The 233,288-nt window shown below is 42.2% G+C and overlaps 2 protein-coding genes and 1 pseudogene across 7 annotated transcripts; all 3 read right to left on the bottom strand.

Moving 5' to 3' along the window:
* Positions 1 to 4,161: 4,161 nt before the first annotated feature.
* Tbc1d9b (TBC1 domain family member 9B) lies at positions 4,162 to 58,720 on the bottom strand. Of its 5 annotated transcripts, none has more exons than XM_045151727.1 (22): positions 58,569 to 58,720; positions 53,426 to 53,536; positions 46,102 to 46,220; positions 38,260 to 38,368; positions 36,900 to 37,158; positions 34,764 to 34,971; positions 32,816 to 33,028; positions 30,864 to 31,025; positions 30,239 to 30,389; positions 29,473 to 29,687; positions 21,611 to 21,728; positions 18,653 to 18,938; positions 17,075 to 17,204; positions 16,852 to 16,950; positions 15,673 to 15,741; positions 12,866 to 13,106; positions 12,371 to 12,436; positions 10,941 to 11,012; positions 10,659 to 10,709; positions 8,007 to 8,084; positions 7,428 to 7,534; positions 4,162 to 5,501 (listed from the first exon to the last, which is right to left on the bottom strand). In XM_045151727.1, the coding sequence occupies exons 1-22, from the start codon at positions 58,684 to 58,686 to the stop codon at positions 4,806 to 4,808; spliced, it is 3,678 nt and encodes a 1,225-aa protein (XP_045007662.1). In that variant the 5' UTR covers positions 58,687 to 58,720; the 3' UTR covers positions 4,162 to 4,805. The 5 variants fall into 5 exon arrangements, with proteins under 5 accessions (XP_045007662.1, XP_045007659.1, XP_045007660.1 ...); XM_045151724.1 differs by having other exon boundaries at positions 38,140 to 38,368; XM_045151725.1 differs by lacking the exon at positions 10,659 to 10,709 and having other exon boundaries at positions 38,140 to 38,368.
* Positions 58,721 to 63,327: 4,607 nt separating this feature from the next.
* On the bottom strand, positions 63,328 to 66,415 carry LOC101594986 (annotated as a pseudogene).
* Rnf130 (ring finger protein 130) lies at positions 65,137 to 208,334 on the bottom strand. 2 transcript variants are annotated; one of them, XM_004666610.3, is made up of 9 exons: positions 208,088 to 208,334; positions 165,724 to 165,918; positions 142,793 to 143,043; positions 119,637 to 119,708; positions 116,954 to 117,036; positions 105,022 to 105,118; positions 101,354 to 101,558; positions 96,130 to 96,223; positions 88,382 to 88,570 (listed from the first exon to the last, which is right to left on the bottom strand). In XM_004666610.3, the coding sequence occupies exons 1-9, from the start codon at positions 208,332 to 208,334 to the stop codon at positions 88,555 to 88,557; spliced, it is 1,260 nt and encodes a 419-aa protein (XP_004666667.2). In that variant the 3' UTR covers positions 88,382 to 88,554. The 2 variants fall into 2 exon arrangements, with proteins under 2 accessions (XP_045008089.1, XP_004666667.2); XM_045152154.1 differs by lacking the exons at positions 88,382 to 88,570; positions 96,130 to 96,223 and adding an exon at positions 65,137 to 70,951.
* Between the last annotated feature and the right edge of the window lie 24,954 nt (positions 208,335 to 233,288).

Consider the following 233,288-nt stretch of genomic DNA (forward strand, 5'->3'; position numbering starts at 1 on the left):
TAGAGAATGTTCCATGTGCTGCTGAAAAAAATGTATATTCTGCAGCATTTGGATGAAATGCCTTGTTTATCTCTGTTAGGTCCATCCCTTCTATGACCTCATTTAGTCCAGATGCCTCTCTGGTTATTTTTTCCTGGGATGACCTGTCAATTGATGACAGTGGGGTATTGATGTCACCCACTACCACTGTGTTTGGTGTTATCTGTGACCTTAGTTCTAATAGCGTTTGTTTGATGAATTTGGGGGCCCCCATGTTAAGTGCATATATGTTTAGGATTGTAATGTCCTCTTGTCTTTAATCAATATAAAGTGACCTTCCTTATCTTTCCTAACTAATGTTGAACTGAAGTCTACCTTGTCAGATATTAGGATAGCAACCATTGCTTGTTTTCTAGGCCCTGTTGCTTGAAACACCATTTTCCAACCTTTCACCCTAAGATAGTGTCCATCCTTTGTAGAAAGGTCAGTTTCTTGGAGGCAACAAATTGAAACATCCTGCTTTTTTTAAAAATTATTTATTTATTTATTTAAGAGCGACAGACACAGACAGAAAGACAGATAGAGGGGGAGAGAGAGAATGGGTGCGCCAGGGCTTCCAGCCTCTGCAAACGAACTCCAGACGCGTGCGCCCCCTTGTGCATCTGGCTAACGTGGTACCTGGGGAACCGAGCCTTGAACCGGGGTCCTTAGGCTTCACAGGCAAGCGCTTAACCACTAAGCCATCTCTCCAGCCCAAGGTCCTGCTTTTTAACCCAGTCTGAAAACCTATGTCTTTTGGTTGGGGCATTGAGGCCATTGATATTAAGAGATATTATTGAAAGGTATGTATTTATTTTTGCCATTTTTTTTTTATAGTTCTACTGGTTTTACCTTTGCTCTCTTGTGTTAACTGGTATTTGAGTATTCTTTGTTTTTTCCAAGTTTCTTATTTGTGTGCTTTTCTTTCTCTTCAGCATGGAGGAGTCTTTCAAGTATTTTCTGTAGAGCTGGTTTTGTCTTCAAATATTCCTTTAGTCTGCTTTTGTCATGGAATGTCCTTAGTTCTCTATTTGAATGGATAGCTTTGCAGGATAAAGTAACCTTGGTTGATAGTTGTTATCTTTCAGAACTTGGAATATGTCACTCCAAGCCCTTCTGGCTTTTAAAGTTTGTGTTGAGTAATCTACTGTAATCCTGATAGGCTTGCCTTTGTAGGTAACTTGATTTTTCTCTCTAACAGCTTTAAATATTTTTTCTTTGGTTTGTGTGTTTAGTAGTTTGACTATATGTCGAGGAGAGGTTCTTTCTAGGTTTTGTCTGGCTAGTTTCCTGTATCTGCATTGGCACCTCTTTCCCAATTTGGGGGAAGTTGTCTTCTATGTATGACTTTGTTAAGATGCCTACTATGCCTTTGGAGTGAAACTCTTCTCCTTCTAGTATGCCCTAAATTCTTAGGTTTGTTGTTTTCATAGTGTCCCAAATATCTTGAAATTCCCATTCAAACTTTTCTATTAGTTTGTCTTTCTCTTTGTTGGACTGTATTAGATCTGCCACCTGGTCTTGTAGCTTAGATATTCTGTCCTCTCCTTCATTCATTTTACTGGTGAGATTTTCTACAGAGTTTTTTTTATTTCATTAACTGTAATTCATTGCTAGTAATTCTAACTAGTTTTTCTTTATTATTTCTATTTCCTCATTTATGTCTAGTATTGACCTCTTTATTTCATTAAATTGGTGTCCTATGTCTTCTTTGATTCCTTTGATTTCTTCTTTGACTTCTTTGAACATATTTATAATCATTCTTTTGAAATCTTTCTCAGGCATTTCCTCTAATTCGTTCTCACTTGAGGTCATTTCTGATGCATTAATACTTTGTGGTGGATTTATATTGTCTTGATTTTTGGTGTTTTTTGTGTTATAATGTACATATTTTTGCATCCTGGATTATTTAATGCTTGGATTTTCTAGTTAGCTGGGTATTATTAGATGTATCAATCAATCTGATGTTATATATCTTCATGGTAGGAGCTTAAGGTGCTACAAAATTGAATCTAGGTGTTGGGTTTGCCTGCTATGAGAGTATTCAAGTAGCCTGAGTGGAATACAGATAGTTTCTAAAATTTAACTAAACAATGTATACTTTCAATGAAATATAGCACAGAATATGTAAGAGTAGGTATTATGACAACCGGGTCCTCTAACAAAGTCACTGTTCCTTAGGGTGTGTGGTGCCCCACCCACACCCTTAATCCTGACAACAAGGAGGTTAAGATTTTTAGAAAATTTTTATTTTTATATATTTATTTATTTGAGAGCGACAGACAGAGAGAAAGAGGCAGATAGAGAGAATGGGCACGCCAGGGCCTCCAGCCACTGCGAATGAACTCCAGACGTGTGTGCCCCCTTGTGCATCTGGCTCACATGGGTCCTGGAGAATTGAGCCTTGAACTTCACAGTTGAGGCTTCACAGGCAAGTGCTTAACCACTAAGCCATCTCTCCAGCCCGAGGTTAAGATTTTTGATCTGTTGAGGGTTCCAAGTCAGCTTGTGACCAAGTGAGACCCTTCCCTAATGTATAACAGAAGAGGAAACAAAGCCACTATAAATCAAGAAGCAACAAATAACAAGCCCAAAATATATCTTATTTAAGAATGGCAAATCTGGCTGGGCGTGGTAGCACACGCCTTTAATCCCAGCACTCAGGAGGCAGATGTAGGAGGATTGCTGAGAGTTCAAGGCCACCCTGAGACTACAGAGTGAATTCCAGGTCAGCCTGGGCTAGAGTGAGACCCTATCTTGAAAAAACCCCCCCCCCAAAAAAAAAAAAAAAGGCAAATCTGACCATCCATTAGATTTAACATATAATTTACTCTGATATGGAAGGTGCAATTAGGACTTCCGGTTCAGGCCTATATACCAGGTTTATTAAGCGGGTACTGATCTGGTGTGATCCCAGTTACCTTTTGGGGTGATTCTTGTCTGTTATGCTGCGCTCCCGTTTGGGTCCCTCTTTGGTGCGCTGTGGGTTCAAATAGGCTGGCTGGGTCGCTGGATTGCTGCTCTGTTCTCCAGAGCTGGGCACTGTCAGTGGGGGAGGAGAGGCTGCCAATGCTGGCTCTAGTTCTCTCACTGGTCCACATGTTCTTCTACATTGTGATCTGCCCCTCCGTTGTTGACTGCTGTTCTCCCTTCACATTTCTTGAGTTTGTGGAGAGCTCCAGTGTGAGTGGAAAGTCCCCTCACTTGGCTTTTACTGCGGCTCAAGCCAAGCCTGGTGACTGTGGTCCCGCCTGTTTTTGTTTTTTGAGATACGGTTTCACTCTAGTCCAGGCTGACCTGGAATTCACTGTTGTCTCAAGGTGGCCTCGAATTTAAGGCAATCCTATCTCTGCCTCTGCAGTGCTGGGATTAAAGGTGTGCATCACCATGCCCAGCTTGGACTGCTGTTTTTAAAAGTTGTACAATTTGTGGAAATCATATGGTTGCCTGGTGTTGAGAGTAGGAACGAGGTCCACTGAAGATGGACCTAAGAGAGCTTTCTGATAGAAAAGATCCAGAATTGCATTGTGGAGATGGTTGCACAACTGTAAATTTACTAGAAATCCATAACCTGTCCATTAAACAAGCAAAGGGTACCTTATTAGAGCTACCACTTAATTTATTTGAGTCAGATCTCATTATGTAGGCTAGGCTGGCCTCAACTTGAGGTAATCCTTCTGCCCTAGCCTCCTGAGTGTGGGACCACAGGTTTGTGGTACCATTAAGCTATCACATATAAAAACAAATATAAAAATAGCCACAGATATATTTTTTAGTGGAAGAGCAGCTCTGTGCATGTGGGGCAAATTCTAGACACTCATGATCAGTTTCTGCTCCTGCTCCACATTGAGGGGGTCCTCATGGTTCAATCCCACAGCCTTCCCCCCACTGGTCACCTATAGTATCATAGTCTGCTTCTTGAACCCATGGGCCAACAACTTGGTACAGCACAGTGCTGAGGACACATATATACCCCATGCTCTCCTGGGCACTGGGATCCCCAGAGCTTGAGGTTTCCCTCCTATGATCTAAGTTTCTAGAGGGCCTGGTAACTCCACCACTCTGAACTTCCACAGTGCAGACTGGGAAGAGGCCAGGTGGTCTAGGCAGTGGTTGAGGGTCACATGAAGGCATGGTACACAGTTTGCTTTTTCTTTCTTTCATGGATTTATTAAGGCATTAAGCACAGTGTGATTTTTAGCCAAGTGAAATGAAGACAAGGAAATAGATCAGGACCTGAGGGATGTGCTTTTTAAAGTTAATGGTGAGGAGTGAAAAGGCCATGTAAGTTATGCCTGCACTGCAAGACACCCGCCCCTGTGAACAGATGTTTCCCCACCTGAGTACTTCATTCCTGAGGCTCAGGCACAACCACCAAGTGGGTGCTTGGAAGTTTCTGTCACCTGGAAGCCAAGCACATAACCTTGCCACCAAGTGGCAGCAGCAGTTAGTACCTGGGACATTCAACTGTACATCTTTCCGTAGATGAAAACTGGCGTGTCCTAGGCACAGCATAGGGTGCAGGGGCATAAGGCAAGCAGGGCTAGATCTGAAAGCCTCTAATACTATTTGTTAACAGCCAGCTCAAGTGGGGGTCTCTAGGCTGGTTCCAAGTAGGCAGGAAGATGGAGCCCTGGCCCAGGGAATTCTCCTAAGGCAACTGGGTTTGCTTCAGCCTTCTGTTTCTATGACTCCCTTCTTAAGGGAGAATGGGTGTGTGTCTTTAAGGAGAACACAGAAAGGGAGGAAGGGAGGGCAGAGACCAGAGGTCAGCCTCCATTTCTAGTTCAGCCTGAGATTCCAGATGGCTCATGGTCACTGGAGGTACTGAACTGTCTCTCCACCTTCTTCTGCTCCTTGATCTTGAGTCCAATATTTACCCTTTTCTCAAAGAAGTTAACCAGCACAGACTCTGTCAGGATGGAGGCCAAGATCTGTTCAAAGGAGATGCACCAATCCGTGTCCACAGTGCCCCCGCCATGCGAAGTGGTCAAAGGGCTGCAGGCTTCCCCACCCACCAGCACCGTGTCATCTGTGAGATCCTCACACTGTAGGGAGCCTGTACTGACCACAGAATAGGAGGACATGGACATGTCATCTTTGGTTTCATCATCAGACAAAAGCATGGAGGAAGAGCCCTGCCCCTCGCCACTGCCCCCCTCCACTACAAGATGACTCTCCTGAAGTGCTTTTCCAAAGTGAGTGTCACCGCTGGCTTTGGCCTGGGGGTTCCCTGTAGCCAGAGGTTGAAGCTCCTGTGTTGAGTCCTGATGGGGCTTGGGTGCTGGTGGCTCATCCTCCTTAGTGGCACTGTTGTTACCATCTTTGGGCTTCTTGCCTGTCTGAGCTGAAAACTTCTTGCCTACCTCACCGATGCGAAGGAGGAGGCTGGCCACTGTGGCAATGGCATGGTACAAATCCTGCTCCATGGGGTCTTCACTGAACATGTTATAAAGTGTCTTGCATAGCTCAATGAACTGCTCCTTAGGGAGAAAACCAGAAAGAAAACAGAGAAGTGGCTACAGATGGATTGGTGTACTTTCAGGCTAGCAGACTGAATATATAGGCTGGAGTCTGGGATGTTGACTACACAAACCTGTGCTTTACTGTTTCCATTTCAAAGGTTAGGACTCTATGGTTCAGAGAGAAAAGTCACTTGACCATTGCTATGCAGCCCTTTCAAGTCTTTCTTTTCAGGAAGTAAAGGATTTGGTTTTGACTTGGACTGTCTGTTTCCTACATGTACTGTTAGTAGTAGATCTACCTTTCAGCCTATTTTTTTTTTTGGCTTACAGTGCTGGGGATGAAACCTAGAACTTTTTCCATGCAAGAAAGTGTTCTACCACTGAGTTGTACTCTCAGGTTCTGTATTAGGACTTCCTTGTTGTATTTTGGAAGCATCTTTGACATATATATATCTATAGATATAGATATTTTGAGGGAGGGTCTCACTGTAGTCTAGGCTGACCTAGAATTCACTATGGAGTCTCAGGGTGGCCTTGAACTCACAGCAATCCTCCTACCTCTGCCTTCCAAGTGCTGGGATTAAAGGCATGTGCGATCTTGCCTGGCCTTTTCATTTTGTGTTTGTGTGGTATGTATGTGTTCATAATGTGTGTGTATGGGGATATGTGTCTGGAAGCCAGAGGCTGATGTCTGGTGTCTTCCTCAATTACTTGCTACCTTATTTATTGAAATAGGGTCTCTTATTTGAACCCAGAGCTCACCAGCTCAGCTAGTCTAGCTAGTTAGCTTGCCCTAGGAATCCCATCTCCACCCCAAGCTCTGGGATTACAGGTGAGCACTACTATGCCTGATATTTATGTAGGTGCTGGGGGTTCAAACTCAGGTTCTCATGCTTGTTTGCCAAAATGCTTTACCCAACTAAGTCATCTCCCTGGCCCTCAGCTTCTTATTTTAAAAAATTATTTATTTATTTATGAATGAATAAATGAAAGAGAGAGAGAGACCAAGAAGCGCCAGAGCCTCTAGCTGCTGCAATCAAACTCCAGATGCATGCACCACCTTGTGCATCTGGCTTACATGGGTCCTTTGGCTTTGCAGGCATGCATCATAACCACTAAGCAATCTCTCCAACACCCTCAGCTTCTTATAATTAACACAAACCATGTGGACTCTTTCAATGAGGCTCAGTGCCCAACAAGGTAAACACTGCTGAGGAGGGGCTGGAGGGGAGTTGGGGTCTATGTCCTGGCCCAAGAGGATGATGAAGCCTCCTTTCAGGGGCTGCCAGTCTTGAAGCCTGAAGAATGCTCAGAATGCAGTGCCCTCTCTGGGTACATCTAGGGTGAAGTCTAACCATAGGCCCACAGTCTGGCTGTAACTCAAGAGGTGCCTTTGGTCAGGGTCTGCAGTCTGAATCCAGAGGCTGTCACTTCATTGACTGTAATACTCTTAGCATGGTAGCAAGCTACTGATTTGAGAGACTAGTGAATGGTGAACCCACTGCAGAGGTACCTGGGCTTTGGAGGCGGTGGAGTGCTATTGAGGTTTCTTATCAAAGGTAGGATAGGAGCCTCTTGCTATTGAAGGCTAACCTTCCCTGGTGTTTCTCTGGTTTAATGGATATTGAGTCAACCTACAAAAGTAGTTACTTTGTAGCTTTGTATTCATAGCTAAATCTAATTGAAGGTAGGTTTTCATCAAACTTTGTATATTGGATTTTTCTTGTAAAAAAAAAAGTAGTTACTTTGCAAACACACCCTGTCTCGTATCTTTTTGGAATCATTACAATGGTTATTCAGGTCTAACAGACTTCAGAAGTAAGGAAGAGAATTCCCACTCAAACGAGATTGCTGGAGTGTGAGTGCTGTAAGGCTGCAATGTTAGGTTCTAGGCATGGACAGAATTCTCTAGGAATATATATTGCAGGCTCTGATGGACCTAACCTGGTTCATCTTGGGAAGATCCTTAATAGTCTCCTTTTGATCCTCCTTCTCCTTGGCCCACATTTGAAGGTAGTGTCGATAGTCAGGAGGGCTGGTCCCCTTCTCCTCTGTCAATTGGAAGAGAGATTAATCCCCACTTGTCAAACAAGAGAAAGTGGGCTGTATGCTATAATAAGTCTAGATGCTCTCTACATTAGATTACCTGGGTGCTATTACAAAATGTTCTGGTAGTTGGGAAATAGTGGGAAAACACCCCAGTACTCCCCTGGGTCTCCTGTAAGTTAGCTGAGGCAGCTTGGACCCAAGATGAGGAAGATGAACCCTGTCTTCTCCAAGGCGGCTGGAGAGAGGATGGTGTAAGGTGGGAGGTCTGGCTATACATCAGGAGAGTGATAGATCTTAGGGCCCTTGGTAGCTAATGAGCCAGGCTCTCCACTCAAGGTATTGGCCCCTTTGTCAGGGCACATGTTTGCCATCCCCTGGGGCTAGGAGGTCCCCCACAGTGAGTGGGGAGGGATGCAGCAAACAAAAGGCCCAGACCCCTCTGAGCCCTGGTGTCCAGCACCAGTAGAGAATGACCTGGACCTCCTCTTCTTTCTTGGACAGCCTCATTTCCATTTCCTTCTTTCTGCTCCTGTGGCAGTGCTTCTAGACAGTCTAAAAACAACATGAACACGGAAGAAAATCTTTTAACTACAAACCACTGAACCAGCGCCAGCAGGGTCCCAGGCAGCCCTCTTGCTTGGCTAGCCCTGACCCCTACCCTGTAGCAAGGGAGAACCTGGCAATGTTTGCTTGGTTATATTAAAGAAAAATGAATCGTTGGTGTTGTAGCTCAGTGTAGAGTCCATATTTAGCATGGTCCAGACCCAGGTTCCATCCCCAGCACCAGAGTCCCGGCCCCCCATGGCTAATAAGCCTTCTTATGCCTGGGGTGGGGAGATGTTTCAGTGTTTAGTTAAAGGCAATTGCTTGCAAAGCCTGCCAATCTGGGTTTGATTCCACAGTACCACAGTATCATGGGTACCATGATGTAAAGAGGGGCTCAAACATGTGCCATTCATGTATAGTAGCAAGAAAGTCTGGTGCACTCATACACATGCATGCATGCACGCGCACGTGCACATACATACACACACACACACATACAAATAAAACAATAAAAATGTTTTAAAAAAGAATACAAGGGCTGGAGAGATGGCTTAGCAATTAAGGCACTGCCTGCAAAGTCAAAGAACCCAGGTTTGATTCCCCAGGGCCCATAGAAGCCAGATACACAAGGTGGCACATGCATCTGGAGTTCATTTGAAGCAACTGGAAACCCTGGCATGCCAATTCTCTTTTTGCCTCCTTCACTCTATCTCTCAAATAAAGTAATTAAAAAAAAAATAATACAAGTTGGGCATGGAATTGCTATGAGTTTGAGGCCAGCCTGAGTCTACATAGTGGTCAAGCCCTTACCTCGAGCTCCCTCCCCCCTGCCCCTCCACCGCTGCACCAAAGAAAAAGTATCCAAATCTCAGCTGGGCGTGGTAGTGCACAGTTTTAATCCCAGGAGGCTTTGCAAGCAAGTGTCTTTAACTGCTGAGCCATTTTCTTAGCCCCAGCCCTGTTTGAGACATGGTTTCATGTAGTTTAAGTTGTCCTCAAACTTACTATGTAGCGGAGGATAACCTTGAACTTCTGATCTACTTCCTGCAGCCTGGAGTGCTGTGATTACAAGTGTGTGCCTCCATTCCCCATTTATGTAGTACTAGGGACCAAACTCGGGGCTTTGTGCATGCTAGGCAACTGAGCTACATTCCCAGCCCTGAGGTCATTGGTGTGTATCATTCTCCATGTGAAATTACAGGGCAATTAGTAGTTGGTGATTAATTGATTGATCAGCTATTTAAACCTGGGCTTTGTGTATGCTAGGCCATAGCTCTACCAAGATACATCCCCAGCAACCCCCTCCACACATACTTTTTTTGTTTGTTTTAAAGTTGGGTTTTCCTCTAGCCCAGGGTGACCTGGCATTAGTCTCAAGCTGGCCTCAAACTCACAGTGATCCTCCTGCCTTAACCTCTCAAGTGCTGGGATTAAAGGCATACACTACATTGCCTGGTCCCAGCCTTTATTTTTTAAGATAGGATCTCATTTTGAACCCAGGGTGGCCTTAAGCTTAAATGTCTCCTTTCTTAGCCTCTGAAGTGCTGGAATTAAAGATTCCAGCATTAAAATACCTATTTTTTTTTTCAATACTAGGGACTGAACCCAGGATCTCATATATATGCTAGGCAAGTGCTCAACCACTGAGTCACACCCTGATCCTTCCCTGACAACTCAACTGCCAAACCTCAGGGCCCAGAATGGCCCCTCACCTTGGTCAGATGCTGCCAATGAGCTTTGAATGCGGCCCAGGATTAAGTTCTAACAGGCATACATATGTATTTTTTCTGTAATGAAAAAATACTGTGGAACATGAAACTGCTTTCCAAGGGGAGTATCTACCTGACTTGCCCATGCTGAATATGTTTCAGTTACAATGACAGCATTCTGCATTCCTTTTTTCATTTTCTTTTTTTGGTTTTTCAAGGTAGGGTCTCACTCTAGCCCAGGCTGACCTGGAATTCACTATGGAGTCTTAGGGTGGCCTCAAACTCACAGCAATCCTACCACCTCTGCCTCCCAAGTGCTGGGATGAAAGGCGTGTTCCACCACGCCAGCTGCATTCCTTTTCTTTAAAAATGACTCTTTGGGGCTGGAGAGATGTCTCAGAGGTTAAAGGCACCTGCTTACAAAGCCTAACGGCTTGGGCTTGATTCTCCAGTATCTTCATAAAGCCAGATGTACAAAGTGGCACATACGTCTGGAATCCATTTGCAGTGGCAGGAGGTCTGGTGTGCCCATTCTCTCTCTCTCTCAAATGTGTGTGTGTGTGTGTGTGTCACACACACACACACACACACACACACACACACTTAATAAAATGGTACTTTTTATAAGTGGCTGCATAGTGAGGCCTGGGCTGCTTCGTGTCTGGTTGCTGCACGCCTTCATCACTACCATCCATGACAGAAAGAAGACCAATCCTCTTTTGTAGGGAGCAGCTTGTTCTAAGTTCTTCTCAGGACTTATCCCCATGGGATGAAGTCCTAGGAGGTCCCTGGGACACAAAGCCTTCAGGTTTTGAATAAAGGGAAGGGAAAGTCCAGAGGTGAAGGGTCACCCTGCTCTCCAGGGACTCACCTTGAGCCTCCCATGGCAGGAAAAGATCCAGATTTGAGGCCAGAGGAGGTTCTGGAGGGGACAGTGAGAGAGGTGCACAGGGAGAAGCTAAGGTCCAGGGAGACAGAGATGTGAGGCACATCCACATCTACAGGGGCAACTCAGTCCAAGAAGTACCTCAGACCCCTCCCAGGAAACACCCCTGAGCTCACAGTGGGTCTGCTGGACACTTGCTTCAGACCCACAGAGAGATTGGGGGTCTCAGGGCTGTGGCTGGTTGCGCTGCATATTATCATTGCTCACCTTCTGAGGAGCTGTCCACTGTGAAATAGTGGGTGGCCTCTAGGGCTGACTCAGCTTCCTCTGGATTTAGAGCTGTGTTTCAAGAGAAAAGGGCAGGAAAAAATAATGTGATTTTTTTTCTTCAAGGTATGGCCTCATTCTAGCCCAGGCTGACCTGGAATTCACTATTTAAGTCCCAGGCTGGCACTGAAACTCACAGCGATCCTCCTACCTCAGCTTCCTAAGTACTGGGATCAAAGGGTTATGCCACCATATTGGGCAATAATGTGATTCTTACTCAAAAACTTCCTGGAGTCCTAAACAAAGGCCTCCCCTCTCCCTCCCATGTTTCAACCAGCCCCAGCACCTCTACTTATAACACTGCTGGTAGTTTCAATGGAGCTGATTGCATCTGTTCATTACTTCTTTTGGTTGCTTTTTGAGACTGGGGAGGGAGGATCTCATTTTGAAGCCCAAACTAGCCTCAAACTCTGTATCACTCTGTCTTAGCCTTCTGAATGCTAGAATTACAAGTGTGTGGCAGTTTGAATGGATGCCCCACAATAGAATCTCTAGCCACTTGGATGGAGGTGTCACTGTGGCCGGATTCTAGGGTCCAGCTCTAAGGTGTGTTTGGGGATGGATCTGGAATTCCAGGCTAAGGTATGGAGAGTGCTATCTGAGTTCTGGGATTCCTAGAGTGTGCTTGCTTATGGTGATGCTGGTGGTATTTCTCTCTGTGTGGACCTGTGAAATGGGGCCAGATTTTTCCATCGTTATGGAACTTCCCTTGGATCTGTAAGCTTCAAAAAATCTTGTTCCTCCAGTAAACTGTGCCAGGGTTGTGGAGTGATGCATGCCTTTAGTCCTGGTATGCAGGAGGCTGAGGCAGGAGGATCGCAGAATTTGCAAGTCCTTTCCCTAGGCTCAGGCCAGCTGCCCATAGGAACATTTCATCCCCATGATGGCTCCAGCACTAATAAGGCCAGAGGTGTACCTCCTCTTCCACAGTTATGAGATAAGATCTACAGGCAGCCTTGGCAGTGCTCCAGGCTGACTCTCAAGATAAACAGGAGACCTTGAGAAGCCTAAGCACAAACTGATGAAAGCAGGGTCTGTGTTACTGTGACACTTCCATCCAGATCCCCCCTGCCCTGTCATGGTTTCTGGGTCCCATTGTCCTGCTTAACAGGCAGAGCCCTGTACTCAAGACTTCTTACATGGATGGAATCTTCCTTTATACTTCTTTCCCATCATGGCTGAGCCTCAGCCTTAGGCCCTCCCCACCAGTGGGCCCAGGCTACCTCCCCTCTGTTGAACCTAGTTGCCTTGAAGTCCAACCATCCAGAGGCTAGTAGAGTGTGCTTAGGATGCTGGAGCATGCCTCTCCCCACCATATTTCCAGTTCCAGAGAGTTGAGGCCCTGCAGCAGGAAGCCTGAAGACTCTCACCTGGGGGCAGGTGCAGCTTGTAGAGTGCCTTGAGCTTCTCCGTGAGGTCTCCATGGTACATCCCACCTGTGGAAGAAGGGGTACTGACTGGCAGGAGGGCTCGAAAGCCACGTGTCAGGCCATGTCCCCATTCCTTCCCTTTCTGTGGGTTTCAGTGGAGACTTCACAGCTTGGGCAGCAGGCCTTGCTCCTTCCTAGCCAGGTCACTAGGGCTGCTGGGATGAGCCCTAGGGTTCCTGCTTTTCCTGGACCCTTTAGAATTGCTTAGTCTCCCTCTGGGGCCAGAAGCCCCAGACTGATGGAGAGAGAGGAGAGGGCAGGCAGGGCTTCCAGTGGAATCTAGCTTGTCTCCAGTAGGGAAACTGTTGTGCTCTACAAGGGCTATGGGCTCAAGGCCACCCCCTGCTGGCCACAGTGGGACAGGCCTGTTGGCCAGCATTAGGGAATATGGCTGCTAGGGGAGCATCTTGCTCTGGCATATTGTGAGGTACTCACTCATTCCTATCACAAATTCTTTGAAGTTGATCAGCGAGTCCTTGTTTTGGTCCAGGAGCCTGAACATGCGGCTGGCCAACACAGGTGAGTGGGAGCCACAGGCCCAGGGTGTCAGGCTGGCAAAGAGCTCCTGGAACTGGCATACATCAATCCGGTACTGTTCCAGGTAGGGCAGGCTGGGGTCCCGGTGGACGGCTGTCATGTGGTTACTACCCCAGTACTGACTTGCCAGGTGCTTGGCCTGTGGGGGACAGTCTGGTGAGATGGCATTTCAGGTCCTGGCTGTTGGGATGGCTAAGCTAGCCAGGATGTCCAACCTCCTTTGGTGGTGGTGAGGATGGGCTAGCTGTCACAGGACCTGGTACATATCAAAGGATCAGAGACAGAGCACTGCTAAGGCCAGCCTTAGAGCCACTGTTCTGATACAAAAGCCAGTGTGTGTTGGCCACCTTAAAAACCGAACTGAAGGCAGATGGAGAGGCCCATAAGAACTGGCAACAAGAACAGAGGGGCAGGTAGATAAATGCCTACAGTCCCAGCACTCAAAAGAAGTTAGTCAGGAGGATCATGTGACCTCATGAGTTCAGCTTGAAGGTAGCCTGGGCAACACAGAGAAATCCCAAAACAAAATGAAACAAAACAAAAATCCCAAAACACAGAGACAAAAACCAAACAAAACAGAGGGCAGTGTGGATGTTGTTTTCCTTGTGTCCTTCAGCTCCTGAGATTGGTGTGGAGAACCTCTCCCAACTATAGTAAAGCTGTAAGATTTCAAGGGTGGTAATCTTCCTTCATTGCTGGCTCAGCAGGCAACACCATCTTGCAGCCATATCAACTAATTTGAGTCCCTTCAACAATTAATCCTGGGTGTTTTGCTAAAAATATTTGGTAAGAAGGCCAAGCATGGTGGCGTATGCCTTTAATCCCAGCACTTGGGGGGCGAGGTAGGAGATCAATGTGAGTTTGAGGCTAGCCTGAGCCTACATAGTGAATTCTAGGTCAGCATGGGCTAGAATGAGAACCTACCACATTAAAAAAAAAATGCAGGAGTGGTGACTTAGCAGTTAAATTCTCTACCTGCCTCTCTCTCAAGTAATTAAAAATTGGAAAGAATTCTTTTTCTGCCTGGGGAGATGGTTCAGTGGTGAAAGGTGCTTGCTAGCAAAGCCTGTCAGCCCACCCATGTAAAGGCACAAAGTGTTGCATGCATCTGGTGTTTGTTTGTAGTGGCAGGAGGCCCTGGCATACCACACTGACTCTGGTCTGCCTCTATGTCTCTCTCAAATAAATAAATAAAATATTGGGAAAAAGAAAATTCTTTTCCACTGGGATTACTGAAACCATGACCCTGGACCTGTTCATGACAGTCCTGCCATTCTGCAAGAAGAGACATCAGAGGTGGGGGAGCCTTACAGCATGTTTTGAGTACTTGAATCTAGCCATGTCTGAAGCTGTATTATTAACTTTTCAGTTAAAGAAGCTGATTTGGTCCCTTCTATGTAAGATGACTGTGGTGGTTTGAAAAGATGGCCCCCAATATATTCAGTTTTTTATTTGTTTGCCACCTTGCTGGAGGCAGTGTCACTGGGTGGAACTTAAAGTGTGGTGGTGGGTTTCAAATTTCAATCTAAAGATATGCAAAGTGTACCTAGCTGGAGTTCCTGAAGTGTGCTGTGTGGCTTTTTGGCTTTTAGGCTTGTGCTTCCCTCTCTCTGCTTGGTCCTGTGAAGGCAGGTCAGCTTCTTCTGCTATTATGGAACTTCCCCTGGATCTGTAAGCTTCAGTAAGTATCCCTTCCTCCATAACTGTGCCTGGTCTGGAAGTTCATCTCAGTGAACCTGAAGCTGTCTGCTACAATGACTTAAATGTATTTCTGACATTTCAGAGTGTTCTGTTTTGGGCTGGGATGATTTTTCAGTGGCTAAAGGAACTTTATTACAAAGCCTGGCAGTCCAGGTTCTCCAGTACCCATGTCAAGCCATATGCACAAAATGGCACGTGTCTAGAGTTCATTTGCAGTAGCAAGAGCCCCTGGAACACCCATATACATTCTCAAATTAAAAAAAAATTTAAAAAAAGAATGGCTGGGTGTGGTGACACATGCCTTTAATCCCAGCACTGGGCGGTAGCATTAGGAAGATTGGTATGAGTCTGAGACCAGCCTGAACTACAGAGTGAGTTCTAGGTTAGCTTGTGCTAGAGTGAGACCCTACCTCGGAAAAAAAAAAAAAAAAAGAATGTTGTCTAAATGCCAAGAAGGATTAAATTCTATCACATGTGGTTCACAGTAACTGCAAATGAGGATGCTTTTAAATTAGTTTCTCTTCTGGCATGGAGCCACTGCACTGTAGCTGCACTTAGGAGACAAGATGGGGTACGTGTCCTGCCCGTGTTCTTTCAAAAAAAATTATTTAAGCCGGGCATGGTGGCGCACGCCTTTAATCCCAGCACTCGGGAGGCAGAGGTAGGAGGATCGCCGAAAGTTCGAGGCCACCCTGAGACTACATAGTGAATTCCAGGTCAGCCTGAGCCAGAGTGAGACCCTAACTCGAAAAACCAAAAAAAAAAAAAAAATTATTTATTTATTTGCAAGGAGAGAGAGAGAGAAAAAAAAAAAAACAGACAGAGAGAATGGGTGTGCCAGGGCCTCCAGCTGCTGCAAATGGACTCCAGATGCATGCGCCACCTTGTGCATCCAGCTGTACGTGGAATCTGTGGAATGGAACCTGGGTCCTCAGGCTTTGCTGGCAAAGTGCCTTAACAGCTAAGCCATCTCCCCAGCCCCTGCCCTTGTTCTTGACTGTCACCTTGAACACCATGTACAGGTCCTCCAGCTCTTCAACTGAGAAACCAATGTCCCCTGGTATGGCTCGAACCTAGAAGGAAAGAAAAAGTGCTTTACTGAAGGGTTCCCAAGTTCTCGCTACAATGCAAACAAATATGTTTGCTCTAGGAGACTTCTCATGTGGACAGGGGCAAAAGTACACTTTTAGTCCCAACAGTTGGAAGGCTGAGGTAGGAGGACTGCTATGACTTCAAGGCTAGCCTTGGGCTAGAGTGAGTTCCAGGTCAGCCTAGGCAAGAGTGAGACCCTACCTTGAATAGTCCTTCCCCAAGAAACAAAACACCAAGGCATGAACTGCCCTCCTGGTGTCCCCAGTGATCAAGCACATGTGGGTGGGTCTACTCAGAAGACAGGATGCCACCCACATGCTCACCCTTCATCACCACCTACCAGTCAGTTCCTATCCCCTGAGCCTCTTCCTGGAGTGCACAGCTGGGGGAAGGGCTTGTTGTATAAAGCTCCAGCTGAGACGCAGGGTAACAAATGGCCTTTTAGCTTCAGTCATCTAGAAGGGCTCTTTGAAAGAGGTCCTAGAACTTGCCAGGCAGTATGTTTATTTCAGTTAGCAGAGGTGGTGGTCAGTGACTGCTGCTGCTGACCAAAGTGCCCTACATGTCTTGCTAACTTGAAAAGGTTGGGAGTGGACAGGAAAAGTAAGCAGTGTCTGCCTCTGCAGGATTAAACAGAGGATGGGTGGCAAGGATGGCCCAGTCCCTGAACAGATGAACAGGGCTTCAGGCAGAGGCATGCACTGCAGAGTGGACAGACCAGCTGGGCATCACTAGCTGGGGCAGAGGCAAAAAATCTACAGCAAAGCCAGGTTGGAAGGACTTGGCCCAGAAGGGGCTTGGCCTTCAGGGTGTAAGGTGAAAGAGATGTGTCCTGCTGTACCACCAGGAGCAGAAAACAGTATGCAGGACCCTCTTTCTACCTCCTCCAACTTGCACCTACACTGTGGGATTCCAGGCCCACACAGCATTCTGCCATGATGCATGAATTAAGACAGTGCCAAGGGCAGGGTACAAGTGGGGCTCTGAGCCCTGTCCAAGGAAAGGCACTGGCAGGATTAGCCTACTTTGGCCAGTTCTTCAACTCTATGCTGCCTGGGGTTACCCTCTGTCCCACCCACCAGTGGTCATACCACGCTCCTCTTGGCTGTGTCCTCCAAGGACTGGATCACCTTCAGTCTCTGTTTAAACCGCATCTGTTCAATGTCATCTGCCCGCAGGTTGCTGAACTTCTACAGGCAAAGGTGAACTGATGAGACCAGGGTCCAGAGCACAGCACCATCCAAGCTCACCTGTGGCCACCAGAGACCAACACCAGAGGGAGCAACCTGCAAGCCAACCCCACCAGAAGCTGACCTCATAGGACACTTTCAGGAGGTCAAAGATGTCCACTTCTGCAGGAGGGTCATCTCCACTGGTCAACAGAGCATGGAGGTGTGGAATAGGAGGAGAAATGCTCTGCTTGTTGACTACATTATCCAGGTATCTGTAAAGATTGAAGGGCAGAAATCTAGGCTGTCCATGGGAATACCTCACCTACTCAGCTAAGTGCTGAGAACTGGGCACCCTCCAGTGACAATATGCCCAGGCAGGGCCCCTAGCAAGTTGGGGGGGCAGCTCCCTTCAAGGCAGTGGAGAAAAGGCCTTCCTGCCTACTGAAGCCTTTGTACTATCTCTGAGGATGCAAGGCTGTCTTCTGGGGCCTGTGGGTCCCAGAACCTACCTAGTTAGGGGAACAGTGTGCTTCCTCTCAAGTGGGTCACTAGGGCCTGGCCAGGACCAAACACAGAGGCAGCGAGATGAAGAAGGCATGCTGTGCCTTCTCCTGGGACAGTCTCAGGGATGGCTCCACATTGGCTGGCTAGCCTAGCGTAGCCCAGTAGGGTTTTACACACTCTCAGGTTCTCCAAGATGAGCCTGACATTCAAATAGGAGAGGATGTCTGGATTTACTCCAACCATTGGCCATGGTCCTTAGACCCCTGCTCCTGAGGAAGGGTTTGATCTTCTCATGCAGGACACAGTCATGAAATCAATCACAACTGGGAGTCTTGATGCCAAGGGGCCCAAAGTAGGGATGTGACAGCCCTGCCAGGTCTGCAGGCTACCTATCAGTCCCTGGGCTGGCTCAGCAGGGAAGCACAGTGTCCCAGACTGTCATTCTTAGCCAGGAGTCAGGGCCATATAGAGTTCAGGTATGGGTCAGGGTGAGGCTGCAGAGGGCCCAAAGCCAGGCCAGAGGACCCAGGAGCTCCTTTGTGCAGAGGACAATCAACAGCAGAGGAATTTCCCCACATCTAGGACAGAGTTGGGGTGAGATGTGGTCAGGGTCTTGTGGGGTGCTGGGAGGTGAGGGGTTGGTACACAAATATCTGATGAAGTAGGTGTTGACTCAGAGAAGTGTAGGTATATGCTGAGGCAGCAGAGGTGGAGAGAGGGGTTGAATCTTGGAAAGAATCTAGGAAGGGTGGGCCTGGGGACTAGAGGAGGAGAAAGAGCATGAACCTTGTGATGGCTGGTACCTAGCAATTCATTTGACTATTTCACAAGCCCCATGTGGGCCAGCTCTGTCCCAGATAAGAGGAAGGAGCAGTGCTGCTGAGCTTGGATGGCAAACCAAGGCAGCTTTATGGAAATGAGATGCTCAGCCTTCGCTGGAGGCTGGAGGTCCTGCTGTGCCACTGTCTCCTTACCATCATCAGGAATGCTACTACTTAATCTCAGTCCTGGGCCCTCTCTTCACAAAGCATTGGACCTGAGCAGTGGATATAGCCCAGCATACTCTGGCCCACCTTCCTTTTATCATTTTGAGTGCTGGTTGGGTTCCCACTAGAAAGTTCTCTATTGCCCTCAGATCATCACAGCCTAGTACTTGTGAATACAGCATTGGATGTTGACTGAGGGCTGGGGTTCTCCTGCCAGCTTCCCAGGTCACCTGCCCAGCACTGTCATGGCCTCGCCCTCATCACTGCAGTCCAGAAGCTGCTCCATGTTGGCATCCAGCACAGCCAAGGCCACTTGCAGGATCACCTTGATACCCTCGTAGAAGAAGCAGTCAACAATGACCACAGCACTCTCGAAGGGCATGACGCTGAGGAACAGGGTTAGGAACCAGGAGAGTGAAATACTGGAGATCACCCCCAGGTCCTGCATCTTCTCTGAGAGTTGGGGTAGGATGTCTCTTGTGAGCTCTTCAAAAATGCCTTGATCCACTAGGGCTCCTGAGGAGGAGACAGGAGGCCATATATGAGTCCATCTTCAGGACTTTAAGTCGGCCCTATGGAACCCCATTTTCTGGGAGACAGGAAACCCACCCAGTTCCTGTCCAGCCCCAGCCCTGCCAACCCTACTTATATTGAGGGCTGGAGAGCTGTGTATATGTGTGAAAAAACAGAAAAAGAACTCAGTAAGCATTCTTCCTACAACTTCCAAATCACTGTGTGAAAGGTCACAGAGGTCCCTTAGCATCCATGAGGATGGTTCCAGGATCCTCTCAAACACCAAAATCCTCCAATGCTCATATCCACAGAACTCTGGCAATGCTTCCACTTTGTGCAACCTCTAGATGACTCAAATGACCCATTGTGAAAACAGCGGTCATCCTGTGCTATCTAGGAAGAATGAGTCAATGGCTGCACAACATGATACAGAGGTTCCTTCACAACATTTCTGATCAGTGGTTGGTTGAATCCCTGGATGCAGAACCTATGGATATGGAAGACTGTATTTGCATTTTCTAGTTTCTTCCCCTAGAAATAACAGAAGTAAGCAACAGTCTTAGTGGCTTCTGTGCCTGGTCCTGATGCTTGTGAATGAATGTAAATCTAAAAGTCTCCCCCAAACCAAGTAGCAGGGAAGGATACATTAGAATCAGTTAAATATATATGTAGTGAAATACATTTGTCAGTCCAATTATTTTTGTGTGTACAGTGGTGTATATGTCTCTATAGGTGCTAATGTATGTGTATACACATGTGCATGCAGGCCAGAGGTTGATATCAGGTGTATTCTTCTGTTACTCCTCACCCTATGCTTTGAGACAGCATCTCTTACTATACCTAGAGCTTACAGATTTGGCTAGACTGGTTAGCCAGTAAGCCCTAGGAATTGTGTCTCTGGTTCACCAGTGTAGGATTATAGGTATGTATTCCCACGCTCAGAGTTTTTATGTGGGTGCTGGCATCAGAACTTAGGTTCCCCTGCTTGCACCAGGGTAAACACTTTACTGAGCCGTATCCTCAGTCTAGTCCAGTTTTATTTTTTTAAGATTTCATTTTTATTTATTGTGTGTGTGTATGTGAGAGAGAGGTGGGGGGGGGCAGATAGAAAATGGGCATGCCAGGGCCTCCAGCTGCTGCAAATGAAGTCCAGACAGATGTTCTACCTTGTACATCTGGCTTACATGGGTCTTGGGGAATCAAACTTTGGTCCTTCGGTTTTGCAGGTAAGTGTCTTAACTGCTAAGCCATCTCTCCAGCTCTGTTTTTATTTATTTATTTATTTTGGTTTTTCGAGATAGACCTCACTCTAGCCCAGGCTGACCTGGAATTCACTATGTAGTCTCAGGATGGTCCTGAACTCATGGTGACCCTCCTACCTTTGCCTCCCGAGTGCTGGGATTAAAGACGTGCACCACCACATCCAGTTCCTATTTTTATTTTTTGTTTGTTCTTTGAATCAGGGTTTCACTCTCATCCAGGGTGGCCAGAAAAAAACTGTAGCCCAGGCTGGCCTTGAACCTACTGTTATCTTCCTACCCAAGCCTCCTAAATGCTAGGATTAAAGGCATTTATTACAACGCCAGGCTCAGTTCACTTCCTTTTCATGGCACACTTAATTTTTGTTTTGTGAGACAAGCTGTCATGTAGTGTCTTGAACCAACTTGTTATATAGCTGAGAATGACTTTGAACTTTTGATCCTTCTGTCTCCACCTCTCAAGTACTGGGATTAATGGCATGCATCAGTTTATGTAGTAGTGTTAGGGATTGAACTCAATTCCCAGATTTTGTTGGGCGAGGTAAGCACTCTACCAACTGAATTACATCCCTACCCCTAATGAGTTTTATTGGATGTGATTCCATAGAGTTGAAGTTGGGCAACTGATACACAGAATAAATGACACTTTCTAGTTTTGATGTTTGAAGTTTTCTATAATGAAGTTTGGGTTCAGTCAGATAGATGAGATTTTGGGCTTAAGGTGGACTTGTTTCTTTAAGGTAGGGTTTCATTCTAGCCCAGGCTGACCTGACATTCACTCTGTAGTCCCAGGCTGGCCTCCTACCTCTGCCTCCTGAGTGCTGGGACTTAAGGCATGTTACTATGCCCAGCTGTGGTGGACTTTTTGCCTAGAGAAAGACCTCAGGATCCATTCTCAGGAATATTTAATTGGTCCTAAGCTCATCAATTAGGCTACACTAGCTGGCTGGTGAGCATGTGCAATACTTCTTTCTCTCCCCAGTGCTAGGATGGTAAGTGTATGCCACTATACCTGGCATTTTTCACATGGGTACTGGGTCATAATGCTTGCAAGGCAAGCACTTTACTAAGTGAGCTACCTAAGCCCTTCATGTAAACTTCTAGAAGCCACTAAATGCATGATATATTCTCTCACTCCAGACATCTAGGGAACCCATACAAATCTGGATGGTAGTTTGCATCCTGGAGGCAGGAGTGTAACTGTGTTTGGTTCTCTACTTTCTGGCTATGTGATCATTTTCAGTTTCCTAATTCATAAGGTAAGAACTGCTTAGCACGAATCTTTCTTTTTTTTAAATTATTTATTTATTTTTTTTTTATTGATAGCATGGATCTTGACAGGGGAAAAATAGTCACATACATGGGAACCACTGGGCAGATGGAGGCTCAGGCAAGGGAACACTTGGGGACACTTACCCACCACTCTGGTGTTGTAGTAGTCAGGCAACATGCGCTCACAGAGGGCCACCAGGAGCCAGAAGGCCTCCTCCTCACTGCCGTACAACAGGAGCACTGAGGTCACGATGTTCATTGCCTGCCAGGCACAGAGACAAAGGTGTATGTTTGCTCTGGTCGCAGAGCCAAATGGCCTCTTCTCTACAAGGGTCTCTTCTAGTCTGACAGCTTGCCCCATCCGGAGGGTCGAGCACCCAGCACTGAACTGCTGTCCCTGCTCAGCTCTGGGAAATTTACCAAGAAGCAAACCTGCAGGAAATCAATTAGAAACAGAAACCCAGCTCCTTCAAACTGGGTCACAAGGCACTGAGAAAACAGAGACAGTGGACATTAGCAAATAATGCTTATGTGGAGTGGTGTCTGCTGTTTGCAGAAGTGATGCTGTGTCAAGTTGAAGCATAAAGTTTGTGGTCAGGCCACTTCAGGGAGGCTGGAAAACAGGAATATACAACCTCACTGGGAAAAAATATAAGCTTCCAAGTTGGCAAGTTATTTTTTTTTTAAATTTTGTTAAATTTTAATTTGTTTATTTGGGGAGAGAGAGAGAGAGAGAGAGAGAGAGAGAGAGGGAGGGAGAGGGAGAGAGGGAGGGAGAAGACGAGACAGAGAGAGAATGGGTATTATCAGGGCCTCCAGCTGCCGTAAATAAATTCTAGATGACTGTGCCTCTTTATGCATCTGGCTGTATGTGTGCACTGGGGAATTGAATCTGAGTTAGTTAGGTTTTGCAGACAAGCACCTTAACTACTAAATCATCTCTTCAGCCCTAAAGTTTGTAGGTTATTTTTATCAACTTCAGAGAGAGAGAAAGAGCAGATAAAAAGAATGGGTGTGCCAGGGCCTCCAGCCACTGCAAATGAACTCCATATGCATGTGCTATCTTGTGCACCTGGCTTATGTGGGTCCTGGGGAATCAAATCTGGGTCCTTTGGCTTTGCAGGCAACTGCCTTAACTGCTAAACCATCCCTCCAGCCAACAAAAATAATTTAAAAAGAAATTTTAAAATATTTTTATTTACTTGAGAGAGGAGAGAGAGGCAGGTAGAGAGAGAGGGGGAGAGAAAGAGAGAATGGGTGTGCCAGGGCCTCTAGCCACTTCAAACAAACTCACGTGCACCACCTTGTGTATTTGGCTTTATATGGATCCTAGGGAGTCAAACCTGGGTTCTTAGGCTTCGAAGGCAAGAGCCTTAACTAGTAAGCCATCTCTCCAGCCCTGCATAAACAATTTAAATTGTTTTCTTTTTTTTTTTTTTAGTTTTTTAAAATTAATTTTTTATTTATTTGAGAGCAACAGACACAGAGAGACAGACAGACAGAGGGAGAGAATGGGAGCGCCAGGGCTTCCAGCCTCTGCAAACGAACTCTAGACGCATGCGTCCCCCTTGTGCATCTGGCTAACGTGGGACCTGGGGAACCAAGCCTCAAACCGGGGTCATTAGGCTTCACAGGCAATCACTTAACCACTAAGCCATCTCTCCAGCCCAAATTGTTTTCTTTTTTATTTATTTGAGAGAGAGAATGGTCGCACCAGGGCTTTGAGCCGCTGCAAACGAATTCCAGACACATGCGCCCCCTTGTGCGCATGTACGACATTGCATGCTTGTGTCACTGTGTCTGGCTTATGTGGTATCTGGAGAGTTGAACATGAGTTCTTAGCCTTCTCAGGCAAGTGCCTTAACTGCTAAGCCATCTCTCCAGCCCTGCATTAACAATTTTAATACTAATTGCACATTAAAATATTTTGGATCTGTTTCATTATATAAAATTAACCTCACCTATTTCTTTACTTCTTTTTTTTTTTCTTTTTGATTTTTTTGAGGTAGGCTTTCACTCTAGCTCAGGCTGACCTGGAATTAACTATGTAGTCTCAGGGTGGCCTTGAAATCATGGTGATCCTCCTACCTCTGCCTCCTGAGTGCTGAGATTAAAGGCATGTGCCACCATGGACTTCTTTCTTTCTTTTTTTTTTTCTCAATTTTTATTAACATTTTCCATGATTATAAAAAATATCCCATGGTAATACCCCAACTTGACAAAAAGAATTTAAAAAAAAATTTTTTTTTGTTCATTTTTATTTATTTGAGTGTGACAGAGAGAGAAAGAGGCACCCCCCCCACACACACACACAGAGAGAGAGAGAGAGAGAGAGAGAGAGAGAGAGAATGAATGGGCACGCCAGGGCTTCCAGCCTGCAAACAAACTCCAGACGCATGCGCCCCCTTGTGCATCTGGCTAATGTGGGTCCTGGGGAATCGAGCCTCGAACCAGGGTCCGTAGGCTTCACAGGCAAGCGCTTTAACCGCTAAGCCATCTCTCCAGCCTGACAAAAATAATTTTTAAAAGTAACTTGCTGGGCTGGAGAGATGACTTAGTGGTTAAGGCAGTTGCCTGCAAAGCAAAGGCCAGGTTCAATTCCCCAGGACCCACATTAGCCAGATGCACAAGGGGCACACACGTCTGGAGTTCGTTTGCAGTGGCTGGAGGCCCTGGCGCCCATTCCCTCTTGATCTCTCTCCCCCCCTTTTTCTCTGTCAAATAAATAAATAAAATATCTAAAAATTCTTTTTGTTAACAAAAATATTTATTGAGCTGGATGTGGTGGCATATGCCTTTCATCCAAGCACTTGGGAGGCAAGTGTAGGAGGATCACTGTGAGTTCGAGGCCAGCCTGAGACTACAGAGTTCCAAGTCAGCCTGGGCTACAGTCAAAGCCTACCTTGACAAAATTTTTTAAAATTTATTTATTTATTTATTTGCAGAGAGAGACAAGAGAGTATGGGCCTCCTATCATTGCAAATGAATTCCAACATGAACCACTTTGGCCATCAGGGTTTGCAGGCAAGTGCATTTAACCACTGAGTCATTTCTCTAGCCCCTACAAATTATTTCAAATTGATATGCTAGCTTCCTATAAACCAGTAATATCCCATGTAGAACACTGGTTACAGAAAGTGGTTAAGGCCAACAGAAAGCTATTTGAGCTGGCTAGTCTCAAAGACAAGCTGCCAGAAATGCAAGTTAAAACTACAGTGAGATATTCTGCCACACCTAGGACTGGAGGAAATGGAACCTTGTGAGTTGCTGGAGGGAATGTGAAGTGACACAGCTGCTGTGGAGATCTGGAAGTTTCTCAAAGCATCAAACATGGAACATTATTCAGCTACTTACTGACTTCTAAGTGCACAGTCAAAAGAAATGGAAACATAGATCTAAACAAGTATTTGTATACCAAAGTTCACAGCAGTCAACAGTGGAAGCAGCACAAATGTCCAGCATCAGATGAACAGAGAGAAGTGATATGTAGATTGCTGTAGTGAAATGTTATTCAGTCTTAAAAAGGGGACTGAAGAGATGGCTTAGTGATCCAGGTGCTTGCCTATGAAGCCCAAGGACCCAGGTTCAACTCCCCAGAACCCATGTTAGCCAGACACACAAGGTGATGTGTGCACACAAGGTCACACATGTGCACAAGGTGGCACACATGTTTGGAGTTTGATTGCAAGTGGCTACTGGCCCTGGTGCACCAATTTTCTCTCTCTCATAAAAAAAGGAAATTCTGCTATATACTATAGAATGGATGAACCTTGAGGACGTTACCTTAAGTGAAAAGCTGGACACAAAAGGAGAAATATTGTGTGGCTCTATTTATGTGAGGTATGCAATCAAATATGTAGACAGAAGGGAGAACAGTGGCTGCCAGGGACAGATGGGAGTCTCATTGTGGGAAGATGAAAAGTTATATGGATGGACAGTGGTATCATACCACAACGTGAATGTACTTAATACCACTGAACTGTATGTATACTATTAGAGTGGATTAAAAATGGGGGTTGGAGGGCTGGAGAAGATGGCTTAGTGGTTAAGGTGCTTGCCTGCAAAGCCAAAGGACCCCGGTTCGATTCCTCAGGACCCACATAAGCCAGATGCACAAGGAGACACATGCATCTGGAGTTCATCTACAGTGGCCGAAGGCCCTGGCATACTCATTCTCTCTACTTCTTTCTCAAATAAATAAATAAATAAATAAAATATATTTTAAAAATGGGGGCTGGGTTGGGCTGGAGAGATGGCACAGTGGTTAAGGGCACTTGCTTGCAAAGCCTGATGACCTAGGTTCGATATCCCAGTACCCATGTAAAGCCAGATGCGCAAAGTAGAACATGTGTCTAAAGTTCAATTTGCAGTGGCTAGACACCCTGGCACACCCATTTCCTCTCTTTTTGCTTGAAAATAAATAAAAATATTTTTTTTTTTAAAAATGGGGCTGGTCAGGGTCTAATGTGGAAGAGGTGGTGGAAAGAATATAAGAGCCAAAGGAAGGGTAGGACTCCTTACAACGTGTTCCCTCAGACACAAAATGGCCTGGATAATCATGACCTCATAGTGCCCGGCCCTACCTACACAAGACCATCATAAGAGGAAGAAAAGATCATGACATCAAAATAAAAGAGACTGACTGAGATGGGGGAGGATATAATGGAGAATGGAGTTTCAAAGGGGAAAGTGGGGGTAGGGAGTATATTACCATGGGATATTTTTTATAATCATGGAAGTTGTTAATAAAAATTTGAGAAAAAAAAAAGGGGCTGGGTAGAAAGATGCTCAGGGGTTAAAGGCACTTGCTTAGAAATCTTGCTGGCTTGGGTTCAACTCTCAAGCCACCCATGTGAGCCTGATGCAAAAAGTGGCACATGCATCTGGAGTTCATTTGCAGCAGCTGGAGGTCCTGTTGAGCCCATGCTCATTATCTCTCTCAAATAAATAATTTAAAAAATTTTTAAAAATTATTTATTTATTTGAGAGTAACAGACAGAGAAAGAGGCACACAGAGAGAGAATGGGTGCACCAGAGCCTCCAGCCACTGCAAATCAACTCCATATGTCTGTGCCACCTTATGCATCTGCCTTCATATGTGGGTACTGGGGAATCAAGTCTTCAACAGGGGTCCTTAGGCTTCACAGGCAAGTGCTTAACCACTAAACCATCTATTCAACCCTTAAAAAAACAAAACAAACAAACAAAAAAACAAACAAGAAGAAGAAGGAAGAAGACGAAGACGAAGAAGAAGAAGAAGAAGTGGAGGGCTGGGCATGGTGGTGCAAGCTTTTAAACCAGCACTCAGGAGGAAAAAGTAGGAGGACTGCCAAGAGTTCAAGGCCAGCCTGGGACTACAGAGTGAGTTTCAGGTCAGCCTGAGCCAGAGAGAGACTCTACCTTGAAAAAGAAACAGAAACAGGGCTGGAGGGATGGCTTAATGGTTAAGGTGTTTTCCTGCAAAGCTAAAGGACCTAGGTTTGATTCTCCAGGACCCATGTTAGCCAGATGCAAAAGGGGGTGTATGTGTCTGGAGTTTGCTTGCAGTGGCTGGAAGCCCATTCATTTTCTCTCTCTCTTTCTCTGTCAAATAAGTAAATAATATATATATATATATATATATATATATATATATATATATATATATATATATAAAAAAAAAACAAAAACAACAAAACAACAAAAAGAGAAGGGGAGGGTACCTGCTTACAAAGTGACAGGCTGGTTCAATACCCCAGTACCCATATAAAGCCAGATGTACAAAGTGGTGTATATATCTGGAGTTAGTTTGCAATGGCAAGAAGCCCCCTGGCATGCCCATTCCCTTTCTCATTCTCTTCCTGCTCATAAATAAATAACTTAAAAAAAGAACAAGTGGAGGGGCTGAGGAAATTGCTCAGTGGTTAAAGGTACTCACTTGCAAAGCCTGCCAGCCCAAGTTCAATTCCCCAGTACCCATGTAAAGCCAGATCTGGAGTTTATATGCAGTGGCAGGGGACCTTTGTAATCCATTCTGTCTCTTTCTTTCTTTTCTTTTTTCTTTTTAAAATATTTTTATTTTTTGGGCTGGAGAGATGGCTTAGTGGTTAAGTGCTTGCCTATGAAACCTAAGGGCTCTGGTTCGAGCCTGGATTCCCCAGGACCCATGTTAGCCAGATGCACAAAGGGGTGCACGTGTCTGGAGTTTGTTTGCAGTGGCTGGAAGCCCTGGTGCACCCATTCTCTCTCCCTCTCTCTCTCTCCCTCCTTCTCTCTGTTGCTCTCAAATAAATAAATAAAAGTAAATATTTTTAAAAAATCTTTTAAATTTATATTTATTTATTTGACAGAGAAAGAGGGAGAGAGAGAATGGTGCGCTAGGGCCTCAGTGCCACTGCAGACGAACTCCAGATGCATGTGACCCCTTGTGTATCTGGCTAACGTGGGTCTTGGGGAATTGAACCTGAGTCCTTTGGCTTTGCAGGCAAATGCCTTAACTGCTAAGCCATCCCTCTAGCCCTTTTTAAAAAAATATATTTATTTATTTATGGGGGGGGGGAGAATATGGATACACTAGGGCTCCAGCTACAGCAAATGAATTCTAGATGTATGGTATGTGCCACCTTGTGCATCTGGGTTATGTGGGTCCTAGGGAATCAAAACTGGGTCCTTAGGCTTCACAGGCAAGTGCCTTAACCACTAAGCCATCTCCAGCCTCCTTCCTTCCTTCCTTCCTTCCTTCCTTCCTTCCTTCCTTCCTTCCTTCCTTCCTTCCTTCCTCCCTCCCTCCCTCCCTCCCTCCCTCCCTCCCTCCCTCCCTTCTTCTCTTCTTTCCCTCCCTCCCTCCCTTCTTTTTTCCTGAAATTTCAAGGTAGGGTCTGGCTCTAGCCCGGGCTGACCTGGAATTCACTATGTAGTCTCAGGGTAGCCTCGAACTCAAGGTAATTCTCCTACTTCTGCCTCCTGAGTGTTGGGATTGAAAGCATATGCCACCATGCTCAGCTTTCTGTCTTTTTCTCAAATAAATAAATACAAGGTTTTTTTTTTTTCTTTTAAGTGCATTGGGTGGTGCATGTATCTCAAGTTCATTTGCAGTGGCTGGAGGCTCTGGCACGTACATTCTCTCTCTTGATCTCTCTCTTTCTCTCAAATAAATAAAAAATAAAAATATTCTTAAAAACCCTTAGGCAGGGCATGGTAGAGCATGCCTTTAATCCCAGCACTTGGGAGGCAGAGGTAAGAGGATTGGAGGATTGTCATGAGTTTGGGGCCACCCTGAGACTACATAGTTAATTTCAGGTCAGCCTGGACCAGAGTGAGACCCTACCTGGAAAAACGAAAAAAAAGTGAGCTGGGTATGGTGGTGCACCTTTAATCCTAGCACTGAGGAGGCAGAGATAAGAGGATCACCATGAGTTTGAGGCCACCCTGAGACTACATAGTGAATTCTAGGTCAGCCTGGGCTAGAGTGAAACCCTACTTTGAAAAAAAAAAAAGTAGATAAAAATGAAGAATTTCATTTTCTCATAATCCTGAAATGCTAAAATGCTACCAGTCACAGGTCAGAAGCACAAAGAAGACAACTTGATATACGGCATGAAGAATAATAATTGTTGTTTTGAGACAGTGTCTCATGTAACCCAGGTTGGCGTTCAACTCACTGTATAGCCCATGATGACCCTGAACTCCCGCTTTCACCTCCTGAGTGTTAGGATTATAGACATGCACAATCACACCTTGCCTTTTTTTTTTTTTTTTCTGAGATAGGCTCTTACTACATATCCCAGGCTGGCCTCAGACTTGCAGAATCCTCCTCTCAGCCTCCCAAATGCTAGGATTATAGGCATGAGCCACCATACCTAGTTAAATTACATATTTCTCTGAGGATGGGTTTCTTCCCAGTGGTAGGGGTGGGGTCATAGGTGTGTGAGGCCACCACACAAGCCCAGGCCACAGGAACCTTTCTCTTTCTCTGGGAGGCTGGGGTGGGTGTTGCTGTCTCCTGTCCTCTGCTAAGCCTTTTATACCTGGCAGTAGCCAATGGTGGGGTTCCGGAATGCATAGGCAGTCAGCACCCGTCGGAGTGCAGCAATCCCGAGCTCATTCTGAAAGGCAGGGTGCTCAGGCATGGAGCGGTGGAGGTCTCGCTCAATTTCTTCGGTGGCTAGGCTGTACTTCCCTGTAGACTTCTCTACAAGCTCAGCGTAGTAGCCAGGGTGGGTCACCATCTCATTCCATGCCCCTAGAAGACAAGGTGGCAGTTCCTTCTTTTCTTTCTCAGGAGCAATAACAGGGTAAACTGGAGACATGATTCCATAGAGCAGAGGTGAACTCTATGATCAGTTATGAAGTATGAGACAGTTTCCCTAGTGACTGCTCCAGGAGAAGGGTTACTATGCCTAAGAAGTACAAATGGCCACCTTGCCCATCCTCTGAAATGGTAGCCAAAGGTGTGAATGTTGTCAGAATCTGTCCTAAGGAAAGGAGGTTTCAAGGTGTTCCTGCCCAATGCAGGTAGAAGGGCACCACCCACTGATTCAGCCCTTACCTTGGCATCTGCTTGTATGAGCTCAGGCCCTCACACGTGGCTGAGGTCCCTACTCTGCCGAACTGAAAGGGTTAGTCAACCTGCTCTGTTTGGCTGACTTCAGAAGACTGGCCCAGGGGCAGATGGGCTCACCTGAGGTAGTTTTCTTTTGGTGCCAGGGATCAAGCATGTTAAGCACACATTACAACTCAGCTTTGAGGGCCAGGATGTCAAGCCTAGGTTGGGGACAGTAGGATCATACTCACCAGAGAAGAGGAGCCAAAGCTCCCCTCGAAGGCTCTCAGGGATGCCCTTCAGGACCAGCTCCCGTGTTTTGGCTGTGCGGTACATGCACATGCCACGCCCATACTCAAAGAAGTGGATGTTCCATGACTCCTCCTTCATCTTCTCCTTAGCCTGACAGAAAAGGAAACTTGGGGCTTGTGGGTATGAAGAGTGTTTAGGGGGCTGAGATTTAGGTGATATCCTCTTCTATCTCTTCCTCTGAGCAAGGCTATAAGCCTGCTATGTAAATAATCAGGGAAGTACTATCAACAAGCTCAGATCTCAAAGTGATTCCAGGTAAAAATGCAGGCAAAGCCCGGGCAGGGTTGGACCACACCTCCACCCCAAGCTCCTCAGTAGCAGTGGGCCCCTCCTTCCCTTTGGAGAACCAGAGTCCCTGATGAACAGTACCTATCACATAGGCTAGGCAGGGTGCTGTCTCCAGAGACTGCCTAGTCCATCTTATCCTGTCCAGTGCAGCCCAGGGGGAGGATGCCCATCCTAAAGAGCCATGAGGTCCAGTGTTGGCGATGAAGGCACATGCCCAGATGCTCAGAAGAGGCTCCAGCTCAGGAATGTGCTGAAGTGCCTGTGCCCAAAACTTACCCCTTTGGCACCGAGATCTTCCATAGGAGAATTTCTCTGGAAGACTTTGAGCAGGCCCTGGGAAGCAGTTGGCACTTCCTGTGCACTGAAACTTGGGGGACTACTGAGGGGAGAGGATGGGCTGGTGGGTGGTTCTGATGTTTCCTGAGGAACTGGGAAAGACTAGAAAATAAAACAGGAGAAGAAAACACCTAGCAACTTAGCCTCATGCATACCCACTCACAGAGTTACACAAAGATACACAGTGCAAGGAGACCTGGCCTGGCCAAGTGGAAGGCTACAGCTGGGGCCTGAAGGTCTCTCTCCTCCTCTTTCTTTTCTTTTCTTTTTCTTTTTCTTTTAGTTTTTTGAGATAGGGTTGCACTCTAGCTTAGGCTGACCTGTAATTCATGATGTAGTCTCAGGGTAGCCTCCAACTCAAAGCAATCCTCCTACCTCTGCCTCCTGAGTGCTGGGATTAAAGGCGTGTGCCACCATGCCCAGCTCCATTTAACTCATTTTACATTCTCATATACTTAAATTTTTTTTTGCATGTGTGTGGGTGCACATGCATGCATGTATGTTATGTATGTGTATAGGCCAAAGGACAACCTGGATATTATTTTTAGGAAAGTCATTCATCTCCTTTGAGATTGGCTCTACCATTGGTCTGGAGTTTACCAATTACAATAGACTAGCTAGCATTGAACTTCAGGGATTCACTTGTCTCTGCCTCCCCAGTGATGGGATTACAGATGCTTGTCACCTTGCCTGACATTTATGTAGGTACTGGGGACTGAACTCAGGTAATCATGCTTACGAGGCAAACACTGAATGAGCTCTCGTCCCAGACCCTCTCTCTTCATATACTTTAAATCACCTCTAGAGATCTTATAATACTGAATGCAGTATGTTATGTAAACAGGTGCTAATGCCATATTATTTAGGGAATGTCAAGAAAAAAAGCCTGTACAGATTCAATACAGATGTAATTAAAAATTATTTTGGATTTGTGGTTAGTTGAGTCTCCAGAAATGGATGGTTAACTGTATATTAGACATAGTTAAAAGTTAACTCCCCCATAGGCCTATGTGCCAGAGATTGGGTCACCAGCCTGTGGTGCTGGAGGGAGGTGGTGGAACCTTTAGGATGTGGGGCCTAGTGGAAGAAAGTTAGGTCATCAGGGATGCGTTGTGAGGGAATAAGGGTCCCTGGCTCTTTCCTTTCCCTGTCTTTGCTTCTTAGCTGCCAGGAGGTGAGCAGGCCTTCTACCATGTGTTCCCACCATGATATACTGCTTCACTACAGGTCTGAAGTAATGAGGCCAAATGACCATGGTCTGGAACATCAAAATCTGGTCAAGGGCTGGAGAGATGGCTTAGTTAAGGCAGTTGCCTATGAAGCCCAAAGACCCAGGTTTGGTTCCCTAGTACCCATGTAAGTCAGATGTACCAGGTGATTCAAGCATCCAGAGTTCATTTGCAGTGGCTGGAGGCCCTGGTGTGCCCATTCTCTATCCCTCTCTGCCTCTCTCAAATAAATAAATAATAAAATATTTAAAAAAGTCTGAGCCGAGATAAACTGTCTTTCCTTATAGGCTGATTATGAGATTTTGTTGTTTGGTTTTGAGGCAGGGTTTCATTGTAACCCAGGCTAATCTGGAGCTTAAGGTGATCTTTGTGATTATGAGATATTTGTCATTGATAGAAAGCTGACCTTGAGCTTGTGATCCTCCTGCCTCAGCCTCTCAAGTGATGAGATTTCAGGGGCATGTCACATTGCACCTGGCTGAAATGACTCTTTGTGATGGGGCTGTCCTGAGCATTGTAGAATGCTTAGAGCAACCCTGGTCTCAGTGTATTAGATGCTCAAAGTCACCCTCAGCTGGAGACCCACAGAATGCACTACAAGGGTAGGCTCAGAGAGACTGTTGATGGATGCACCTGGGGCTCTTCCCAAGGGGCTTTTCTCACCTCCAGGACAGAATCCACAATGCTGGTTTTCCTCCCCACAATGATGCCACCTAGATGCTTAGACGGTGTTTTCTGTAGGAAGTCAGAAATCCTCTGAACCAGGAAGTCACGGTCTTTCAGGTTGGCAAACAGGAAGGTCATTTTACTCTTGGTGCTGATGGAGAGAGGGCTGGGCAAGACACTGGAGCTGTCAGCTTTTTCCACAATGGTCACCTGATAGGGGAAAAGAACGCTTTTGGGCACTTGCATCATAAAATGTAGTTGAGTGTGCTATGTGAAGACCACAGTGGCCCTAGGGCTACCATCTCCTGGGCACTGAGTGGCCCAACCGGATTCATTTCCTGATGCTGCCATCTTGAGCAAGGTTCTGTGTGTCTACGTCTTATCTTTTTAGCCACTGACAAGGGTGAGTGAATGGGTCTTGCAGAGGCTTTATGATGACAATAATGAAAAAATGTAAATGATTAGATTTGGAGAGATGGCTTAGCAGTTAAGGTGCTTGCCTGTGAAGCCTAAGGACCTGTGTTCAACTCCCCAGAACCCATGTAAACCAGATGCACAAGGTGATGCATGTTCAAGGTTGCACATGAGCACAAGGTAGCACACATATCTGGAGTTCAATTACAGTGGCTGGAGGCCCTGGTGCACCAATTCTCTCTCTCATTAAAAAAAAAAAAACACAGTATGATGGAGAATGGAATTTCAAAGGGGAAAGTGGTAGGGGGAGGGAATTACCATGGGATATTTTTTTTTATAATCATGGAAGATGCTAATAAAAATTAAAAAATAAAATAAAATAAAAAAAAAAAGCTAAATGATTAGCCTAGCTTCTGGCCTCTACGAGTTTTACAAAAGATGATCAGTTAGCTCTGCCCTTTAAAGCAAGTGGGTAGCCCTTCATTTGCAAGGCCATCAGGGAACACTTGAACAGCTTGTCCAAGGGCTTGGCTCTGACTGCAAAGTGTGGAGAGAGTGGCACAAGTGTGAAGGACATGAGATGGCTTTCAATAGGTGTTTATGTAGAGCTCAGGTCCAAAAGGGGACAGACATACAGATTAGGCATCAGGGAAAGCTGGGAGGTCATTGACTGCTTTTACTGAAAGAATACATGGGGATGTAGTCACTGAGTGTAACTTGGTCTTTCCAGGTGAGAATCTGGGTAAGAGATTGGGCAGAAGGCACAACAAAAACCCTGAGGTAGGAGTGAGCTCCAGACACAAGAGGGTAGGATGCAGTGAGTATATATATGTAACATTTGTGTGTTACATGTGTGTAAGTCATGCACATGTGTGGGACATGTATATGTTTATGTATGTGAAGGTATATGCAATATGTACATGTGGTGGATATATGTGTAAGTGTGTGGAAGCAGTTACATGTGTAACGTATATGAAGCATGTGTAGGCATGTGCGTGTGTGTGATTGTATGTATGTGTGTGGATGTGGAGGCCCAAGGGGGCAAGACGGTTCACCGAAGGTCTCATAGGCCACAAGAACACAGTCAGGGGTTCTCATCACACACAACAAAATGCTGTAGGATTCTAGGCAAGATACTACCATATTTTCAATTGTGTTGGCTGCTGGGGAAGGATTTGTCATAAAAGGGTTAGGTGTGGTTAGGACTGTTTTTTGATAATGCTGTCCTAGGTGATGACAATGGACCGGAAGGTGAGCTTTGAAGGGAATCCTTGTATGGTTAGGAAGTGGGAACAAGGAAGTGGTCAAAACCATGGATGATTCTGCTTCTACCAAGGCAAATGGATGGCAGTATATCACTCTGTGAGCAGGACACAAAAAGCATGACTGGGAGTGAAAGCCAAGCGCCTACTAGACACAAAATGAAGTTGCCCTGAGCTAAGGGGCTTGTCAGCTCCTGGCAGGGACACTGACAACGGTGTGTGGAGGATGGGCGGCTGTAGAGCTCCACCCTTGGGCCACAGGTGCTCACCTCCCTGAGGGGTATGATGAGGCGGCATGCATCTTCCTCCTTACTGGCGAAACAGATGTAGTTATTGGAGATGAACATCTGACCTGGGATATGCAGCTTGTTGAATGGTGTCCACAGGGTGCAGCCCGTGTGGCCATCCAGCCGCTCATCCTTGGGTAGCCGGAATGTGGCCCGGTAGCACTCGTTCTTGGATCGGGCATCCAGGTCTCTAAGGAACAAAGTGGAAAGAGGGAAACGAATTTTGACTGGAGAGATGTCTCAGCAGTTAAAGGTGCTTTCTTGCAAAGCCTGCTGGCCCAGGTTTAATTCCCCAGTATCTACATAAAGCCAGATGCACAGAGTGCACATGCATCTGGAGTTTGTTTATAGCAACCAGAGGCCCTGGCATATTTATTTTTGCTCTCTCTCTCTCCCCACCACCCCCCTTCTCTCTCAACTAAGTAAATACATTTTTTTTTAAAAGAATTTCCCAACTAGGCATGGTGGCACACACCATTAATACCAGCACTTGGGAGGCAGAGGTAGGAGGATTGCTGTGAATTCAAGGCCAGCCTGAGACTACACAGTGAATTCCAGGTCAGCCTGGGTTGGAGCGAGACCCTACTTTGAAACCTCCCCACCCTCCAAAAAGTTTCCATGTCAGAGTCAGGACCCTTGGGTTTCCTCCAGGGAGCATGCCTGGGGTTTTCAGAGTTCCAGAAAAGATGTGCATTAAATGATCAAGAAGAATGTAGGATTGTCATATATCCAGCACAAGAGGGGTAGCACAAACATGTCTTGAGATCTGACTACTTTGAAAGGGCACCTAGCGCTCAGTGTGGTGATACATGTCTGTAACTCTAAGACTTGGGAGGCAGAGGCAGGAGGAACCACAAGTTTGAGGCCACCTTAATATACATAGTGAGTTCCAGGCCAGCAAGACCCTGTAACAAAGCAAAACAAGCAAGCAAACAACAAAAGAAAGGCTACTAGAGGCTCTGACACACAGTATTGGGTGGGCAGTACCTGGAGCTCCCTGTACCTCACCTAGCTCAGCCCCAGCATGTCACTTGAACTGAGGCTGTTTCTTTACTCCGAGAAGAGCTAACCCCACTTCTAAACCCAGACAAGATCTCCCTACAGGGAAGAATGAAGTAAAAATAAAATGTGTGGTAACTATTGCTCAATAGAAATGTTTCATGTCCCATAGCTGTGGAAGGTGGCCTGGTACCTTGTCTCTTCACTGGCTATATCCAAGTAAATCTATTTTCTTAGTTCCCAAAGGAACTTTCTGTCTGTCTTGAACTTCCAGAAGACTAGGTGTGACCATACATCCTCATGTACAGGCCGATTCCCCCATCCTGAGTGGCAGTGCTAGACACTGAACCAAGGTTCAGTCCTGCTTTTCTTTCTGGAAGGTGCTGAAACCACCCTGTTACTCACACTAGGAGAGAAATGTCCTTGCACAGCATTCTGGTACTAAGGAAGGGTACAATGTGGGCCTGCATCATGGGCTAGGCTGCAACCCAGGAAATGGCCTATCTAGGATGGTGTTTGGTGTTTATGAACACAGTAGTGTTCACCTTGGCTGTGGGGCCCAGGAACCTTCTGAGATACTGAGACCTTGGGTTCAAATGGAAGTGATTTGGAGAGGCTGGCCACTACTATTCAGTCTTCTGTCCCCATGAACAGGGTGGCAATGACCTCAAACCTGCACATGGCTCAGACCCAGGGAATGAGGTTCCTCCATGTCCATCACAATGGAATGGAGGCTATGTACCCTGAGCAGTGACTCACCAAAATCTTGCAGATGCAGCCTTTCAGGGACCTCAGAACACTGACTAAGGTGGCTTACATTCTAGCTCTACTTCTTTCTGGCTAAGAAATTTCTACTTGGTGTCCTGATCCAATACCTACATATGCTAAGTATACCTTCCTACAAATGGGCTGTGAGAAACAGAGCAGGAGGGACTTTCTCCCCAGTGGCAGCATTTAAGCAGTATTAGTTTGCTGGCCACCTTCCCAAGTAAGGAGACTCTTTCTAGGTGCGTGTATGCACTTGTGTACCAGAGATGTCAGGCAGGGTTAATAGCTCTGGCCAAGGGGGTCATTCTCACTGCTGTGGGATCTTCCCACCCCTCCAGGAGAGTGGCATACCGCTTCAGAGCTGAGATGTTTTTGTGTGGCCGGATGGGCTTGGGCAGGGCCTTGTCCTCCAAGAAGCCCTTGTTGTCCAGCAGCTGCTGCATGGCCAGGTTGGCCAATTGCTCCATGAGCTTGAAGGTCTCACCAATATTGAGGAACATGGAGAAGAAGAGCTCCTGGTCCCGAGTATCCACGCGGATGCTCTCAGGGAAGAGGAGGGTGGCATTCTTCTCTAGCCGTGTGATGTCCACCCATTGTACCACCAGGCTCACTGACAAGAGCAGGGGCAGATGCACCGTTCATCACAGCTGGGCAAGGCGAGGTTCCCAATTCACATTCACACCCAGAACCTACCCTGAAGGGCACTGCTTCCTGAAGCCACCATTTCCTGTCACCCCTCTGTGCCAGAGCCTGGTCATGGTTAAGACACATGATGAATGAGGGATTGGCCTTTGGGGTTGCTACTATCTCTAAGACCTATTATTTTGGTCAATGTTTTCCCCACAGGTGGCTGAAAAGTGAATGGAACAAATAGGCAGAGAACCAGCTGCGACCCTGCCTGAGGATCACCTGAGAAGTCAACTCAGGTCACATGTGTGATCAGCACAGGCAAAGCACTGGCCCCTGCAGAGGAGGAGGTGCCTGGCCAACAGTCCTGACAATAAAGCAGTAAGGGCAAGGAGAGGCATGGAGAGAGATGGGCTCAGGACCTGGTGATGACTCCTGACAGCTGGGGACAGCTATAGGTCCGGGAGCTCATTCTGGGGATGACAGCAGTATTAGAGGGAGCTCAAGGCTGGGTGGGAGTATACCTTCTTCAAGAGGCCAGGGTATCCTATAGGGAGGGCCCTGTAGCATGGAGCAGCAGTGGCATTTGCCCAAGGCTCTGCACCGGAAGGGAAGATGTGTACCAGTGAGCACACTGGCTTCAGTGAAAAGCAGGAGGCTCATCACTATTGTATGATGGGACCTCTTAGTTGGTTGAGGGTATAGTGAGTGCCACCAGGAGCAGGCATTGCCCATGTGTTTCCATTGTGGGCAGCTATGATGAAACTTGGGTCTAAGGAACACACCTCTGATGGCTGTGACAAAATATTTGGGTGTGTAAGGGAGGTAGACTCATCAGGAATGTGGGCAGTTTGGGGAGACAGTGAACTCTCTAGTGGTGAGGTCAGGGGGGTGAGGATGATGGGGTGGGGAGGAGTGGACGAAGAGGGTACCTTCTGCCCACTTCACCTTGGCTGGTGCTCACCTTCCTTCCCCAGGAGGAAGGAGTAGAAGCACAGGTGGTTGACGGTCAAGTAGAGCCAGCCCTGTCGGGGTACACGGCCCTTCCAGTAGCTGCAGGAGTAGTAGTTGACCAGCTTCTCACCATTGGGCATCCCAAATTGCTTCCGCATCTTTAGCTCAGCCTCCTTGAATTTTCCTGGGTCCTCATCTCCCTGGGTCTGCAGGTTCTTATTCTCTTCTGCAATGATACCCTAAAAGGGGACATTAGGATTTAGGCTCCACTGAGAATATTTCTGGGCAGACCAATGGGAGGCGTAGATAGTCCCAGGGAATCCAGGACTCTAAGACCTAAAAGTTAATTTTTAAAGTTAGCACATAAACTGAGTGTGGCCTTTAATCCCAGCACTCCAGAGGCAGAGGTAGGAGGACTGCTGTGAGTTTGAGGCCAGCCTGGGCTTGAGACCCTACCTTAACTCCCCCGCCCCTCAAAAAAGTTAGCACACAAAGAAGTGGGTTTCCTTAGGGTATTTTCTTTTTCTTTCCCCTTAGGGCATTTTCATTCATGTGTCATACTTTGCTCTGAACCATCCCTTCCCCCATTTTCCTGCCTTTCTCTGGTTGGTCCTCTTCTTCCTAAATAGTCCTCTTTTCACATGTAATCATCATTCTCCCTCCCCTTAAGATTTCTTTCTCCCTTCTCAGGGGCCCTTTTCCAATTTAATAAAACACCCCCCTCCCAATTTTTTTTCTTCTTAAATGGGCACGCCAGGGCCTCCAGCCATGGCAAATAAACTCCAGACACATGCGCCACCTTGTGCATCTGGCTTATGTGGGTCCTGGGGAGTCAAACCAAGGTCCTTTGGCTTTGCAGGCAAGTGCCTTAACTGCTAAGCCATCTTTCCACCCACCCCCCAATTTAAACCTAGGTTCATCATATGAGAGAAAACATGGTTATTTCTGAGTTTGTCTCATTTCATTTGACCATATCTCCATGTATTTTCTTGCAAATATCAGGATTTCCCCTCCTTCCTCCAAAGTCTCATGTATTCCAGGCTGGCCTTGAACTTGCTATGTAGCTGAGGATAACCTGGAATTTCTGATCCTCTTGCCTCCACCTACCAAGTGCTGGGATTACACGCACATGCCACTATGCCTGGTTTATGCAGTGCTAGGCATTGAACCCAGGGCTTCATGCATGATAGGCAAACAACTGAGCTACATCCCAAACTTGGATGATTTTATTTTTCTGTACATCTGAATAAAATTCCAGTGTGCATATCCATCCATCTGTTGTTAGGCATCTAGGCTGGTTCCATTTCCTAGCTATTATGACTAATACAGAAATAAACATAGATATTCAAGTATCTCTGTGGTATGTTGACTCAAGTATCCTTTGGGGAATAATGCTGGATCATACGGTAGGTCTACTTTTAGTTTTTTGAGGAACCTCTATCCAGATTTCCATGGTAACTGTGTCTGTTTACATTCCTACTAGTAGCATATAAAGGCTTTTCTGTAGGACTTTGTTTTAAGGGCTATCAGCACAGGGAGGAATAGTCAGTAGATCCTTGGGAAGAAAGCAACTGTGTGTGCTTTATTTTGGCTGGTGTGAGCATATGGCACAAAGACAGCAGAAGCTGCCTGTGTGACACTGAACAGCTTCCCAGAACTCACTTAACTTTTGTCATCACTGGATCTAAGATGTTTCCTTTTGTTCAGACAGGGTCTCCTGAAACCCAAGCTGGCCTAGTACTTACCATGTAACTGAGGATGAACATGAACTCCTTATTCTCCTGCCTCTACCTCTAAGTACTAGACTACAGGCCAGACTTAAGCACTTACTTTTTAATTTTTTTCCAGTATTGGTATTGAACCTAAAACCTTGCATATGCTAGGTAAGTACGCTACAGAGCTATAAGCCCAGCCCCAGCAGTTACTTTCTAAATACAATTTAATGCATTTATTTTTTTTTTTGAAGGAAGGTCCCTCTGTAGCCCAGGCTGACCTAAAATTCACTGTGCAGACTCAGGCTGGCATCAAATTCATGGTAATTCTCCTCTCTGCCTCTTGAGTGCTGGGATTAAAGGCAGGCACCATCATGCCTGGCTTAATACATTTAAAAAATATTTTATATTTTCTAGCAGAAAGAGAGACAGACAGAGACTGAATGGGTGTGCCAGGACCTCTTGCCACTGCAAGTGAACTCCAGATGTAAGTGCTACTTTGTGTATCTGGCTTTATGTGGGTAGTGGGGAATCGAACCTAGGCCATTAGGCTTTGTGAACAAGTAGTGCCTTAATCACTCACTGAGTCATTTCTCTAGCCACATTTTTTTTTTTATCAAATCATTTTAGGAGGAGGCTGAAGAGGTCAACGGGACATTCCTTGCAGGGCAGATCTCTATGGCCTCCATGTTGCCAAAAGCGCAAAATTATTTTGACACATATAATCATATATAATCTATAAACATGGTGTGGTAGTTTGAATAGATGGCCCCCAATATATTCACTGTTTTATTAGTTTGTAGTTTGCATCTGAAGCCACCTGGCTGGAGGCAGTATCACTGGAAGGATCTTAAGGTGTGGTGGTGGGTTTGAGATTTCAATATAAAGATATGCAAAGTGTGCCTAGCTGGAGTTCCTGAGGTGTGCTGTGCTGTGTGGCTTTTGATTTTTGGCTTGTGCTTCCCTCTCTTTGCTTGGACCTGTGAAGACAGGCCAGCTGCTTCTGCCATTTATGGAACTTCCCCTGGATCTGTAAGCTTCAATAAATCCCTTCCTCCATAACTATGCCTGGTCTGGAAGTTCAACTCAGTGAACCTGAAGCTGACTGCTACACATGGCAAAAATGCAAATACAGAGTGAGAATCCCTAATCCAAAAATCTACATGAAATGGCCCTAAATGTGAAATACTTTGGGCATAGACTTGATGCTGCAAGTAGAAAATTCCACCCTAGACCTCAAAACACAGGCACAAAAAACACTATGCAAAACGACCTTCATGTTATGTGTAAAGGTGCATACAAACAAATGAATTTCTTGTTTACGAATGCAGCCCATTCTCAAGATATCATATGTACATATGAATAATCCAAAATCTTAAAATTCCAAAACCATAATCACTTTTGTTTCCAAGTATTTTGGATAAAGAATACTCAGTCTGTAGCAGAAAAGTATATTCAGTCTCCTTCTTGTTCTCTGTACTTTGCTGATAACCCTCAAATGTACCCTCTCACGCACATGTACATACACATTTATAAGTAGATAAATTGTTTCTTTCTTTCCTCCTCTCTCCAACCAAATGAGATCCCATTGTAGTTCTGGTTGGCAAAGCACTTTTCTTCTACCCTATAGGATTTACTCTATGAACCTTGTACACCAGGGGCTCTTGCTTCTTTCTTGACTTCAGACCAGCTGCAGGACCAATCCATGCTTTCCTGTGCAGCTGGCATCTTCAGTGTTCTCAAGCTGCCCACAGACACCACCCTGTGTCATAGAGCTAGCCTATGAGGCAGGAGCCCTTTTGCATCTGTTCAAAAAATGTACAGCCAGCTTCCCAGGGTAAATTCTGCATAAACTCAAGTAATTCACGCCAGTGTTGAAGACTTGGTCTGATACTGCCAATGGGTTCCTTTTTTTTTCTTTTTAATTTTTCAAGCTAGGGTCTCACTCTAGCCCAGGCTGACCTGGAATTCATTATGTAATCTCAGGGTGGCCTTGAATTCACGGTGATCCCAAGTGCTGGGATTAAAAGCTTGTGTCACCACGCCCGGCTGCCAATGGGTTTCTTGACTGCCAAACATCCTTCCATGGATGGGTAGAGAGGACAGGTCAAGAACCTACATGTGGGGGCTAGAGAGATGGCTTAGCAGTTAAGGCAATTGCCTGTAAAACATAAGGACAAGGTTTGATTTCCCCAGTACCCATATAAGCCAGATGCACAAGGGGGTGCAAGTGTCTGGAATCTATTTACAGTGGCTAAAGGCCCTGGTGTGCCCATTCTCTCTTTCTCTGTCTGCCTCTGTCTCTGTGTGTCAAATAAATAAAATATTTTAAAGAGCAGCCTACATGTGGAGCCAAGTTTGGGGTCTCTCTGGCTCAATTTGTTATTGCTATGGTTAGAATGTGTCCCCTCAAACTTTATGTGTTTGAAGCTAAATCCCCTAAGCCATTTGTTGATAGTACTGGAGATGGTGTCTTTGTGAGGCAATTCAGATTAGATGAGGATATAGGGCTGACCCCCATGATGGCTGAGGAGAGTGAGCTGAGGGCTTGCCCCCAAGATGGCTGAGGAGAATGAGTTGATGGCTGGCCCCCAATAGCTGAGGGCCCCCATGATGGCTGAGATGAGTGAGTTGAGGGCTGGCCCCCATGATGGCTGAGGAGAGTGAGCTGAGGGCTGGCCCCTGATAGCTGAGGAGAGTGAGCTGAGGGCTTGCCCCCCTGATAGCTGAGGAGAGTGAGCTGAGGGCTTGCCCCCATGATGGCTGAGGAGAGTGAGCTGAGGGCTGGCCACTGATAGCTGAGGAGAGTGAGCTGAGGGCTTGCCCCCAAGATGGCTGAGGAGAATGAGTTGATGGCTGGCCCCCAATAGCTGAGGGCCCCCATGATGGCTGAGGACAGTGAGTTGAGGGCTGGCCCCCCATGATGGCTGAAATGAGTGAGTTGAGGGCTGGCCCCCATGATGGCTGAGGAGAGTGAGAAAGCTGATTAACACAATTTCTTCTTTTTTTAATAAATTAAAAAAATTTTTATTTTTATTAATTTGAGAGAGATACAGAAATAGGCAGGGACAGAGAGAGAGAGAGACAGAGAGAAAATGAATGGGCACACCAGGGCTTCTTACCACTGCAAACAAATTCCAGATACATGTGTTCCTTTGTGCATCTGGTTTATGTGGGTCCTGGGGAGTTGAACCTGGATCCTTTTGGCTTTGCAGCCAAGCACCTTAACCGCTAAGTCATCTCTCCAGCCCATAACACAATTTCTTTGACTGCTGATTCATTTAGAATTTTACTGTTTTATTGATGATCTTGTTTAGATGTAGCATCTAGAAGACATTTGATATTGTTGCTATCATCATTGTCATTATTATTACTGTTACTATTATTACCCAATATGTTTTCTAGGAGAGCCATGGTTCAGCTTTGCCTATTTTCTGGGGGATATAAGACAACACAGGTTCTGCTTGAACTCCAGTGTGCACAGAGAAAAGTTGGAAAACTTGGCCCTGTCTGTCTAGGTCTAAGAAACTCTAGTATAATGAATTTACAAGGTATCCAGAACATCTCTGCACTATCAAACTATGCCCAGCAAAAACTCTTCCAGACCCCTTCTTGTCTTCTCATGGGCAGGAGTTCTTCATACTATCTCCTCTTTCCTTCTCCCTCTTCAAAAAAAACTTTTTTAAAAATTTAATTGAGAGGGAGGGAGGGAGGGAAGGAGGGAGGAAGAGAATGCCAGGGCCTTTGGCCATTGCAAACAAACTCCAGATAGATGTGCCATCTTGTACATCTGGCTTACATGGGTCCAGGGCAATCAAACTGGGGTCCTTAGGCTTCATGGGGAAGCATCTTAACTGCTAAGCCATCTCTCCACCCCTCCTTCTCTCTCTCTCTCTTTTTTTTTTTTACAATTTTTTTTTTGAGGCAAGCCCTATAGACTGGCTTTTTTTTTCCCTGTATTTTCTTTTCTTTTTTTTATTTTTATTTTTTAAAAATTTTTTATTAACATTTTCCATGATTATAAAATATATCCCATGGTAATTCCCCCCCCCCCTTTTTTTTAATACGAGAGAGCGAAAGAGAGAGAATTGGCATGCTAGGGCCTCCAGACATTGCAATCAAACTCCAGACGTGTACATCCCTTTTATACAAGTGTGACCTTGCGTGCTTGCATCACTGTGTGTCTGGCTTATGTAGAGTTGAACATAAGTCCTTAGGCTTCAGAGGCAAGTACCTTAAATGCTAAGCCATCACTCTAGCCTCTCTTCCCTTCTCTTATTCTAAATAAATAAAATCTGTCTGAACCTTAAAAAACAAAACAAAACAAAAAGTTTCACTGGGCATGGTGGTGCATGCCTTTAATCCCAGCACTCGGGAGGCAGAGGTAGGAGGATCACCATGAATTTGAGGCCACTTTGAGACACATAGTGAATTCCAGGTCAGCCTGGGCTAGACTGAGAGTCTACCTCAAAAATTAAAAAAAAAAAAAAAAAAATAAAGCTTTCCCAGGAATATAACTAAGGCAAGGTTCCTACTGAAAGAAAAAGATATAACATTCAGATAACTGCTTATTATAATGTTAATCATCCACATGACTTAGCAAGTCCCTGAAAATACAGAACTTCACTTAGCAAATAAGCATGTGGAAAACACTCAGTAAGTACGAGCAAGTATTATTAGGTTCATGTTTCAGAGGAAAGAAGAGCTGTCTTTTTTCTCATGAGACTGGGAGGCATTGTTTCCAGTGTTTTTGATAATATGGGGCTGCTGGGGATCACCTTGACAAGTGGCATTCTTCGTCTATGAAGACATTTTTGACTAAACCCCAAGAATTTCTGGCTAAAAGGTATGTGCCCTTAATTTGAGAAACAGAGAATGTGCATGCCAGAACCTCTTGCAGCTGCAAATGACTTACATGGTACTGGACCCAGGCTGGCAGACTGTGTAATCAAGTACCTTTAACCACTAACCCTAACCTTTAACCACCAAGCCATCTCCCAGCCCTAAAATAATGCTAGTTTTATAATAAGAATGTGCTCCACAAGGTCATGCATACACACAGGTGGCGCATGCATCTGGGGTTCAGCTGCAGTGGCTAAAGGCCCTGATGCACCAATTCTCTCTCATTAAAAAAAAAAGATGTGCTCCAAAATATTGTATGATTTTCACCACCTTCCTCTGTTCAATCAAGACTCTGGCTAACAGTTACATATCTGCACATTTGTTTCAAGGTATTTCACAAGGAATGAAATTATAAAATAAGTGTCAGTCAGATACCAGTGGCCAGTGTAACAAATATGGAGTTACTCAATGTAAAAAGAGGAAAGGTTTATTTTCATTATGGCTCATGGATTCAGTTTTCAGTGTATGGCCTCTCTGCCATGTGACTTTGGGCATACTCACCTCAGGAGAAGCAATGAGAGTAGAAAGGGCCAGGGCCTCAATATCCCCATTCAAAGGTATTCCTCCCTGCCTTCCACTAGGCCACGCCTCCTACAAGTTCTGTTTCTCCTAATAATGCCACAGACTGAGGACCAAGCCTTCAACCCATGGGCCTTCGGAAGACACTCAAGAACCAGACTGTAAAAATGGGTTCAACTGCCCTTTCAACTCTAAGAGAATAAGAGGATACTTCCACTTCCATCCTATGAAATGGGAATAAAACTTACAGCATGTTGCTTGAAGATGAAATAAGACAATATTCCTTGGCACCTGTAGGGGATTGGTTCTAGCTGCTCTGCCCCCACCACGCTTACCAACATCATTGGATGCTCAAGTTCCTTATATAAAATGACAGTATTTGCACATAAGCTTTGCCCATCCTCCTGTATACTTTCAATCATCTCTAGTTACTTGTAGTGCCCAGTGCACTGTAATTGCTGTGAAGTTGTTATGCTGCACTGTTTAGGGACCATGACAATAAAAGGTCAATACATGTCCAGCACAGATATATATATATATATATATATATATAGTTTTTTTTAGAGGTAGGGTTTACTGTAATCCAGGCTGACCTGGATCTTCTCTGTTGTCTCAAGATACCTTGAACTCATGGTAATCCTCCTACCTTTGCCTCCCAAATGCTGGGATTAAAGGCATGCAACACCATGCCCTGCCCAGATGCAATTTTTTCCTAAATATTTTCAACTTGCAGTTGGTTGACTACACAAAGTATAATCTGTGGTTATGGAGGGCTGGCTGTGTATGGACACTGCTGCCCAGAGAAGGAGGTGACAGCGTGAATGGAACATAAGTCTTACATGTATTTTGCCCTTGACGAAGGTAGTGATGTCTTCCTCATTGTCAAAGATAGATAGCGTCTGAAGTAAGTTGTTTTCCAGCCATTCCCAGTGCTTTGTGATCTCTTTGCGGGAAGAACCTAGGAGAAGTTGGGTAAAGAAAAATTATAAAATCACTAGATCTTAAAGTCAAAGGAGAGAGATTAAAATGTGTACAGTCACTGACTAACTGGTGTTATTCACATGATTTTGATCTTTAAGTTGCTTATTAGTCTCTTTCTTCTTAAACTGCATACATATATAACACAAGTAATATACAGTCCTAATAAAAGAACAACCAGCCAGAACTGCAATCATGTGGGAGACAAAGCCTCTTCCCTCCTCTAACATGAAGAGGGTTGGCTGGTACTGGTCTGTATGTGTCCTAGAAATAAGTCTGTGTATCTGCAAGCTTGAAAACTTATTAAGACTTTAATAGAGATGAGATTCATCAGACAGACAGATTTCAACAATGTGGCAACAGCTCTCTTGAGATGCAGGTGTCCAGACTGCCCAGTCCCTCGCCTGTAGCGCTGATGGGCAGGCAGATAGCTATTGCCTCTCTTCAGCTTTTCCCGCTGGCCTTCTCCTCTAGTGTCTGTCCAACTAGGAGGTGGATCCTGCTCTCCACAGGAAGTGTACTTGCAGACCCAGTAGAAGTGGAATGTCTGAGAGAAGGCAGCACAGTGCCACTCCTAGAGAGTGGGGTGAAAGGACTGTGTGGGATGGGGGGGGGGAAGAAAAGCAGAGAGCTTGCACTAAAAAGCCTTTCTGAATGAATGACGATGGAAAAAAGAGTGAGCACCCTGAATCCTCAGCGGTCCATGGGCCTCAGAGGTAAAGTAAGCCCAAGGACAGGCCTACATACTTGGTGTGGAGGGATTATCATTATCGTAACTCTGAATCAGATCTTTTTTTCTTATATGGTGCTGGGTATAGAAGCCAGGGCTTCAAGCATGCTGGACAAACACTTTACTACTAAGGTACATCCCTAGGACCTGAAGCAGACGTTTTTGATTTTTGTCCCCCCCCCCCCCAAGATAAGGTCTCGCTGTAGTCCAGGCTGACCTGGAATTCCCTATGTAGTCTCAGGGTAGCCTTGAACTTACAGCAATCATACTACTTCTGCCTCCCAAGTGCTGGGATTAAAGGCATGCACCACTACAACCAGCTTGAAGCAGACATTTAAAAAAATATATTTTATTTTTATTTATTTGAGAGAGAGAAGGGCGGAGTGGGGGGGGGGGAGGGAGAGAATGGGCACACCAGGGCCTCCAGCCCCTTCAAACGAACTCCAGACACATGAGCCACCTTGTGCATCTGGCTTACATGGGTCCTGGGGACTCAGACCTGGGTCCTTTGGCTTTGTAGGCAAGTGCCCTAACTGCTAAGCCACCTCTCTAGCCCAGAAACAGGCATTTAAAAAATATTTTATTTAGTTGAGACAGAGAACTAGAATGGGCATGCCAGGGCCTATAGCTACTGCAAACAAACTCCAGGCACATGCACCACCATGTGCATCTGGCTTATGTGGGTTCTGGGGAATCAAACCTGGGTCCTTAGGCTTCTCAGGCAAGCACCTTAACCACTAAGCCATCTCTCTGGCCCCTGAAACAGACATTTTTGCTGGAGTGCCCTGCCATTCTACTCTTCCTTTACTGGCAACACTCCTTTATCAGATGAGCATGTGGCCCTGACCCCTTCCTGGCTAGGATGGGTTGGTCTCTACCATGTGCTCACTGAACTGTCACAGCCTGAAGCCTATGTTAGGAAAGGTTTGATTCTGTTCAAACATATCTAACCAAGTAGACAGTTCCACAGGACAGAGTTCCCCTAAAGGCCTGGGAAGGATGCCCATATGAAAATGATGGGCCAAGACTATAATTCATAATTTCTCTGGAAGTCCCTTAAATCACCTACAAATTACTTTTCCTTCCACCTCTTCCCATCATTCCTTGCATTTCTATTCTGTCCTCCTTAGGACATGGAGGCCAGATTTGTTTGGTATGAAAGGATTTCTTTTTCTCCTTCCCATCTTTGCTAAGAATTCACCATTGAACTCACAAGTTAAATCTTCACATGATACAACTCACTTTATCATTCTCCTTTACATATATGTTCCTGGCAACTCAGAACAGATGACACCTTTCCATTCTGCTTGAATGGGTCTGTGTGTGTTTTCATTATAAATGTTAGTGTATGTCCATCCAGAAAGACGAGTTACAAGTAGGTCACTCATCGTTTAACATTAAGGAAGCAACTATGCTATCTCTGTTAGATCCCAGGACTAAAAAGGATGCAGTCAGTCATTAGATTAATAAGTCTCACTCCTTTATTCAGAACTGTCCACAGATGTGATCTCGTTTCTAGGACACCTTGGAGACATTTTACAGGATGAAGTTAAGGTACTGAGAGGTTGAGTAAGTTATCCAAAGCCACACAGATAGGAAGTGATAAACTGACATTCTCAACTTTGGCTACCTGGCTGTGGAGTCTACCCCCAACCTCAGGAATTCCCATCTGATAGGAGATACTGCTCTGTAAAGTACTGGTACAGACATGTCAAACCCAGAGGAATAAGAAAGGTGGGTGGACTGGGCGTGGTGGTGCATGTCTTTAATCCCAGCACTCGGGAGGCAGAGGTAGGAGGATTGCCATGAGTTTGAGGCCACCCTGAGATTACATAGAAAATTCCAGGTCAGCCTGGACTTGAGTGAAACCCTACCTCAAAAACCAATCAATCAACCAACCAACCAACAAACAAACAAAAGAGGGGCTAAAGAGATGGCTTAGAAGTTAAGGCATTTGCCTACAAAACCAGAGGATCCCGGTTTGACTCTCTAGAACCCACATAAGCCAGATGCACAAGGGGGCACATGCATCTGGAGTTGGTTTGCAGTGACTGGTGTGTGCGCTCTCTCTTTTTCTCAAATAAATAAATAAATAAAATATAAAAGAAAAAAAGAAAGAAAGCAAGGTGGGTGGTATGTGGGACTGGAGAATCTGGGGGTGCTTTTAACTGAGTAGTAGCCAGCAGAGGTGGGGGGAAACCTTAGGCCCTCCAAGATTGTAAGACCAGCGTGAAGGCTGGGAAAGAGAATGGAAATGGAGTGAGGTGGACCCTAAATGTTTTTAAATGCAAGCCAAGAGGTTTGGATTCACTGGGCAGGTGCTAATAGGTAGGTGTTGGGGAACCTTATCTGAAACCCAGCCTGGATGGGGCTGGAGGGAGGCCACAACAAGGCCAGGGTGTGGAGGGTCAGGTATGGAAGGAAAGGGGTGATGTCAAGACGACTGTGCTCTGTGGTGTCACCAGGTTCCTGGCACCAGGCCCCACTGTCACCAAAGGGACTCCCACCCTGTGCCCCTAGTTCTCCCCCATGGCTGACTTGGTGCAACCACCTCTTTCCATAAGTTCCCTGAGAAAGTAGGCTTCTGAGACAGATGACACTCTCCAGGGTCCATTTTAAAGTAATCTGTTTCTCTGTGGCCCAGGCACATGAGGTCTCTGGACCCCACTCTAGAGTGGCCACCACCCTATAGAAAACCCCAATCTCCTGCATAATCTCTGTCTCTTTCCAGTGTACCACTTCAGATATAGAAGTCAGGAGGTCTGGGGCCTACTGGAATTGTTCACTTGGCCTTGGGCACTTACCTTTCTCACCCTTACTAAGTTTATTCATTCACAGGGAAGAAGACAAATCACAGCTAGCAGAGTTCTGGGAAGGAGGAAACAATCCCTGGGGTAGAGTGCCAACTTGGTAAGTGGAGGCTATTTCTGTTTTGCCACCAGCCTGTGTTTTTATGTCACTTTTTAAAATTTTTTTTTTTTTCGAGGTAGGGTCTCACTCTGGTCCAGGCTGACTGGAATTATTCTGTCATCTCAGGGTGGCCTTGAACTCATGGCAATCCTCCTACCTCTGCCTCACAAGTGCTGGGATTAAAGGCGTGTGCCACCACGCCCGGCCCTAAAAATTATTTTTAAAGTTTTATTTATTTGAGAGAGAGAGAATGGGTGTGCCAGGGCCTCTAGCCACTGCAAATGAGCTCCAGACACATGTGTCACCATGTGTATCTGGCTTATGTAGGTCCTGGGGAATCGAACCAGGGTCAAACCTTTGCCTCCCCTCCAGCCCAGCATGTGTTTTTATTACCTTGACCCCCTAGCACCTCCCCAAAGCTGGAGTCTAGCTATGATGGCTACATTTTTGTGTGTGTGTGCTAAGGCTTGAACCTAGGGCCTTATAAATGCTAGGCAAGTGTTCTACCACTGAGCTATACTTCCAGTCTTTTGCTTTGTATTTATGTATAAATACAGAGGTTTGCTAAATTGCTTAGGTTGGCCTCAAACTTACAATCCTTCTACCTTAGCAGCCTGAGCACTGGGATTATAGTCATGTGCCACCATATCTGGCCTAGGTCTATAAATTCTCATTATTTTTTCCTAGACCACCAAGGAATATTCTACAAGATGATAATAGCATGCTTCTAGCCCACACAGCATGTACCTTGGGTATGAACTGTAGCTTTATGTAATGGTGGGCAGGTTACTTAACCCCTGTAGGCACCTTCAAGACAGGGCTGAAGTACCAGTGAAGAAGTTAAGTTACTACCAGGTGCATAGGAAATGCCGTCTGAACACTAAAACAACCTCAGCTTAGTTAGCACTCAGTAAAGTGTGCATCCTCCTGCACTGTGAGGGTGGGCCCACTTTCCCCCAGGACAACTACAGAGTAACATTCTCCTTATTCATGGTGGTCACATTCTATAAAGTCCTTCAAATGCTGATTACTTTTTTTTGGTTTTGTCTCAGGCTGACCTGGAATATACTATGTAGTCTCAGGGTGGCCTTGAACTCTCGGCAACCCTCCTACCTCTGTCTTATTTTTTTTTTTAATATATTTTATTTATTTACTTGAGAGAGAGAGAGAAAGAGGGAGAGAGAGGGAGAGAATGGGCACACCAGGGCCTCTAGCCACTGCAAACAAACACCAGATGCATGCGCCCCCTTGTGCATCTGGCTTCTGTGGGTTCTGGAGAATTGAACTGGGATCCTTTGGCTTTGCAGGCAAATGCCTTAACTAATAAGCCATCTCTCCAGCCCCCCCCCCTTTTCATTTTTTTTTAAAATTTATTTATTTGAAAGCGACAGACACAGAGAGAAAGATAGAAGAAGAGAGAGAATGGGCGCGGCAGGGCTTCCAGCCTCTGCAAACGAACTCCAGACGCGTGCGCCCCCTTGTGCATCTGGCTAACATGGGACCTGGGGAACCGAGCCTCGAACTGGGGTCCTTAGGCTTCACAGGCAAGCACTTAACCGCTAAGCCATCTCTCCAGCACCCCCCTTTTTTTAAAGTAGAAACTTGTATGGACACATCTTATGTTAATACCATCATTTCCCTCCTCCTTGCCTTCACTGGCTTTTAAAAAAAAATATTTTATTTATTTATTTATGAGACAGAAAAAGAGAAAAAGAGAGAATGGGCACACCAGGGCCTCTAGCCACTACATACAAACTCCAGACACATGTGCCCCCTTGTGCATCTGGCTTATGTGGGTCCTGGAGAATTGAACCTGAGTCCTTAGGCTTTGCAGGCTAATGCCATAACCACTAAGCCATTTCCCCAGTCCCTTAAAATATTTTTATTATTTTTTATCAGACAGAAAGAGAGAACTGGTGTACCAGGGCCTCCAGCCACTGCAACTGACTCCAGATGCATATGCCATCTTGTGTGCATGTGCGACCTTGTGTGCTTGCGTCACCTTGTACATATCTGGCTTACGTGGGACCTGGAGAACTGAACATGAGTCCTTAGGCTTTGCAGGCAAGCACCTTAACTGCTAAGCCATTTCTCCAGCTCCAATATGCACTACTCTTATCCCAGGGCTGATACAAGATGAGGTTCCCTTGAGTCTGATCACAATGCTTTCATCAACCAATCAGTACCTAACTTTCTTATATGTGTTTCTGTTTAAAGACAGTTGGCTGTCACTGTTAATTCATGGGCACTGAACTCAGTGAAAAGCCACATCCTCATTCCCAACCCAGTTTCTCTGCTGTACACATCTGTGAGGTACATCAGTCTCCTCACACTTAGAACAAGAGGCAGAACTTCAGAATGTATGGGGCTACTTCCATCAGTGAATCTGGCAGCAAAAAGCAGAAAAACATGAAAACATGTTGCTAAGTAGACTAAAAGGACCAGTATCTAGTAGAAGAGCTGAAACAAAAAGGCAGAGCATTGTATTGAGCTCCCTCAGCTGGAGATACAGCTGCAAGGAAATCTAGTGTTCCACAATTTTGTACATACCACATCTAAGGCCACGGCATACTGATGTGGGGGCTACAAATAAACTGCAAGTAGCTGAGTTTGAAAATATAGATCTTCAAACCACCACAGAGACCCTACCTTGAAAACCAAAAACAACAATAACAAAACCTTGAAGCTAGTCTCCACATATGAGAAAGACCATGTGGCATTTGACTTTCTGAGTGTGGATTACGTCTCACTTAGTATAATATTTTCCAGATCTATTCATTTTCCTGCAAATTGTGTAACTTCATTTTGCTTTACAGCTGAATAAACCTCCATTGTGTATACATGGCACATCTTCATTATCCATTCATCAGTAGATTGACATCTAGGCTGATTCCATTTCCTAGCTGTTGTGGATAGAGTAGCAATAAACATAGGTGAGCAATATCTCTGTAGAATAGAGTCCTTAGGGTACTTGCTGGTCGTATGGTAGTTGTATTTTTAGCTTTTGAGACATCTCCACACTGATTTCTATGATGGTTGCACTAAGTGACATTTCTATCAACAGTGAATAAAGGTTCCTTTCTGTTTCCCCTGCCCTGCCCATCAGCCTTTGTTATAATTTGTTTTCTTTTTTAAAAATATATACACTTATTTCTTTTTTTCCTTTTAAAAGATGCAACATTTATTTCATGCCATACTCCTGTATTTTCATATAATACTTTTAAGCATTATGGTACAATTTTAATAAAGGTAGCAAGTAAAAAAAAAAGAAAATATAGATCTTCAGTGAGGGCCAGCTATATCTTCCTTGAGAAAAAGTAGACATGAGAAGCCCAAGTGGAGCCCTTAGGGCTTAGAAGAGTCAACCTCTGCCTGTACTCTCCTTCCTAAGCTGCCAGAGGGCGCCTCTACTTCCCTCTTGCTGGTATGGGCAGTGCCACCTGAATAAGGGACAGTATGGAGTTTTCAGTAGGTACCTAGGTGCCAGGAATGCAGGTTGTATGTCCCCTCCTTCCCAAGGTGACCTCATGATTCAGGGAACCTACCACATGCCACCGTCCAATAGACCTGTGAGTCTTGGGTCTGGTGCAGGATTCGGTAAGGGGCCACTCGGGCGCTGGAATCCAGTACTACGTCCAGAGTTCCCACAAGAAGACCTGCAAGAGGGCAGAAAGGCAGGTGAGGAGGGCTGAGGGCTAAGCCTGGCAGAGGCAGTCAGCATGTTAACACTGCCCAGGCACGGCCACACTTCCTGGACCCCCCCACCCCAAGGTCAGCTTTTTTTTGTTTGTTTGTTAAAAAAATATTTGAGAGAGAGAGAAAAATGAATGAATGAATATGGGTGTGCCAGGGCCTCCAGTTGCTGCAAACGAACTCCAGATGCATGTGTCATCTTGTGCATCTGGCTTATGTGGGACCTGGGGAATCACACCTGGATCCTCAAACTTGCAGGCAAGTGTCTTAACTGCTAAGCCATCTCTCCAGCCCAAGGTCAGCTTCTTATTCTGCAAATGCCTCCAGTGGGAGTCTTGTCTCTCAAAAACTCCCTGCCTACTTATTCCTGGAAGCATCTGCTTATTTTCCTGGCTCAAAAATATTTGCAGAAGTTTGAGAGGACTCAAAGCTCAAATAATTCTGGAAGGCCCTCTTTAAAAGAAAAATACACACACACATGTATTTATTTATTTATTTATTTATTTTAAGGTAAGGTTTCACTCTAACCCAGGCTGACCTGGAACTCTGTAGTCCAACGCTGGCTGCAAATGCATAGTGGGCATCCTACCTGGCCTAAGGTTAAAGATGTGTGCCACCACACCCAGATCAAAATAATTTAAAAAAATTTTTATTTAAAAAATTTTTTGTTTATTTTTATTTATTTGACAGCGACAGAGAGAGAGAGAGAGAGAGAGGGAGGGAGAGAATGGGCGCACCAGGGTCTCCAGCCACTGCAAATGAACTCCAGACACATGTGCCACCTGGCTAACGTGGGTCCTGGGAAATCGAGCCTCGAACTGGGGTCCCTTAGGCTTCACAGACAAGCACTTAATCACTAAGCCATCTCTCCAGCCCTTAAAATACATTCTTAAAATTTTTTTTAAAGATATTTTATTTTATTTGAGAGAAAAAGAGATAGCTATGAGCAAGAAAGAATGGGTGCACCAAGGCCTTCAGCCACTGCAAACAAACTCCAGATGCATGTGCCACCTTGTGCATCTGGTTTACATGGGTCCTGGAGAATTGGAACCTAGGTCCTTTGGCTTTGTAGGCAAGTGCCTTAACCACTAAGCAACCTCTCCAGCCCTATTTTTTTTTTTTTTTTTTTAATGAGAGAGCAAGAGGACAAGAGAGCATGAGAGAAAATTGGTGCTCCAGGGCCTTAGCTGCTGCAAACAAACTGCAGACTCAAGTGCCACCTTGTGCAAATATACCACCTGTGCACCTGGCTTATGTGGGTTCTGGGGAGTTGAACCTGGGTCCTTATGCTTCACAGTCAAGCACCTTAACTGCTAAACCATCTTTTCAGCCCCTTCTCTCTCTCTCTCTCTCTCTTTTTTTTTAATTTTCCTTGAGAGAGAGGAATGAAAGAGGCAGAGAGAGGAGAGGGACAGAATGGGTGCACCAGGGCCTTCAGCCACTGCCAATGAACTCCAGATGCATGTGCCACCTTGTGTATCTGGCTTATGTCGGTCCTGAGGAATTGAACCTGGGTTGGGTGGCTTTGCAGGCAAGCACCTTAACTGCTAAGCCATTTCTCAAGCCCTAGTTTTCTTTTCTAAATATTTATTTGACAGAAGGAAGGAGAAAGGGGAGCAGGGATAAAAATTGGGTACACCAGGGCCTCATGCCTCTGCAAACCAATTCCAGACAAACCCATGTACCACTTTGTGCATTTGGCTATAAGTGGGTACTGGGGAATCAAACATGGACCTGCAGGCATTGCAAACAAGCTCTTTTAGCCGTGGAACCATCTCTCCACCTTCCCAAAATATTTTTAAAATGTTTTTATTTATTTACGAGAGGTTATATGAATGAATGGGTGCACCAGGACCTCCAGCAGCTGCAAACAAACTCCAGACATGTGCAGCACCTTATGCATTTGGCTTACATGGGTCCTGAGGAGTTGAATCTGGGTCCTTTGGCTTTGTAGCCAAGTGCCTTAACTGCTAAGCCATCTCTTCAGCATAAATTTTTTAAATTAATTAATTTATTTATAAGAAGAGTGCATGGACACAACAGGGTCTCTTGCCACAGCCAATTAACTCCAAATGTATGAGCTACTTTTTACATCTGGTTTATGTGAGCAATGGGGAATTGAACTTGGGTCATTAGGCTTTATAAGTGAGCCATCTCTCCAGTCTCCGGCAAGAGTGTTTTGAAAAAATATTTTGTGTGTAGTGTGTGGTATTATTCACGTATGGTGTATACAAGTGTGTGTGTGGGTGCACATACCCCGTGCACACATGTTCAGAGGCTAGAAGACAATCAGGCATCCTGCAATATTGCACTTCTGTCTTATTTCCTTGAGATAGAGTCTTTCGCTGAACCTGGAGCTCAGGAGTTTAATTTTTTAGGCCAGTCTGGTTGACTAGAAAGCCTCTTCCTGTCCCTGCCCACTTCAGTGTTGTGTTACTGGTGTGTGCAGCCTCCCCTTTTTTTTGTTCCTTCTTTTTCTTTTTTGTTTTTTTTCTAGGTATGGTCTTGCTGCAGTCCAGGCTGACTTGGAACTCACACTGTAGTCCCAGGCTGGCCTTGAACAGTATTCTCCTACCTCAGCTTCCGAGTACTGGTATTAAAGGTGTATGCCACCATGCTTGGCTTTCTTTCTCATGTGTATATTTGTTTGGGCACATGTCTGTTAAGGGGCTTGTGTAGAAGTCAGAGGGCAACTAACTTTCTTCATTATCCTCCACCTTATTTGAGGCAGGGTCTCTGTTTTTCACTGCTCTGTTAATGGAATCCACTTCCCTTCTCACAGTAGGCGCAGCACTGGGATTACAGAAGCCTGCCATAACTTCCATTTAAAAAAATATTTATTTACCTATTTGAGAGAGAGACAGAGACAGACAGATAAAAAGGCAGACAAAGGAATTGAGTATGGGTGTGCCAGGGCCTCCCATCAGTGCAAATGAACTCCAGATACATATCTGCCTCTATGTGGGTGCTGGGGAATCAAACCCAGGATGTTAGGCTTTGCAAGCAAGTACTTTTAACTGCTGAACCATCTCTCCAGCTTCCTATTTATTTAGTTATGTTGGTTTTTTGAGGTAGAGTCTCACTCTAGCCCAGGCTGACCTGGAATTCACTATGTAGTCTCAGGCTAGCCTCAAACTCACAGTGATCCTCCTACCTCAGCCTCCTAAGTGCTGGGATTTAAAGGTGTGCACCACCATGCATGGCTTTTACTTAAGTTTTTTTTAAAAAAAATATGCATGATTTTGTTAATATTTGTGAGTTGGGGTCCTCCCCATGTGCCCTTTGGCCTGGGGACTCATGTTCCCATTTTGTGGTAGTGCTCTTTGTTAATATCATTATTTCCCAAAAAATCAGCAGGAAATACTTCTACTATCGTTTGTCTGAGTCACTCTAAATCTAAAACCCTCTCCATTGTTGTGACTTGAAATTTGTTTTCAGTGAAGTGCTACTTTTGAAAATATGCTGTTGGCATCTTCCTCTTGGTTCCAGAAACAACTTTTATTGATTTTATTATTATATTGTAACACTTTTTGCTAACTCATTCGTTTTTCACTTTAATTCTTCTTCTGTCTTTAATAAATACAATGAACAAGGAGGTACTCTTTACATATTCCTCAATCAGGAGTTTGATGATTTCTCATTTGTTTTCCTGAGATATTCTAAATCGCACTTAATAGGGCACATTTTAGCTTTAACAGCATTTGGAATAAATATCTTCTTACTGTTCACACTGAGGTTTCCCTTTTGGTCTTGGCAACCTTTTAGTTTCTGAACTGTTGGCATAAGCAAATTGGAGGACCTGAAATCTTTTTTAATGTGTTGACCATCTCATCACATTCATTTTTTTTTTTCTCTCTCTCTCCCCAGGTAGGGTGTCATTCTGGCCCAGGATGATGTGGAATTCACTATGTAGTCTCAGGCTAGTTTTGAATTCAGTCTGCCTCCCAAGTGCTGGGATTAAGATGTGTGCTACCACACCTGGCTATATTCACCCAGTAATGTGCTTTTCTCAGTGAGCTTCAGGTAGCTCCCATGTACTCTCCAGGGAGGCTGCTGCTCCCACTAAACACCTGGGTTCTTCTGGGAGGTTCAGAGCAGCCTCCTGTGTTCTTCTAGGTCCTCTGCCAGGAACCTGACCCACTGAAGAGAACATCGAGTGTTCTTGGAAATGGCAGTGTCTTCCACCTTTACAAGTGTGGTCTAGGAGAACTTAGCACCAGAGGTCACCTATGGAAAGCCTCTATCTGAATCTGGTAGGACTGTGTCAGCTGCAACACTGAAAATCAGGATATTTCATAAGAAACTGGGCAATAACCAGCACCCAGAAGAGCCCATGTACAGTGGTCTCCCGCAGAGCCAGCCACCGGGCACTACCCAGCTCTGTTCTGAATCCTCCCAGCAGGCTTTGGAGCACCAAGAGCTTTGGGTAGCCGCTGCTGTGGGAATATCCCAAAGGGCTCGCTACAATCCCACGCAACGACAGAGGCACTGCCTCCAGCTCCTTTTGTGTGAGTGGTGGTCTCCAGACCCACTAGCAGCACCTTGCCCAGCTCAAGGGGGTACCCCATACTGGTAACTAGGTCAAAAAGCCCGGGGTTAGCACCTCTGTTGGCATCAAGAAGCAGGAAAGCTGGGTGAGTGGAAGCGGGAGGAAGGGAACCGGGGCCAGCCTCGTAACAGGGCAACTCTTCCGGTGAATTGGGAACAAAGAAGGGGACAATACAAAGTATGTGCTCGTGTCACTTGACCCGTCAGAGGCACAGGGAGAAACGGAGGCCGACTTCCGCGGAATCCCACTCACGAAGGAGAGGCCTCCCGCGCCGAGCCCTCCAGGCTCCCCAGCCGTCTTCGCGGGGCTGCCCGGGTCGCCGGCCCACCCGCGCCGGCGTTCTGGAGGCCCGGCCCCGCCGCCCCGGCCCGGCCCGGCGCCGCCGCCCGCGCGCCGACGTGCGTGTCCGCCGCGCCCGTGCAGCCTCCCGCCCGCGCCCCTCTCACCCGTGAGGCCGCCGCCCTTGCCGTGGCCTCGGCGCCGCTGCAGCACGAAGAAGGGATTGGCTCGCTCTGTCACCCACAGCGCGTTGGCCACCAGCACCTCCTCCGGCCCGAGCCACATCGCGCGGCCGCTCGCTCCGGGCCGCGGCCCGCACAGCGGAAGCGCCGGCCGCGTCGCCGCGCCCCGAGTCATGCGGGCGGGGCGGGGCGGGGCGGGGCCGAGGGGCCGGCGCGGGGCGGGGCGGGCCGAGGGGCCGGCGCGGGGCGCCCCCTGGCGGGCTCCGGGCGCCCTGGCGAGACACCGCCCCGCCCGCGCTCCGGCCCGCCCGCCTCGGGGAGCCTGGCCTCGGAGGAGCGGCCCGGCGCGGAGCGCGGCCTCGCGGTCCCGGTCCCAGAGCGGTCCAGGCTGCAGAGCCAGGAGACTAGCACAGAGAGCAGGGCTCCCAGCGGCTTGTGAGAGCCTGTCCAGAGTTTGGGGAGAAAATGAAAGAAGTGGCATTTGTGGATGTTCTTGTGGCACGTTGTGTATCCCAGTGCATGTTACTATTCCGAGGGCGTCTCGGAAAGGGGTCGCGGTTCATGGTTAAGTCTCAGAATTCTGACACTGGAGCCTAAGGTTGGAATCGTTAAGAACGCGTGACAGTAACCAGGAAGCTTGGAGGCAGGTCGTGTCCTCATAAGTGTAGTCACTCCTCATCTGATAGATGGGGTCATTGGGCATGGGTGGCCTTGAGGCTGGACCTTGGGATAGGTGTAGGTTTCCGCATAGACTCTGGGTGGACAGCACGCTGGGCTGGACTTCAAGGGCAGAACCACTCAGTCCAAACACCCACCTTCAGATTCCAGCCCTCTACCACTGTCCAGGAAGTAAAATGAATTACTGAGGGATCTGTGTGCGAGGAACTGGGGAAGCTAGGGCCTAGTATTTAGGCTGCCTGGACCAACAGGTGTGTATCTACAGTTTGTTTTAAATTTTTATTTATTTAATTTATTTATTTGAGAGAGATTGACAGATAGAGGCAGATAGAATATTCATGCCAGGGCCTTCAGCCCCTGCAAACAAACTTCAGATGCACCCACCACTTTGTACATCTGGCTTACGTGGGTACTGGGGAATCAAACCTGGGTCCTTAGGCTTCAAAGGCAAGTGCCTTAAACAGTGAGCCATCTCTCCAGCCCTGAATCCACATTCTTTTTTAGTGGGGGGAGGTGACAACTGGACACAGTGATAACTGAGCTCCACCAGGATATGTCAGGAGGATAAAATCATCTTAGGAGGCTTAAGCTAGTTTTTGAGTTTCTTAAAATTTAAATGGTGCCATTTTTTCTCTTTTTTTTATGAAAGAGAGAGAGAGAGAGAATTGGCATGCCAGGGCCTCTAGTCCCTACAGTCAAACTCCAGATGTATGCACCACCTTGTGCTCATGTGTGACCTTGTGCATCTGGCTTACATGGGTTCTGGGGAGTCAAACCTGGGTCCTTAAGGCAAGTACCTTAACCGCTAAGCCATCTCTCTCCAGCCCTAGTTTTGAGTTTTGAAAAAATATTATTTTATTTTTTAGTTTTTCGAGGTAGGTTCTTGCTCTACCCCAGGCTGACCTGGAATTCACTATATAGTCTCTCAGGGTGGCCTTGAACTCATGGCAATCCCCCTACCTCTGCCTCCCAAGTGCTGGGATTAAAGGAGTGCACCACCAGGCCCTGCCCAAGGTTTGTTTTTTGTTTTTTTTTTTTGACAGCTTCTCATGTAGCTCAGGCTGTCCTTCAATTCACTATGTAGCTAAGAATAGCTTTGAACTCTTGATCTTCCTGCATCTATCTCCCAAGTGCTAGGGTTACAGGAATGGACCACCACTTCCAGTTTTATGTGATGTTGGATACTGAACCTAGGATTTTATGCATGCAGACAAGCATCTTACCCACCAAGTGCATTCTCAGCCCCCTGGATTAGATATCTTTTATTGGCATTCAAAGGTCATGGCAGATAGAGGTAAACATGTTTGACAGCCAGAATGATCCAGTCTTCTGAAACATTGCTTGTGACTCAATCAACTTTTGAGACACAGACTGGCTTCCCTTAAGACTCTGGAAGAAAAACATACATATTTCCTATGGAAATATTCACAGTAGTCAAGTTATGAAATCAGCCTGAGTGTGCATCAACAGATGATTAAAGAAAAAATACATTGAGTTTTATTCATCTATAGAGAAGCACAAAATTATGCCCTTTTCAGGACTATGGATGAAACTGGAGATTATCATGTAAAGCCAAATAAGCCGGACTCAAAAAGACAAAGATAGGGTTTCTCTCATATGTAGAATCTACATTAAAAACCAGAAAGGGGGGAGCTGGAGAGATGGCTTAGCAGTTAAGATGCTTGCCTGCAAAGCCAAAGGACCCAGGCTTGATTCCAGAGTAAGTTCCAGCAGCTCAGTCTGGGCTAGAACGAAACCCTACCTTGAAAAAAAAAAACAACCCAAGCAACCACCCCCCCCCCCATACACAAAAACAACCATGAAAACAGAAAGACTATTTGGAAAGAGAAATAGGAAAAGTGGGAGGAGGGATAAGTGAGAGTAATGGGGGAGGGAATGAATATGATCCAAATATATATGAGAAAATATGATAATTAAACCCACCTTTTTGTGTGTGTGGGGGTTGGGAGGTAGAGTCTCACTCTGGCCCAGGCTGACCTGGAATTAACTATGTAGTCTCAGGGTAGCCTCAAACTCACTGTAATACTCCTGCCTCTGCCTCCTGAGTGCTGGAATTAAAGGCATGTACCACCACACCCAGCCTAAACCCACCATTTTGTATATACATACTAATATATACATTTTAGCATATTAACATTGCTAATAATAAATATTTTTGAAACATAAATTAATGTCACTGTGATCTCTAGAATAAGCTACACTTGAGAATATGGAAGTACTTGTTATCATCCTGAGATGAACCCTGAGAGAAAGCGTTGTCTTCTTTCTTTTTTCTTTTTTTTTAAATATATTGTGGGCTGGAGAGATGGTTTAGTGGTTAAGTGCTTGCCTGTGAAGCCTAAGGACTTCAGTTCAAGGCTTGATTTCCCAGGACCCACGTAAGCCAGATGCACAAGGTGGCACATACATCTGGAGTTTGTTTGCAGTGGCTAGAGGCCCTGGCATGCCCATTCTCTATCTGCCTCTTTCTCTCTCTGCCACACTCAAATAAATCAAAATAATTTTAAGAAATTATTTTGCTTTGTATTCTTTTAAATTTTTATGAGGTGGGGAGAATATGGCTGCATCAGGGCTTCCAGCCACTGCAAATGAAGTCCATACATATGCTACATGGATCCTGGGGAATCGAACCGGGGTCCTTTGGTTCTGCAAGCAAGTGCCTAACTGCTAAGGCATTTCTCCAGCCCTGTCTTATTTCTTAATTTTATGAGTTTTCAGTCCAGTCTGGTAGTGCATGCTTTTAGTCTCAGCACTAGAGAGGCTGAGGTAAGAGGATTACAATGAGTTCAAGGCCAGCTTGGACTATAGAGTGAATCCCTGGTCAATTAGGGCTAGAGTGAGATCCTGCCTCCAAAACGCCAAAATGGGCACACCAGGGCCTCTAGCCAGTATAAACAAACTCCAAATGTATGTACTACATTGTGCATCTGGCTTTACATGGATACCAGGGAATTGAACCTGAGTTTTGGCTTTGCAGGCTAGTGCCTTAACCACTAAACCATCTTTCCAGCTCAGTCATGTATATTTTTAAGGAAATTCCTATTCATATCTTTTGTCTATTTTCAATTGAGTTATCTTTTTAAGTATTGTTATTTATGTGAGAGAGAGATAGAGAATGGGTGCATCAGGGCCTCCTGCCACTGTAAAGAAACTCCAGATGCATGTGCTACTTTGTGCATCTGGCTTTACGTGGGTATTGGGGAATTGAACCTCAGTTGTTAGGGTTTGCAGGCAAAGTGCCATAACTGCTGAGTCATCTCTCCAGCCTGAGATATTTATCTTTTTATTGTTGGGCTGTGATTTTTATATACTTTGGATACTAGATTATTGTTGGATATGAGCTATTAAGCTCACTTCTTACATTATTTTAAATCTAATTTCCTTTGCCACATCAACCCTACTGGGTAGGTTTTCTGATTTCCATTTTAGAGATGATAAAACTGAACCCCCTGACAGGTGAAGTGATTTACCAAGATCACACTAGTGTGGCCAAGGTAGGACTAACAAATTGGCCTCTATGATTCCAATGTTTCCTTACACATATTGGGTGTTTGCTTTTTTTTTTTCTCCCCCCAATCCACTGTTTTTTTCAGCGCATGAGTTTTGCTGGGTGTGTGTGTGGTGGGGGGGGCGGTGGTTGGGGAACAATGCCTCAACGCTCTGCGACTCTGAACATGTACCTGGGCTGTAGAAGTGAAACCCAAGCTTGCCTTATCTTTAGGATCACAGTCCATGGTTTGGTTATGGCTATGTAGCTCCAATTGGCAAAGGATATGTCATTTTGATCCAGGCCACCTCCTGAGGAAGTAGACTAGAAATTTTGCTGACTAAATTATCAGCAGAGTTAGCAGAGATTGGGGTTTCCTGGGAGAATGCAAAGCTGGCAGATGTGTCCTAGTGTCAGCCTGTGAGGACCATTATCATACATAGCTGACACAGGTGTCCCTCAGGCACATTAGTTGTGGGATCCACTATACCCTTTGCTTTAACCAGTTTTAGTCTTCTGTCACTGCAACCACCCACAGTACTTCACGTGGCACAAACAGCTTTTCAATAGGTTTTTATTGAAATGGTTATATTAGCAAATTCCACAATACAGGTGTGAGCATTGGCATAGGAGTATGTACCATACAATTGCACTACTTAATTGTACTCACGTCAACCACATGGGCCTAGGAGTTGTGCTGCCCAGAGCATTTCCAAGGGTTCAGTCTGACTGTCAAGACATGAGATCACATTGTACCTTCAGGTGTTTGTGTTCTAGACAAGTAACCCCCTACAGTGAGCCCCTAAATAAGCTAATGCTTTTTTTTTGGAGATAGGGTCTCACTCTAGCCTAGGCTGACCTGGAACACACTTTAGTCCCAGGCTGTCCTCGAAACTCACAGTGATCCTCCTGCCTCTGCCTCCCAAGTGCTGGGATTAAAGGCATTTGCCTCATTCAGGTATATCCCAAGCTTCCCCACCTCAAATCACCTGTGCTGTGGTAGAAAATAGTTTTGTGCGCCATCTGCTGAGATGTTATATGCATAGTTAGCAGGACCCCAAAGTAAGAGGGGGCTCTCTGAATAACCCAAATATGAAAGGAGTAACTTCAGTATTTTTATGAGTATAAAAACTACTGAGGGTCAAAAACACTTGTGACACATGGGCCTAGGATCTAAACCAATTCCTTTTCTTGCACAGGAAGAAGATATTTCTATCAGGTGATGTTGTCCTCCATCCCCTTGCATCTCCCAGTTAGGAGTCTTTTCCTGTTTTTGTAAGAATACTGCTCCAGTTTTCCTGGACAGAGCTACTGCCAATCCAGGGCCCATCTTGTGCCCCATTTTTGGCTCAAGACACCAAATTTTGGCCCCAGCCCCTGCCAAGGGAGTCTAATCCAATTGTGCCAGCAAGCCAGGCAGGGCTGTGAGGGAGGTGGCATGTGTCATTTCAAAAGTGTGGGGTATAGGAGCAGGGCATACCTATTGACTGGGCACGCAGAGCAGTCAGCAGGTACAGTTTGCTTACCTAAAGGAAAATAAATGGCTTGGGATGTTGTCGTTTACCTAACCTTCCCACCTTCTTTTTTCTTTTTCTATAGATCTGATAAAGCTTTATTAAGTAGTAAGCACTTGTGTAACAGTGCAGAAGTATAGTTTTAAAAGCAAATACATTCAGAAGATTTGCTGCTCAAATAGTATTTTCTCAAATCTGGGTGGAGGAGTATGATAAAATTCACTGAACTGGCAATCCAAAATTGCACTGTCATCAGCATATACAACTGGATACACTGTCCCACGTATACCTGATGCTGGGCAATGCATGTTTTTTCCATTCAAATACACATTTAATTCTACATGGTCGTATGTAATACCCATCACATCTCCCTCCTGAGGAAGGCTGTTTGCTGGCAGCCTGTTTTTCTCTTCATTGTTGTGGTACAGGGCTCGGTCATTTCTCATTACCAGGCTGTGCATGTCTCGGCCAAGAGGAATCTGGTTCAGGTTAACCTTCTGAGTTGCAACACCTATGCCCCAGAGTCCTGTGGACTGGATTTTGAATTCAAAGTAGCTTTCTGTTTTGATGTAAAGGTGCACTGGCTAAGCAACCTCCGGTTCCACATATTCTTCTTCCATTTTTCACAATGACAACGTCTGTTCCCATGTGCTGCGTGTCCAGCTGCACGGCCGGCATTTCCTTCGGCGGAATGTGGCGGGTTCCGCGCAGCAGCACCCCCGGCAGCACCGCACCTACGCGGCCTGGCGCCGCCGGGCCCGCACCTGGCCGCCGACACCGCCGGGCTCCGAGCGCGGGGGCTGCGGTGACGAGGGGCGGGGAGCGGGGGGAGGCGCGGCGCAGCGCAGGGCAGAGGGTGGGCCTCCTCGCGGGGCGGGGCGGGCACCTTCCCACCTTTTTTTTTTTTTTTTAAATAGGAGGAAGGGAATTTATTTGAAGCTTACAGATAGTTGGGAAGTTCCATCATGGCCTTCCCACCTTTTTAAGAATAACTATTTTTGTTAAATATCTTCCCGTTATTAGAAAAGCCCTTTAATATCCTAAATACACTTGAGCTTAATTATGAGTGAAGGAAATTCCAAAAGCAAGTTAGAATTCTGTTATGTTAAGTTTGTAAAAGTTGCTCAGAACAACCATGGGCAACTCTGAACTATTGACTGCTTGTGAAAAGAGTTGGGTAGAAATTGGCAATGGTTATCAACAGGAGTATCTGGTGAAAGCCAAGGCAACCTTACAGGTGGCCAGCATGTCTCTTCTCCATGCATGCATTCAGTCAGCATGTGGACTTGAGGGGACTAGTAAGAAATGAGCCATGTTAGCTCAGTGTTGGATGCTCTGGGGACCCTGGAAGCTGAGGGGATTGAGAGTCACGCAGCACAGAGAAAAGTGCTGATGACAACTCCCAACTCTGGACTTCTTCCACATCGTCAGCTCTGGGCTTCCACCAGTGCTTCCCAGGGATTGCCACTTCTAAGAAAAACCATCCTTTTAGGCTGCAAAGTGGAGTGTATACCACCTCAAGTCCCTGTCTTCTGTGTGTGTGCATATGGAAGAGTTAATAGGAGGAACATAAGAGTGTCCAGAGCAGAGGCCTGAACTCCTCCAGCAGCAATGAATCCTCTTGAAAGTTCAATATGCAAGTTGCATAAAGTTCAAAGGTGTTTCTGTGCTTTTCTCAGAAAGTGTCTTTATTCTTTCCCAGGTCAGAGTGAAGGAAACAGAAGAAATGGCTTGAACCTAGGATGAGCTCCAAGGAGGAAAAGCTGGGTGATGGGCTGGGTGGCCTACAGGGTCCAGAACCATGTTTTGGATGCAGAAGTATCATTCTTTCCGGAACAGATGGTTCCCTTCTGCTGCACAGGCACTGCATGCTAGTAGGTCACATTTATGGAAAACTTAGGTGGCTACTTTTATTTCAGGCCTGCTGACATGTCTTCATCAAAGGGAAGTTTGCTGAGATCATTAAGATTTCTACAAGGAAGAGGGAAACCTCCCAACTCTGCCAGCACTCCACGTTTTACAAGTGGCCTCCTGTTCCCTAACCTTGGACCACCTCCCCCAAGCTCCAGGAGGCTGGTGTGGCCTGGAAATGCGGTGCTACAGAAGATAAGACGCCAGCCGGCCAGGGACATGGTGTCAGCATAGGCTCAGGGCTTGCTTTGCTTTACCCTTAATGCCTGTGAGAAAGCCAGGCAAGCAAAGTTCCCTCCTGCAGTTGCAGGCGGCTATATGACTCCTTCCTGGCCTTTCTCTGATGTCACAAGGCATATTCCCAGTCCTTTGACAGGGATCTTAGCTATATCCAAAATTATTATGAGCTCACCCTTTTCCAGATGTGTTAATAAGGGGGTGTGTCAAAGCTTTGGAATGACGTACCCACAAGGCCAAAACAAAAGACAAGACTCCAACTGCCCTCACTAGATCTGGAAGGAAGGCACTTATTTTAAGCTGTGGATATCAGGACAGTCATCCCTGTGATAATGATCCTTTATTCTTATCTCCCTACACTCCCTCAGAATGACAGCAAAAATGGAGTTTAACCATATTAAGCTCCTGCTCTGAATACTGGAGAACAAGAGCCAGCAGGTCTACCCTTTTGAATAGGGAAATTATGCTTAATGAGTTTTCCAAGTTAGCTGCCACTAGTAGCCTCTAAAGTCCCGGCCTTACAGGTCAATATCCCCTCGGCAATAGTGGCTAGCCTGGTTTCTGTTTCTGGGCAACTGCAGCCCTGCTCTGGCTGCCACCAACATCTCCACTGAGGGCCACTTCTAGCCAGGCTGAGTATATGCGCCTCAGGTACATACCTCACTGTGGGGCAGTGGGAGGGGACGATTTAGAGCTGCACAGGGATTGTTATCACATGGAGAGCACTTTCATAGGGCTGGGTTATATGGGTTCTCCCTGGGACCCATTGATCCTTACCCTGTCAACCAAGATGAGAGGCCTGGCTTCCACTTCCACCTTACTTGCTTTCCTACATTTAGTCAGCTGGTCTGGAATCTGTCAAATGGCACACCTTGGCTCCATCCAGATCCCAGCATTCCAGTTCCACTGCAGGGCCTGTCTGCCTCCACACATCCTGTAGCTCAATGAATTTTTCCAAGAAGAAGACTGGAGCCTGGCCATCCCCACGCACAGCCTTCCCTCCACAGAAGCAGAAGTACAACATGGGACTCAGAGGGGCTTCCATAGCCCTACCCCTTCTTTCAAGCCTTGGCAGGCTGCAATGCACTCCCCTCCACCTGTGCCTTGGGAACCCTCCTTCTTAAGACAGACTCCTTGCATTTGCTTGGTTGCTAATGTGCCAGTTTTCTAGAACAGACAAACTTTTTTTTCTTTTCTATCCTGAGGGTTGAACTCTGGGATCTTACATGCTAAAAATACACTCTGTCACTGAGATATATCCCCAGCCCCCCAAGATTCACCTAAATTTCAAACATCTGAGCTTGGCACACAGTGAGAACTCAATAAAGGTCTGTAGATAAAACTAACTCTACAGTCCTACTTGTCCTTCTAAATAATGCTGCAGTGTTAAATTTGGCATTTTTCTTTCTTTCCTCCTTTCTTTCTCTCTTTCCTTCCTCCTTTCTTCCTTTCTTCCTTCCTTTTTTGATTTTTGGAGGTAGGGTCTCACACTAGCCCAGGCTGACCTGGAATTCACTTTGTAGCCTCAGGCTGGCCTTAAACTCACACTGATCCTCCTATCTGCGCCTCCCAAGTGCTGGGATTAAAGACATGTGCCACCACACTTGGCCATTTTAGTTTCTTGACAGTTATGAGCAGTCATGAGCATCACCTTGATTTCCTGTCACATAGTAACTATCCAGACAGCAGAGGCTAACACCAAAGATTATGCAGAGTTTTCTTCAGTTAAAACCAGTTGTCATTTAGCATATAGACAAGGACAGCATTGGAGGTTAGGGGTGATTAAAGTAGGAGGACTTATAAAGCCCACCAGATATGTCCATTAGTAAAATTCTGAAATCTTTTGTTTGTCACTAGAAGTCCAGTGAGCTATCTACTGCACAACAAAGCCACTCTTTTCTTTAATGCCTTTTCAACCACACCTTTTGGCAGCTGATGCTATTGCCATTTTCTGGGGAGCCAGGAACATGGTCTTTCCGAGAGGGCAGCAAAGGTCATTACCCTGGACAGACATACTCACCACTACCAGGGACCTTATACCTGGATGTCCAGGCCAGTCAGTTCTCCCTTCTTGAAGTAACAGGTTGAGAGCAGTTTCTCCCTCGGGGAGGTAAAGGCTGCCTAAGCTTGAGCCTTGACAATTTAACTGTTGCAGCCCATTCCCCAGCTGATAGAGTCAATTGCTATAGACCGTGCTCCATGGGCACCCTTTGCATGCCAGAAATGGTTCTTCACTTAGGTCTGCCAGGTGGCTCTGCAGGGAGTTCCCATAGCAGTTTCTGGTGTGATAAAAATGGTATCCTCTCACTCCTGAAGCATGCAACCTCCATGAAGAAGTTAGTGTCTCTCCTGAGGAAGATAGGACATTCTGTAGCTGAGTTGGAAAGTGGCCCTGATTTTCAGGGAAAGGGGGTCACACTGGGATCTGAAGCACTATTCTGAGTAAATTCCCTCATAAGAAGTTCTTCCTTGGCTGTTCCTTCAGTAAACATGTGCCCCAGATTTCCCAGAAATTCAAACTGTATTGGTAAATTTTAGAAGACTCAAAAAAAAAAAAAATTTCTCAAACTATTTCATTCCCTTAGTAGACGCTTTCTAGAGTAGAGTTAAATGTGTGTGCCTGTGAAGGACTGTAGGAATCAGAAGAAAATGTTATGTTGATCTCAGTTTTGGTTTGGGGAAAGCAACGGTGGACTATGGACAGCATGACATTAACTAGAACAGAGCTATCATATCTGCCTGGTGAGCCAAGCTAAACACGTTTCAGGGGCCTTTAAAGTCCCAGGGAGCTGAGGGCTGACCTCCTGACTGACACATGTTCTCTTGACGAGAACCTGTCGTTCAGAACAATGTTGTATTGAAACTGTTTATCAAAAATATTTTTATAGTACAAAGACTATAAAAAGAAAGAAACAAAAGCCCTTGGTAAGCAATAAAAAGCAAAGGTGGTTAAGACTTGAAAGATCTGCCCTGTTCCAGCCTCCTATTACGAAAACAAAAACAAATGCTCCTGCTCACTCACTACCATCCTATAGCCTATCACCGCCCAGATTCTCTGCAGCATCTTAGTGACACATTACAAGAAAAGATGCTGTTAACAGAGGAGAAGACGGTTCTTGTCCATTTTAACCTGATGTTTTTCAGAGCCAACAAAAGTAACTGGGCAGGGGATCCCCACGCTTGCCTGGTCAGCTGGTACAGCCAGGCGTGTGGGCACTGAGGCTGCATTTGCGAAACCTGAGCCTGCGGTGTCCCCAGACTTAACCAGCTCAGGCCCGAGAGAGAGGCACACTGATCTATGGCATGACTGCTTGTAGAAAGGCTGTGATTTGTCTCGGTTGCTCCTCTTGCTGTGGTGTGGGGATAGCTCGTAGGTCACACTTTTCTCACCATGTTAACTTGATGCCATCCTGGGTGTGTGGGGGAAGACATGGTGTCCTTTTCTGTAAGCCTGATGGCCAGTGTTCTGGTGCATCTTCGTGCTGGCATGGAGGCTACTGGGAGGAGCCTGAGTGCACAATGAAGGCGGAAGAGAGTCTCCACAGAGAATTTAGCAGCAGAATGTTATTTTCATCTTTACAATAAAACATTTGAAACCATTCTGGTGTTGACAACCACTAACTGTGACCCCATGGGTCAGTGTGCCCGGAGGCATGGCTAGGCAAGGCTCCTGGGTACCACCTCTCCATATACACACCACAGGCTGCGTAGACAGGGCAGATATTGGTATTTAACAGCTACATAAATAGTTGCCACCTTATGTCACGCTCAACATGGATGCTGGGAAATGACAAAGCAGATGGCTGCCCATATCATGCACAGACTCTGGCCCTAGGTAGAGCTCTGGAGGGAACTAGTTTCAGAGAAGGTACAACAGGCAGGGCTTTCTACTTCCTATAGAAAGAGGCCCTTTACCAAGATGTACAGTAGGAAAAAACGGACAAAATTAAGCAAGCCAAAGAGCTGCCACTTGTGCTCTGCACCAGTTGGTAGCGTCACCTGTGGGCTTTAGTATGCATTTGTGAGAATCACATAAAGTATTTTTAAAAACCCAATGTCACCCTGACACAAAATTACTTGTGACTACTCAGGGACACGGACATATTTTCAATGCATCATTAACCCTTAGCCCCCATCTTTTTTTTTTCTTTTCTGGAAATAGGCTTATCAGGTGCCTATGTTCAGTGGCCAGCTTGGGTGGATACTCTATAGCATGAGGCTCCCCTGGGCAATAACACTGTCCTTAAAGCCTTGCCTTGGAGGAAGTCTGTATGTCAACCCTGAACCCCAACCTGTGCTTGGAAGTGCTGTCATTATTCCAAGATGGACGCTGACAAAATACAGAATACGAAAGGTCATTGTAAACCAAATCACAAAAGAAGTGACCCCCAACAACCCATATTCAAAAAATCAGGTTTTGTTCTCATCATACATGTCCAAAGAAGGTTCGATTGTGGAGAATTCACTTTCATACGCCAAACTATGAGGCGACAAGGAGGTTCGATGAAAGAAGTGACCACCTGGAAAAGAGATGAGAGAAAAAGAGAGAGAGAGAGAAAGAGAGAAAGCCTTAGTGTCAGCTGTCAGCCTATCTTTCCCACAGGCCTTGGAGCAAAGAATGTGGATCATCTTGGCAATGCCACATCTCCTCAAGGGCCTGTCATTACAGTTCTTATCACCACATAAAGGAAAATAATGCAAGCATCCTCAGTATGAGTAGTTTGTTGTAATTTGTCCTTTTTCAGTGCTGGGAATGGAACCCAGGGCCTTAAGCATGCTAGACAAGCCCTCTACTACTGAGCTGTACCCTCATCCTATAAGCACATGTTACACATATGTGTTCTGTTTGAGGCACTAATGGTTTTACCACTATAGCTCTTCAAGACAAAGGGCTGCCTAGTACTCTTGAGAGAGATGGCCCAGCGGTTAAAGGTACTTGATTGCAAAGCCTGACAGCCCAGGTTTGATTCTATAAGTATCCATGTAAAATCAGATGCCCAAAGTGGCACATGTGTCTGGAGTTCATTTGCAGTGGCAGGAGGTCCTGGTGCTCCCATTCTCTCTCTCTCTCTGAAATAAAATAAGTAAAATATTTTTTAAAAGATTCTACTGACAGATCTGAAGACTTATTCATCAGGACGCAACCCTATGAAGAGTTTCTTTCTTTTTAAATTTATTATTTATTTGAGAGAGGGAGAGAGAGAGAACGGTCATACCAGGGCTTCTTGCCATTGAGTTTGTGCATCTGGCTTTATGTGGGTACTAGAGAATTAGACCTAGGCCAGGAAGTTTTGCAAGCAAGTGCCTTTAACCACTGAGCAATCTCCTCAACTCAGAATTTTTTTCTGTCCCCCACTTTGGATACCTCTTCTAGGCTGGCCCCAGGGGTGTGAGTGAACTCTTCATCAACTTCGCAGACATTTTGAACTTGGAATCTTCCTGTTTCAGCCTCTTCAGTAGCTGGGATTATAGGTTTGAAGCCACTAGGCCTGGATCATGTTTTTTTTTGTTTTTGTTTTTGTTTTTGTTTTTGTTTTTGTTTTTGAGGCAGGGTGAGTTCAAGGCCAGCCTAGGACTACAGAGTAAGTTTCAGGTCAGTCTGGGCTAGAGTGAGACCCTACACTGGAAAAACAAACAAACAAACAAACAAATAAACAAAATCCCCAAACAACAAAAGGTAACACCAGGAGGAACACACAAGTAGCCAAATTTCAGAGAAAAGTATGAAGCTGGCTTTGCAAAGGAAGCATAACACATATTTTTGACGCCTAGAAACATACCCTATTTCCTGATTTTGTTGCTGTGGTTATTGGCTACATAATATTAAGTAAACTCTTAACTAAGGTGTGACCCTATACAGATATGAGCTCAAATCATATGAATTTCCATAAAGAGAAATGCCCATGAAATCATAATTCGGTGAAGAAACAGAATACCATCAGTACCTCATAAGTACCTTAAGTGACGCCCAATTGCTATGCTCTCTGTCCTCCCCAGGGGAAATCACACACAGACATTGTCCATTTTTAATTTCACATAACTGGAAACATGATATAGACTCTTGTCTATATACTTTGAGAAAGTAGTATATTGTGACATTCATATTTATTTTTGAAAGCAGTGAGATTTTTCATTTTCATTGCTACATAATGTTTATCTGATATTTAATTTTTACTTATCTGCGTGTATGTGTGTGTGTATGTGAATGTGCCCTTGTGGCATCCCATGCTCTTGCCTACTATGGGTATATTTGCCTTTGGCAGCTGGAACAGAAAGTCCAATGTCCTGCTCCATTGTTCTTCCATTCAATTTATTTTATTTATTTACTTTTTATTTTATTTTGCTATTTTTTATTTTTTGAGGCAAAGTGACACTCTAGCCTATGCTGGCCTTGAACTCAGAGATTCTTCTATTTTAGTGCTGAAATTAAAGGCATGCATTACCATGCCTGATTTCCATTCATTTTTATTTAAGCCATAGCCTTTTACTGGTCCCCAGAGCTTGCTGTTTGTTCCCAAGTTGTAGTGATTCTTAGGTCTCTGCTTTCCTACAAGACTACACATGTATGTGGCCATGCCTGTGGTTTGTGTGGGTCCTGGGGATGGAACTCCAGCAGTCTTGCAGGCCTCACCAGGCCCTCATAGGAACTACTCTTAACTACTGAGCTGGGCTCTCCAGCCTCTGTTTGTCTTGTCTATCTATTTATCTATCCAATTATGATAATGCTAATCTCCTTTTGATTTCTCTTCCTCCTCCCTTACCTCCCCCCACCCGCTTTTTTTTTTTTTTTTTTTTTTCCCCTCAAGGTAGGGTCTCTCTATAGCCCAGGCTGACCTGGAATTCACTCTGTATTCTCAGGGTGGCCTCGAACTCAAAGTGATCTTCCTACCTCTGCCTCTGAGACTGGGTTTCCTTATGTGGCCCAAGTTGGCTTTGGATCATGACTTCCTGCCTCTGCCCCAAGTACCAAGACTATAGAGATTTGTTATCAGATCTGGCAGTCTTTCTACTGCAATCTGAGTGTGTCCTTCATAATCTCTGATAAAGAAAATGTCTCAATTTATTTTATACCTTATGGTTGGTGCTTTCCTTTCTTTGTTTTCCTCTAATATAGGGTCTTGTTCTAGCCCAGGATGACCTCGAACACATGGTGATCCTCATACCTTTGCCTCTCGAGTGCTGGGATTAAAGGTGTGTGCTACCATGACTGGTGCTTTTCTGAGTCACGATTAAGGAAGATGTCTGTGTCTTTGCCAAAAAGTGAACTTTTTGAAGATATTCCATTTTAATTTTATTCAAGTTAATTTTTTTTTAGTATAATGTGAAGTAGGAATTACAATTCATTCCCCTCCCCCCGCCACCATGTAGATGTTTGACAAACCCAGAACCATCCTGCAAGGAACCTCCTATCCCAGTGCACACAGCATCCAGTAACATGTGGGTGTTTGAAAACTATATTCTGTGCACTCTTGAATCCATACTTCCCTATCTCAATTACCATGGCTCAACAAAAGCCCCCTATTTCAGGTCTGTAACCCCTGTTTCATCATTCCTCTAGATTACCTTGTTATTCTTGGTTGTCTTTATTTCAATATAGATTTTAGAATTTGACAAATTTATCTAAGACTGGTGCAAGTTTTTACTCAACTATTAGAATTCTCCAGTGAAACCATCTAGGCCTATGAAATTTTTATTTGAGAAAGTTTTAACTTATGAGCTCAATTGTTTATACCCAAGGAATTTAATTTCCTATTTCTTTTTGTATCAATTTTGATTTTTTTATCTTTTTGAGTATGGTTTCACTCTAGTCCAGGCTGATCTTGAACTCACTGCATCAATGGGCTGGCCTTGAATTCACAGCGATCCTCCTTCAACCTTAGCCTCTTGAGTGCTAGGATGTGCTACTATGCTTGGCTCCTTGATTTATTAGTCTACTGTAAATTAGCATTTTTACTTATTTTGGGACAATGCAAGTATCTTAGAACACTTTTATTTGATTCATCTTCTACCATCTCTTATTACAGTTGAGGCCAAGTGATTGCCACAAAACATTATTTGTTTTACAAATATATCAATTCTCATTTAGATTTATACACAAATTTACTTTTTCTATTGCTCTCTATTTTCCTTTCATCTCCACTTTTCCATCTGGGAACATTTTCCTATTTTTCCTTGTGTATGAAGCAGTGAAAAAATAATTCTTGGGCTGGAGGGATGGCTTAGTGGTTAAGGTATTTGCCTGCAAAGCCAAAGGACCCAGGTTCGATTTCCCAGGACCTACATTAGCCAGATGCACGAGGGGAAGCATGCATCTGGACTTCGTTTGCAGTGGCGGGAGGCCCTGGTGTGCCCATTCTTTCTCTCTCCCCCTCTTTCTCTGTCAAACAAACAAACAAATAATAAAAATAAAATATTTAAAAGGTAGAACAGAATATTAAAAAAAGAAAAATAATTCTTTCATACTATTTTTTTTTTTCAAGGTAGGGTCTTGCTCTGGCCCAGGCTGACCTGGAATTCACTATGTAGTCTCAGGCTGGCCTTGAACTCAGGGCAATCCTCCTACCTTTGCCTCCCGGAGTGCTGGGATTAAAGGCGTGTGCCACCAGGCCCAGCTGTGAATTTGAAGCCAGCCTGAGAGTACAGAATGAGTTCCAGGTCAGCCTGGGCTAGAGTGAGACTCTCTACCTTGGAAAAACCAAAATAAAAATTAATTACATATTTCTACCATGTATTGAAACCAAGTCAATATTTCCAATCCCAAAGGGAAAAATGGACACATATCAAGGCATAAATAGACCAAAGCAAGACTGAAACCCAGATGGGCAGATTCTATATCATATAGTTACATATCTGCATTTTAGTCTCCTGCTACGATATCTGAACTCCAAAGGGTTTAGGTGGCTCCACCCCTTCAGCTCTGTCTCTCTTGGGGCAGCTTCACTCAGTGGACATTCCATGGTTCTGGTATCTTTCTTTTTTTTTTTTTAAATTTTTTTATTTATCTATTTGAGAGAGACAGACACAGAGAGAAAGGCAGAGAGAAAGAGAGAGAATGGGCGTGCCGGGGGCTCCAGCCCCTGCAAACGAACTCCAGACGCGTGCGCCCCCTTGTGCATCTGGCTAACGTGGGACCTGGGGAACCGAGCCTCGAACCAGGGTCCTTAGGCTTCACAGGCAAGTGCTTAACCGTTAAGCCATCTCTCCAGCCCGCATCTTTCTTTTTATTTTATTTTATTTTTTTGTTTTTTTTCCCAGCACATCTCATTTTTAATTATGCATCAGGGTAATTGGTTGTCGTTACATTGGTGCAGGTAAACTAAATTTCCTGAGCAAAAGAACCATGATAGCTATGCTGCCGTGCCTCTTAATACTTGTCCTGCCACATCGCAGTGCTCAGTAAATAGTTGTTAAAGGAAAGAAAAACACTGCTGCTATAATACAGGCTTTGGAGAATGATGATGAACCTCATGTTGCTCTGCTCTGTCTTTTTTTAAAAAATTTTTTTGGTTTATTTTTATTTATTTATTTGAGAGTAACAGACAGAGAAAGAGGCAGAGAGAGAGAGAGAATGGGCGCGCCAGGGCCTCCAGCCACTGCAGATTAATTCCAGATGCATGCACCCCCTTGTGCATCTGGCTAACATGGGTCCTGGGGAATCGGGCCTCTAACTGGGGTCCTTAGGCTTCATAGGCAAGCACTTAACCGCTAAGCCATCTCTCCAGCCCTGCTCTGTCTTTTTTTTATTTTTTATTTAAAAATTTTTTTTTAAACTTTTATTAACATTTTCCATGATTATAAAAAAAATCCCATGGTAATCCCCCCCCCACTTTCCCCTTTGAAATTCCATTCTCCATCATATTACCTCCCCATCTCAATCATTGTAAAGTTTTTTTTTTAATGTATGCGAGAGCGAGAGAGAGAGAGAGAGAGAGAGAGAGAGAGAGAGAATAGGAATGGGCACACCAGGGCCTCCAGCCATTGCAAATGAACTCCAGATGCATGCACCCCCCTGTGCATCTGGCGTATGTGGGTCCAGGGGAATCAAACCAGGGTCCTTTGGCTTTGCAGGCAAATGCCTTAACCGCTAAGCCATGCCTCCAGCCTGGTTATAGCATCTCTAATATCCTGGGATCTCAATGCATCTGGCCTATGTGGGCACTGGGGAATTGAACCTGGTATGTCAGGCTTTGCAAGTGAGCACCTTTAATTGCAGAGCCATCTCTCCAGCGCTCAGCTTACAGTTTTGAGGGAGAAGTTTCATCATGGTGGGGAAAGCATGCACAGGCCTGAGTAGGAAGCTGGGTGTCACATCTCTACACAGCAGCAGGGACGAAGGGGAGAAAGTGAGCTAGCATTGGCAAATGGGAGGTGGACTGTAATACCCCAAAGCCCACCCATAGCAATACACCTCCTCTAGCAAGGCTCCACCTTCCAAAGTCCAACAACTTCCCCAAATGTCACCAACTGAAGACTAAACATCCCATAGCCACAAAACTATTGGGGGCATTTTATTCAAACCATCACATTCACCTTCTCAGGACAGGGACATACTATAACCAGTTCCTCTGAAATAATATAACATGAACTGTCTCTACTTCAGTTTCTGATAGAGTCCTTACTTTCTTCTAAAACCTCATGAGCCAGGTTTTTACTTACTGTCTGTGTGTATCTCAGAATTCTTATCTTTCAAAATCCCACCAAAATAACCACTAAACTCTGTAGCTTTATAGTAAGTAAGGGCTTTTCTTGCCCAAAGATCCAAATGCTTCCAATGTATTAGGTAGCTCCACCTCTACACTCTCGACCTCTACAGACAGTTCTTCTTAGAACCTGCAGTTTTCCTTACAAGGCATCCAATGGTTTTGGCAGCTCCAATATACTGGGGTCTCTAATGTAGTATTCAAGGGTTTGTTATTCCTTCCAAAAACCAATTCTAAAAGGCTGGTCAGGTTGTCACAACAATGATCTCATTCTTGGTACAAAAATACATAATCCCTCAGTTGTGGACCGAGACTAACCTAATCTAGGCAATCACTAAAATGTGCAGAGACTGACCTAATCTAGACAATCTCAGAGATGTGCAGAGATTAACCTAATTCTACACAATCCCTCAGATGTACAGAGGCTAACCTATTCTAGACAACATCTCAGATGTGCAGAGACTGACTTAATCTAGACAGTATCTCAGATGTGCAGAGGCTGACCTCATCTAGACAATATCTCAGGTGTGCAGAGGCTGGCTTGATCTAGACAATATCTCAGATGCAGCAGAGGCACACCTAATCAATGCGCAGAGGCTGACCTAATTTAGACAATTCCTCAGATGTGCAGAGACTGACCTAATCTGGACAATCCCTCGGAAATGCATAGAGGCTAACCTAGACAATCCCTCAGATGTGCAGAGGCTGACCTAATTGAGATAATCCTTCACAGGTGATTCTACGGCCTGTCAAGCTGATAATCATTAAAAATTATCATTATTTCTATAGCTTCTTTTATTTTCTTAAAATTAAAAAAAATTATTTGCAATCAGAGAGAATGGGCACACCAAGGCCTCTAGCCACTGCAAATGATCTCCAGATGCATGCACCACTGTGCATCTGGCTTTATGTGGGTACTGGGGAATTGAACCTGGGTTCTTAGGGTTTGCAGACAAGCACCTTAATGACTGAGCCATTTCTCCAGCCCTTCTTCTTCTTTATTATTATTATTTTATTTTTTTGGTTTTTCAAGGTAGGGTCTCACTCTGGCCCAGACTGACCTGGAATCCACTATGGAGTCTCAGGGTGGCCTCAAACTCACGGAGAGCCTCCTACCTCTGCCTCCCGAGTGCTGGGATTAATTCTTTTTTTTTTTTTTTTAATACAGGGTCTTAGTCTAGCCCAGTCTAACCTGGAACTCACTCTGCAGTCCTAGGCTGGCCTCAAACTTACAGAGATCCTCTTTCCTCTGTCCCTGGAGTGCTGGTACTATGGGCATGTGCCACCATGCTTGGTGTCTATCACTTGTTTTTATGAAATTAAAAAATGTATTGGTGAAGGCAGACAAGTTTTTAGTCTCAGTGATATTTGCAACAGACTTACCAAATAACTCACTGGTTTGACAAATTTTAAGAATTACCTTCACTATGGTACCTCATTGTTTTCTTAGAATTTCACAGTATAATTTACAAATCTAGTCTGTGTCTTCTTCTTTTTTTTTTTTTTTTGAGGTAGGGTCTCACTCTAGCCCAGGCTGACCTGGAATTCACTATGGAGTCTCAGGGTGGCCTTGAATTCATGGTGATCCTCCTACCTCTGCCTCTCAAGTGCTGGGATTAAAGGCGTGTGCCACCACGCCCGACTCAAGTCTGTGTCTTCTTAGTGAAGTTAAATACTCAACTCTGCTTCACTTCACAGATTCACCTTTGAGTGAGTCTATAGGGTACTACTGGTATCTAGACCTGGAAGTGGTGCTCAGACTTGCTACCAGGTCTCATTTTTCTCAGTAGAATTTCCACCCTAACTATAGTGCCCACTTCCAGGTCAGGTGAATGTATTTGTTCACAAGTGGCAAAGCTTTTTTGCTTTTATTTTTAAAAATTATTTATTTATTTATTTGAGATAGAGATGGGGGGGGAGAGGCAGAGAGAGAGAGAGAGAGAGAGAGAGAGAGAGAGAGGGAGAGGGAGAGGGGCAGATGGAGAGAAAGGGCACACCAGGGCCTCCAGCTTCAGATGAGCTCCAGATGCATGTGACCCTTGTTCATCTGGTTTATGTGGGTACTGGGGAATCAAATGTGGGTCCTTAGACTTTATAGGCAAGTGCCTTAACTGCTAAGCCATCTCTCCAGCCTCCCCCGCCCCCATTTTTTTACTTTTTTGATTTTCCGAAGTAGGGTCTCACTCTAGTTCAGGCTGGCCTGGAATTCACTATGTAGTCTCAGGGTGGCCTCAAACTCACAGCAATCTCTTACCCCTGCCTCCCAAGTGCTGGGATTAAAAGTGTGTACCACCACACCCGGCTTCAGCCCCATTTTTGTTTTTAGTTTGTGTGCCTTAGGCTTATTGGTTGCCAAACCTGTGGAAAATGACCAATGACTAGAATTTTCACATAACGCTTTCCTCACATGAAATAGAGTGGTGAGGCTGAGCCTTCCTCAGTCCTTGGTATTGGCAGGGCATATCCTCCCTGACAGAGCAGGACCTCTTGCTCTTTCATGATTGTGAGCTCAGCTCAGTCCCCTCAAGTGCACCACATGAACTTTAGGGAGAGTTAGAAACAGCAATGCCCCCAGCATTTCCTAGAATACAGTAGTAAGAATCTCACAGTTCAGGGCCTTTCTTGGGCTGAATACAACCCAAGCAAGGCTTTTCTTTAATCAGTGCTACTAAGACCTTGCAAGACCAGTCCATCTTTTTATAAGAAAAGAAATAAGGCAAAACAAATATCACTGAGCTGCACTGCATGGCAGGCACTTTCACAATTTTCTAATTCTCCCAGCTCTACATTGCTGTCGCAGCAACTTTTATTCCACAGACGGGAAAACAGCCTGGAAGAAGTTAAATGACTTAACATGTTAGGTAAGGGCCAGGCCTAGACTCATACGTGCTCTTTGATTCATTCTAATATGCAGATTAAAAACAACATAAAGGAGACATTATGTTAGAGGACTCAGGAGTGACAGTGGAAATGCAACTTTTTTTGTTGTTGTTGTTTTGTTTTTGGAGGTAGGGTCTCACTCTAGCTCCGGCAGATCTGGAATTTACTATGTAGTCTCAGAGTGGCCTCAAACTAATGGTGATCTTCCTACCTCTGCTTTCCAAGTACTGGGATTAAAGGTATGTGCCATCAATTTTTTTTTTTAACCACAGTTTACAGTTCCCAGCCTTGCCAGGAACTGAATACCACACATGCCATGGCAAGCTGTTTCCCTACCCTACATGCCCTCCTACACCTAAGATAAAAGAATGTTCACACCGAAGTCAGGCTGCACTGCATTTATACTCACTCAACCGTAAGTGCCCAGCAGAGATGGGGTGGAGGAGTGCTCCCATTTCTATTTCACAGATCCTTCATTTTTATCCTTTTTGCTGCTATTAAGTTTTACTCTTATCTTGATAAGGAATTTAGTACAAGTATAACCAAACAGTTTAGAAGGTACAAAGTTAAGGAACCTCTAGCATTTCTCCTTGGCTCTTTAAAGTCCCAGGTTCTAACTAATCTGGCCAAAGGGATGAGACTTAGTTCAATCAGGCTTAGTGGCTACAGGTGCCTTAGATCCCAGGTGTTGAACTGCTTCCAGCACAAGCTCTGTAGACTAGGCTCTTATCAACTTTTGGCCTATGTAACACCAAGTCTTCTTTGAAATGAAATAAAGTATTCCTGAAATAAAATTTGGTAAAAAAAAAAAAACACCAAATGCATACTTTATGCATTGAAAAAAAGCATTCCCAAGAAGTGTTTAAAAATAAAATATTCTATCTGTTCGAGCCTAAATTTTGGTCACATTCTAGTTTTTTAAATAGTAAAAAGGAAAAAAAAGCTGGATATGGTAGTGGCTTATGCCTACAATTCCAGCAATTCAGGAGGTTGAGGTCGGATTGTTCTGAGTTTGAAGCTAGCCTGGAAGACAGGATGAGTTTTCGGTTAGCCTGAACTACTGTGAGACTCTACCTAAAAAACAAACAAACAAACAAAAAAAACAAACAAAAGCCTTAAAAAAGTAAACTAGCCAGGTGTGGTAGCACATGCCTTTAATCCCAGCACTCAGAAGGGAGAGAATTGCTGTGAGTTTGAGGCTGGCCTGAGACTACATAACGAATTCCAGGTCAGCCTGGGCTAGAATGATACTACTTTGAAAAACAAACAAAAAGCAAACAATTATTCAATTTATAAATCATTTCTATTCATATTATGCTTATTAAGAAATAAACAATTCAGTTGGCTAGAAAGATGGCTCAGTAGTTAAAGATACTTGTTTGTAAAACCTGCCTACTTAGATTCAATTCCCAAGCCACCAAACATAAGCCAGAAGCAGAAAGTGGTGCAAATGTCAGGCATTTGTTTGTGGTGGCAAGAGGTTCTGGTGAACCCACATCCACCCATCTATCCTTGCAAGTAAGTAAAATAAAATAAAAATAAATAATTACAGTTTGATGCTAATTCCGTTTCAGGGTCAAAGAACAAAAATCCACATTTAAAGTTCGCATATGCATGTGCAACATACACACAGCACCACTTTTATGTTTACTTAGATCATGATTAATTAGAACATGAAAATGATGCTAGTTTAATTTTCAAAATCATAAAATAATAGGTTTGTATTTCAATTACTGATGACATACTTACCCAAGATTGACAGTCCCATTCTACTAATTTACCCATTTCATCTCTTAGTTCTTGCAAAAATTATGCACCTGGCTTGAAAAGCATCAACATTATATTTTAAATGTTTAATGCTAAGACTTAAAATATGTAAAGAAAACGAAAGTACATTAAAGCAGTAGAAATCGAAACAATGTCATTTAAAGACCTATATCACCTGATAACTATTTTTGAAAGAAAGTTGCACAACATAAATGAGAATGAAAGTAAAAATAGAACTACTTTCTTTCATTTGCACTGGAATCAAACTAGACTGGTAAGGAACTATACTACTAATTCATGAAAATATTTCCAGAAGAAAAGTCAACTGTACTGAGGAAGGCAGCAACTTGACAAAGTCATCTCTAGATTGAGGTCATATGGAGATTTCTATGTAGTCTTTTTTTTTCTTCTTTTTTTGGTTTTTCTGAGCTAGGGTCTTACTCTAGCTTGGGCTGACCTGGAAATCACTATGTAGTCTCAGGGTGGCCTTGAACTCACAGCGATCCTCCTACCTCTGCCCTCCAAGTGCTGGGATTAAAGGCATGTGTCACCACACCCAGCTTTTATAGTCTTTTGAAATGGTTGACATCACCTGGGGACAGTACTGAGCCAGTGGACCTCAGTGGACAGAAATATAACAAATAACCTCTGATGCTTAGTCAAAATTCTCCAATTCCATATACACTTAGTAAGACAGCCCTTAAATACATGATGCAAAACTAACAGAAGGGAAGGGAGAATGACAGTTTTAGCAGTTAAAGATGTCAACACCCACTTTCTACAATGGTAAACAAGTAGACTGAAAATAAAGCAAGGGGATTTGAACAACACTATTAAATAGCCAGATCTAGTGGACTCATATAAAATACTCTACCCAATAATAGCAGAATATATCACCTTCTCAATTGTACTTTGAACATCATCTAGGATAGATGAGATGTTAGGTTATTAAAGAAGCTTTAATTTAACATGACTGAAATAATACAAAGCATATTCTCCAACCAATGAATGAATTTGGAATGAATGTGAGATAAAACTGAAAGTTTATAACAGAAGGAAATTTTGGAAAATCACCAGTATGTAGGACTTAACCAATATAACTCCTAAACAACCAAGAGGTCAAAGAAATTATAGAGAACAGCTAGATGTGAATAGATTAAAAAACTGCCATATGGTTAGGTGGTACAGGACTTGTAGGAAAATCTATGACTGCAAACATTGAAAACGTCAAGGGTGGTAATGTGCACCTGTAACACTGAGGTAGGAGGGTCAGTGGAGCTTGAGTTCATAGAAATACTCTAGTTCAAGAAAACTCCTACATACTTCAAGTCAGCCTTGAGAAGAAAACAACCTACAACTCTGAACAAAAAACTCAGTTCTACATGGCCCCCAGACATATAAAAAGTTAACATTAATCCTTAAAATCTTTCTTATGTTCAAGAGAAAACACTTCACCATTCATTGTATAAGACTAGAATTACAAGAACACCACAGTCAGATGTGGTGGTTTGAATATAAAATATCCCTCATATCCTCATGCGTTTGGGATTAAGCCTTATACTTAATCCCAAACTGGTGGAATCTTGCTAGAGGAGGTGTCCCTGTGAACAGGCCTCAGGATTTTATAGTCCAGCTCTGCTTGCCACAGGGAGCTCACTCTTGCTGCTTTCTTCCTGCTAACAGACAAGATGTGATGCTGTGGTTGTCTGCTTGTGCCTTGCTTTCCCTGCCATGATAAAACTTCCCTATTGTAAACTGAAATTAAAAAAAAAGAAAAAGAAAAAAAAATGTAAACTGAAATAAAAAAGACTGAATTGGGATAGAGAAAGGAAGGGAGGAGGATACTTAATAGGTTGATACTGTATATATGTAATTACAATTTAATGGGGAGGTAATATGATGGAGAATGGAATTTCAAATGGGAAAGTGTGGGGGTGGGGAGGGAGGGAATTACCATGGGATATATTTTATAATCATGGAAAATGTTAATAAAAATTTAAATAAATAAATAAATAAATGAAAAGCCAAAAAAAAAAAAAAAAACAAAACAAAAAAAAACCAAAACTGAATTGCAGTGGAGACCCCAGGATGTTGGAGATGCCAAGACTATGGTCAGCCATCAAGGAGAGCTGCTGGCTCAGGGTGGAGTCTGTCAGGAAGCAAGCAGCACAGTTGAAGTGAAAGAGTTGTCTAAGCATTTTGGAGCCCAGAGGATTTCATCACAAATCCTGGGTGTCAGACATGAAGCTTCAGAATTTGTTTTCCCTGCTGGCATTGGTCCAATCTTTCCTTGCTATGTCATCACTCCCCTTTGGAGTAGGAATATTTACTTTGTGCCTTTATGTGTTGGAACTTGTATGTTGATTTTACAAGGCTCACAGTTAAGGTATTGCTTTGGATTTCAGATGAAACTTTGGACTTCTGGACAGTGTTGGGACTGGTAAAGACCATGGGGACTTTTAAAATTAGACTGAATATACTTTGTACTATGAGTGGCCATGAGTCTATGGGGCCAGAGGTAGAATGTGGTGGTTTGGATGTGATGTCCCCCATGGCCTCATGTGTTCATGGTTAAGCCTTAAACTTGATCACCACCTGGTGGAGCCTTTGGATGGTGCAGCTTTGCAGTGTGTGTATCAGTAGGATCAGGCCTTGGGATTTAATAGTTCAGACCCCTTGCCAGAGGCAGCTCACTACTTACTGCTGCTTCCTTCCTATTGAAGTGACAAGATGTAATGCCCCAACTGTCTGTACATGATATGCCTTGAATGCCATGGTGAAACATCTCCTACCAACTACATGCTGAAATAAACCCTTTTCTTCCATAAGGTGATCCTGGTTGGGTGTTCTGTCTCAGCAATGAAAAGCTAATTGCTGCAGAAAATCAGTAGTTAATGTTGGTTGTGGTGGCACATGGCAGTAGAAAATTGCTGAAGAGAAGGCACCATGGTGCTGATAAGAAGTGACAGAGGAGTGTTCAGCACGGAAATATCTCTGTCACACCTTCCAAGGCTCAGGGTCCATTGCGGAAGAGGCGACAGAATGTAAGAATCAAAGGAAGGGTAGGACTCCTTACAACATGCTCCTCCAGACACAAAATGACCTGGATATCCATGACATCACAGTGCCTGACACTACCTACACAAGACCATCATAATAGGAGGAAAAGATCATGACATCAAAATAAAAGAGAGACTGATTGAGAGGGGGAGGGGATATGATAGAGAGTAGAGTTTCAAAGGGAAAAGTGGGGGAGGGAGGGAATTACCATGGGATGTTGTTTACAATTATGGAAGTTGTCAATAAAAAATATAAAATAAAATAATTGTAAAAATTGCTGAAGAAGTGGAGGCAGGATGATCAGGCTTAGAAGTATTGTTAAACCTATATTTAAATTACTGGATAGTAGAGATACATTTCTGGTGTATATGGCATAGTTATATCTTGTTAGATGGAATTACGTCATGTTATTGTCTTTATTTGGACATTAAGCATGACATACAGACATGTAGCCTGGTGTCAAATTGACAAGGGATAGAATTTTGAGAATTAAGTTCTGTTGACAACCTGACCAGACTAGGAATGGAGTGAAACACACCTCTTAGGCATGTCTGTCAGGGTATTTCTGGGCAAGATTAACTGAGGTAGTAAGTCCTTCTGCCAGAGTGGGCAACTCTTCTGCTGGGGGATTGCATAGAAGGATGCTTCAGGAGACACCAGAGCTTTTCTTCTTTTGTCCAGCTCAGTGTTACTCACTGGTACATGCTTCTGCTGTTCATTTATACTCATGGACTGAGTGGCTACCAGGTCCTGTGATACTGCAGCCTGTATCCAGCCTCACGGATTGAGTGGCTGCCTGGTTCTTTGACTTCCTAGCTTGCATCCAATCTGGTAAACAGGCAGCTATTGGGCTCTCCAGCCTGCACTCAGCCTGTGTATTGAACAGTTGCCAGGTTCTTTGAACTTTCAGGCTACTGCTGGACTGCTCAGCCTGTATTTTTATTTGTATTTATTTATTTGCTCATGTGTGGGAGAGAGAGACGCAGATAGAAAGGGAATGGGTGTACCAGGGCCTCAAGCCACTGCAAACAAACTCCAGATGCATGCGCCACCTTGTGCATCTGGCTTACATGGGCCCTGGGGAATTGAACAAAATATACCCAACTATACCTGGTGTATAAAAGAGTCACATACCATGTCTAAGTGGGATTTATCCAGCAATTCAAGGTTGGTTAAACATGAAAAAGCAGTATAGCTGGTTGTGGTGGCATATGGCAGTAGAAAATTGCTGAAGAGAGGTACCATGGTGCTGAGAAAAAGTAATAGAGGAGTGCTCAGCACTGAAATATCTCTATCACACCTTCCAAGGCTCAGGGTCCATTGTGGAAGAGGTGGCAGAAAGAACGTAAGAGCCAGAGGAAGGGTAGGATTCCTTACAATGTGCTCCTCCAGACACAAAATGGCCTGGACATCCATGACCTTATAGTGCCTGACACTACCTACACAAGACCATCATAATAGGAGGAAATAGCTGGGGTTGGCAATGAATGCTGTAATTACAGCATTTGGGAAGATTGTGAGTTTGAGGTCATCCTTGGCTACCTACTTATATCCTGACTCCAAAAACCAGAGGAAAAAAATCAGTATATTATGTTGACAAATTAAAGAACATAAGCACACAAGATCATTGTAATAGACATAGAAAAAGCATTTGATAAAATCCAGAACACCTTGAATAAAAACATTAAGCTAGGAATAGAAAATGACTTTCTCAACTTGATAAAGGATGACTAATCTACAGCTAAGTTCAAATCACTGCTGCTAGACTGAAAGCTCCTCTCTATCACCAAGATCACAACAAACATGAATGCTTGTTCATATCATTTCTATTCAACAATGTACTAACTGAGGTTTTAGCCAGGGACAAACAGGAAAATAAAACCACATTCAAATAGTAAAGGATGAACAAGAATGATCACATGCACAGAAACCCCTAAAGAATCCACCGAAGAAAAGATTTAAGTTTAGCAAAGTTGTAAGATAAAAGATTTATGTTGCTGGGCATGAAGGCACATGCCTTTAATCCTAGACCTCTAGACCTCAGGAGGCAGAGGTAGGAGGATTGCCGTGAGTTCAAGGCCATCCTAAGACTACATAGTGAATTCCAGGTCAGCCTGGGCTACAGCGAGACCCTACTTTGAAAAACAAAACAAAACAAAACAAAAAAAAAAAAAAAGAAAAAGAGAGAGATAAATATACAAAAATAAATCATATTCCTACAGCAATGAAGTATTGATACATAATACATCATGGATGAACCTTGAACACCTTAAGAGAAGCCAGATATAAAAGGATACATATTGTATTATTGAATATGAAATGCTCAGAATAGGTAATACATAACACAGTAGATTTATGGTTTCCAGGGGTGGCAGGAATGAGTAGTTACTGTTAATATGGTGATGAAAATGTTCTGGAGTTAAGACAGCTGTGGTGGTGCAGGACCTTGGAAAGATGCTGTCAACGTGTTCTTACTTCAGTGATGCTGAGATAGAAGGTAGAGAATTTATTGTTCCAAAGTTTACAGACATTGATCATCCTTCAAGCATGCAATATGACAAAATATTTAACCTCTCCCCATATATAAAGCAATTTTTTTTTTGTTTTGTTTTTGTTTTTTGAGGTAGGGTCTCACTCTAACCCAGGCTGACTTGGAATTCACTCTGAATTCTCAGGGTGGCCTCAAACTCACAGCAATCCTCCTACCTCTGCCTCCCGAGTGCTGGGACTAAAGGTGTGCGCCACCACACCCGGCTTCAAAGTATTTTATTTACATATATAAACTGCTCTCATCCACCTCTTTTGGGTTTAATTTTTTCTTTTTTTTTAAATTTTTTTTGTTTATTTTTACTTATTTGAGAGCGACAGAGAGAGAGAGAGAGAGAGAGAGAAAGAGGGAGATAGAGAGAGAGAGTGGGCATGCCAGGGCCTCCAGCCACTGCAAACCGAACTCCAGATGCATGCGCCCCCTTGTGCATCGGGCTAACGTGGGTCCTGGAGAATCGAGCCTCGAACCAGGGTCCTCAGGCTTCACAGGCAAGCACTTAACCACTAAGCCATCTCTCCAGCCCTAATTTGCTTTTTCAAAAATGAATACAAATTAAGTAAAAAGTATCTTGGAGAGAATTAATTACTATTCACTGTATATTTTGGAAGCCCTTACACTTTTCCCTTCATCGCACAAATATTTATTGAGCACTTACTACATGCAGAGCACTCTATTAGATAGGGTGATGATGGTGGGGGGCCACACACTTGGAAGTCTTTGCTGCTAGGAGGAGGAGCTGGGTTATTGGTGAAGGTAGATCAACTACAAAGGAAGAAGTTACCAGAGTGAATAGTATTCTTGAAGAGAGTACATGGAATAATGCAGCTGATTCCCTGAGGGAGTGCGATAACACAGGATGTCTTCACTCTCTTGTTCCTATCTGGCCACATTAGAGCTCACAGTGTCACTGGTCTTTCATGGGAGTCATGAGTATGCTCTGTGTGTCGCATCTAAATTAGCCTTTGAAACACAGGTCGGTGAATAATACTCAGTAGCACAGTCTTCTTATTTTATTTATTTATTTTAATACAAAGCTTTGGCATTAGCACTTTTATGAAAAAATAAAATGTACTAAAAATAAACGCTTGTGTGGCATGATTGGTAATGATGCACAAAAATAGTTTCTTTTTCCTCCAAGGCTATCAGTCAAAAAGCAGTGTCGTCTTCTTCAGAACCATTCTATCCTGTTGAGGAAAAGGAAAAAAGAGGTCATTAATTAATTAAAGGGTAGATGTCAATGTCTTAAAATGATAAGTAATCCTAAGTAAAGAGTGACCCAGGACTGTCCCCAGCTGTTTCCCAATCCCTTTCACAAGGCCAGTAAGACTCTAGTGTTTGCCTGAAACCAGCAGCAAGTACTGCTGATAGTATCTTGTTTAACATACAGGGACAGCTCTCACACAATTTACAAGGTCTCCTGGCTTAAAGGTATGTGCCAAATGCTCAGTGTGCTGGAATCTGTAGCTGCTTTCATTAAGTTATGCCCTCTTTTACCACTCAGGAATTTCACTGGTGACTTGGAAGTAAGAATGGTAGTTCACAGATGTCCAGGGATGTATGGCTTTGTTCCAGGAGTACCTAGATTTTGGGTGCAATAAGTGTGTGTCAGCATCTCTACAGTAAGTGCTAAGAAGTGTCTGAAGTCTTCTGAAGTGTCCTGATGCTGCCTGCTTTGAAGCATCTATGGGCCACCCTTGCTTTCTGGCCCTTTGTACTGCAGCTTACTCTCTCAAGATGGCTCATTTCCACTGTTTCCAAACTATGTCTAGTGCTCATCGCTTAACTCCTTTCCGAGTACCAGACTTATTCTAGTTACTCCATCTTTGGTTGTCATACAACATCTCTAGCATCTATACATTCACTTCCTCTCCTCCCCACAACTCTTGATTTCTTCCTTCAACTCCTTATTTTTACTTGTAACTCTTTTTTGCCTCTATTCTCTACCATGTCAACTTCTTAGCCACCAGCAATTATCTTTTTTACTGTTTCTAAGAAAAAAGTTATCAAACCACACAACTCCCTGAACCCGCTCTGTTTTTTCCTCACTTTGTTCCCTGATTTCTCCCTGTGAGGTTTCTAAGTCATTCCCTGCATGAAACCTTTTCTTCAGCTCCCTCACGCCCTGTGCCCCTCCCTCTCTTCTCTTGCTTCCTTCATTTCAGACTTCTGCAGGTGAAGGCCAGGCCTCTGTTGATCCACCCTCTGAGGCTGGAGCTTCCTGAGCTCCAGGGAAATGAGATCAAAATGAAAGGAAAGTATCTGGCTTCTTTTGAAAAGGCTCTTGTATGAATGATGTTTGTAACTTTACATAAAATCCTGTTTTATTATTTATTATAGTTCAGATTGAAGATACGATATTTACTACATACTATTTTGTCAGATAAGAAGGGTATTATGATAGAACTTGTAAAGGGTAAATAAGCTTCTTTTTTTTTCTTTTTTTTTTTTTTTGGTGTTTTGAGGTAGGGTCTCACTCTAGCCCAGGCTGACCTGGAATGCACTATGTAGTTTCAGGGTGGCCTCGAACTCACGGTGATCCTCCTACCTCTGCCTCCCGAGTGCTGGGATTAAAGGTGTGTGCCACCACGCCTGGCTAAATGAGCTTCTTTATTTTGCTCTGCTATCCTTTTAAGAAATGATGAACTAATACAGCCCTAACTTTCCTTGCTTCTGATGGCAAGAAAATGACCACAGCCAAGACAATAGAGAAGTTTTCACCAAAACGGTTGCCTTTAATAGTCTTTTCCTCAATCATTGTTTTGGAAAGTACATTTTCTTCTTCAGAAATATTATTGGAGCCCTCAACAGCCCTCAAGTCGGGATGTGTACAGAAATGAGTTGATGCAGAAGCACACTGGTCTGAACTGCACGGTACTGCCTCCTACAGTGTCTTGCAGGAATTAATCCCTCTGCGCCTCAGTGTCTCATGCTCACAGTGGCTAGAAAAATTAATTATACTAAGAGAAGGGAGAAGACCCAGTGTCCAACAATACATCTCAGGGGTAACTTTAAATTTTTACTGGAATTGCAAGGAAGATTCTCAGTAAAATAAAAAATCCAACAACATGGATGCTAGTCTAAGCAAGAGTATTGGGCTGAAAGCTAAAAATTAAAAAAAAAAAATAGACCAGTGTTTCTCAACCTGCAGGATACAATATATTAACATAAATCTTCTTTTCAACCTAAATATTCATGAACAGCATGAACAAAACCAACAAAGTTTAGGATAGGTGACATTAGAGAATATTGCATGCAGTAAGGGGAACATTTGTAAAATGTCTGTTTTAGTTATGTAAGTAGGAGTACTGGGTCACGAAGCAGAATAAATATCTTGCTATGGAAGATGATAAAAGTCTGAAAAAGACTGTTTTTGAAATTGAAGATTCTGGCCTTCTAGGAAGACAGTTTCTAGGTGGGCTGCCTCACACAGGACTAGCCTTGTCACTTCTGTGTGAGCATACAGGTGCTGGCAAGTTCTCTAGCTTTCAAAGTTTTCCACATCATAGATGGTCAGCTCATCAACTCTACCTTGTAGGAAGTTCAATTTCTGTATTAAATCTACTTTACTGTTAGGTGTTAGAACTCTAGAACTATAGAGCAAGTACTACCTTATTTTTTGCAATGGCTAGACAATATGAGACAATTGTTGAGTATAACATAAGGCAACTCCCAGTACAGGAATAAGAACTTGGTAAGCACTTAAGTCAACAGCAGTTCCTCTCTTTAGAATGCCTGAAAAGACTTCTCACATACCCTATCTTCCCTCATTTTTTATAGGGTATGTTTATGTATGTGTGCATGCAAATAGGCGTGTGTGTGTGTGTGTGTGTGTGTGTGTGTGTGTGTATGTGTGTGTATGTGGAGGTCAGAGGTTGACATGGGTGTCTTTCTTTATTGCTTTCTATTTTACTTAGGTAAGGTCTCTCACTTAAGCCCAGAACTCATCAATTCAGCGAGTTGATCTTGCCAGTTTGCCCTGGGGATTCCCTGTCTCTGCTTTTACATGCTGGGATTACAGGTGGCAACTATGCCCACTCAGCATCTATGTAGGTATGGTGATAAAAATTCCAGTCCTTACTTGAACAGCAAGTGCTTTACCAACGGAGCGGTCTCTCTAGCCTCTTTTCCCTCTTGTCTATGGAAAGCATTCCTGAGACGTCAAAGGGTTCCATTTTCAGAACATTTCATATTGATACTCTGCTAATCTCTCAATGTTCCTCTCAAAAAGAGCCCTAACCAGCTGACTGCAGTAGCACAAGCCAAAAAGCAAGAAGAGTCCTAACCATAGTAATTCAGAAATCTTTAGTACAGAGTAAAATGAACATATCAATTGTTTCCATCTGGTGGATAAGTGTCTAAAACTGCACCTGGACAGCTCACCAGAACTACTGGTGGGGACACTAGGGCCCATCTACCTGCTAAAAATGTCTAGAAGTAAGGGCTTTAAATCTTAGCTTACTCTACATGAACATTTGTTCCACTTACTTCATTACATTAACCACATCATATTTATTCCATCCTGCTCAGACTCATTTGAAAATCCCAAGTATCTGGGCTATACTTCTCTGTTGCAATCTTAGGATTTATTTATTTATTTATTTGGTGTGTGTGTGTGTGTGTGTGTGTGTGTGTGTGTGTGTGTGTGTGACTATGGAGGCCAGAGGTGGATCTCAGGTACTTCCTCAATTGCTCTCTAGCTTACTATTTGAGAAAGGGTCTCTTGTTAAACCTAGAGCTCACCAGTTCAGCTAGACTAGCTAGTTAGTGAGCCCCAAAGATTCTCTGTCTCCACCTGGCCAGCACTGTGATTACAGGTACATGCCACCATGCCTAGCATTCTGTGGGTAGTGGGGATCTGAATTCAGATCCTCATGGTTGCATGGCCAGCACTTTACTCACCAAGCCATCCTCTTAGCCCCAAACATGATTTTTAAGAATAAGAATTTAAAAAATAGAAAAAGGACCTAGAAGATACCTAGGCTAACTTCCTACTCAGCTTCAAAATTTCCCCCATAGCATCCACATACGTATTTGTTACTCAAATAAAAACTATCATGAAAATATTTATCTTTCTCCCACTGAGGGAAAGATAGAATGATATAAATATATGCTGGCAGATATTTGGGTTTCATAAGGTCTATCTGAGCAAACAGAACAAAACATCTCCCACAAGAAATGGATTTCAATAACTTTGCTTTCCTATGCACCAAGACTTTCAGGATGGGAAACAATGCACAGCACATTTACCTCATACTTATTTGCTTCTTTCATCATCATCATGGTTATTATTCACGTTTGTTTGCAGTGTCAAATTTTTGGGGGCACAATTAGTCATAGTAGAGTATTTAAACAAATATCACTTCTTCCAACAGAAGGGCAGTGAGTCCAAATAAATGGGTTTCTGATTTAGCCAATTGTGTCAAGCTCTGGAAATGGTTCTGTGAGTAAGGGCAGGATGGAATGTTTTACTGTTGGGGCTGCTCCCTGGTGCAGGGGAGGTCTGAATCTGCCCGGGTTCCACATGGCTGCCCTTACAGCTGCTCAGCCTGCCTGCAGCATTTCATGGGTGAATATATGCACCAGGGTCTGCTGAAATTGCAGTATGCAAGGGTAGTGACTGGAAATACTGACAAGAGAGTAAACTACTTTAATAGGTGTGTATATATATACATTGATTTAGGGGTCTACTGAAATTGCAGTATATGTGACTAGCAGTACTGCCTAAAGTAAGCTACTTTAGTAGGCAGATGTGAAGTGAAGCTACTAGTTTTCATATTGTCACTAAAATGTCAAAGGTCTTCTATAATTTGTATAAGATTATTTTACAAATGGGTGAGGTTAAACCAATGGGATTAAAGTGAAAAAGGATGTTATTTTGGCTTTAAGTTTGTTGACAGATAAAGGCAAAAAAGAGAAGACAGATTCTGACATTAATAAATGAAGAATTACAAATTTGCTAAAACAAGACTCTCATATAGGACTTTTTCATCAGCCTTTTTGAGACATTGGGTATGAGTGACTATTACCTTTTCTATTATCTCTCACAATAAAAGTGGCCTTTAAACAATTAAGTTAATTCACCTGGATTACTGGTTCACATCTTTAACCCCAGCATTCATTCGTACTCAAGAGGCTGAGGTAGGAGGATTGCTACGAGTTTGAGGCCAACCTGGGCTACAGAGTGAGACCCTGCCTCAAACAACAACAACAAAAAACAAGTTATACTTAGTGTTAAACAAAAATGAAAATCATATAAAAGCCCAAATTAAAGAGAAAAAAATCCCCTTCCCCAATCTAACATAAGATAAATTACCTCTAATATTTTCATGCATCCACATGTGTGTACAGATGTGTGCACGCATACACACACACACACTCTCTCTCTCTCTCATTCCATTTTTTTCTCTAAATGCGATCATGGATACTGCCCTTCAGAATGGTTTTGAAGGCAACAAAGTCACAGCCAAATGAACAATTGCAATCCACCCTCCACAAAGGCTAATGGGAGAAGGGATGGACTAAAGATCCATGACTTAGATTCTGAGTCATGCAGGCATTTATGCATGGAACAGAAATGATGATGCTCAAGGTACTTCGATTTCTAACAGTAGCATGCCTACTAAGCACTCTCCACAATATTTGATGTATAAACTGGCATCTGGGAGATTCTGAGTGACAATCAGATGACCATTAAATTGCTTACCAATTTCTTCTCAGTGCCCAGAGTGTCACTTTCACTTATAATAGCTATCACTGTTAGTGAAAGTCTTAAGAATTTACTTATGGAGTAACCTGAGAGTAAGCAAAAGATAGTTACAGGGCAAATAATTATGGTATTCTGAACTGAGGCCCTCACAGACCTCCTATAGTTTTGTGTCTAATTTCACATAAGACATTTGCCAAGTGCAATAAAGGCAGATGGCCATCTTCATAGAACTTTTATGGATTCTCAGCAGAATTAGTTTGGCTAACATTTATTGAGCACTTATATAGCAGGCACCGTGCTAAAGCACATTTCACACTGTTTCTTCACAACCCTATGATATGGTCTTACTAATACATATTCATTTTGATGATATAAATAAGCTTCAGATTCATTTTTCTGCCCAGGTTTCACAAATGAAAAATGTAGGAGCTGACTGAGTGACATGTAGGTGTGTCTAAACGTAGAGCAAGACACTGAGTTCTGCCAAAGGGCCTGCAGGGCATTAGGCAGTGTCAAGTGAAGCAGCTGGAGGGTGAGGAAGACTCTTCATCAGAAGACAAAGGGATGTCAATCTATCCTGATCTCCTCCAAGTATGTAAGAGGTCAGGGATGCCAAAATGTATTTTCTGCAAACACCTATCAACAATTCAGGTTAAAGTTTACGAAATCATGTCATGGGAAGTGGAGGTTTTCAACAGATGGGCAATATTCAATCAACTGCATAATATTGTTTGGTTATTATTAATCACTTAGACTGACAGGGCATAACTGAATATGGGAAGAATACATGAAGCATACTAATTTAGGCTCAAATTGGACACTGTCTGAGAGTTGCTTCCTTCTCTAATTTTCTTGAATACTGAGGGAAAGACAGGGATGTCTAATAGATGAAAATTTAAGACAAATAAAAATGAATAAATGAATAACCATTTTTTTTCCTCTCGAGGTAGAGCCCAAGTTGACCTAGAATTCACTGTTATAGTCTCTGGCTAGCCTTGAATTCAGTGACCCTCCTAACTCAGCCTCTCAAGTACTGGGATTAAAGGCATGTGCCACCATGCCCAGCAGGATAATCCTTCATATATCTTGTTACCACAAAAAGCTACTTTTGGAAAATAATTGCACCCAAATGGACCATTATAGTTATTTAACCCAATTTTTCATCCCCTGAAAAAAAAATCTTACCTATAGCAACCCTGACAAATAACACAGCTTTTGCCTGCATTCCTAGCTCTCTGCACTTCCGATGGCAAATCATATCATTAAGAAACCTGACTCATGTTCTTTCCTTTTTTTTTTTTTTTTTTTTTGGTTTTTCGAGGTAGGGTCTCACCCTGGTCCAGGCTGACCTGGAATTAACTATGTACTCTCAGGGTGGCCTTGAACTCACGGTGATCCTCCTACCTCTGCCTCCCGAGTGCTGGGATTAAAGACGTGCGCCACCACGCCCAGCGATCCTGTTCTTTCCTTTATTGAGGTAAAACTTGCCTTTCAGAAGCCTACACTGGCCCTCATTCTGCCCTTGGAGTCATCATTACTTATGCTGACTTTCCCCACCTCCAGGAAGTCTTTTGTAATACTTTGAAACAGTAGATTCTAGCTGTTTTGTTTCTGCAAACTAAATATCCACGACCCCATCCAACCATATGCAAGGGTGTCAGTGTCTTCCCAAAAGTTGAGTAAGACACTAGATAATGTCTGATGAAACCACATAAAGTGGGGCTATTCCTATTGATGATACTGATATTCTTTCACATATTAAGACTGTACTGGTGTGTTTGGCATTTGTATTACACTGTAGATCTAGTCTAGTTTGTGGCTAGATTTTTTTTTCTCATGTGAGCTATTCTTATTGGATAAGGTAAATTCCCATTCTATGTAACTGAAAATATACATTCATGAAATAAATTGTTAGCTGTGATCTTACTGGAATCAGAGGAAACAGGTGGAAAGCAAATCCTTGCTACCTTCATGAAAGTTACAAGTTTTCTTGGGATCATCTGGCACATGCAATCCAAAAAACAATTTGCTACTTACTCATTAGCATTCAAGCTAGCTGTGGCTCTGATGATCATGTAGCAGAGTGTGAGAGCACTGAGGAGGCCAAAACTGGCAATAATAAACCATTCTTCTGTTGACAAAGGAAAGGGAGGAAATCACTCTGGGGAGAAGGGTTAGGTCAAATCGATGTCAACACTTCCCTCAAATGCAACGAAGCAGTCGTCAACGGAGGTGTAAGCCAAGACTGGCTCAAGGAAGTGAAGCAGGAGGAGGTTTGCCAGAGAGCTACTAACTAGAGAAGGTTAGTGGAAGTACTGGTAAAAGCTGCAAGGAGAAAGGAAAGCATGGCTCAACCATTTCCAGTTTAGGTCCTGTGGTGTGTGAGGAGTGTGGCCACTGGAAAGTGTATGGGAAAAATAGATAAATTGCACAAGAACATAGATTATTTTTATTCTTAAATTAAACAAGTTGAGAAACATACTTATAACCATTTTTCAAATTCTTTTTGTCATTTCTGCATGGTTCTTATACTCAGTCTTAGATAATGACTCAGGAACATAGAGTAGTGAATGGCTCTGAAGTCTTGTGGGTACTCCAGTCTGCAAATCGCTCCTCTATGGCATCCATGACATGTGGGTTTATTTAGAATATTAACATTAAAAGGACACCAGATGACTGTGTCAAGAAAACAGGATTATGGGTTCATGCCCCTCTGCTGAGTAACACTGGTTTTTCTGTCTCTGTAGAGAAGTAGGAGGGGATCAATCTCTTTTTTTCTCTAAGATTAAATCCAAGGCTCGGTGCATAGTAGGCAGTGTCCCACTGAGCTTCATGTTCAGACCTTTAAAGTATTTTATCTGTGTGTTTTGTCCCAACCAGAAAATCAGTTACTATTTCCCTTAAGTAAAGAGCCTATATTATTATGCTGACACTCAAGACACAGAATTTACTGGGAACCACAAATGACTTGAGAACCATTTAACTTGCTAAAGATTTTTATAGTTTTTAGAATCTAAAATACATTTTAAAGATTTATGTATTTATTTCTGGATGTGGGTGCACATATGCTATGGTGTGTGTGTGTAGGTCAGAGGACAACTTTTGGGCTGGTCCTTGCCTGTTGACATTTGAGGCAGAGTTTCTCATGCTGGATTCTCAACCTATAATTTCTGCTGGGCTCACCTTGAGCTTCTACGAAATTCTCCTGTCTGCCTCCCATGCCGCCATTCACATCAGCATGGTGGGATTACAGAAACCCACCATGGCTTCCATCATTTTTTTTTTTTTTTTCGAGGTAGGGTTTTACTCTAGCCTAGGCTGACCTGGAATTCACTATGGAGTCTCAGGATGGCCTCGAACTCGTGGCAATCCTCTTACCTCTGCCTCCCAAGTGCTGGGATTAAAGGCGTGCGCCACCGTACCCGGCTCCATCTTAATATAAGGTCTGGGGATGGAACTCAGGTACTCTGGATTGGGTGGTAAGCACTTTACCCACACAGCCATCTCTCCAGCCCAGACTTTTTCTTTTTTTTTTCGAGGTAGGGTTTCACTCTGGCTCAGGCTGACCTGGAATTCACTATGTAGCCTCAGGGTGGCCTCGAACTCTTGGTGATCCTCCTACCTCTGCTTTCTGAGTGCTGGGATTAAAGGCGTGCACCACCATACTCGGCCAGCCCAAGACTTTTAACTATAAATTAAAGGGTGGACCAGATAGATGGCTTAGTGGTTAAGGCATTTGCCTACAAAGCCAAAGGACCCAGGTTTGATTCCCCTGGACCCACATAAACTAGATGCATAAGGTGGCACATGTGTCTGGAGTTTGATTGCAGTGGCTGAAGACCCTAGTGCATCCATTCTCTCTCTCCCCCTATTTGCCTCTTTTTTTAATTTCTCAAATAAAATAAGATAAAACAAAAGTTATAAAAATATTTCTGTGATAAAAATATTCCCAGGAGTATACATTAGATAGGGCTCATTATAAAATAATACTAACAAAATTCCTTCTATTTTTTTTTAAATTTATTTATTTATTTATTTATTTATTTATTTATTTATTTGAGAGTGACAGACACAGAGAGAAGGACAGATAGAGGGAGAGAGAGAGAATGGGCGTGCCAGGGCTTCCAGCCTCTGCAAACGAACTCCAGACGCGTGCGCCCCCTTGTGCATCTGGCTAACGTGGGACCTGGGGAACCGAGCCTCGAACCGGGGTCCTTAGGCTTCACTGGCAAGCGTTTAACTGCTAAGCCATCTCTCCAGCCCTCCTTCTATATTAATAATAAAGACAGACTTTATTTATACCTAGAATTCCAAATGTTTATATGTAATAGTTGTGTAGAGAATTTTTTTTTAAGTTCTTCTAGTTAGTGAATAAAATACTGGGTTTCATGTGATATTTTCATACAGATAACATTGATATTTCTATTTTAAAAGCTTATTTATGTTATTTATTTGTGTGTGTGTGTGTGTGTGTGTGTGTGTGTGTGTGTGTGTGAACATGTGCACATTGTAAAGGTGGCTAGGGAATTGAACCCAGGCTGGTGAGCCTTGCAAGATAGTGTCTTTAACTGCTAAGCCATATCCCCCATACGGTTTTACTTATTCTAGGTTTCATGTTGCCTAAAATTGCATGAAAAATTGAATGTGTATACATTTTCCAGAAAAGGTTATTACAGCTCCATTAGCTTTTAAGAGGAGGTAACTTTTAAAAAGGCTAAGAAGAGTTCTTCAGGATTCCAGGTGTTGAGCTTGTTCTATGAGCTTATCTTTGCTGGCCTTGTTAATCTCTATTATTACAATGTTTAGCAAACTCTTTCTAAATAACAGTGCAGCCACTGTTTCTGGGATTACACATGTCACTAGTAGGTTAACCTTTTTATTTAAGTCAAAATGAACATTCAAGAATTCATGTAAAATCAACCATTTTAATCTATATAATATTTAAGTTAGGACAAATTAATCCCAGTACTTAAAAAATAGTTAACAACAGCAGGAGCTTAACATAGCTTTTTTTCCCCCTTCCTTTTTTTTTTAATTAAAATTTTTTTTTTGTTTATTTTTCTTTATTTATTTGAAAGTGACAGAGAGAGAGAGAGAAAGAGAGAGAGAGAGAGAGAGAGAGAGAGAGAGAATATGGGCGTGCCAGGGCCTCCAGCCACTGCAAACAAGCTCCAGACACGTGCGCCCCCTTGTGCATCTGGTTAACGTAGGTTCTGGGGAATCGAGCCTCAAACCGGAGTCCTTAGGCTTCACAGGCAAATGCTTACTACTAAGCAATCTCTCCAGCCCCTCCTTCCTTTTGTTTTGACCCAGGGTCTTGCTTAGTAGCTGAGGCTGGTCTTCAACCTTTAATCCTCCTGCCTTCACTCCCCAAGTCCTGGGATTATAGAAATGCCACAATGCCCATCTTCTTAGAGCCCCCACCCCCTTTTTTACAGTACCAAGATAGAACTGAGGACCTTGCAGCATGTGTCCTTCCACTGAGCTAACCCTCCCTCCCAGATTCTTACAGTGTGTGCCCTTCCACTGAGCTACTCCTTGCCCAGCTCCTTACAAAATTTTGTACATGATAAACAGACTTAGAACATCAATATTTCTGTACCTCTAAATCCTGAACACATATTATATTTGTGTCATGTGTGATTTTACTTATAAAAGTCTGTAACCAAAGAGAAGTGAATACCATCAGAGTAATACTTGGTGGGCCTAAGAGTACTTCAGAAGTAGTCCTCCTCAGCTGGGCCCTGGGCACCTCTGTCCTCCCACTGCTTACTTAGTACACTGCCTTGTATACAGTGGCTGCTGCGTGAATGGACTGAAGCTGCTTGTAGGCTTCAGGGCTCTGGAAGGGATAACACAGGAAGCTTGAGCTAGTGTAATCACATGAATTTTATTCACTGGCAGTATGTATAAATTCTGTTAAAAGGTGTTTATTTAGTATATGAAGTAATGATTATTTTTAATCAACAAAAACAAGATTTTGAAGACATTTCCACATAAAATGCAACAAGATATGTGCTTAATGTAGTAGTAGGTGCTCAATAAATGTCTGATCCATAAAGAACTTATAAAAATTCAATAAATAATCATCTCCTTTATTAGTATTAGACCAAAAATTTAAAAACCTAGACCATAAAATCTAAATGTCAAAGTAGAAAAACCATGAAATGTTGCTAAAAAAAAAAAAAAACACTGGGAAATGGTAAGAGACCAGCCAAACTATATCAAAGAATAGTTTACTTTTAACTGAATGGAAATTTTTAGGGTTCAGAAGACTGCTAAGATAAAGCTTGGGTAACGATTATCTAATCACCAACTGTGATTGCTTAAAAGCCATACATTAAATAAAACAAGCCACATGTTTTTATATATAAAGAGCAAACTATTCTACAAAACTATTTTCCCCAGTTTATTGACTCTCAGTGGTAAGCAAAGTCCCATTAGCTGTAGGCCTTGAAGCTCAGGGCAAGCAATAGCATAAATCAGAAAAGGCAGTACCAGAGTGGAGATGAGAGGTGGATGGAAGGTTGTTAGATGGAAACTGTACATACAGAAAGAATGGAATCGGAGAAAAGAGCTTGCTTGTTGCAGGGTGAAAAATCTACAGTTTCCACACACACACACACCAGCAGCCCACTCACACTGTATATAGAGACACTACCCTCGAAAAGTTCTGTACATTTCTTTTCTGCTTATTACCAATTTAACACTCAAGGCATTTATAACCAGTCTTGGTGGATCTGGATTGTTTTTAAGTCATGTACAAATAAACAGTTAAGTGTCAGGATATCAAACTTACATAAAGTGGACATCAGCTTTGACAGATCATCTCAATTGTGAAGCTCTGCATTTTTAAGTTCAAATTCTAGACTTGTTTTTCACTAAGTTGCTTGAAGCCCAAGAGACCCAGGGCATCAGTGCTCAGCTACACAATATATCAGCACTGCTGCCAGCAGCCGACAGCACATTCCAAACTTTCCCTTTAAAACACCTATTTGCAATGCAAAGATTACAGGATGAGGCTTAAGAAATAGCAAGAAGACAGGCCTCTCTGTTCCCTTCATCATCACCTGAGGCCATAGCTACTATTGTCTAACACACAAAATCCTCACAGTAGTTTCATTATTTTAAACATCTGTTTTCATCAAGTACACACCACCTTCTCCATTGTAAAGTTGCTGGACCGGCTGGTTTCAACTGACAGTCGCCACAAGCCCAACACAGGCAGCTGCCCAGGCTTTAGGCAAACGTTCTCACTTACTTGTTACTGCAATGTTGATTTCTCCTGTTCTGGGAGTGAGTTCTCCATCCTGAGGAAGAGGTGAAATCCCCGAAATTCGCAGTGGCTCAAGACCAAGGGAATTGTCGCTGGCAAGGTCACCTAGAGCTGATCTTCGGTTAACTGCTTGGGTTCTGGTAAGCCTTTCCATATCAAATGCTACATTATCAGTACATGGTAGATTTGGCTGCAAAATATTTATAAGAACAAGAGGTATATAACATGCTAAATGTTTTGACATTTATTTCAAGGACTTCGTTGAGTTTTTTCCCACATCATTTCATTTCCCATCTACCTTTCTGCTCTCACCTAACAGGTTTTCTCTAAAGGATCAGTTGATCTCACCCCCCCCCAAAAAAAATGGTAGAAAGGAAAAGCAAAATCTGTATCAGAACTTAGAAAACTGACCACTGCATCTCTGTAAAGAAAGGACCACCTTTTGTGGATATAGTCACAGACAGTGGGAGTCATTCTCACTATTATAAAGCTGACAGGCATTTGACTTACAGAAGAACCTACATGATTTTGGTTAATGTCAAATGTTATTGTTGAGGGATAGCAGGTAAAAAAAAAGGACAACTTTTAATCTTATAACATCTTTGAAATGTTCTAATTATCTAGTATTCAGTTTAAAAATATCTTCTACTTTTAAAGAATATATATATATATATATATATATATATTTTTTTTTTTTTGGTTTTTCGAGATAGGGTCTCACTCTGGTCCAGGCTGACCTGGAATTAACTCTGTAGTCTCAGGGTGGCCTTGAACTCACGGTGATCCTCTTACCTCTGCCTCCTGAGTGCTGGGATTAAAGGCGTGCGCCATCACGCCCGGCTTAAAGAATATTTTTATGTGTGTGAGAGAGAGAGGCAGACAGAGAGTTTGGGCATGATAGGGCCTCCTGCTACTATAAACGAACTCCAGATGCATGTGCCACTTTGTGTATCTGGCTTTATTTGAGTACTGGGGGATCAAATCCAGGCCATCAGGCTTTGCAAGCAAGGGAATTTAACCGCTGAGCCATTTCTCTAGTCCTCTTCTAACTTTTAAACATAAATCATACAACCAAGAGCAGATTGAAATTAAAAAGATCTTTAAATGGAAGAAAACACCCTGTGTCAAAACTTTAGCATTCAATCTTGAAGAAGTATGCAGCAATGTGGGGTCAAAGTCTATCAATTTAAAAGTGGGCATGGGGGCTGGAGAGATGGCTCAGTGGCTAAGGCACTTGCTTGCAAAGCCTGATGGCCTGGGTTCAATTCCCAGTACCCACATAAAGTCAGATGCACATGTAATGCAGTGCCTAGGGTTTGTTTGTAGTGGACAGAGGCCCTGACATGCCCTCTCTCTCTCTACCTGCCTTGTTCCCCCTCAAATAAGTAAACAATAAATATTGTAAAACAAAACAAAAACTATGGCACATCATTATAGCTGATGCTTATAATGATATGTTTAAAGAATCATGACTGCTGGGCTGGAGAGATGGCTCAGTGGTTAAGGTACTTGCCTGCAAAGCCTAAGGACCTGGGTTTGATTTCTCAGTGCTCACATAAAGCCAGATGTACAAGGTGGTGCATGCGTGTGGAGTTCATTTGTAGTGGCTAGAGTCCCTGGCATTCCCATTCTCTCTCTTGTGGCCTCTTTCTCTTAAATAAATAAATAACACAAAATTATGACCGCTAGAATACATTTTAGAAGAATTTTCATTTTAAATGGATAAATTTTTAGCAACAACAGAGAGTAAAGTAATATATTCCAAGTGCTTGTTATAGGCCAGGAAACATTATGTTAAGTCAGGAATGTCCCCACTTGGCAGTACTGGGAGATAACTTTTCTTGAGGTGGGATCTCACTGTTACTCTAGACTGGTCTTGAATTTGTGGGCTCAAGTGATCATCCTGTCTCACCTTTAGGTAGCTAGGACCTTAGTTGCATACAACTATGACTGGCTTTCAGGACATATCTAACTCTTGTGACAGGGAAATCATGCTACTGTTACTGAGTAGTGTAGGAACTACATCATCACTGATATGGTTTCTGGAAATAGGACAGATAGGGTGTTATTGCCCAACAATACTACCCTTAAACTCTGATTTGACTGCATATTTAAAATAAGACTACTTGAGATTTGTGTGTGTGTGTGTGTGTGTGTGTGTGTGTGTGTGTTGCAAAGCAAAAATGAAGAGTATGTTTTGGACCAAATTGAACTTTTTGTTAACATTATTCATTTATTCCTTTTTTTTTTGAGACCAAAAAAGGATTTTATTTCTTCTAACAGCATAACCCTGGGTATATACTTTATTATGCAAGGAAAGCAAGAAAGCCTCCAGTTTTCTCAGGAAAGATGCTCTGGCTGGTCATAGCTGACCCTGAAGTTGCATATCTGGCCAACTCACCAGCCAGGGTGCTCAGGGGCTTTGGTCACTTTCTGCCTTCATGGCTTACCATTTGCCAGAAATCTTGAAACCAAAGGCAAACTTAAGAGGGAGGAACATATGACATCATTTATGCAAATATAAGAAAAAATACTATTGGAGCAAAGTCATTTATATTGTGTTTCTTTTTTAAATTTTTTGTTTATTTTTATTTGAAAGCGACAGAGAGAGAGAGAGAGAGAGAGAGAGAGAGAGAGAGAGAGAGAGAATATGCCAGGGCTTCCAGCCACTGCAAATGAACTCCAGACATGTGTGCCCCCTTGTGCAGCTGGCTAATGTGGGTCCTGGGGAATTGAGCCTTGAACCGGGGTCCTTAGGCTTCACAGGCAAGCACTTAACCGCTAAGCCATCTCTCCAGCCCTGTGTTTCTTTTTCCTCCAACCAGAAGCACACTTTATTTTATTTTTTTTAAATTTATTTTTATTTATTTATAAGAGAGTGACAGAGAAAGAGAGAGAGAGAGAGAGAGAGAGACAGAGAATGAATGGGCTTGCCAGGGCTTCTAGGCACTGCAAACAAACTCCAGATGCATGCACCTCCTTGTGTATCTGGCTAACGTGGGTCCTGGAGAATCAAGCCTTGAACTGGGGTCCTTAGGTTTCACAGGCAAGTGCTCAACTGCTAAGCCATTTCTCCAGCCCTTATTTTTATTTTATTTTTTAAATTCCAAAGTTAGGGTCTCGCTCTAGTCCAGGTTGACCTGGAATTCATTATGTAGTCTCAGGTTGGCCTCAAACTCACAGTGATCCTCCTACCTCTACCTCCCAAGTGCTAGGATTAAAGGTGTGTGCCATCACACCCAGCTAGAAGAATACTTTATTTATTTATTAGAGACAGAGAAAGGGAGAGTGAGAATGGGCACAGCAGGGTCTCTAGCCACTACAAACAAACTCCAGATGCATGTGCCACCATGTGCATCTGGTTTACATGGGATCTGGAGAATTGAACCTGGGTCCTTAGGCTTCACAGTCATGTGCCTTAACCGCTAAACCATCTCTCCAGCTCTAGAAGAATACTTTTAAAAGTAGTTACTTACCTTCTCTTCTGAGGTAGGTTGAACTTTGAAATAATCTGGAAGAAAGGTACTGCTGGACTAAGATCATATGGCTAAGAAAACTAGTGTATTTCATGAGACTGAGTAGCAAATTATATGACACAACTCTATACTATACTTATTATACAACACAAAGTAATGACAAAACAGGAAACATACCACAATCCCTAGGGCCTTCAAAATATTAAGTTTGCACATGGGACAGGTACAATGTTCACTAAGCCAGGGATCCACACAGGATTTGTGGAAAACATGCCTATAAAATAACAGAGAATTATGCCAAACATTAAACACTGAAAAACAACAAGTCAAAATAAAAAGAAATAAAATTTTGTTCGTCTTGTTTTTCCTCCTTTACCACATTTTCAAGTCCTAAGAGATAAATATTGGGGGGTCATTAAAATATAACTTGCAGGATATCTCCACAGCCAACCTCCTATAGTAACAGCACTGTGTAGTAAGTGGGATGTGGAGATTTGACTCTGGGGTGCCATGTTCTGGCCAGTAATTTTGCTTTTCTATTACTGGTTCTTCAGGAATGGTGTAACTCCCATATTTAATTTCTTCCTTTTATTTTTTGGGAGGGGGAGGGTCTTAAGTATCTCAGGCTGGCCTTGACCTCCCTATATAGCCAAAGATGACCTTGAATTTTTTTTGAACGTTATTCCATTTGAAGTTTTTTTTTTTTTAAGTATAAACCTTTTCATTTCCTCAATCACAATTTATATAGCTCAGTGTTATGGCATTTGGCAGCAATTGTGTTTATTCCTTTTGGGTTCTTTTTGTTGCATTAAAAATAAAAGCAATTGGACCATATTAAATGTCACTGCTAAACAGCAACTTTAAAATGCTCCTTCATAAAGTGACCAAGCTATTTTGAGAGGGTTGGTGCTGACATGTTCAGTAATGATATTACAATTTGCAGTTTAAACTCAGTAACTTTAAGGTCCACAAATCAAGTTTACTTTAAAAACTAGAGCTATTTGAAAACTTCATGAGTATATCAACCGGAGGAGTATTTTAGGTCCCAAATCCAGTTTTAAAATTTATACTCCACAAAAATAAACTAAAATATTAAAGTATAATTCACATGTAAAAATTTAAACCATAGTTCTGGGCCCATTAAAACACCAAGAAAAACCAAAAGGATAAGATTTACAGCTGATTGGGTGGGGGAATGGGACAAAATAAAAATGTATGTTAAAAAATTTTTCTTTAAGTTAGACAAACTAAAATGTTAAGATGAAACCCAGACCAAAATATCACTCAAGTAAATGTATTAATTTAATAATTAAATGTATTAATAGATGAGTATGTAATGCCATAGTGGGTGAGTAGCAATAGCATTTAAAAACTTTTAATCTGGGCTGGAGAGATAACTTAGTGGTTAAGACTGCAAAGCCAAAGGACCTTGGCTCAATTCCCCAGGACCCACATAAGCCAGCTGCACAAGGTGGCACATGCACCTGGAGTTTGTTTGCAATGGCTGGAGGACCTGGAATGCCCATTATCTTCCTCTTTCTCTCTCTGCTTCTTTCTTTCTTGCTCTCTCAAATTAAAACAAAAACAAAAACAAAAACAAAAACAAAAACAAAAACGGTTTTTTTTTTTTTTCCCCAAGGTAGGGTCTCACTGTAGCCCAGGCTGACCTGGAATTCACTATGTAGTCCCAGGGTGGCTTTAAACTCATGATGATCCTCCTACCTATGCCTCCTGAGTGCTGGGATTAAAGGTGTGCGCCACCACACCCGGCCAAAAAAGCTTTTAACCTATTCAATTTGAACATTTTAAATAATGCAACATAGTATTTTTGTTTGTTTTGTTTTGAGGTAGGGTCTCATTCTGGTCTAAGCTGACTTGGAATTCACTGTGTAGTCTCAGGGTGGCCTCAAACTCATGGCAATCCTCTTATCTCTGCCTCCAGAGTGCAATTAAAGGCACATGCCACCATGCCCAACACAACATAATATTTTGATATTACAGCATTAACATAGTGCTTGATTAAAGATCTTCAAATCTTTGTAGTAGCACATTAAGTTAAAAAAATTACCTCAGTGGCGGAAAGAATGTAAAGGAAGGGTAGGACTCCTTACAACGTGCTCCCTCCAGACATAAAATGTCCTTGATATCCATGACCTCATAGTGCCTGACAATACCTACACAAGACCATCATAAGAGGAGGGAAAGATCACGACATCAAAATAAGAGAGAGACTTATTGAGATGGGGAGACAATATGATGGAGAATGGCATTTCACAGGGAAAAAGGCGGGGGGAGGGAGAGTATTACCATGGGCTATTTTTTATAATCATGGAAAATGTTTTTAAAAATTGAGAAAAAATAAGATAAAAAAAGAATGTAAGAGCCACAGGGTGGGAGGTAACATCCAAAGGCATTGCACCCCCTCCCCTTATAATGACTGACTGCTGCTCTCACAACTCATAAACCGCAACTCCATGGTGAATACCAACAGTCCCATAAGAAGGGCCCTTGGTGGAGTGGGTCAGGGAGGAGGGAAATTATGGTACCAACATGTGATGTGTCCATACAAAGTTTCTACTTTTTAAAAAATTTTTTTAAATTTTTATTTATTTGAGAGTGACAGGGAGGAGGAGGAGGAGAGAGAGAGGGAGAAAAAGAGAGAGAGAATGGGCGTGCCAGGGCCTCCAGCCACTGCAAACGAACTCCAGATGCGTGCGCCCCCTTGTGCGTCTGGCTAAAGTGGGTCCTGGGGAATTGAGCCTAGAACTGGGGTCCTTAGGCTTCACAGGCAAGCGCTTAACCGCTAAGCCATCTCTCCAGCCCCAAAGTTTCTACTTAATAAAAAGAAAAAAGAATAAAAAAAGAAAAAAATTACCTCAGAAGGTAAATATGAAGATAAAAAGAGAAGATTTCAATACAGTCATCTGTGCCACACTGACAATTCAGTACAAAAACAGCTGAGGATAGCTGACTAAGTAGTAAGAGCTTAATTTTAGTGGTTTAAGGAAAGTTTAGCTGGGCATGTGTGGTGGTGGTGCACGCCTTTAATCCCAGCACTCGGGAGGCAGAGATAAGGGGATTGCCATGAGTTTGAGGTTATCCTGAGACTATATATGTGAATTCCAGGTCAGCCTGGGATAGAATGAGACTCTACTTTGAAGAAAAAAAAAAATCCACCCAAAAAAACCCCAAAACATTTAGAAATAGTTAAAAATTACAGCTATTTTAAAATTTAAGGATTACATATAAGTACACTTGGTGGCCTTCTGGCCAAACAATAAGATGTACAAAAATTTATTCATACAGTGTTAAGTCACAGTCCTGATAAGAAAGGTATAGCTTGCCTGGCATGGTGGCATATGCCTTTAATCCCAGCACTCAGGAGGCAGAAGTAGAAGGATCACTGTGAGTTTGAAGCCACCCTGAGACTACATAGTGAATTCCAGGTCAGCCTGGGCTACAGGGAGACTCTACCTCAAAACCCACCCCCTCCCCCCAAAAAAGAAAGGTATGGCTAGATGTTTCAGATTGGCTAGAAGCAGACATTATATAACTAATCTGTTTAAATGCCAAAATACTGAACTCTCACTCTGCTTCATAATGGATAACTGCCCAAAAACTAGACATTAGCACTGGAATGAAGAAGTCAAGGTATTGTTAATTCACTGGTAAAAGTATATTTTTCATACTTACATAAATATAACAAAACTACCCATACTGTCTGTGACAGTGTATTAGTAAGTCAGATACATCGTCTTGCACAAATGCCTTATTTTTTTCTGAAGTTGAGTGACCTTTTCTAAAGGCTATTTCATAACCTTCTATTTAAGTATGAGATGGTGAATATGAAGGGAAGAAAAAATATGATGACTAAATTCTATATATTTGGGAAATAGTTCCTGATTATACAATAAGAAAGAATTATGGCCTCCATAAAGAAACTGCCAGAGAATAATTTTTTTAAAATCACTTTGCAGACTGAGGTGTGGTTACCATAGGTTAGTGGTTTTAAACAACTGAGATAACAGCCTTTTATTTTTAAGTCATTGTTGAGCTAAATGTATACAATGGGTAGTTTTTAATAGAAATTTCAAATAAACATTTCCTTCAAATCTCAGATATTTTGTTTTTCTGTAAAAAGTATAGAACAAAACATGTCAACATAATCTGTGGTGTGTTAACATGATATAAAAACAAATGCAGAGATGTGATCTTTAATATCAAAATGCTTATTATTTAGATTACATGATTAACATCAAAGGAATAATTGAAAACTTCAATCACCAATTGTGTTTCTTCATAACCTTGAACTTTTGATTCCCTGCCTCTACCTCCTGAATGCTAGGATTACATGCATGTGTCACCATGTTTGGTTCTCCAGTACTTAATTTAAAAAATGCTTTTATTTATTTTCAAGTAGAGAGAGACAGAGAGAATGGTTATGTCAGGACCTGTAGCCACTGCAAACAAACTCCAGATGCATGTACCTCTTTGTGCATCTGGATTTAGGTGGGTACTGGGGAACTGAACTTGGGTCATTAGGTTTTAGTTGCTTTTTAAATTTTTTAATTTTTATTTAGTGAGGGGGGGAGGGAGAAAGAGAGAGAGAAGGAGAGATAGAAAAGAGAGAGAGAGTTTTGGACTTCTGGCCAAGATGGCGACCACCTAGCTGCACTCCAGATACCGGGGAAAGAAAGATGCAGATCCTAAGGAAAGAGCTGCCCCAACATACCTCAAAAGAGGCCCAACTGAAACTAAGGACAATTGGCGAAAGAAGCAAGGGTAATGTTTTCCTGTGAACCGGATACCAGCACAAAGGGGAAGGAGACCAACGCAGAGAAAAATCAACTCCTACCAAATCAGAGAGCCAGAGCCTCAGAGGCCCCCAACACCTCAGCACTGAAGCAGACCAAAAATGAACCCAACATGGCTCAGGGAAATTTTGCGGAAGAGGGGGCGGAAAGAATGTCAGAGTCACATGTTGGGTCATGATTTGCAGAGACATTTATCATACCAATAACTGTGGGCTAACTCCACAATGCACGACCCATTTACATCAACAAGGAGGGTTCAATGGGAGGGGGTAGATCATAGATGAGCCTAAACAATGGTACCAAACTGCCTGTATTTGCTGAAAAGAAAACTAATAAATTAAATTAAAAAAAAGAAAACAAAAAAACGAGGGCTGGAGAGATGGCTTAGTGGTTAAGCGCTTGCCTGTGAAGCCTAAGGACCCCTGTTCTAGGCCCGATTCCCCAGGACCCAATTAGCCAGATGCACAAGGGGGCACATGCATCTGGAGCTCATTTGCAGTGGCTACAGGTCCTGGGGTACCCATTCTCTCCCTCTGTCTGTCGCTCTCAAATAAAAATAAATAAACAAATAAAATAAGGAAAGAAAAAAAAAAAAGAAAGAAAAAAGAGAGAGAGATAATGCACACATCAGGACCTCTTGCTACTGCAAATGAACTCCAGATGCATGTACCACCTTGTTCACCATGTACATCTGGATTATGTGGGTTCTGGGGAGTCAAACTTGGGTCTTTAGGTTTCACAGGCAAGCATCTTAACTGCCACACCATTTCTCCAGCCCTTGAATTATTGGGTTTTACAGGTAAGCACCTTAACCTCTAAGCCATCTCTCTAGCCCTCCAGTACTTAATTCATAAAGCTGCATGAATTGAGGGTTTGTAGCCTGAATGTTCATTTAAATAAGTTATAAGTGGATTTTTCTTATGTTGTTTTCTTGTTGGTTTGTTGATCTAAATTGAAGAGCCCACTCCATTAGAAAATGACTGTCTTAGACTGGAGAGATTAGGTTGAGGTGCTTGCCTGCAAGACCTAAGGATTCAGGTTTAATTCTCCAGATCCCATGTAAGTCAGATGCACATGGTGGCACATGCAACTGGAGTTCATTTGCAGTGGGATAGAGGCCTTGGCGTGCCCATTCTCTCTCTCTAATAAATAATAAAAAAATGACTGTCTTTTCCACAGTGTGGGGGAACCTTAAGAAAGACAACAAAAGCTAACTTTGCAGATGGATTAAGAAAGCCTTCTTTCCTTCACCAACTCAAAATCTGAAAGAAATATTTTTTCTCTTTAAAAGAAAATGTTCACTATGATCAGAGGCCACTCTAGTTGAGTTATAGGTCAGTGCAGCTTGGACTAGAGTGAGACCCTGCCCCAACCCCACCCAAAGCAAATACTCTTTATATCTACTTCCCATCTGCACCTCAGTCAACTACCCTCTTCCCCTCCCCTCACATCTTGTCCCAGACTTTCGGTCTCTGATTCCCATAGCTCATCTCTCACCTTTGAGTACAAAACTGAGGACTTGGCTGGGGAGATGGCTCAGTACTTAAAGGCACTTGCTTGCAAAGCCTGATGGCTTGGGTTCAATTCCTCAATACCCATGTAAAGCCAGATGTACAAAGTGATCCATGGGTCTGGAGTTTGTATGCAAGTGGCAAGAGGCTCTGGCATGCCCATACTCACTCTGTCTCTCTCTCAAATAATAAACAAACAAACACACAAACCTGAGCCCTTGTTCTCCGTACCAATCGGCCTTATCACAATTCTCTTTTTGTTGTCACCTCCTTCTTTGTGAGTAAGTGCTTTCCTGTCTTCCCCCATTCTCTCCACTCTCTTGTGCCTGCATACTCAGCCTTCCTGCTGCACATCCCCACCTTGGCCTTTACTTTTTTTTGTAGACAAAGTTCTGCTGCTATAGCTGCTGGAGCCTTGGCTGACCACCCTGCCTTCCAGCTGTCTTACTGAAGGACTGTGGAACAGGGTAAAGTAGGGAACGAGGGCCTCATCTAACTCATGAGGCTGTCTGGAGCAAACATGAAAAGTTGTACTTGCCTAGAGAAGTACTAAGGGTTGAGAGCAACCTAACAAGCCACACAGTGTCTCAACAGATGGCAAGAACACTCCTGCAGCAAGCCTTGAATCCAGAACACTCAGTTTATGATGCCTTCTCACTAGCTGGAGGGTACACTATGGACAGCCAGAGACCTCAGAAGGCAGCACCTAAAGTTCTTCCTCTCTATTATAAAAGGTTCCAGTAATAAAAATACACAGCAGCAGAAAAGGGATGCGATGGAAGACAGGGGATATGTTGAGGAACAGTGAAATGTGAAAAGGACAAGCATATCAGAGCTTCAACCAAAGAGTCCTTTATTCCTATAAACACTACTTTGGGATACAGAATGAGAAATGTATAGAATATGGAAGGAACAAACCCAGCAACATTGAAATGCAGTGCCCTCCCCTTCCTACTGGTCATGAACTACAAGGGCCAGAAAGCAGCAGGGCTGGGGTGACAGCTCTGCAGCTTCTGCGTGCTGTGTGAAGGACCTGGCAAACATAAAAGGATCCCAGATTATTAAAGGTCAGAGACAAGAACTCCTTCCCCTAACTGGACCTGGCAGCAGATGCTGTTTAAGCTCTCCCTTGGAGGTGGGAGTGATCACAGCAACTTCTCAGCTAGCCAGCAGTCAGCTGAATGACCCATTTTAGTTCCCAAGTTGGCATCTGAAATGTACATTTATTCAAACTATAGCACTCTAATTCTCAGAGTATTTTTACCTACAAAAAATTTTGTGGCTAACCTTTAAATAAGGTGACTGCTTCTTGGTTTTTAAGACATACTGGCTAACATCCAAAGGATGATCAACTGTAATCAAGTGACACAAGCAGAAGGTCCCCAAAGCAATGCCAAGCACCATCTGTCCATAATAAATCAGTATGACAGAGACTGAAAAGAAAAGATCATGCCACAAAATGCCAGCAAACCATGAGAAGTTTGATATCTATAGATAGAAAGACTTAGTTCAGAATAGGCTAATTAAAAATGAAGGACAGACAGATATCAGCATCTGATTGTCTTCCTCCCTGACTGAGGAGAGGGAGTGAGTACATATTCCACCAAAGGCTGGCTGAGATGGGGAGAGGCTATAGGGTGGTATGAGGAAGTAACAGATTTGAAACAGTTTTAAGACTGGACTCACAAACACTTGCTGAAGGAACAGGGAACCAATAGAACAAGGTCCCCCAGGAAGGGAAAAAGCAGTAATAGACCAGTTCTGGGCTGACTGTCATCCCACAGGAGGTGTGAGTAAGGGTCAGAGGCAGGCATGCTGAAAGGAAAGTAAGCTGAGGGAATTCCAAGCACACTTTCTTTTTTGTTTGTTTTTTTGAGGTAGGGTCTCGTTCTAGCCCAGGCTGACCTGGAATTCACTCTGTAGTCTTAGGGTGGCCTCACTGTGATCCTCCTACCTCTGCCTCCCGAGTGCTGGGATTAAAGGTGTGAGATACCATGCCCAGCCTCAAGCATACTTTTCTCCGAAAGATTGATGGGGAATCAGTTCACTGGACTGAGATGGAGCAACAATGGGGGGAGGTAGTTGTTTAAAAAGATGGGTTATACTTGAAGGCGTGCTATGATGGAAAGAGAAAGCCAACCAGATATGGTCAATCAGGAAAGATTGTGGTAGAAAAGAAGCTAAAAGTTGAAGTGATTCACTGAATTACTGTAAGAGTTAATTGCTTAAGAGCTAAACTTATCCTTGTCAGCAGATGGAAAATCCCAAAGGGAGAACTGTCCAGAAAGGGCCCAGAGGGATGGTAAGAAGGAAAGACAGTTTAGGCGGAAACAAAGTAAAATGGAGTTCATTGTTAGGTGACTACAGAAATGACTGATATATGAATTGCCACATCTTATTTGTTCACTTACCTTTCCTCTTGGCTATGAAAACTATAAAATGGAAAGAAAATCTTAGCTCTGGGTCAGAGCTTCTTTGGAGAGCTACCTCAAGTTCTTTGGCCCCCGGATAAATAAACTCTACTTTCACTCATACTGGCATTGGAGTGATCTTTCCAGAGAATTTCTGCAACAAGATAATCAGAAAAGAGCTGAGCAGCATTTGGCACTCAGCTAGGGGTGGAGAACCGTGTCTGTCCCATCTGTTCAAAGCCCTGTTGGATGACAGTGAGAGACAAGAGTTGCTCAGCCATGCAGGGTAAAGAAAGCTATGGGCGGCTCAGGCTCAGAGCTCACAGAGACAGAAGAGGGAGAAGGGACAGGGCAGGTTGAAGGACTCAGGCTCAGAGCTCACACAGAGGAAGAGGAAGGACAAGGCAGGTGGAAGGACTCCTAGCAGCAGCATTGGGTGACTAACACAAAGGACTGGAAAGGCTGTAACAAAGTATTTTCTGATCCACATGTCAATGTGCCAAGGCTGAGTAACCCTGCTGTAGGTTAAAGGTTGTTACAAAATGTTGCACAATGTTAAGTTAGTATTGTCTGCACCTGAGGATCAAACTGTTGTTACCATTTCAGTAAGAACATGACACTTCCATAAGAGTAATGGACTGTAGCTGGTTCCAAAGCAACAAGGAGAACGGACTACAACAGGCAAGGCAGCAAGTCAAACAAGGACAGTGCCAGAATGAGGGCACAAAGAAGCTCCTTTAAGTTTCCAAAAAATTTTAATATTCAAAAGCATTCCTCAAACATAAAAATTGAGAAGCAGCTGTCTGGTGTCAGCCAGAGAAATGGTGAAGGTCAACCAAGGCTGTGGCCTCAGTGGAGGATATGACCCACTGCATGAGACTCACTCAGGAACTGATGTAAATAAAGATGCTGGGTGGGATTGCACTCCAGGTCTCTCTATAGTTTGTCATTGCCCCTGATGTGCAGCCAGAGTGGAAAAGCTCTGAGTTAAACCAAGAAAAAGAACTCAATAACACTGAAAAGGCAGCCAGGCATGGTGGCGCATGTCTTTAATCCCAGAACTAGGATCACAGGAGGAGGATCACAGTGAGTTTGAGGCCACCCTGAGACTACATAGTGAATTCCAGGTCAGTGAGACCCTACCTCGAAAAACAAAACAAACAAACAAACAAACAAAAAACTGAAAAGCCAAGGTCTTGGGGCTGAAGAATGAGAACAAACTTCTCATTGTTTTAGGTTGAGACTTCCCTGAGGAAGACATTTTCATTTTATTTTATTTTTTCTCAATTTTTATTCATATTTCCCATGATTACAAAAAGGATCCCATGGTAATATCCTCCCCCCGACACTTTCATTTTAATAACAGCAAATTATTATTTTTTCCTTTCCCCTCAAGTACCAGATGGTTCCAGGAGATACTGGGCTGAGGTAGGAAGAGAGGGACTTTGTGAAGTCTCAGCTTCTTCCTGGCTATAGCAGGCATTTGCTGATACTTAACCCTTTTCCTGATTTGGTAGGTAATTATGCTTCCTTTAGCCTCACCTTTTAGATTGTAAGTGACTACAAATGAGGAAAAATACAGTTATTATTTAATTTTTTATAAGAGAGCTTACATCTAGTTTAACAGATTTCTCTTTATATGTAACTTAATAGTTAGAATGATTGGTCCAGAATACTGGATTTCTGTTTCTGTATACATAATTAGAATTCTTCCTAAGTTCTATGACTTAAAACAATAATGCACAAATGGATCTTCCTAGGCTCAAAACATATCATTTTGTGGACAAATAACAGGACCAGTAGTTTCATGGAGACAACTACCCACAATGATTTTATTCAGTACCATATTTGCAAGGTTGTCATGTGGGTATCTTTTAAAGAGATGGGAGAAAAAGGGAAGTCTTTGGTATACGTGATCTTACATTTTTCCCAGTCCATATTTAGAGCAGTGTATTCTAGTGGTTTCCATTGTCTAGCCTGGCCAAGAGCCATGGCAGAAATCAACATTCTATATGGGCCTGCTGTTACAGGCCTATAATCCCACCTACTCCAGAGGCCTAGGCAGGAAGATGACTAGTTCAATGCCAGCTTGGGCTACCAAACAGTTCCAGACTAGCATGGGTAACTCAGTGAAACACTGTATCAAAGGAGAAAGTAACAAGACAGAGCTGGGGTACAGCTCAGTGGTAGAGTGCTTGTTTACCATTTATGAGGCTATGCAGGCACCCTCAGAACTGGAAAACAAGAAAGAAACTTTGCTCTTTTTAGGCACTGAAGTTTTAGTGGGTAAGTATTCTTCTGGAGGTACATAGTCTTATGAATGGAGTGCTGACATTAAATACCAACCTTTATATCAGCCTTCTTTCTGAATTGTGTGAATCTGGAATTTTCACTGTCTATTAATGGTGCTGTGGCTTCGGTGTCACCTAAGTGTCCTTCCCAGGCTTCACTTTGATTCAAGGTTTGGTTCTCAGGGTGGTAGTGTTGGCAGGTAGTGGACCCTTTAGGGAACAGGGTCTAGTAGGAAGTCTGAAGGTCACTAGAGGCATGAGGATTTTTGTGGGACCCTTTTGGTAGTCCTCAAGAGAAGGCTGTTCTAAAGGTCAAGTTGCACAAGAGAGGACTTCTTACTCTTACCTAGTCTTCTACAACGAGCCGTCACCTGCTGCCCTCACAGAGACCACTGTGATCAGCAGTCCACTGGGTCCTAGACTTAGCACCTCCAAAACTATGTTCTGATAGACCTTCTTTTCAGTAGTCTTTGTCACATATTTTGCCACAGTAATACAAATAGTAGCCAATACAAATGGGAGAAAAACATCCTTTTTGGGTTATGGGAGAGATCATAGAATATAGTTAATTAACTTGTTCAGAGCACACTTCTGATTCAGGGCAGGCACAAAGCACATGTTAGTCCTCTCCATTCTTCATAGTCCAGGTTCAGAGCAAGACTAAATCCAATGCCTAGAATTACGAACTCCAGAGCCAGGTGAACACTGTGGAAGTTTCACTGGAGGACCCTGTGATGATTCTTTTGGCAGTGCCAGAGATCAAACTCAGGTGGGGATGTAGGCATGCTTAGGAAGTGCTCTACCATGGAGCCATGCTCCTGTCCAGAGGCTGTTTTTGATGCCCACAGAAATTTATAAAATAGAAATCCTTAGATTACAGCATACCTGGAGGTTGTCATGTACTCCTTATGAACATACGCAAACAGTTCTTGGGAGGGGCAGTGCTCACTGCGGACCATGACCTTCTACTATGAGCAATATGCAACTGTCAGGACAGCCATAGGCTAGGTGAATACTCCTTTGAAAGGGAGACATTTAAGACATTAATACCATTCCTTTTCAAACAAATAAAGCTGACATACTTGCAGGGGAGAATTCGAACAACATCATTCTGTTTATAGCTCTCTATGCAGACTGCACAATGATCAAAGTCTGGGTCTGTTTCCTGAAACAGAAAACATGGGAGCAAAAGTCACAAGCTAAACATACAAATGGAGGAGACACAACTCAGCTAAGAGACAATTCACCTAAGAATGCTCTTATGTTGACTATGGTAAGCAAGTGGCTATAAAAATTTAACTGGGGCTGGGGAGATAGCTGAGTGGTTAAAGGTGCTTGCTTCCAAACCTGCTGACCTGAGTTCAATCTTCCTCAGTGCCTGTGTAAAGCCAGACATAAAGTGGCAGATGGTCTGTAATCCCAAGAAAATGGGAGGCCTCGGAGCCAGGAGAGTCCAGAAGCTCTCAAGCAGCAGTGGAGAGACCCACCCTGTTTCAAAAGGGCGGAGAGGAGAAACACCCTGAAGTTGTCCTCTGACTTCCACATGTGCTGTAAAGGTGGCAGGCATGCACCCATACACACATATATCATAGACATATGCACACACATACACACAAATAATACAAACAGAAAAATAAAACAGAGCTGGGGAGATGACACAGTGGTTAAAGGTGCTTGCTTGCAAAGTCCTGAGTTTAATTCTCCAGGCACTCATGTAAAGCTGGATGAGCATTCTTTCACATGGCAAGAAGTCTGGGAGTACCCACACACATATTTGTTTGTGTGTATATGCATGTATTTATGTGTTCATGTGTGTGAGTGTGGCTGCACAAATGCCATGTGTGCAAGGACAACTTTGGGGTCTGTTCTTACCCATCCATTCGAAGCAGGGTTTCTCTTAAGCACAATCTGCCGTTGTTCTCTTAGTTGCACTTTCTGAGATCCTCTGGGAAATTCTCCTGTCTCTATCTCCCATCTTCCAGTCAGAGTGCTGTGATTACAGAAAGCCTGCCATGGTTTCTGGCTTTTTATAAAAGGTCTGAGGACTGAACTGAGATATAGGCTTGAGCAGTGAGTGCTTTATCCACTGAGCCCAGGCCCTATTATACCTCTTAGAGTAAGAGCTCTCACTTTTTCAAGATTTACATCAGCTATCACCTTGGTTATGTCTGTCCCCTCTCTCATACAGTTCTTTGCATTGCTGGCTTGTCTGCACAGGTGTTACTGTCACTCTACAAAACCCACTACTAATCAGGAGACTCATGTCAACCACTTCCTTAAATACAGTACCAATGTGGTAAGCCCTCAGCACACTGCTACATAGAGGCTACATAAGAATGACAGCTGTGCTTCTGGTCATAGATTTTGGAGTGAAACTCAGTGGGAATAAAAAGGATACAGATCAACAAAGTGGTAAAACAGAAGACCTCCCTCCATAGCTCTGTGCTACAATATTAGCACTTGGTGTGGGGTAGGAGATAGTTTTGGTTTTATGACTTAAAATACTTAATTTTTCATTCTTTCAAAAATTTATTTATTTAAATATTTATATATTTGAAGGGGGGGGGAAGAAAACAGAGAGAAGGATAGAGAATGGGCATATCAGGTCATCCAGCCACTGTAAATGAACTTCGGATGCATGTGCCACCTGTGCATCTGGTTTACATGGGTTCTGGAGAATAGAACCTGAGTCCTTTGGCTTCACAGGCAAGTGCCTTAACCACTATTAGAGAGACAATGGGTGTGCCAGGGCCTCTAGCCACTCAAACGAACTCCAGATGCATGCACCACCATGTGCATCTGGCTTACATGAGTTCTGGGGAGTTGAACCTAGGTCTTTAGGCTTCACAGGCAAGCATCTTAACTGCTACACCATCTCTCTAGCCATCTATTTTTTCATTGTTGACAAACTTGGGCATACTGCATTTAGGAACTAACATTAAGATGCTATGCAATTACAAAGCAAATCAGACCTCTATACTAACTGGAGCTCTGACTAGACAACTGTGATTAGAGGTGTCAGCCATCCTTATCTATCACTGTATCTTGGAATTGGTCCTCTAAGCATCAGACTCAACTCTAAAAAACTTTGTTCCTCCTTTTTATTTTTATATTTTATTTATTTATTTATTTTTTATTTAGGGGAGAGAGAGACAGAGAGATTGAGAGAGAGAGAGGGAGGGAGGGAGAGAGGGAATGAGAATGAATATGAATGGGCATGCCAGGGCCTCCAGCCACTGCAAATGAACTCCAGATGTGTGTGCCTCCTTGTGCATCTGGCTTATGTGGGTCCTGGGAATTGAACTGTATGTAAGGCTTTGCAGGCAAACACCTTAACCAATATGCCATCTTCTCCAGCCCTGTTCCTCCTTTTTAAAAAAGTATCAGACCACTATAATTAGCCTACTATAAGCCCCTTGTTAACTGAAGCACCCTAGAAATGCAGATCTCAGTTTTCCACTTAACTGGGGAAGAAACAAAACCTAAAACAGATGCAGCAGTCAAAAGAAATGTTACAAACAAATGCATATATCCATGATGTTGTATGTGTAACTTGTCTCGTTAAAATTCTTGTAAGATGTAGGATAGGTTTAAGCAGTAGAAAACTATAGAAAGATACAGCCAGAGTACTATGAGTAGTCTCATGATGCAGCTAATGGCAAGAGCAACAAAAGTCCAGGAAGGCTAGAGGACTATCTGTAGCCTCCAAGATGATAGGCATAGCAAGAACAAGACTTCAAAGAAAAAGTAATTTCATTACTTTACCTTATCACCCTTTTTGACTGTTCTGGTTGTCAATTTACTGATGGCTTTCTTGGCTGCGTCTCCAAGACGACGCTAAGAAAATAATAAAATAAAAAGACATTACGTGTAAAATCTCTGAATGATGGTCTTCATTTTAAGTAACTAAAGGTATAAAGCATTATCCTACATCACTGTCATATAAGTGGATTCTGAAAAAGTAAAAAATTAGAAACAGTGCAGCCACATCATAGATTTTTTGCATTCTGGGTGAATAAAAGTATATATAGCAGAAAAAAAATAGATGGTTTAATCACTTTTGAAATTTTTTTGAGGTAGGGTCTCACTCTTGCCCAGGCTGACCTGGGATGCACTCTATAGCCTCAGCTGGACTTGAACTCAGTGATCCTCCTACATCTGCCTCTCACGTGCTGGGATTAAAGGTATGTGCCACCACGCCTGATCTCACTTTTGAATTTTGTGTCTAATAAACATGTGTTGTATTTCAGCATTATCAATTTTTTTGTGCTCCCCCAAGAGCTCCTGCCCTGCTCTAACAGCTTTCCTAGTATGTTGTAGGATGATCACTTAGATAAGAACTGTCTTAGCAAAATAAACCGCCAAAGGTCTCTGAAATGCATTTGAGTGAGAAGAGACAGTGAGGAGATCTACTTCTCACTCTGCTACCATTATGCTCTGAAGATACATTTGCCTTCCAGGTTGAGTTATTCTCATTTATTTAAGAGGGTTAACTCAGATAATTTCTAAAATTAGATTTATTCAACACTGCCAAATACTGTTAGCAATGCTGAACATTGATACCTCAAAGTGAAAAGACGCAACCCTATAACCTTAAGAAGGTATCTAAGCTGGGGAAATGATTAGTAAGTATTCTCGTGTGTTGTATGATAAAATCCACCCAGGGTTGTACCAAAAGGAGGCCACCCCACATAGAAGGGTGGGAGAAGAGCACAGGGCACAACAAAGGAACTCCTGGGAAGGGTTTGAGGAAGGGATGCTGGAGCTAAAACTTGGAAAACTTAAGTAAGGAGTTAGTGAAGAACATCAACGGTTCACAGGGGGATTTGGACAAAGGAATCAGAATACTTTGTAAATCCGTTCATTGGGATGATGAGTATAAACGGATTGTCCCAGGCACACTGAGATAGATGAGCAGAGGAAGATACAAGAAGGGAGACCTCACATCCTTTCATGAAGATTAAAAAACAAACCATAAAAACATGGGAGAACTTTAGGAGAAATTTAGAAATACAGAAGAAAATACTTTAATTAGTATCTATGTATCTATCATCTGGCTTTATCAGCATTTTCCCTATATTTTCATCTATTTTTCCTTTTTTTACTGTGTTAGGGATTTCAAACCATATCTTAATCTCTAACAACCCTGAATCTCTAACAGACAGGGGTTTTGTTTGATGTCACTGTCCTGCTTAATACAATTTAGCAATTAAACATTGTTTCTTGCTCAGACTAGATTACAATTTCCCCAGTCATCTACAGAATGCCATTTTGTTTAAATCAGGACATAAAGTCTAAACACTACATTTGCTTCCCATTCTCTTTTAGCCTGAGTCCCGTCTACCATACTTTTAAAACAACAACAAAAAACCCAGCCTCATAGAAATATAATTGACTTAAAATAAGCTGCATATATTTTAGCAAACATCAAAAATTACACTGATCCCTTTCACTGCATGGTACACAGGACCTGTACCTGCCATTTTGACTGGGACCTAATTGGGACAGGGTGCTTAAGTTTCAGCAGCTGAAGTCCAGAAATCTTTTTCCAATAGTCCATGGGCAGTCAGCCAGCCATTGGTTAGGGACCCCAGCTGAGGTTTAGCATTCCGATTCCCTTCAACAGTCCTTGGCCATGCACAGCAGGGGCCACCAAAAATCTCCCATTTGGGCTGGAGTCAAGTGTAAGTTTTAGCACAGCAGAAAGTGAATTGAGACTACTGCATCATGAAACAGTACAAAGTACCTCTAAGTTTGAACTCCACGCACTGCAAAAAATAAAGAAAAGCAAATACAAACAACCAGTGCTGTTCCAAGTACTCAGTTAACATAGGTATGCTGGAAAGACCTGACCAAATTTCCTCATGAGGGGGTCTCAACATAACATGAAAGCCAAGTCAGCATGTCTCCCCCAAGAAATAGCCTGCCCAGCACAGGACACCCATGAAAGCTGCCTAGAGGAAGTTGCAGACAAAGATCTCGAAAGGATGATTATATGTACAAAGAACTCAAGGAAGACATGGATAAACGTATGAATCAAATTATGAGTCAGTTCAAAGAGGACATACACAGCTAGCTGAACTAAGGAAGTCTAAACAGTATATGAAAACAAACCCAACAAAGAAACAAATTATTAAGAAGCTGAGTGTGGTGGCACACGCTTCAGTCCCAGCACATTGGAGGCTGAGGTAGGAGGATGGCTATGAGTTCAAGATCAGTCTGGGCTACAGAGTGAGTTCCAGGTCAGTCTGGGCTACAGTGAGACCCTACTTTAAAAAAACATTCTTATGAAAAACCAAGCTGAAGTCCGGTGTGGTGGTGCATGCCTTTAGTCCCAGCACTCAGGAGGCTGAGGTAGGAGGATCACTGTGAGTTCGAGGCCACCCTGTGACTACATAGTGAGAGAGAGAGAGAGAGAGAGAGAGAGAGAGAGAGAGAGAGAGGGAGGGAAGGAGGGAGGGAGAGGAAGGGAGGGAGGGAAGGAGGAAAGATGGACACACCAGGATCTCTAGCCACTGCAAACCAATGCCAGAAGCATGTGCCATCATGTGCATCTGGCTTACATGGGTTCTGGGGAGTCAAACCTGGGTCCTTAGGTTTCACAGGCAAGTGCCTTAACTGCTAAAGCCATCTCTCTAGGCCTACAATATTTTTAAATATTTTATTTATTTATTTGCAAGAAGAGATAGATACAGAGAAAGAGAAAGAGAGAGAGACAGAGAGAGGGAGGGAGAGAAAGAGAATATGAATTAGCATGCCAGGGCCTCCAGCCACTGCAAATGAACTCCAGATGCATGCACCACTTTGTGCATATGGCTTTATATGGGTACTGGGAAGTTGAACCTGGGTCATTAGATTTTATAGGCAAGCACCATAACTGCTGGACCATCTTTCCAGCCCCAAGGCTCTCTATTCTTAAAGTTTGCATTGAGTAATCTACTGTAATCCTGATGGTCTGGCCTTTATAGGTGACTTGATGCTTCTCTCTTACCGCTTTCACTATATTTTCTTTTGTTTGTATTTTTTGTAGTATAATTATAATACAGTGAGGACAGGTTCTTTTCTGACCTTTTCTGTTTGGTGTTATAAATGATTCCTGTATCTTTACTGGTATCTCTTTCACTATTTGGGGGAAATTTTCTTCTATGATTTTGTTGAAAATATCTTCTATGCCTTTGGAGTGAAACTCTTCTCCTTCTACTATACTCTGAATTCTTATGTTTGATTTCTTCATAGTGTCTCGAATGTCTTGAAATTCTCATTCATACCTTCCTGTTAGTTTTTCTCTTTGTTGGACTGTTCTGTATCTACCACATTGTCTTCTAGTTTAGATATTCTGTCCTCTCCTTGATTCATTCTATTGTGAGACTTTCTACAGAGCATTTTATTTGCCTCTTGCCACTGCAAAATGAACTCCAAACATACCCGCCACTTTGTGCAACTGGCTTTATGTGGCCACTAGTGAATTGAACCTGGGCTATTTAGCTTTGCAAGCCAGCACTTTTAACCACTGAGCCATCTATCCAGCTCTAGCACATACTTTTCTTTTTTTTTTAAGATCTACTACATTCTTTTATTTTTATTTTTAAATTTTTATTAGCATCTTCCATGATTATAAAAAATATCCCATGGTAATCCCCCCCCCCTTTCCCCTTTGAAGTTCCATTCTCCATCATATTACCTCCCCATCTCAATCATTGTACTTACATATATACAATATCAACTTATTAAGTACCCTCCTCCCTTCCTTTCTCTTCCCTTTATGGCTCCTTTTTAACTTACTGGCCTCTGCTACTAAGTATTTTCATTCTCACGCATAAGCCCAATAATCTGTAGCTAGGATCAACATATAAGAGAGAACATGTGGCGCTTGGTTTTCTGGGCCTGGGTTACCTTACTTAGTATAATCCTTTCCAGGTTCATCCATTTTTCTGCAAATTTCATAACTTTCTTTACTGCTGAGTAGAACTCCATTGTATAAATGTAGCACATACTTTTCAATAACAACAATGAATATTATAGACTAATAGCCTATCAGAAAACAGGATCCATCCTTTTGCTACCTTCAAGAAACCTCACAAAGACAGATGGTCCCTTACAGTGTAAGAATAGAAAAAGATATTCTGGGCTGGAGAGACTGCTCAGTGGTTAAAGGTGCTTACCTGAAAAGCCTGAAGGCCTGGGTTCGATTCCCCAGTACCCACATAAAACCAAATGCACAAAGCTGCACATGTGTCTGGAGTTCATTTGTAGTGATACTAGTCCCTGGTATACCCATTCTCATTTTCCTACTCTCTGTTTTTTTCCTCTCTCTCTACATGCAAACAAACAGATAAATAAAATTATTTTTAAAAAGTTATTCTAAGCAAGGCTGGGCATGGTGGTTCATGCCTTTAATTCCAGCACTCAGGAAGCAGAGGTAGGAGGATTGTCATGTGTTTGAGGCCACCCTGAGACTATATAGTGAATTCCAGGTGAGCCTGGGCTACAGTGAGACCTTACCTCAAAAAAAAAAAAAAAAAAAGTTATTCCAAGCAAATGGAACTAGGAAACAAGAAAGTGTGGCTATTCTAATATCTAATAAAATAGACTTCAAACCCAAATTAATCAGAAGAGATAAAGAAGGTTACTTCATAATGATCAAGGGAACAATTTACCAAGAGAAGATTACAATTCTAAGCATATACATACCAAACACTGGTGTACCTAATTTTATAAAACAAAATCTAGTAGATATGAGGTCAAAAAGTTCAAAAATAAACCCGAACACTATAACAGTGGGTAACCTCAACACCCCACTACCACCAACTGACAGGTTATCTAGACAGAAAACAACAACAGAGAAGCAGGCAGCTAAAGGACATCACAGATCAAATGGAACTAACAAACATTTATAGACCATTCTATCTAAATCCTACAGAATACATATTTTTCTCAACAGCCCATGGAACTTTATAGTAGATCACATATTAGTACACAAAGCAAATCTCAACAAACTTAAGAAAATTGAAATAACTCATATTTTATCTGGCCACAATAAAATAAAGCTAGACATCAACAGGGCAAACTAAAGAAAATGCACAAACTTGTAGAGATTGAACAATATACATCTGAACAATAATGAGTTGTTGAAGAAATCAAGAAAGACACAAAAAATCCTTAAACTAAATTATAATGAAAACATAACTTACAAAGCTTACTAAAACTTATGGGACATGATGAAGACAGTCCTAACAGGAAAGTTTTTGGCTCTAAATGCCTACATTACGAAGATAGATTCCAAATAAACTCATGATCTACCTGAAGGTTTTAGGGGAAAAAAAAAAAATCAGGATTGCCATGAGTTTGAGGCCACTTTGAGACTACATAGTGAATCCCAGGTCAGCCTGGGCCTAGAGTGAGACCCTACCTCAAAAAATAAAATAATAAAGCCGGGCGTGGTGGCACACGCCTTTAATCCCAGCCCTCGGGAGGCAGAGGTAGGAGGATTGCTGTGAGTTCGAGGCCACCCTGAGACTCCATAGTGAATTCCAGGTCAGCCTGGGCTAGAGTGAGACCCTACCTCGAAAAACCAAAAAAAAAAAAAAAAAATAATAATAATAATAAAACAAAACAAAATAAAACTCAAGATCAGGGCAGAAATCACTAAAATAGAAATTAAGAAAATAATTAAAATAATTGGTGAAACAAAGAGTTGGTTCTTTGAAAAGATAAACAAGATTGATAAACTTTTAGCCTAATTCACTAAATGAGAGAGAAGATCCTAATCAACAAGATTAACTATGGAACAGGAAAGATTACAACAAATACCAATGAAATGGAGAGAACCGTTAGGACATATTTAAAAAGTTAGACTCCACCAAACAGGAAAATTTAGAAGAAATGGATAAATTTCTTTCCTTTCCTTTCTCCCTCTTTTCCTTTCTCCCTCCCTTCCCTTCTCCCTCCCTCCCCTCCCCTCCCGTTCCTTTTCTTTCTCATTTCCCTTCCTTTCCTTTCCTTTCCTTTCTCTCCTTTACTTTCCTCTTTCTCCTTTCCTTTCCTTTTTCTCCTTTCCTTTCCTCTTTCTCCTTTCCTTTCCTTTCCTTTCCTTTCCTTTCCTTTCCTTTCCTTTCCTTTCCTTTCCTTTCCTTTCCTTTCCTTTCCTTTCCTTTCCTTTCCTTTCCTTTCCTTTCCTTTCCTTTCCTTTCCTTTCCTTTCCTTTCCTTTCCTTTCCTTTCCTTTCCCCTTTGACCTCTCCCCTCCTCTCCCTCTTTCTCTCTTTCTTTCTTTTTGGTTTTCCGAAGTAGGGTCTTCCTCTAGCCCAGGCTGACCTGAAATTCTCAGGGTGGCCTCAAACTCACGGCAATCCTCCTATCTCTGCCTTCCAAGTGCTGGGATTACAGTCATGTGCCATCATGCCCAGCAAAGAAATGGATAAATTTCTTGACACAAATGTTTTACCAAAGTTAAACCATGAGGACGCTCCCTGATACTGAAAACCTACAACGGGGTAGTTATGAGCCCTAGGAGTGTAATGTCAGCTGCTGTCTGGCTAAATGTATATACTATGCTCACCAAACTGCCCAGTAAGCACTTCTCTTATTGTTCATACCCATATATTAATGCTACTCCCACTTTTCAACTGGCAGTGACCTTGGGATGACTCAGAAGGCATCATGGTGCTGAGAAGAAGTGACAGGAGTGCTCAGCACTGCAATATCTCTATCACACCTTCCAAAGCTCAGGGTCCATTCCAGAAGAGGCGGCAGAAAGAATGTAAGAGCCAAAGGAAGGGTAGGAATCCTTACAACATGCGCCTCCAGACACAAAATGGCCTGGATATCCATGACCTTGCAGTGCCTGACACTACCTACACAAGACCATCATAATAGGAGGAAAAGATGATAACATCAAAATAAAAGAGAGACTGAGAAGGGGAGGGGATATGATGGAGAGTGGAGTTTCAAAGGGGAGAGTGGGTGGAGGGAGGATATTACCATAGGGTATTGTTTACAATCATGGAAGTTGTCAATAAAAAAAATAAAAATTTTAAAAAAGTTAAACCAAGAGGAGATAAGTAATTGAAATAGAGGGCTAGAGGGATGGCTTAGCAGTTAAAACAGCACTTGTCTGCAAAGCCAAAGGACCCAGGTTCAGTTCTCCAGGACCCATGTAGGCCAGATGCACAAGATGGTGCATACATCTGGAGTTTGTGTTTGCAGCAGCTGAAAGCCCTGGCATGCCCATTCTCTCCTTTTCTCTCTACCTCTCTCCTATCAAGTAAATAAAATAAATAAATTTGAAAAATTCAAGTAGAGATATAACAGGTAACAAGATTTGAAAGAGTAATCACAAATCCCCACTAAAGGGCTGGAGAGATGGCTCAGCAGTTAAGGTGCTTGTCTGTAATGCCTAATGACCTGAGTTCTATTCCTCAGTACCCAAGTGAAGCCAAATTCACAAAGTGCATGGCTAAAAAAAGAGTGGCCATGCCCATCCAAAAGTCTTCTAAATGACTATGTTTGGTCCCTTAATCCATGCTGGTTTCACTTTTTGTTAGCAAATCTATTTTGTTTTACAGAAAGTGTAAAAGCCAGGGGGAACCAAGATTAATCAACACAGCAATATAGCTAACTACCTAGCATGAGATGACCCACCTCCATCACATCTTCCAGGGCCCATGAGATATTACTGAGGAATGTCTAAAGATGAGTGTTGCTCTCACTGATAGCCTGACAACCAGTTCCAGGGAAATTGTTATAGCTACTGAGGACACTCAAGATGCCTTGAAGCAGAAATTCAGAGAGCTCACCACTAAAGTACTTATAATACAACTGCCAAGGTTCAGGGAACATTGTGGAAGAGGGGATTAAAAGATTTTAAGAGCCACAGGGTGGGAAGGAGTATCCTGTGGTATTGCCCCGTCCCTTGATACAAAGATGTACTGATGCATTCATGACCCCACAGCAAACACCAATAACCCCAGTAAGGTGGGCCCTTAGTGGATTGTGGGCAGGAGAGAGAAGATATAAGAGTATACCTGATGGGAATATGACTAGTACCTGATAAGGTCATACAGTGAAATTCAAGATCAATTAAAAAATACTAGAGGGATTTGTTATAGGGAGAAAGGGGGCAGAGAAAGGAGTAGGGGGAGTAGGGTAAAGACAGAGGGAGGCAAGGCAACTATGATGAAAATACACTTTGTACATACATAAAAATTGTCAAAAAATAGAAGAGGGACTAACTGGAAAGAAAACTTAGTGGAGGGGCATAGGAGAGGGGGAAAAGGGAGGGTGGTGGAAGGGAACTATGATCATGCCATACTGTACGTATGTATTTACTGATGTCAATAAAAAGTTAAAAAAATCATTTCAGCATAATTCCAAATGTTTATTTCTTGGCTGTCACTTCCATTCCACTGGCCTATATATCTTTCACTACACTAGCACTGTTTTGATTATAGTTTTTAAGTATGTTTTAAAATGAGGAAGCATGAGATTTTTAACCTTTTTCTTCTTTTTAAAGACTGTTTTGAATATTTGGAATCTCAAGATTTCATATAAATTTCATGATGAAATCTTTACTTCAGCAGGAAACATTGTAAATTTGATATGGATTATATTAGATCTGTAGACCATTTTGGGTAATGTTGACATCTTTCAAGCCATGAACAAGGGAATTTTTTCCCATTACATTCTAAACATCTCTAATATTAAAATTTCCCATTACAATAAAGTCTTAACATTCATCTTGGTGACCCTATCCTGATCCCATGTTGTGGTTTGATTCAGGTGTCCCCCATAAACTTGGGTGTTCTGAATGCTAGGTTCTGAGTTTATGGAGATTTTGGAATTAACACCACATGGAGGCAGCATACTATTGGGGTGGGCTTATGAATATTATAGCCAGTTTCCCCTTGCTAGTGTTTGGCACACTCTCCTGTTCTTGTTGTCTACCTGATGTTGGTCAGGAGATGATGCCCACCCTCTGCTTACACTGTCATTTTCCCTGCCATTGTGGAGCCTTCCCTCAAGTTTGTAAGCCAAAATAAATCTTTTTTCCCACAAGCTGCTCTTGGTTGGGTGATTACTGACAGCAATGTGAACTTGCCTGCAACAGTAATGTTGGTACTGAGGATTGGGATTGCTGCTAGACACCTGACTATATGGTTTTTGCCTTTTGGAGTTGATTTTCAAGAAGAATGTGGAAGTATTTGGAACTCTAGCCTAAGAGACACCTTGTAGTTCTTTAATTACAGGTTGAAGGATTATTCTGGTCAGAGTTGAAAGACCTGAATGCAATTAAGAACTATGGACTGTGAGGTTTGGCTTATGAAGGTGAGAAAGAACTTTGCCTGGACTGGGCTAGAAGCAGCTTATGTGAGAGGCTTGCTGGTATGCCTAAGTTCTCAGAATTTGTGCAGGTTGTTTTGTGTAGAAATGGACTTATGTAAGCAGAGGGATATGGCACAGAAATGAAATCTTTGGGCTGAAACTTCTGCCTGTTCAGCTGCAATTATATGAGAGATTACAACCATTGAGATTGGGCCAGCTGAGCTGCACTGGGGCAACAGGAAGAATGTGGACTCTTTTGAAGGGGCATGAACGCTCAAGGAGTGCCCTGTTCTTCAAAGTCTGTTTTATTCCCTCCTGGATTAACAAATTGGCACCCTATCTGGGATTGTGGAGTATATGAAATGCAGGAGAGAGAAGGCCATTGAGTTTGCAATGTGGTCTTGTGTTTTGGAAATGGCCATGGGCAGTATGAAGCAGGTTTGCTGAATGCCTGCATGGAGACCTGATGGAGCCTTGAGGATGAATGGTGGGTTGCAGTGGAGACCCAGTGGAGATGCCAGGACCATGAGATTGGAATTGGAAATTCAGAGATTTGTTGCTGGTTAGCATGATTGAACTTGGGGACTTGTTACTGGCTATAGTTGTTGGACTTGGAGCTACAGAGTTTGATGTTTTCCCTGGTTGTTTTAAATCTTGTATTAGTTGAATATTTCTTTGCTATGCCCAATGCCATCTTTTGAATGTGAGTGTTTATTCTGTGCCATTATAGGTTTTTTTTTGGGGGAAATTTTTTGGTATTATGGCTCAGTTAAAAGACCTTGGATTATGGGGATGTTTGAACATCATTAGGATTGATAAAGACTATGGGGACTTTTGAGGTTGGACTGAATGCATTACATTTTACATCATGGATGGTTATCAGTTTATGGGGGCCAGGAGTGGAATATGTTGATTTGATTCAGGTGTCCCCCATAAACTTGTGTGTTCTGAATGTTAGGTTCCCTGCTGATAGAGATTTGAGAATTAATACCTCCTAGAGGCAGTGTACTGTTAGGGGTGGGCTTATGGGTATTATAGTCAGATTCCCCCTTCCAGTGTTTAGCACACTCTCCTGTTCCTGTTGTCCACCTGATATGGGCCAAACTTATGCTGTCGTTTCCCCTGCCATCATGGAGCTTCCCCTTGAGTCCGTAAGCCAAAATAAATCTTTTCCCCCACAAGCTGCTCTTGGTCTGGTGATTTCTGCCAGCAATGTGTACCTGACTGTAACACCCCAAGACCCCAAAATCTAACAATCTCTGTTTTTCAAGGCATGATCAGTGGAGTAAAAAAATTGTATTAAATCTACCACGGGTCCTAAATAACATGAAATAATATTAAAATTAAGATTTATCCAATACATACTCTGTGTACTATTGTAAGTCCTTCACGTGTACTGACTCATGCAATCTTCACATTATGAGAAAAAAACTCTTTTATCCTCCTTTACAGAAGAGGGGCTTGAAGGAGAGATTTTAAGTAATCTGCTTGTATTAAAAGCTGGCAAGCAGCTCTTATTTGTTGAATCAGGCAGCATGGTGGCTGAGTATGTGTCTCATGAAGCTGTGGTAAAAAGTGCTTCCCTACTCACATCAAAAGAACCGTAAATATGCCCCATGATTCTTTCATACACTTAAGTGTGAGTTTATGATTCTATGAAATACATATATGGTCTGTCTTCAGAAGGTGGCAAGCAACTAACTGTCAATTAACCCCTCAGTTTCCAAAGCATTTGCCCATATTTTTTTGAATGGTGGGGTTTGAACCCAGGGCTTTGTGAAACACTATGCTACAGATCATGTACATCCCAACCCTATTTTCTGTATTTCTGACCACATGTTATTCTCTATATAAGGAAACTCAAATACCCACTTGCCAAACAGGTCACCCCAGAACATTAGAAACCACATAAATGCATCATCATTTTCCACTATAAAATGCTTGAAAGCTTTCCTGTCATATATAACTTTAAGGTATTTGGTTATCAGGAACCAGACCATATTATCTCACTTGCTCAAAGCTGCCCAGAACACCAATGTTCTGAGGAGTTTGTACTGGAATACAAAGTACAAAACTTAAAGTGGCAGAAAACCAACTCTATACTATTTAATCTGACACAAAGCTAGATGGTCGGTGGGTCAAGAGGACAAATCTCTTTGATGAAACTCATCTCAGCATTCTCCCACAGCAGCAGAGTGAAGGAAGTCTGGTGAACTCTGTGCTGTGCTGAGACTGGCTGGTCTGCATTTTCTTTCATTGGCAGCACTACATTTTTCCTTTTTGTCTCAAAAGCTTCTGTCTTTTCCAGAAACTATTTTCCTGTGTCCTGATCCTCACCTCCAACCCCTGCATAGCCTGATCTTCTGATGTTATTTACCTGTGCTTTTTACTGTTTCTTTCTTTAATAGCTACTTTCCTGTTAAGTCTTTCCCATCAGGAGAAAGCTGATCTCATCCTCCTCTATTAAAAAAAAGTATTTATTTTTTATTTATTTATGAGAGAGAGCAAGAGTGAGAATGGATGTGCCAGGGCTTCTAGAGACTGCAAACCAACTCCAGATGCATGTGCCACCTTGTGATCTGGCTTACGTGGGACCTGGAGAATCGAACCTGTATCCTTAGGCTTTGCAGGCAAGCACCTTTACTGCTAAGCCATCTCTCTAGTCCCTCTTTTTTTTTTGTTTGTTAAGACAGAGTCTCTTGTAGTCCAGGATGACCTTGAACTTCTGATCCTCCTGCCTGTGCCTCAAGTTTACAGGCATGTACTACCACCCCAGGCTGAAAAACCTTGGATGATTCTCTACTTAGAGAGTAAAATCTAAACTCTATAGCATGTGATTCAATTCCTTCACAGTCCATTTACTGATCTAGTATCAGTTCATAGGCATAGCTTCCTTCGCAGTATTTTTTTTTTTTCGAGGTAGGGTCTCACTCTGGCTCAGGCTGACCTGGAATTCACTATGTTGTCTCAGGGTGGCCTCGAACTCACGGCAATCCTCCTACCTCTGCGCGGCAATCCTCCTACCTCTGCCTCCCAAGTGCTGGGATTAAAGGTGTGCGCCACCACGCCCGGCTTTTTTTTTTCTTTTTTCTTTTTTTTTTTTGGTCCTTCGCAGTATTCTTGATGATCTGACATTTCCCTCTCCTTTTTTTTTCTGTGGAAAATGATACCTGAATTGTTTGAATTTCCTCTCAGTCTCCAAAGAACTCTGATTTATTATTTGAAATTCAGCTCAAATGTCACTATCTCCTCTGTGAAGTGTCCATGACGCACTAAGAGTAACATTACTCTGCCTCCAAACAGTAACTTCCATACCAAAGTATTTTGATTACACCTGTCTGTCTTCTCCATAGATAGTTAGCTCTTTTTTTTTTTTTTTTTTTTTTTTTTTTTTTGAGGTAGGTCTTGCTTTAGCCCAGGCTGACCTGGAATTCACAATGTATTCCCAGGGTGGCCTTGAACTCATGGTGAACTTCCTACCTCTGTCTCCTGAATGCTGGGATTAAAGGCATGTGCCACCATGCCAGGCAGGTTAGCTCATTTTTAAATTTCTTTAATTGTTTGCTGAGTCAGTGTGACATTCCAGGTCCTTATGCTGAATGAACCCTAAGGATTGAGAATGAATGTATTCAGAACACTCCAATCTTAAGAACATACTCTGTGCTGGAAAAAAAAAACCCTCAATCTCAATCTTAAACTCTTTTATAACATTTGTAAGGTTTCCATATGAAGTGTTATTAATTTATATAAATTAGGAGAGTATGAAGATATCAGAATATTTGGAGTATTGAAAACAATTGGTCAAATAAGTTCTTAGTTCAAATGTGCATGCTTTTCTACTTCTGAAATTTTTAATCCCTGATAAATATAATAAAATTTATCCTACCATCTAACAACCTTTTTGTGACCACAGAATTCTTCTATAGAGGAAATATCTTAAAAGTTTTTTTAAAATTTTTGTTTGTTTATTTTTATTTATTTGAGAGTGACAGACAGAGATAAGGAGGGAGGGAGGGAGGGCTTCCAGCCACTGTAAACAAACTCCAGATGCGTGCACCCATCTTGTGCATCTGGCTAAAGTGGAGCCTCGAACTGGGGTCCTTAGGCTTTACAGGCAAGCGCTTAACCGCTAAGCCTTCTCTCCAGCCCAGAGGAAATATCTTGACAGAATATCTATTACTCCTACCTACCCACAGTTTAGAAGGAAAAAAAAACCTGTGAACCTGTCATTTTTCTAAGATTAACTATAGAAGTGCAAAATAACCATTTCCCTGACACAAGGGAATTCAGTGTATTTCCTCATCCTGACATGCAAATGCATTCTCCACTTAGTTACTTATTTGGGGTGAAAATAGGCAATAAAAACTAGAAGCTTTATAAGTTTCAAATATCTTAGAAATTATATAGATTTTGCATTTATTTTATACTTTTTAGCATATAGACATACAAATAATTAGGTTTCATTATGGCATTTTTTCATACTTTTTTATTTTTTTGCTTTTCCTTTACCTCCCCACCATAGTCTCTATTCCACTTTCATGTAACATGGATCTTTTATCTTTCCTTCTTTATCCACACCCTACCCCTTCATCATCTTCTAGCTAGTTTATAGCCTATTCCCTTTCTTAATTCCCTTATTTACAATTTTTGTCTTTCTGAATCTGGATTACCTCACTTGGTATGACCTTTTCAAAGTCCATCCATTTTCCTGCAGATTTCTTAATTTCATTTTTTTTACAGCTAAATAAAACTCCATTGTTTATATTTTCAATATTCATTCATCAGTTGATGGACATCAGGCTGATTCCATGTCCTTGTTATCATGCACAGAGCAGCAATGAATATAGATGTGTAAATATCTCTGTAGTAGGCTATAGAGTTCTTAGGGCATATACTCAAATAGGTCATATGGTAGTTCAACTTTTAGCTCTTTGAGAAACCTCCACACTGAGTTCCATAGTGGCATCACCAGTTTACATTTCCACCAACAGAGAAGAAGGGTTCCTTTTTTTCCAAATCCTCACTGGCATTTTGCTGTCATTTCTTTTCTTGAGACAAGGTCTCACTCTAGCATAGGTGAGCCATGATCTCATGATGATCCTTTACCTCAGTTCTGGGATTAAAGTTGAGTCACTACAACTAGACTGTTGTATGACTGTATGACACAGACCCTCCCTGTGGCATCTAGGCTAGCTTTAGACTTGTGAGACCCCTGACTCTGCCTCCCACGTGCTGGGAACACAGCATGTACCACCATGTTGAGCTAATTCTGGTAATCTTAACACACACGCATACACACACACACCTGCATTCTTCCCCGCTCCTGGCTACATAGTACACACATGCACATATACATGCAAACACATGCAAGCAAGCTCAGGCACACATGTGCAATGCACACTTTCCCATTTGTTTTCTTTTTAAAAAAAATTGTTTTTATTTATTTTTACTTAATTATTTGAGAGCAACACACAGAGAAAGGAGGGGGGGAGACAGAGCGAGCAAGCATGGACACATCAGGACCTCCAGCCACTGCAAACAAACTCCAGACACATACGCCACCTTGTGTATCAGACTTACGTGGGTACTGGGGAATCAAGCCTTGAGCCAGGGTCCTTAGGCTTCACAGGCAAACATTTAAATGCTAAGTCATCTCTCCAGCCCCCCCACTTGTTTTCTTAATGACAACTGTTCTGGTTAAGGTAAGATGGTTTCTAAAATGGTTTTAATTTTCAAGGAATTATATAAATTTTCCCAGATGATGATTTAAACTTTGGAGAGCTTACGGCACATGTGTCTGGAGTTTGTTTGCAATGGCTGGAGGCCCTGGAGTGTCCTCTCTCTCTATCTACCTCTTTCTCTTTGTCTCCTTTTCTCTCTCAAATAAATAAATGAAATATTTTAAAAAATTTAATTTTTCTGCTTTAGGAATCCAATTTGACTGCTTTGGGATTACAGAATGTGCTATTTAATTGTGATTATCAACTTGGTGGGCTTGAGAGGTGCCTCAAGGATTAGAAAAGCACACCTCAGGGTGCATCTATAATTTTTTTTTCTGAAGCATGAGACCATCAAGGTCAGACTATCTGACCTCATTGGTTCAGCCACTAACAGAATGCAAGTTTGCTTTGTAATATTTAATAAAAAATAGAGATATAAAGGGAAGAAAAAGGAAGGGGGGTACTTAATAGGATGGTACTACATATATGTAAGTAGAAGAATATAGATTAATGGGGGTGAAAAGGCCCAAGTGAGGTCTGGGGAAGAGACTGAGTAAAGGAAAGGTGGAGGGAGGGCTAATCAAAATCTAAGAGGATATAAATAAATCATATGGAATCCTCAATTTTTGGACAATGGAGCACTCAGGAGCCATAGATTGTTACTAGAAAATTTTCAGTGCCAGGGATGGGATACCTTCCAGAGTGTTGTTGGCCAGGGAGGTCCCTGATGCCCCCAAAACACTATGGCCATTGCTGAGGCCCTTGGTTTCCCACCAGGAATAGATGGTAAGACCCTATTGCTGAAGACTTCACATACTTGGGCTGCAAGGCCACTGAGAAATCCTGCTGGAACTGAGCTGATAACCTCTTCCATGTAGATCAGCTGACAGAAAGCTGGAAGAAGCCATTCTGCATGCAGTTCAATGGGGGAGAGAGAAATCACCAGTGAAGATACTCAACAGTGGACACTGAAAGCCTTATATTTGGCCAACCAGGTCAAATGAGCCAACAGGTACAACCGTGGCACATCTGTCAAGGTGGAAACCAATTGCCCTCTAATTGGACTGGAGGCCCGCTCTGTGGGTGGGAATACATCCCTGATACTGAAAACTTAAAATAGGTTGTTATGAGCCCTAGGGGTGTAATGTCTGCTGCTATCTGGCTAAATGTATACACTATGCTTATCAAACTGCCCAGTAAGCACTTCTCTTAATGCTCATACCCATATATTAATGCTATCTCACTTTTGGTAGAGGATCTTCTCTTTTTAGATGGCAGTGACCTTGGGATGATGCAGAAGGCATTGTGGTGCTGGGAAGAAGTGACACGAGTACTCAGCACTGCAATATCTCTATCACACCTTCCAAGGCTCAGGGTCTAATGTGGAAGAGGTGGCAGAAAGAATGTAAGAGCCAAAAGAAGGGTAGGACTCCTTACAACATGCTCCCCCTAGACACAGAATGGCCTGGATATCCATGACCTCACAGTGCCTGACACTACCTACACAAGACTATCATAATAGGAGGAAAAGATGATGACATCAAAGCAAAAGAGAGACAGACTGAGAGGGGGAGGGGATATGGAAAATGGAGTTTCAAAGGGGAAAGTGGAGGGAGGCAGGGCATTACCATGGGATATTGTTTACAATCATGGAAGTTGTTAATAAAAAAAAAATTAATTAATTTTGAGAGAGAGAAGGGGGGTGGGGAGAGAATGGGTGTGCCAGGGCCTTCAGCCACTGAAAACAAACTCCAAATGCATGCACCACCTTGTGCATCTGGCTTACATGGATATTGAGGACTTGAACCCGGGTCCTTAGGCGTCACAGGCAAGCACCTTATCCACTAAGCCATCTCTCCAGCCCTGTTTTGTCAGTCTTAAAATTTATTAATGAGGAGAGAGAGGGGGAGAGGTAGAAAGAAAAAGAGAAAAGAGAGAGTGTATGAGTATGTATGGACAAACCAGGTCCTCTTGCTGCTGCAAATGGACTCCAGACACATGTGCTACTCTGTGCATCTGGCTTTACAAGGGTACTGAGGAACAGAAGCTGGGCTGACAGGTTTTCTAAGCAAGCAATTTTAACTGATGAGTCATCGACCAGCTCCAGTGATTTAAACAGACTACTGAGATCATAAAAATGTAGAAGTGGGCCACGGGGGTTTGCCTTTTTAATTTTGACAAGGTCTCATGTAGCTCACGTTGCTCTTGAACTTACTATATTAGCCAAGTATGGCCTTGAATTCCTGATACTCCTGACTCCACCTTCCAAGTGCTGAGATTATAAACATGTACCATTACACCTGGCTTGTCCCTGGTCCCTTCCTGTCTCTCCTCTTTGCTTCCTGGCTGCCATGATGTGAACTTGCTCCCTGTTCTCCATGATGTTTCTGCCTTGTCACAGTCAATGGTAGCATTGAACAGAACCCCCCTAAATAAATAAATCAAAATAAAGCCAATGCATTAGATTTTCATGTCACATATAAAAATGATCTCATGTGTAAATATTATAGTATGCCAAGAGAGTTACTTACAATATGTGGCTCTCCTTGTAGCATATTATGTTAAAAAATGGCTTCAAGATAACCTGTTGTAAGTGAAAAATGAGTCTCTAAACTTACTGTGTTTTCTATGCTAATAGTTCTGGCTTCTCTTTTAAAAGAGCTGAAGGTTTCAATCAGTTGTATTACTGTCACCTTCTTATTAAACTTTAATAAGCTAAGGTTTTTAAGCTGCATAAAAATTTCATCAAGTATTTCTCAACCTTGGGGAAAATGGAAGGAGGAAAAAAGGTCAGAACATCATTTTCTACTAAAGCATTGTCTGGAGAGGGATGCTTTAAAGGAGCCACAAACAAATGCTAGGAAACAAACGTGCCTATTTGTGGCCTGCGCCAAATGGAGAATTTTTACTTCTTCATCACATACAGGACCCACAGAGCATGCTAATTAAAGTACTATCATCAAAGAGCAGACTCCTGGGACAACCATGAGCTTTTCCATCAAAGATCCTGGGGTTTGACATGTTCAGCCCTAATGCAACCATAGCACTTTTGATCAAAAACACTTTCAGAGGTCCTTCGACTCATTCCGCTGTCAGTATTTCACAGGGCACTATATTAAACAATACAAGTCTTGTCTGAGGAGATGGCTAAGTGGCTAAAGGTGCTTGCTTGCTTGCAAAGCCTGCTCACATACACAGAAAAAAAAAAATACTTTTGGTTTTTTGAGGTAGGATCTCACTCTAGCTCAGGCTGACCTGAATTCACTCTGTAGTCTCAGGGTGGCCTTGAACTTACAGTGAACCTCCTACCTCTGCCTCCCGAGTGCTGGGATTAAAGGCGTGCACCATCACGTCTGGCTCTAAATAAAAATATTTTTAAAAACCACAAATCTTTAATGTCTTTTTTAAGTGTTAGATAGCATATCGTAATACAGAAAAAGGAAGTAAGAAGTAGCAGTTTAGAGACTGGGACTTGAGTGAACAGAGGATGCCAAGCTCCCTGGGCTTCCTTATGGGCCCCATATGTTCTCAACAATGTACTGCAGAAGTCTCCAACTGCTGGCAGGAAGAGCCAAGAAAAGCATGATTCCCCTAGCCAACATACCTGGAGAAGGAGACTCTAGTGTTAGAACACCTTTTGGGCAATGCTTACTTTACTATAGCTAAATGCCAAGGAGAAAATGACATTTCCCCACCCTAGTTCCACCAGCACCCAGGGGAAAGGTGGTCTCCCACTCTTGCTCAGAAGACCAAGCTGTGCACTGATCTAACTGATGTGCAGAGAATACCCCACACAATGGTAGAACACACTTTTCTCTCATGTACACACGAAACATTCACCAGACAAATCTTAGGAACCAGAAAAGAACTGAAATGAAAACATTTATCTGATCCTAATGGAGTCACACTAGAAATTATTGACAAGAAGCTAATATCAAAGTCTCTAAAAAACTGGAAACTAAGCTCTTCCTCATAATACATGGGTCAAAGAAAAACACACAGTGAGGTGTGGTGGTCTAGGCTTGCAATACCAGTACTCACAAGGCTGAGAAAGGAGGACAGAGCTGCATGAAAATATAGCATGTTAAAATGTGTGGGGCAGAGCTGAAGAAGTTCTGAGAGAGAAATTGATAGCACTAAAATGCCTGTTTTAGAAGAGGAAAGTTTCAAATATAGGTTTAAATCTTAAAGGTAACACTTTAAATCCTGAGAAAAATGAAGAAAATCTTTAGGATATTTAGAGCTAGGCAGAATTTTTAGAATACCAAAAATACAATTCATAAAAGGGACAACTCATAAAGTAAACTGTATCAAAATTAATTGTTCTTGGTTACATGGGTACTGGAGAATTGAACCCAGACTGACCTGACTTGCAAGCAGGTGCTTTTTTCAAGTCATCTTCCTAGCCCTATATAAAGAAATCTCAAAGCTCAATAGCAAAGAACAACTCACATAGAAAATAGGCAAGAATGGGCTGGAGAGATGGCTTAGTGGTTAAATGCTTGCCTATGAAGCCTAAGGACCCCGGTTCAAGGCTAGATTCCCCAGGACCCACGTTAGCCAGATGCACAAGGGAGCGCACACGTCTGGAGCTTGTTTGCAGTGGCTGGAAGCCCTGGCGCGCCCATTCTCTCTCTCTCTCTCTCTCTCTCTGTGCCTCTTCCTCTCTCTCTCTCTCTCTGTGTGTGTGTAAATTAATAAATAAATAAATAGAAATGAACAAAAAATTAAAAAAAAAGAAAATAGGCAAGAAACACATCAACATTCTGTCATGAATAGTTTATGGGCCTCATTCCTCCCTGAGTTATTGGCAGTTAATGTTGCTGGTGGTGGTGGTGGTGGGGGGACCTCATCATTTTCTTCAGTGACGTAGCCACAGGTAAGTTGTCCATGCTCTGGTAAATAAATCCTCACCTATGCAAGCACCCCTAAATAAGAGTTATTGGGTTACCAAAAAAGACATCAAAGTACAAGTGAGATAAGAGAAGGCAATGGAAGGTGAATATGATCAAAATACACCAAATAGGAGGGTGGGAAGATGGCACAGTGGTTCAAGTCATTTTCTTGCAAAGCCTGCCAGCCAAGGTTCAATTCCCAAGCCACTCCTACAAACCAGATGCAAAAAGTGGCACAAACATCTGGTGTTCGTTCATAGTGGCAGAAGTCCTGGTGCCCTGCCCCCAACCCTGTGCAAATAAATTAAATAAAATATACTAAATAATGTAAAAAATGTAAGTAAGTATATAAATAAGAAAATGGGCTAGAGACATAAATGGAATTTCAGTGAAGAGGACACACAGGCAGCAGACAGACACTTGGGAAGTTATTAGCATTAGTGTCCACTGGAGGAATGAACATCAGAACAGAGCAAAAATATTATTACACACCTAACATATTAAGACTAATACTAAAGGCTGTCAAAAACTTGGAGCAATTGGACCAGTCACACACTTCTAGTAGGAATGTAAAATGATATAGTCACTTTGGAATAGAGCACTGCAACTTTTCACAATAAGCTGAATATGTGCTTGCCATGGTAACCTCAAATTGACACACTTAAAATTTACATTGTGTTGAAAAATTACACTTTTAGTCCAGAGAAATGAAGACTCATGTTCACACAAGAACTTGTACATGAATATTCATATCTGCTTCATTTATAATAATCCCAAACCAAAAGTAACACAGATATCCTTAAATGAATTAATAGCTAAACAAATTACATTACATCCATACCACAGAATATCACTCAGCAATAAAAAGAATACATTATTAATACAAACAACTTAGAAGGAACTCATGAGAACTTTTAGGACCTCTTTGCAAGGACTCCAACTCTGTCACATGCTTCCTGCCTCAGCAGGTCTCTTGAACTGTGATACAATACTCCATGACCACCTCAATCTTGTATTTTTCATGCCTCCAAAACTATTATTACATAGATAATACTGCCAAGTTCTGCTCCCAGTTTTGGATGATGCCTGGTTCCCTTGGACTACAGCTATTGAGATCTATGTAAGCTTTCTAAGATGACCTTAGAATTGTCTGAGTGGGGAACCCTTTCAGTTTAGGCTTTCTTCTTTCAAGTGAATTTGGAATTTCACAGGATGGCACTTTGCCCACAGCACACTTCTATTGTGCCATACAGTGCAAGGAGTTTCTCTTCAATGGTACTGAGCTCTTTAACAATTACATCTTCTTTCTCAGCACCAACCTTAATATTATCCTGTCTTTTGAGATTTCCTTTAGCTAACAAATTAATCCATCACATTTAAGTTCATCTTAGTTTAAATTCTCAGGAAGTGGGCAGAGTACAGTTTCTTTCACAGCATGAAGCACGAACTGCCTCTAGCCCAATTCTGTTAATCCTTGTTTTCTGCTGAAACAACATGAGTGGGTTTCTGCTCTCTGTATCTTTCATAATTCTTGGTTTTCAAGCTTCCACTAGAATGGCCTACTAAACTTTTCTCACAGTATTCAAGGGCTTTCCAGCACAAAGATCCAAACTCATCCACATTTCTATTTGAAAACCAGTTTCAATGGCTGATAAACCCACAGGGTCAGGTTTATCCAGTAACAGCTCCACTCCCAATATTAATTTTCTGTTATTAGACACTATCTTATTGCTGGAACAAAATACCTAACAAAAATTAGTTTAATGGGGGAAGGGTTTATTTCAGTGCACAGTTTCAGGTTACAGTCCATCGTGGCAGGGAGGCATGGATGGCAGTAGGAGCTTGAAGCACAGCTGGTTACACCAGTCCATAGCAGGAAATCAGAGAGCAATAAATGCTGATGTTCAGCTAGCCCTCTTTTATATATAGTCTAGGACCTCAGCCCACAATTGAAATATGCCTTCCCATCTCAATTAACCTAATCAAGATAATACCTAGAAGGCATGCCCAGAGGCTAGCCTAATCTAGATTAACTTCTCAGAGGTGAGTCTAGGTCCTGTCCAGTTGACAATCAATATAAATCATCACAAGAGATAAGAGAATACAGCACACAATTTGATTCAGTCAATCTGGGGGTTTCTAACCTTGCTATATAGCACATATCTTTTTGTGCCAAAGCATCATCAGAACAAGGAAGGATGAAATCCAACTCTCCCACACAGATCTGAACTCACTGTGTTAAAAGATGTGCTAACTTGGCTTCAAATCACTCTGTGAACAATTCACTTCCTAGTTCCCTATAGGAAAAGTCTATGACAAGGACCTCCCAGTTCAAAACATGTTCCTAGAAGTACCACAGAGAAAGAAGCATCCTCTGGAGTCTCTTTTCTCTGGCCAGCCCACTGCCTCTACTGTGTCCTTCTTATCACTCAGCCAAAATTTACTGAGTATTTAGGATGCATGGATGGATTTTCTAAAATGGCTACACTGATCTCTTATATCAATACTTCTCATCTCATTCCTGTGCCTCAGTTTGGATATAACAGGGAATTTATTTTTAATTGATTTTTTTTTTCTCTGAGTAGGTAAAATATATTTCAAAATTCACATGGGAAAGATTTACATGGAAAAGGATGCAGAGTGAAGGTTCCTTCTTACTACTGGCAGCTCCCCTCTCCAGAGTCAAACAAAGGTGCCACTTTAAAGAAACGACTTTGTGGTATTTCTCCAAATTAAAATAATTACCTAGATTACATCATGACATTACATGATCTACCTAAGTAGACTATTATCAATGATCACTACAAATGCAAAAATTTTTCCTTTTTGGTATTCATAAGTTCCTAAAATATTTCTGTATATATGTTTTCAACAAATCAACATGACTATAGGCTGCAACATTTAAAAAAATAAATGTGTGCAAGATGTATGATCACAACAGATATTTATAGGTCACAGCTGGTAAGAATATTCATTGTAGAGCTCACCTGGTTCCTGTCTCGAGCATTTGTGTACCTGATCTTCTGAATGAAGTAGAATATGAGCCATGCTGAAGAAATAATCATCAAAACAATAAAGGATATTGACACGAAGACCAGAGAGCCACGGCTGAAGTTCTTTGGCGGCATTCGAGTTCCAACAGCTATTGTCATTTGTACAGAGATGTTTTTCTCCAGATAACTCAAAATATCCTTACCCCTCAATTCTGTTATCATGACAGCAATAATATCTCCAGTGCCTGTAATGTAAAACAAATATATACACTCAAGTGATGTTTGAAGTGTATAGAAACTGCAAATATACAAATGCATTCCTTAGAAAAGCAACATGGTTTACTAATGGGAAGGATTTACAGTTGTGTGTGCTGGCAGAAAGTGGAGCACGCACAGCATCTGACTTATACACAAGCATAAAACAATGGCAGTGCTACAAATTATATTAGCTTGTGTTACAAGTTCATTTAGAAAATATTATTAGTTAGAGAGATGGCTCAATGGTTGAAGGGGTTTGTTAGTAGAAAACATATTATATTACTAAGCTGGCCAAAAGTGACCAAATCCGGGTGGGTTTACATTTCTTCATATTAAATGTTTCTTGTAATCATTTTAGAATTTATTAAATAGATTAAATATATATTTATATACATAAACAAATATATATTATTAAATATATTTCCTGTAATCATTTAGAAGCCATTCTTGAGCATCTATTGTATGTAGAACCAGTAGAGGAACCAGTAGGCATGGGGCTTTACTGGTATCCCTGAGACTTAAGACACATACTTGGTAATAGGGCAAGAACAAAGTGCTAAATGGCAGTACATTTTTTACTAATAGCATTTGAAACTAATTTTGGTGCTATGTCTACATGTGTCTGGAGTAAAATTTATTCCTACCTCCTACCTATTTTCTTCTGAAATTCATGATTTTACTCACTACATGACCCAGGCTTGCCTTAAACTTGAAATTCTCCCACCTCATCCTCCTGAGTGCTGGGATTATAGATGTGTACACTGTAGCTAAATGCCCAACGAACTCAAGTTCTTGAAACAAGTCCAAATTTCATCATTCTAGATTAGTACCAGTATGGCATTAAAAACTTTCACCTTCTAACAGCTGATCAGAGGTCTGCCCACAGCCACAATTTATGTAAGTTAATTATAAGGTTGATTTTAAGATGCCTTTCTCACATGACTTCCAGGACCAGTAATGTAGTAAAGGCAATCAACTCTTTCTCCCACTGATAGCAGACAACTGTTAGCCCATTCCTCCTCCACAAAAGGAATAGTATTTTAAGGAATCAAGCTTATCACTAAAACAGCCTCAGCCATCCTTTCCTAAGCTGAGGCTGCCAGAAGTAACATGCAAATTTTATCATTCCTTTTTTTCCTTTCCCAAGAGCCTCTAGGAAAACCTGAAGACCAGATTTCTCATTTTATTTTGAAAAAAAAATCATAACCACTTATCTGCATGTGAATAAGATCTGTATATGCAATTATAAAACAAGCAGACTTCTAAAAAACTTGACTTTTGAAAGGCTTCTTCAATGAACATTAATTTTTTTTTTAAATTTGGCTATATATGTTTCATTTATTACATTTGTTAAAAGACCATCCTTATACGGAGTTAAAACTATATGCAATAGAAGTTCAATGACAAAAGGAGTTTAATGAAAAATATAGCCCAATAGAACATGTATTTGTGAATTACCTTATTTAAAATTATTCCAGCCACTTTTCAGATCAGCAGTTTATCAGAATAATGATTAAAAGTCTATGAAAACAAAACTGCAGGAATAAAGCTATCAGTAAGTTAATATCTAATTATCTTTCTGAGATTCAGAGTTATGGTCAAAAAGTTAGAGAAAATCATAAAATAATACTAACCAAGCTTAAATTTCTTTTGAAAAACCTGAGATTTGTGCTTTTAAAAGGTGTTCAACAGGCAATGATCTGTGGTACAAGATACCAGGTATGGCTATAAAGTAACTGAGACGGATCCCACAAACAACATATGACAATCAGTCTCATTGCTTTATAATCACACCAGGTACAAGCGGGCTTAGATATCAGTTCTGAGGCTCCCTCTTGAAGACTCAAGCTGGAAAAAGAGTGAGGAGAGTTGCACATGTAGCCAAGGGAACCAGTCCAGGTAATTTCATTCAAAGAATACTAAATAGATGCACCAACTATTCTCAACAGGAAAGCTGTTTGGGAAAAGAAACATTATTAGTTCAACCTCCCATCAATATTATTGAACATATACTATGATCAAGGCTCTTTTCACTTTGAAAAACTTTCCCTTTCACATCTCAAACGAAAGGCAATTATCTGCTCTTTAATGACATGAAAAATGCACCTGCTCTCAGGGGAGCAGAAGTGAATGAATGTTAGAGATGACAAAGAGGAGCCAGGCCCAGGCACAGCTTGTCATGCTAGCACAAGGCCACTGGGAAGAATGTTGGCAAATAAATAAATTAAAAGGACTGTAGAACCACCAACCCAGTGAAATGAATACTATAAAGGCACTGGGTTCTTGACAGAATCAGACAAAGTTACATAGGAAACCCCTCTAAAAGAAAAGTCCCAGGTTGGGGATGTAGCTTAGTTGACATAATTTTCCTAGCATACATGAAGTCTTGGGTTCAATTTTCAGCACTGAACACCTATAATTCCAGCACTCAGGAAGCAGCGGCAGGAGGATCAGTTCAAGGATACCCGTGGCTAAGGGAGTTGGAGACCAGCCTAGGAAGCCTGTTTGTGCTTAGAGATCCTGACTTAAGGATGCTTCTGACACTTGACACAGATTTGAAGAAGGTTGGCCCAGACTCCGAAGTCTTTCAGGTTAGAGAAATTTAACCCCAGGATGAAAGTAGGATTAGAATAGCAGCAACTGGTTAAGAGAAGGAAGGAGTAATTAAACTGTGATGATGTAGGCATGAAAGAACTTTGGAACATCTGCCAATGGCGTCAGATTAATTCATCAGAGATGACAATAAAGTTAAAAAGTCTATTATAATCCTTGCTTTCAAATATTTTCCTGAAAAACTTTCTCATTTTCATTCTTTTATGGGAATTTATTTCTTAGCACCTAAGTCTGGCTACTTTAATAAACAATTCCTTTCTGTGTTTTATTTTGGAAATTTTCAAACTCACAGAATAGTATCAATGCTATGTGAATTTTTATGCTCCTTTTATTCAGGCTTATACCAAATGGTAACCCTTTTATTAAGGGTTGTACTAAAGGATACTGCTTTTTTTAAAAAAAAATATTATTTATTTATTTGAAAGACAGGTGGGGGGAGGGTGGAAGAGAGGGAGAGAATGGGCACATCAGGGCCTCTAGCTGCTACAAATGAACTCCAGACACATGTGCTATCTTGTGTATCTGGCTTAGGTGGGTCCTGGAGAATTGAACCTGGGTCCGTTAGCTTTGCAGGCAAGTGCTTTAGCCACTAAGCCATCTCTACAGCTCCTCTGTGTGTGTGTGTGTTTTGGTTTTTCGAGGTAGGGTCTTGCTCTAGCTCAGGCTGACCTGGAATTCACTATGTAGTCTCAGGGTGGCCTCAAACTTATGGTGATCCTCCTACCTCTGCCTCCTGAGTGCTGAGATTAAAGGCGTGTGCCACCATGCCCAGCTTCCTTTGTGTTTCTTTAAATAGACAATTAAGAGTAAGTCACAACCAACAGGCTATTTCATCCTTAAATACTTTAGCCATGTCTCTTAAGAACAAAGTTTAGATCACAATTCACATATTAATACTCAAAAGTTTACTTCTGGTATAGTACAATCCATATTCAAGTAGCTCTGACTCAGCTAAGAATTATTTTGTGTTTTGTTTTCTATACAGGACCCAACTAGGGGCCATGGACATTGTGCTGGGCTGTCTTGCCTCATTATTCTTTTCTTTCTCTCTCTCTCTTTTTTGAGGTAGGGTCTTAGTCTATCTAGCCTAGGCTGACCTGGAACTCATTTTGTGATCCCAGGCTGGCCTTAAACTGAGTGATCTTCCTACCTCTGCTTTCTCAGTGCTGGCCTGAATCACACCACCAGCCTGACACTGCCTTTTTTTACAGAGGCCAAGCGAGATGTTTGTAAGTGCCCTTAAATCTGGACTTGTGTGATTATTTCTTGATGATCAGTCTCTTACTGTTGGTACGAAAACCATTAGCAATTCCTTTTCTTCTTTTCCTTTTATTTTTAAAAAATTATTTTTCCCCTCCCCTCCTCTCTTATTTTCCCTTTCCTTTCCTTCCCTCATTGCAGAAAGGTCCAGGAAGAGAAAAAATGAGTGGAGGTACCTGTTAGTAAGTGGAGAGAAATAGCTTAGCCTTTTCATTGCAATCTTATGTTTTCATGTGTGTATGTATTATATATTATATTTGTAAGGGGGGAGAGAGACAGAGAGAGAGAGAGTGAGAGGAAAGACAGAGAGAATGGGCACACCAGGGCCTCTAGCCACTGCAAACCAATGCCAGACACATGTACCATCTTGTGCATCTGGCTTGCATGGGTACTAGGGAATCAAACCTGGGCCCTTAGGCTTCACAGGCAGGTGCCTTAACTGCTAAGCCATCTCTCTAGCTCCCAATCTTACTGTTTTCTAAGAAAACAACATCTCTGCAAAATCCCATTAAAAAGATTAACAGATGAACCTGTTTGTTATGTTCAAATCACCTGCCAAAGGAATTTAAAAATTCAAGAGGCAGATATATTTAAAATATTTAATTAATTTATTTATTAGAGAATGACAGATAGAGAGAATGGACACAGCATGGCCTCCAGCCACTGCAAATGAACTCCAGGTACATGTATCACTTTGTGCATCTGGCTTTACGTGGGTATGGGGAATCAAACTGGGGTTGTTTGGCTTTGCAGATAAGTATCTTAACCACTGGGCCATCTCTCCCACTCCTGAGATTTTTTTTCTTAAACTTAAAAAAATAGTTTATTTATTTTAGTTGAGAGAGAGAGAGAGACAGAATCAGACAGACAGACAGAGGGAGGCAGATACAGAGAACAGACATGCCAGGGCCTCTAGCCACTGCAAATGAACTCCAGACGTATGCACCACCTTGTGTAAATGGCTTACATGGGTACTGGGGAATCAAACGTAGTTCCTTAGGCTTCACAGGCAAGCACCTTAATTGCTAAGCCATTTCTCCAGCCCTGATTTTTCTTTCTTTCTTTTGGCTTTACAAGGTAGGGTCTTTCTCTAGCCCAGGCTGACCTGGAATTCACTATGTAGTCTCAGGGTGGTCTTGAACTCCAGGAGATCCTCCTGCCTCTGCCTCCTGAGTACTGGGAGTAAAGGTGTGCACTACCATACCCAGCTTTCCTGAGATTTCTTTTTTAAAAATATTTTATTGGGCTGGAGAGATGGTTTAGCAGTTAAGCGCTTTTCTGTGAAACCTATGGACCCTAGTTCAAGGCTCAATTCCCCAGCACCCACGTTAGCCAGATGCACAAGGGGGCACACGCATCTGGAGTTCGTTTGCAGTGGCTGGAGGCCCTGGTGAGCCCATCCTCTCTATCTGCCTCTTTCTCTGTCTCTCTCAAATAAATAAATAAAAATATTTTATTTATTTGTATGCAGAGGAGAGAGAAAGAATGTCTGGGAAGCAGGGAGAGAATGGTTGAGTCAGGGCTTCTTGCCATTATAAATGAACTCTAGACACATGTGTTACTCTGTGCATCTGGCTTTATGTGGGTACTGGGTAATTGAACCTGGATTGTCAGGCTTTGCAAGCAAGTGCTTTGAACTGCTCAGCCATCTCCTTAGCCCATGAAATTTCTTCCTAGTTTCCTAAAACAGTCTTATACTGTCACTCTTTTGTTCAAATGCCTTTGATGTATCACTCCTATCAATTAAATAAAGTACAAACTTAGCCTGACATTCAAGGCATTTTGGGAGCCAAATTGCTCTCAATCTGTTGGGCCATGTTTTGGTGGACACTCCTTGTTCCAATGAAACTGTGGGTCAAAGTGACTGATGTTGGCCCATGCAGTTTAAGCATAATAGCGATGACAGGAGGAGGAAGGCTGGGAAAAGTTGGAGAAAGCATCCAAGGAACCAGAAGCTTCGAGAAAGCTAAGTAAAAGGAGAGAATGACCTGAGGCAAGACCCTGGTGTTTGAGACTTGTGATACAGTGAGATGGTGAGTTAGGGAACAATGATGGGACCAGGTTCCTGGAGAAATGAAATGGCTTGAAGGGTCCGAGGAAGAAATCCAGGACGCTCATTTAATGTTGCTAGGGATGACAGCAGAACTGTAAGTGGGTATGGTATGGACAGGCAAAGAAGTAAATAACTGTGGCAAAGAAGGACAGTGTGTAGCATGAAATGGAAAGTGTCATGAAAGTGCATTGGCTTGAAAGCAGCTGTAGTAAGTCAAGAAAATACCAGCACATTATGTAAGTAACTGCAAACTTTGTAACACCCAATAAGGCTTGAAGGCAAGTCTTCCACGAGGCTGATATATGCAAGCCAAATATGTAAGCTGCTAAATGATGCCTCAGTCACTGATAATTTCTGAAGATATTGGTTAGGTTGTCCTCAAAAAGAACAAGGATTTATGGAACCTATATTCCTTTACACCTTGGTTAAAAATGTCTTCAATCGCACACAAGTAAAGCAAAAAAATCAATGCACAACATGTAGAAGTCAGTTTCTTTTTTTCTTATATGATTTCTTGACTCTATACTTTCATTAATAACCTGTTTGGTTCTCTTCACATCATAAAAAAAAAGAAAAGATGGTAGGAACACAGACATGCACAAAACAGAAACTACTTCCTTCTTGAAAAGAGGCCCACATGGAAAATAGAGTGGAGATAGGCGCTTAGAATTGCAACTCACTAGTCACAGAATTAATTTCAGTTAAAAGACTTTAGAGTGGTCATCAACCTTCAACATATATAGAGACTCCTGATTAATTACTGACTTTATAAGTAACTGGTTCTATCTATAAGTAGTATAAGTATAAGGAAGGTCTTTTAAACAAAATACAGACTTTTAAATGACCATCCATGGATCTATGCCATTTGTGGCTCTTGGTTCTGTCCCTGGGAAAAAGCAGCATTGAATAAAGTGGATATAAACAAATGCAAGGTATATTATTATTATAGGTATCATGAAGAAAAAGGCATGTTAATAAATTTTCAGGTATCACTGATTATAAGAAGCATTACAATTTCAAGAGGCACACCCACAATCAATGAACATTCCTTTTCCACACAACAATCCTTCAAAATCATCTTCCCTGGAATCCTCCTTCAGGACTTTTTAAAAGCTTTTTTTTTTTTTTTTAATTGACAGCTTCCATACTTATAGACAGTAAACCATGATAATTTTCTCCCCTTCCCCACTTTCCCCTTCACAAATCCAAACTTCATATCTCCTCCCTTTCTCCATTAGTCTTTCTTTTATTTTGATGTCATCATCTTTTCCTCCTATTATGAGGGTCTTGTGAAGGTAGTGCTAGGCACTGCGAGGTCAAGGATATCGAGGCCAATTTCTATCTGGACAATTGCATTGTAAGTAGTCCTACCCTTCCTTTCACTCTTACATTCTTTCTGCCACTCCTTCTGCAATGGGCCCTGAGCCTTGGAAGGTGTGATAGAGATGTTTCAGTACTGAACACTTCTCCACCACTCCTTTTCAGCACTATGGTGCCTTTTGAATTATCCCAGAGGTCACCATCATATGAAAAGAGAAGCCTCTCTAAACAAAAGTGAAATTAACATTAATATGTGGGTTTGAACATTGAGTGCTTACAGCTTACAAGGCAGCTTCATAAGCACAATATATGCATTTAGCTAGGTAAGAGCAAGTGTTACACTCCTAAGGTTCATGACCACCATAGGCTTTGATTAGATTTTCAGTACCAGGCATGTATTCCCTTCCATAGAGGGGACCTCCAGTCAAAGTAGAGAGCAGATGGATTCCCCCACAACAGACATACCACTATTGCACCTGTTAGGTCATTTGGCCTGTATGGCCATACTTGAGGCTTCCAGTCTCCACTGTTTTCATTGCTGATGACTTTTGTCTCCCATAGAGCTGTATGCAGTGCAGCTTTTTCTAGCTTTCTGTCAGCTGGTCTACTGAGAGAGGTTTTTCAGCTCAGCCCCAGCCTGATTTCTCAGTGACCTTGCAACCCAACTCCAAGATGTAGAATCTTCAGCAATAGGGTCTTACCATCCATTTCCGGTGAGAAACTAAGAGCCTTGGCAATAGCCTGTAATGATTTAGGGGCATCAGGTACCTCTCTGGCCAACAACTCACTGGAAGGTATCCCATCCTTGGAACTGCAAATTTTCTAACAGCATTCTATGGCTTTTAGGTGTGCCATTATCTAGAAAAGTAGGTTTTCATGTGGCTTATTCACAAAATCCTGATTTTTTTTTTGGGGGGGGGAGGTAGGGTCTCACTCTAGCCCAGGCAGACCTGGAATTCACTATGTAGTCTCAATGTAGCTTTGAACTCATGGTGATCCTCTTACCTCTGCCTCCTCAGTGCTGGAATTAAAGGTGTGCACCACTATGCCCAGTAATATCCTGAATTTTGATTAACTTTCCCCCCCACACTTCTTTTACTCAATCTCTTCCCCTGACCTCACTTAGGTCATTCCAACCCCAGTAATCTGTTCATCTACTTACATATATACAATATCATCTCCTTAAGTCCTTCCCTCCCCCCCCCCTTACAGCCTCTTTCTAGTTTATTGGTCCTGCTACCGATATTTTATTCCAGCTGATACACAAGTCTAAACGTTTGTAGCTAGGATCAACATATGAGAGAAAACATAACATTTCTGGGCCTGGGATACCTCACTTAGTATAATCCTTTACAGATCAATCCATTTCCCCACAAATTTCATAATTTCATTTTTCTTTACTGCTGAATAGAACTCCACAGTATAAATGTATCACATCTTCATTATCCATTCATCAGTTGAGGGGCATCTAGGCTGTTTTCATGTCCTACCTATTGTGAATACAGTAGCAATAAACATGGATGTGTAAGTATCTCTTAGGTATGAAAAGAACCCTTAGGATACAGGCAGGAGTGCCATATGGTAAATCTATGTTTTAAAATTTATTTTATTTGTTATAGAGAAAGAGACAGAGACAGAGACAGAGAGAGGAGAAAGAGGCAGACAGAGAATGGGTGCACCAGGGCCTTCAGCCATTGCAAATGAACTCCAGAAGCATGGACCACCATGTACATCTGGCTTACATGGCTCCTGGGGAACTGAACCACAGTTCTTTGGCTTTGCAGGCCTTAACCGCTAAAGCCATTCCTCCAGGCCCCGGTATATCTATTTTTAGCAGTATCAAGAACCTCCCCATTGATTTCCACAAAGGCTGTACCAGATTATATTACCTCCAACAGTGTAGAAGGGTTCCTTTTTTCCACATCCTCGCCAACATTTATTGTCATTTGTTTTCTTTTTTTTTTTTTAGTTTTTCGAGGTGGGGTCTCACTCTAGCTCAAGCTGACCTAGAATTCACTATGTAGCCTCAGAGTGGCCTCAGACTCATGGTGATCCTCCTACCTCTGCCTTCTGAGTGCTGGGATTAAAGGCATGTGCCACCATGACTGGCTTCATTTGTTTTCTTTGATGATAGGCATTCTGACAGGAGATGAAATCTCAAAGTAGTTTTAATTTGCATTTCCCTGACAGCTAAGGATATAGACCATGTTTTTTTATGTTTATATGCCATCTTTATTTATTTATTTATTTTTATTTTTTTTGGTTTTTCAAGGTAAGGTCTCACTCTAGCTCAGACTGACCTGGAATTCACTATGTAGTCTCAGGGTGGCCTTGAACTCATGGTGATCCTCCTGCCTCTGCCTCTGGGGCGCTGGGATTAAAGGCGTGTGCCACCACGCCCAGCTTGTATTTCTTCTTTGGAGAACTCTCTATTTAGTTCCATAGTACATTTTGTAATTGGGCTGTTTGATTTCTTATTTAGTTTTCTAAGTTCTTTGTATATTCTAGATATTAATCCTCTATAGATGGCCAAGATTTTTTCTCCCATTCTGTAAGTTGCCTCTTTGATCTATTCGGTGTCCTTTGCTGTACAAAAGCTTTGTAATTGCATGAGGTCCCAGTGGTTAATTAGTGGTTTTATTTCCTGAGCAAACAGGATTATATTCAGAAAGTCATTGCCTATGCCAATATGTTTAAGGGGTTTCCCTACTTTTTCCTCCAGTAGTTTCAAAGTTTTTGGTTAGATATTAAGGTCTTTGATCCATTTGGACTTGATTAGTATACATGGGGAGAGATAAGGATCTATTGTCATCCTACATATAGCTATCCAGTTGTCCCAGCACCATTTGGTAAAGAGGCTATCTTTTCACTAATGAATATTTTTGGCATTATTTTTTTGTTGATAATCAGATGGCTGTAGCTGCATGGATTTACATTTGGGCCCTCTATTCTGTTCCACTGATCTACGTGTCTGTCTTTATGCCAGTACTATGCTGTTTTTGTTACTAGGGCTCTGTGATATAGTTTAAAAATCGGGTATTGTGATACTGTCAGCCTTATTTTTGTTGCTCAACATTGTTTTGACTATTCGAGGAATTTTGTGCATCCACATGCAATTTATTTATTTATTTATTTTGTTTTTCAAGGTAGGGTCTCACTCTGGTCCAGGATAACCTGGAATTAACTATGTAGTCTCAGGGTGGCCTCGAACTCACGGCAATCTTCCTACCTCTGCCTCCTGAGTGCTGGGATTAAAGGCGTGTGCCACCACATCCAGCTTTAGGATTTTTTTTTTTTATTTCTGTGAAGAATGCCATTGGAATTTTAATGGGGATTGCCATAAATGAGTAGATAAAATCTGTAGATTGACATTTTCACAATATTGGTTCATGCAATCCAAGAACATGGGATGTCTACATTTCCTAGTGTCTTCTGCAATTTTTCACTTGAGTCATTCAAAGTTTTCATTATAGACATCCTTCACTTCCTTGGTTGGGTTTATTCCAAGGTACTTTATTATTTTTTGAGATAATTGTGAATGGAAGTGATTCCCTAATTTCATCTTTAGCATGTTTGTTGTTAGTATATAGGAAAGTTACTGATTTTCATGTATTTATTTTGTATCCTGCTATGTCGCTAAAAGTGTTTATCAGCTCTAACAGTTTGCTGGTAGAGTCTTTTTTTTTTTTTTTTTTTTGGTTTTTCGAGGTAGGGTCTCACTCTGGTCCAGGCTGACCTGGAATTCACTCTGTCATCTCAGGGTGGCCTTGAACTCATGGCAATCCTCCTACCTCTGCCTCCCAAGTGCTGGGATTAAAGGCGTGCGCTACCACGCCTGGCTTGCTGGTAGAGTCTTTAGGCATAGAATATTATCATCTGAAAATAACGATAATTTGATCTCTTCCTTTCCAATTTGTATACCTTTTGTGAGTGTCTTATTGCTAAAGCTAAAACTTCTAGTACTATATTAAATAAAAGTGGGGACAGTGGACACCCTTGTCTTATTTCTGATTTTAGTGGAAAAGCTTCACATTTTCCCTGTTTAGTATTATGCTGGCTATAAGTTTGTCATAAATAGCCTTTATTATGTTGAGATATGTTCCTTCTATTCCCAGTCTCTGTATAACTTTTACCAAGAAGGGATGCTGGATTTTGTTGAATGCCTTTTCTGCATCTATTGAGATGATCATGTGATTTTTGTCCTTCAGTTCATTTATATAGTGACTACATTTATTAATTTGCATATGTTGAACCATCCCTGCATCTCTGGGTTAAACCCTACTTGGTCCCTTGGTTGGGGTAGATGATCTTTCAGATACATTCTTGTATTGTTTGCCAATATTTTATTGAGAATTTTTGCATCTATGTTCATCAGGGAGATTGATCTATAGTTTTTTTTTTTTTTTCTTCCTCTTTGTCTGGTTTTGGTATCAGGGTGATGCTGGCTTCATAGAAGGAGTTTGGTAGGATTCCTTACTTTTCTATTTTATGGAAAAGTTTGAGAAACATTAGTGTTAGTTCTTCTATGAAGGCCTGGCAAAATTCACCAGTGATTCCATCTGGGCCTGGAATGTTTTTAGTTGGGAGATGTTTTTATACCTGCTTGGACCTTCATATTTGTTATAGATCTATTTAAATTGTTTATCTCATCTCGTTTTAATTTTGGTAGGTCATATAAATCTAGGAAATTATCCATTTCTTTCAGATTGTCAAACTTTGAGGAGTATATATTCTTTTTTTAATTTTTGAGGTAGGCTCTCACTCTAGTTCAGGCTGACCTGGTATTCACTATGTAGTCTCAGGGTGGCCTAGAACTCATGGTGATCCTCCTACCTCTGCCTCCCAAATGTTGGGATAAAATGTGTGTGCCACCATTCCCGGCCTGGGGTATATATTATCAAAGCATGTCTTTATGATTTTTGGCATTTCTTTGGTATCTGTTGTAATGGTGACTTTCAAAGAACTAATTCTTTTTTTTTTTTTTTTGGTTTCTAGTTGATTAATTTCTTCCCTAATCATTATTATTTCTTCCCATGTATCAACTTTTGGTTTGCTCTGTTCTTTTATTCCCCCCAAGGCCCTTAAGGTGAAGCATTAAATTGTTTCCTTGTGACCTTTCTAATTTCTTTTTAAAAAATTTTTTTGGTTTATTTTTATTTATTTATTTGAGAGTGACAGACAGAGAGAGAAAGGCAGATAGAGGGAGAGAGAAAATGGGCGCGCCAGGACCTCCAGCCACTGCAAATGAACTCCAGATGCATGCGCCCTCTTGTGCATCTGGCTCATGTGGGTCCTGGGGAATCGAGCCTCAAACGGGGGTCCTCAGGCTTCACAGGCAAGTGCTTAACTGCTAAGCCATCTCTCCAGCCCTCTAATTGCTTAATATAGGCACTTAAAGTATAAATTTCCCTTTTAGGATTGCTTTCATTGTGTCCCAAGGGTTTTGGTATGTTGTGTCCTTCATTATCATTTGATTCTATGAATTACTTGATTTCTTCAATGACTCATTCATCATTCAGTAGTGTATTGTTTATTTTCCATGATTTTGTGTATGCTGTGTAGTTTTTCTTATTGCTAATTTGTAGTTTAATCCCATTGTGATCAAATAGAGTACAAGGAGTTATTTCAATTTTCTTGTATTTGTTAAGATTTGTTTTGTGTCCTAATGTATGGTCTATTTTAGAGAATGTTCCATGTGCTGCTGAGAAAAATGTATATGCTGGAGCATTTGGATGAAATGTTCTGTAGATATGTTAGGTCAATTTGTTCCATGACATCATTTAATACAGATGTCTGATTATTTTTTGCCTGGATGGCCTGTCAATTGATGAGAACGGGGTATTGAAGTCACTTACTACAACTGTGCTTGATATTATTGTGACCTTAAGTCTAATAGTGTTAGATGAAATTGGGAGTTTCCCTGTTAGATGCATATGTGTTTAGAATTGTAATGTCTTTCTGTTGAATTTTTTTTTTTAATCAATATAAAATGACCTTCTTTATCTTTCCTCACTAATGTTGGGTTGAAGTCTGTCCTGTCAGATATTAGGACTGCAATTTACCTGCTTGTTTCCTAGGCCCATTTGTTTGAGATACTGTTTTCCGGCCTTTCACCCTAAAATAGTGTCTTTCTTTTATAGACAGGTAAGTTTCTTGGAGGCAACAAAAGGATCCTGCCTTTTAATCCATTCTGCAAGCTTGCGTCTTTTGGTTGGGGTATTGAGGCCACTGGTGTTGAGGTTGAAAGGAATGTACTTATTCTCGCCATTCTTCTGTTTTGTAATGCTTCCTGTTTTCCCTTTAGTCTCTTGTATTAACTATTATTTGAGTATGATTTATTTTTTTCCTGTTTCCTCATGTGTGTGCTTTGCTTTTTCTTCAGTACGAAGGATCCCTTCAAGTATTTTTTATAGAGCTGGATTAGTGGCCTTTAGCCTGTTTTTGTCACGGAATGCCCTTATTTCTCCATCAATTTGGATTGGTAGCTTTGCTAGATAATCTTGGTTGATAGTTGTTATCTTTCAAAACTTGAATATATCATTCCAAGCCCTTTTGGCTTTTACAGTTTGTGTTGAGTAATCTGCTGTTGTCCTGATGGACTTGCCTTAATAAGTGACTTACTTTTTCTAACTGCTTTCAGTGTATTTTCTTTGGTTTACTTGTTTAGTAGTTAAATATAATAAGACAAGGAGAGGTTCTGTCTGTCTGGTTGTTCTAAAACCTTCCTATAGCTACACTGGCATCTCTTTTCCTATTTGGGGAAATTTTCTTCTATGATTTTGTTGAAATCATCTATTATGCATCTCTGGAGTGAAATTCTTCTTCTACTATACCCTGGATTCTTATGCTTGATCTTTTTTTTTTTTTTCTTCCAGTTTTTTGAGGTAGGGTCTTGCTCTAGCTCAAGCTGATCTGGAATTCACTATGTACTCTCAGGGTGGCCTTGAACTCTTGGTGATCCTCCTACCTCTGTCTTCTGAGTGCTGGGATTAAAGGTGTGTGGCATCATGCCTGGCTCTGTTTGATCTTTTTATGGTGTCCTGAATATCTTGAAATTCCCATTCATACCTTCCTATTAGCTTGTTTTTCTCTTTGTTGAACTGAATTAGATTTACCACCTAGGCTTCTACTTTAGAAATTCTGTTCTCTCCTTCATCCATTCTATTGGTGAGAATTTCTACAAAGTTTTTTTATTTTACTTGCTATTTTTCATTTCTAGTGTTTCTGATTGGTTTTTCTATTTCCTTACTCATGTCATGTATTGACCTCCTTATTTCATTAAATTGGTTTCATGTGTCTTCTTTGATTCTTTTGATTCTTTGAACATAGTTATAATCATTCTTTTGAAATTTTTCTCAGGTACTTCATCTAAATCAGTCTCACTGAAGGTAATTTCTGATGGATTTATAGTTTTAATGGAAATATATTGTCTTGGTATTTTGTGTTTCTTGTATTATAATGTACAGATTTTTGCATCATGGGTTAATTTGATGCTTGGGTTTTCTAACTATCTGCATTGTTAGATGTGTAAATTTGATGTTCTCTATCTCCCAGGTAAGAGCTCAAGGTGCCAGGTGTGGCGACTCTCACAGTCCCAGCAGAAGTGACCCCAGGTGTCGGGTTTGCCTGCTGTGAGAGTATTCTAGGAGGCTGGGTGGAGCAAAATACAGGCAAATTCTAAAACTCATCTGAACAATATACACCTTTAATCAAAACCAGCAGGGAGTATTTACGTAAGAGTGGGTATTAAAACAAACAGATCATCTAACAAAGTCAAAATCTCTAAGAATGTGTGTTGGCCCACTTTCTTAATCCTGTCAACTGGGAGGCTGAGATTTCCGGTTTGTAAAGGGCTCTATGTCAACCTGTGGCCAAGTGAGACCCTGCCCCCATGAATGACAGAAGAGACAAAGGCAGTATAAATCAGGAGGCAGCAACAAATGACAACCCCAAAATATAGCTTATTTAAGAATGGCAAAACCAACCATTCATCAGATTTAACACATAAATTGCTTTGACATGAAAGGTGTGATTAGCACTTCCAATGCAGGCCTATATACCAGTCTTTCTTGGTGGGTACTAACCTGGTGTAAGTAGGCCCTGTTGCCTTTTGGGATGGCTTTGGTCTCAGCTATGCAGCATGTCCACCTGGGTCCCTCTTACTGCGCTGTGGGCTCAGACAGGCTGGCTGAGTCTACGGCAGCTCTGATCATCTGCTGGGTGCTGTGTAGCTGAGTTCCCTTCCACAGGTCTCCTGTAGTTTCTGGTGCTGGTGGCTGGGGAAGGGGAGGCTGTGGAGGGTGCCTGAAGATGTACAGGAGCTATGTGGCTGCTCCCCCTATCCACTTTTTCAGGAGCTGCTCAGCTAGTCCCTGCTGTCTCCTCCTTCAGGTTTCTCCAGTTTGTGAGGAGGCTGGTGTGAGTGGAAAATCCTGTCATCTGGCTTCTCCTGTGGCTCAGGCAGTGTGTGGTGGCTGTGTGGGCCCATGCCACTGCTAGAGCCACTTCTGTCTGCTTCTGTGGTCTCTAGAAGCTCTAGGTCTCTCCTACTTCTCTGCTGTGGTTGTTAATTTCTTATACACCTTCACTTTTTGGCAGAAGAGTACATTTTGTTATTTTTCTGCTTATTTCCCCGGTAGGCTGCTTTGGTGTGGCTCTGACATTGCCATCTTACCTAGAAGTCCAGGAGTTTTAAAAAATATTTTATTTATTTGAGGGGGGGGGGAGAGGGAGAGGCAGAGATACAGAGATAGAATGGGTATGCCAGGGCCTCTAGCCACTGCAAACAAACTCCAGACGCATGCACCCCCATGTGCATCTGGCTTACGTGGGTACTGGGGAATTGAACCTGCGTCTTTAGGATTCGTAGATAAGTACCTTAACCGCTAAGCCATCTCTCTAGTCCATACTATTCTTAGAGCCCCAAATCATTCATATTTTCTGTTGTTTTAAAAACTTTATTACAATATATTCATCATAAAAAGAGGTTTATTTCATCATATTTTCTTTCATCTAGATCACGTACTTTGGCCATATTCACTTGTTATTCCTGTTCACTTATCCCTAGCCCCTTCTTTTTCTGCTTCTATACCATGTGTATGTGTGTGTGTGTGTGACATTTTCTTTATCCAATATCTGCTGATGGGCATCAAGACTAAGGCTATAACCTGGGTACTGTGAATAGTGCTGCAATTAATGCAGATGTGCTAGTATCCCTGCAGTGCACTCAGAAACCCTGGAATACATTCACAAGAGTGGCATACTTAGAGAATATGGTAAGCTTTTTTAATTTTTTTGATAGAGAGAGAAGGGGGTGGGTAGGCACACCAGAGCCGCCAGCCACTGCAAATGAACTTCAGATGCATGTGCCACCTTCTGCATCTGGCTTATATGGGACCTGGGGAATCAAACCTGGGTCCTTTGGCTTTGCAGGCAAGTGCTTTAACTGCTAGACCATCTCTCCAGTCCTCATAGTATAGTTTTGTTTCTGTTTGAGGCACCTCCATACTGATCTCCATAGCTAGCTGGATCAATTTATATTCCAACTGGCAGTACATAAAGTTTTCCTCCCATTTCTCCAGTTTTTACTTGTTTTCTTACAAGTCTGCCATTCTGATGGGTGAACTGGAATCTCAATACAGTTTTAATTTATATATCCCAATTTATTAAAGAGAATCTGAAACTTACAGAAGAGAAAAAAAATTAAAAGTATGTCTCTTCCCAGAACCATTAAGGGTATGTTCTTGGGCTGGAGATTAAGCATATATTCCCTTTGTTAAGTGTGGGCTTTGCATAGTGACTTTCCAAATGTATTGCACCTGGGTTGGAGAGATGGCTCAGCGGTTAAGACACAGCTCTGCAAATCTTAAGGACCTGAGTTTGATTCCCCAGTATCCATATAAAGCCAGATGCACGAGGTGGTGCATGCATCTGGAGTTCTTTCAGTGGCTAGAGGCCCTGGCACACCCATTCTCTCTCCCTCCTTCTCTCTCTTCTGCTTTCTCTATCACACTCTGTCTTAATAAATAAATAAATAAATAAATAAATAAATAAATAAATAAATAAATAAATGTATTGCACCAAATAAAATATGGTGTCCTGGATGGGATCCTGGGACAGAAAAAGGACACAGCGTTAAAAAATGCAAAGAAAGTAAGTGACTTTAGTTAGTAATTACATAATGATTAGTTAAAAATATTGATCTAGCCAGGTGTGGTGGTGTATGCCTTTAATCCCAGCACTCTAGAGGCAGAGGTAGGAGGATTGCCATGAGTTCCAAGGCCACCGTGAGAATACAGAGTGAATTCCAGGTTAGCCTAGGCTAGAGTGAGACCCTATCTTGAAAAACAAACAAAAAAATATTGATCTATTAATTTGCTAAATGAAAAAATTAATTTGTTAATAGAAAAAAAAGCACAGGGTTTATGAGAACTCTGTACTATCACCACAACTTTTTTCCTTAAAACTGTTAGAATTAAGTCCACTTTTTGAAAATTCATTATATAAAAGTCTAAGCACATCAACATAAGAGCTGCTATCCATTTAAAAATGTCTTTCAGGGTTGGAGAGATGGCTTAGTGGTTAAGGCACTTGCCTGTGAAGACTAAGGACCCATGTTCGATCTCTCTCCAGATCCCAATAATAAGCCAGACACACAAACATGATGCAAGTACAAGGTCTCACATACGCACTAAGTGGTGTAAGTGTCTGGAGTTCGACTGCAGAGGTTGAGGCCCTGGCATATGAATTCTCTCTAAAACAAAAAAGTAAAAAAAAAAAAATGTCTTCTATCCTGTAGCCCATGAAACTTATTCCTAAACCACTTTTCTAAACCTAGAGATTCTTACTATTATTTTATTTTTTAAACTTATTGTTACTTATTGTTATATTATTTTTTCTCTTTGAAAGTTTGAAAGACAGAGAGAATGGGTATGCCAGGGCCTCTGAAAATAAACTCCAGATGCATGTGTCATCTTGTGCATCTGGCTTATATTGGGTTGGGGGAGCTGATGTTGGTTTTGGGGAGTCAAATCTAAGTCCTTAGGCTTTAGAGAAGTGCCTTAAGTGCTAAGCCATCTCCCAAGTCCTATTATTATTTTACTTACTATTATTTTACTTTTCTGCTGCCAGTGGGAAAAGGATAAGTACCAAGATAGAAAAAAAAAATCGATCCAGGCTGGGCGTGGTGGCGCATGCCTTTAATCCCAGCACTCGGGAGGCAGAGGTAGGAGGATCGCCATGAGTTCGAGGCCACCCTGAGACTCCATAGTGATTCCAGGTCAGCCTGGGCTACAGTGAGACCCTACCTCGAAAAATAAAATAAAATAAAATAAAATAAAATAAAATAAAATAAAATAAAATAAAATCAAGTTGAGAGTTCTAACAAGGCAGGAAGGTGAGTAGGTAAGTCATCTGAAATCCCCACCAGGTGGACAGATTTTGCCATCCAGTAAAGATATATATGACCACAGAAAAGTTAAGAACTTAAATATGATTTTGAGAGAACAAAGAATAGAGTGAGACATTAAAGAAACAGGTCTGTATGCTGAACAAAATATTCTAAGTGTTTTTCTGATGAGTGTGTAACAAGAACATCTCCACTGAGAATGACTCAGACAAAGAATTTATTCGGTTTGGAAAAGAGAAAACAGTGATCAGTGGCCTAGAAGATCTAAGGAAAAAAAAAAAAAGGCAGTGGTTCTCACATCAAGAAATAACTGAGGGGGCTGAGGAGGATGGCTCAATAGTTAAAGGCTTTTGCTTACAAAGCCTGCCAGCCTGGGTTTAATTTCCTAGCAACTCACATATAGCTGGATGGCATGGTATGCCCAACACACACACACACACACACACACACACAAATTAGAAAAAAGATACAACTTCAAATCTTTTCACATACTAAGATGAGACTGCTTGCAGATAATTCACAAATTCCCAAACAAAATGGCTTATTTTTCTTCTCTAATCTTAAAAAAGTAAAATCATGATGCAAAAGACTTTCAATGAATGGATTACTATTTCTTTTATTAACAATGTTTCTATTTTTTTCATTAAATAACTATGGAACTTCCTGGTTTAAATAAAACACTGCAATAGTGTACTTTACATATGATATAGATTTAGGACTGCCTTAATAGTTAATCTTTCAATCTCATACCCAAAGGCACTTGTCATGACTATTAATTATAGTATCTTTCTTAATTTTTTATACTTTTCTTATTCACTTTTAAATATCATACTGTCCTTATAAGTTTTAAATGTCTACCTTGAAGATTTAAAATAGAAATAAAATAACAAGAGATACCCTCATGGACACTTGGTATTATCTCAAAGTAGTACTATCTGAGGTCATGTAACTACATACTTTCTGCCTCTATGAACTGATTTTTCTAGGCATTTCATATAAATGGAATTGTCTAATAGTTGGCTTTTGTCTGGCTTCTACTTAGCACATTGCTTTCAAGGTTCATCCATATAGTAAGATCTAATTCTATTTCCTTCTTTATTTCTTTTCTTTTTTTAAGACAGGGCCTCACTCTATAATTGGGACACAGTATATAGCCCAGGCTATCCACTTGTCTCAGCCTAGTTAATTCTATTTCTTTGCTAAGTTGTACTCCACTGTATGGACAGAACACATTGTGTTCATCTATGTACCCATGGATGGCCCACTCTATGAAGTACTGCTGCCAGGGGCACTGGTATAAACGTCTTTGTGGTCATTTCTCCTGTTTTCCTTCCCTCCCTCCCTCCCTCCCTCCCTCCCTCCCTCCCTCCCTCCCTCCCTCCCTCCTTCCTTCCTTCCTTCCTTCCTTCCTTCCTTCTTTCCTTCCCTCCCCCCTCGTAGATTGCTAAGAATAGGACTGATGAGTCATGTAGTAAACTCATGTTTAACTTTTAAGAAACTGTTAAACTATTTTCCGAACTGGTTTTATATCCCCCCAGCAATAAATGAAGACTCTGGTTTCTCCACATACTCAATCAAAGTTGGTATCATCTGACTAATTATAGTCATTCTAGAGAATGTGAAATTATTTCATTGCGTGTTCTTTTTTGGGGGGACGGGTTCGAGGTACGGTCTTGCTCTAGCCAAACTGACCTGGAATTTACCATGTAGTCTCAGGGTGGCCTCAAACTCATGGTGATCCTCCCAATTCTGCTTCCCAAGTGATGGGATTAAAGGCATGCACCAATGCATTGGGCTGGCTCTCGTTCTTCTGATTGTATCTTTCTAGTGAATAATGAAATCACTGAATCCTTTATGCTTTGTAAAATTAGGTTGTCTTATTGCTGATTTTTAAGGTCTAATCTACACAGAAGTCTCCTGTAAGATAGCTCTAAATACAATATAATGGCATTTCCTATTTTCCACAACCTTTATATGTACTTCTATTCTGTATTTGCCTTATAAAAGTTCCACTTCCTGTGAAGATTACATGGTTCTCTACCCCTGAATCTCCTTACTTTGTTATCACAACCTGTAAAGATACTGCATAGCCAAATAAGTTTGGGGAACAATAGATTTATTAAAATAAAACAGGTTCTTTCCTCTGAGACTTTTTAGAGACTTTAGTATAGTAATGAGGAGCCCCTACCAGCAGCCAACATTTCAAGTACTTTCCAAAACTCACCTGCTGTTTGCCTCTCTTCTTCTGTAGGTTATCTATGAACATACCTTAGTAATGCTCTGAGGTGTACAGATGGACAATCTGCATTATTTACAGACTTCCCCATTTCTAAACAAAAATAATTTAAATATTCTTAAAGATTCCAATTCCTTCTCTTATAATCTCCAGATCTTCCAATATAGTAAAAGACTCATTTTTTGTTACTTTTATGTGGCTTATATATATATATAAAACAGTGTCATTAGGAAAGAGAAATCCATTTTGCTCAGCTGAGCTTATCTCTGTCCACTTTTATCTTTGTTTTCTGTGAAGAAGAAATCAGCATGGAATGAAGATAAGCTACATAGGTCCAAAGTTTCAAACAGTTTCTGTTCCCCCCTAAGACAATGCAGAAAAGCAAACATACCCTTGGCTCTGAGGCACAAGCAAACAGCTGCCTGAACCTCATGTTCCCACAAAGAGATCTATCCCAAGCAGATTACCCTTGGCTTCTCTGAAAAAATTAAGTCATAGGACTCCAGTGATTACAGAGGATGAAAAATGAAGCATTCTATTCTAACCTCTAAACTCTCTTTTGTTTTCTTCATTGATCATGTGTTTACTTTTGCAATTAGAAAAAATAGTTTTAAAAGTTTTAGTTTGAAAAGAAGAAAACATGTCATAGAACTGTACACTTTAAGTTTATCTGCACTATTCCATCAAGATATATGTACAAGGCGCTGGAGAGATGGCTTAGCAATTAAGGCGCTTGCCTGGGAAGGCTAAGGACCCAGGTTTGACTTCCCAGAACTCATGTAAGCCAGATACACAAGATGGTGCATGTGTCTGCAGTTTGAATGCAGTGGCTAGAGGCCCTGGCATGGCAATTCTCTCTGCCACGCCCCCCATAAAGACAGATATATGAACAAAAGCAGCAATGGTCTTCAAGATGAACAAGTCTTTGTTTAAAAGAAAAAAACCAAAAACCTGGCTGTTCTGATTGGCTGTGCTGGATGCTAAAAAAAAAAAAAAACAAATAAAAAACAGGAAAGTAAAAGTGAATTATATAAAAATTTAATTCAGGGTGAAAAGTCAATTTCTTAACTTAAATAGGACATTATACTGTAAAATCTTTATAAATTCAAAACTAAAAGTTACCTAGTTTCAGCCTAAAATGACAGACTAACGAAACTGGATGGACATTAGCCAAGCAGGGTCTAAGTCCTCTTGTATACTGTCTTTACCTACTTCAATCTTCCAGTCTCTAAGTCATACATGGTTATGAGGACTAGCTAAGATACCTATTTTGAAAGCTCTTAGAAAAGTGGTATATATACAGTACTCAATAAATTGCAACTATTGCTTTGAAAAGAATTGCATTGCAAATATCCCGAGTACTTCTATAAGAAATGAAGACACAGTGTTACAACCATATGTACTAACCACTAAATTAGTTTCAACATTTATTCTGATGAGATAAGGAATTCTTCCTGGACAGATAATCCTCGAGAATCATGACATAGTCTGGGCAATTAATTATGAATCAAACATATTCTTTCAATATTGTTATGGAAATGTAGACTGTAAAACAAATACAGAATCAACCATACCCAGTTCTTGAATAATTTTATAATCATCTTGGTCATTATTTAACAGAAGAAAAAAGTTTCAAACATCTCTACAAATGAGAATATCAAAATTCAATTATAAAATTCTGTTAAAAATTATGATTTCACCAAAGATAGAATACCTACCTACACAGCAATAATTTCAAAACAAGAAAAATGAAACCTAGAAACCCCTTTCTTGTTTACCTGGGTGAGTCATGGTGACTGGCTCCTCTTTGGATTTATTATTGTAGATGACTACAGCAACTGCATTGTGGAAAGCAGCCCGTGATATTTTCTCTTTGAAGGTGCAATTTCCTCTTTGCAACAAAGCAATCCACTGTTTGATATTAGGAGGGACAGAGAATCGTGTTTGAGGATCACAGCCCAGATGATCAGCAACTAGACAAAAGAAAAAACACTATTAAAGATAAATGAATTCAGTAAGTTTTTTACCAAGGTGCTCAACTGTTCTTTGAATGCTATTTGATCTGCAGCTCAATGCCAGCAGTGGTATGTATTTTCACAAAGGGAAATGCAATGGATCTAATCAATGTTTGAATGGGTAAAGAGATGTTCCATCAAAATGTTGCCTCTACTGCAAATGAAAGCAAAGGAATTATTTTTTTTTTGTACCTGACAAAATAAAAGGATCAGTAAAAACCAGGATAAGATAGTAAGAGAAAGAGGAGAGAAGGCAAATATAGAAAATCCCAGAAACTCAAATGACAACTCTAATTCTGATGTCCTACCCAATCATTTGCACTTACTAGTCTCTAAGCACAACACCATACTACTTCTACTATCACTGCCACCATCACCACCACCACGCCACACTACTTCCATCACTCCTACCATCACCACCACCACCATCACTGCCATACCACCATCACCACTGTCATCCCTGCCACCACCACCACCACCATCACTGCCACACCACCATCACCACTGTCATCCCTGCCACCACCACCACTACCATCACCATCACTGCCATACCACCATCACCAGTCATCACTGCCACCACCACCACCACCATCACTGCCATACCACCATCACCAGTCATCACTGCCACCACCACCACCACCATCACTGCCATACCACCATCACCACTGTCATCCCTGCCACCATCACCATCACCATCACCATCACTGCCACACCACCATTACCACTGTCATCCCTGCCACCAGCACCACCACCATCACTGCCATACCACCATCACCAGTCATCACTGCCACCACCACCACCACCATCACTGCCATACCACCATCACCAGTCATCCCTGACACCACCACCACCATCACTGCCATACCACCATCACCAGTCATCCCTGCCACCACCACCACCACCATCACTGCCATACCACCATCACCACTGTCATCCCTGCTACCATCACCACCACCATCACTGCCATACCACCATCACCACTGTCATCCCTGCCACCACCACCACCACCATCACTGCCACCATCACCACTTTCATCCCTGCCACCACCACCACCACCACCACTGCCATACCACCATCACCACTGTCATCCCTGCCACCATTACCACCACCATCACTGCCATGCCACCATCACCACTGTCAGCCCTGCCACCACCATTACCAGTCATCCCTGCCACCATCATTACCACCATCACCACCACCGCCACTGCCACCACTGCATTACTACCACCACCACCACTCCACCACCATCACCACTACTATTATTGCCACCACTACTGCCATTGCCATCACCACCACCACCCCCCCTGCCACCATCACTACCACCTCCATCACTACCACCACCACTATTCTGTTACCACTGCCACCATGAGGAAAAATAATTTTGAAGTAAATAAGGAAGCCAAAGTAATCTTTAGTTCAGTTACCAAGTGATCCTATTGAAATTCAAGCATGGTTGAACATGGTTGAATGGGCACACCAGGGCCTCCAGCCACTACAAACAAATGAACTTCAGATGTGAACTCCAGATGCATGCACCCCCTTGTGCATGCGGCTTACGTGGGTCCTAGGGAATCAAACTTGGGTCCTTTGGCTTTGTAGGCAAGCACCTTAATCACTAAGCCATCTCTCCAGCCTGGTTGAACAACCATATGTACAAAGCAAAGTAGAAAATTTCATTTGGGGCTTATACTTAATAGTGAGAATAGTATGAAAGAAGAGTAACATATTATTCTCTATATTTTCTGGAAAATTACTATACAAATCTACATTGAGGTACATTGATACAGTACACGAGAAGATACTAAGACCATCTCCTGACCTATGAATTATATGGCCACAGTTCTAGATCTTTCAGATACTTTGCTTCAATACTCATAAATGCATTTCAAGCTGTCCAACTAAGTTCCTCAATCCTTAATTCATTTACATCCTGAAAAGAAACCTGACCTCCCACTCCAGTTTAGAGTAGACTAGAGAAAAGGTGGTCCACAAGGAGAAAACAGTTAAGTCAGGGCTGCTGACTATCAGTCTGCCAGCATACAGTGGCAGAGGCCAGAGGCTCCATGCTCCCCAAGCCTTCTGTACTCAGTCGTGGCCTGTCCTTTGTATACTGAGGAGAAAGAGGGGGAAGGGCAACACATTGACTCAAAGGCAAACTAAGCAGAGGCAAATAAATCACACTTGCTACAAAGTCTCTCAGTAGAATACACAGGAAGTGGGAGATGAAGCTTCCACAGTTTGTTGTGATGCTGCCTACAATGTCTGCTCTTTAAAATGTTAATCCCTTTTCAAAGAATTTGTTAAGGAAGGGCGGGTTTTCTGTGTGTTTGTGTGTGTATATGTGTAGAGTAGTAAGTGCCAAGTGAGGATGTAGCTAATTGGTACAGCAGTTGCCTAACATGTGTAAAACCTAAGGTTCTATCCCCAACAACAGAAAAATTAAGTGAAAAAAAACCTATGTCACTATTTTAGTAGTCAGCTACTGAAAGACAGTCATCATATTATGAAACTTTAAAATTCTGAAAGACTTTTTACTTCCAGCAATATGTTTCACACATATTTATGCTGTTTTAAAATACAAGCATTTAGGCCACTATCAGAGGAAACTGTCCAATACTGTGTTCAAACAGAGAACAATCAAAGAAGTGGCTTCAAATTTCCTTTGTTACCTTTCAAAACACACTGCTGCATCAACCCTGCAGAAAGATGCAGAATTGAGAATATCTACAGATAGCTGCACTTTGTCTTCGAGAACTTTCAATTCTCTGTGACATCCTTCTTCCTGTGGTTTCACATGTACTTACAATACAGACAAGATGAAAGTGTACTTATGGAATCAACAAGACCTGGGTCCAAGTTCTAGATCAACTACTTATTAGCTTACCAACAGTGACTCTGACCTATAACTTTCATCTATTACAACAATTAAGGCCTGGAGAAATGGCTCAGCGGTTAAGGTGCTTGCCTGCAGAGCCTAACGACCTGAATTTGATTCTTTAGTACACACATAAAGCCATATACGCACAAAGTGACACATGAATCTGGAGTCCATTTGCAATGGCTAGAGGCCCTGGTGTGCCCATTCTCTCTGCTGCTCTCTGCTTGCAAATAAATAATTTTTTTTTCTTTTTGTTTTTTGGGGTAAGGTCTCACTCTAGCCCAGGCTGACCTAGAACTCACAATGTGGTGTTGGGGTGGCCTTGAACTCATAGTGATTCTCCTGCCTCTGCTTCCTGAGTGCTGGGATTAAAGACATAAACCACCATGCCTGCCTAAGTATTTTTTAAATTGGTTTTTGTGAGTGGTGCTGGGGGTTGAACCCTGGGCCTCATGTAGACTAGGTGAGTGCTCTAACACTGAACTACACCCCCAGCCTTATATTCTTTTTAAAAATATCTTCTTTATTTATTAGAGAGAGAGAGGCAGATAGACAGAGAGAGAATGGGCACGACAGGGGCGAATTCCAGATGCATGGGCCACCTTGTGTATCTGGCTTATGTGGATACTGGGGAATCAAATCTGGATCTTTAGGCTTCACAGGCAAGTGCCTTAACCACTAGGCAATCTCTCCAGCACCCCCACCCTCATATTCTTTTTAAAAAAATATTTTTAAAGATTTTTTTTTTTAATTTTTGAGAGGAGAGACAGAGACAGAGAGAGAATGAATGGGTATGCCAGGGCTTTCAGCCACTGTGAATGACATACAGATGTGTACACACCCTTGTATGCATGTGTGACATTGCATGCTGGTATCATTTTTGCATCTGGCTAGGTGGGACCTGGAGATTCAAACAAACATTCTTAGGCTTTGCAGGCAAGTGCCTTAACCGCTAAGCCATCTCTTCAGCCCTCCCCCAAGTCTTATATTCTTATCTGAGTTATACAAGTTAATTTTTTGTTTATTTTTATTTATTTATATGAGAGCAAGAGAGTGAGGAAGTGAGAAAGAGCGCACACCAGGGCCTCCAGCCACTGCAGATGAACTCCAGATGCATGCGCCACCTTGTGCATCTGGCTTATGTGGGTCCTGGGGAATTGAGCCTCGAATCAGGGTCCTTAGGCTTCACAGGCAAGCATTTAACTAGCCATCTCTCCAGCCCCTGAGTGATACAAGTTTAAAAAAGCAACAACCCTGTAATAATTTCTTTACTCTTGAGTGCTATTGATCCTATTAATCCAGCTTGGAGCCTTGGGGATATTTAGTGCTAATATACATAAATTCCTCCAAAGACCTACAGCAGCCTAAACTCCATAGTACTCTGCTCTTAACCTCTGTGCCACTCTGTCCCCTGAAGAAGAGAATAGCAGGTAAGTAATATCACCCATGTTCTTAGGCTGAAAAGACAAAATAAGGTGCACATGAAACAAAATATCAAATCCATTGAAGAGAACTTAAAAATTCTCCTTCAGGGAGAAGAGACTCTATGTACAAATGCAGGATCAAGAAAAATCCCAACAGACTGCATGTGCAAAAGAATATTCTCTCACAAGTTCATCCAAGTCCCATCTGAAGTGGTTTGACTCTGGTGTTCCCCACAAACTTATATGTTCTGAATGCTAGTTACCCAGCTTGTGGCAACTTGGGAACTGGTGCCTCCCGGTAGTGATGTATTGTTGGGGGTGGACTTATGGGTATTATAGCCAACTTTCCCTTGCCAGTGTTCGGTACACTCTCCTGCTGCTGCTGTCCACTTGATGTTGGCCAGGAGGTGATGCCCACCCTCTGATCATGCCGTCATTTTTCCCTGCCATCATGGAGCTTCCCCCTGAGTCTATAAGCCAAAATAAACCCTTTCTTCCCACAAGCTTCTCTTGGTAGAGATGGACTGCAACACCATCCATAAAAGGTTCCAAAAGTATGACATTAAGAATGTAACACGTAAGACAGGTGTGGTGGCGCATGCCTTTAATCCCAGCACTCAGGAGGCAGAGGTAGGATGATCACTCTGAGTTTGAGGCCACCCTGAGACCATATGGTTAATTCCAGGTCAGCCTGCACCAGAGTGAGACCCTACCTCAAAAAACCAAAAAAAAAAAAAAAAAAAGTAACATGTAATATCAAACAAGAATAAGATATGTGAGCTTCTGTTCCAGGATGTAGTATTTATTCTTCTGAAGAAGAAAATAGGTTTTTATTAGTATTTAATATAGTGGTAGTATAATTATTTTATCTAGTTATTCCTTCCTACAATCAAAGAATGAACAATGTGCCCAGCATGGTGGCGCACACCTTTAATCCCAGCACTCGGGAAGCAGAGGTGGGAGGATCGCTGAGAGTTGGAGGCAACCCTGAGAGCTACATAGTGAATTTCACGTCAGTCTGAGCTAAAGTGAGACACTACCTTAGGAAAAAAAAAAAAAAAAAAAAGAAGAATGAACAATGAAAATAACATTAATGGGTCTAAAATAACTTTCCACCATGATTAAATGGTACTACTTCAAATTTAATACCAGTTGTTCATGCTTGAAGCAATTTATGTAGTGAAGACATATAATACATCAAAAACCTGAGCAATTACGAACCATTAAGATGTGCCAATGGTATTTTATTCAAATTCAGAATCACTTTATTTTCATTTTCTTCTAAGTTCAGAAGAAGATATTATCTCTGACTTTTAGAAAATTTATATCAATCAATCAATCATCTATCTATCTGCATCTGGGCACACCAGGGCTTCCTGTGCATCAGGCTTGCGTGCATCCTGGGGATTTGAACCAGGGTCCTTTGGCTTCAGAGTCAAAGGCTCTAACCGCTATACCATTTCCCAGTTCCCACACCAGGGCTTCTTGACACTATAAACAACACCAGACACTTATGCCACTTTTTGAGTCTGGCTCATATGGGTGGCTTGGGAATTGAACCTGGACTAGTAGGCTTTGTAAGAAAATGCCTTTAACCACTGAGCAACCTTCCCAGCTCCATCTCTGACTTCTCTGTACCCATTACTGAGCTGAGAAAAAATTAGAAGTCATAACAAAAATCTGAAATTACAGATAATACAAAATATACCATACAAGAAATTTAGAGCTGAGGGTGTTATAGATCCTGCCTAGCATATGTGAGGCCCCAAGTTCAATTCCCAGTACCATGAGAAATAAAAACAAAACTAGCATAAATTTTGTTTCCTATATGGATTTTCTTCTTGAGTCCCCAAATAATGAGATTTGTATTTACTTCTTTAGAAAAACCAATTATAGGATTCTCATCTCAAACTTCTCTTACACTTAGTATACCAAGTACCAAAGAGAAATACAATGGCTTAAATGCTCTGTCTTAAACTTTACAGCATCTGTAAACTTACGGGAGTGATTAACATAATAGAAAACACCAACCATAAGAAGACTTAGAGGGCTGGAGAGATGGCTTAGCAGTTAAGGTATTTGCTGCAAAGCCAAAGGACCTCAGTTCGACTACCCAGGACCCACGTAAGACAGATGCACAAGGGGACGCACACATCTGGAGTTAGTTTTCAGTGGCTGGAGGCCCTGACATGGCCATTCTCTCTCTCTCTCTCTCTCTTTCTTTCTCTCTCTCTCTCTGCCTATTTTTGTATCTCTCTCAAATAAATAAATAAAAATAAAAATGTTTAAAAAAAGAATGCTTAGAAACTGGGCTGGAGAGATGGCTTAGTGGTTAAGCACTTGCCTGTGAAGGCTAAGGACCCCGGTTCGAGGCCTGATTCCCCAGGACCCACGTTAGCCAGATGCACAAGGAGGCACAGGTGTCTGAAGTTTGTTTGCAGTGGCTGGAGGCCCTGGTATGCCCATTCTCTCTCTCTCCCTCCCTCCCTCCCTCTCCTTCTGTCTGTTGCTCTCAAATAAATAATAAACAAAAAAAATTTTAAAAAGGAATACTTAGAAACTTAGGGAAGGAAGAGGGCAGTATATAGTAAATGCATTGTGGGGGCTGGAACCTAAATGGAACCCTTGAAAACTGCTTAAGCAGCAAGAATGGAGGTACAGAAATTACGATCATGCTAACACAAGATGGGACTAGGGATGTAGCTCAGCTGGAAGCATGCATGAGGCTCTGGGTTTTAATCCCTAGCATAGAAACATTAGTAAGTCATAAATCCACTGTGATAAAGCAGAACCAAAAACCAACCCTTCTCTTGAGTTCTTATGGGAATCAGGTAAGATGATAATGTGCACTGGAAGCTGTGACTACAGATGAACACTGTACCAACTAAAGTTCTGAAAGGCCTCCTTTGCAGTGGAGAAGGGGGAACTAGTATGAAGAAAATATCAATACCTAGGATGTCATTTTCATTATTATTTGTGGTGCTGGGTATCTAGCCCAGGTCTTATGCATGCCTAGGTAGTACATGGTCATTGGGCTGCACCTCTAGCCCTTGAAAATATAAGTATCTACAAGGTTGTTTGTATGAGCAAACAAATAAAATCCCTTCATTCTACCAGTCTGAAACTTTTCACTCTGATTCATTTGATTTACTAGGATCTCATTTCTTAAAAGGCAAATATCCCATGTAAGTAGCAGTTACCCTATAATGTGTGGGTCAATTTTCTTCCTTCTCAGCCCAGAGAATCATCAATTATGCTGCAGGCAGTAAATCTCACAGGGTAGGGGCAGAAGCAAGAACCTCACAATGTGATAGGTCAAGATATGGTATAGTCAGCGCTAGACCCACAGTGCCCTTGTTCTTAGAACTTGTTCCTCTTCCTGAAATGCCAACCTACTTTCTTTCCTGACCACTTTCTGAGCCTTGAGATTCTGCTTAAATGTCTTCTCCATGTTTTCCTTGTCTCCAGAGACTGAGCTGGGTAGTTTTTTCCAGTTGCCATGGCGCCCTGAGCTTCCATCTATCCTGGCATTGTGTACTGTATTAGTAACTGTCTGTTTATTTCTGAGTCTCCTAGAATGCAAGGTCTAGCAGCTCCTCCTTCAATGTGCCTGGCACATAAGACAGACTTAACATATCAGATGTAGGAAAGGGCTGGAATATAGCTTAGTGGTAGAAGGCTTGTGTAATTAACTGTGAGGCCATATGTTTAATCCCAATACCAAAAAAAACAAGAACAAATAACTCCTCCGCCCTCATATTTAATATAAAGAGAAAGGAAAGAGTAATTAGGTGAAATTATGCAAAAACTGCCATTAACAGCAGTGAGTTGGGTGTGGGTTGTGGTGGTGCATGCCTTTAAACCCAATGCTCTGGAGGCTGAGGTAGGAGGATTGCTGTGTATCTGAGGAGAGCCTGCGATGGACTGAGACCCTGGCTTAAAAACATGTCCCCCCCCCCCAAAAAAAAAGTATCAAAGATCCTTGTTTAATTATTGGAATGTTTTATCAGTTGATTCCTGCCAACAAGTAAAAATAAAGACTATCCCAGATTTAAAGGGTCCATTGCCAGATTGGTTCAAATTATTTTGGCTTTCCTTATTTCTGAAAGGTTATAATCTCTAGTCTATAAATTTTGTATTTCCACCTTTTCTTATTTTCTTTTAATCTTATGATTCAAAGGAAAAAAATACATTTCTTTACTTTTGTCCCTAATTTATTTATTTATTTATTTATTTATTTATTTATTTTTTGAGGTAGGGTCTCACTCTAGCCCAGGATGACCTGGAATTCACTATGGAGTCTCAGGGTGGCCTTGAACTCACGGCAATCCTCCTACCTCTGCCTCCTGAGTGCTGGGATCCCAGCACTTTTTAGTATCTAGCAACCAGACTTGTTTCTGACTTTCATTCCTTTATCAACTTCTATGGATTGGACATATTCTTTTCCTATTTCTGCACTTCCACACTGTATAACTTTTCTGTTAAGTCATAATGAAAGTGTTTTACTATCCTTTTCTTTTCTGTTAGCTTATCAATTTCATTTTTTCTTAACCTTGTACACACAGCTGTGTATGGCTTAGTGACAGGAACATATTCTGAGAATTGTGTTCTATTATTTAGTAGTTAACCTGAAAATGTTAACATGCATACTTAATAAATGGTCTACATTTAATTAGTGTCCCTATTCTCTTACACAAGGCTCTCTTATAATCTGTTATCAGTTTTTAAAAATGTTTATTTGGGGGAAAAAGAGAGAGAGAAAGAAAAATAGATTGCCAGGCCTCTTGCTATTGCAAATGAACTCCAGATGCATGCACCACTTTGTGCATCTGGCTTTCCATGGGTACTGGGAAATCAAATCCAGGCAATCAAGCTTTGCAAGCAAGAGCCTTTAGCTGTGGAGTCACCTCCCCCCAGGTTTGTTGTTGTTGTTTTTAGAGGTAAGATCTCACTCTGGAATTCACTCTAGTCCCAGGCTGACCTTGATCTCACAGTAATCTTTTTACCTCAGCCTCCTACATGCTGGGATTAAAGGTGTGTACCACCACGTCTGGTCTCTGTATCATTTTTTTGCCATAACAGATAAAAAAAAAAAAAACCTCACTACAAACTTGATGGTTTAAATAATAGAAATGTTCTTTTTCATAGTTCTCCCATCCAGGTCGAACCCTGCTTAGCTTCTGAGATCCAACAAGACCAAGAGTTCATAGTAGTATGGCCACATAGACTTCTTTCACAGTTCTGAAAGCTTCTGGCCACTCTCTCTTTATATATAAATGTAAAAATATTTCTTATAAGGAACTCATTTGAGCAATGGTGGCATGGATAAGTCCCAAGGTCTGCAACTGAGTAGGAAAGCAGTAGATCCAGGAGGATAAGTGAATTCAGAGTGGAGGCAAATAGGCAGCAGGGATGCCCTCACCAGTGGGGAGAGTGAACACCTTAGTTCTCTTCAGGCTTGAAACTGATTGGTTGGGATTCACTCACATTAGGAAGGGCAACCGCCTTCTAAGTCTATAGATAGCCTACTAAGTCTATAGATTCAAATGCTAACCTTATCAAAAAATACTACCTCAGAAATGTTCATTTACATTTTAGCACCCCTGACCCAGGCAGGTGGACATGTAAAGCCAGGCCTGACATCCTTCTTGCATCTTTTTCATACAATGTTTCATTTTCTTTCTTACTCACCATCTTTTAATTATTTCAAAGAAGAGATGTTACAGTAAGCTTGTATTTTTTACACTTGAAAACATCTTATTTTGTTCTCACTCTTAAATGAGTCTTTGTTTAAATATTAACTAAAATCAAGTACAAATTCTAGATTGCAAATTTTTTCTCTGCACTTCAAAGCTGTTTTTCCTACTATTCTCTAGCTGCTTTTAAAAAAGAATAAATGGGGCTGGGAAGATGGCTCAGTGGCTAAGGCATTGGCTTGCAAAGCCAAAGGATCCTGTTTCGATTCCCCAGGACCCACATAAGCCAGATGCACAAGGACGCGCATGCATCTGGAGTTTGTTTGCAGTGGCTGGAGGCCCTGGCACGCCCATTCTCTCTCTCCCCTACAACTTTTCCTCTCAAATAAATAAATAAAAAATATACTTGGGGCTGGAGAGATGGCTTAGCGGTTAAGCGCTTGCCTGTGAAGCCTAAGGACCCCGGTTCGAGGCTTGATTCCCCAGGACCCATGTTATCCAGATGCACAAAGGGGCACATGCATCTGGAAATCCTCTGCAATGGCTAGAAGCCCTGGCGCACCCATTCTCTCTCTCTCTGTGCCTCTTTCTCTGTCTGTCACTCTCAAATAAATAAATAAAAATAAACCAAAAAATTTAAAAAATATATATATATATATATACTTAAAAAATAAAAAAGAACAAATGAAGTATTTTTTCTAATCTCTCAAATGTTACTTTAAAAAATTTTTAATTGAATATAACATTTTTTAAAACATTAAACCAATTTTTTAGAGAGAGAGAATTGGCGCACCAGGGCCTCACTCTCTACAATTGAACTCCTGATGCTTGCGCCACGTAGTGGGAATGTGAAACCTTGCACTTGCCTTACCTTTGTGCATCTGGCTTACATGGGATCCGGAGAGTAGCACATGGATCCTTAGGCTTTGCAGGTAAGCACCTTAACCACTAAGCTATCTCTCCAGCCCTGAATATAATACTTTTTAAAAGCATGTGTTTCTTATTTTTCTAATTAACAATTACTTCTTCGGCCATATCCTAAAGAGTAAAAGATGACAACAAAATATTTCCTTTTTGTACAGAGCTCTCAGGAAGGTGACATACATCTTGTGCACACCTGGGGTGTTGGATCTGTCAATCAACATTGTAAAAAGGTCATACATAGCTGAGCTGTCAGGAAGTCTAATTGTCAATAGCTATCAATTATCATTTGTCTTCTATACTTAGTTACTGTACATCTCAAATGGATTTTGATTATTTTTCACTTCCTCAGAACTCAAATATATCAGCTGGATGTTCTCCATGACATAATAAAAAACATCTTAAGAGTAATTTTAAGTGACAGCTAATACAGATCACTTTACATGAAAAGTCACATTCAAAAGTAATTTCTATTACAATTGATGTAACAAACATATCATACAAGAGAGATACTATGAATCAAAATAAGTGAAAATTATAGCTCAGTCCTCAGGAAAGATTAGTAACATAGTACAACAAAGGAATCAATTACTTAGTTCACATCACTCATTCCACAGAAGGATTTTGGTACTCAACAACTCTAGGCCACTCTTCATTTGGCTTCTATCCATCAGACAACCTCTTATTTCTCTATTTTCTCATTTCCAAGGTTCTGTCTTCTGCCCACTTTCCTCAGTAGGCTGAATACATCTATTCCCACAGCTTCAACTGTCATCTACATGAAGATAATGTTTATGTATAAGTCTCTGAAGCTGCAACATTTAACATTCAAGTGCCTGCTACAGATACTTCTGCATGACTACAGAGCAGCTCAAGCTTTTCTCTCTCTTGTGTGATCTTTTTCCTGTGCCGAACCTCTACTAAGAGCATCACTGTCTACCTAAACACAGGTCCATGATCCCTGTGGAACAAACATAGAAATGGCTAAAGAGACCCACTCAGTCAACAGAATATTCTGGTACTGTGACTATTCTAAAACAATCTTATGCTACTGAATGTGCCCCAAGACTGGGATGCAAAAATACTACCAAGAATCCAGAGCCAGCTGGATGGTGGCACATGTCTGTAATCACAGTACTGAGGAGGCTGAGGCAGGAAATTTGTCAAGTTTGAAGCAGCCTGAACAAAATGGTAAGGGTAGATTCTGTGTCCAGATGCATGTGCCACCTTGTGCATCTGGCTTTACATGGGTACTGGAGAATCCAATTCCAGTTCTTAGGCTTTTCATTGACCCATCTTTCCAGCTCTAAAAGTTTTTCTTAAATGTACCAAATAATGAGACTTGTTGAGGTAGTTCTCAAGAATGATCTAATACATAATAGAAAAGAACATTTTATCTCTCAAAGTACTACATGGGGTAAAGAACACGTATGATGTCAAAGTAACATATATCTTTCAAAGAAATACAAATAAGCACAAACACTCAACATTTCCAACAAAACAGAAATGAGACTGTTGAGGCAACATACCCACTGGCTACCTGGAGTAAACAGTAACTTTTTTTTTTTTTTTTTTTTGGTTTTTCGAGGTAGGGTCTCACTCTGGCTCAGGCTGACCTGGAATTCACTATGTAGTTTCAGGGTGGCCTCGAACTCTCGGCGATCCTCCTACCTCTGCCTCCCGAGTGCTGGGATTAAAGGCGTGTACCACCACGCCCGGCTCTTTTTTTTTTTTTTTTAATTTATTTATTTGAGAGTGACAGACACAGAGAGAAAGACAGAGGGAGAGAGAGAGAATGGGCGCGCCAGGGCTTCCAGCCTCTGTAAATGAACTCCAGACACGTGCACCCCCTTGTGCATCTGGCTAACGTGGGACCTGGGGAACTGAGCCTCGAACCGGGGTCCTTAGGCTTCACAGGCAAGTGCTTAACCGCTAAGCCATCTCTCCAGCCCAACAGTAACCTTTTTAACCAGTCACAGAGCTGGCAGACAAAACAGGGTACTGATAGGGCTTCCCGAACATTTACACAACTGCCAAGATATCTAACAAGTTTCTTAACAGCCTTGCCATTCATCTCAACTCCCACAGGATAATGGCCCAGTGTAACCAGGTGAACTTCTGCCTAGATCCTAATGGACTCAAATGAGAGGTGACAAGTAACTTGAAATCAAACAATGTATCATTTTAGAGTCTGCAAAATCCAGGGCAAAGAGTGTTGAGTAATTATGAATCATCTTGATGGAAAAAAAATGAGATATACACAAAGAAACCAACAAGAATGTGCAAAACAGACTTAACTTTAAGGTGGGCAGAAACATACAGAAGTACTGGTACGAAAAGGAAAATACAGGATGGTAGTACAGATTCACTTATTTATTTATTTATTTATTTATTTATTGGTTTTTTGAGGTAGGGTCTCACTCTGGCTCAGGCTGACCTGGAATTCACTATGTAGTCTCAGGGTGGCCTCGAACTCTCGAAGATCCTCCTACCTCTGCCTCCCGAGTGCTGGGATTAAAGGGGTGCGCCACCATGCCCGGCTCAGATTCACTTTTTTAATTAAAAGGCTTGAAGAGAGCTTAAGATTGCCAATAATGCTATGAACAAGAAAGAAGGCCTCACCTTTTAAAAAGTTTGTTCTTTTTACTTTCTAAATTTCTTTTGAGGCAGGATCACACTCTAGCCCAGTGTCTTCATTGTCCTACAGACCAGGCTGACCCCAATCTCATGGTGATCCCCCTACCTCAGCCTCTCAAATGCTAGTATCACAGGAGTGAGCCACCATACCCAGCTCTTTTATTCCTCTTACCTCCCCTTTTATTCTCTCCTCCCTTTCCTTCTCTTCCCCCCTCCTTTCCTTTTTTGCTTTTATTCCCTCCTTTCTTTCCTTACTAAGTATATTCAGATTAGGAAAAGGAAAGAAATAGGACTACTGCTCAGGGGTAGCTAAAACAAAGGATGAAAACATTTTTCTCTCTGTATCTCTCTCTCTCTTGGTTTTTTCTCTATCAAAGAGAAAAATATGAGACTTGAAATGATTATAGAAAGGCTAAAAGAGGCTAAATATGGGCATAGACACTAAAGAAATAAAGAAAGAAAGAGACAGAAAGAAAAGAGGTAGGAAGGAAGGAAAAAAAGGAAGGAAGGAAGGAAAGGAGGAAATCAAGCAGGCAGGTAGGCAGGCAGGCAAATTCCTTTATAGGTTATGTTTACGTTACTCCCATGTTGTCTTGGTAAAATGGTGGTTTTTACCTTGTACACTCATGTTGGTTTCTTCATATAATCTCTCATTTTCTTTTCCATTTTAAAAGCATTGGTAATTACAGGCTTTCTTTGCCCTGTGATCTGCAAACTAAAAATAACACATTTGCTTCCTTCCAAATTGACATTTACTCTTATATCACAAAATGCAAAGGACTCTCCATCCTCAGCATACCATCCTCCTCAGCAGTGTCAGACAAGGACAGCCACTTGACTTCTGAGACTACACGCCTTTGGTCTCTTCCCTATCTTCTGAGACCCTACCTCAGAAAAACAAAAAAAAAAAAAAAAAAAAAAAAAAAAAGTGAGTTTGGGCAGAAGTATCCTGTAGAGGTATATAAAAATGTTCTTTACCCCACTGAACTTCTTTGGTAACCCTGTCAAAAATCAATTGACCATAACCCTTCAGGGTTTATTTATAGACCTAAGTCTATCCTATTATCTATGCCTATACCACAGTCTTTTAATAAGGTTTAAAATCAGAAAATGTATATCCTCTGGTTTTGTTCTTTTTTGATATTTTAAAAAAATATTTATTTTTTTTAGAGAGAATGGGCACACCAAAGCCTCTAGTCACTGCAATCAAACTCCATATGCATGAGCCACCTTGTGCATCTGGCTATATGTGGGTACTGGGGAATCAAATGTGGGTATTGGGGAATCGAATCTTGGTTATTAGGCTGTGAAGGCAAGCACCTTAACGGCTGAGCTATCTCTGCAGACCCATCAGTACTGTTTTTGATTATTTTGGGTTCCCAGTTATTCCATATAAATTTTATGATCAATTTATCAATCTCTCCAAAAAGTCAGCTAATATTCTCATAGGCCTTTTGAATCTGTATATGTCAGTTCAGAGTATATAGCTTCTTACAAAACTGTTATGAGCCAGGCGTGGTGGTGCACGCCTTTAATCCCAGCCCTTGGGAGGCAGCGGTAGAGGAGGATTGCTGTGAGTTCAAGGCCACCCTGAGACTACAAGTGAATTCCATGTCAGCCTGAACTAGAAAACCAAAACCAAAACCAAAACAAACAAAAAAAACTGTTATGTATTTGAATCTCTGAACATGGGAAAATCTATTTCATTTTAAACTTCTTATAATAGAATTGAGTTTTTAGTGCTAATATTGCTTTCAAATGGTATTTAATTTGTTTTTTAAGGTAGGGTCTCACTCCCATTCAGGCTGACCTGGAATTAACTATATGAAGTCTCAAGGTGGCCTAGAACTCATGGCGATCCTCCTACCTCTGCCTCCCAAGTACTGGGATTAAAGGTGTGCACCACCATGCCCGGCTAAAAATTTTTATTGTCTAATTGTTCTTGGCATACAGAAACAAAATTAATTTTTTGGTTTTGTTTTTAGTATATTAATTCTATATCAATGGATTCTCCTAAATTTATTTACATTAAAGAAATCACTAAGCTGATCCTTCTCCACTGTTTTGGGGAATGTAAACTGGTACTGCCATTTTGGAAATTAGTATAGAGGCTCCTGAGACAGCTAAAAGTAGATTTACCATATGACCCCGCTATACCACTCCTTGACAGATATATTAAGAACACTACTCATTACTATAGAGATATTTGCTCACCCATGTGTACTGTTGCTCTATTCACAATAGCTAGGAAATGGAAATCAGCCTAGATGCCCTTCAACTATTAAATGGATGAATATATGGTATAGTTACACAATCAAGTTTTATTCAGCTATAAGGAGAAGTGGAATGATGAAATTTGTAGGGATTCAGGCATGGTGGTGCATGCCTTTAATCCCAGCACTTGGGGGGGGGGGCAGAAGAAGGAGGATCGCTATGAGTTTGAGGCCACCCTGAGACAACATAGTGAATTCCAGGTTAGCCTGAGCTAGAGTGAGACCCTACCTAAAAAAAAAAAAAAAAGAAACTTGAAGGGAAATCAGTGGATATGGAAAAGTTAACCCAAGCTCAGAAAGTCAAATGCTGCATGTTCTCTTTCATATATGGATCCTAGACTTAAATGTTTATAGATATGTATGTGAGCTACAATAAAAGTCAGAAGTAGAGGCCAGGAAGCTAGAAAGGGGCTATGAGTACAAGGGAGAGCTGAAGGGGAGTGTATAGCAGGTATGTAAGTACAGGGGCAGAATATTGGGGCTAGAATGGTCTAAGTGTTGTTTGGGGAGGGATGGAGGAGAGGAGTTCAAGCAGGGTTATTCAAAGTTTTTAAAATTTAAGATGTTATGAATAAGCCATATGGAAACCTAGTCCTTCACTAGCTAATAATATGTATGTTAAAAAAGAGTGAGTCTATCTGGGTGTAGTGGTGCATGTCTTTACTTCCAGCACTTGGGAGGCAGAAGTAGGAGGATCGTTGTAAGTTCAAGGCCATCCTGGAATTACAGAGTGAATTTTAGGTCAGCCAGGGCTAGACTAGAATGAGACCCTACCTCAAAGGAAAAAATAAATTGGTGGAACTGATACTTTGACCTCTGTATCAACTCAACTAACTTTACTAGCATTAAGTTGTTGCTGCTGCTGTTGTTTTAGATTATATTCAGTTAAAAAAAACCAAACAAACTAGGCATTGATGTGGGAACTATCAGAAATAGAAATTTATGGGGCTGGAGAGATGACTTAGCACTTAAGGCACTTTCCTGGGAAGCCTAAGGACCCAAGTTTAATTCCCTAGCACCCACATGAAGTCAGATGGACAAGATGCCACATGCATCTGGAGTTGGTTAGCAGTGGCAAGAGGCCCTGGCATACCCATATTCTCTCTCTTAAATAAATTAATTAAATAAGTTTCAGAAAAAAGAACCACAGTCTTAAGAGACCAGTGATGTTGACACTGAGTGTGGAGAGAAATAGACACAGTTTACAGTATGTAGAAATTTATACTGTCATTCTTGGCAACAAATTACATATGGGGTTGGGGATCTAAAGAGGGAGATGCTTACATTTCTGGTGAAACACACTGGAAAGTGAAGGCATAGTGACTAAAAGAGCAAACACTGGATGGAGAAGGAACAGACATTTTGAGAAGTGATGAGCTGTCTCAGAGAAAGGCTGGGAGGACCATTTCCTGTGCTCAGACCTTAACCCCTAAGAATGGTACTTTTGCATGATGCATACCTAAAACCGATGGACAGCTGGGTGTGGTGGCACAAGCCTTTAGTCCTAGCACCCAAGAGATGGAGGTAAGAGGATCATCATGATTATAAGACCAGCCTAGGACTACAGAGTAGTTCCAGGTCAGCATGGACTAGAGTGAGACTCTGACTTAAAAAAATAAAAAAAATAGGGCTGGAGAGATGGCTTAGCGGTTAAGCGCTTGCCTGTGAAGCCTAAGGACCCTGGTTCGAGGCTCGATTCCCCAGGTCCCACGTTAGCCAGATGCACAAGGGAGCGCATGCGTCTGGAGTTTGTTTGCAGAGGCTGGAGGCCCTGGCGTGCCCACTCTCTCTCTTTCTCCCTCTGTCTTTCTCTCTGTGTCTGTCGCTCTCAAATAAATAAAATAAATAAAAATTAAAAAAAATAGTTAAAACTTAAAAAATAAATAAATAAAATAAATTGATAGACAGTGAAGGTTCTCAGGAAGCCTATCTCTGACCTCTCATCTTCCAGTCTCCTGCCTATCTGGCTCCCCTTAAGCAAAGCAGAGAAAACAGAATTCCAAAATTCTTCTTTGCTAAGGTAGTCACAGAAACTAGAAACCATCTTCCCCAAAGAAGTTCATAAAACCTAATGAGGCCACTTTCTCCCTTCTTCCTTGAAGACTTATTCTGAGAGGGATCCTGCCCGGAAGGAAGGAATACAACACAGTGAGGGCAAAAGGACTTTAGAGAGGCAGGCTTTACTGGGTTTAATGGCTGATCTTAGTTTTCTAACTTGACTGGATTAACAACACTCAGGTGATTCATAAAGTATACTTTTGGTTGTATCTGTAAGAATATTTCCAGAGACTGGGACTGGCAGGGAGGGGCAGTGTACCATTCAATTCACTGGGGACCTTGATGGAACAAAAATGGAAAAGGAGGAAGTCTGCCAGTACAGGCTTGCTGTCTCTTTCTCTGCCTCCTGCCCATCATGAGGTAAGTCACTTAGCCTTACCCTAAGTCTCCCTGCCATTATTTCTGTCTCATCTTGAGCCAAAAACAATAGAGTTGCCCAACTGTGGACTAAAATCCTTTAAGTTGATTTCCCAGGTATTGTCACAGCAACAGAACACTAATTCAATAAGTCGATGAATCAAAAATAAGTCTATTACCATTATATCATACCTTTTTGTTCAATCACATTTCTACAGAGCTGTCCATTCTTCATTGAACCAGAGCATAACAATAAGAGTTTTCCCCAGTTCCCTGGGTCTTCTGAAGGTTCCTATGTCACACAAAACATCCTTTAAATTAATTTGTTATACTCTTCTTTTGTCAATCTTATTTTGCTAAAAGGTATTACCTATGACACTTATGAAGAAGGTACCATCCTTCCCCTTACAGTATATACCCAATAAAGTGTGTCTATGTGCAACAAAGGACATGAACAACCATGTTAGTGACTACACAGATGAGCTGACATTAAAACCATGGACTTCACTTATGCTAAGCAAATGCTGTAACAGAGCTATGACCTACCCCTGCCCCCACTGACTACAGTATTTAACTACCAAGAAGCAAACAAGCAAGTAACCTACATGTCCATCAACAACAGAATAGACAAACTATGATATATGTGGACAGTGTATCACTAACAAACTCACAGCTACACATTTTAACGTGAACTTATCTTACTAATATCAAACTAGTCACAAGAATGCAAAATAACGCACACCATGATTCTACACAATTATGATATAAGAAACACATATTTGTGGGGCTGGAGAGATGCCTTAGAGGTTAAGGCATTTGCCTGCAAAACCCAAGGACCCAAGTTTGACTCTCTAGAACCCATGTAAGCCAGATGGACAAGGTACCACATGCATTTGGAATTCATTTGGTTAGAGGCCTTAGCATGCTCATTCTATCCCTTTCTCTCTCATATAAATAAATAAAATTTAAAAAAAAATTACATATTTGGGACTAGGAAGATGGCTCAGCAGGTTAAGAGCACTTGCAGCACAAGCATGAGGACCTGAGTTGACTCCTAAGTATACACATAAAAAGCCAGATGTGGCCACATTTGCCTGTAACTCCAACAGGTAGGACTGGGGTTACAGATGTGTGTGCCCACTCCCCACTGTGTTGGGGAGGGAAGGAAAGTAGAGACTGAGAATCACTTTCTCATTGACTGACTAAACAATGAAAATAGTAGCTCTAAGTCGAGTGAGAGACCCTGTCTCAAGGAAATAGGCAGATAAGCAAAAAGGATACTCAAAGTTTTCCTTTGGCCTCTGCACATAGGTGCATAGGCCACACACATCTGTACACATACACATGCATGTACACAAACAAAAATTAAAAAAAATTAAAAACATAGAAATATGTATTTGATTCTATCTCTGGTTCAGAATACTTTTTGTCATTCATAAGTCTCCTAACCACACTTGAATTTATGCTAGTGGCACTTAAAGAATAGAGGGTAATTGCTAGAACCAACCATGTGATCAGAGGGTCAGAACTTTAGCCTACTCAGTCCCCCCGCTCCAGAGGAACTGGTAATTGATCTACTCACCAATGACCAATATTCAATAAATCATCCCTATTTAACAGAATTTCCATAAATCCTTGCATGATAGGTCCAAAGAGCTTCGGGTTGGTAGACACATTAGGAGGATTACCACAACTCAACTCCATTTGAACAGAAGTTCCTCAGGAGCCTTCCAGGCCTCATCCAATGTCCCCTTTCATTTGGCTGTTGACTTACATTTTTTTCAAATATTCTTTGTAATAAATCAGAAATAGTCAGTGGATAATTCTGAACTATCAAACATAAAGAGTATATAGTAGGAAGACCCCAAATTGTAGCCATGTTAGATAGACTTGTGCATATACTGTACCCACTGCTTGCAATTGGCATCTAAAGTATGGGGGGATTGAGCCTGAAGTCTGCAGGCTTCAGATAGTTAAGTGTAACAAGTCAATTAAACTGCAGAACATTTAAGGAGAATTAAGGTACTGGTGGGTGTGGAAAACCTACACATTTGGTGTCAGAAGTATTGTGAGTAAAGAGAGTGTCCTTTTATATACATAAGGTTTAGAAACAAAAATTGGAACTGGAGAGATAGCTCAGAAGTTAAGGAACTTGCCTGCAAAGCCTGAGGACCCAAGTTCGATTCCCCAGTACCCACATAAAGTTAGATGCACAAGGTGGTGCATGAAACTGGAGTTCATTTGCAGTAGCTAGAGGCCCTGGAGCACCCATTCTCTCTTTATCTGCCTCTCTCTCTTACTCTCTCAAATAAATATTTTTTTTAAATCTGGTATTCAAAGTGAGCATAATATTCAGTTTGGGGTCAAGAGAGGGAAGGAGTAAAGACTAGATAGAAGGGGCATGGGGAGCTATAGTACTCTATTTCCTTGTCCATTTTCAGGTTCATGATTATGTTAGCATGTTCACTGTGGTAATTCGTCAAGCTATATACTCAGTGTATACTACTGCATTTGGTAAAAAAAATGTTGATTAATTAAAAGATATCTGGTAATCTCATTTGCCAAGTTAAATCTCTTCATGCATTCTGACACAAGCTTAAATAGGAATGAAATAGACTAGTTGAAAAAAAAGACAAATAGGTCAGATGTGGTGGCACATGCCTTTAATCCCAACAATTGGGAGGCTGAGGTATGAAGATTGCTATCAGTTCAAGGCCAGCCTGGACTCGTGAGACTTTGCCTTGAAAAATCAAACCAAACCAAACTTCATTATTATACTATTACTATAATTTTTTCCTTTTTAAAAAATTATTTATATTTATTTGAGAGATAGAAGGAGAGCTAGAGAGGGAGGGAAGAAAGGGAAAATGGGCATGCCAGGGCCTGCAGCCACAGCTAATGAACTCTAGATGCATGTGCCACCTTGTGCATCTGGCTTATGTGGGTCCTGGGGAATAGAACCTAGATCCTTTGACTTTTCATGCAAATGCCTTAACTGCTCAGCCATCTCTCCAGCCCACTATAATTTTTTATTTATTTCCCTGAGAGCCAGAGTGGATCAGAAAGGGTGAGAGAGAAAGAATGGGCGTGCCAGGGCTGCCAGCCACTGCAAACAAACTCCAGATGCATGTGCTACCTTCTGCATCCTGCTTACATGGGTACTGGGGACTCTAACCAAGGTCCTTTGGCTTTGTAGTCAAGTGCATTAACCACTAAGCCATCTCTCCAGCCCCCAACCATAATTTTTTGATTTTTCTTGTGTTGGAGTGAAGCTTGAGCCACATGCTCAGTAGAGGTGATGTTACTGACTGGCCAGTTCTCCTAGTTATGTTCTTTCAGAACAATGCTCTCTCCAGTGACTACCACATATGCTAAGCAGACATGTTACCACTGAGCCATATCCTTAGCACCACAATAAAAAATATTCAGCACACACACACATCCTTCAACAGTTGTTCATTCCTCTTATAAAGCCCAAATCCCAACAGTCTAGAAAGTACGTGCCACTTGCCCCAATACTCTCCAAAGTCCATTCAGTTCTGTAAGCATACCATGTATTTTGTACCTTTTGGTTTTCATGCCGAAAGGTCATCTACCTTTCTGCGCTCCTCTTTATTTAAAATTAGATCTGCTCATGTTTCAGCCTCAGCTTAAGCACATCACTCCTTGAGGAGTGTTGGCCACACATACTGGATCAAGGAAGTGTAGTGCTGTCCACACCTGAGGCCAGTTCCCTTACAGCATGCAATGCTTCACCAAGGACTTTCCCATTATTATATGATTACTTTCATTATCTGTTTAATGTCTCTTTTCCCTCTATGGAGTACATAGTGCATTCATGACACCTCCTCCACTAGACAGCATGTAGGCACAGTATATGCTCAGTAATTATTTATCAGTGAATACATGTAGCAACTGTCTTGTCTAAATTTAAGATTTCTCTTTCAGATGAATGAGTTTGGTGACAACATGAAAATGAGAAACACCATCACTGATAAAGACCTCTGAGGAATCATAAAAAATTAAAAGGCCATGAAAAGGGCTGGAGAGATGGCTTAGTGGTTAAGCACTTGCCTGTGAAGCCTAAGGACCCCAGTTTGAAGCTCAATTCCCCAGGACCCACGTAAGCCAGCTGCACAAGGTGGTGCATACATCTGGAGTTTGTTTGCAGGGGCTAGAGGCCCTGATGCACCCATTTTCTCTCTCTCTCTCTCTCTCTCTCTCCTTCTTTCTCTCTGTCTGTCACTCTCAAATAAATAAAAATGGGCAAAAAAAATTTTTAAAAAGAAAAAAGACATGAAGAAACTAACTGGTATAAATAGCACTCCAGTATTTACAAAACAACAGAGATGGTTGTGCAAACAATGCAAGTCAGGGAATTTCTAAGCAGCAGCAACATTTCAAAACTGATCACTAAATAAATGCTTGCAGACATTGTGAAAGACAAGGCTAAGTCAGGATGTCAGTGCAGGTTCACAAGCAAGGGAGGCAGAATGATTCCCCCAAAGATTTCATATCTTATTCCTAGGATTTGTGAATATGTTAGGTTACAAGGCAAGGGGGAATTAAGGTTGCCGATCCAAGTAAGATGATAAAGAGCTGGCCTTATAATAAAGAGATTAACCTGGACATCTGGGCAGCTTAATATAGTCATGGGGTTATTCAAATGTGCAAAAGAAAGATAGAAGTTCAGAGCTGTGAGAGATTTGAAGATGGTGAAAAAGTGCCATGTGCAATGAGCTCAAGGCAGCCCTCTACATGCTACAAAAGAAATAGATTCTCCCTTAGGTCCTCTAGAAGCAAAGCAATATTGCTAACACCTTGATTTTAGCCCAGTGAAACACTTTTTTCTTTGAAGCAAGCCTAAGAGACTGGCTTTTTTTTTTTTTTTTTAAATGAGAGCAAGAGAATTGACAGGCCAGGGCCTCCAGCCACTGTTATCAAACTCCAGACATGTGCACCACTTTGTGCACATGTGCGACCTTGTGCATGTGTCACCTTGTGTGTCAGGCTTATGTGGGATTTGGGGAGTCAAACATGTATCCTTAGGCTTCATAGGCAAGTGCCTTAACTGCTAAGCCATCTCTCCAGACCTAAACTTTTTTTTTGAGGCAAGCCCAACAGACTGCTTTTTTTTTTTTTAATGCAAGTGTGTGTGTGGAGGGGGGCAGAAAGAAAGAGGGGGGGCAGAGAGAAATGGAGCACTAGGGCCTCCAGCCACTACAATTGAACTCCAGACATATGTGCCCCCTTGTGCACATGTGCCACCTTGTGCTTGTGTCACTGTGCATCTGGCTTACGTGGGCCCAGGAGAGTCAAACATGAGTCCTCAGGCTTTGCAGGCAAGTACCTTAATTGCTAAGCAATCTCCCCAGTCCCTACACTTTTTTAAAAAAAAGTGTGTATCTTTGTGTGAAAGCACATTTGCATGAATGTGAGGCCAGAGAATGACCTCAAATGTCACCCTTAGGAATACTGTTCACCTTTTTATGAGGCAGGGTTTCTCACTGGACTTGAGCTTACCAATTAGGCTCAACTGGCTGGCCAGCAAGCCTCAGGGATCCCCCTCAACATCTCCCTAGTGCTGGAATTACAGGTGTATACCATGTTTTCTTTTACTTGGGTACTAGGAGTTGAATTCAGGTCCTCATGTACTTTAATAGCTGAGCTCTCTCTAGCCTTCAATCTTTTTTTAGAAACAATATTTTTATTTACTTGCAAGCAGAGATAGAAGAGAGAGTGTGCAATGGGTGCACCAGGGCCGCCAGCCACTGAAAACAACTCCAGATGCATATATCATTGTGCATCTGGCTTTACATGGGTACTGGGGAATCAAATCTGGGTTGTAGGCTTTGCAGGCAAGCACCTTAACCGTTGAGCCATCTCTCTAGCCCTCAACCTCTTTTCTTATGAGACAGTCTCATTACTCAGCCCAGGTTGGCCTCAAGCACAGTATCTTTCAGCCTCAGCCTTTTAAGTGCTGGGATTATAAGTGTATGTCAAAACACCAAGCCTAAAGCAGGAATTCTCAACTGTAGATCCATGGACCACTTGAAGCGTCTAGAGGCAACCCAACATAAATCTTATCACAGGTTTTGTATATATCTACATAAATACGTAACTTTCTACAGAAATGTCTAAAGCTTTCATCAAAATCTATAACCTAGCCAGGAGTGGTGGCATACGCCTTTAATACCAACACTCGAGAGACAGAGGTAGGAGAATCGCTGTGCTATGCATTCAAGCCCAGCCTGAGACTACATAGTGAATTTCTGTCAGCCTGGGCTAGAGTGAGACCCTATCTCTAAAAACAAAACAAACAAAAAACCTATAACCTTCAAAAGGATAGCAACCACTACTTTAGATAGATACATACCAAAATATGTTCATGGCATTGATTAATGCTGCAAGGTTATTAGGAAGAGCAGACTATGAATAGCTTGAGAAGAGTCTGCAGGTTTAATCCAGAGTATGCTCAGCATGAGTCAGTGCTTTAGATTAACAACATGACATGAGGCCCTTCAGGCAGTTGTTCAAAGATGGAAAGAGTGCCCCTTCTGCACCCACAAAACCAAACTCTGAAAGCATATGCTAGATTGGGTTTTCCTTTTATTAGTTTTCTATGGCTGCCATAAAAATGGCTTCAAATGACAGAAGTTTGCTGTCCCAGTGTTCTGGAAGCCACGAGAATGAGAAATCAAGGTAATGGTGAGTATCTTCCTCTTGGTGGCCTGAGAAAGAAACTATGTCAAGCTTCTTTCCCAGTTTCTAGTGTCTGCTGGCAATCCTTGTGCACAGTAGCTGTGTCAGGCTCACTCCAACCTATTGCCTATCCCTGTACCCTCTTCTCACTAGTCACTAAATTTAGGGCCCACTTTAAATTTGTATGACATTATCTTAATCCTTACCTAATGGCATCTGCCAAATCAGGCCACACTCTGGGGTTCTGGGTGGAAATGGTTTGTTATGGAATGCATTTCTTTTTGGGGGGTGGGTTTCGAGATAGGGTCTCACTCTGGCTCAGGCTGACCTGGAATTAACTCTGTAGTCTCAGGGTGGCCTCGAACTCATGGCGATCCTCCTACCTCTCTGCCTCTCGAGTGCTGGGACTAAAGACGTGTGCCACCACGCCTGGCTGGAATTCATTTCTTTCTTTTCTTTTTTTTTAAATATTTATTTATTTATTTATTTATTTATTTATTTATTTGAGAGCGACAGACACAGAGAGAAAGACAGATAGAGGGGGAGAGAGAGAATGGGCTTCCAGGGCTTCCAGCCTCTGCAAACGAACTCCAGACGCGTGCGCCCCTTGTGCATCTGGCTAACGTGGGACCTGGGAAACCGAGCCTCGAACCGGGGTTCTTAGGCTTCACAGGCAAGCGCTTAACCGCTAAGCCATCTCTCCAGCCCTGGAATGCATTTCTTAATAAAAACATGTTTCAGTTCTTTCAAGATACCCGATTGGGTAATTTGTAAGCAGCATAAATTCACTGTTCTCACTTCTAGAAGCTGGCTGTCAAAGGTCAAGGCACTAGCAGATTTGTGTGTGATATGGCCTACTTTTGTTTCAAAAACAGTGCCTCTAGCTTCACATAGCAAGGAAAGGTCAAGAGTGCTTCTGGGCTGGAGAGATGGCTTGACTTAGTGGTTATGGAGCTTGCCTACAAAGCCTAAGGACCCATGTTTGTCTCTCCAGATCCCACATAAACCAGATGCACAAGGTGACACAAGTGCACAAAGTCACACATAAGATGGTGCACATGACTGGAGTTCGACTGTACTGGCTGGAGGCCCTGGCATGCCAATTCTTTCTCTCTCTCTCTCTCTCATAAGAAAAAAATAGTGCTTCCTGTGTCTCTACTCAGTAGAAAAGGGCACAGCCCCTCTTCAGACTCTAAGGGCACTAATTTCCTCCATGACAGCTCCATCTCATTCTCTAATCACCCCAAAGGTGCCGCCTCCTAATAGTGCCACCTTGGGAATCAGGGTCTAGCATGATCATCTTGGGAGGATACCAACATTCAGACTGCAGCAATCCACACTTTTTTTTTTAAACAGTGTAAAAACACTACAAATGTTTTATTTTCCTAATATCAGTAAAAGGAGTTAGAACCCTAATAGTATGTCATGGATTACACAGAACCAAAGCCCAGTGAAACTAATTCATGAAAATGAAGGTTACTTGGATGCCCAACAAGGAGTGTCTGGGTGAATTTGAGGAAGAACAGAACCCAGGGAGCCCCTGGGGCTCCTCAGCAGCAGGAGTAAAAATACTGGCACTGCAATGGTGACCATTATAATGCAGATAGCTCCCACTCACTCAAATGCAGAAACCAGTTCAAATGCTTGAGAGAGAGAAAAAAAATCCAAGTGGCACATATATTCTAGAATTATCCACTACTGCTTCACTTAGTGTGAGCAGGGTGGGTTAGAGAAGAAACTATTAAAAAGGAGTACAACCACAACTAAAATTGACCTGTTAGAATTCTAGACAATCATTGATGAAAGAGGGGCTAGAGGAAAGTTCAATGGAACAACATATCCTGAGAATATGCAAGGTCCTGGATGCAGTCTCCAGGAATAGAAAAGCATCACCATTGCTAACCAGAAGCCTTGTATGTGTGATATAGTATAAAATCTAATTTCAATCATAATTTTGTTTGCTTTTTCAAGATAGGGTCTTGCTGTAGCCCAGCCCAGGCTGATCTGGAATTCACTATGTAGTCTCAGAGTGGCCTCGAACTCATGACAATCCTCTTACCTTTGCCTCCAGAGTGTTGGGATAAAAGGTGTGTGCCACCATGCCTAGCTCAATCATAACCGTTTATGCAAGGTATGTTATAGAATTCTCTAATCCATGGTTTTCAGACTTTATTTTGAGTCACATCCTAATTCTATAGGACACGAGTAGAGTAGTGGTGATACCATATTTAAATAAGCATCTCAGACTCTTGGAAGGTTTGATTTTGTTGAGCAACTTGCTTAGCCTAACTCCTTCCCATGTAAAATTATTAAAAATAACTTAATTTGCACACTGTTAAGCTTTTAATTAGATAAAAAATGAACAATAAAACTACTCAGACACACTATTTATATAGTAACACTACACATGTAATTTTTTTTTTCAAGGTAGGATCTCACTCTAGTCCAGGCTGACCTTAGTCTCAGGATGGCCTTGAACTCACAGCAATCCTCCTACCTCTGCCTACCAAGTGCTGTGATTAAGGCATGCAACACCATGCCTGGCCAGACGTGTAAATTTAAATCCACTGTATTACTTAGCCAGTTTTCATAACAGCATTTAGTCACATCAATTATAATGGTATTTGTAAAACATGTTTAAGACTGGTTGGTAATTTAGTTTTGTTTTGGGTTTCTTAAAATTGAGAGAAGAACTAGTCATGAGTTCACAAAGCACAAAGAACATTTATGGATATTGTGACTCTCATTCACTGCCATTAACCCCTCTAAACTGAAAATATGTATGTATGTAATTTAAGCCTATCATTTGGAATTTTGGGGGGAGGGGTTTGAGGTAGGGTCTCACTGTAGCTCAGGCTGACCTGGAATTCACTATGTATTCTCAGGGTGGCCTCGAACTCACAGCAATCCTACTACCACTGCCTCCCAAGTGCTGGGATTAAAGGCATGTGCCACCATGCCTGGCCTATCATTTGGATTTTTAAGAAGCATCCTCATTTCTTTAAAGACTTTTTTTTTTTTTTAAAGACAGGGCCTCATGTATACCAGGCTGGCCTTGAACTCACTATGTAAATAAAGATGACCTTCAACTTCTGATCCTCCTGCTTTCTGTGTGCTGGGATGACAGGAGTATGCTGCCATACTTGGTTTATATGTGGTGTTAAAGATCAAACCCAAGGCTTCATGGCAGCCCCGTAAACGGTTCTTGACTGCTATTATGGACATGAATCCAATGTGTTGGGCATGGTGGCTAATTTCACAGGACTGTTCAATGCTGTCTCACTGAGAATTAAAAATCAATGGCGATGCAGCCATCATAATCAGTTCTTCAAGGATACGGTACAGCTTTCAGTGTGTGCTGGTTACCCCAACTCTCCTCCTTTTCTTGCTTTCACTTACATGTACCACTTTCACAGAAACAAAACATTATTTAAGTTTACCAAAATTCTGAAAGTCAGTTTGTACAGAGCTGAATTAAGAGTATGTTGATTGACACTTGTCATCACAAAGTCCCTTTCATGACAGATACTTCCTTCATTCTGCGTCAAAGCGAGGTATCACAGAAGATCCCCAAAAGAGAGCCTTGCATTATGAAGTATCCAGACAAATGCGCATGAGCATGCTACAAAGCTGCTTTCTGTTGGGTTGCAATGTGCTGCTGCTCAGTGTGGTTCCGGAGGTCCTTGTTGAAAGAGGTTCTGAAGAGGGCGATGCTAGCTTCAGGATGATTTGTTGAAGATTGGTCTGCATGAGTTGTTTTCTTTTTTCTTTGCCCAGTTCTGCCAAGATTGCAACTCTATTTTTGTTTTGAAAACCTTGTCCTGAAGGATTTGCTGCCATCTTTCTATTTTCTGTTTCAAATATATCTAGTGGCAACTGATCAGCACTTTACAATCATCCGGGATGCAGCCCCTGGGACGCCCTGCTAGCAGGTCTCAGTGGTCCAGGGGGCATGACCACTCAGAGCCAGGCCAAAGTACCCAAGCTTCAGCACTACAACCTTCCTGCTGGTGCCACACTTCTGCCTCCTGACTCCATAACACCTTTTGAGTAGAATATTACCTCAGATGCATTCTGAAGTTTAAGATACTACATTCCTAAGAATGATCAAAGGAATACAACTGGGCTGACGGTTAGAAGTCTTAAGTCAGACAAAGAAATGCTTGACTATCTACAAATATTTGAACCAATTATTCTTTTAGATTGAAAATGACTTAATATTTTACATGTTCTTACCTTTTTTTTTTTTCCTCTGTGAAACAAGGTCTCATTTTAGCTCAGGCTTACCTGGAACTCACTCTGTAGTTCATAACAATCCTCCTACCTCTGCCTCCCCAGTTCTGGGACTAAAGATGTGTGCCATCATGCCTGTTTTTTTTTCCCCCCCTAACATTTTCTGATTTCTGTGACTGTACTTCTTTAGGCTTATACAATCTTTTATGTTATACAATCTTCTGTTAGGAAAGATGAAGTCTTAGATGGGAGGATTAGGTTTAATGACCACTGATGAAAGTTACATTTTATTTTATTTTCATTGACTTCTATAATTGTAAACAATATCCCATGGTAACTCCCTCCCTCCCCCACTTGCCCCTTTGAAACTCCACTCTCCATCATTCCCCCTCTCCCTCTCAATCCTCTCTCTTATTTTGATGTCATCATCTCTTCCTCCTATTATGATGGTCTTATGTAGACAGTGTCAGGCACTGTGAGGTCATGGATATCCAGGCCATTCTAAGTCTAGAGGAACACACTGGAAGGAGTCCTACCCTTCCTTTGGCTCTTACATTTTTCCTGCCACCTCTTCTGCAATGGAGCCTGAGCCTTGGAAGGTGTGATAGAGATATTGCAGTGCTGAGCACTCCTCTGTCACTCTCAGCACCATGGTCACTAAGTGACCCTAAGGTCACTGCCACCTGAAAAGAGAAGCTTCTCTAACCAAAAGTGAGAGTAGTGTTAATATATGGGTGTGAACATTATGAGAAGTACTTACTGGACAGTTTGGTGAGCATAGTATATACATTTAGCCAGATACCAGCAAACATTATAACCCCGGGCTCATGACTACCCCTGTTATATGTTTTCAGTATCAGGGGTGTATTCCCTCCCATGGAGTGGGCCTTCAGTCCAATTAGAGGGTGGTTGGTTTGCCCCATAACAGACATGCCACTATTGCATCCGTTGGCTCATTTGGCCTAGCTGGCCAAATTTAAGGCTTGCAGTGTCCACTGTTGAGTATCTTCAGTGGTGATTTCTCTTTTTCCAGCTTTCTGTCAGCTGGTCTACATGAAGGAGGTTTTCAGCTAAGCTCCAGCAGGATTTCTCAGTGACCTTGCAGCCCAAGGTATACGGAGTCTTCAGCAACTATTACCAACTATTCCTGGTGAGAAACCAACCTTGGCAATGGCTTGTAATGTTTTGGGGGTATCAGGGACCTCCATGGCCAACAACTCACTGGAAGGTATCTCATCCCTGACACTGAAAAATTTCTAGTAATAATCTATGGCTCCTGAGTGTTCTATTGTCCAAAAAAGTAGGTTTCCATATGCCTTATTTATATCCTGTTAGATTTTAATTGCCCCCCCCTCTACCTTTCCTTTACTCAATCTCTTCCCCTGATCTCACTTAGGCCCTTTCACCCCCCATTAATCTGTTCTACTTACGTATATACAATACCATGCTATTAAGTCCTCCTCTCCCTCCCTTTCTATTCCCTTTATATCTCCTTTCTAGCTTACTGGTGACAGTCACATTTTTTTTTTTGTTTATTTTTTTCTAAATTTTTATTAACATTTTCCATGATTATAAAATATATCCCATGATAATTCCCTGCCTCCCCACCCCCACACTTTCCCATTTGAAATTCCATTCTCCATCATATTACCTCCCTATTACAATCATTGTAATTACATATATACAATATCAACCTATTAAGTATCCTCCTCCCTTCCTTTCTCTACCCTTTGTCTCCTTTTTAACTTACTGGCCTCTGCTGACAGTTACATTTTGAATCACACTGTGCTTAGTTCAGTGAATGTTGAGTGCTTACTGCAATGGATGGTAAGGAATGGACTTGCCAGAGAAAAGGAAAAGCCTATAAGCCAGGCAAGCGATGGCTACTGCAACAAATTATTTTAGTTCCATAGACCTAGAGTTGTTTATGAAAATAAAGGCACCTACTTCAATAGTATTTCTGGGTTGCATAGTTCAAACAGATCTCTTACATAATCATAACTTCCACAGCAAGTCACTGGAGTTACAGAAGATCTCAGATGTTGGAAAAATAGGGAACTTCTTCAAAGGAGAAAAAGAAAAACAGGAAGTAGATTCACTTGTGGTGAGCCAAGGGGGAAAGCAGGAATCTTTTACTGTACAGTAGGAGAAAAGGGCAATCCATCCCATGACTTAAAAAGAATAGCAACCTCCTTCCTTCATCCACCTGTCCTAGCCCCAAAGGCAACCAACTTCTGTCTTTTTAGCTTTTCTGCTGGCTGCCTTCACAGTTCTAAAAATAAGTCATTCTTCCTTTGATTTGTCAGCTTTACACAACATCTGTGGACTTTCACTGTTACAAGTCAAGGTTGTGTTTACTGACTCAACTCTACCTCCTTTCTTTTTATTTTATTTTATTTTTTGGTTTTTCGAGGTAGGGTCTCACTCTGGTCCAGACTGACCTGGAATTAACTCTGTCATCTCAGGGCGGCCTTGAACTCATGGCAATCTTCCTACCTCTGCCTCCCGAGTGCTGGGATTAAAGGCGTGCTACCATGCCCGGCTTCTTTTGATTTTATTATTTCTTAACTCCCTCTGTGCTTAAACCGTTCTAATTTCTGTAAGTACTTACTACCTTGTAAGCCTTCATACTGTGAGAATAATATACTGGCTCCCTCAGTTACCCCCTAATGTGTTGTTCTCTTTCATTGCTTTACCTTTGCCATATATTTAGGTATTCTTTTTTTTTTTTCAAGCTTTTTACTGACAATTTTTAATTTTTAACTTTTTTTTTTGGTTTTTCAAGGTAGGGCCTCACTCTAGTCCAGACTGACCTGGAATTCACTATGTAGTCTCAGGGTGGCCTTGAACTCATGGAGATCCTCCTACCTGTGCCTCCTGAGTGCTGGGATTAAAGGCGTGCACCACCACGCCCAGCTTTACTGACAATTTTAATATATGTACACAATGTATTTTGATCAGTCTCCTCCCACAGCCTTTTGTCCTCTCTCTGCTGTCTCCTTCTACAGAACCCTTTCTTCTACTTATAAATTCTTTTTTAAAAATATTTTTATTTATTTGTTAGTTATTTGAGAGAAAGAGGTGGGGAAGAAGAGAGAGAATGGGCGCACCAGGACCTCCAGCTGCTGCAAACAAACTCCAGTTGTATGTGTACCTTGTGTATCTGGCTCATTTGGGTCCTGGGGAATCGAACCTAGGTCCTTTGGCTTTGCAGGCAAGGGCCTTAGCTGCTAAGCCATCTCCCCAGCCCCTACTTAATATATTCTTAAGGTTGACAGCATCTACTTATAGATTCTTAAGGTTGGCTTTCTACTTTAAAACTATAATTAATCCCACATGCTTAATTTACAGATTAAATGTAAACAGTGAAAACCAACAAAATTAACATAAATATCACTACCATCACCACATACATATTAAAGAGAACTTGAGTTATTTGCCTAGATTCCACTTCCTTCACAAGACTCATTACTCAAAATAATGTTCTACATCAGCTCGCAACAACTAGTCTCAGCTCTAGTGTCCTCTTCACACATGTTCCTAGTACCTTCCAGCTTCCTACCCATTCCAACCATACCTGGGAATTCATCCTGCCCACAGTGAAGGTAGAGAATAAACTAAAAAATGAAATTGTCAAGTTGTACAATTCAGTGATAGAGTTCTTGTCTAACATGTACATGGCCCTGGGTTCAATGCCTATATATTACAAAACAAATAATTATACCTAAAGATATTTCTTTCTTGGTCACTCTCTTCAGATAATGTGTGGTCCCCTCTGGCCCTCATGAACACTTTCCCTCTTCTAAGTGAAAATTAGCAATAATTTGTGTGAATATTCCTAGAGATTAAACTCAAGGCCTAGCACACATTTTACCACTGAATTCTACCTTTGGCCCTATAGTAAATTTTTAAACTAGAGAAATGCCATTAATAATCTTATTGATAGAAACCTTTTATATTTTGGGTTATAACTCTGGGCCCTTGCCCATTATAAACAAGTTTAACCCAGTCATAATTCAAGCACTTTGTATTTACTTTTGGGCACATACAGAGCTTTTATGGTGACCTTTTATGGCTCTGTAACAGTCTACTGAGTGGATATATATATACAGGTATATGCATATGTGTGTACATATGTGAAATTTATTAAATACATTTTGGAAATAATACAAAGAAGTGATTATAATATGGGTGCTGCCATCACAAGGCCTACCTCAAGTCTCAGTTCTGCTAAATTCCTAAGGCCACACAATAAAGTTGTATCACTTTTTAAAAATTCATCCAACACTAATTGCTCACCACCCATCTTATGAAATTCCAATTACCACATCAATCACTAAATACACAAGAGTGGACACAAGAGACAAGCTGCCTGCCCTCAGAAATAAAGAAAATAGATATATAATTTACAATTCTGCTAAGTGCTATAAAGAATAAAGGCACTAAATGAAAGGCAAGTGCATTGAATTCCCCAAGCACAAAGTGAGGATAATAGTACTACCTATGGTTATTCCATAGATTAAGTATAATTGATATGAAACATCTGGCATCATTTTTGGTATATAGTATATATCCAACACATGCTAACTACATTACTGCCCAGAATAAACTGAAAGCAAATCAAAGCAGGAACAATATCCTTTTTCTTTATTATTGAAATCTCACATTTTCAAGACTGAGTACACTGCAGAGAAGTTTGTTTAATGACCATCTCCCATGCTTATGTTTCTTTTCCCCCTCTTAAACATACTGTGTGTTGATAAGAGCTTGTTTAACATTTTCATCTGCAGTTCTGTAGTGTGTCATTTGGTATCCTTTTCCTTTTGACTTTGTTGTTGTTAGGCACAGGCCCTATTTTCCTGTTTCTTTATAGGCCTAGAAATTTTGGATTGGATGTCAGTTTCAGATTTTGTTTTTTAAAGCTGGATTTTGATGCATTCTTTTATATACCATCTAGCTTTATTTTAGAAGAAGGTACTCACTATCCATCGGGTTCTCTTATTTTTTTTTTTTTTTCTTTTTGCGTTTTTGGAGGCAGAGTCTTGCTCTAGCCCAGGCTGACCTGCAATTCACTATGTACTCTCAGGGTGGACTCGAAATCACAGTGACCCTCCTACCTCAGCCTCCTGAGTGCTGGGGTTAAAGGTGTGTGCCACCATGCCCAGCTATTTTATTTTTTGGGGTTTTTGAAGTAGGGTCTCACGATAGCCCAGGCTGACCTGCAATTCACTATGTAGTCTCAGGGTGGCCTCAAACTCACGGTGATCCTCCTACGTCTGTCTGCCTCCTCAGTGCTGGGATTAAAGGCCTACACCACTACACCTGCCTCAGTCAGATTCTTTTAAAGGTTGCTTTTCTAAGCTTCACCGGGCATGAGGGTCCACAGCAGCTTTGTTAGAGTAAACTGGCTTCCCTTTATGCCCCTGTGTATTAGCAGTTCTTTCTACTCTGATTAGTCAAAATATCAATGGCTTGCAGACTTATGGAAACTCCTGGAGTCTGCTTATTTCTAGCAGTTCCTCTCTGTAGTCTCCAGTAATTTCTTCAAGAGATGTGCAGATCAGTTTCACCAGCAGACTAAGCACCATCGAATTAAACTTAATCCCTTATTTGAATGATCTGCTACTGCCAGGCATAGGCTCACTGTCATGAAACCAAGACATGGCCCCTAGCTTCCATGAGTTCATAGCTTGGGACAACTTAGGAATCAAATCTTCATTTATGGCATAGCCCTTAATGGGAAAACTAAGGTATAAACAAGCATTTAGAATGGAGATGATCAATTATTTTTTTAAAGACATTTTAGTCCCTCCAGCCCTGTAGGCTCTTGTTACAACCACTCAAGTCCATAGGTACAGCACAAAAGCAGCTACGGACACCAAGTAAGTAAATGGGCATAGCTGTATTCCAATAAAACTCTTAATAGACCCCTTCTTTGGAACAAAATTGTCTGTAAACTGAAGATAGAGTGCAGTTTTTATAGATACACATCCTAGTTATGTTCCCCAGCCAGGGCTAATCTTGTCAACAAAATAACTAAAATTTTTCTCATGTGGGGAATTATGGATCTTGTAGAACAGAAGCATACAGCAGATGCATAAGTCCTTTAAGATGCACTGGATATTGAAGGGTTCCCTTTATTTTACTCAAAATTGTCTCCAACAGTAAAGATAATTGCACTACTGCAATTTACAGAAAATAATGGCTAGTGCCTAAAATACTTAAGGATTAAAAAAAAAAAAAGGTTGGTCTGGAGAGATGGCTTAATGGTTAAGGCACTTGCCTGTGAAGCCTAAGAACCCAGGTTTGATCCAGCAGCCACAATAAGCCAGATGCACAAAGTGGCACATGTGTCTGTCTGGACTATGTTTGCAGTGGCTAGAGGTCCTGGCGTGCCCACTGTCTCTATCTGCCTCTCTCTCAAAAAACAAATATTTTTTTAAAAAGGTTGATAGTCTCAACAAATTTAAAGCTTCATTTTGTAAATAGGTTACACTTTTTTTAAATTTTATTTTTGGCTTTTCAAGGTAGGATCTTACTGTAGCCCAGGTTGACCTGGAATTCACTCTGTATTCTCAGGGTAGCCTCACAGTGATCCTCCTACCTCTGCCTCCCTAGTGCTAGGATTAAAGGTGTGCACCACCAGGCCCAGCCTGATCTTGAACTCTTAATCTTCTTGCCCCAGCCTCCCAAGTGTTGGGAATATAGGCCTCAACCAAACACCTGGTTCTCCTCTTTTTAAGTAAAACTATCATTATCTTGCTTAGGCAGACACACGTTATCAATATCCAACTGTCTACAAATAATTTCTAATTGTCAAAATTCAAATTTCTCTAGAGGTGAAAAAGATTGGATATATGTATATAGTGTGTATATGTGTGTATGTGTGTGTGTGTGCGTGTATGTACAGAGAATACTTTCTCAATGTGAGTGGTTTGAAAAGAACAATGTTCTCAGGCTGGGATAGTAGCTCAGTGGTAGAGTGCTTACTTAGTATGATGAAGATTCTAGGATTCAATCCTTAGCACTGCAAGAATACATACATACATACATACACTACTCTCCTCTATGAGTAAATTCTGGCAAGTTTGTTTAAGAAGATGTGCCTTTAAGTCACACCTTATTCAAAGTGAGAGAGATCTTAGATGATATCTAGTCTAGGCTTTCCAATACTGTAACATTCAAAACACAGTTCTACAGACTGTTCATTTCCTACAACCTGTGGCCAGAACTACAGGTATGTTTAGCCGGAGCTATCCTAGATCCAAACGTTACATAGGGTTAGCCTGGGAGAAGCTTGTATGTATGAAAGAAGCTAAACCTTATTTCTCCAATGAAAGTGGTCCTTTAAATTCCATAAATTAATTAGAAATAGCATAGCAAAGACCTTCATAATTTAAAGAGCAGGAGGAAAAATTGGAGGAGGCCAATATACATGACTCATGAGAGGCTTTGCTGTGATAGAAACAGGGAAATCAGAGGTCAGGAGGTAGTGACTTGGTAAGGAGAGAGGCTGTTTCTAAAATCTTTTCCAATATTTATATGTTAATGTAAATTATCCAAAAGTGAAGGGGAAACATATGTTTATACTGCAAAGTTCAATACAATTGTAACCCATACATATATACATATGTATAGATCCATTTTCTTCTTGCCTAATTATGTCAGCATTTGGTTTCAGAGCCTCTATCTCCTCCTGAGTTCTCTTTCTTTGTTCAAAGTCTGTGCTCCCAGAATTGTATGTACTTATTCTCTAAATATTTTGAAATCCCTATTCTAGTAGCCTCTTTCCCTGCCATTATGAATCCTAATATTATATGATTGCTTTCACCCAAATTTCTGGTTTCACAACAATCACCTTTACTGTTTGTGAGAATTCCTAAAACTAAGGCTGGGGAGATGCTCAGTGGGTAAACTGTTTACCTCACAAGTATGGGGACCTCAGTTCAATCCTCAGAACCCATATAAATGCCAGGCACAGGGTAGCTCAGAATGGAGGGAGAGACCCTGTCTCAAGGAAGTGTGTGGATAAGCAAAAGAGAAGGCACCCAAGTTCTCTGGTCTCTGACACACATGCATGATGTGTGCAGATTTGCACCACAGGTGTAATACCACACATAATACATCACACCACACACAAATGCCAGGCATGGCAGCATACATCCCAGTGCAAAGGAGGTAGGGACGTAGACTTCTTGAACTCTCCAAGGCAAATGAGAGACCCTGCCTCAAAAACAGATGGTTGGCATTCCTGAAGATGACACCCAATGTCCTCTGGCCTCCACATGCATACCCCCCCAAATATTAAAAAAGTTCCTAACACTAATTTAAGGTTCATGTTAAAGGTTCATTACAGAGCTCCAACAGGATCACTTTTAAAAAACACAAAACCCAAGATTCATTTTTTTTCCAAGCTTACAACCCAAATGATATCAATAAAGGTTTTGTATTTGGTAAACTTGTTCTCTAAGGCTATAACACTCAGTCCTGAATTTTTCTATGCAAGGGAATAGTGGTTAATAGCATTTTTTTTCACAGTAGCTCATCTGCATACACAACAATTACATCATTAACACAGGGCTTTCTCCTCTCCCAATCCCCAGTCTGGGCTCAAACAAAAAGTTAGTGTGGGGCTGGAGAGATGATTTAGTGGTTAAGGCATTTATGTGCAAAGCCAAAGGACCCAGGTTCAATTCCCCAGAACCCAGGTTAGCCATATGCACAAGATGGCGTATACGTCTAGAGTTTCTTTGCAATGGCTACAGGTGCTGAGTGAACCCATTCTCTCTATCTCTCTCAAATAAATAAAATATATATATATTTAGTGTACACACATGTAAAGCACACTAGCTGGGTCTGCTCTGCAAAGGGATTATTTTATTTTGTCCCTAGTTCAAAGTTAAGCAGTAAGAAATCAACTATGGGGCTGGAGATATGGCTTAGTGGTTAAGGTGCTTGCACACAAAGCCAAAGGACCCAGGTTAGATTCTCGAGGACCCAGGTAAGCCAGATGCACAAGGTAGCATATGCATCTGTAGTTCATTTGCAGATGCTGAAGGCCCTAGAGCACCCATTCTCTCTCTCACTCAAATAAAAATAAAATATATTTTATTTAAATATATTTTATTGAAAGCTGCCTGTGGAGGTAGCTGCCATTTTCTGCTTGGCATCATGGCTGCCCTTAGACCTCTGGTGAAGCCCAAAATTGTCAAAAAGAGGACCAAGAAGTTTATCCGGCACCAGTCAGACTGATGTGTCAAAATTAAGCATAACTGACGGAAACCCAGAGGTATCGACAAAAGGGTGCGGAGAAGATTCAAAGGCCAAATTCTGATGCCCAACATTGGTTATGGGAGCAACAAGAAAACAAAGCACATGCTGCCCAGTGGATCCGGAAGTTCCTGGTCCACAATGTCAATGAGCTGGAAGTGCTTCTAATGTGCAACAAATCTTACTGTGCTGAGATTGCTCACAACGTTTCTTTGAAGACTGCAAAACCATTGTGGAAGAGCAGCCCAGCTGGCTATTAGAGTCACCAATCCTAACACCAGGCTGCGCAGTGAAGAAAATGAATAAACAGCTTATGTACATCTTATATTTGTGCTTAAATAAAATCAGGAAACCTGCCGGGCGTGGTGGCGCACGCCTTTAATCCCAGCACTCGGGAGGCAGAGGTAGGAGGATCGCCAAGAGTTCGAGGCCACCCTGAGACTACATAGTGAATTCCAGGTCAGCCTGAGCCAGAGTGAGACCCTACCTCGAAAAACCAAAAAAAAAAAAAAAAAAAAAAAAAAAAAAATCAGGAAAACTGCTGTCTTTCCAAAAAAAGTAATCAACTATGATCTGTCATAAAAATGAGAAACATGGGCTGGAGGGATGGCTTAGCGGTTAATGCATTTGCCTGTAAAACCAAAGGACCCAGGTTCAATTCCCCAGGACCCATGTTAGCCAGATGCACAAGGGGCACATGCATCTGGAGTTTATGTGCAGTGGCTGAAGGCCCTGGCGCGCCCCTTCTCTCTCTTTCCCTCCCTCTTTCTCTGTCAAATAAATAAATAAATAAAACTTAAAATTTTAAAAAAAATGAAACATTCCTTCAAAACTCCACTTCTAAAAACAACCTCATTCATCAGTGCATTCTACTTAATGACAGAAATATATTTTCAATGTATCATACTTGTTTACGAAGTATTTTATAAAGTAGAAGAATAACATTTTTCAAAAGGCACTTCTAAAATATCTAAGTTTCTAATTCATATCCACATGAGTAGCACTACAAAGCAACAAAGGTTTCTACTTCCAAAAATTAAAACATAGATATACATTAAATTTTTTTTTTTTTGACACACAGTCTTTGTAGCCCATGTTGGCCTGGAACTCATTACATAGCACAGGTTCACCTTAAACTTTCTGCAATCCTCCTGCAACCTCAGTGCTGGCTTTTCTTAAATCTTTTTCTTAAGGATAAATAATTTTAACAGGTTTCTGTCACATTCTTGGTTTTAAAGTACATTCATAAGTTTCTAGAGCACAAGCAGAATATCTTAGATGTGATATAAACTCATAGATTCGAAACAAGTTACAGGTATAAAATGTGAGCTTTGAAGTTTCATTTACTACTGTTAACCTTCCTCTTTGCTGCTGCCTTCAACAAAGCTTAGTGCATAGTGAGATTTCAACCACCATTGGCTGGACTGAATGATTACACCGTGAAGACCAGACTCACACCACCTAGTATGCCTCAACCTGCAAGCCAAGAGAACAATTCTCACCTGGTACAGACACCCCATGCCCAAGCCCCCTCCACAGAGAATTATAGACAGGGAGGGAAGACTGGGAAAAACTGGCCTCACATTATTCAAAATGATGCATTTAATGTGTTCCTCTCCCCCTCCATAGTGCCTAAAACCCCACCAATTTAGAAACTCCTTTTGGTTATTAAGTCTTTAAGAATTCAGAAACTTAGCTGGGCATGGTGGCGCAAGCCTTTAATCCCAGCACACGGGAGGCAGAGGTAGGAGGATCGCCGTGAGTTCAAGGCCACCCTGAGATAACAGAGTTAATTCCAGGTCAGCCTAGACCAGAGTGAGACCCTACCTCGAAAAACCAAAAAAAAAAAAAAAAAAGAATTCAGAAACTTTATTAAGAGAATTGTTAACTCTCTTAACAATTTAAGAGGTAAATACTTTATTATTCCATTTTACAAATAAGAAAATGATCACATGTATGTGGAGTTCATATACAGTGGCAGGAGGCCCTGGTGTGTCCATACTCCCTCTGTCTGCCTCTTTCTCTGTATCTCTCCCTCAAATTAAGAAAGAAAGAACAATAAATAAATCAGGCCACAGTGCGAAATTACTTTGTCATTGCCACACAATCTATGTACAGCACAGGTCTGATATACAGCCTTCAACTTTATAAGGCTAATTCCATAACATTAGTACTCAACACCCTTTTGCTGAAACATCTAAAAACAAAAAGCTTTCTCCAGGCCTTCCTTCTGAGTGACAGACAAGCAACAAGTAGTTCAAGCACATGGGCACTGTGGAGGCAAGCATCTGAAGTATGGATCATGGACCTGGGGTACCCCCAAAGACAAGCCACATATTTCAAAACACAGTACAGGGCAACTCTTGCTGCAAAACTGCTTGCCTCTCTTCCTGACCCTTAAGGTTCTCCCCACTAGAAAATAGGCAACCATTGTTAGTGCCATCTTTGGCAACATTACGTGTTCCAACCACAGTGACTGGCACAGAGCTGGCACACAAATATTTATCCAAGCAAAGACAAAAATTGTTTCTATGGTCAAGTTGGAACCTTAATTGCCACTTCTGACCAACTGGAATGAGAAATATACCATCTGCACCTGACTACTGGTAGAAAAATGCACATTTGGGAACCCAGTGTAACTTGATGGCAGGCTTTTTCTCTAGGCAGGATGCCCCAAAGAAAACAGTTTAGTATGTTATCATGAAACTGTGGTACTCACATGGGAATGATGTTTTAATATTTTAAATTTAAAATAAACATCATTACTCTATTTAGGTTATCTAGTTTAAGTCACAAACAGCAGTTTTGTTCTTTTTTAATCCCCTCAACATTTTCAGGGTATGGTGTGTGTGTGTTTGTATTGGGGGAGACATTTCCCAAAGTTCACAGTACGTCAATGCCCCCAAATGTCACACGTTCTATGATGCAATAAATATTGCCTTTACAATTATGACCAATACTTTAAATATAAATTGTACACCAAATCATTAATCATACAGGGCCCGTGTAAGCAGAAAATCACGAGGATAAAGCAAATGTCTTCAAAGACAACTCCTGACTATTTTTACGTTATTTCCCTCTCCCTTATTCTGGTGGGCTACCTTAAGTCTTAAGTCTTGGCCACCAGTTCCAGTCGTTCTCACATTCTTCATTACATGAAAATTTCTAGCGTCAAATTACAGTAAAACTACTGAGGCAGACTAAGAGCCCAAAGCAACAGGGAACACTGTCCTCTTCCACCCCCGTTTACCAGTTAAGCAAAAGGGCACGTTTTGACGTTCCTTTGACATTCAATGCAGTGGTAAATCCGTGATTTCAGGAACAAACCTGCCCATTCCAAAATGCAGGTTAAGAGCTCCTCTCAGGCGTTAGTTTTGCGCTCCTGCACCACCTCCTTTGTCTAAGCTGTCGCTGCAAACTCGCAGCCCAATGCCCTCCAGTAAACAAGCCAGCTCAAGAAACAAGAGCCGCCAGTCTTTCTTTTCTTTTTTAAGAAAGGGGGGAAAAGCATAAAGATTTCTGGAGCCTCTTTTTGCAGGCCGAGCTGACACCGCGGCAACCTCGACCCCGGGGCCGCGGCCCAGTGGCGGCGAGCCGGGGCTGGAGACGGGTACGGGGACCAAGGACAGGGGACCAAGGGCTGGGGACCGGGCCCGCCGCCCCCGGCCAGGCCCTCACCTCCGTGGATGGGCAGCGGCGCCAGCACCTGACCGCGGACCTCGGCCTTGGGCGAGTCGAGCCCGTAGCGCCCGCGGTCGATGCGGAACGTGAGCGGGGCGCCGCGGCCGGGCTCCTGCACCGTCACGTTGATGAGCGCCGTGTAGTACTCCTGGCTCGCGTTGTCCGCCCGCGCCGGCCACAGGCTGCAGGTCAGCAGGGCGAGCGCGGCGAGCCGGGCCGGGCCCGCCCGCGCCGCGCCGCTCATCGTCCCTCCGGCCGCCGCCGCTCGCGGACCCGGCTCCCGGGCGGGCGCGGAGAGGCGGGGCGGGCGCGGCCGGGGCTGCGGCGGGAGCGCGCGCGCGCGCCTTGTGCGGAGCCCGGCACGAGCACGGTGGTCCTCGGCCCGCCGCGAGGACGCGCCCGTGCGTTCCTCAGGGAGCGCGGCGGCTCAGGCCGCGCGCCGAGGCCTCCTCAGGGCAGCTCGGGGCGGAGCTAGAGGGTCCCCACCACGCTGGGGCTCGGTCCTGCAGAGCGGGGGAACGCCTCTCGAGGACGCGGCGCGGGTGAGAAGAGGCGGGGTGGACGTGCCGAGTCCCCCTCGCCCTGAACGCCGCCTCGAGCGCGCGCTCACTGCCGCCCCGCCCTCTCCAGCCCGCGCGGCAGCGCGAAGCCTGGCCCGCCCACTGCGCATGCGTGCGTGCCCTGTGCGCTCTCCCGCCCGCCCGCACGAGGGTCAGGGCCCATGTGGTCTCCTGTTTTCTGGCACCAGGCTCTGTTGATTCCCCCTGGCGCAGCAGCTACCACGACCTGGGTTCAGGAAGATTTCCAAGGGCCATGGAAAGTGTCTGAGATAAGAATATAAAACAATTTTAAACGTTAAGGTTTTAAACGAGGTGTCTTTGAGAGTTAACATTTACATTGGTCAATTGCATGCCAAATAAAAGGACATCGTGGGTGGAGAAGGGTGTGTCTGTAAATGTGTTTGGAGCCAATAGACCTACATCTGTAGAAGCACGTGAGCGGTTATCAAGGTCTGCTGTGCAATTAACATTAGCCTCTAAGAAGATTGTTCAGTAGGAATTGGGTCTGGTGCCCCTTTCCCCCAGGACACCCACATCATTATATGTTCTTTATCTTTATATAAAATAGTATAGTACTTGCATATAATCTATGCATATTCTCCTGAATAGGGTAAACCATGTTGAGATTAAACATAATAACTAACATAATAGAATTTCTTTTTTTTAACTTTTTTAAAATTTTTATTTATTTATTTGAGAGCGACAGAGACAGAAAGACAGGTAGAGAGAGAGAATGGGCGCGCCAGGGCTTCCAGCCTCTGCAAACGAACTCCAGACGCGTGCGACCCCTTGTGCATCTGGCTAACGTGGGACCTGGGGAACCGAGCCTTGAACCGTGGTCCTTAGGCTTCACAGGCAAGGGCTTAACCGCTAAGCCATCTCTCCAGCCCCATAATAGAATTTCTATGTAAGTAGTTGCTATACTGTTTTTTTTTTCCCCAAGGAATTATGTCAGGAAGGAAAATTTGTACATTTTTCATACACACACACGTCTCCCCCCACAACCAAATATGTTATATCTGAAGTTGGATGAATCTGCAGCTGGGAGCCCATGGACATGAAAAACCTACTGTAGGGAGACACACAGAACACACATCACGTGGATTAAGACATCATACTCTTCTATGAAGTCAACAATTGAGAAGGATGAGTAGCCTCAGGTGTGGCTTGATGGAACCCTTACAGGGAGATGGGAAGGAAAGACAGCATCTGCTGATCTTCCAGGGTGGGCACCCTACCTTCTATGGTGGGAAAGGCTGGAGCCAACCTTATACAGCTAAATATACTAAGAATCCTGGAGAGAGCTCCCCAAAAGAAAACCGAAGGTCTGTTCCCAGGGAAAGAGTATAGCACAGGTTAAAATTATGCTCCCTCCTTGGCCACTTCCTCTACAGTTTCCCCCTCCAAGTCCTTCCCTCCTACCAGCTCTGTCATTTCTGATTAGCCAATGTTCTGGTCTATTGAAACTTGTTTACATAGTTCAAGAAAGTGTGGCTCATAGACCCAGTTCCCTATTCCCGGACAGCATTGAAAGAAGCTTTTCTCTGTTCCTGCAGTTAGGCCCCTTTTCACAGGACAGGGGTACACATTGATACTCAGGCCCCCAAGACCTGGGAATTCTCTGTCCAGACAGACCCAGGCTACTTGTCCAGCCCTATGAGGCTTTTCCTAGAAGGAGTCTCCTTGCTCTGCACTGACACTTGGCACATATAGGCTCTTTCTTGTCAAAAATGCTCATAACCTTTATTCGTTACAAGGCTTTTTAATACTTGAGATGCCCATGTCCCCTGGTATTATGCTACCTTACTAAACCCAACAGGAGGAAGAAGTCTCTCTTCATGCTCTCAGCTATTCTGCTTATTAAGAAGGAAATTCAGGGCTGGAGAGATGGATTAGCGGTTAAAGCATTTACCTATGAAGCCCAAGGGCCTAGGTTCAATTCCCTGGTACCCATGTAAGTCAGATACACAAGGTGGTACATGTGTCTGGAAAGGACTGGAGAGATGGCTTAGCAATAAAAGCGCTTGCCCTGTGAAACCTAAGGACCCATGTTCGATTCTCCAGATCCCGCTTAAGCCAGATGCACAAAGGTGAGGTAAGCACAAGGTCACACATGCCCACTAGGTGGTGTAAGCATCTGGGGTTTGATTGCAGTGATGAGGCCCAGGCATGCCAACTCTCTCTCTCTGTCTCTCTAAAAAAAATGTTCATTCCAGGGTGCTTAAAACACTTTCCTGTCACTCATATATCCCCCCACCCCACCGACCATATTTTTGGAGATACAATCTTACCATGTAACATTGTCTGGCCTGGAACAATGTAGGCCAGGCTGGCCTTCAACACACAGCACACACAGGAGGCTGCCTCTGCCTTCCTAGTGCTGGGATTATAGGTGTGCATCACCACATCTGGCCCTTAGTGAGCCCACATCAACATCTAGGTGATATCAATATCCCTGTGTTCTGGGGTGGGTGGTAGTGTTTCACTGTAGTAGTTTTATAATGTTACCTTATTTTTAAATTATAGAAAAATGCGCATAAAATTTAGCATCGTAATCACTTAAACATGTAAAGTTCAGTGGCATTAAAGGCATTAAATGCATTCTCACCCTTGTGTAACCATCCCCATTATTCATACACAGAACTCTTGTTCATCCTATAAAACTGAAACTGTGCTCATTAAACTACTGCTTTCTTCTCACTCAACCTATGGCCACCATCCTTTTTGATCTCTATGGATTTGACTTCTCTAGATATCTCATACAAGTGGAATCATGTAATATTTGTCCTTTTGAGAGTTTTTTTTTTTTTCACTTGACATGTCCTCATGGTTCATCCAGGCTGCAACATGTGTTCCATCTCTTCTAAGGCTAAGTGATGTCTTGCTGCATGTACACATCACATTTCACTTCCATTTATATATCATTGGGCACTTGGGTTGCTTATACCATATAGCCAAGAAAGCTGCTATAAACATGGGTATGTACATATATCTTTAAGACCCTGCTGCTTTTATCCCTGTGTATATATACTCAGAAGAGGAATTCCTAGATCAAATGGAATGTTTCATTTTCTAGGGTCTGCTAGTACCCCAGAAACTCCTAGAATTCTCAGTGATGAATACCCCATATTCTGACTTCTATGGCCATAGATTAGTTTGCTTTAGATAAGTAAGCCTACACAACATGTACCTTTTTGCATCAGGTTTGTTTTTCTTAATGTCATGTATGTAAAATTCTTTCATTTTTTCCTTTTTTTCCTTTTTTTTTCTTTTTTTTTAGCAAAGCAATTCATTTTCTTTGCTGAATAGAATTCCACCATTGACTTATCCATTTTCCTGCTGCAGAGCATTGCTGCTGATTTTCTTTGAGAGCTGGATGGCTAGAGCTGTTATGAAGCCTGTATTTTTTGCTATTGTTTTCATTTTCTCTCTCTTTTTCTTTTTCTTTTTCTTTTTCTGTGGTACTGCTGATTGGCTCTGGAGCCTCACACATGCTAAGCAAGCAATCTACCACCTGGAGCTGAATCTCCCACCCATTTACCACTTGAAAGTTTGTTCCCCAGAATTCATGTGGTAATGTATTTGGAGTTGATTGGGTCAGAAGGATCCTGACTCATAAATAGGTTGAGCCATTTATGGATTCATGTAGTCATTGGGTGGAGAGAGTGACTTGGTTATTAAAGCAAGAGCTGTCTGGTTGTTTTGCTCTGTCTAGGCACATGGTGTCCTCCACCATGATATGCAGCAAGAAAGCCCTCATCAGATGTTGTGTCCATGAATCTGTACTTCCCAGCCCCCAGAACCAAGGCCAAGTACACATCTGTCCTTTATCAATTATCTGGTTTCAGGTATTCTGTTAAAACAACAGAAAATGGACTATGATGGCATCTTTGGGTGTGCATGTATACTTGAGAGGCTTTAGAGTAGAGTGGATAAGGCACAGGGCAGGTGTGTATTTAGCTATGACAGGCACCAACACTGCCTTTTTAAGCTTTCCTCTCTTTACCGTACTCAAGCTTCTCCTTTCTGTCTCATACTCCACACACAGAGCCCTAACTCTGCCCCCATTGGCAGCCAACACAAATGGCCATATCCTTTCCATATTATAGTCTCACAGAGGCAGGTAGAGGGATAGGCTCCAGGGTTCCAGAGTACAGTTACCAGACCAGACACATGAAACGGGTATTTTATGAAGTGCAAAGAATATTATTGCTTTCATGATTAAACACACATTTTAGCTGGGCATGGTGGTTCATGCCTATAATTCCAACACTCAAAGGCTGAGGTAGGGGCTAGAGAGATGGCTTAGCAGTTAAGGCACTTGCCTACAAACCCAAAGGACTCAGGTTCAATTCCCCAGAACCCACATTAGCCAGATGCACAAGGGGGCGCATGTGTCTGGAGGTCATTTGCAGTGTCTGGAGTCCCTGGCACACCCATTCTCTCTCTCTCTCTCTTTCTCTCTCTCTTTCACTCTCTCTCCCTCTCTCCGTCAAATAAATAAAAATAAATATTTTTTTTAAAAAGGCCGAGGCAGGAGAGTCATCACTGACTCAATGCCTGGGCTACAGAGTGAAATTCTGTCTCAAAAAAATGCTCACATTTGTATTATCTTCTATTTTGTAGCAAGAGATTTAACTTACTGGCTGTCAGGCTTTGCAAGCAAGCACTTTTAACTGCTTAGCTATCTCTCCAGCTCCAAACCCATTTTCTTCATTATTAACTCTCTTCTTTAAAACCTCGTCTATGCTAAGAGACCAGTATTCATCCATTCATGAGGGTCCCAGTGGCATACTTACTTTCTACTGGCCCCCAGCTTTTAAAGGTCCCACTCCCACAACATGAGCACACTGGAAATTCAACTGCCAACACATGAAATTTTAGAGGATGGTATTAGTCAGCTTTCCATTACTGTGACAAAACACTTGGGATAAACAGCTTGAAGGTAAGAGTAGTTTATTTAGGCTCTTGGTCTTGGAGGTTTCGGCTCATGGTTGCTCAGGCTCTATGGCACCATAATATGTCATCATGGAAGACATCATGAAAGCATAATATATCAACATGGCAAGAGAGAGCCACTCACCCCACAGCAGAAAGAGAGAGGAGAAGGAGTCCCAGTAGTTCCTTTAAGGATATGCCTCAGTAACTTCACTTCCTTCCAATGACCCTACCTCCTAGTGGTTCCAACACCTCCCAATAGCACCATTGGCTGGGGACTAAGATTTTAGCACATGGTCTTTGGGGGACTTTTCAGTCCAAACCATATAGGCACACACAAACGCCTATCCACAAAACCATACAGGGACGCACACAACTCTATCTGCAAAACCATACAGGGATACAAATGCCTACCATATAGCCATATAGGGACATGCAGTCTGTCCAAAAAACCATAGCACTGCTCATGGTCATGTAATTCGCTGATTTTACCATGTGCCCCACTACCCTGAAGCAACTGGCTTGATAGAATAGTGGAATAGCCTTTTAAAGAAATAGTTTCAGTGCCAATTAGGTAGCAGTGGCCTAGAGGGCTGGGATAGTGTCCTCCAGCAGGCTGTATAGGCTCTGAATCAATGTCCTATATATTGTACTGTTTCCCCTATAACCTGAAGTCACAGGTCTAAAACTAAAGGGGTGAAAATGGGAATGGTACCACTTACTATCACCCCAAGTGACCCATTAATTCAAATCTTTGTTTCCTGTTTCCACAACCTTATACTCTGCTGGGCTAGAGGTCTTGGTTCCTGAGGGGATAGTACTTTTGCCAGGAGGCACAAAGAACATTGCATTGATCTGGAAGCTAAGACTTCCCCCTGGCCACTTTGGACTCCTGATGCCCTTGTGTGAACAGGCTGAGAAAGGAGTTACAGTAGTAGCAGGGGTGATTGATCCAGACTATTAGGGGGAAATTGGACTGCTCTTCCATAATGGAGGTAAGGAAGAGTATGTCTGGAGTATAGGAGATCCTATAGGGCATTTCATGGTGTTACCATGCCCTGTTATCAAGTCAATGAACAGCTGCAACAACTCAGTCAAGACACCATAATAAATGGCCCAGATCCTTCAGGAATGAAGGTATGGGTCACCCCTCTAGGTAAAGAACCAAAACCTGCTGAGGTGCTTGCTGAAGGTGGAGGATACAGAATGGGTAGTAAAAGAAGGTAGTTATAAATACCAGCTAAGGCCATGAGACCAGTTACAAAAATTAGGACTGTAATTTCCGTGACTGTTTCTGTCCTAGTTTGTTAAGTGTTTTTACATATCGACACCAATATTATGATGCTTTTGTTCTTCCTTTATTTCTGTGTTATTTAATTAATATTGCTTGAGATTATATCACTAGTTATTTGTTGTTAAATTTATGTTTAACTTATTATGTTAGAGACTAAGCATTCTTCTAGGGACCTTGCTCTGTGTTGGGGAGAAGTTTGTGTGTTTCCAGTTGTATGTGGGATAGTTATATCATATTAGGTGGAATTATGACCTTGTTATTGTCTTCATTTAGAAATTAAGTATGCTGTAAGGAGATATGGCTTGTGTCAAGTTGACAGGGGATGGACTTGTGATGGTTAAGTTTTGCTGTCAACTTGATTTGTTTAGGAATTCATAGACATCCTTCTTTTTTGTAATAATTTAGCATAATTAATTGCATCTCTTTGGTTAAAAATAAACTTTATAAACATTTTAATCAGAGATTAGATACAAAAACTAAACATTTGTAAGTTGTTTTTAGTGTTAGCAAAGACTTACAACTGAGAAGTGGTTCACTTGTGACTGTTTATTTTTTGGCAGTTAAAGTCAGGACTATTTTTTATGCTACATCAGAAAAGAGGAAACAGTTAATAATAAATTTCTTGAAGTGTTCTTTACTTTCATATAAAAATAAATAAGAGTTATAGTGCACTGGCAATTATACATTTTATACACTATCCATGGCACCTTTAAGATTTAAAATTGCACACTTAGTTTAATAACAATTTTGAAAACAAATTTTGATGATGGCACTGACAGGTGCAAATAATGTATTTTAAGAAAAAAAATGGCAGGTATAATGTTAAAATATTATATTTTTACCTTTCAATAAATATCCTTACTACATCATCAACCAAACCAAAGTTTACACATTTCAAACTAATAAAAAAATCTTTAAAGTGTATATAAACCAGAAAGCCTCAAAGTTTCTTAATTAAATGCTGTAGTCTTCACAAATGAGTGTGAAGTTACTACAGTATTTAAGACAACAGACTTTATGGCTTTGTGAAGTATTCACATCTGTTGCTGAAGTTGCTGGGAAGGTCTCCTGGTCTACCAACACACATTTCTGCTTAACGCTTTCTCTAGCTCTGAACTGTGCTAATGTATATTTAAGTGACCATGTAGTATGAACCCTTTACATAATGCCTCGGAAAGTAGCAAAAGAAAAAAAAAATAACATATACTAAACTTTACAATACACAAAGGAATCTAAGTTAAGAGAAGTCATGCTGGCTATGAGCTCAGAAAAGGCTCCAAGATGGAAAGAGGGGGGGATCTATCCTTAGTTAGCTTTTCCTCTAACACAGGTAATGTTTTTTTTCTCTGAAAAGAAATTTTAGTAATATATTGCATAAATAAATTTAAGGATATTTATACAAGAAATACTGATTCTATTAGAGATGTGAGAGATAAAGATAATAGCACTATGGGCTGGAGAGATGGTTTAGCTGTTAAGCCCTTGCCTTTGAAACTTAAGGACCCTGATTTGAAGCTGGATTCTCCAGGACCCACGTTAGCCAGATGCACAAGAGGGCGTACGCATCTGGAGTTTGTTTGCAGTGGCTTGAGGCCCTGGTGTGTCCATTCTCTCTCTTTCTCTCTGTCTCTTTCTCTTTCTGTCTGTCGCTCTCAAATAAATAAATAAAAATGAACAAAAATTTTAAAAAAGATAATAGCACTAAGACAAAACTTTTACTAGGGATCCATTAAAAACTAGAATCAGTTGTGACAACATTCATATTACTTTGATGGAAAGCAAACTACACCTTAGCATAAGCCAGTTTTTTTTTTTTTTCTGAGATCAATGCTATCAAATATTTATTGAGAGTTAAGAATTGCCATGAGTGTATACGATCAATCCAAAAAGTGAGCCATCTACGGCCAGAATCCTTGCAGGTGCCAACACTCAGTTGCTGTGAAAACTCAATGCTCTGGTTTTTCCAGAGGTTGCTGGCCTTCGTGTATTGGATGTTTTCCACTTGCTCCTTTAAACCCACCCTCCATCCTGCAACCCACTCTGCTTCAGGAGTTTGACCTGTGAAGAATTCACCCATCAGTTTCCTTCTTCTCCCATTACAGTAGGGTGGAGCCATGGAGAATACCGGGCAGATGAATGGAAGGAGGAAATTGAGGCTGCAAGGCCATCTCCTCCCAGTCCTCAGGTGCCCTCCTTCAGCAGCCTTGCCCATCTGTAACAGCTTCTTCTCCTCACCCCTTTAGGATCGAAAGTGGTAACATCTCCCAAACAGGCTATTTGTAGCCTTTAAATACCTTTTATAATATTTCCTTTATAATCCTTTATAATATTCCTTAGAATATTTTCAGCCTTGTATTTATAAATGTATATTTATTAGACTTCCCCAGATTATCCAATCTGAAAGATTTCCTCTTTCCTTTTGGGTGGCAGGTGATCATAGCTCTACCAAGATAGTGGGGACATTTATATCATCAGTAGAAGGGAATAAGAGAGAAAGTTGAGATATGAAAAGAAAAAGTGATTCCAGGTGTCATGGAGAACCAGAGACTAGTTTCCAAAACCTGGTTTCTGTAGCTTTTCCTTTCTATCCCATGAGTTACCTTGTGAAGTTATTATTAGAATATACCATTATTTTTATTACTGTGAAATATATACTCCGTGACATGCAGGCAAGTAACAGGAGGCCCATTCATGTTTGAATTTGGTTTTCTGTTACTTGTCATAAACTATGCTGGAGTAGTTCATGGCTTGTGAAACTGTAAGATAGGTCACGACTAGCTCCAGAGATAGATTCTATTTCAGAGTTAGCTGATTTACTATCCAAACAATGTCAGCAAAGACGTGTTTGCCATTCATGATAAGGCTATTTTCTTTTTTTTATTTAATTTTTAAATTTTTATTAACATTTTCCATGATTATAAAAAAATATCCCATGGTAATTCCCTCCCGCCCCCCTGACACTTTCCCCTTTGAAATTCCATTCTCCATCATATTACCTCCCCATCTCAGTCATTGGAATCTCAATGTAGTTTTAATCTGCATTTCCCTGATGACTACTGATGTAGAACATTTTTTTAGATGCTTAAATGCCATTCGTATTTCTTTCTTTGAGAATGCTCTATTTAGCTCCATAGCCCATTTTTTGATTGGCTTGTTTGATTCCTTATTATTTAACTTTTTGAGTTCTTTGTATTTCCTAGATATTAATCCTCTATCAGATACATTGCTGGCGAAGATTTTTTCCCATTCTGTAGGTTGCCTCTTTGCTTTTTTCACTGTGTCCTTTGCAGTGCAAAATCTTTGTAATTTTATGAGGTCCCAGTGATTAATCTGTGGTTTTATTGCCTGAGCAATTAGGGTTGTATTCAGAAAGTCTTTGCCAAGACCAATATGTTGATTCCTTATTAGTTAACTTTTTAAGTTCTTTGTATATCCTAGATATTAATCCTCTGTCAGATATATAGCTGGCGAAGATTTTTTTTTCCCATTCTGTAGGTTGCCTCTTCACTTTATTTACAGTGTCCTTTGCAGTGCAAAATCTTTGTAATTTCATGAGGTCCCAGTGATTAATCTGTGGTTTTATTGCCTGAGCAATTGGGGTTGTATTCAGAAAGTCTTTGCCAAGGCCAATATGTTGAAGGGTTTCCCCTACTTTTTCCTCTAGCAGTTTCAGAGTTTCAGGTCTGATGTTAAGGTCTTTAATCCATTTGGGCTTAATTCTTGTGCATGGCGAGAGAGAAGAATCTATTTTCATCCTTCTGCAGATATATATCCAGTTTTCAAAACACCATTTGCTGAAGAGGCTGTCTTTTCTCCAATGAGTATTTTTGATAAGCCAGTTTTAACATACATTGAAATGTATGCAAGCTCTCTGGGTTCCCAAATTCTGTTTATTATATTTGTTAACTGTTTCCAGACCATAAAACTTGGATGCCTTCCTTAATTGGGTGGCTAGTTGCATTGTCTATATCAACACCCCTGAGGGATGAGATCATAATCTTCTTGGAAGCCATACTAAAGGAACAAAAATTACAAAGATCATTACAAATTACAATTACAAAGACCCTTGACAACAACTACCCTGATATGACAGCAAAGGAAAAGTAATGCACTGAGTGCCATACAAGAACTAAGTATCAAATGTTGTGTAACTTCTCATTAGCCTTTACTGCACAAGTATTTGTCATTCTTGCTAGTGCATGTAGCTTTAAGCAATTAAATTTGTAAAAAGAATACCTTAAGGAGAGAAAAATCAAGGAATTAGGAGTCATTATACATATCAAGACAAAAAATTCTAAATATCCCTACTAGACCTGAGAATAACTCCTCATCTCAGACCATTTTCCTTTACTTATACAGGGTAGAACCAAGAAAACTATTTGTGGCACAGAATTTCAGCAGAACAAAATGCAATAAAAGCAGATCACTGAAACACATTTGCTAGGGTCCATACAGAGGGCCTGGTGAATGAAACATTGTGTTATTTTGTTGCTGGAGTAACTGAAGAAAAAAAATGTGTTGCTAAATGGATTTTTGTAATCTCTTTACTACTTACAATATGGTAAAGCATATTTTTGTTTGTTTGGTGTTTTACTTGCTGTCCACAGTAAAACAGGTAACTTCACTTGGTCATTTTCTGTAGATGTGACATTTATATGGAAGCAAAATTCTAAATACCTCATCCTGCATTATCAAAAGAAAAAATTAGGGCTGGAGAGATTGCTTAGTGGTTAAGCACTTGCCTGTGAAGCCAAAGGACCCTGGTTCGAGGCTCGATTCCCCAGAACCCACATTAGCCAGATTCACAAGGGGGCACATGCGTCTGGAGTTTGTTTGCAGTGGCTAGAAGCCCTGGCATACCCATTCTCTCTCTCTCTCTCTCTCTCCCTCCCTCTTTTGCTCTGTCATTCTGAAATAAATTAATAAAAATAAACAAAAAGAGAAAAAGAAAAATACCATTAAAAAAAGAAAAAAATTGTATTTTGGCAGCACCAATTCTATTAATGTGACTAAACAGACTCTAATTGCTACTAAAATAGTATCATTGAAATATTTTTTACTTTAAAGATAATTCACTGGGGCCTTTTAATTCTCAAAGTACTTTATAGGCATTATTTTAGCTGGAATTAACTATGTAGTCTCAGGGTGGCCTCGAACTCACAGCAATCCTCCTACCTCTGTCTCCCAAGTGCTGGGATTAAAGGTGTGCATCACCATGCCTGGCTTTTTACACTAGCTGTTTTTATTGAGTAAAAATTATCTAGTGAAAGGGTATAGCCACTGTGTATTGTGTAGTAAGATTGCTCTGACCTACTTTTACAAAACGAATATCTTGCATTTGTTTTCTAAACTGAGAGTCTTGTAAGAAATGGAGTATAATTAAACATTTCAGAGACCTACTACCTACATGATCATAAGTAAAGGTAGGTCATTAAAGATAGATATTGTATACTGAATTAATTTTAAGATAATTTAATGAAACTGTAGAACTAAAATATCAAGAACTTAAAGAAATGTATAAAATTATATCTTCTATGAAACTTTTTGAAAAGGCAGTGTAATACCTATATGTACCATTAATCCATGCTAAAATATTTTGTATTACTATTCCTAAAGTTCATTGACTAAGGTATTTAATTATTTGAACAAAATAGCTTGTATGAAATGGTTTTCATATTACTTATATACTTTGACTATATTATTCAAAAAGAGCAGGTACACTAATACTACATATATATATACATATATATATATATATTTAATTTTTCTTTTCTTTATTTATTTACTTGTTTTAGTTTTTAAAGTTTATTTATTTGTTTGCAATCTGAGAAAGAGAGACAGAGAGAGAAAAAGAGAGAGAGAGAATGGGCACTCCAGGGCCTCTAGCCACTTCAAATGAACTCCAGATGTGTGTGTCCCTTGTGCATCTGGCTTACGTGGGTCCTGGGGCATCGAACCTGGGTCCTTTGGCTTCACAGGCAAATGCCTTAACTGCTAAGCCATTTCTCCAGCCCCTACATATATATATTTTTATAGTGATGGGAGCAACTTTCCTGAAGTTTAATCTTATTTCATTATATACCTTATTATGTCCTAGACAATGATCTTGTTTTTATTTTTCTCATAATTTATATTTGTATATATGCATACACACAAACTCAAATTAATTTATTGCTTTCTTGCAGGTTTTTTGAGGGACAAATGTTTTTATTTTTACATCTAAGTTTTATTTGGGCAAAACTGTCAATTGAGAAAAATAATAATAAAAGCATCTTTTGAAATTGACAAAACGTTGAGCTATAGACAACAGCATTAATAATCTGTCCTGTTTCCTTGAAAATCATAATTTCAATCTAGACAAACTTCCCTCTTGAGTGTGTCTCTGAGGTTGTTTCCAGGAAGGATGAACTGAAGGAGGAAGTCCTTCCCCCAGAGTGAGCCCTTCCCCCAGAATGGGTGCCCTCTTGGAGAAGGGCTTTATCTAAGGAGCTCTGGGCGGAAAGAATCCCCTTCTCCCACCTGCCTGAGAGTTCTGCTTGCTGCCTTTCAGTGTGAACTGAAGACCAGCAGCTCTCCCAGAAGCCTTCGGGCCTTCAGTGATGGATTGGGACTGCTGAGGCTTCCAGCCTCATGAATTGAGCAGCTATGGGGTTCCTTGACTCTTGGGACTGCAGATTGCTATTGTTGGACTGCCCTAAACTAATCTAATAAATCCCCCTTTTTAATACAATTCATTCTATTGGTTCTGTTCCTCTAGAGAACCCTGACTAATACAGAGACACACACAAGCCTATGCACATAACTATGTAGGAACACACACAAGCCTATCCATAAAACAATACAGGGACACACAAGCCTATCCACATAACCAGATGGGGACACATACCAGCTTGTCCACGTAACTATATAGAGACACACATTCAAGCTTATCCAAACAACAACAATGGTTTTGGGGGCTATTCTCCTTTACTACCATGACAGAAAATGGGCATCAATTTCTCAAAATAATCTGCTACTCTACCTTTATTCAAATGTTTCAAAACAACTAAGACATTCCTCCCCCCACCCCGTTTTCTTTGAATAGAATCCAGTGAAGGGTCTGTGTCTGATTTGCTTATGTCTTTTTCTAGCAATTCAGCCATGAATAGTCAGCCCCAGCTCAAAGCTTACCAGAAATAGATAGATCTCCTGAGGCTTTATGCTTGCTTGTCTCCTGCCCAGGACAGCACCACTCAGAATTTACCAGGAAATGTACTGAGTTCTGAAATTATTAGGTCACTAACACAAATATATTACATTCTACTTTTTCTGTTGTAGGGTCTCACTGTGACCTGGAATTCACTATGTAGTCTCAGGGTAACCTTGAACTCACGATAATCCTCCTACCTCTGCCTCTGGAGTGCTGAGATTAAAGGCGTGCGCCACCACACCCCACAAGTCTACTTTTTCTGCCTAAACATAAATTACACCACAATTACTATCACTTTCCTCATTTTCAGCATACTAAGAACCTCTCACCTCTGGGTACCCTGGCTAGCAGAAGGAAGCTGCCCTCCTTCCTTTTCCTTCAAGGTGTGGGGAAGGAAGGCCTGTCACTCTGACAGTCCCCAGAAGCCCAGAAGCCACAGACCATATTAGGGACTGTGACTTGGGCTTGGGTAAGATGATAGTGGGAAAACTGTGAAGGGAAAAACTGCAATAGACAAAATGGGACATATTTAGAACCTGTCATGTTGCAGAGTACAGAATTTAATAGTTAATGTGTGTATGTGCACATGTGTATAGAGGCCAGAAGAAAACGTTGGGTGTCATTCTCAGGCACTATCCACCTTCTTTGAGACAGGGACTCTTACTGGAGTAAGGCCTGGAACTCACCAGTTAGGCTAGACTAGCTGGTCAGTGAGCTCCAGGAATCCTCTTGCTCCACCTCCCCAGTGCTGGGATTACAAGCATGTGCCACCCCACCTGGATTTTTAAAAATTATTTATTTATTTATTTGAGAGCATCAGACAGAGAGAGAAAGAGGCAGATAGAGAGAATGGGTGCACCAGGGCCTCTAGCCACTGTAAACGAACTCCAGATGTGTGCACCCCCTTGTACATCTGGCTAACGTGGGTCCTGGGGAATTGAGCCTCGAACCAGGGTCCTTAGGCTTCACAGGCAAGCGCTTAACCACTAAGCCATCTCTCCAGCCCTGGATTTTTTTTTAAGTGGATTCTGGAGCTTGAACTCAGGTCCTCATGACTGAATCATCTCCCTAGCCTACACAGGGATTATTACAGCTAATTTGCAAGAAAGGAAAGTGAAGCCCAGAGAAGTGAGCTTTTTGCCCAGCTGATGAGTAGTAAGCAGGGACTTTAGAGAACAGGCTGGCTCCAGGGCCCTCCTGCTTGTCACACCATAGGTTGGTTCTAGGCTCAGGCATCAGATGAACCCTGTTTCCTTGCCTTTGGCCTAGTTCAGGAATCCAGAGACTTGAAGATGAGCTCTATCCAGGAATATGTGTAGGACCTGATCCCTCCGTTGGGATGCTGAGCAGGGATGAGCTGCCAGGGTGACTGCCTTTTAGCAGAATTGAAGGTATTACTTTGTCCTTTGTCAAGATAGGTTTGGTCAGAGTGATAAACGACTGAGCCAGAAGGAGCTGAGAAACAGCAAGTGAAGGCTAGCTGGAGCTGCCCTGGGCCAGCCAGCCAGCTGTCTTGTCTGACCACTGCCAGACTGACTTGGAGTGGTCACCCTGGAGTCCTGATGGCTACTCCACCATGAGAGTTAATATATTTAAGGGGCCTTCTGCTCAAAGCAAGATAAACAGGTATGGTCTAACATGTACAGAAAGAGACTCTGCTTGAAGGGAAAGTGACAGGGCTGGGCTCAGAAGGAAGAGAGTCCTGACGGATCTGGGAATCCGACTGGTTAGATGTAGAGAACAGCTTCAACTGGGGCTGCTGCTTGGATAAATTGTCAGTGTGTTCTTCCAGACTTGTGTTTGGGGGTGGTTTTTTTTCAAGGTAGGGACTCTTGGCCTGCTGACCTGGAACTCACCCTGTAACCCAGGCTGGCCTGAAACTCATGGGGACCCTCTTGCCTTAGCCTCCCAAGTGCTGGGATTACTGGTGTGCACCACCACACCCACCCAGCACAAGGTCTCCTGGTTCGTTTTTTACAGACAAGGCATCCTGAAGCCTCAAAGTCCCTTAGTATTTAAGGCTTTACTTAAACTCCTGATCTGCCTGCCTTTACTACCCAAGAACTAGGATTATAAGCATGTGTCACCACACCCAGTTTATGCAGTGCTGGAGTTGAAGCCAGGGCTTCAGGTGTTTTAGACAAGCACTCTGCCCATTGAGCTACATCCCTAACCCTCTTCTGGGTTTTGCATCTAACCCGATTGCTTTCAGTCAGGTGCCTTGCTAAGGGTGCTCCATTGAGACAACATGACTCAACAGGTACGGGACAAACAATGGCAGCCTGTATCTGATGTAGGGGGATGCCTACACAGACTGCCTGATCCCACTTTTTGCCAGGCAATGCTGACTTATTTCTCCAGAAGTAGAAGTGGGGTTCATCTATCATAGGTGGGGTGTTAGTCCCCTCCAAAAACTCATGTTGAACTTTAATCTCCAAAGGCATATGTTAATGATCCTTGTTACTTTTAGGAGAGAATTAGGATTAATGCGAGAGTCAGACCCTGTGATTCCATTAATAGCTTTATATTTTTAAAACTATTTTTATTTATTTGAGAGGGAGACAGAGAAAGAGGAAGATAGAATGAGAATGAGTATGGGCATGCTAGGGCCAACTGCCACTGCAAACCAAGTCCAGATGCATGTACTACTTTGTGCATCTGGGTTTACATGGGTACTGGGGAACTGAATTGGGGCCATCAGGCTTTGCAAGCAAGCAACTTTAACTGCTGAGTCATCTCTCCAGCCCAATTCCATTAATGGCTTTATAAGAAGAGAGGCATAAGCCATCAGGCTTCTGTTCTACCATGTGATGCCCTATGTTGCCTCAGGACCCTGTGGAAAATCCCCACCAGGTAGAAGATCCTCACTAGATGCTGACTTTCCAGCCTCTCCAGCACTGGGATTTCAAGCATGCCATCACACCCAGATTTTTTACATGGGTTCCTATTTTTCCTTGTGCTTACAAGGCAAGCCCTTTACTAATGGAGTTATCTTCCCAATCCAGTTTTTTGTTTTATTTTGATTTTGGTTTTTTGAGAGAGGGTCTCATGTAGCTCAGGCTGGCCTAAAACTCACTATGTAGCCAAAACCAACCTTGAACTCCTGAACATCCTGCCTTAGCCTCCCAAGGGCTGAGGTTTCATTTTACTTAGTTATGAACTCTATTCTTTTGAAACTTCCCTGTTTGTATTCAGATATAGCAACAGAAATTAGACTAAGACATCATCCAGGTAGGGGATCAAGTCTCTCCTAGGTCATTTATTGTCATTTGAGACCCAGAAGGCTGGAGATACAAGAGGAACCAATGTGAGTTGCCATCTTGAGGAGACACCTGGTCCAAGCTGCCTCGGAATGGACATTCAAACAAGAACAAACAATGTACATAAGCATGTTGATTATAGTATTAGCTATAGGGACAAAAATAATAAGCTCATTTATTTGTTAGGCAAATTATGATACAACAAATTTGAAGATGATTCGGCAGCTATTGATACATCAAGTAAGCTATAGCAATGTGGAAAATGCATCTGATTGTCTGCAAGAAAAAGCAGAATACAAACTAGATCTCTGGTTGCTGCTCTGTCTAGTCCACATGTGTGAGCAAGAACTGGATAGGAACAAGCAAGACAAAAATAGTTGGGTTTATTTTGGAGGATTAAGAAGGACTTTTTGGTGTCCTTATTTTAGGATTTTCAAAATATTCTCCTTTTTGCAGTAGTAAAAACTATCTTTTGATGACTTATCAAGAGATGCCAAGGAACATGTTAGAGGTAGTCAGAATGTAGTAGAGGGAATATTGGAATGTTGTTGGGGGGCTGAGTCTGGCAGAATTGAGGTAGTGGCTCCACATGATCTAGGGCACTCTCACAAAGATCCCCAGCCTCTTTTCACATTCTGGTCCCTACAAAGCTCTACCCAATGTACTTCCAGGTAGGGAGACCTGCTGCATCTTCCCCTTCCTCCTGCCCACGCTGGATCATGAGAATGCTAGCTGTGATGATTGATCTTGATCACCAACTAGACTAGATTGAGAAGCACCTCAGTTACTAAGACACAGCTCTGGGTGCATGTGAGAATGTTTGCAGAGGGGTCAAGTAAGGTGGAGAGAAGTCTGTCCTGAACATGGGTGACACCATCCTATAGGCTGAGGATAAAAAGGACAAGAAGAAAGGATGCAGTACAGGCAGTTCTCTCTCTTTGTCCTCCCTGGCTGCCATGATATAAACTACTCTGTTCCCCCACATCCTCCTTGCACTGAAACCTTTGAAACCATGAGCCAAAGTAAAACTTCTCCTTTGAACTATTTCTCAGGTATTTTGTCACAGTGATGGAAGTCTGACAAACAGAAGTGGTGCACTGGGTGGAGAATCAAGGGCAGAGATATCTGGGCAGGGAAGATATTCCTTAGGTGCTAAACTGCTGTCTATATTCTTCTACACTCCTTTGTCTAAACTGCTCTGGGACAGTTTTACTGCCCACTGCATCTCCATGCAGCTCAGCTGATGGGAGTGGATGAAAATGAGAGAAATTCCTCTAAACTTAGAATCTGATATCTTGTCATTCTGAACATTCGCCCATGCCACTTATTTTAAGACTCCTAAATTATGACAACCTAGTGTTGTGGTTTGAAAGTAAAATATCCACCATATTCTCATGTGTTTAAACACTTGGTCCCCAGCTGGCGGTGCTGTTTGGGAAGGCTGTGGAAGCTTTAGGAGTTGGAGCCTTTCTGGAGGAAGTGTATCAATAGGGCCAGGCCTTGAGGTAATGTAGCCTGGCCCCACTTCAGTTTATCCTCTGCTTCCTGCCTGTGCTGTGATGAGCTTGCTTCCTGTTCTACTACCATGACTTCCCTTCCATGAGATGTCCTTAAGAACTGTAAGCCAAAAATAATCCCTTTCTTTCCTCAGGTTGCTTCTGGTAAGGTAGTTGTTCACAACAGCAAGACGGTAACTGATACACCTAAAAATACGGAGCTGCTTCTGGCTGAGGGAACCTAATTCAGCTAAAAGAAGGACTGGGGATCTTAAGCTGTGAGGAGGGAAGTTGGGGGAGAGCCTCAAAACAGGATGATGGTCTGCAGACTCAGGGTGGCATACCATTATTGGGCCATTTTAGTCCCCAGTGTCAGAATCCCAGCTCAGGAGAGTTTTATAGGCCAATTGTGATTAAGTCTGGAGCCTGTGCCTAACCTTAGGCACAGCTGAATCCAAGAAGTCAAAAAATATCATAAGTTGGGCTCACTCTGTCCCTGACTCAGCCTTGATCTCTTTTGGGTTTGGCTTGGGTTCTCAGATGGCTTATTGAACAATCTCAAATCACAGAAGTGAAAAAGCCTTTGTTTTGGATTTCAGGGCAGGAAACACAGGTTCAGATTGCTCAGAATGAGGGATTTTAAAGAAGGCTGAGAAAGTGGGAGCCCAAATGGGAAAGCAGCACAAAGCAATAAAACTTCTTTTGTGATTCCACATGTGAGAGAAAGCATGTGATATTTGTATTTCTGCATCTGCCTGCACTTGCTTTTCTCCTACTACCTGAAGCTTGGGGACCATTTCTTATAATTGCTCGCCATCAGAATATTTAAGATAAGCTCCACCACTGGGGACTATTAGTGGCAAAACTCAACAAAGTTACATCTTTTGTGTTGAACCCTGCTGCAGGCCACCTCTCCTCCTTGTGGTTGATCCAGGTAGCTTCTATCTCATGAGACCACCGTTCAACAGATAACTTCCAATACTACCACCAAAGGGAAGAAGGGATGGAGGAGACCTATCAGTTATTTTCTGCCTTAGTTCAAAAGTGACACACATCACTGAGACTACCATCCAGGGTTAACTTTATTCCAGGGACACCTAAGACATATATGGAACAGCATGAGTATGTTGTGTGCACTGTCAATCACCATGATATAAAACTTTTGAAGACTGAATGTGTTCATTTGTTACCATACTTCTTTATGCCTTTGTAATAAAGAAGGAAACATGTAAAAATGAAACAAAATTCTTTTGAAATGCCAGGTGTGGTAACATGTACATTCAAGCAGGAAGCAGGAGGCTCATGAGTTCAAGACCAGCCCTGGCGACACAGAGATTCTGTCTCATAAAAATGTTTTGTAGGGAGATGGGAACATAACTTAGTTACATCTGCTCCTGAAGGGTGCTTGTCTGTGTTGGTGGTGGCTGCTTTTCTCTGTCTTGTCATGGATCTGTGAAAGGGGACCAGTTTCTTCTGTTATTATGGAACTTTCCCTATATTTGTAATTTTCAAATAAATCCCTTCCTCCCATAAACTGTATCTGGTCTGGAGGCCCATCCCAGTGACCTGAAGCTATCTACTACACCAGGTGAAGCACAAAGTAGCACTTCATCTGGAGTTTGTTTGCAGAGGCAGGAGGCCATGTTGTGCCTATGTTCTCCCCCCCCCTCTCTCTCTCTCTCTCTCTCTCTCTCTGTCTCTATCTGCTTGCAAATAAGTAAATAAAAAGTTTCATTGGCACATGATAATTTTACATATTCATGGGTTAAACTGTGATAATGTGCTAACCCTATAAATGTATGAAGATTAAATCAGGCTAATTAACATTTCAACAAGGTCAGTCAAAGAGACTCCAGAGAAATGTTTAATCTTGGGTATAAAATTTTGCTACTGTGTGAATATATATATATATATATATATATATATATATATATATATATTTGTTGTTATTGTTGTTGTTTTGAGGTAGGGTCTCACTCTAGCTCAGGCTAACCTGGAATTCACTATGTAGTCGCAGGGTGGCTTCGAACTCACGGTGATCCTCTTACCTCTGCCTCCCAAGTGCTGGGATTAAAAGCGTGTGTCACCACACCCAGCTTACTTTGTGGATATTTTTCATTGGCTTTGTTTTAAAAAATAGTGCAGCCTGGTATGGTAGCCCATCCCTGTGATCACAACAGCATTCTTGCCAATGAGGCAGACAGAAAGATTAAAAAGTTCAAAGGCTAGCTTAGGCTACATAGCAAGACCCTTTCTCAAAAAAAGAAAAAGAAAGAAAATATTGCTTTGAAATATTATTAATTAGATTGAGTTTTTAGTACACTATACAATTTTTCACATGAGAGTTGTGACATGTCCTGTGACCCAAATCCACTCCAGGACATAAGCACCATCTTGGGCACTCAGCAGACTAACCGGAAGTTCAGGTGTGGCTGAGGGCAAGGACTGTTAATGAGCTGGAGTAACTGCTCAGCTTTCGCTATTTAGGGCTGGGCAGTCTGTCCCATAATCACAAGTGAGAAAGGTTCTCCCCAGGTGAGTCCCACTGAGGCCATACCTCCTGGAGGGAATAGATTACAGAACATCTTGGGGGAGACATGGCAACTGATGGGTGGAGGAGGAAGGGCTGCATTAGTGGGAGGGTCAGCAATATCAGCAACTCCCAGCTTTCTGGAGGGAGGTGCGAGGCCAGAGGCCCAGTGTTGGCTCAGGATCGGGTTGGTCTTGGCTCCAGGATGTGTGGCTGAACCAAGTTGGGTGATGCGTCTGGACACCTCCCTACAATAATCCAGGAGCTGCACCCCACGAAACTTCAGCAGCTAGGATAAATATTTTTAAAAAAAGTTAGCTGGGCATGGCGGTGCTCTTAATCCCAGAATTTGGGAGACATAGGTAGGCAGATCTCTGTGAGTTTGAGGCCACCCTGAGACTACATAGTGAATTCCAGGTCAGCCTGGGTTAGGGTGAAACCCTACTTCAAAAAAGCAAACAGTAAAAAAATAAATAAATAAATTGACAAGCAGTAGCCCACAGGTTGTCTGCCTATTTTTTGTAATGTTTATTGGATATTTGGCAAAGACTAGAGAGCAAAAGCCTCTGCGGTGTTTCAAAGAGGCGCCACTGAGGGGACTGGATGGTGACATATTTTTTTGGGAAAGAAAACTGCCAATATCTATTCAAACCTAAAGCTTACTTCTTTGGTTGCATCACTGCATTAAAAAAATCCATCTAATTTCCATAGAACTAAAACTACAGTACAGTTGATGACACAATGTTTTAGTCTTAAGTGATTAAAACAAAAACTGTGCCTGTATTCTATCTCCCTTCCCTCAATCCTCTGCCCCACCTGGTACCAGAAAGGTGGGTATAGATACTTTCTGATTGGGAGCTGGGCATGGGCATATCCCTGGGATCCCAGCGCTAGGGAGGCTGAGGCAGGAGGTGATTTGAGATCATCCTGAACTACATAGTAAATTCCAGACAGCCTTGGGCTATACATGGAAATCTTGTCCCAAGAACAGAAAAAACAACGGCTGGAGATGTAGCTCAGCTGGTAGACTGCTTACCTAGTATTCATGATGCCCTGAGTTCGATCCCCAGCACCACCTAAGCCAGAATGTCTTTTCAGTAGGGCTTTCTTATCCCAGGAGCGAGGTCTAGTGGGGAGGAGCTTTGCAATCTCAGCTGCTCCTGGCTGGAGTGGAGTTTTTGTCATTCTGCATGAAAGTGAGCACTTCCAATGCCATGACACTCACTGCTCTTCTGGAGTTTTAGTAAATCGTCTTTTCTCAAATTATTTTTATTTATTTATCTGCATGTGTGTGGTAAGTGTTTACATATGTATGCTTGTATATGTGTGGGTGCACATGTCAGGGTGTATGTGCAAACCAGGGGACAACCTCAGGAGTGGTTCAGGAATGCTTTCCACCTCTTTTTGAGGCAGTGTCTCTCATTAGCCTGGAACACACCAATTAGGCTAGACTAGATAAATGGCAAGCTCCAGGGATCCTCCTATCTCTGCTGCCTCAGTTCTGGGATTACAAGCATGCATTGCCACATGTGGGGCACTTTACCCACTGATCTACCTTCCCAGCCTGAAGTTTCTTCAATAAAATTTTCTTCAGGGAACTGGGACAATGGCTCAGTGGTTAAGGTGCTTGTTTGCAAAACCTGCCAGACTGGGTTCAACTCCCAAGCCACCCATGTAAGCCAAACTCAAAAAGTGGTGCAAGCATCTGGCATTCGTTTGCAGCAGTAAGAGGCCTTGGTGCATGTACACATACACACACACAAAGATAAATAAATAATTTTTAAAAAGAACTTCATTGCTCTATGCTTTTAAAAAACATTAAGAGTTAACTTCAGAAATAAATTAAGAAATAATTTTTTACCACTTACATTTGCTTCATAGGAGCTGGTCATGGAACTCTTCATACCAGTGCAGGGCTCTATTGCATGGCCACAGGCTCTCTCAGGCAGTCCCACGGGTTGGACTGAGGGCCTTGTACATGCTAGGCAAGTGCTCTACCACTGAGCTGCACTTCAGCCCCAATTTTATTGGTATTTTAAAATTATTATTTTATTTATTTATTCATTTATTTATGTTTGTTACTTGAGGTAGGGTCTCACTCAAGCCAGGCTGACCTGGAATTTACTATGTAGTCTCTAGATTTCAGGTTGGCCTCAAAATCACAGTAAGCCTTCTACCTCTGCCTCCAAAGTGCTAAAATTAAAGGTGTGCATCATCACACCCAGAAAAATTATTTATTTTTAGAGATAGAGATCGAATGGGTGTTTAAAGAGGACAACTTTTTTTTTGTTTTAATGAGAGAGAGAGAATTGGTGCACCAGGGCCTCTAACCACTGCAGTGGAACTCCAGACATGTGTGCCACCTTGTGTGCATGTGTGACCATGTGCATCTGGCTTACTGGGGCTCTAAAGAGTTGAACCTGGGTCTGTAGGCTTTCCAGGAAAGTCCTTTAACAGTTAAGCCATCTCTCCAGCTCAAGGACAACTTGTGACTCCTTCTTTGCTGTTCTTTCATTTGAGGCAGGGTTTCTCTCTCTTTTTAAAGTATGCTTAGGGGCTGGAGAGATGGCAAGCCTAAGGACTCTGGTTCGAGGCTTGATTCTCCAGGACCCACATAAGCCAGATGCACAAGGTGGCACATGCATCTGGGGTTCATTTGCAGTGGCTGGAGGCCCTGGCGTGCCCATTCTCTCTCTCTGCCTCTTTCTCTCTCTGTTGCTCTTAAATAAATAAATAAAAATTAAGAAAACAAAAATTTTGACGGGCATGGTGGCACACACCTTTAATCTCAGCACTTGGGAGGCAGAGGTAGGAGGATCACTGGGAGAGGCCACTCTGAGACTTGTGAATTCTAGGTCAGCCTGGGCTAGAGTCAAACCCTATCTCGAAAAAAAAAAAAAAAGTATACTTAGAGATAGAGAGAGAAAGAGAGAGAGAGAGAGGGAGAGAGAGAGAATGGACACTCTAGGATCTTTTGTCATAGTAAACACACTCCAGATGCATATGCCACTTTGTGCATTTGGCTTTACATATGTACTGGGGACTTCAACCTGGGCTGTTGGGCTGACAGGCTTTGCAAGCAAGTGTATTTAACCACTGAGCAATCCCCTCAGCCTTCTCTCTATGTGTGTGTGTGTTTGAAGCAAGTACTCACTGTAGCCCAGGCTGACCTAGCACTCACTCTGTAGCCCAGGCTGGCCTCAAGCTCACAGTAATCCTCCCTCAGCCTCCTGAATGCTAAGATTAAAGGTATTAAAGGCATACACCACCATGCCTGGCTCAAGGCAGGCTTCTCTTGATCTTATTCTGCTTTTGTTCCTTTTGCTGTGCTTGCCAATAGCATCCCAGAAATCCTCCAGTCACCACCAGCCATCTCACTATCAGAATGTGGGGATCACAGAAGCCTGTCATGGCTTCCAGCTTTTTATGTAGGTCTGAGGATGGAACTTGGGTACTCAGGCTTGTTTTATCCACTGAGCCATCTTCCCAGACTCATGTAAAAATTTTTTTTGGAGACTGGTTTTGCTATGTAGCCCATGCTATTTAAACAACTGTTCATCCTGATTTGGCCTACCTAGTACTAGGATCACAAACATATGCTACCAAGCAGGGCTTAGCAATGCCTTTAAAATTTTTCATTTGCATATGTATGTAACAAAAACCGCCGTTCCCTCCCCTTCCTTCTTTTTTCCTATTCCCCAGAGGTGCTCTGGGGCTAAAGCTACCTGCTAGCCATCTCTCCAGGAAGCATTTCCCAGAGCCACTTCCCCTCCTTGCTCATTTCATCTCTGTTGCTCCCTTGCTATCTGCCCTTGTGCTGGATCATGCGTGATTGTAGACCTTCACCTTCTTGAATTATTAATTTTGGTGCCATGTATCTTGCTGCAGGAGCCTAATTCTGACACTAAGGACTGACATGGATTTGTGGGGG

The sequence above is a fragment of the Jaculus jaculus genome, chromosome 6 (assembly GCF_020740685.1).
Source record: "Jaculus jaculus isolate mJacJac1 chromosome 6, mJacJac1.mat.Y.cur, whole genome shotgun sequence".
In the NCBI taxonomy this organism is placed as follows: domain Eukaryota; kingdom Metazoa; phylum Chordata; class Mammalia; order Rodentia; family Dipodidae; genus Jaculus; species Jaculus jaculus.

What these genes read in the sequence shown, in the direction of transcription:
- Tbc1d9b (XM_045151724.1), bottom strand. Translation starts at nt 58,686, where the DNA reads ATGTGGCTCGGGCCGGAGGAGGTGCTGGTGGCCAACGCGCTGTGGGTG. An exon ending in CTTCCTCCTGGGGAAGGAAG is followed by an intron (nt 37,159 to 38,139) that starts GTGAGCACCAGC and finishes TGCTCTTGTCAG; the next exon opens with TGAGCCTGGTGGTACAATGG. An exon ending in CTACAACACCAGAGTGGTGG is followed by an intron (nt 18,939 to 21,610) that starts GTAAGTGTCCCC and finishes TCTCCTCCTCAG; the next exon opens with GAGCCCTAGTGGATCAAGGC.
- Rnf130 (XM_045152154.1), bottom strand. Translation starts at nt 208,334, where the DNA reads ATGAGCGGCGCGGCGCGGGCGGGCCCGGCCCGGCTCGCCGCGCTCGCC. An exon ending in AGTCACCATGACTCACCCAG is followed by an intron (nt 143,044 to 165,723) that starts GTAAACAAGAAA and finishes TTTACATTACAG; the next exon opens with GCACTGGAGATATTATTGCT. An exon ending in AATCAACATTGCAGTAACAA is followed by an intron (nt 70,952 to 101,353) that starts GTAAGTGAGAAC and finishes TCTCTTTTCCAG; the next exon opens with GTGGTCACTTCTTTCATCGA.